The 255,476-nt window shown below is 40.7% G+C and overlaps 1 protein-coding gene and 1 long non-coding RNA gene across 23 annotated transcripts; one reads left to right on the top strand and one right to left on the bottom strand.

Moving 5' to 3' along the window:
* Positions 1–35,131: 35,131 nt before the first annotated feature.
* Positions 35,132–37,574, bottom strand: LOC118724396. Its single transcript, XR_004989570.2, has 2 exons — positions 36,632–37,574; positions 35,132–36,537 (listed from the first exon to the last, which is right to left on the bottom strand). It is a non-coding gene; the product is annotated as an uncharacterized LOC118724396 (long non-coding RNA).
* Positions 37,575–40,559: 2,985 nt separating this feature from the next.
* KIF13A (kinesin family member 13A) lies at positions 40,560–243,233 on the top strand. 22 transcript variants are annotated; one of them, XM_045584291.1, is made up of 42 exons: positions 40,579–40,763; positions 41,037–41,127; positions 126,646–126,658; positions 149,253–149,313; positions 165,779–165,871; positions 166,874–167,054; positions 169,599–169,686; positions 171,507–171,641; positions 172,440–172,552; positions 184,276–184,387; positions 185,280–185,492; positions 187,945–188,055; positions 189,669–189,803; positions 192,152–192,282; positions 196,263–196,349; positions 196,449–196,615; positions 199,120–199,239; positions 203,074–203,284; positions 204,406–204,568; positions 205,893–206,033; positions 206,765–206,914; positions 209,230–209,391; positions 209,918–210,091; positions 212,342–212,493; positions 213,482–213,614; positions 213,805–213,951; positions 217,133–217,171; positions 218,736–218,835; positions 220,036–220,162; positions 224,934–224,989; positions 226,219–226,343; positions 226,848–227,024; positions 227,724–227,816; positions 227,975–228,127; positions 228,577–228,654; positions 230,492–230,539; positions 231,619–231,724; positions 233,628–233,779; positions 234,290–234,394; positions 234,739–234,780; positions 239,294–240,085; positions 241,657–243,233. In XM_045584291.1, exons 1-42 carry the CDS (start codon positions 40,709–40,711, stop codon positions 241,681–241,683), a joined length of 5,559 nt encoding a protein of 1,852 aa, XP_045440247.1. In that variant the 5' UTR covers positions 40,579–40,708; the 3' UTR covers positions 241,684–243,233. The 22 variants fall into 22 exon arrangements, 20 of the variants coding, with proteins under 20 accessions (XP_036303982.1, XP_036303987.1, XP_036303990.1 ...); XM_045584292.1 differs by having other exon boundaries at positions 231,619–231,730; positions 234,308–234,394; XM_045584290.1 differs by having other exon boundaries at positions 231,619–231,730.
* The last annotated feature ends 12,243 nt before the right edge of the window (positions 243,234–255,476 follow it).

Here is a 255,476-nt window from a genome sequence, read left to right as displayed (position 1 = left end):
TGAAGGTCAATTACTCTTGGCTGGTTGAAAATAACCCAGGTCTCTATTTCTGAACCTCAGCTGGTAGAGAATTCAGACTGTGAGAATCTAGAGTTTTAGCTAAAAGAACAGAAGTTTAAAAAGTTTGTGAAACTTTGCTTTAAAGTAATTTAAGTTTGAGGTCACAATTTTGGGCTTCAGCAGCACGGTGCCAGACAGACGGCACTGGACACAGGTCTTTTAGCCTCTCCCATATCCTTATGTGGCAAATGCTTACTTGGGTTGCTTCTCTGTGAAGCTCTTTTCCCATTTTCTTCATGTCTTCTCAGTTCTCTGCATCCTTGACCCCATTTTCCCTTGAGAATGTCCGTTCTCTTTGGCTAATACGTGGGGAGCAGAGTTATGGCCTCTGAGATCTCTTTCTTCTTGGTCAGCCTAAGAATAAAATGTTTGTCCAAAATTGCATGTGAAAGTTAATAATAGAAGCTAATCGTGCCAAGTCAAGGAAAGCACTAAAAAACAGCATTGAGAGAGAACAATACTTTCAACTGTCAAAGAACCAAAAGCCATAAACCTAACCTACTGAACTGTGGAGTTGTTCTCTAAATTCAAACACTCAGTGATTAGAAATGTCATAAATCAACAAATGGTAATTCACTTCTTTTCTTTTCTCACATGAATGCTAAGACAACTTATTGTCTTACATGTGAAAAGTTCAACTTAGTAAACTATCAGGCAACAAATGTATGCAAATTCATCTTTTTTTTCCTTAAAAGCCAACGTTGCACATTAATTCACTTTTTTAAAATGTTGGTTTTATATTCTGCAAATGCTATATTCTTTCTTTTTAATGTATCATTTGGAAAGAGAGAGGGGAACATTGATTTGTGTTCCACTTATGTAAGCATTTATTAGTTGATTTTTGTTAGTGCCCTGACTGGGATTGAGCCTGCAACCTTGGAGTATTGGACTGATGCTCTAACCAACTGAGCTATCCAGCCAGGGTCAAATGTTATCTCCTTAAATGCAAATTCCTGTTGTCACAGATATTTGCAGGTACAGTACTATTACTAGTTAAGAGAACACGTGAAGCAGATTGCCCAGTGGAAGTGTATGGGCTTTTGCTGGAACAGAGGAACAACTCTGATGCTATCTCTTACTAGTTGTTTGTTTTGGGAAAATTAATTCAATAAATTTTGATCCTCAATTTCAAATGTTTAGAGTATGATTAATTCATAGGGCTTTGGTGAGACATAAATGAATCTTTTCCAGGGGTTAATAACATTATCCATTCAGTTGCCAAAGCTAGAAACTTATGAATCATTTCTATTATCTCCTCCTCTCTCACTCTCCATATTTAATCCAAAAACAAATCTAGTAGGCTCAACCTTCAAAATATATCTCAAAATTCTCCACCTGTCTCTGTTGGTTCAGCTATTCCACAAAAGCAAATTGTGGAAGTTTGTGAGGAGGAGGATCCAAGATGGCTGCTCGGGTAGACACCTAACCGCAGCAGCACACAACAATTTCAATGGAATACAACTAAAATGTAGAGTGGACATCGCCCAGAGCTACAGGTAGTCGACTGACTGAAAATTCTACAACAAGAAGGAAAGAGAAAACCAGAAGGAAAATCAGAGGAGCTGAAAAAAAGCCTAAGGTACGGAGACATGCTGTGCTCTCGCACGCAAGCGCGCGCGGAGAGGTCGCAGCCGGAGAGGAGGAGAGGATTGGGTGCTGCCTGGCATTCCCTAGCAGGAAGGAAATAAAACCCCCAGCCTGGGCTGAAACCCCGAACCAGCAGCGCTGAGCCCCAGATATGAGCCAGACCCTGGGGACCCAGGCTCCGGCAGGGGGAGACGGGGCTGTGAGGCGGAATCCCAAGCGAGCAGCGAAAAGCAGGGCCCCCGGAGTCGCACGCACTTTGCGCGCAGAGGACTGAATGTTGACTCTGATGCTGGATTACCCTAGCGCAGGCATCCTCAAACTTTTTAAAGTGGGGGCCAGATCACGGTCCCTCAGAGAGCTGGAGGGCCAGACTATATGAACTACTAATTCCTACTGTAACACCTCAGCTGTGCTCACTGCCCAAAAAACCTGGCGGGCCGGATCAGACTCCTCTGCGGGCCGCATGTGGCCCGCGGGCCGTAGTTTGAAGACCCCTGCTAGCGGGAAGAAACAAAGCCTCCAGTGACGCTGAGCCTCAGTCTGGTCTGCTCTGAACCCCAGTCCTGGACCAGACCCTGGTGACCCAGGCTCTGGCAGGGGGAGATGGGGCTGTGAGGCGGAGTCCCAGAGGAGTGGCGAAGGGCGGAGCCCCCAGGGTCACGCGCACTGCACACAGAGGACAGTCTGTTGACTCTGATCCTAGACTCCCCTAGCGGGAAGGAGAAAAAAAAAAGCTCCAGACTAGAGGAATGCGACAGGGAGCAGGAGCCCCTGCCGGACACGAGCCGGGCGACGGGGCCCCAGGGGGGTGCCCCTGAGCCTTCGACCTCTGAGTGCGGGCGGCGGAGCCGGGGCCGGGGGCTGCTTCCTGGGCAGTGCCGACTCCGGCGGCAGACTGGAGCAGCGGGAGCCCGCGGAGAACAAAGGGGAGCCACAGGCCAACCTGCTGAGCTCCCAGGACAAGGAGGAAGAAACCAAAGTTCTCAATGTGAAGAAATCAAGTGAGAGCAAAAGATAGTAAAATTACTTAAGAAAGAATACAAAGAAGATCTTGAAAAATCAAAGACTAAGTCAGAATTCAACTCACCAGCCAACATTGCAACATAAATGCATTTAAAAAAAAAAAAAAAAAAGGACAGAATGTTGGAACAGCGGTGGCCAGGCCTAGAGTGGCAGGCACAAGGCAGTGGCACCTGGGCCCGCAGCAGCAACGGCCAGGCCCCAGAGCAGCAGCAGCCAGAACCAGAGCAACAACAGCCAGCCCTGGAGCAGCCAGACCTGGGGCAGTGGCAGCCAGGCCTGAGGCAGAGGCAGCCAAGCCCAGGGTGGCCAGTCCAGGAACACCCAGACCCGGAGTGGCCGGGCCCGGAGAAGCCGGGCCCAGAGCAGCCGGGTTGGGAGCAGCCAGGCCCAGAAGAGCAGTAGCCAAGCCCTGAGCATCCAGGCTGGGAGCAGCCAGACTTGGAGCAGCCGGGTCTGGTGTGGCCAGGTCCGGAGCAGCAGCTGCCGGGCTAGGAGCAGCCAGGCCCGGAGCAGCCGGGTCTGGTACGGCCAGGCCCAAAGCAGCGGTTGCCAAGCTGGGAGTGGCCAGGCCCGGAGCAGCGGCTACCAGGCTGGGAGCGGCCAGGCCCGGAGCAGCCGGGCCCAGAGCAGCTGGGTCGGGTGCGGCCAGGCCCGGAGCAGCAGCAGCCAGGTCCAGAGCAACTAGGTCGGGAGCGGTGGTGACCAGACCTGGAGCAGCTGGTTGGGGAACAAACCAGAGCAACAGAGGCCAGGCCCGAAGCAGCCAGGCCCGGAACAGCTCGCTCCTCGCCTGCCCCTGCCCCACGGCTGCCTCTCAGACATGGCTGGAAACTTTTGTGGGAACTTGAGGGTCTGCTGAATCAAGTGATGAAGGCTTCGATCTGGATGTGTTGAGTTAATATAGGGCTGGGGTGTTGATCTGTGTTGATCTGTGAGTGCCTTGGGTGGGGCCTGGATGAGGCTGGTTGACCTATTTGGAAATGTCTTTTGTGTGAAATGTATCATTGAGCATGTGGTGGTATTATTGATATGAGAAAATGCTAAGTCACTGATTTACTATCTGAAAAGGGATTTACTATCGGGGAAAGGGAGGGAGGAAGAGACTGAACATAAACTGCACCTATGGATGAGGACAATGGGGGATGGGGAGGGGGCGGAGGGTGGGGTTGGAACCTGGTGGAGGGGGGAAGAAATGAGGAACCTTTGTAACAATATGAACAATAAAGATTGATTAAAAAAAATAAATAAATAAATAAAAATAAATAAAAGCAAATTGTGCCTCTTTCCTCCTGCTTCAGCCTTTCTCATGGCTTCTCAGCATGTTTTTTATATAACATATTTTTATTGTTCAAATTTTTATTTTGATACACGTATGAGAAATCAGCTTTGAAAACAACTGAATTTTATGAAGAAAAAAAAAATGAACAGCAAATAAGTTAGACCCATGTAAAAAATAAACAGTCAGCTAAATGTCCAAACTTAAGGATATAAGAGCCACGGATAAACTTCGATTCTTTAAGAAGTCCAAGTCTTTCAAACAACCTTGCTATGAACTGGTCCAGAGTGCTTAACAAGGGTGGTGATGAGGGACATGTTTCCTTGGTGCTGCTTTGATGATGCTGTCCTCAGGCAGAACCACCTCTGCTGCTTCAGCTGTACTCCAAAGAACCTGTCACTTCTCTGGGAAACTTTCTGCTTTTCCTAGTGCTGCCATATCGCCAATAGCACCTCCCTTCATATCCAGTCTGGCAGTTGTATTGCCTTCACCATGGCAGCTGGGAGCTGTGCCACCAGATCAAGTTATGTCACAGCATCATTCATCAGCATCTCAAACAGCCTCCTCCATAAACTGTTCTAGAGTCCTCTCTCTCTCTCTCTCTCTCTCTCTCTCTCTCCCCTCCCCCATTCCACTTTCTCTAAAATCAATAAACATATCCCTTGGGTGAGGATAAAGAACAAACCAACAGCCCTGACCAGTTTGGCTCAATAGATAGAGCGTCGGCTTGAGGACTCTAGGGTCCCAGGTTCGATCTCGGTCAAGGGCATGTACCTTAGTTACGGGCATATCCCCAGTAGGGCGTGTGCAGGAGGCAGCTGATAGAGGTTTCTCTCTCATCGATGTTTCTCACTCTCTATACCTCTCCCTTCCTCTCTGTAAAAATCAATAAAATATATTTTTTTAAAAAACAAAACACCAACAGTTGGTTTGTTTCTACTTGTGGCTATTATGAATAGTGCTGCTATGAGTATTCAGGTACATTTTTGTGTGGACATATCATTTCAGTTCTTTTGCCTATATACCTAGGAATAAAATTACTAGGCTATCTGATAACTCTATGTTTAACCTTTTGAAGAACTGCAAAATTATTTTCCAAAGTGACTCCACTATTTCTCAATTCCACCAGTGATGAATGAGGGTTCTAATTTATCCACATCCTCAGCAACACTTGTTATTATCTACTTTTTAAATATTAGGCATGAATGAAATAACTGATTGTGGTTTTGATTTGCATTTCCCTAAAAATTAATGTTGAACATCTTTTCATGGGCTTATTAGCCATTTGTATATTTCTTTGAAAAAATTCTACTCAAATGCTTCACCCATTTTTAAAATTGGGTTATTTGTCTTTCTTTTTATTATTGTTGAGTTGGAAGAGTTTTTATATACTCTGAATACATGTCCCTTTTCAGATATTCTCTTCCATTCTATGGGTTATCTTTTCACTTCTTTAGTGGTGTCCTTTGAAGCACAACTTTTTAATTTGATGAAGTCCAGTTTATCATTTTTTGTTTTATCATATTTAAGAAACCATCACCTTATGCAATCTAAAGTCATGAAAATTTACTCATGTTTTATTCTATGAGAACTGAGCATCTTCTTCAATTATGAGAGCCAGAAATCAATTTTGTTGATTGTTATTTATACTCTGTGCTAAATTTCTGTTATTAAAATAAAAACTCCCAAACATGCAAATAAGCTCACATTATTTCAAGTATATATTTCAAGTATAGTACTACTTACAGATCTTTATTAAGCAGTAGTTTTTCTAATTTCACTTTCCACTTGAAGAATGTGATGATGTAATTCATAATAATGCTTTTAGAGTTGGGAATAAACTTGGAGACCATCATGCCCAAGGCAAGCATGTAGATTCAACATTCTCTCTTTGGTGGTACTTGCCTGGAGCCTTGTCCTGGCTCAACAGGGGAAGGGACTGGTTTTATTAGTGATATCTGCCTGCCTTTAATATAAGAGGGGAAGGTGACTATCTGAGACCCCTTTAAGGTTAGAAATTAAAGACCTGATAGATTGAGACTTCCTGAAATTCATGTAATTAGTCAGTGGCATAGCTAGGATTGTAAATTCAGTAGGAAGCTGTTCTTAGACAAAGTTTCTCCCCTTCATCCCTAAACCCAGTTGTTCTAAATACCTCTCAAAATATTTTCTCTACCCCAATTCCATGCATCCTGCCTGTTTATCAAGAGTCCCCTTATTTGTATACTCCCCTTAATAGCTTCTGCATTTCCACACCCAAACCATCCTCATAGATCTGGAACTTTGTCAGCAAATTCTAAAACGCAAATAAGACAGTGTAACTTTAATGTACCACAATTTATTTAGCTATTCTCCTTCTGGTGTACATTTTGCCTATTTTCACTTTGGAGCCATCATGAATAAGATTGCAATGACCATCCACATACAAATTTTTATGTGCACATATTCACTCATTTATTGATATACACAAGAGGTGGAATTGCTGAGCTGTAAGGTAGACATATGTTTAACTTTGTTAAAAAGTGCCAAATAGCTTTCTGTAGTGGTGGCACCATTTCTATTCCCATTAGTATTGTATGAGAGTCCCAGCTCCTCCACATTCTTGTCATCACATATTATAGTCAGTCTTTCTAATTTTATTCATTTAGGTCTTCATTGTATTTCATTGTGATTTTAATTTGAATTTCCCTTGATGAATAATGATTTTGAGGGCTCTTTCATATGTTGTATAGACTTTCATTATCTTCTTTTGTGAATTGTAAGTCTGTTGCTGTTTTTCAATGGAATTGTTTATCATTTTAGTATTGGTGTGTAGGAATATACATATATATATATATATTCTTTCTAGATATAAGACCTTTGTAAAATATGTATACTATAATTTCTCCAAGTCTACATCTTTTTACATTCTTTTAAAAAATGTATTTTATTGATTTTTTACAGAGAGGAAGGGAGAGGAATAGAGAGTTAGAAACATCGATGAAAGAGAAACATTAATCAGCTGCCTCCTGCACACACACTCCCCCTCCCACACTGGGGATGTACCCGCAACCAAGGTACATGCCCTTGACCGGAATCGAACCTGGGACCCTTCAGTCTGCAGGCTGACGCTCTGTCCATTGAGCCAAACTGGTTTTGGCTCTTTTTACATTCTTAATGATGTCTTTTGATGAGCAGAGGTTTTCAATTTTGATAAAGTCTAATATTCAATTTTGTCTTCTGGACCTTTTGTGTCTTGTCAAATAAATCTTTGCCTACCCAAAAGTCATAAAAATATTTATCTGTGGTTTCTCCTAGAAGCTTTAGAATATTAGTCTTCATATTTAGATCTGTAATTTTTTAATCAGGGAGAGAATAAAGTGACAAAATGTAAATGGCAGGCTGCTAGTGAGTTTTTCCATTATTTAGGGGGGGGGGGGGTTGAAATTTTGGCAGTAACACAGTATACCTTCACCTGGGTTATGTAACTCTGTAGAACATTCTGATCCTAACTCTGGCTCCACAGACAAGCTATACTTTGGGTTTCCTCAAGTTAAAGATTTGGGAGAAGATTTAAGGAATTGGTGGTGGGGAGAGGGGAAATAGAGAACTTCTAGGCTTCAAATGACCCTCCCTCTTCAGGATTTAGATTCACAGCAGCTTCTGGGCTTCTCCTGCAGTCAACACAGACTCTGATGAAAGCTTAGCTGGAACCTCAGCACCTTCCAACACGGATACCTCCAGAGCAGGAGGAATGAAGGAGAGGCAGGGTGGAGTAAGCAAAGGAGAATCATATCATTAGTTATGATGAGTTGGCATTAAATAGGTATTATTCATGTCTCTAATGTGGAAAGATATTAAGAAAGATGACCAGAGTTCAGGGCCTGAATTTCTAAATCCTCTCCAGTTGTTAATGAAGCAGCTGCCATCCCATGTGAGTTTTCCAAGGGAGGCTTATGCACAACAGACAAGACCAAGCACAGGAATACTATGACAACAACAGCATTGGGTTCTAAAACTTAGTATTATCCTCTAATGAGCTTAAGTGGTCCTTGTTTGTTGCATGGTTTTATCTTGCTCTTCTAGCCTATGGCTCACACTTTAAGTAGCAGGAAAACTTTTTTGCCTTCTTCTCTATTCCAGAATGACAAATATCTCTCACGTGCCTGTCCACTCCCATTTTGGTGGCCACAGAGGATACGGTGGTAGGTTACCCAGACTCCTCTTTCAAGACCTATGCATATTTTCCCTCAGCTGTCACAAGTGTTGGCCACTGGTGGCTCATAATTGCATCTTTTCTGAGAATGGCTTTGGCCAAAGGGAGCTACCTTGCCCAAAGTTTCAGCCCTCCAGGGTCAATGTTGGTATAAGTAGGGGGAAGAGATTAGTGCTAAGGCCTGGCACTTTGTCTGATTTGGGACAACCTAGCTCTAGAAATCTACCATATGATTGTCTGACTTTGTAGCAACTGCAATGTTTCATATTGCTTCCCATATTTCTTTACAAATGTTGTTCTTGAATAAGCTCCTTAATAAACCTCCTGCAAGCAAGTCTCTGAGTCCCAGGTTTTGTTTCTATGGAACCCACCTAAAATACTCATCATGTCCAAATACATTACTAATGATCATATTGCTTTTTTTTTTTTTTTAATGAGTCTGGATAAATCTTTATGGTCCTTCTCAAAACAGCGAATAAATAACTATAAATATTAAATGGAATGTTAAACAAGTTAAAACCTGCTTAACTTCCCTGCTCAAGCTCTTATTTAATATCAGTTCTCTAGATCTTGCTGTTCTGGTGACAAGAAAAGACAAGGAGACACATGTCTAAGGAAATTCATCAAGAAAAGAAGAGAGCTACTTGAATCTAAAGCTTTGAATGAAGCTGATATATAGTGTTTTTCCCCAATTATCCAAAGTGTCGCTCAGTGGAGGTAGCTCCTTCCCAGTCAGTCATTTAGGGGAAACTAATGCAAACCAGTCACTCTCACCCACTTTACTCTTTGTCATGCCAAATTTCCATTCCCTTACACAGAAGTTATAAAACATCTTTAGCCAGGCCCTGGACAGGCAGCTCAATTGGTTAGAGTATCATCCCAATACTCCAAGGTTATGGGTTTGATCCTCAGTCTGGACACATACAAGAAACAGCCAATGAATGCATAAATAAGTGGAACAACAAATCAATGTTTCTCTCTCTTCCTCTCTCGCAAATGAATGAATGAATAAATAAATAAATAAATAACATTCTTGGCCTCGACCATTCACACCAGGATCCTCCAACTCTTCTTTAAGACCCCAAAGAAATGAAATGGTGCTGTGGTCTAGTCACACTTCCATGAAAAACTGCCTATCTTAGTATAATATACTGGGTGCTAGCTCATTCATTTATAAAATGAAGATGAAGAAGACACAGTGAACCAGAAGAGAGATAATTTGAAATTAGCCAATTAGATGAACAAAATGAACAATGAATAAAAAGAGGAAAGAAAGCCTACATGAATTATAGGATACCATCAATCAAATGAACATTCACATCATGCAAGTCCTGGAAACAGAAGAGAGAGAAAAAGGCAGAGTGTTATTTAAAGAAATGATTGCTGAAAACTTCCAAATCTTGGGGGAGATATAGACATTTGGGCACAGGAAACTCCAAGGACCTCAAGCAAGATCCACCCAAAGAATTTCTCTTGAGACATGTAATGATCAAAATATTAAAAGTCAAAGACTAATTTTGAAAACAGCAAGAGAAAAGGAACTTATCACATACAATGGAACCCCAATAAGGCTATCAGGCTTCCCAGGAAAAGAAAGACTTCTGGAAACTGGCATTTCCAATGCTGTGTTCCAGAATTTCTCCATGTTCCAATGAAAATGCCCACCATTTGAAAAGCACCACACACACACACACACACACACACACTGCCATTCAGCTTTTAACTGCTTCAACTACCATAGAATGAAAATGGTACAGATAAGACTGCTCTGGAGAAGGTCATAAAGCAGAGAGATCCACACCAGCCACTCTTACTATGTTGTTCCCTTTCCTTACTTCATATCTATGGCCTCACCAGACCTCCTAATAAGTAGTGGATTGAGGAAGATAACTTAATAAATGGTTTATAGATTGCTTTGCACCACATGCTGGCACCAGATGGATGACAGCAGCATTACAGCCCCACTCAGGAGTGGCCACGGAGGAGAGTGAGGAAGGGAAAGCCTCCTGGTGCTCAGGTGTTAAGCAGGATCTCTAGTTCATCAATTTGTCTGGATGGAGAATTTTCATGGGGAGGGATCTACATCCATCCATAGGTGATGGCTAATGATTTGGCTGCAAAGGAGTCTAAAACAGACAAATAAACAGACAAACAAATAACCCAGAAGAAACGAAAACAATGCAAATAATAGAAGAAAAGTTTGAAAACTAGGATTAATATCTTTAAGAGCAGTAAGAAAAAACAAGAACAGGATGCTGAAACATAAGAGAAGTGGGATAAGAAAAGGATTATAAGAAAACAAAATTTAAGAAAGAGCTTTTGGAAATAAAAGATAATCACACTAACCAAATTAAAAATTCTATACAAATGCTGAATAGTTATGTTGGTAGAAATGTCCCAAGATGTAGAACAAGATGGACAATGGGAGAAAAAAAAAAAAAAAAAAAAAAAAAAGGAAATTAAAGAAACATTCCAGGAGGCCTAGCATCCAGCTAACAAGTTTTAGAAAAAGAGAGAATAGAGAAAATAGAGAGAATAAAATTATCAATGACATAATAAAGAAATGTTTCAGAACTGCAAGATATCAATTTCCAGATTTAAAGAGACTACAATAGCCTAACATAATAATGATGAGAGGAGGATGATAATGATGATAGGGTTTACACTAAAAAGCACCTTATTATGAATTTTCTGAGAATAAAGGGAGAATTTAGTTGAGGGATAACCATCTTTAAATATGTTCCTTGTTGAGAGAATCCAAGATGGCTGCTCGGGTAGGCAACTAGCCGCAGCCGCACACAACAATTTCAACAAAATACAACTAAAATATAAAATGGACATTACCCAGAACTACAGGAAAGTCGACTGACTGGAATTTCTACAACAAGAAGCAAGGAGAAAACCAGAAGGAAGCGCGGAGGAGCTGTAAAAGACCAAGGTACGGAGACACGCTGCGCGCAGAGAGGACAGAGCCCGAGAGGAGGGAGGCCGAGTGCCTGGCTAGCGGTCCCAAGCGGGAAGGAGAGAAAAGCTCCGACTGTGCTGGGCCCAGCTCCAAGTGCTCTGAACCCCAATTCTAGGCCAGACCCCGGGGACCCAGGCTCATCCATAGGGAGCCGGGCTGTAAGGCGGGACTCTGGGGAAGCGGCGAAAGGAGGTCCTGGAGGCACGCACACTGCACGCAGAGAAGGGCCGGCCGGCTGTGCTGCGGGATTGTCCTGACGGGAAGGAGACAGGGGCTCCAGACTGCTCTGAACACCACCTCCAAACCCACTACCAACTGAACTGAACCCCAATACCGGACTCATTGGGGGAGAGCATAGACAGTTTGGCAGCAGGCGAAAATCAAGGGCACCTTTCTCTCAGAGGCGCTCGCAACAAGTACTGAAGGACCCTGAGTCTCAGGAGTCGCATAGGGCGGGGCTGACGGAAGCCAAGGCTGTAGGCTCCACCCTGAAACCCTGCCCCATCAGGAAAGCTGCCTGTGAAAATGCCTAAACCAAATAGATCACAAACGAAAGAAATGGAGGATAAAAAGCGACTGGATATAGAGTTCAAAACCACACTTATAAGGTTGTTCAAGAATCTCCTAGAAAAGGCCGATAAAATAAATAAGACCTATGAGGATATGAAAAGGGATCAACTAGAAATAATAAGGGATCAACAAGAAATAAAGAATACATTGTCTGAAATAAAAAATATTTTATGAAGTCCTAAAAACAGAATGGAAGATTGCAAGAATCAAGTCAAAGATTTGGAACATAAAGAGCCAGAAGACACTCCTCCGCAGACGCAAGAAGGCCAGAGAATCCAGAAAGTTGAAGATAATGTAAGAAACCTCTGGGACAACTTCAAGCGAACCAACATCAGAATTATGCGGGTCCCAGAAGATGAGAGAGAGCAAGATATCGAAAACATACTGAAAGAAATAGTGACAGAAAACTTTCCCCACCTGGTGAAAGAATTAGACTTACAAGTCCAGGAAGGGCACAGAACTCCAAACAAAAGGAATCCAAAGAGGACCACACCAAGACAAATCATAATTAAGATTCCAAGAGCAAAAGACAAAGAGATTATTAAAAGAAGCAAGAGCAAAAAAGGTAGTTACCTATAAAGGAGCACCTATACGACTGTCAGCTGATTTCTCAACAGAAACCATGCAGGCCAGATGGGAATGGCAAGAAATATTCAAGGTGATGAATAGCAAGAACCTACAGCCAATGATAATCTATCCAGCAAAGCTATCACTCAGATTCGAAGGTCAGATAAAGAGCTTCACTAATAAAAAAAAGCTAAAAGAGTTCATCACCACCAAACCAGAATTATATGAATTGCTGAAGGGGGTTCTTTCAGAAGAGAAAGTAAATAAAGATAAAAATTATGAACAACAAATACGTAACTATCAACAAGTGAATCTAAAAACCAAGGAAACTAAAAAAAAAAATCTGAGGAACAATATTAACTGTTGAATATAATAGAATCAGAGGTATGGAAGGGGAGTGAACTGTTTATTCTTGGGGAAAAGGGGAGAGGGGGATGTGGGAAGAGACTGAACATAAACTGTGCACCTATGGATGAGGACAATGGGGGGTGGGGAAAGGGCAGAGGGTGGGATGAGAAGGGGGGGGGGAAAGGAACATTTGTAATAATATGAATAAAAATTTATTTAAAAAAATAATAAATAAATAAATAAATATGTTCCTTGTTGAGAATTCAGATGACCATATGTAAAAGGAGCTGTAAAAGACCAAGGTACGGAGGTAAGTTTTCTGCAAATGGGCTCTTTTCTTATCTAAAGCCATTTTTATTTCTCTTCCATTTGCCCTTTGAATGTTGCTCATCATAAACCAAATCCCCCCTTTTTTTTTACAACAAAAAATTGCCCGGAATTCATTCACAGAGCAGATTCTCAGAGAGAAGTTTTGAAGTCCCGCTGCATCTTAGGATTGACTAACACAAGTAATGAACCTCAGCCCAGTGATGCTGTTCAATCCATAACACGGTTGGAATACAAAGGTGTCTTTCTTTTGAAAGGCTATTTTTCAAACCCCCTAATGTAAAAGCAAGGGAATATTGCTATCAATTCTTCCTTTACTTTCTTAGCAAATAGCATTCCTGTGCCTGGAACAGATGGGCCTCTGTGTGATAAATAGCCCAGTGTTTCGGTCCAGCAGCTGATGGCACTGACAACTTGTCCCCAATGCCTACAAGCTGGGCTGTCCCTCCACTTTCATTTCCTTTGACTAGACTGGAGCAGTGTTTAAGGGTCAGACAACAAATCAGTGGTTACTTGCAGGCATCCTCAGCCATCCTTCATGATGATGATAAGAAAGGTGAGCACCTTCCAGGATGGGTCTGAGAAAAGGTGGGAGGAGGTGTGGGGGAGGAAGGAAGGGCAGACCCTCTCATGCCTGCTGGGGCCTTGGAGCTGGTTATATGAAGAGCTCAGTCACTTGCTGCTGCAGGTAATTGCTATTCTCAGAGAATTCCATTGGTTTTCTAATTACAGATGCAATTACAAAAAAGAGTATATACACACACACACACACACACACGCGCGCGCGCACACACACACTTCATATACACATATTACACACATCCAAATACACAGGCCGTTATCCCTCACCTGTGGATATGTTTATTAATTTTAGAGAGAGAAAGAGGAAAGTGGGGGGGCGGGCGGGGGAGGAGAAGACATCGATATGGGGGAGAAACATTGATCTTTTGACTTCTACAGGTGCTCTGACCAGGGATCAAACCCACAACCTAGGTATCTGCCCGATAGGGAATCCACCCTGCAATCTTTTGCTGAATGGGATGATGCTCCAGCCACACTGGCCAGGGCCCAGCTGCCTTCTGGTTGGCTTCCCAGAAAGCCCTCATGCTTTTCATCATTACTATAAAGAATGTCAGTCATCACTGAGTGAGAAAATCACCCGTTTCTTAAGAAACATCACACAGAGTATTTGCTGTTCTAATGACTTCACCTGCACTGTGTGAAGCTCAGAATATGATTAACGTTGCATCAAAGTTCCCTTTGTCCCATTCTCTTGGATGAGGGCAGACGGCCGCAGCTGCCTTCCGAACCAGCAAGGATATTCATATGACAGTGAGCGATGGAAAGGACAAATTCATTTTGGAGCACAAGGACAAGTTTATATTCCTAAACCTGCAATTTGTTCCCATGGTGTGGCATATGTTTCATAGGCATTCTGGGCCCGTTCAAAATCAATGACTTGTGCCTAGTTCTGCATGTAATCACCTTTGGGTGCACTTTCTGTTCTGCCTGTCTGACTGCTTATTCACAAAACTCAATGTAATGAGGACTAGTTGCCAAGTGTTTAATATACATGATCTCTAAACAGTCAATCTGCCACAAATTTTACTGAGTTCCTACTAACTGTCTGGAAGGCTGCAAATGCTGGTGCAGGGATCCTTGCCCTCACAGAGTGTCCAGTCTGGCCACTTGAGTGTGGGATCCATGTTGCATGGGTCGCAAGTGTATACAATTGGAGGGCTCTTTTAAAAACAGAATATAAACGTACTATGCCACATATTTATTTAGAATAAATAAGGAAATGACACACAAAAAAAAAAAAACTGTAAAAGAGGCCCATTTCATTGAAAGACCAGAGGCTTAAGCTCCAAATGGTTCGTAGTAAATCCTGTGATGGGGAAGTAGGGGTAGCCTGGCAAGCATGGCTCAGGAGTTGAGCATTGATCTATGAACCAGGAGGTCAAGGTTTGATTCCGGTCAGGGCACATGCCCAGGGTTTCCAGCTCCATTTCCAGTAGGGGGCAGCTGATCAATGATTCTCTCTCATCCTTGATGTTTCTAACTCCCTCTCCCTCTCCCTCCCTCTCTGAAATCAATAAAAACATATTTTAAAAAGAAGAGTGGTGTTCTGTCAGGAAAGGTCTGATTTGTGGTCAGCAAGGCTGAGCATTCTGCTGTTCCATCCGGGGACATATGAACAACCAACCACCAGAGATAGTATCCAGGTGGAAACAGCTTTCCTCCACCGGCACAGCTCAGATTACGCTGGCAGGAGAAGAAAAGAGGCTTCCCAGGCATCCCTGCTTCCATCCAAGCCAGGGGACAGTTTGCCCCTCAAAACATTTATTATAAGCTAGGCTGTTTTCTTGTTCCTTGCAATTTAGATACTTCTGATTTTCACTGCAACTGGGTCTGGTTTAAAATTTCTACCTGGTGTTCTGTGACTCACCTGTAGATGAAAGATTGAACCAGGTTATCATTTCCTGACTTTTCTGGCGAGCATTATATATCCATAGGATGTGCACAAGCATCATGAAAAAAGAAGTGTGTGGGCACGTTAGCTAGGAAATGCTGGATGGAAAGTTAAAAGTGATTTCTTTACGATCAGTTTCTCAGGGACTTTATTTTGCTAATGTGCTGAGATGCCCTCCAAGAGAGAAATTCAGGGTGTCCCCCCAAAAATGTATACACACTTTTAAAGCTGAAAGCTCAATTTTGAAAATGAAATGTATTTTAATAGACAATGCCTTTATAATTATTCCAAGTGAGTGCATACATTTTTGGGACAATCTATAGTATGCAGCTTTTCCTAAACTGATTCTATTTATTTAACAGTTAGAATTCATGCACAGCTGGGGGCCCTTGGCCTGGCCGGCAATTGGGGCTGATCAGGCCATCTCACCCAGTCCTGAACAGGGCCAATTGGGGCCAGCCGGCTGGGGGAAGGGACTGTGGGAGGTTGGCTGGCCATGGGAGGTTGACTGTGGGAGCACACTGACCACCAGGGGACAGCTCCTGTATTAAGCGTTTGGCCCCTGGTAGTCAGTATGCGTCATAGCATACTGACTATCAGGTTGCTTAGGCTTTTATATACTAGTATATATATATTGTTTATTACCTGCCAGGCATTGTTCTAGATGCTGGAGACACAGCAGTGAATGAATGACCTGACTACAACTCCCTCACCCCTACCCCCACCCCATACCATACAATGCCAGTGTTTCCCGATTCCATCATGGGAAAGAACTGGCTGCATATTTTTCTAAGCCCTGCCCCTCCCATTTCATAATGTTCTGTGAACAATAACAACCTTGGACACAGTGTCTTCACTTACAGTTTCAGCCTTGCCCATTTTTGAGCCTCAATTTAGTAAGTACCTATTTCTATAAAATTAAGCACCTTACCACTTTAGTTTTGGGCCTTCACCCCTATTTCTGGTCTCATCTCCTACTGCTCCCTGTCACACTAAAGTATTTCATGTTTTCAAACAACCTCTGGCCTTGGCACAGGGTGTGAGCTCTGTAGAATGTCTTCCTTCCTGTTGTCCACTGGGAGAATCTATTTTCATTTGTATTGGATAGAATTCACATAACATAAAGTTAACCACTTAAAAGTGTGTGGTTAGATGACATTTAATATTCACAATGTTGTACAACCATTACCTCGATGTAGTTCCAAAACATTTCCATCATCTCTAAAAGAAACCCCACATATACATATATAAGCAGTTCCTCAGCCTTTTCCTTTCCCTTGAGCCTCTGGCAACCACTAACTACTTTCTGTCTCTGGTCTGGATATTTCGCATAAATGGAATCATACAATATGTGACACTTTGAGACTGGTTTCTCTCACTCAGCATAATTTTAAGAGTCATCCTTGTTGTACTTCATTCCTTTTTATGGCTGAATAATAGTTCATTGTTTGTATATACCACACTTCCTCAGGCATTCATTAATTTATAGGCATTTGGGTTGTTTCCACCTTTTGATTATTATAAATATCACTGCTATGTTCACCTGTATACAGGATTTGTGTGGACATATGTTTTCAGCTCTCTAGGAGTAGAATTCTGTTTAATCTTTTAAAGAGCTGCCAAACTATTCCCACTAACAGGGTATGAGGGTGCCAATTTCTCTATATTCATTTTTAAAGGACTCAGTTCAAGCTTCATTTCCATTGTAAAGCTCATTGTAACATCTCTTGGTTCCTTGCACTGATCATTCTGTATTTTAATCTCCGTCTCCCACACCAGAGATCACATTACATGTAAAACAATGACTTCCTCACCTTCATGTTCTCAGGACTAAGCATGGAATTTGGACTTCAATTAAAAGTTGTTGAAGGAATGAATAAATGAACTAGCCCCTCTAGCAGATGATGCTCCTCTAGCAGCTGTTTGAAATTAGTTTCGTGTTTGACCAGTGTCTTATATAAGGAGATACCTGGATGTCTTCTTGCTTGGGACCTGCAACCTCTCCCATATCCTTGCTTTTGTTACCCAGTATGGAAACACAGGTACTTTTCCCTATCTCCTAATTAATCCTCTAGTTTCCTCTTGAGACTGAAGTCTGCTTGAATTCCAATTCCTTTGTTTGATTCCTGAAATCTTTCCAAATTTATTCAGCTACTACCATCTGGACAGTGAGCTCTACCCTCATCCTTCCAGTCACTGTATTGGATCCTGCCCTAAACCATCAGGGCCACCAGGCAAGCAGACCTGTCACTTACCAAAAATTCCAGTCACAGCGGTCACACTGGCCCAAACTTATTCTCTCCACACCACGTATAGATATTGCACTGAACTGAACTCAAATGCCATCACTTTTTAGATTACTCTCTGCAGTGCCATTAGTGCAGGATTATCACAAGGAACAAACCTTAGAGCCCAATTAGTTGCCTTATCTTCCATATGATCTGTATTATCGTTTTTCCTTCTCCCTTCTTTTCTGTCTCCCCTTCTAATAATACATCCTCTTCCTCCTTCTTTTCCTTCCCTTCCACTTCTTCCACCTTCTCCTTCTCCACCCCCTTGTCCCCATCTCTTTTTTTCTCTTCTCCCTCTTCACCTTCTCATCTTCCATGGCCCTTTTTATACTTTATGATCTTTCTTTTTCTTTTTTACCAAAGTTGTGACAATTTTAAGATTGTGCCATTATCTACAATCTAACAAGGTGAGATTGTTCTTGACAATGGTGATAGTTATCATGTTTCCTCTTCACCTGTACCCCTTCTATTCCTCACAGCAGCCCTCCCTCCCTGAGGCTGAGGAAGGGAATGGAATTTGCCCAAGGCCACAAGGTTAAAACATGGATCTGGGATTTTAACTTTGTATGCTCCTCTGCCTTGAATGTTCTTGGCTACTAATACCATAACCCCTTTTAAATCCCACTTTAAACTCAATCTTTCTCAAAAAAGAAAAAATATCTGTCAGCAAGACTGGTTATACCTCACACATGACATTCTCACCTTCAGAGCCTCCTTACTTAAGACAGAACAGCCCTCTCTAAGCCTTTTGCCTGTCCTGTGTGTTGCCTCTTCTTAAGTCTTGCTAAGTTGAACTGCTTGTGAGCACTTTATTATATTCTTTTTTATTTTTATAGCAACACATAATGAATTAATTTTTAAAATATGTTTTATTTATACTACTAGCCTGTATTGTATTTTTTGGAGTACTATTTGATTACCTATAAAAAGTCATTATTTATATTTTTTTATTTACTAATACTATTCCTTGGAGCTAATCACAAAAGAAATGCATTTTTTAAAAAGTTACATAATGTTTATAATGGAATTAACAAGCTATTTAAAAATCAAACACCCCCAAATACCTAGGTGTCTAATAGTTAGGAGTGATGAAGTAAATTACATATGAATGATGGAATATTATGTAGCCATTAAAAAACAAATATGTTGGTTATGATATAACATTAAAACAAGTGAAAAAAGTAGGACATGTTTGCCTGGTCGGTGTGGCTCAGTGGTTGAGTATCAACCTATGAACCAGGAGGTCACGGTTCTATTCCTGGTCAGGGCACATGCCCAGGTTACGTGCTCAATCCCCAGTGTGAGGCATGGAAGAGGCAGCCGATCAATGATTCTCTCTCATCATTGATGTTCCTATCTCTCGGTCCTTCTCCCTTCCTCTCTGAAATCAATAAAAATATATTTTAAAAAAATAATGAGATCACCTGGTAAAAATTTAGACTCTCCCTAAAAATTTAGAGATTATGTAATTTCCTCCTTCATAAATTCTTTCTCAGATTAACTCCACCCATGTGTTACTCATATGCATTGTCCTCTGCATAGTGAAAGAGGCAGGGATTTTTAATAAGGAGAAGATAAATGCCTATAACTGACATATTATTGATAGAATGCAAATGCTGTTAATCAAAGCTGTTAAGTAAACCATTTAAACATTTCTCTTTTGAACAAACACCCCATCAGCAATGAAATGGATGTGACCCATCTTGCCCAAAGACACTCAGAGGGAAGACTCACCTACAGAAGTCATCTCTGAGACATTCCATCCTGCACGCCACAACCTGAAAAGATCTGGTCAGGCGGCAAGCCAACAGCTCTCTCGTGAAACGTTTTGTGCTTGAAAATGATTTTAGTTATCCTGGGATTCTGAGAGAGGATTAATAATTGAGACTTTTAACCTTCCAATAACACTTGGTTTCTCCAGAATACAGTAATCCCTGAAGATGGTAAGAGGAAGAACGTTTGCAATTAAATCTAAGTATTGGAAACACTGAATTTTAGAAAAGGCAATAAGGGTGATATTTAACTAAAATAAAGGTGTGTCCTTTCCTCATTGCGTGGATCATGGTGGTGTACAAGTACTGCTTCACCTGCAGAGGAAATATGATCTCAATGCCTTGGAAGCAGCTCTATGCTTTGGGTATACCCCTTGTGAAGCCCAGGTTGAAATGATCTCTTCATATTATTAGCCAGGCACTAATTTTCCTGAAGATAATTATTCCATTCCTTTTTTCTATGTGAGTGCTAAAGTCTGAAAGTCCTTAGTGACACACAGATTTAGTGATCTCTGACTGATTATCTGTTTTTAAGAGGCAGGTTGCTGTGCTCAGCAGAGAAAAAGAGTAATTCCTAACGCACAGAGCAGGTGGCCAAGAGCCAGGATCCAACATCCTGTATAGAAAAAGCACCAATAAATGCATTTAATGGCTATAAGAACAGGCTGCTTTTGTTAATGCAGGTCTTCTAAGTGTCAGATGTCAAACAGATTAAATGTGCCAGGATTTTAGCTGGATAAAATATCTATGTAAGAGAAGATGAGGAGAAAACTGGGGAAGGCTCAGGGAACCATTAGATAACCCTGCATCTGATCTCACGAAAAGAAGAGAGGAAAAGACGGTGGTTAGGAGTATTCTTGACTGCCATGCCATCAAAAAAAAAAGGCTCAGCAAGGCCATTGGGTAGTCTAGGAGCCAAAGTCATCTGGGAGAGTTGTTCCCTGTTCCAGAGCAGCCTGCCTTAGCATCCCTTAGTTACCACTGGGAGCAGTGCTTGGGGCACTACTTCAGCACACACACATCAATGGATTTCAGAGCAAAGCAGCTGAGGTTCTTGGTGAGTTACACATCCCCTGGTTGGAGTTCTGTAAAGCATCATCTCACAGCTATCTACAAATCAAAATGCCACTAATATTAATATTGAGAAAAGGGTGGTTTGTGGTAAGATTATAAAGTAAGTGTACACAGGCAGCCGATGAAACAAAACAAAACAATAATCAGAACCATGTTTTAGGAGAAAGTAAAGTGGTGAGCAGAGATATTGTAGGATCAATTTCTTATCCCAACTATGAGCAAAGTCCACTAACTTGACCCCCCCACACACACACCAAAACAAACAAACAAACAAACAAAAACTGATACTAGCCAGCTATTTTCCTATAGAAAAGTCAAGATTTATTAACTAATATTGACTATTCTTATAGTTGGACTTCAGCCTGAACAGGTAAAGAAGATTGGATTTTGGCAGATGTAGAGTTTCAGAATATTTACCCAAAGAAAATTCACCTGTTGAATATATTGCTCTGGCTAAAGTTTGAATAAATTTATGTCAGAATCTTGGATATATGCTTGCTTATTTTTTATAACACTAGATTAATAAAATATAGGCCAAATTATCACTCCAAGAAAGATCAGTAGAATCAAATGAAACATAGAGAAAGAGTCCCAACCACAAATGGAAAATTACTTCATGATAAAGGTAGCATTTCCAATTTGTAGGAAAAAGGTTATTTGAGAAATAGGATTGGAACAACTGGTAGCCATCTGGTAAAAAAAAATAAAGTTTGGATCCTTACCTCATATGTTATACTAGAATCAATTCAGGAAGGATCAAAGATTTAAATGTTAAAAAGAAAAGTACTGATGGAAGAATTTTTTTAATCTTCTCTAAGTAGTAAAGAACTTTCAAAATGTGAAACAAAACCCAGATGTCAGGAAAGAACAGAAAAAGAAATTTGACAAAAAATAAACAGTTTTCTTTAGGGGAAAAGACAAAAACAGAAGACATAAACTATAAAAATATTTGTGCAATTCATATTAAAATGGTCTGATTTCCCTCAAATATAGAGACCCTATAAGTTAGTAAAAAAGACCATTAACCCAATAGAAAAATGGGCAAAGGAGAAGAGATATCTCATGAAAAAACAACAACAACAACAACAACAACAAAAACAAGTGTAAATGGTTCTTAAATATATAAACATGTCCAACTTCACTCTTTTTTTTTAATATCCTTCAGGTTTGGACATTATTTTTTTTAATATATATTTTATTGATATTTTACAGAGAGGAGGAAGGGAAAGAGATGGAGAGCTAGAAATGTCGATGAGAGAGGAACATCAACCAGCTGCCTCTTGCACATCCGCTACCGGTACGTGCCCGCAACCAAGGTATTGTACATGCCCTTGACCGGAATCGAACCTGGGACCTTTCAGTCCGCAGACCGACGCTCTACCACTGAGCCAAACCGGTTTTGGCCAACTTCACTCTTAATAAGAAATCTTCAGGTTCTCCTGAGTAGCAGGCATCTAGATGGGATGAAATATGTAACAGATGATTTGGGGGAAATTCCTGTGAAGGAACCAGGGGAGGGAAGATGGAGGAAATGAACACCTTAGGACCATGATGCTGACCTAACCCCTGAGAAAGAGCAAAGGAAGGAAGGAGGGTTGGATGAGGGAGGCTCAGGCTACAGCACCGTTCTAAGAGTTTGGCCAGACTGATGGAGAGCTGAGCTGAAGTCACCTGAAGACAATCCCACATCTTGCAGGTTTGTGCCTTCCATAGTGTCCTGGCTGCAATTGGCCACTGGCTGGGAGCAGCCTGTGAGAAGCCTGGCCTCAGTGCGTTCACAGTGGCAGATACAGAGCACAATGGTGCATTTTCAAGGCCGTCACACGTGTTTTGTTAACAAAAGTAGAGGAAACAGACATCCTCCTACATTGCTGATGGGAGCGGAGCTTGTTGTAACCTCTATGGAAGGCAGTTGGTAGGCACCTCCCAAAATTTTAAATGTAGAAGCCATTTGAACCAGCAATTCCATTTCTACATATGTTTCCTACAGACATATGATGTTATTTGTAACAGCGAAAGATTGGTAACAACCTAAATGTCCATTCAATAAGGAACCAGTTGAATCATAAAATATTATGAAGCTATGAACAAAGAAGGAGGAAGCTCTTCGTGTACTATTAAAAACAATCTTTAAGACACGTTATTAAATGATAAAGGCAAGGTGGCGAACAGTACAAATGATATGCTAAATTGTAGGTTCAAACTTTAAAAGCTATACAAATTTGTTTATATATGCAGAGATTGTCCCTGACAGAGAACATAGAAACATTGCTGTCCTGAGGAGAGGAACTAAGCCATTGCAGACAGGAATGGGAGGGACACTTTTCATTGATTATCATTTTTTCCTTTTGAGTTTTGAATCATGCAAATTCAAAGAATATAATAAAATTAAAGGAATTCTTTCTGACTTGGTGCATGCTATTGTTACCCTAAATAAGTGAAAAGTGTGTCCCTAGGGAGCATTTATTAAGTGCCCATTACCTTGGGTCACCTTCCCAGCCACTGACACCCTCCTTTCACAAAGCATAAATATTTCAAAAACTTAAATAAAACATGTTTTATCCATCAACCTTGACAAAGATGCCTTCATAATGGACTGTAATATTCAAATTTACGTTTCTTTGAGATTTCACTCAGGAATGTACCGTATTTTTCGGACCGTAAGACGCTCCGGACCATAAGACGCACCAGTTTTTAGAGAAGGGAAAGGAAGAAAAAAAGATTCTGAAACAAATAGTGTCCTAAAATATTTTATGTGCATTAAAACCCAACATCACAGTCATAAACACATGTAATCAACCCTGTAAAGTAAACAGCAGCATTTAGAACCATTTTAGAGCCGGGCAAGCACACAGAGACCACACAGAGCCGGGCAAGTAAAAAAACTTTTTTTTTAAAGTATATGTGTAGGCTATATTTGGACCATAAGATGCAGGGACTTTTCCCCCCCACTTCTGGGGGGAAAAAAGTGCGTCTTATGGTCCGAAAAATACGGTAATAGTGGGAGAGGGTTGGCCATGGCCTTCCCTTTTCTTCTGTCACCTCTCGTTCTGTCCTGCATTGTGAGTGGCCTCCCCCACACACTCTTGGCGGGCCTGCATGTCCCAACCCCATTTACACCTCTGAAGACAGCCATCCTTTGGTCACGCCTCAGGGTGGCAGGAGTGGCCCAAAGAAAGATGGAACCAGGAAGGAGACCCGAGCAGATCATGGAAGTAGCGCTGAGGCCCTTTGGGAATTTCAGGGTAGGAAGTGCCTGGAGGGTGGGCGAGAACAGCGGTGGCGGAGTTTTAATGTATCAGGTTGGCTGGGCTGAATCCTATTCCCCAGAATTCCCTTTCCCATGATTTTTGGGGGAAGATTGTTTTTTGGTGGAGAAAGGGAGGAAGCAGCAGCCATTCGGTAAGTCACAGGTGTGGTGGCTAATCTGCTGGCTCACCTGTGGCCCATGAGGCAGCAGCACCTGCTCCGCCTCCCCCTGGATCCTCCTTTAGCATCTCTGACTCTGGGGCAGGTGTGTGCGTGCATGTTTAGCTCTGTGACAAGGAACACCCACACCCCTAAGCTTGGAGTTAACGAGAACTGACTCAGGTTTCTGTCCATCCCCATGGGACCTCAGCCCACACTGTGGTTTCAGCCTACTTGCCATCTCCCCACTTCATGTCCCTCTTCCCTTCCCCGTTGTCTGCCCTGTGCATCTGTGCATTTTAAGCTTTAACATCAGACATCATGACAGTGACTTAATCACTCTTAGAACTATATGAGGTCTAATCCCTGGGACAAATACTGCCTCCCCAAATATGTGTGTAATATATATATATATATATATATATATATATATATATATATATATACACACACACACACACACACATATTATATATATACACACATCATATATATATATATATATGATGTGTGCATGCGTGGGTGCGTGTGTGTGTATATATATGATGTGTGCATGTGTGGGTGCGTGTGTGTGTGTGTGAGTGTGTGTGTGTGTGTGTGTGTGTGATGATTCTGCTTCTCAGATTGAATCCTAATTCAAAGCTGTGAGCTCTTAGTGGACACACATCCCCTTGGCCTTGTGACGTTTTGCCCTATGGGAAGGCCATGGCTAGAGGAGGGCTAAAGCACAGCACCCAAGGCCAGGAGGGGCTCAGGGACCCAGGAGTAGAGGAGCACTGAACCCAGGGTGAGAGGACAGAAGGTGCCTGGAGAAAGGTCACCATATTAGATGGGGTGATAGAGAAGGCCTTTCCAAGGTGGCCTTAGAGCTGTGACAGGAATAATTCAAAGAATCTTCCAGACCAAGGCTGAGTCAAGAAAGTATGGTGTGTCCTGAAACAGCAGGAAAGTCAGTGTGGTGGGCTGAGGGTGCCCAGAAAGTGTGCCCAGAGGCGAGACCAGAGAGCAAGCAGCATCCAGGCAGAGATGGCCCCATGGGCTCAGGTGAGGAGTTTAGATTTATTCCAGATGTGACAGAATGCTAGGGTGGGGTTGAACACAGGAATGACACTAAAAGAATGTTAAAAACACTACTCTGGTGCTCTGTGGATATTAGACAGAGGAGAAAGTGTGGGTAGATCTCCCCGTGTGCCCCGCACCCACTCTGCCTGCTTCCCCTCCTGCTCTCTCAGGCGGCTCTCTCCTTCTGATATCAGCTGGTCAACCCTGGGGAGCTGGAGGTCCCGGAGGGAAGGAGTATTTATTGCTGTCCCCTTCCCTGTGGTGTCACCTTGGGTTGTTTGCATCCCTCACTAAAAGTCACCGCTCCTCCGTTGGCCTGCAGACGGAAGGGTCCCAGGTTCCCCATCAGGGCACTTACCCAGGTTGTCGGCTCAATCCCAGGTGGGGGACGTGCGTGAGACAGCCAATCAATGATTCTCTCAATCATAACTGATGTTTCTATCTCTTTCTCCCTCTCCCTTCCTCTGTGAAATCAATAAAAATATATATATTTTTTTAAGAAGTCACTGCTTCTGTCATAGTGGCCTTCTCTTCACAATTGCCTCCATGCAAAGACAGTAACCCTTCCTTCCCCTCATGCTTCCCTATGTCTAGATCTCTGCTGGGTTTAACCTAATTTACTGAACTATAAAAGGTCCCCAAACTCTCCTCAAGTTATCCTAATCATGCAGGGATGGGGAACCTTTTTTCTGCCAAGGGCCATTTGGATATTTATGATTCACTTAGTATAAATTTATGTTGCTATGAAAAAAGCTCCCAGATTTATTGAATTTTGAGTCCTGCCTGGGTTGCCTTGGCAGGAGCACGCCACATGATTTCACAGGCCCCCCTCCTAATGTAAGAGGACCCTCTGTTTCGTCTTGGGGATATCCTGCTATGCAGAACTAGAGTACAACCCACTCTATTCTGTTCAGAATCCTCACCATCTCTCAAGGACGAAGGCTTTATGTCTAGTTTCTTCTCTCCTTAGAATAAGTTCTGCCCTATGAGGTGCTCCAGCTCCACCTTCAAATCAGAGTGCCCCACTACAGCCCTGGCAGGCTTTCAGAAACTAGTCTAAATGTGCCCGCACCCAGCAGTGGCCAGAAAAAAGGCCGTGACTTAAGGTGAAATCCCACTGCTGGTAAAGTCCTGCCGACAATGTGAAGTCGTCATGAGGAAGCATCGTCCACTAGCGGCATCCTCAGAGACAACTAAACCATGTGGGAACCCACGTGATTATACCCAGTTCCGTGAGATCCTCTTTTACCCAGTTAGGCACAAATAAACAACCTTGCTCCTGATTGGTGGGGTTTATGCAATTTGGGTTTGTTTTTCTATGTAATGTAAAGAGCCTGTATATCTTTTAACTCATATTTTAATAAAATCAACCAACACCAAACATATTAACATTACAGTCATTTATATGGATAACAATTTTTATTATAAATTATCAAAGATATACTAAAAAAAAGTCTGATATTTTTCAATTACAGTTTACTTTCAATATTATTTTGTACTAGTCTCATGTGTGCAACATAGTTGTTAGACAATCATCCTGTCTAATAATATGCAAATTAATCATCACTCTGTGACAAAAACAGCACCCCCATAGCCACAAGGTGGCGGCACCCTGTCCTCTCAGCCCTGTTGCTGCAGTGTCTGGGCCTGTCAGCCCCGCTGGGGTTCGGGGGAAGGGGCACGCAAGCAGTGAGGCTGGATCTGCCCCCAGACACCGCAGGCAGAGCCCAGTCAGCAGGGCTTGGAGGCTTCCTTAGCGTAGCAGTGGCTGGGAAGTCCCCAGACATGGCAGACAGAGCCCAGACAGCAGGCTTGGGGGCTTCCTTAGCAAGGTGGTGGCGGGAACACCCCCAGGACCCTCAGACAGAGCCAGGACAACAGGGCATGGGGACTTCCTTAGTGTGTTGGTGTCAACGAAGCCCCCCAGGCCTGGCAGACAGAGCACACTGCAGGGCATCTGGGTTTCCTTCGCATGGCACATGGCTGAGGCAGGCAGAGAGCAGAGAGAAAGGAAGTGACCTGTTTGTAGTATCTGAGTCTTTCTTTTAAAATTTGTATTTATTTTTATTGTTAGCATACTTTGTTAGAAAATATTTTAAACATTATAAATCGCCCGGGCCAGGAGATTCAGTTGGTTGGAATATCATTCCTTACACAAAAAGGGTAGTGGGTTCATGTATGGGAGGCAACAGATCAATGTTTCTTTCTATCTCTGGCTCTTCCTCTCTCTCTAAAAAATCAATAAAAACATATCTTCGGGTGAGGCTTTTTAAAAAACACAGCATAACTCAATCAAAAGAATATTATAACAAACCCCAATGTAATAATTACCTATATTAATAGTTGACTGTTAGCCCTTGTAGCATCATGTTATATATATTTGATAAACTCTTTAAAATAAATTCCAGACATCATATTTACCTTTAACTACTTCAGTATGAATCTTTTTAAAAATGACATTTAATTACATAAACAAAGTACTATTACATCACAAAAGTAACAGTAATTTCTTAAGTATCATCTAACACTCAATCCATATTTAAATTTTTCTGATTGGCCCCAAGTATCTGCTTATAGTCAGTTTGTTTAAATCAGGATCCAATGCTGCATTTGGTTCAGTTTTGTATTAAAAGCTCTTACAGGAAATTTATTGTCACCCCTCTCTCCAAATATAGGAAGATATCTGACCTTTTACAATAATGATTTCATAGACTATGGAGGCAATAAGTATGTATGTAGCTCGAGCCTATTTAAGGTCAATGGGTGCTTGAGCTTAGTCCCGCGATCCTGGAGAAAGCATTCACAGAGCCAGCGAGGTTCTCAACAGCCTCACAAGTGTTGCCTTACAATCTATTTTTGGAAACACATCTGTCTGCTGCCACTACAGTGCATTACTCCCTCCACAAAAATGTGGGATTTTCTTGTTCAAAAGGGAACAGTCCTTTTTAGAGCCATATTTCTTCCACTTGTCTGGCAAAGTCTTTAGCAAATGCTTCCTGGACATACAGCTTTACCTGCAGGGCTCCCTGAAACCATTCCTCAGCAAGCCCCTCCTGTGGGAACCTGAGCTCCGGGCTCCCAGGAACTCACTCTCCCCGGAGAAAGATTTTGCAGGTCATTGTTTTCCTTCCATCTTACTCAACTCTGGGAGACAAGGACGACCCGATCCTCCATCCTCAGGTGGAGATCTGCAGCAGTATTTAAGGAGACCCTAGGGCCTAGGGCCTAGGAGGTGAGGAAACAATTCCAAGGCGCTATCCTGAATCCTCTAGTGAAGCAAAGGACCTTTTCACTTCCACAAGAGGGAAATGTTAATTTATAACAGCTACCTTTACCTGACTCCCAGCCTATTAGCCTGGAATTTTTACATGGAATTTTTACTACTCTAGATGTCTGTCTTGATATTAACCTGACTACAAGAAAACTCTCTTGTTTTGTGACAAATATATCAGGGCTTATTCAGACAAGAACATTCCAATGATGCTGGGGTGAGGGGTGTGGCCAGGGACAGGGTAGGCCTGTGTGTTTGGTGCAGTGAGGCTGACTCAGGAACAACCGCCTGGCCTCCTTCCCAGGTTCTGCAAGAGGATTGAACCCTAATGACTCAAGGAACCCGTTTTGTGTACTGAACTAGCCTCTCTTGCGCATCTAGAGCAGGCCAGTTATGTACCAATCTTGGGAGAAATGAGAAAAGAATCATTGAAATCATTTTCTGAAGCATCACATTAGAAGGGGCGGGCAGAGCGCCAGGCAGAGGCCCAGAAGCAACGTGAGTGGAGGGCAGGTGAGATGCTCAGGCTCTCCAGGCCTGCAGCCTCACTCGTTGAGATTTTATAATGAAAACCCTGTGACCTGGTCAGGAGTGAACACCCTGACAGCTGTTAGGGAGGGCGTGGAGCTGGTTTGGACACTGCCCTTCAAAGCCAGCTCATGCCAGTAATGACATCCCAGCACACTGGGGACTCCCATGAAATAGGCAGATCTAGTTTATTTTCACTCCTACCTCACTTTTGAACAAACCGGTATTTTTTAGCTGATTCACCCATTTTGCCTCCGGACTTAACTATAAAACCCATGTCCCTGGCTTTGTTACCGACCAGCCGTGTGGCCTCATTCACTCCACCTAATATCTCAGGCTCCAATTGCTCTGTGAAAGGCCAAGTGATTGGATTAATTGATCTCTAACTTAACTTCAAGCCTGAAAACCCCAGGACTAAGTGATGAATGAAGACCTGCCATTTCTGGGAATGCTCATAAGAATGTTACATGCTCTGATAGGAAAACATTTAGAAATATCACAAAAATCAATGCATTTACTTCCATGCTGACTGTTTTGAAAATAACAGAGACCCAACTATTCAATTCATTCTTTTAATGACAATCCTGCTGAGAAGACGGTGTTAGGACCTGTGCCATGAGCAGGCGAGACTCAATGAGCAAGGCAAGTTTCCTAACCTCTTCAACAATAGTAATAATAATCATCAATACCAACTACATTTTACTGAGTTCCTTCAATGTGCCCATCACTGTACAGACTTAGTCTTCAGGGAGCTCACTGTTCAGGAAAGGGACAATCAAACCAGCAGGCTGTGATGCCCTGTGATTATGACAGCTATCATCTACTGAATGTTTACTATGTGAAGGCATAATGCCAGTCATTTTACACGAAGCCCTTCATTTAATTTTGATAATCATCTTATGAAGTAGTACTATTACTAGTGACATTTCGTAGGTGAGAAATCTGAGGCATAGAGAAGGTATATCATTTGCCCGAGGTCACATAGCTAATAGGTATGTAAGGTTAAGAATTGTGGCCCAGGAGGAGTAGGGTAGGAGGGAGAAAAGGATGGACAAGGGCTGGTGATTCTATAAGTCCTCCTACACTCTCTGATATTGGAATTGTAGCCGGATGTCATAGCACATGCAGGCCACATGGATAAGAATCCCCACAGAAGGAAGGGGGTCGGGGCAGTGGGGTACCCCAAGTGGCCTGGGTAAAGATGAGCACTGCACCAAAGGCAGACTTTCCAGCCCCAGATGTTTCCTTGAGCCCATCATCCTCTCTTATCTCACTGAGTTAATGCACTGGGACATTTTGTTTATGACCCATAGGTGACAAGGTAGTTTAAGAGGATCTCCATCTACCATTCCGGTGTTTTCCAGACCATTTCTTTATGTGTCATGGACTATGCTTCCTCCACACTCCCATAGAGCCCCTCCCCTACCCCCTTTCTTCAGCAAACAACATACTAGTAGAAGGCATAGAACAGCCCCTGCACACCTGTCCTAGAAGCCCCTCCTTCCTACTTAGGCTGCTTCCTATGGATGGTTAGATATGGTTCACATTTAGAAGGGCAATGGCAGGCAGGATCATAGAGACAGGGAATCAGACCCAATAATTTTGTGCTTAAAGGTGATGTGGAGATATATTTTTCTAACAAATGAAAGAAAGTACTCTTTCTGGTGGAATTGCAGCAGCAGAATAGGTGGGAATGGGGAGGTTAAATACCAACCCCACCACACACAGGACCCCCAAACCCCAAGTTCCACCTACAACCTCCTTCCCTCCTCGGTACCCTTGACTCCCTAACTCCTCACTTCATGATTCCAGTCCTCCTCTTCCTCCTCCACTCTTCTGGCTGCACACTCATCCCTTCTGCCTTTTATTTAGCCTGTTAACAGTTTTGGCTCCCCACAACCACCTTCAAAACACACACACAGCCGAATCCGGTTTGGCTCAGTGGATAGAGCGTCAGCCTGAGGACTGAAAGGTCCTGGGTTCAATTCCAGTCAAAGGCATGTACCTGGGTTGTGGGCACATCCCCAGTAGGAGGTGTGTAAGAGGCAGCTGATCGATGATTCCCTCTCATCGATGTTTCTAATTCTCTATCCCTCTCCTTTCCTCTATGTAAAAAATCAATAAAATATATTAAAACACACACACACACACACACACACACACACACACACACACACATTCTGACTTTAACTGGATCTGAAGACAAGATATTTCTCACTATTCTGTGTGGTTAGCTGTTGTTGGGAAGTGGAACAAGAAGGCCATATGCAAAGGTGTTGAATGTGGCCATTTTTCTTATCATGTACCAAGTTCATTGAGAGAGAGAGAGAGAGAGAGAGAGAGAGAGAGAGAGAGAGAGAGAGAGAGAGAGAAGAAGAAGAAGAAGAAGAAGAAGAAGAAGAAGAAGAAGAAGAAGAAGAAGAAGAAGAAGGAGGAGGAGGAGGAGGAGGAGGAGGAGGAGGAGGAGGAGGAGAAGAAGAGAAGGAGGAGGAGGAGGAAGAAATTGAACACCCAGAGAGAAGAAATGAAAGACCACAGGGCTAAAAGGAACAAGGCAGTAATTCTGCCCCTCATGAGACTTATGGTATTGGCCTCCCCAAAGAGATGTGCTCTTTCTGCATACTTCACTTTGTTTTAGCCACTTTGAGTCTGTCTCTGCTTCTTGCAACTCAATCATTCCAGATTAAGATATTTTCTTTCCCTGGTTGGCAAGCTACCCTGAAGTCATTAGGATTCTGATCAAAAATCCTCTCTAGCGTGAAGCCTCCATTGTGGCTTCCCCCCAGATTGGCTCACACACATGAGAATGTGGCCCAGTTCATGTAGCTGCTCCCTCCTTGCCTAGGAACCCCTTGAGGGAAGAGACACCTCTCTCTAAATCCCCAGCAGTTTCCACAGTGCCTCATGTGCCAGCTGCTCAACAAACATTTAATAAATGAATGGATTCATTGATAGATGGACAGGGGGCCGCTTTTCCACTTTCTATCATTGAACTTTGTACAATTAAAACGAAAGTGCTCTGGTTTCCCTTACACTTACCCACACAACTCCCAGCCTGCAGTCTTCACAGACAGGTATGATCCTCAGGAAAGGCCTGCTCTCTTTTGGGTTTCTTCTCACCACTTTTTTGGGGGGTGGTTTTGACTAATTCCAAATCATTCCATGAGCTTTTATTCAAGGACTAAGACTGTACAACAACCAAGTTATTCCTAAATGCCAGTCCAGGCATGGGCTATTCCAGAATCAGCTCAGCTCAGACCTGCTGAATCTGTCTGAGAGAAGACAGAGGAATCCCTGCTTCAGCAGGCTGAAAAGAATGGTCAGCCAGGTTTGGGGCCACCTGGCTGGGTCTCAGTGCTTCTGAAGGTAGGTTGCAGGTCTGTGCATTGAGGGAGATGTTGGGCCCTATTCTGATCAGCGACTGGTCCTGCTCAAAAGAGAGCAGAGCAAGAGGGCTCTACTGACCTGCAGTGTGGACAAAGACTTCCATCCAAGATTGCCTCCTCACCCTTCTCTTCCTCATTATTGTCCTTGCTCATCCTCCACTTCAAGTGCTCCTCAAATCTAGCGTGGACAATCCATTCCCAGATCATTTTCGGTGTCTGATCTCTCCTGTGACCAACCCTTCCAATGCACATTGTGGAAGCTTCCTGAGCACAGTATTTCATCATTTTTCTGCCTCCGTGCTCCTGTTCCCATTGATCCCCTCACATAGATTGCTCTTCCACACACACTCATATCAAAATTCTATCCCTTTTCAATAACAACAATAACAACCACCAATTGTTGACCGTTTCCAAGCCATGCATTCTACATCCATTGTCTAATGCAATCCTCACAACAACCCTGTGGAATAGATATTATTGTACCCACTCTGCATACAAGGAACCTGAGGCTTAAATGTCCAAGATAAACCCAGCAACTAAATAACAGAGGCAGAACACAAACCATGGCCAGGCTGACACCAAAGTCTGCTTTTCCCATTATGCCACTTTGAGCCTAATATTCTCAGCAAACATCCCCCTGCATCCTAGAATCTAGGACCTAGATCACTGCCATGAAAAAAATTATTTCCTCTTCTATCTCCCACAGTATTTTGTGACTCTTTTGTGGATGTTACCTATTGCATTAAACTATATAGAGCATAATATAAACAGAATTGTTATTTATATTGCTTATCTTTTGTGCTAGAAAAATATGTCAGGGCAAATCCATGATCCCCCTAAGAAAAACAATCACATGCATGTTCCAAGTTGTATGTGCATTCACATCCCAAGGTCACCTCAGCCCAGGTATGTGACCTTGAATAAGTAACCAGAATTTTCTCTTCACTTTTTACTGATTAGTATAATGAAGGATAATAATAAAGTATGTATCATAGAGTTATTTTGAGGGTTAAACACTAGAACCGGGCTTGGTAAATAGTCAATGTTTAATAAATGTTTGCTACAGTTAACTGTTGAGACATATAAATATTATTGTGGTAAAAGGAATAGTCTGAAGCCCTTCTGTAAAGGAAAAAAATCTCACTCTGTTTCTGTCTAATCAGGACTCCAAATGTGGGTAGGGGTTTACCCCTCACTAAGTAGTTCTCCAATTTTGGGGGGACACTAAGTGGGTATCTTACAATTTAACTCAATTCTGACACTTTCCACCTGGATGTTCTACAATTGTCGTCAGCTTCAGATCCCACAGGTGAAGGATTCAGTCCCCTGCCCCACTTCAGACATCCAGGTTGTCACCTCATGTTCCCATGACCCCCTCCTCTGTTTGATTATTTGCTGGAGCAGCTCACAGAACTCAGGAAAACAGTACACTTGCTGGATTTCTAGTTGACTTACAAAAGAATATGCAGAGGGCAAGGCATGTGGCAGGGGTGTGGTGCTCCCATGCCCTCTCCAGGCACACGCCTTTCCCAGCACCTCCACATGTTCACTAACCTGGGAGCTCCGTAAGTCCAATTCTTTAAGAAAAAAAATAATGGAGGTTTTACTGTGTAGGTATGATTGATGAAATCATTAGCTATTAGTAATTGAATCAACCTCCAGCCCCTTTCCCCTCCCTTGAGGTAACTGTGGAGGGTGGTGGGCTGAAAGTCCCAATCCTCTAATCACATGGTTGGTTTCCTTGGCAACTAGCTCTCATTCTCTGGTTATCTAGGAGCTTTCTTACAATTCACCTCATTTCACCATTAATACTCTTGAGTTATTTCAGGAATGAAGTAAAAAAAAAAAAATAATGTTACAAAAGATGCTCTTAAGCTCTAATCACTTAATTACCAGGTATACGAGTAAGAGTTGTAGGAGTTATGGGCCAGGAACCATGGGTAGACATGAAAAAATATATGTATGTATATATATTTGACAACATTGCATGCTCCTTGGGGGAGAATTACTCTTTCCTGCCCCATTGAGCTAGGTTTGACCATGTGACTTCCTTTGTCCAATGAAAATGGAAAAGCAGTATGTGCCATTTCTGAGCCAAAGCTTGAAGAGCCATTGTGTGGTCTGTCACCTTCTTCTTTCTTTCCATCACAAATCTGTTTAATCAGCCTGGAAGACTCGGAGTGAAAATGATAGGAGCAGGACTGTGATGGACAACCAGGTGTGATAGACAAGTCATGTAACCGAGGCATAAAGCCTTGTTTTTATAAGCCTCTGAAATTCAGTGGTTTGTCACCACACTAACTTAGCCTAGGCTGACAGATACAGTTGTTAAAGTAGATTTATAGAAAGCTTCTAATTTAAGTATTTGCCTGCTATGTCATTATTCATTGATTCTTGGTACACTCAAGCCATTAAGCAGTTTTGACAACAGCCTGGCAGCCCCCTTCCCACTGAAATAGCTTTGGAACTTCATCTCACAGAAACTGGCTGATTCCAGAGGCCCTGGGATGTTTGTTATCAGGTGTCTGCCAGTTTTTCAGAACCCATGGCATTCTAAAGTAGAGAAACAGAACCCAGTTTCCAAAGTAGAGCCCTATTAATCAGCTCATCCTAATAAAAAGCATATTTGTAAAGTGCATAGACTGGGGTATGCATAATGACTAGTGTAGCTGGTTAAGCTGGTCTTTGGAGACTGTAGAGATGGTTGAAAACGTCTGGGCCAGGCTGTGTTGTCAGGGAGCCCCGTTCCGTAGCTCAGTTTAGGGTTCTTCTCAGGCGAGGCCAGCTCTCAGGTGAGCTTGGCTTCTACACGGCAGGCCCATGACCTCAACAAGCTGCCTTGCTGTACCCTGAGCTTCTCTCTCCTCTGACTCTGGAGAGGAACACTGTCTGTCCAGCTCCCAGAACCTTCCTAGCTGTGTCTCAAGAAAAGCATTTGTATCCTTTCATTAGCCTTTTTTCAATGCTTACTTCACTAAATGAGGAAAAAATACAGGTATGAGTAAATTTAGAAAGTTCCAGATTCCATCCACTTAAAATCCATGGTGTACAGTCCATGACTCCTTCTTGGATAAACTTGGATTTCCCCTTGCTAGATGTCAGAGGTTGGTGCTCCCACAACCTACAGATATATACATAATTGATTAATGCCCCAACCACTGAGCCACGTCAGCCAGGCTCCTTACAGCCCTTTGAACCCAGGATCAGGAATGCAGCTCAGCCTTGCCAGACCTAGAACAGAACCTGGGAGGTTTTCAGAAACCCAAACAGTTCCTCTTTCCTAAGTGCCAAGCACAACTGCTTCATGATTTCTCTGCTTCAGAGCAGTGTTCTGGCCCTCCCTATGACTATGAAAAATACAGCCACTCCACAGCCCTCAGGTTGAGTTCTTGGAGATGCCAGCCCCCACCCACAATGCCATGATGAGAATTTCACAGGTATTAAATGTTTTTATTCTCAGGACAACCCTATAAAGTAGGTACCTTTACTTTAACCAGTCACCATTATCCTATTTTGCAAATATGGAAATTGAGGCCAAGAAGAGTTAATATAGATTTTCTAGCTCATAAAGGGAAGGCTCAGGATTCAAACCAGATAGTCTGACTCCAAGGGCCATACTCTTGGGTCACAACCCTCTGAATCCAGATTTCCAGAGGGGAGAACCTGGAAGACTCAGTAGGTGGCAGGAATAGCCTTGGTGTCCTATGAATTATACCAGGCAGCTGAGGTTATTAGTACAAATATGGCAGCTGAAGATGAGGAGCCATAGTCTGAGGTGTGTGTGTGTGTGGGGGGGGAAGCACGTGCGGAAGAGGAGGGAGGACACAGGTTTCAGAAAAAGTGGAACATTGCATAAAAGGCATTACTCATAAAGGCGTACTACATCCTGTGCAGTAAGAGTTCACATTCCACATTTACTTGTGGACTGATTGAAGATTTGGCAAGTTCAACTACTTGTTCCAGGCTATGAATAAGTGAGACAAGATTCAACACTGCCTATTGAATTCTTAAGCCTTACTGTACACAATACACTTTCAGAGGAGGATGAATAGGACAGTTGAGAGAATGCATTATGTGACAGACTGCATGTTCCAAAAAGGACTAACACAAGTATTTCCCACCCCACATAATCTTCCTAAAATATTAACTTAGACATTTCTCCCAGTGAGATAAGGAGAACATAGTCATCCCCTTGGGCTTGGGAAGGTTTGGGTGGCTATGGCAGAAGTGACGCTCCAGGCCTATAAAAGATGATGTGGCTTGCTCTGTACTCTTGAAATGCTCCCTCTTGGAACCTAGCCACCATGCGGTGAGGAAGCCCAAGTCAGAAAGACCACATAGAGAAACCTCGAACCTAGAGCAGTGGTTGGCAAACTCATTAGTCAACAGAGCAGCAAACTGCCGCGAGCCACATGTGGTTCGAGAGCCGCAGTTTGCTGACCACTGACCTAGAGGAAGAGAAATGCCTGCCCCAGCTACCATCTAGCTGCAACCTCATGATGGAACCAGAGCTGGAACTGCCCCTGTGAGCCCTTCTCAAATGGTTTTAAGCCACTGAGTTTTGGGCGGATGTGCTATACAAAAACAGTAACCAGACAAGCATATCTGAGGAACAGCGCTCTTCAGGAGTACATGAGAGCACCTTCAGGTGTCTGAGGCTATGATGTCTAAGTGGAGTGCGACGTGACGTTCGAAGCTCTAGAAGACAGCACCGAGATCTGCAGTTGGGGATACGCCAGGGAGGCAAACGTGATTCTTCACGGAGTTCTTCTCTAACTGTAGAGCTTTAAAACAGTCATGCAACAGTGAGCCCTGTGCCACCTGACATATTCAAGTAGAGGATGGCCATCTTAGATAAGGTTCCAGAGGGCCCAGAAGACCCCAAAGGCACTTTCCAGCTCTAGAAGATATAATTCTAAATGAGTTAAGGCAAAAACTGTTTTTGAAGCATTTAGTAAACCCTTCTTAGAACAGGTAAGGCCTAATCTGGGCTTTTCAAGTTGGAGAGGGTTGGGAAATGTGAAAAGCAGAAGGAGGGACCACTCAGCAAAGAGCCAACAGAAACTGTTTATTTAGCCAGCAACACCAAATCAACCATGCCCCTCTCCCCTGAAGACCTACTCTTTCCTCACCCATTCATAGTGTATTATGGGAAATCATAGTGTATCATGAGAAACCCTTTCTCAGTCTGCAACCCTTTTGGCTCACTCAGTGTTCAATCTCATTGGTTGTTAAGTCATTCCTCTCTTATCTCCAGTTAAGTCCTACATCTCTTCATTGTGTCCCATTTGCACTGTCAATGGCTTTGTTCATGCCATCATCATCTCTCAACTAGATAACTGCAACATTCCTGGGCATAGGCTTTTATGAAATCACTAGAGGTCCAGTGCATGAAATTTGTGCGGGGGCGGGGCAGGGGGTCTCCCTCAGCCCAGCCTGCATCCTCTCCAATATGGGAATACTGGCTCCTAACCGCTCACCCATTTGCTGTCCTGATCCCCCTAACTGCTCTCCCCTGCTGGCCTGATTGCTCCTAACTGCCTCTGCCTTGACACCATGGCTTTGTCTGGAAGAACGTCCGGAAGGTTGTCCGAAAGATATCTGGTTGAATTATCATATTACCCTTTTATCAGTATAGATATACCTGTGGGATGGGCCTAAACTGGCAGTCAGACATCCCTCTCGCAATCCAGGACCACTGGCTCCTAACCACTCACCTACCTGCCTGCCTGGTTGCCCCTAATTGCCCTCCCCTGCTGGCCTGGTTGCCCCCAACTGCTCTCCCCTGCCAGCCTGGTTGCCACTAACTACCTCTGCCTTGGCCCCTGCCAATGTGGCTTTGTCCAGTAGGATGTCTGGAAAATGTTCAGTCTAATTAGCATGTTACCCTTTTTATCAGTATAGATTCCTCAGAATGCGCCAAACCTTGTCTCTAAAACCAAAGCCTTCATTTAGTTTCCAGTGCCTTCAGAACAGAGTTGAAATTTCTTAGGCACACAAGGCTTTCATGATATGGCAGAGAATGATCGAGGAGGTGAACAAAGATGGGTCAGGGACAGGCAAAGACATCAATTTCTGCCTTAGTTTTTTTTTCTTTTTTTTTTCTTTAATATATTTTTATTGATTTTAGAGAGGAAGGGAGAAATAGAAACATTAATGATGAGAAAGAATCAGATCAGTTGCCTTCTGCAGGCCCCCTACTGGGGACTGAGCCTGCAACCCAGACCTGTGCCCTTGACCAGAATCGAACCAGGAACCCTTCAGTCCACAGGCTTTTGGTGAACTTGAGCTCTGTCCACTGGGCCAAATTGGCTAGGGTCCTACCTTAGTTGCTTAAGGCTGCTATAACAAATTACCACAAACTGTTTGGCTTAATATAACAGACATTTATTTTTTCACAGTTTTGGAGGCTAGAAGTCCAAGATCAAGGTGCTAGAAGGGCTCTGCTCCCCCTGAAGGCTGTAGGGAAGAATTCTCCACTGCCTCTTCCTGGAAAATACTGGCAGCTGTATCACTCTAATTTCTGTCTCCATCTTCACGTGGTCTTCCCTGGGTGCGTGGGTTCCAATCTCTCTCTCCTTTCTCTTATAAAGATACCAGTCATTGGATTTAAGGCCCATCTCACTTTAACTGGGTTATACCTGCAAAGACCCTATTTCCAAATAAGGTCCCATTCACAGGTGCTGGTGTTTAAGACTTGAAGGTATCTCTTGGAGACACAATTCAACCCTCTACATTTTACACTGGTGGAAACTACAGACCAATGGCTTACTACAGGGAAGGAATCCTGCTCGTGAAAAAGTTTGGGATGAAATGCAGTATTTCAGGAGACGAAGAGCTAATATGAATAGGATACCTCAGATGACCAGGAAGGCTTCCTGAACAATGGAGTAGCATGTATAATTAAACGATAAATTTTTACTCGTGAAAAATCAATCTGGAAGCGAGATATAGACAAGAGTAGAAGAGATAAAATTAGAAATTCAGCTAGTATGTCACATTAGCCCACATGTGAGGACACAGGCACAGGATTAGGGTGTTAGCCCCAGGAAGCTGTTAATTCTGCCTCTTTTGTTCAGCAATATATCCCAAGAACCTAGAACAGTGTTGGTCACATCAGAGGTGCTGGGTACACATTTGTTGACTAGCTGACTGGGTGGAGGAAGTAGATGCCACAGACCCGTTCAGAGGTGGACTGAATTAGCTGGTCCTGGCACATGACAGGGGTCCAGAAGTAGCATCCGTTGAGCTTCATTTCAAGTCAAGCCCGTAATGGGCACCTGCTCCAGACAGAACCGAACCTCTCTCATACCACCTGCAGCCTGGCATCCTATCTGACTTTGGGCTATTCCCTACCGCAGCACAGAAGGCATCACTTCCTTCGTGACTGAGCGTGTCCTCCGCAGCACGTCGTACACAGTGAGCCCCCAATATAACTTTTGGCGAACTTGTGCATAATTCAGTTTCTACATATCCACAAAACCGAAAGGTTTTCCCCCGAACGGAACTCTGGATTTTACACTTCTGTACGCCTCAAAGCGCCTGCCTGGCGCATGGCGCCTACGAGCCCTTGTTTAACCAAACAGAATAAATCAGATTCACCCAGTTCCGCCCTGGCAGCGACGTCTGCACTTGGCAGGACAACAGAATCCACGGCCATTAAATTCTTATGTAAGAGTTAATGACCCTCCCGGCCCACTGACATGCCTCCCACCGCCGAGAAAGGGAAGGGAAGGGAAGAGAAGGGAAGGAAAGGGAAAGGAAGCGAAAGCACGACTACACGCACGCACACACGCTCCAGGTGGTCGATGCACAGATTAATTTCTAGTCTCGGTTCCCCACAACCATCTGAAAACACCGCTGCAGGCGCTGCAGGCGCGGGCGGGCGGGGAGCGGCGGGGCGGGCGCGCGGCGTTGGGTTCGGGCGCAATCGGGTTCCCAGGGAGGCCTGCCCGCCCGGCGCGCCCCGGCCCCGGGTCTGCGGTGACAGCGGCCCCGGAAGGGGCCTCGGGTGCACCGCGGTCCCCGGGTGCACGCCGGTGCAGCCTCGGTCCGGGAGCCCCGCCCGGGTGGGGCAGCAGGCGTCCCTCCCCGGACTCCCGCGGCCCCGGCCCCGTGATCACCCGGCCCGCCGGCTGCGGAGGACGCCGAGCCGGGCTTCCTGAGCCCGGGGCCCGGCGGGCGCGCGGGCGGGGCGGCGAAGATGGCGGTGCGGCCGGGCCCCCGGCGGCCGCGAGGGGCCGCGGTGTTGCGCGCTCGGCTGGGCCCGCGCGGCTAGAGAGGCGCCTGGGCCGGCGCGGCCTCCTCCCCGCCCGCCCGCCCGCGCGCCCCGCCCCGCGCCGCCCGCCCCTCCCCGGCCGCGGCCGTGCCCCGCGCCGCGCTCCCCCGGGATGGCCCGCGCGCCTCGGCGCTGCCTGGCGGAGCTCACGGCGGAGCAGCGGCCGCGCTCGGGGGGCGCGCGGCGGCGGCGGCGGCGGCGGCGCGGCGCGTGAGGGGCCGCCTCGGGCCGCGCGGGCGCCGCCAACATGTCGGATACGAAGGTAAAAGTTGCCGTCCGGGTCCGGCCCATGAACCGGCGAGGTGAGGAGCTTTTCCGCGCGTTTCTGTCGGGGGGCTGGCCGGGGAGGGCGGGGGCAACTTTGGGAGATTGCGGAGCGGCGGGGCCGGGAGGGGAGCGCGCGGCCGAGGAGGAGGCCGGGGAGCCGGGGACCGGGCGGAGGCGGAGGCGGCGCCCGCACCGGCACCGGCTGTGCAGCCCCGGGCGCCGGGGTCCGGCTCGGCCGCCTCCCGGGGTAGCCCGCGCCGCCGGCGGGATGCTCGACTTTGCAACGCCGGTGTTGCCTTTGCTTTCAGAACTGGAACTGAGCACCAAGTGCGTGGTGGAGATGGAAGGGAACCAGACGGTCCTGCACCCTCCTCCTTCCAACACCAAACAGGGAGAAAGGTAACGCGGGCGCACAGAGGGCGGGACGAGGACCTGACCTCGCAGTCAGTCCCCAAGTTGGAGCCAGGAAAATGGGAGTCTCTTTCCTATTGTTAGGGGAATTGGCTTCAAGTTTGTCGCACGCTCTTGTCTGAAGCTGTTGCAAGTCCAAGTTCCTCTCCTCCCTGCCGCCCCCCCCCCCCCCCCCCCCCCCCTTCTGGAGCGGCTTCGGGCCGGCACCCCGGCTAGAGCTCGCACCAGTCAGCTGTGCCCCGGCAGGCCCAAGCCTAGAGGCACCCAGACTGAGAGGGGCCAGCATGGGTGGGATCCTAAAGATGATTAGTCTAACAGCCACATTTTGCAGATAAGAAAACTGAGGCCAGAGTGGGCAGGTGACCACCACCCTAAGACCTTGTTTTTCGCGGGACCCAGTGCCCCACTTTCTTTGCACCGCTGCACTGTCTCCTTCATGTGACAGTACTTTGTGTATAACAGGAGAGAAGACCCCCACAATAAAACAAAAACAGTCCTGTATGATCCAGGCTGAGGCCTGGACCATGTAAAATCTTTTTGGTGCTGATGTTGGGTTGAGATAATGCCTGAATGGAATATGCGAAGTTTTTGATTTTCAAGGAAACAAAAGTCTTGTCCTAGTTGTGTAGACACTGGGGGGAATGTCTAAAAGGGGGCTGCGTTTACCAGAGGGCAACATATTTGCATTTGAAAAGTTGTAACTGTTGGATCCTTATTAATTCTGCTCTATTCCACCCAGCAGTATGGGAAAATGCCCTAAAATAATTTAAATATTTGGCATTTTTTCTGGTAAGCCCCCTGAGAAGAAAAAGGTTGGAATTCATTCAATATAGCAGTGTATAAGCTTACAAAATATAGGAATGAAAAAAAACCCGGGAGATTTGGCAAAATTAATTCCTCTAGGTCTAGGGACATCAGTATGAGTTTGTGTTCCTAATCACCTGTTGACTGATGCGCTACAACTTAGTGATTTTTGCTCTTCAGAGGTTTTCAATGAAGACTCTGAAAGTAGGACTTGTTACTTTATTGCTAAAAGAAGCAACTGCCTCCATTCTATAATCATGTGGTGTTCAGGCACAGTTTTGCTAAATTTGGGGGAAGAAATTATCAGGATGTAAGATTTGGTGTTTTGTTTGTTTTGTTTTGCTCTTTTTGTACCAAAGCAAGCAAGTTTGCAAACATTTTGCTACCTAGAGCAGATTGCTGTGGTCATAGTAAATAGCTCAGTTGTATTTAAAATGTTGTGTTAAATACTTTTAAGTGGTGGATGTATCCTAGGGTAATATTTTTAGATACATTTTAAATATAGTAATTTAGATACATGTTTAGCAGTGTAGTTGTATATTTCATGGGAAGTAAGTAAACTCATTGAGTACATGAAAATATCACCACCACCCCACTCCCAAACTGGATATTTTTCTATGGTTTCAGAAAAAATTCTGTTGGGTGTGAGGTTCTGTAAAGCAGTCTGGGAAACAGGTAGCATATTCTAACTGCTGTCATGTAGCTGCCGTCTTTCTCCTTGCTGGTTCCTTGCACCTGTTCCTTGTCACTTAACCACAAGGAATGCTACTGTTAGGTACTGCTTAATGAGATGAAGTTTTATCATTTGTGGTAAGAAATATTTATTTGTGGGATTTGGGTGGAAATTACAACTGTAGACAGTTGATTAGAAATGCTAAATAATCAGTTGGTCATTTTGAGGGCTTTCATGGCCACTGCCGTTATTAATCAGAATCTTTTAAGTAAAAATTTGTGGGATGCTTTTGGGATTTATCCATCTGCTTGCTTATTGGAATAGCCCCTTCTCTGAAGCTATAAGAATAGCATTGAAATATGGGTGTTCTCTTGTTCTATTCTTCTGACAGATCTTCTGCTTTGAATGGTCGATGGGCCCTTTCTGTGGAGTTCCGCCTGGGTACCAGTCATTTAATTGATAAACCAACTGAGAGGGGCCAATACAACAGTGTTGCTTGTAGGTTAGGATTACTGTGTTGCAAGGATGGAGACACCAAATGCATTTTGATTTTCATTATGCAGCTTGGTTTCATGTTTCTCCACCAGGTTTTCCCTTAAAGCAACAGTGCATTTAAAATAGAAACAATTCCTCCCTTGGGCTCTGGGTTGATTAATTGCGATAGTGCTTCATGTTATGTTTACAAGTTATTTCTATCATTTGTTTTGGGATAGAGCTCAGGGAAAGGCAAAAATATTATCTTCCTTACTGAGAAGACCAATATTTGAAGTATTAAGAAGTATTTAAAGTAATATTGGCAAACCTGTATCAAATTGAGAAGTGCCATTTTCTTGAAAATCGTAAGAAATTATGAATGTATTAGTCATAAGTAAAAGTTTTAAGTTACTGGGTGAAAGTTTTGAATCTCACCAGTAAAACAAGTGACTTCCAGGAACAGAAACCAACAGGCTTAGCTTTCACAATTTTCGCACTTTATGGAATCAAAGCCAAGACCACATGGTGAGGACTAAAAGATCGCAGGGCTTCTGAGGTTATGTTTGTTTTGGTCCCGATATTCTAAGGTTATAATACACTGCAGAGGTTCAGATTAATAGTTGGTGTGTATACCATTGCTGTTCTGAAACATTAAGACATGTGAATTTATTTCTTAAAATACAGTTGTATTACTATGCAGGAGACATTTATGAAGTTCAGGTCATATGGCACCATACTTGGCACAGGAGATCCAAAGGTAACTATAGGCCCAGTAACTGTGGGCCTGGCAGAGAGTCTCACCTTTGAGAGATGTGGGAAAAGGGAGGAAAAACCATTAAAAAACAATGTGGTAGATTATGTAGACTGTACTTTTGCTCATTGCATGCACTGTATTTTTGCAAATTACTTATTTCCTCTTCAGTCTCCTCATTGAGCCTGTGAGCTCCCTGAGGGCAACTACCTTGTCCTATTTACCTTTGTGACGGTGCCTCTAAGCAGCATCTGGCTCAAAGCAGGAGCTCAGCAAACACCTGTGCCGCTTAGGTTCCCAGTGTGGTGGAGCACTGAGGAGGGGCTGTGGAAGCGACCCAGGGTCTCGCACCCTGCAAAGACAGGTGGCACTTATGCTGGCCATGTGCAGTTCAGGAAGGGGGAATAGAATGAGAACTCCTAATTTGCCAAAATGGGTTATAGTTAAAAAATCAAAGTCTACAGAGACACATGGTGAAAAGTCTTCCTTTCTCCCCTGCTATCACTCCTACTCTTCCCATCCCCTCACCTCTCAAAAATAAAGATAACTGCAGTCATTTGTTTTTCATGCATATTTTCAGATACATACTTATATATTGTTTATATGTATTTTAATATATATATATATATATATATATATATATATATATATATATATGCAGGTTTGGGCAAAGGTAGGTTTACAGTTTGATTGTGAAACAGTTTATTCTTGTATTATTTTCCATATAACCAACTATAAATCTACTTTTTACCCACTATATATATATATATATATATATATATATATGGGGGGGATGTGTGTGTGTATTTATTTTTTTATTAAAAACTTTTTAATCATCATCTAAGGATATGTTCTTTTAAAAATTGAGAGAGAAGAGGAAATAAGTAATTTGCAAAAATACAGTGCAAAAGTACAGGGCTTTACTTTGTGTATTTAAATCAGTATACATAGTTGAAAGTATAAAGTAGGTCTATAATTTATAAATGCTATGATAAAAAAAAATAATTCTTTTCATTTCTTTCCCCAGGGGCAGCCATATGTAACAATTTTAGCTCATTCTTTTGGAATTTCCCTCTATATTTCTGAGTAACATGCTGGTAGTGCTAGTGTTTGATTTCTCTCTTTATTCTTTTTCTATGTTCTATCCCCAGCCCACCCCAATTTTTTTCTATTTTTTATTTTCCCAATATAGTAATTTTGGTTGCATCGGTATTTAGTGTTTACATTATTTATATGACCAAATAGAACACTGTTTATAGTTGAACCATGTACTCTTATATAATCTCTTTTCCTATCTTTTCTATACAGAACTTTTTGTTTTCCCTGGAGTTAACAACTATTTCTATTTCCTTTAACTTGCCACTTTTTCTATGTACTTATTCTTAATCCAGCATTTACTTTATCTGCCCCTTGCCTCATTTCAGTTCATTCAAACCTATCAAGTACTCTCTTGATTTCATCTTCTTAGAAACACTTCTCCTTGACCCTTCTTACATGCTCCTTTATGAACTGATGGCCTTCTCCGCCTGGTTTAGCCACCTTCCTGAGGCTTCCGTCACATCATTCTGAGGATTCCCCTTATCTGTTTCTCTGAGAACGTCTTGTTTTTCTGTTTCCCTTTTCTTTCTTGGTTTACTGCCTCAGTTTTATAGAGTACCTCCTTTACTATTTTCCTGAGAAAGGGTGCTGAGGAGGTAAAGTGTTTTTAAAACCATGAAAATATCTTTGTTCTACCCACCCACCTCATTGATAGTTTGGATGGGTATCAAATTAAAGATGTTGTTTGCTCTAATGTCTTTTATCTTCTGGTGTTTCTGTTGAAAAGTCCAAAGCTATTTGAATTTCTAAATCTTAGTGTGTAACCTAGGTTTTCCCTCTCTGAATTCCTCCTCCTCCCAACCCCCACTCATCTTTTTGTATGTAAAATTGCCATAGTTGGGCCTTTTTATCCTGGTAACTCATGTCCTTCTGTTCTAAAATAATAATAATAATAGTCATCATCATCATCATCATCATCATCATCTTAAATTCTCCTGTTTATTCATTCTGGTCACCCCACTTCATCCCCTCACTGCTTCCCTACAACACGTATTTTGATATGGAGTTGGTTTCCTGAACTGGTCATCTAATTACTTTTCATTTTTCTTTTCTACTTTTCATCTCTTGTTTTTTGTTCTACCTTCTGGGAAATTTCCTCCATTATCTTTCAACCCTAATTTTTCTTTTCTGTGATCATGTTTTTAATTTTCAAGAGCTCTCTTTTTTTCCCCTAATTTAAAAAAGTAGCATCCTATTCTTGTTCCTTGGTTGTGGTATTTTTGCCCTCTTTCTGAGGACATTAATGATAGACTCCCCTATGTAGTTCACCCCTCTCTCTGCCCATAATGCATTGTTTTGTTTGTGTGGGTCTCTATCTTTAATGTTAAGGGTCTATTTCAGGTGTTGCTATATTCAGTTGATCCTGGGTGTCTCCGGGGAAAGACTATTTATGATTTATTATTGTGTTCTCAGCGCCTAGATTCAAGAATGCCCAGCATACAGAAAATATTTTGTATATGATCTTTGCTATTAAAATTTTATTTCTATTAGAAGAGTCTATCAAATTCCCTTTTATTTAACTTTCAGCAATAGAAATAAAAATAATGATTCTCTTCAGAGCAAATGAAAATGCTAGAATTGAAGGTGGTAACTGCCCCAGGCAGCTCTCAATTCATGAAGATAATTATTTCTAGTCAGTACAGAAAGTTGGAAGAGTTTGAAAAAATCCTATTTTTGTGTCACTATTGCAGATGTTTTAGTTCAGAAATTCTTAATTGAAACTGTGTATACGGTATATCTTGGGCTGGGAAAATTTTTCAAAATGCTATCAAACTGACCAGTTTATTGTCTTACCATTTAATTTGCCTTCATCTATCAAAATCTATTTAGAGATAAGTGTATAACTTGGATTGTTTTCAATTTTCAAAAGAATTGCACATGCCATGCACTCAGAGTTTTAAGATTTACAGGTATAAGTTTCTCCCAAATTGTAGGCTTTTTGAAGACCTCAATGTTTCTCAGAGTTATCCAACCACAGTTATCTTTTCTTAAATCTTACCAGGAGCTAGAGCTGAGAAGGTGTTAATGCATTTAATATTCTAATGAGTTTGGAGAACATTACCTAGGACGGAAACAGAGTAGCAGAGACACCAAGACATACAGAAGTACTCAGGAAGATGATTTTGTATCTTGACAATGTAAGAAATTAAGTTTACTAGCAACAGAACTGTCAATAGAGGAAGTAATGCTAAAATTTATGTGAAAACATATTAAAACAGTCAAGAGTTTATTTAGGTGGGATCTTCTTTCCCAATAAGATCACTCAACAAAATATTTCTGGGAATTTAGACTTGCAAATGTAAGAAGAAAATGTGAGAAACACATAATTGTTGGATTTATTTGACATTTTTACCACTCAACCTAGAAAGAAACTAAATAAACACAGGGAGTCAAGTTTTTACATCTCTAAACTTCTTTTTAAATGCATAATTATTATATTTGATTGTAGGATTTAAGTTTAAAGAAGAAGATAGGGGAAATCCTGGTAGACTTTCAGTATTAGAAGGACACCTAGTCCAAGCTTCATCATTTACTTGAATCTAGGCTTTATTTCGTGTTGCTATGAGGTGAACAGTTCAGTGAATCACTGATAAAGTAGTAGGACTATTTTACCCAATGTTCTTGGCATGAACTTTTCACATTGAAACATAATTATTGTGTGTGTGTGTGTGTGTCTGGTGTTTTTTTTTTTTAAACTTTTTTTCCTTAGATACTTTGTTTTTGCACAGGTAACTATAAGAAGCATGGCAGAAATTAATGTAGGGGCAGAGCTGTCATTGACCTGCCAAACTTAACAAATCAGTTATTCCTATTTTTCCTCTACCTTCATATTGTCTTTATTCATATCATGCAAATATTTGCAGTTATAATTTAGTTTTGCCTTTCTCCTATTTATTTTTGTCATGCAACATAGTTTCTATAATTTTATAGGAGTGGGCAAATGTAGGTTTACAGTTGTTCACATGGAAAATAATACAATAATAAATAATTTAAGAATAAACTCCTTTTTGTGTACTTATATCTGTAAACCTACTTTGTCCACCTCTGCGATTTTAATAATTGAATATAGTCTGTTGAATTTTATAATTTTTAACCATTTCTATATTTTTGAATCTTAAGGTTATTTATCATAAAGATTATAAATAACTGAGAGCATCCTTATGAAACTTTTTCATACTTTTTTGCTAATTGAAAGGCATTTCTTCTCAAACAAGCTTGCTAATATAAAAACATCTTTGAAATTTTATGGCAAGATAAACTATTCTCTTTCATTATAATGGAGTTAAAAGTTGATAATTTTCAGATATAAGTATGAGATAGGTCATGGGAAAAATATTTTTTTAAATATATTTTATTGATTTTTTACAGAGAGGAAGGGAGAGAGATAGAGAGCTAGAAACATCGATGAGAGAGAAACATCGACCAGCTGCCTCTTGCACACCCCCTACCGGGGATGTGCCCGCAACCAATGTACATGCCCTTGACTGGAATCGAACTTGGGACCTTTCAGTCCGCAGACGACACTCTACCACTGAGCCAAACCGGTTTCGGCGGGAAAAAATATTTTATATGGGCAGTAACAAGAGCAGTTGTTTTCTCAGTTGAGAGTGCATAGAATCATCTGGAGAGTCCCACCCAAAAAGGTTCTACCCAGCAGGACTGGTGTGTGGCTTGAGAATTTGCACTTCTAACAAATTCCTAGGTGATGCTGTTAGCTCAGGACTAAGCTTTGAGTTCTACTGGTCTAGACTAGAACTGTCCAATAGCATTGTCTGTGTGATAGAAATGTTCTGTATATCTGCTGTTCAATATGGTAGCCACTAACCATATGCGAGTATTAAGCACTTAAAATGTGGCTAATGTAATCAAAGAACTGTATTTTAAATTTAATTTTTCTTAATTTAAATACATAGCTACATATGACAGATGGCTACTGCATTGGACAGCATAGGCCTAGAGATGTTTCTCAACCATGGTTGCATATTAGAATTACCTGGGGTGCTTTAAAAATAGTTGCCTGGGTCCCCCTTGCCTCTAGAGATTCTAGCTTAATTGGGCTACAGAGCAAGTTGGACGTTGGGATTTTTAAGTACTTCCCCTGTCTTTCAGTTACTATTGTTGCTACACAGATCACCCCAAAACGTAGTGGTTTAAGACAACCACTTTCTTATGTCATGGATTCTGTGGGTCAGGAATTTGGACAGAGCAAAGTATAATAGATATGACATATCTCTTCTCTGTAATGTCTGGGGCCTCATCTGTGAAGACTAGGAATCTGTGTGTGTAGTCATCTCAAAGCTTGACCAGGTTGACTGGCCAAGGTGGCTATCTCGTGTGGTTGGCACTTGATTCTCATGTGCAGCCAAGGTTGAAAACCACTGGTCTAGTGTAATAGGCCAGTTTTTAATGCCCACTTTCACAAGTTGTCCTTTGGTTTATTTTACCATTTGATTGTGATCATGTATGCAAATCTTCAGAACCATGAACTTTCTCAAAATTAATGTTTGAGAGCCTCATAAAATCAGCCTAAATATCAATATTTACCTTATTGAACTTTACCCTGTGGAACTTTAACAGGGTCTTCCTGTGTTAAGGGTGTGTATTGTGAAAGTAACGCCTCTGAAAGCTAAATAAATTCTCTCCCATTTTTAGAAAAAGCCTCTTACTGCTAGCCAGGTGCATTTAATCATAAAGCCTCTCCTTATTTGTTTGTGCGTGAGTGTCCGCAGAGGGGAAAGGAATTACCTAAATTGTCCAGATGCAGGGGACATGCCTATCCCTTCACCTGATGCTGACGTCCTGAGGACCACAGTTCCCGGCGTTAGCCCTTAAACTGTGTGGTGACACCAACCTCAGCTCCTGTACCCCCTCTGCGTAGACATGATGGCATGATGAAGTGGGTAGGAAGAATGTGTGCCTCCTGTTTCTGCCTCTATCTTGGTCTAGAGATCCTTGAGCTAGCCATAATCCTTTTCCATCGGAGTTTCTTCATCTGTAAAACGGAGAGCTACAGTAGATCACCTGTTTTTTTAGGCTCTAAAGTTCAGATTTACCCCAACTGTACTTAACTGTAGAGTCAAATAGAGTAAGTAGGTAACATTTATAGTGGCTGAAATGGGTTGCTTGTAATTTACTTCTTGTCAGCGTGTTGGGAAAGCTGGGGAGGACAGGGTCACTGTTCTCGGCAGGCTCAGTTTGCCTGCAGTGGCTGATGAGAGAATTGAAGGTGTCAAGTGAAATAAGACAGCCACCAGCTCCAGATACCCGAGGTCATTATCAGCTAGCTGGGAGCCTGGGTCCTTAGACATTCTACCTGCCTCCTTCCTTCACTAGGGCAGCAGTTTTCACATGTGGCTGCGGGGCACTGTGAACTTTTCAATTAGTTTTCATCATGTATTCTTTCAGGACCCAGTGATTTTTAAGCTGTTCTTGCAGGCATACAGCTGTTTTATACAATAAGTATGTAGGCATGGGGGTGGAGAAATGACATTTCCAGAGCTGTTGGCTTAAAGCTTCCTCAGTCAGCTTATTTTGTTTCTGAGCATTCTGTTACAACTACCAAACTATGGTCAATCCCCAGTATTTCTGATCTTCGGTGGTGAGACAACTCTGCTGTGAGTGTGAGTGTGTGTGTGTCCTTGTGTCCATGTGTGTCCCTCTGGTTTGTGCCTTTTACCCTTTCTTTTGAAAGTTGTGGATTATGTGATGTCCTTCAGAGTTGTTCGGTAGATGTGATGAGCTTTGGTGCTGCCAGAATTGGCGTGAGGACAGCCTCTCGTTGCAGTTCCTTTAAGGGAAGAAGTTTGGAGCCTTGTTTTTTTTAAGACAGGGAACAGGAAGGAAGCCTTTGAGTCAAAGGAAGCTCTTCCCTTTACTGTTGGCTCTTTGTGTTGTCTTGAGGAGACACTCCCCAGATTGTTACACCCACCATGAATGACCACAAATATCCGTATATCTCCAGCTGGGAGCCTCAGAAGAAAACCAGAAAGGGCAAACGGTGAACTGCACAGGCGTTCTGTCCGGAGCATGGGGTAGACTTACCCCCAATTTTGGGAAGGCCATATACATGTAGTATGAAGGCCAAACTCATATGTAGTTTGTTGATCAGATTAACAAGCCTTTAAATATACTTCCATTCTGGGATTTAGTGAAACAAGCCCTCAGAATTGATGCTTAGTGTGTGAACATATCTGTTATCCCAGCTAAGCAGAGGCTGGTCAAGGCTTTCAACTGAACAGGCAGTTGTAACTGCCCTTTTTAAAGTTGGGTAACAAACTGTTAGGGTGTTTTGTTTACGGTTGGTGTTGTTTTGTGTTTTCTATCCTTAACTACTTCTATTTATATAGTTAATTAAAGCTTAGCCTTCGCCATGCAAATTGTAACGGGAATGGTTACATTATTACATTGAGAAAGATCCTTAAAATTACTTTTGTTTCTCTTGGGTAATGTTTTAAAAGTAGGGAGGAGTATGGTAGGGAAAGTTTATCAAGATAATGGTGTTAAATTTGAGCAGCCTTATCCAGTTTTAAACATCTGCTTTTTTGATCTAGAGTTACAGTACAAATAGGTAACATTAGCATAGTAATGCCACTGTAAGTTTTTTGAGAACCGCTAGCCGAAGTGTTGCTGGCTTTGATAGAACTATATTGCTCTCTTGAGGATGACAGCTTACTCTGCATTTTTATGATGAATTATTCAGTGGAAATATTTTCCAAAATTGTTGATCTACTGTTTTTTTAAGGGACTTAAAAAAAATAGTTCTTTAGGCAGGTTATTAACTAGTTTTTTTCCAAGGGTGACTTACTTGTCTTGCCCATTGATTGGTTCCTAGAGTTCCAAAACTTTAAAAGCCAGTAGAACAAAAAAATTGGATAAACAGAGTTTCTAACTTCTTTTAAATATGCTGAGAAGCATACTGCAACAAAAACACTATTATATTTTGGTATTGCATTTAATAAAGGACTCTCAACAACAGAAGGAAAGACTTATTTAGAATTTAAACATTGAATACATTTAGTTTTGTAAAAAATTCACCACATTGTTAATTTTATCCTTTGCTGGAAACTAATTTGCTGAAATATATTACAGGTGACTTCTGGATTCTGACATACCGTTGGATGTCCCTGGGGACTATGATGCCTAATTGGACATCAACTATTAGTGTTTTTGAGCTTCTTAGACTCTTTTGGTCATTAAGGCCCCAGTGGTTAAAGTATTTTTTTCTTTTAAAAATCAAATAGTGTTCTTCTTATTTGGTGTATAATTTACTTTGTTAAATGACAGTTACATCTTTGCTTTTGTAGTGTGATATATTGAGTTAACCTCACCACAATCTACTTAATAGCCTAAATAAGCTTAACATTTTCATAATGATTGTGAATTACCTTGTAGCTTAGCCAGAGCTTTTACTCTCAAAGTAAGGAAATCTTTTATTTGCCTTTTCAGTGTTTCTGTGGCCATCAGTCAGGTGAGAATAGCTAGCTTTGTAAAACACTACAGGTATTGTGACAGAGTAGTGTAGTAGCCAAGAGCCACTGAGTGGACTTTGGAGGCAAACTGCTCTTGTTTAAAACAAACTGTGCAGCTTATTAGCTGTGAAACATTGGACAAGTCCCTTAACCCTTATGTTTTGGCTTCCTTATCTGTAAAGTGGGAATAATAAAAGTTTAGACCTCATGGGTTAGGGCGTACATAGCATACACTAATCATGGATAATTTCGTTCTTTTTATTACCGTAGAACTCTTAAGCTCATTTCCCTTAATGCCTAAAAAGAGCACTTAAAGCCAAAACCAGTTTGGCTCAGTGGATAGAGCGTTGACCTGTGGACTGAAGAGTCCGGGTTCGATTCTGATCAAGGGCATGTGCCTTGGTTGCAAGCACATCCCCAGTGGGGAGTGTGCGGGAACAACTGATTGATGTTTCTCTCTCACTGATGTTTCTGACTTCCTATCCCTCTCTTTTCCTCTCTGTAAAAAAATCAATAAAATATATTTTAAAAAAGAACAATTAAGGAAGGAAGTACCAAAATTCTAACTTTTAAGTGTTAAGAATTTTCTGATTTACTTTTGATTTAAAGACTACCTTTTCGATGTCAAATCAGCTGACAGAACATAGGAGCACAGTTTTGCTGAGCTGGACATAATGATCATTTTGGTCGTGTAGGAAATTCTATAACAAATGTTCACCAGTTTCTGGTCATTTGGCAGTCATTCCTTTAGGTGAAGAATTTTTGTCAAGAAATTGTATATGGAATGGCTGGGAGAAGTAATTAATTCTTGACAAAGTGTATGTGCAAAGCAGGGGCCTGGTAATAGGAGGGTGCAGCAGAGGTGTGCGCAGGGGCAGGGGGGTGACCCTCAGCCCAGCCTGCACCTTTTCCAATCTGGGACCCTCTCAAGGGATGTCCGATTGCCCTCTCACAATCCAGGACTCTGGCTCCCAACTACTCGCCTGCCTGCCTTTTTGATTGCCCTAACCACTTCTGCCTGCCAGCCTGATAACTCCCTAACCACTCCCATGTATGTATGTATGTATATATAGTTTTCCTTTTTATTGATCATAGAGGAAGGCAGAGAGAGAGATAGAAATGTTAATGATGAGAATCATTGATTGGCTTCCTCCTGCACATCCCCTACTGGGGATCAGGCCACAACCCTGGCATATGCCCTTGACCAGAATTGAACCAAGACTTTTAAGTCTGCTGGCTGACACTATACACAACCAGCTAGGGCTACTATTTATTTTCTTAAAGTTTTTTTTCAAGAGATATAGCAAGCAAATTTGCATGTATATTTATGGTATTTTTATAAAAGAAATTGATGCATGCCCTCTCAGAAATTTTGACCAATTTATCCATTTTTGTGTGTGTTTTTATGCAAAAATACCCTAAATTAAAGAGGAAGACAAAACATTTTGATATGCTAAATACTTTGTAGGTGTACATGAATGAACATGAAGTGTGTGCTGTGCTTTTCTTTGTTTCTCTGCACATAAAACATCTCTGCCAACATTCACAGCCTGCGGCCTTGAAGTGGGGAAAGTGTAGGCCTGTGTTTCCCCTGTTGCCTCTCCCCACTCTCAGCTGTGTTCTCAGAGTTTGCTGCTTTGCCCCTTGTTCCAGCCCTGGAAGCACAGAACAGGATCAATGGCGGAGAAGTGGGGAGGATTATGGGAAGGGAACAGGCCTGGCCCATGAGCACCAGCATCCTGATACCCCCGCCCAATCCTATGTTGCCCTACCACTGACTCAAGGCTGCTTGGGGGAAAGGGGACGGGGAGGGGGGAATCAAGTGAATATTTTTAAATGTCTGAGGTATGTACTAGTTTTAAATTAGAAAGATAAAGCTTTTTACTTGATTAGCCAGCCAGCCTTCGTGATTAGACAGCTATTACTCTGCATGTACCAGATTCTGTCAGAAAGTGTTATTCCAGGTCTGGCACTGAGAGCAGAGGAACATTTTTATTTCAGGATTCTGAGAGGATCGAATGGCGACTTGAAAGTAACTAGATTTCAGACAAGTTATGTGCTCACAGCAATTTGCCAGCTTCAATGACCAGGTTTTTGATTAAAAAAAAAAAAAATTTAATGCATTCTTTGACTTAAACGTCTGGATCCTGGCTAGCCCCGAGGGCAAGTGTTAATAACAGGGAACTTCTCACTGAGCCTTTTTTTTAGTGAACTAGTGGCCTAGTACATGAAATTCGTGCACATTAAAGGGAGATTAATTAGAGGAAATAATTTAATATTGCTATTTTCCCTTTTTCTATAATAGAAGTGTTAGAGATGAAAGAAAATTAGTAAAATGTATATGAAAACGTTTCTCCTGTCAGAGTCTGGGGCATGGGACCCAGAGTCAAGTCCCCGCCCATCCACATGCATCTCAAAATCATGTGAGACCCAGACCTGGCCACCCACCCACCCCCATTGGGCTAGATCCAGATCCAGCCAGTCCCACCTTTGTCAAACCCTGCCAGGTGGGGGTGGTGCAGCCTTGGGTCCCCCGTTAAGGTCCACTGGGCAGGGGGCACAGCCTGAGGTCCCCTGGCCTGGTGCTGGGGTGGGGATAGCGGCCTGAAGTCCCCTGTCAAGCCCCACCTGGTGTGTGTGGGGGGGACGCGGGCCTGAGGTCCCCCAGCCTGGTGCTGGGGCAGGGGGAGTAGCCTGAGGTTCCCTAGCCCAGCACCAGGGCAGCAAGCGAACCCTAAGGTCAGCCATCAAGCCCCGCCGGGTGGAGGACATGGCCTCATGTCCCCTGGCTTGGCACTGGGGTTGGGGTCATGGCCTGAGGTCCCCCGGCCTGGCTCCAGGGCAGGGGGTGAGAGGCCTGAGGTCCCCATCTACCACCCCCCCCACCCCCCACCCCCGCCCGTCAAGCCCTATGGGGGTCGGGGAGTGCATAGCCTCAGGTCCCTGCTGATTGCTTGTTAAGGCTCCTTATGGCTTAACAAAGATGGCTTTAGCTGTGGGTGCGGCCATCTTTGTGATGGAGTGATGGTCAATTAGCATATTCCCTCTTTATTAGATAAGATTATTTCTAGGGATTCAGTGGTAGGCTCTGGTTAGAGTGCTGAGCAGAAATAGGTTTCAGCCATCAACAAGCCGTGAATCCCTTCTCCTTATTCTGGTGCCCTCCCTCCATTGCTGTGGCCAAAGCCTGCTGCCCTGAATAGAGACAACAGAAGTGCTCAGAAGGCTGGCTCGTTCATGGTGTGTGCCTGAGACGGGCTGCTGTGAGAATGTAAGCACCTTGGTGTTTTTCCTCCCTGCTAGTTCTATGTTTTACCTACTTTGTACTATAAAAGAGCTAACAGAACTTTTACTAGACATAGAATTGTAATGGTAGGTGGCTAATCAAAATTAATAACATTGTTTTTATTTTTTTTATTGAATTTATAGGGGTGACCTTGGTTAATACAATTTTACAGGAATCAGGTGTACCATTCTACAACACATCATCTGTGTATTGTTTGTTCACCAGCCTGCAGAGTGGCTCTCCGTCTGCTTTAGAGTTGGACAAGTAGGAGAGATGTGGTATTTGGGGGAGGACTGGAAACTCCTGTTTGAATTTGCACATGTGGAAACTTAAACCAAAGCTACCTTTTTCAAAAGCATCTCCTCCTCTATTTCACCAAGCCCTTGAGTAGAATAAGGCAGTTTTAGAGAAATTTTGTTTCTTGCAGTGTTTGCAGTGCACGGTGCCTGCAGGCCAGAGCCGCACAGGCCTGTGCCGGAGGCCCTTGCCTTTCTGCTGTCCCAGAGGTGCTCTGTGTCGCTAGGACCTCCCAGGCTGCCCCTTTGGCCAGAGAGGTGGGGCTGAGAGAAGCTGTAGTTTAGGAGCTGATGTGCTTTTTGGGGCCTATAAATTGGGGGGGACACACATAATAATGATGCTTCCTACTTCCAGTTTTCTGAAAAGCTGTTTCTCATGAGAGCTCTTGATTTGCTTGTGGATTCTCGCTTGCATAATGTGGACCTTGAATAAAGACTTCTCATAGCTCAGCAGGGTATGACATCAGTGCACACAGCCACGTGGTGCGAGAGTCATCACTGTCCGTGTCCCTGTATGACTATTGTTAGTGGGGCCAAAGCCCTGGCCAGTGTCTGGTGCCACCTGCTCTGGGCACTGTTTCCTGGAGGGCCGACCTCAAGTGAGAACTGCCTGACCTCTCTCACACGCTCTGACAGGGAGGCAGAGAGATGCTAGCAGGGCTCTGTGCTGCTTTGCACCAGCTCAATGAGCGATCTTTAGAGTATGTCAGCTTTAGAACTTAAAGCCACTTGGTTCTCATTTTGGCCAGGCTGCAGCCTCACTATTGGACTATGCTTTTGGGAAGGAGTTTTGATATTTTATTTAATAAACTGTCCATCCTTGTTTGCTTCAACTGGCACTTGAAGAGCTCTGTGGATAGTGAAGAGGAGATAGAGCACCTACAGAACCCTTTGTCTGAATACACCTTCCAGCTGACCCCCCATGGTAGGGCAGACACAGCTGGGCAGCTGTGCTCTGAGCCATGGGTCTGTGAAGGCATGTTCCAGGCTTCTGGTCTCCTTCCCTAGTTTCTAGAGTGTTTTACAGGTTAGAGGCACAGCTGACTGTGAATGTTTTGTTAGTGTGTGCGTGTATGAACACTTTCATGTAGCTTATCTACAAACAGAATGATACTCATAAAGTGCCTCGGCATTTAGTCACTGGCAGTTCATTATAGCTCTTTGAGTTTAGTCATAGAGTAATGAGTAAACATTTCCAAGTATCTGAATGGAAGATAATAACCGACTCCATATCCCTGAAGGATTTGTACAAATGGCTCAGCACCTTTTTTAGACTATAAACTCGAGAGCAGAGCACCGGGTCTTATTTATCTTGTTTCCTCCCTACTTCTTTCCCCCAGCAGCTGGCACATGCCTGTACATAGCAGACGTCCTCACATGTTTGTGATTGGATACAGTGAAAGGTGTGGATATGCATTTTATGCCCTGGTTCGGGGACTCTGAGCTGGGAGTGTTACTATCTGATCCTGAGGCTGCATCCTTCACACCACTTGTGGTTCTACCGCTTCTGGACTGGGCCTTACGAGACCTTTAATTTCTGCTTTAGATTATTACATAATGACAGGCTGTGCACTGTGCTGTGGGTTTTTTGGGTAAGACAGTAGAAATATAGGTCTGGCCTCCTACAACTTTGACAACTGCTGCCTGGGGCTGCGTGCAGAGGTCATCTCTGATGGCACCACTTAGGGTAAGTAGAGGTCCATTCAGCTGAGGGCTTGCCAGGCTTTGACAGAGTTTACATTTTTGGTGTTTGCTGCATAACGTGCATAGCAGCCTCAGCAGCAAGTCTGAGTGGAAGAGAATCCTGTTGTAGGCAACGCCATGACCCGAGGCATGTTTCACTTCCTATAGAGCCAGAGCTGTTGTCTGCCCCAGAAGTGGGGTGTTCCCAGCCTTGGGTGTACCTGCATCAGCCTAATGTGGTTGGTTTCGATGTGAGTGAGATTATGGGAAGTTTTTCCTCCGTTTGTCTTGGACAGAGGGAAGTGGAGGTACAGAGTTGGGGGAGAGGGAAGATATTAGTGTGGTGCCTGTTAACCTGGGACAGCTCCCTGAGTGGCAGGGGCTCCTGGCCTGCTTACTCTTCTTTCTGCTGGTGGGTAAGGGCCCTTCTCATCCTCTGGTTCCTAAATGGCAGTTAGGTTGACCCTCCATCTTCTGCTTGCCCTTGCAGCCGGTGTTACTTTTTTTTTTTTTTTTTTTTTAACTGAAACATGGAGGTCAAACGATGCTCTTGAGTATGTCAATCCCCCATGGGTTCTAAGGGTGGTAGGAAATTCATAGCATGCTGTCCAAGAATGCACATTGGAATGGAGTCACATGACAATGGCATTCTATGGGGATAGCTTTGAGTCTTGTTTTAATTTATATTTTTAAGTAAGTCATTGCAGACTTTAGTCTTTATTAAGATTATACAGACTTTATTAGATAAGCAATTACAAATTTTATTTAATAAGCACCTTATTAACAAGCTATTTTTGATAACAGTTACCACACTTTGAGGAGTTATAGTACCATGGCTGAGCCTTGATGGTTCAGAAGTCAGAGCAGGAAGGCAGAAGACTCAGTGGCCAAGAGCAGGAGAAAACTCCCACTGCAGGTCTTACCCGCAGCGGGTGAGAGCTTATAGGAAGTGGTTGCTAACGGCAGTCTGTCTGGTGGGTTTTTCATGACCCTGGAGATAACCCAGCATCTTGACTCCTGGAACCGACAGCCCTTCCCGAGAGGCTTTGGATAATGTTCTCTGCCGTGGACAAGTTTAGTTTTCCAATCCCTGAGCAGTTGAGTATAAGAGGGCTCCTACTGTCTTTCTTTTTTCACAACATTTAAAAAATGATAAAATAACAAATAAAACTGTTCTATTATTTAAATCCAATGGTCTGTATGACTGACTTTGTAGGAACTTGCAGCTAACTTTTGCTGCCTCAAATTCTCTTTATGCAAGTGAACTGAGAGGCATATATCCTTTCTTCTCTTTTTGAAATCTCCAGTAACTTTTTATCATACAGTTTTTCCTAATTATAAAACCAGTGCCCATTCACCGTTAAACAACTTAGAAAATGTAGGACATTAGAAATCAAATAAAATTTGCTCATAATCTCATAACATGTTGATGCCTTTCCCTTTTTTCTCTGCATGATATTTTATACTGTTGAAGTGAAGAACTTATTTCTTAAGGTTATGAAAACACAGCAGTTGCATAAAGCCCCTAGAATGTAACATTATCTAAAAATTTAGAATACTAAGTTCAGTAAAGCATTGGTCCAACTCAGAATTCTGTCTCATTGATTTTGTTTGTTTGGTTGATTTTTATCTTTAATCTCTCACTTCATCAAAGTTTTCCTCTTCTTAGTCTGCCTTTCCCCTGAGAAAGTGCTCGGTACAAAAAGGGAATAGAATGTTCACTAGCCAAGATAGATCCCGCTAGCATGTTTCGAATTTTTCTTCCTCATTGCTGAAGCAGCGTGAGGAGGCTCCTTGGGTATGAATGTTGGCACCTGCTCTTACTAATTGGGTGGTCTCAAGCAAGCTGCTTAATTTCACTGTACCTAATTTCTTGCACATGGTAAATAAGTGTTAGTAATTTTTATTAGTATATTATTAATGCTACTAGAGGCCTAGTGCGTGGATTCACCCTTAGCCTGGCCTGTGTCCTCTCGAAATCCGGGATTTTTCGGGGGCCAGGGATCAGGCTGAACCGGTAGTCCCACATCCCCCGAGAGATGTAATAGTGTACGAAGCAGCAGGCGGGCCTAGGAGGAGCCCAAGCCAGGGCTGGGCGCTGCACAGCTCCCCACTGCACCTGCCGCAGCTACAGTTGCTCAGTAGTGCTGCCTTGGAGGCAGGAGAGGCTGTTGCCACTGCAGCTGCAGTCGCCAGCCAGCTGTGAGCCCTGAGTTGGTGCCTGTCAGTCAGCTGAGTGGCATTCCCGCTGTGGGAGCACACTGACCAGCTGGGAGCAGTTCCTACCTTGAGCGTCTGCCCCCTGGTGGTCAGTGTGCATCATAGTGACTGGTCGTTCAATCGTTTGGTTGCTTAGGCTTTTATATGTATAAATTAATGCAGTAGTAAGAGCCATAGACAGAGGGATGGTGCTGACGTAGTATGATGCACAATGATGACTAGAACAATACTGATAATGTCTCAGATTATCTGATGGGAGGGTACAGTCAAGGGAATCTATGCCCGATTTATGCTGAAACAATCAAGCATTGTGTCCTCTTTGGATTAGACCTCATAGACACTTGTTATTTACACCCTCCTTTTTTGTAAATGCTCAAATTTGTCACATCTTGACCAGTGAGCATCTTAATTTTGTTCTTTGAAAAGTGTATTTACTTCTGGCAGAAGTGCTCCAGAATAATGAATACTTACTTTTCAGTACATAACTTTGGAGTTTTTTTTGTGGGTTTTTTTTTTTTTTATGTGTGTGGGAAATATTAGAGACAGATTCTAATGAGTATGCCAGGCCATTTCTTATGAGGACTAAAGTTTCTATGTTAGGCCTCTTCAGAGATGGAATTATAAAGATATATGCATAATTTTCATGAGTTGATATTGATAACTTTCATTTTAACCATACCGTTTCTTATTTGAAAGTTTTTAATCTCAAAAATTATACTTCTTTTTAATTTGATGGGGTTATTCCTTAATCTAAAATTATGACCAAAATGTATGCATTATCTATGACCACAAAGATAAAGTAAAACAATGAGGTCAATATCAACTCTGATAATAAAGCTACTGGATAAGTTATAAGATTTAACATCACCTATGTCTTCAGTGACTGTGTTTGGAAAACATCTCACTAATGAAGCACAGTTACATTACTTTGTTTTGAGTCACTTGTAATACATTTTTTCCTTTCCTGCTTCTAAAAAGAGAATGGAACTTTTGACTCAGTAAAAGTTATGTGAAAGTTTGTAAGGATCAGAGAACCAGTTTCTATGTTTAAACTCTGAGTTTCTCCCAATTGTTGAAGTATTGGCCAATAAAAACGGTCTTTAGGAGATTTGAATAAAATATAACAAAATCCTTATTCTTGCATGGCTGGTGTGACTCAGTGGTTGAGATCGACCTATGAACCAGGAAGTCATGGTTTGATTTCTGGGTGGCAGTCTCAAGCCCCAATAAGAGGGAGTCGCAGGAGGCAGCTAGTCATTGATTCTCTCTCATCATTGATGTTTCTATATCTCTCTCCCTCTTCCTTCCTATGAGTTTTATATTTGAATACTATACTCAGATGGTCAAATTTTGGATGGTTTGTATGGCTTTTATGGCTTTATCTGGGATAAAATCAAGCCAACTTTGAAGTTCTACAAGTGATAATAAAATATATGACAGGCTAATATTTTGTCCAATTTTACGTGTTATGAACAAAAATCCCTTAAACTTCTGGGTTTCTCTTCAAGAAAGCAGCACCCTTATATAATTTGACAGGTTCTACTTATATTTTTCTTCTTAGTATAATACTGAATTTTTTTGCTGTTTTTATGAATTTGATATATTTGTGCTTTATCCATTGCTTGGGTTCAGTACTTTGCTTTGCTTTGCTCTTTTTTACATTTGAGGGCAATAGGGTATAAGGTTCAGTTTCTTGAATGTCAATTTTTGAGAACCAATGATAAGATTTATTAAAACATCCTTTTAAGCCAATGAATGATCCTAACTTCAAAAAGTAGAGAAAAAATGACTTATTTGAATATCATTTATATTGTATCTGCCATTCTTCAAGTGTGTTTGTGAGAATTAGTGAGGTGGCTACAATATGAACAGCTAGCCGAAACCGGTTTGGCTCTGTGGATAGAGCATCGGTCTGCGGACTGAAAGGTCCTGGGTTCGATTCCGGTCAAGGGCATGTACCTTGGTTGCAGGCACAGGGGATGTGCAAGAGGTAGCTGATTGATGATTCTCTCTCATCGATGTTTCTAACTCTATTCCTCTCTCTTCCTCTCTGTAAAAAATCAATAAAATATATTTTAAAAAAATATGAACAGCTAAAAGAAAAACAAGGTAGTCAGTGGAATAATTGGTTCCTGGATAATATTCTTTAAAATCAATTTAATGGAGGTATAATTTACCTACAATGAAATGCATCCATTTTAGGTATATATCTTCTTGAGTTTTTATGATGGTATGCACCTGTGGAACCACCACCATTACAATATATAACATTTCCATCACCCAAATTGCTCTCTTGGGGCCTTTTGTAGTCGTTGGTAATACACATTTTTCATGCTGTAAAACCTTCCCTAATGTTACTCACTTGACACTCTTGTTCCCTCTCTACCTCATTTCTGTTGGTAACAATGTTGAAAGGGAAGCAAAACCCTTTGATGTTTAGATGCAGTGATTATGTAATTGTACTCTATGGTATTAAGGATTGTCCTTGTGAATTTTAACGTAACTGTGTAGTAGGAGAAGATAGACCTTCAGTCTATCCAACTAACTCATGCATATACCGTATGTTAGACACTTTGGGGCTGGCTGGTAATGTGAGCTTGATTCTACTCACTGCATTGCCATTAATAAGCCAGAACTAATTGGAGAAATAAAATATGAGTCAAGCATGAGGACAATTCCAATTGAATGGAAAAGTATTGATTGGCCGTAGCCGGTTGCTCAGTGGTTAGAGTGTCAGCCCGTGGACTGAAGGGTTGCACCTTTGATTCTGGTCAAGGGCACATAAATTAATTGCAGGCTCGATCCAGGGCAGGGCGTGTGCGGGAAGCAACCAATTGATGTTTCTCTCTCTGTATCTTTCCCTCTCTCTTCCACGCTCTAAACAACAACAACAACAACAACCAACAATGAAAAAAAATCCTTGGGTGAAGATTAACAAAAAAGAAAAAGAAAAGTGTTGATTGGCCGTGTTATACCTTCACGTGTTATACCTTCAACATCTGGAGGCCCTAAGGAGTGAGAGAGAGGACCACTGGGAATTTGTCAGGACAGACTAGACAACACAGTCGTGCCTGGCTCTGAGGCCCAGCTGCTTTAGTGTGCCTGTCACTGACCTCCAGACTCAGGCAAACACTTGCGGTGCCCACACCAGCATCAGCTATTCCACTAGGTGGGCCTGTGCTTGCCTCCTCGACTCCAGCCTAGCTTTCTGTCTCCTGCAGCTTCTCTTCCCTGTGGCCTGTGGCCTCTGTTTTTTGTTTTTTGTGTTGTTTTTTTTTGCCTTTGTTGCCAGGTGCTTTCACATATCTTTCCTGGGCTCTTTTTTTTAATGGCCTCCTGTGTGGTTTATTGCTTACTTCTCTCCTGTGTCTCAGGCTTTGCAAGAAAAGCTTGACCTGTTATGGCTGTTTCAAGTGTGTTCTTTCATTTGTTACCATATTTTCACTGAATTTAAAATAGTATTGATTATAAGATATATCATGACGTATTTAGGTGCCACAAAAGAAAGAAACTGTTGCTAATTGAGCCATTAAACCTTGATTGTAAGATGTATCCTAATTCCAAAATATTAAAATGTGGATGAAAGACAGTATCACGAACCAAACACTGAGTGCTCCAGAGAATAGACTGGAGCAAAGGCCTTAGGGGAGGATTTCCAGGGTGAAGGGGGAATAAGAGGTTGTTTGAAGCCAGGGTAAGACCCAGTGTGCACAGTGAGGTCCATGTACTGCTGGAGGTGGACCTTATTTGAGGCTGGAGGATCCTAGAAGCCCATGCAAAGAGGAAAACACTATCAGTTATATGATCATATTATACAAAGCAAATAACACTACCAGTTATTTGTACTCAAAAAGAACATAGCTATTCTTGTTACTAAGCCCTGGATAAAACATCTCTGCTTTACAGTATCATTTAGTGAATAAGATCCTCAACAATATCTTTTCGGTAAATACAGTCACACACACACACACACACACACACCCCGTGTTGTTGAGGTGTAATATAACATATGTAAGTTTAAGGTTTATGTGTTGATTTGATACACTTTATTATTACGAAATGATCATCATCATAGTGTTAGCTAACACTCCATCAGGTCACATGATTATTATTTCCTTTTTGTGGTGAGAACATTTAAGACCTTAGCAACTTTCAGGTATCCTATATAATAAAACCCTAATATGCAAATCTACCAAAAAGCAGAACGACTGACCACCAAGGGGCAGACACTCAACACAGGAGCTGTCCCCTGGTGGTGAGTGCACTCCCACAGGGGGGAGCACCACTCAGCCAGAAGCTGGCTCACAGCTGGAGAGCACAGCAGTGGTGGCGGGAGCCTCTCCTGCCTCCAGGCAGCACTAAGGATCCCTCGGGGGATGACCGCCAAGAGGTCCTGGACTATGAGAGGGCACAGACCAGGCTGAGAGGACCCCCTCCCCAGTGCACGAATAATATAATATATATTTTTTTTATTCTTTATAGATTAAAGTATTGTGTCCTTATTCCTCCTTTGTCCCCTCTACATGCACCAGTCCTGCCCTCACACTCACTCCCTGTTATCTGCGACCATCGCTTATGCTTATATGCATCATACAAGTCCTTTGGTTGATCTCTCCCCTTTACCCCCACCCTCCCCTAAATTCCCTCTAAGGTTTGAGTATCTAATCGATGCTTCTCTGTCTCTAGTCTGTTTTTGTTCATCAGTTTATGTTGTTCATTATAATCCACAAGTGAGTGAGGTCATGTGATATTTATCTTTCTCTCACTGACTTATTTCACTTAGTATAATGCTCTCTAGGTCCATCCATGCTGTTGCAAATGGTAGGAGTTCCTTCCTTTTTATAGCAGCATAGTATTCCATTGTGCAGATGTGCCACAGTTTTTAATCCACTCATTTGCTGATGAGCACTTAGGCTGTTTCCAAATCTTAGCTATTGTAAATTGTGCTGCTCTGAACATAGGGGCGCATATATCCTTTCTGATTGGTGTTTTAGTTTCTTGGGATATATTCCTAGAAGTGAGGTCACTGGATAATATTTTTAGTTGTCATCATCATATTGGGCATTAGATCCCAGAACTTTAAATATATTATAGTTGATTGGTCTGTTTTGTCTGTGTAATTTATGATCATCAGTTGGTAAAATATTGTAAGTGCAGCTTGCCTTTCATGTTCTGGCCTAATTAAGGGATAATATAAAAAGCTTAAAATATGCTTGGTGCTTGCTGGGCTCATTAGGTGATGGTTTCGGGTCTCTGGCTTGCTTGCTGGGGCTTGGTTGAGCTTTTTTTATAATTTTTAAAAAGCAATTGTATGGTAAGCTTCTTGAAAGAGTTGAGTTTATTCTATTTTGGAGTTTCATAGGTGTCTAGTGAGCAGGTTGGAAATGACAAGTGCAGTGAAGGAAGTGATGGTATGTAGTACTCTTAATTTGCTCCTTTGTGGTGAAGGGAGTAGAGGTTTCTTTCCAGCTCCATTCAATTCTGGCTTTGCTGTTTCTCAGGCACTATCATATAATGGATACTACAGTTCCATCAGAGTTCTGTACTTACCCTTATTCTCCTGAGAATAACGTTCCTCTCCTAAGGAATGTCATGAAAAGTATCTTTCAAACATTTAAAACTGTGTCTCCTTTGGCTCAACTTAGAGATCTCACGTCCCTGCAGGAGATGATATTCTCATATATAATAGCTCCTGTGGAGAGGAAGAGGGGTGAACTGTAATTGATATGACTATCTACTCACATAATAGTGTTGAAGATTATGACTCTAAAGTAGTCACTGTTTTGTTGGCCAGCATGATCACATCCATAAATGCATATTTAGGATATAGAAGGAAAAAAGTTATTTGGGGGAGAGCTTTGCTTGACAAAGATGACTTGGTTTTGAAGCTTAGCTCTGTTATTTTCAGTTGTTATTCATTTGTTAGATTCAGTCAACAAACATTGGTGCCCAGAGGCTGATCTATTAGTGTTCGCAGTCAAACCAAATCCAAAATAATTTTTCATGGCTCCCCAAAATGAGGATTTTTGTTATTTTTAATTTCCCATTCACCTGTGTCCTTATGATTCTACCTTTTTAGGGGTTAAAAGTTGGCAACTTTTAACCCCTAAAAAGTTTCTCTTTTGGTTGGAGAATCACAAATGCCGTTCAGAATGCATTGTGCACCTTTCCCTAGACTTGAATTGCATCCTATTGGGAAGAGCCTGCTGATTGATGGGAACTGTGAGCTTTCAATTGCATAAGGAAACCTACCATTAGATGTCCCTGATTTTCATGTTGATTTGGAGGTTAATGTGGAGGGTTAATAAATATAACTGAAAAATGCTCACTCTTTCCTGAAGAGGAATCCTCCCTACTTCAGGCAGGATAAATCTTATTGGGGACAAAGCTACAGATAGAACAGATATTGAAATCCTCTTGTTTTAGGGTTGTTTACAGTGACTGTTGTTTCTAGCCAGTTTATTTTCCTAAGAATAAAACATTCTTTCCTCTCCTGTTGTCCAGCTCTTAATTCGGACGTGTTCATACAGAGAAACATCTGGTATGCCAAGAATTTTATTTTTAGAGGCAACTGAATATTTTATAAACTTCTTTATACATTGTAACTCCCAGGCATGATGTAGCTCAATTAGTAAGTGCAAATATACATACAGTACATGGCTTTTTATAGGTATGGATGTTTTTCATGCAGACTCTATAAACATAAATGAGAATGTCTCTGGGAGTTCCCACAAAGTTTCAGACATTATGGTAGTGTGCTTGTCATGGTATACCTGGCACGAACCCTCACAATAAACATTGAATGAATGTCCACTATCTCCTTAGTGACTTGTATATAGCTTACCAATATAGTAGCGTTTTTTTATTTAGAAATAAATGTTAGCATCGCTCAAATAATTGTATACCTGGGTTTTTATACATTCAAGAAAATAGTGGATGAAAATTAATTTAGTATCTGTATGAATAAAACCATGACAGTGGATTAGATGGAGTAAATGGAATTAAAATGTAATAAAAAGTCATATAACAGGAATAAATTGAAAAGATCACAGTATATATTCAAGGTAAAGATGAAGGAATTGAACAAGAGTTTTTCAGTTTGAAATATAAGGATAGTGATGGGGAAAAGTAAATTGCTGTTGGAATATCCAATTGTTGTAGACTTTGTCTCTCAAAATTCAAATAACAGCTGCACTACACTTATAGAGAATAGTCTTTTACCATTTATAGCTTGAGAGCCAATGTTATAAGCAACAAACTATGTATTGGGATATTTATAGACATTTTTACTTAATTTCAGATATTAAGAAGTTCGTTGTATCTAGTTTTCACCAAATACAGAATTAAATGTGTGTGATACAGAACATTCTATGCAAATACAATTGTTCTCAAAGAGAAATTGCAAAAACCCCCAAACATTTCTGTTAAGAAGAATGAAGGGTTAGAGATAACATTTTTCAGAGAATAGTTTTTGCAATCTGCTTCAGTATCTTTTGAGGAATTTAGGTTGACCATCTGGAGATAGTAGAAGAAATTAATGTCACTGAAGACAAATTCAATTGATTAGAATGGTTGATGATTAATCTTTGGTTAAATTCCTCATTGTGCACAAGGTATAATTATAACTAGATGAAAGCCCAATGGTTTGTAGAGGCGATGCCTGTTATAAGAAGAATTTTCTGTTTCTGTGTCAGATTATCAGACCAAAGACTACTTCAGTAGTAGGGTTTGGTGACAGCTTTCAGAGACATTTCTGTATTGAAAATGTTTCTCTGAATGTTTCCTAGAGGAAGGCTGGCCCAAGACCTCAAGAGTGTTTTTTTAAAGCTTTTTGGAAAAGTGTGTGAAGCCACTGTGATGGTAAGCATATGACAGTTTAGCTGTTAGACCATATACAAAAGGTCTTCATTCTCATGCAAATAAGGGCTCCATATTCTCCAATTGATTGGTTCAAACGGCTCTGTCCTGGTTGGTCAGAATGAAGCCACTCTGGTCAGTAAAGAAATTGGGGGGGCAGGAGGGGGGGGGGCATATAGCTGCAGAGCTCTGATTGGCTGGGGAATGTTTCTGTCCTATTGGTTGAATAAGGATTTAAGGAACTCCTTTATAAGGGCTGGCTCAGAGGGCAGAAACAAGCAGGTAGTTTGATGCAGAGGCAGATAGTTTAGTGCAAGCTTCTTCCTGAAGTGCAGTGTGCATGAGAGGTCCCTGTAGAAATGGCTGCTAGGCTTTGTTTTTTAAACTTGAGTCCAATTAGCCACTGAGAGCCCTTAGTAAGTATCTTCTTTTCTCAAGGCCTTCATCATCACAGCCAACGGTATGGTAGTCTTTTAAGACTTTTTAAATGAAATTTAAAATTAAGAAAAAAATTTCCCTGGCCAGTATGGTTCAGTTGGTTGGAGTGTCGTCCTGGACACTGAAAGTTGCAGGTTTGATTCTTGGTCAAGGCACATACCCAGGTTGCAGGCAGATTCAATCCCTTGTTGGGAGTGTATGAGAGTCAACCATTTGACTTTCCCGTCTCTCTCTTCTTCTCCCTTCCCCCCTCTCTCTAACATCAGAAAAACATATCCTTGAGTGAGGATTAGAAAAATAAAAATAAAGTTAAGAAAAAACTTAAAGTTCCTCGGGCTTTTTTAGGTGGGTGTTTAAAAGGGATATTTTAATCTTCGAGTATTTTTTTTTTTAATGTTTCATTAGGATTTGTTTAGTATGATTAAAAGTGTTTTTGAGGATTACTAGGCAAATAAAGATAATTCCTAAGATTGAGCGATCATTATTGCTTTTGTAATTGTGTAAGATGCTCAGCTGTTGAATAAATAATGCTTTTGTTAAAATTCCATTGGGCATTCATCCAGAAAATAGTGTATAAGACATGTGTTTGTGTACATATGGTCTATTATCTGTTGGTCCTAAAGAGTTTAAGAAGGTAAATTTGACAAATGAAATCCATAATTACAGTGCTTTATTTTATAATCCATCAATAAGCCATTTTATAACATCAGATGTATTTGAGTAGTTATATTTTTAATCTTCTGTTTTTCTAATGAAAAATAAAGTTTGCACTCATATTTGTTTAAATCCTTTCTGGTTTGTTAGAATTGAATCAGATTGCTTTCAGCTCTTCTCTTTATTCATTAGGAAGTAGAGATTTCTAATTTTGTATTTACAAAAATCAACAGAAAATATTAGATATCCCATACTCTGAGACTCTGCTAGGTGTAGTTTACATTTGAACAGGATTTACAAAAGAACAAGGATTAACTTAAACAATCAGAGCAATATGATCAGAGACTATATCCTAAGAAAACCATTCAGGTCCTTAGTTTTTGTCCTCAGCAGATTCTTGCATTGTGAGTGCCCAGTAAATTGGTTGTAATTAATAATTGTCTTAGTACAAGTCTTTTGTTTAAAAGAAGGGAGCTAACTAGCTAAAATAAGTTTGTGACTGTGTGTTGTGTATCATGTTAGTTAATTAGTGAATTTTATTAATATAAAAAACATTATAATTATTCTTTTAAAGTTCACAAGTAATATCTTTGTCATCTCTAAACTGTGTTTAGTTTTGGCTTTACCTCTTAATTTGTCATTCTTTGGGTATAATAGCTTGAGTTGTACTTTTTACTTTTTTAAACCTTGTGTTACGCAATGTTATGATTACCTATACAGTACAAGGTATTTTAAACTGGGGTCAGTGAACCCCTGAAATTAAATGTAAATGATGGATTTGCGGGTACATGTGGAGGGTGAGAGTTCATATCTTTATTCAGAATTTCAAAGGGTTTCACAACTCTAGAAAATTAAGAACACTGTTTCAGGTATATTTTACGGTTGTGTTAAGAAGCATGTTTTTCTTTTTCTAATCTAGCTACTTTTCCCCTCCTTAGGAATCCTGCGCTAACAACAAAATACATTTAGAGGCCCCTTATATAGCCAAGATCTCCAGACTGTCACAGTTGTTTATACTAAAGCGGTGAAATATATCAGCAGCTGCCTGTTAATTCTCTAATCGCTCAGTAGCCAGAATTAAAATGACGGGTGGCTTTAATTCACAGCAGGAAGGCCTTTGTGGTTACTATAATAAATGGTAAGCAAGGCCTTCCCCAAAGCCAGTGGTCACATGCTTTGCCTCACTAGTAATTAACTTATCAATGAGCTATGGTACACTCTGGTGACTTTTCCATAAAAGATTTATACTTATGGCAAACCAGGGCACAATAAATATTTTTATGCAAAGAGTTTTTTTTGACCCAGAGAAAGCTAATGTAAATTTCTAATGAGATGTATAGTGGTGGCTGAGTTTTCAGCATCTCCTTTGACTGGCATACACTTCATCTCGTCTGGTCTTATTTTTCCTGAGGTCATGTTGTATATTGTACATTTGACATGTGTGTTCATATTGAATATAATGTAAAGAAAAAAGATGCTTATTTTTATCTGGAAAATATACATCTATTAGAGTGTGGATTTTGCTTTATTTTGTCCACTATTGCACAGCCCTGTTTTATTGTAAAAGATGACTTGTGACAGAATATGTCAAGTTTTGGAACAAAAACATCTCCTTGAATGTTCATGCAGCATAACGTATTTTTCTTTTAAAAATCTATAGTGTTGAGACAGTGTGTTGATTTTGTCTTTTTTTTTTTTTTTTTTTTTTGGAAGTTGAGAGACATTTGGCTCTTTATATTTTTTTCCCCAAAGAAATTTTTAAACAGAAATTTGTCAATCTGCAGTGGCCACTCCCAAAGTGTCACCACTTTTGGTGTCATACAAAATACTTCATTACTCAATGCAAATCATGACACTTTAGTGATGAAGTCCAGCCTGCTCAGTACTTCAGTGAGGTCATTCTAGCACACATGCTCAGTTACATGATTCATTACGATAAACAAATGGTTGCAATAGGATAGAGGCATTAAAGTGTGTTCTCAATATAAAATGTTTCTTGTGCTGAGTATTTAGTCTATCCTTGGACAACAGTTTAAAATTTTTTTTTTAACTTTGAAAAAATGTCAAGTTGCAAGAATAGGAAACTTTCACATTTTAAACCTTTGCTGCCAAAATACTTTTAGGAGCTTCTGTTTAAGATGGTGGTGTAGTTAAATGCTGCCTCCCACAACCACATAAAAATTTATAACTAAAGTACAGAACAACCATTATTCAAAATCTAGCTGAAAGGAGTCCTACAACTAGGGAATTAAAGAAGAAGCACGTCAAGACTAGACGGAGGTGCAGAGATTAATGGCAGAATTGTAGAACCAGCTGATACCATACCAAGTGTGGCAGTTTATTTTTTAATTTTTTTAATTATTATTTTTTTAATATATTTTATTGATTTTTTTTTTATTTTATTTTTTTACAGAGAGGAAGGGAGAAAGATAGAGAGCCAGAAACGTCGATGAGAGAGAAACATCGACCAGCCGCCGATGTGCCCGCAGCCAACGTACATGCCCTTGACCGGAATCGAACCCGGGAGCTTTCAGTCCGCAGACCGACACTCTATCCACTGAGCCAAACCGGTTTCGGCAAGTGTGGCAGTTTAAAATGGAGAGGGATATCTTTGCTGTGGAGGTTTCCCTGAGGAGCAAGGGGTCCCTGCTCCACACCAGGCCCAGTGCTGAGAAGTCCCTATAACTTCTGGCTGTAAAAACCAGTGGAGATTGTGGCTAAGTTCCTCTTAAAGGTCCACACAAAGACTTACTCAGTCTCACTCCCTCTGAGCTCCAGTGCCAGGACAGCAGCTTGAAAGGAACCTGGGACATTTGGGGAGGAAGTAACTTTTCAGGAATAAGACCAAGAACTGGAGGGACAGTTTTTCCCAGACAGAAGTGCTGGCAGAGGCCAGTGTTTCTTTGTTGGACCCTTTCTGCCACAGAGCTGACAGGCTGTGCCATATCTAAATTTCCATCAACCTGGCTCACACTTTTGGCCCCGACCCTGGTGATTCCCTGAGACTCCAACCTCCCTACTTGCAGGCTCATCCAAGTCATTTCCAGTGGTTTTTCCATGCAACTTGCCTCTCTTGCCTCATGCTTTTGATTTTCCTAAAATCTCTCAAACAATCAGCATGCCTCATCCCTTTCAATAAATGGCTCCAGGTCGGGCATCAGCGGCAGCCCACCCTGGCTCACAGTTTGGCCTCTCCTGAGCACCTCCAAGCCCAACACAAGTAGAAGTCATCTGCAGATTACTTTGTAATTCATGCTATACAAGATAACTTTTTGAAGTCTGGGAGACAGCAGATCTACCTAATTAAGGATGTGCAAGTGACTTAATCAGAACTTCAAGGACGTTAGTGAGAATTCCAAGGAACTTAGTAAGAACATCAACAACATAAAAAAGTGCCAGTCAAGCCAAAACCGGTTTGCCTCAGTGGATAGAGCATCAGTCTGCAGACTGAAAGGTCCCAGGTTCGATTCCGGTCAAGGGCATGTACATTGGTTGCAGGCACATCCCCAGTAGGGGGTGTGCAGGAAGCAGCTGGTCAATGGTTCTCTCTCATCGATGTTTCTAGCTTTCTATCCCTCTCCCTTCCTCTCTGTGGAAAATCAAAAAAAAAAAATAAAATATATATATATATATATATATATATATATATATATATATATAGTATCAGTCAGAAATGAAACGTACACTAACTGAAATAAAGATTAATTTACAGGGGATCAACAGTAGAGTAGAGGACACTGAGAATGTAATTAAGAATTTGGAATATAAGGAAGCAAAAAACATCCAATCAGAAGAGCAAAAAAGGAAAGAGAACCCAAAAATCTGAAGGAGCCTCTGATCAAGTGTACTGATACTCATCATTGGGGTATTGGAAAGAGAAGAAAGAGCAAAAAATAAAAAACGTATTTGAAAAGAAAATGATAGAAAACTTCCCTTACCTGGTGAAAGAAATTGACATACGAATCCAAGAAGCACAGAGTCCCAAACAAGATGAACCCAAAGAAGCCCACACCAAAACTCATCTTAACGAAAATGCCAAAGGTTAAAGACAAGGAGAACCTTAAAAGCAGCAAGAGAAAAGCAGTTAGTTACCTACAAGGGAGTGCCCATAAAGCTGTCAGCTGATTTTTCATCAGAAACTTTGCAGACCAAAAGGGTGTGCCAAGAAATATTCAAAGTGATGAAAAGCCAAGACCTACAACCAAAATTACTCTATCCAGCAAAGCTATAATTTAGAATAAAAGGTCAGATAAAGAGCTTCACAAACAAGAAAAAGCTAAAGGAGTTCATCATCACCAAACCAGTATTACATGAAATGTTAAGGGTATTCTTGAAGAAGGAGAAGGGGAAGGGGAGAAGGGAGAAGAAGATTTATAGGTGTTATTCACATACTTTGCATATTACTCTTTAGTCATATACAAATACCTTCTCTCAACTTGTAGTTAGTTTTAATTTCTTTATTAGTTCTAATTTAAAAAAATGCTTAAATCTACCTTTTACCTTTACTAAGGTAATGTCTTATGTGCGTACTTTAAAAAGTTATTTACTACCATAAGGTCACAAAAATACTCTTGTATTTTCTTCTACAAATTCTAAAGTTTTGCACTTCACATTTAAATCCTTGAAATTGATTTTTAAAAATATGGTATGAGGTAGGGATTCATTTCTCCTTCCATATGGATAACCTATTGCCCCAGCACTGTTTATTGAATAGTCCAGCCTTTCACTACTTATCTGTGATACTAGTTTTGTCATATAAAGTTTCCAGATAACTAAGGATCATCTTCTCAGCTCTGGATTCTATTTCAGTGTTCTGTTTGTCTGTCCCTGAGGCATAACTACATCCTCTGCTTTACTGGTAACTTCAGGGGCAGTTTGTTCTGCTTCAGGGGTAGCTTGGCCCTTTTTATAGATTTTCATTCAGAAATTATTTTGTGATTGTACCAGATGTATACCTCAATGTGGAAAGAACTGATAATCTTTACAGTATTGAATTTTCTAAGCTGAGAATATGGTATATCTCCTTAAAAATGTGTCTTTTGTCAGATTTGTACCTAAGCCTAGTACTTAACATTTTTATTTTGCTGTTTCACGTGATATGTTTTTTTTAAATGTTTTTATTGACAAACATGCATTTTTTCTGTATGTATAAATGTATACCTTGCTGAATTTTAAAACTAAACACCAGCACCCAGAACATTAGCAGTTCCCCCTCCTGTTTTTTCCCTATTACTGCCATGCCCCCAAGGGCTGCCACTGTCTGGACTTTCAAAAGCATGGGTCAGTTTGTTTTTGTTCTTTATGTATGTGAACCATGGTATTTGCTCTTCTCTATCTGGCTTCTTTTGGTTGGTGTTATTTTTATGATCACTTAGTTGTAGTTTGTCATTCTCATTGCTGTATAGCTCAAGTGATTATAGCACAAGTGGTCATTTTAGATTGCATTTCTGAGCTTTTTTTTTGTAGCTCAGAATATAATAGTATTATTGACTATGGAATATGCTGATTTTTATAGGCAGTAATGTTGCTAAAGTCTCATTAATTCTAATACCTCTTTGCAGATTATTTTGGACTCTATTAAATGATCATATTATTTGCTAATATAGTGCCCTTTTTTTCCTGATCCTTATGTCTTTCATTTCTTTTAATTGAGAAGAAGACAAGCATAAAACAAGTCAGATGCAAAAATTATGGGATATATAATTTCTGAATAAGTTTAGGTTTTCTTGAGATTTTGGAAGTGAAATTGAACTGGAATTTCTATTGTAATTTTTACAGCCTTGGGGTTCTGCTGTTTTCAAGTGCCTGTGTGGTTTGGGAGGAGACCACAGGTGGCCATGGCTTCTTTGTCCTTGACCTCCGGTTTATGTGTGTGCAACTGGGGTTGACAAGCTGTCACAATTGATTACTCTCTCCTTGATTTATCAGTGTAACTGGATATCCAAAAGACATGGGGGAGGGTGTAATTTGTGTTCTAGCATGTATGTGTGTTGTTGAATTGAAAGAAAATAGATTTGGGGCATACTGATGCCAGAAAGGCACAAATAAGTTCCACTGTCCTGGGTCTGCATTTGAAGGACTTCAGAATACTAGTATATGGATCAATTGAAATTCTTCCTGGAAAACAGCATGAGGTTTAAAAAGAAAGTTAAAGTCACAAAAGTCTTGAATCATGAATTGCCATCTGATTTCTCAGAAGATGACAGTGATAAAGGAGTAAGGCTTCCCTGTCAGCTCTCAACAAGGTATTTTCATGCTTAAAATTAAAGCTGGATTGATCATCTTAAACTACTATGTAAGTATACTAATATTACTATAGCCTGCGATGCAGAATAGTGAGAAAAGTATAAAATGTGTGATTAGAAAAGTACATATTTCTAGCTCATTATTCTTTTCTCTTATGTGTTGAGAGTGAATGCAGGAAAGTGATGAGCATCAGCCTAATACCCTAGAAGTTTTCTCAACTCATCTCCATTTACCCAGTTTACTGCTTTAACTGGTGCTTTCTAATCTTTCTGCAACAAGTCAACTAATCTCCATGGTGGGTCAAATGTCCATTGACAACTGGGAGTCCTTGGGGTCAATTCAACACCAACAGGAATCTCCGATTTGGGGTGTAGTGAAGAAGGAAACTATCAAACAGCTCAATTGTGATACAACACCACATGGCTGTTAGGAGGCTCTGGGTGAGGTAACCCTGAGGCCTGGCTTCTCTCTAGCCAGACAGCTCTGCCCTTGAGCTGGTCTTAGTCTTCTCCACTCTGGTGAATCATCTTCAGCCTGGGAAACAGTTTTTGATTTTTGGTGGAAAGGGAAAGTGTGCTCCCATAGACAGAAGTCTCCTCCCCTGATCCCTGATTGGCCCATCCTTACAGTTTGGTCCAAAAGGCACTTTCCTGATTGGTCCGAATGGAACTACTTTGATTGGTTGGTGAAAAAGCTGATGGGGATATGACTAGCTCTGATTAGATGGGGGAAGCTTCAGTCCTATTGGTTGAAATCAGATTCTAAGAATTCCTTTATAAGTGCTGGCTCAGAAGGCAGTTTAGTGTAGAGTTAGCTAGTTTAATGCGGGCTTCTCCCTGAAATGCAGCTTGCGTGAGAAGTCCCTGTGTAGAAATGGCTGGTAGGCTCTGTTTCTTATATTTGAGATCAGTTAGACACTGGGAGACCTTCTTAGTATCTTCTTTCTCAGTGTCTACACAATGGACATCCCAGTTGGATCCTCAAGTACTTCCACTCCTCCCAGTGGAGTTGTACCCACATGTGTCAAACACAAGGCCCGCGGGCCAAATCCGTCCCGCCAGGCCTTGCAATGTGGCCCGCACCGCGCTGTCATCACTGCACTCCGCTGCATTTCCATCACAATGACAGTTTATGACTGTTCAGTAAACCATTCGGCCCTCGATTTAGGCTGGATTTTAGATTTTGGCCCCTTTTCTGATTGAGTTCGACACCCCTAGTCTACACAATGGACATCCCAGTTGGATCCTCAAGTACTTCCACTCCTCCCAGTGGAGTTGTACCCTACCAGGCATCAATAGTATTTGTCCTTAAGTGATGGGATTTAATTAAATATTATGTAAATTTAATACGAATGCAAAAAGATGCACTTTATCTGAAAGATAGGATCAGTGAGGGTGAGTTCTTAAAGTGTGCTTCCTACATCATCAGCAGCAGCAGCTTCTGGGAACCTATTGAAATTCAGATTCTTAGGCCCTTCCCCAGGGCTGCTGGATCAGCAACTCCATGAATAAGGCCCAGAAATGTGTTTTACCAAACCCTCCAGGTGATTCAGAAGCATGCTAACATTTGAGAAGCACTAAAAAATATTGCAGTGAATTTAGTACAGGAAGATGGATATTACAAAAATATAGGTGGCTCATATTATTTTTTAAAAATCTTTTAGTTTTTGGTCCTCTTTAAAATGACAGAGACTGAAAAATGATAATGCGTCGTGATATAGTTTACTTAGAAAAGACAACCAGAACCCCATTCAGCACACCATTCTCAAAGAACTAGCCTTTGCCTCACATCTAAATATTTGGTGAATGAATGAACCTTTGTATCATATACGTAAATTTAACATAAAAATGTTTAAAAGTACAAGTATCATGTTTTATAATTGCCTGCTTTATTCTATTTTTCAACTTACATCCAGCTGCCAGAGCCAGAAGATAAGAGAGGAGAGCTATGACTTGTTTTTAAAATATATTTTTACTGATTTCAGAGAGAGGAAGGGAAAGGGAGAGATAGAAACATCAATGATGAGAGTGAATCATTGATTGGCTGCTTCCTGCATGTCTCCTACTGGAGATTGGTCCTGCTATCCAGGCATGTGTCCTGACTGGGAGTTGAGCTGTGATCTCCTGGTTCATGGGTTGATGCTCAACCACTGAGCCACACTGGCTGGACTTCACTGTTTTAATAAATCCAATAACCATGGCTCATAGGCATCCAATATGTACTGGAAGAGCTGCTTAGCCAATGTCTTCTCCAAAATATATTATCCCATTTAATCCTTACCACAACTTTATGAGATAGGTACCCTTTTTAAAGACAGGGTGGGGCTTCAACTTGGAGATTGAACAGCCAATTAAATGGCAGCACCAAAATTTAAACCTAGTGGGCTGCAGTTTGTTTTGCTGGTGGCTTAATTTAAATGTCAGTGAACAGAAATATGTATGTTGATATAGAATACCTTGCATTGTTGAGTATAAACAGACAAATGATGTGGTATCTATGGCAAGGCTGCCTAATTCTCACCATGAGCTTCCTCAGTGTTTGAAATTAATAGTATGTACGACCCATCTTTTTCTGAATCATATGTATAGTGAGCTTCTGCTGTATTTCATTTTGAATTGAGAAAGCAAAAAGCAACTGTATTTGTTTGCTAGGGCTGCTGTGATAAAGTACTATACACCAGGTGGCTTACATAAAAGAACTTCATTTTCTTACAGTCATGGAGGTTGTAATTCTGAAAATAAGATGTGGGTAGAATTAGTTTCTTCTGAGGACTCTCTCCTTGGCTTGTAGATGACCATCTTCTTTCTGTGACTTCATGTGGTCATTCCTCTATGTGTGTCTATGCCCTAATCTTTCTTATAAGGACACAGTCATATTGGATTAGGTTCCACCCTGATTATTTTAACTTAATCACTCCTTTAACGACACCCCAACCCCCCATCTCCAAATCTAGTCATATTATGAAGTACTGGGGGTCAGGACTTCCACATAGGAATGGGGATGGGGGTGTGACACAATTAAGTCCCTAACAACTAAGCTGCCTGTAATTAGATTTTCCCCAGAAAGTCAAGAAGATAGAATGTCCTTGATTTATCTTTCTTTAATATAATTAGAGCAGAGTTCATAGAACCAAGCTACTTGAAATCCAGGTGAGAGCAAAGCTTCTTAATAGGTTTTAGGAGAGTAATGTAGTACTTGGGTAGCAAATACTTCCATTCTTCAAAGACCAATTAAAACTTCTTTGAGGATTTAGAGTCATATATGTTAATCCTAACCAATTAAAAAGTTTGTCATAAAAAACTGCTAACTACAGGAATTCTTGTTATGGGGAAAAGAAACTTGTAGGACTTGGAGTGTAAATCATTCTGTTTTACATAACATAATTATGCAGGCATTACTGTAAGTCCTGGCTGCCTATTATAGATGCATCTCCTGTGAGATCTGCTACTGAAATCCATTCACCGTGTCTGGTAAGGAGAAATGGGAGTTCTCCGTGAACTCTGTTGGTGCATTTTAAAAGAAGAGGAACAGTGATGGGAAGGAAAAAGTTTCCCCTTCCAGTGGTATATCCAGTTGGGCTAAGCAGAATACCAGAGGACTCGTGGCTCATTGCTAACTTCCCTTCCATTAAGTTTCCTCATGTATAGATGAGGATAGGACCTTAGTGCTGAAAGATTAAAGGAGTTAATGTCTGTAGAGTTCTGTGAACATTGCTGGGCACATTAAGTTCAGTCATGTTCTTGTTGTTATTGTCCTTGCTAATTATTACCACCACAACCAAACCAGACAGCAGTTAGTCAGTCTAGGAAAATGCCTACTACAGATGTTGTAATTACTTTTAAAGAGCAATTCTCATCATGAATACAGCTGTCATACCAACCTACCAGATAATTCACCCAAACTTTTAAAACCCTTTTTGAAACAAACACAAACTGTAGCAAAGTATTTGAAAACTTAGTGGGGAAAATGTGTCCACGAACCATCATTTTTTTTCTTGCTTATCTACCATGGAGAAACTCAAGGTCTGTTTCGGTCACTTCTTTGTTGAATAGAAATCATCGTATTCTCACCAGGAAAGCTCCAATTGCAAGAGTCATTGGGTATGTATGTGTGTGTTTGTTACAAGTGGCCACCCCAAAACCTGGCCCTGGTCCTGTCTGCCTTTGACTAGTCACACTGACTTGGGCAAGTTTCATACATGTGACATGAGATCAGACTGACACTTGCTAGTATTCTCTGATCCTGTGAGAGTGTGCAGCTTTCTAGTACAGCCTTTGTGAGACCTCATTTCCATTTCAAATGGTTAGACTCTCAGATTCTGAAGAAGATTGTGCTCAGTGACAGCAAGACAGTTGAATAATGAGCTTGAGCTAGAATGGCCTTGAGGAGCTATTATATAGAAAAACAAATCAAGTACAACATATTTCTTTGTTATGTTACAGTGAAGTATATCATCACTGCTTGAATATTGGATTTCAGATGTACTAAAACATCTGTTCCTAAGATACCCACCAGCATGCCTGTGTCTTCCTTGCAGGAAATGTTTATAGATGTCTTCTGTTGTTTTAGTGTTGGTAATACGTAGCAGATGCGTGGGCAGGGGCACAGGGGAGAGGAAGGAAAAGCATTCTAGAGCACCTTAGAGTTTTTCCAAGATTTGATTTTGTTTCTCTTTGAATTTTTATTATTTTGGAACAAATAAGGGAGGTCTTAAAGAAGAAGGAACTGTGCCAACTTGCTTGCATAGCAATTGCATGTGTATTAGAGTTAAACAGCTCTTGTCCTTATCATCATGGTTTTTTGTTTTGTTTTTTTGACATGCAAGACTATAAAATTTCATGAGATTGGTTGTCTAAAATGAACTGGTCTTATAGAATGCATAAATATTGTAAAAAAAATAACTATTTCCCACATATAAAAACACTACTTTTTTTTTTTTTTTCTGGATAAAGATGTTGTCTCCAAAAGTGTTAAATTCTAAAGATTTTCCATTCTAAGATAATGAATGATTCAAGAACAATCTACATGTGGCAGAAAGATAGAAGAAAGATTTTTTTAAAGTACCATATTGAATCCATTACAGCTCAGAAAACTGCGATATTAGTTTCTGACATTTCAGTGGGATTTAGTTGCTAAATTTCCAGAGGGAAAGGATATTTAAAAATTAGGGTGTGGTTTTTTTTGTACAATATTTGTTTTAGATCAAGTCATAAGCATATGTTTCAAGACTACTGAAATAATATGTCCTATGCTTCTTTAGGTGAAAAGGGTAGGTTGACAAATTGCCTAATCTTTCAGGACCATATATATAGTCTGTCTTCATGAAGACTTTCATGACTTCTGCTGGGAGCAGTGTCTTCACTTTCCAAACTTCAAGAATACTTCAGACCTTTATTATTACATTGACCACATTTTGTTATTTAGTTTTGTATGCTTGTTTCATTACCTTTCTTTCTTCACTCATCCACCAGGTATTTTTTTGTTGAGCACCTAATGTATGTTAGGCACTATGCTTCCTAATTGGATTATAACCTGTTTAAAAGCAGTATAGATTCTTTTTTATTTTAAATATATTTTTATTGATTTTTTACAGAGAGGAAGGGAGAGGGATAGAGAGCTACAAACATCAATGAGAGAGAAACATCAACCAGCTGCCTCTTGCATACCCTCTACCAGGGATGTGTCCGCAACCAATGTATATGCCCTTGACCCCTTGACCAGAATCGAACCTGAGACCTTCCAGTCCGCAGACCTCTCTATTCACTGAGCCAAACCGGTTTCGGCAGTATAGGTTCTTGTACACTATTATATTGCACAACTAATAGTCAAGTGAAAGCAGTGCTTGAGGTGCTGCTATTCATTTCTAGAATTTTATAATTTCACTTACTCCAAAAGCCTGAATAAATCACCCCAATTCTCTAATTAAAAGGCATCTTTGCTTCCCATACCTATATGAAGAGGCCTGTTGTCGCTTTTTTCAGATAACACAATAAGATATAACTATGTCGCCCTAACCAGTTTGGCTCAGTGGATAGAGCGTCAGCCTGCAGACTGAAGGGTCCCATGTTTGATTCTGGTCAAGGGCATGTACCTTAGTTGGGGCACATCCCCAGTAGGGAGTGTGCAGGAGGCAGCTGATCAATGTTTCTCTCTCATGGATGTTTTTAATTCTCTATCCCTCTCTCTTCCTCTCTGTAAAAAATCAATGGAATATATATTTTTTAAAAAGATATAACTGTGTCTTCAGGACTATAGAATAAGCTCCTGCAAGCTACCCTGAGCAATTCTAAGAAGAAACAGGAGATGAAGGAATAAAACAGTTAGAGGTCACTAAGTCATTGCTGCCTCGGATTGTAATCCATATCAAAAATGTGTTTTCCCTTGGATTTAGGACCAGCCAGCAATAACAACTCTTTAAATTACCAGACACTTGCAGTTGCTGTTCTACAGTTTGGATTGTTGGTGGCCAATCCAGACTTCCTTTTCCTTTTTCCCTAACAAACATTCCAGTTGTCATTAGGCATCTTTTTCCTGAGGGAATGCAAACACGCTTAAATGTGACACATACATTGGCTTCATAGAAATCCCATAATGCTTGTGGGATTTGATGTGTTAGTATTACTCATTGATTTTGCTTATGAGTGTAGACAATTGCGATTGTTGCATTGTTGACTCAGGATGTTTGTTAATTTCCCTAAGCCTCGTCTGTGAACTAGGGTAATAGTAGCCACATTAGAGGAATCCTATGATTAGAGAATTGCCTATAGGATGAGGCAAAAGTAGATTTACACTTGTGAGTACTCTAAACAGAATTTAATTTTGTAGTATTTATTATTGTATTATTTTCCTTATGAACAACTGTAAACGTACTTTTGCCCAACCTTGTATGTATAAAATACCTGACCCTAAGCCTGGCACATAGTACCTGCAACTCCCTCTACCTCCTTTTTCTTCTTGCTACATTGCCTGGAACTGTGAAGCATAGAATGGTGCATACATTTAAGCCTCTCAAAGATATGAGGCTCCTGGGGAGGTGAGGGTGGGCCTTGGGGAGAAAGAGAAAGAGAGAGACACCGAAAGGTTAGGGAAATGTGAAATAATAAGAAACATACACACACACACACACACACACACACACTGATCTTGTCGCTGGACCCAGTTCCTGCTGTAGAGCTCCGAAATACCTTGGCACTCACTGAGTGAGAGGGGCATCTTTTGTTCTAATGAGGAGACTTAGTGGCTCCGGGAACAGGGCTGGTCACCAGAAAGACCAGGTTGTGATTAGAAACTTATAACCTTCAGCCCCACTCCCCATTCTCCTGAAAGGAAAGAGGGATTGGATATGGAGTTAACAATCCACTCTGCCTGTGATAAAGTCTCTGTTAAAAACCCAAAAGCAGAGGGCTCCAAGAACTTCTGGGTCTGTGAACAAACTCATCCATGTACCGGAAGGGTGGCGCACCCCAACTTCATGGGGACAGAAGATCCTGCACAGATACCCTTCTGGACCTCACCCTTTGTGCCTCTTTCTCTGGCTGTTCATCTATCTCCTTTATCATATTCTTTATTACATAATACGCTGGTAAATGTAAATACTTTTCCAGTTATATTAGTTGTCCCAGCAAATGATTGGACCCCAGGAGGAGATTTGGGAACTTTTGTCTTACAGCTGATTGTTCACAAGCCCAGGTGATTACCTCGACTTGCAGCTGTTGGGGGCAGCCTTGTGAGACTGAGCCCCCCTGTGGGTGTGATGGCAGCTCCAGGCCGTTAGAGGCAGAATTGCCAGGTGGAGAAAGCCCACAGGTCCAGTGTCAGGTGTGTGTGAATGTGAGAATAAAGGGGAGACAGCGAATATTTTCTAGACAGGCAATTAAGAGGTGGCTCAGCCCTCTGCCTCTGAGGGCTGTCTAGCTATTCTAATGGTGTCAATTTAACATTGATTTAAGCGATATGAAGTCACTGTTAGTCATTTGTACATGTTTGAGTTGGTCATTTGGGATCTTCTGTGTTACTCTCACTGGAGAAATTTCTGCTTTAATTAAAAAACCTCTATGCAGTCACTATAAGATAAAAGAAGGTGAGGTTTAAAGAGGAGGAGATATTGTGGTTTTACAAACTCTAAAACCAAACAAGCAACCAGATTTTTTCTTAACTCAAGAATTAGGTTGGAAATGAGTAATTCATCTCTTTAAAAAGCCTCATTTATACTAATCAGTGTAGTACAAATCAGCTTTTCAATTTTGAAATTAATCAGGGTTTTGTTATACACCTGTATAAATCTAAGAAGATAATAAGTTTTTGTTTATAAGATAGTCTTATAAAAAACAAACAAACTACCCAGAATAGTCTTCTGCCTCTCTTCCCTCTCCCACCACCCCCCATACATATTTGAGGGAGAGCCTTGAATTTTGAGAGAATTGAAATTCCTTCCATTTGGGAGATAAGTGCTTAGAGGTTGGTTCATGGGCCTGCTAGGGTAGTAATTCTCAATGCCAGCTACCCTGCGTGTCCAAGTCACCTGGGTGCTGTGTTGTTGTTGTTGACCGTCTCTTATTTCCTCCCTTTTGCCTCCCTCCACCCATCTCCCTCCAGCCCCTCTCCCATGGTCTTTCCCATGCTATGGTCTGTGTCCATACATATATGTTCTTTGGTTAATCTCTTCCTGTCACCCTCCCCCTCTTACCCCCCCCCCCCCACCCCTCTGAGGTAATTTATTCTGTTCCATATCTCTGGCCTGTGTTTTTGGTTTTTGTTGTGTGTTTGTTTTTTTTTTTTCATCTTTATTGTTGAAAGTATTACATAGGTCCTCCTTTTCCCCCATTAATGTCTTCCAGCCTGTTCCTTCCATCCCTAAGCCCTCACTACATCATTGTCTGTGTCCACGGGTTATGCGTATAATTTCATTGGCTGATCTCTTCCCACCCACCCTCTCCTGCCTTCCCTCTGAGTTTCAACAGCCTGTTCATGCTTCTATGACTCTGGGTCTATTTTTGATCATCAGTTTATTTGGTTCATTAGATTCCACATAGGAGTGATATCATGTGATACTTATCTCTCTCTGACTGGCTCATTTCGCTCAGCATGATACTCTCCAGGTCCATTGATGCTGTTGCAAATGGTAAGGGTTTTTTCTTTTTTATTGCCATGTAGTATTCCACTGTGTAAATGTACTGTACTTTTTTTTATCCACTCATCTGCTGATGGGCACTTAGGCTGTTTCCAAGTCTTAGCTATTGTAAATTGAACTGCTTTGAATATAGGGGTGCATATATTCTTTCTGTTGAGTGTTTCAGGTTTCTTAGGATATATTCCTAGAAATGGGATGACTGGGTCAAATGGGAGTTTCATTTTTAATTTTTTGAGGAAACTCCATACTGTTTTCCACAGTGGCTGCACCAGTCTGCATTCCCACCAGCAGTGTATTAGGGATCCCTTTTCTCCACATCCTTGCCCACACTTGTGGTTGGTTGATTTGTTGATGATAGCAGTTTTGACAGGTCTGAGATGATATCTCATTGCCATTTTGTTTTGCATCTCTCAGATGATTACTGACTTTGAGCATTTTTTCATATGTCTCTTGGCCTTCCTTATGTCTTCTTTCAAAAAGTGTCTTTTTAGGTCCTTTGCCCGATTTTTAGATAGCATTGTTTATCTTCCTTTTGTTAAGTGGTATGCTTTCCCTATATATTTTGGAGATTAACCCCTTATCGGATGTATCATTGACAAATATGTTCTCCCATGCAGTGTGCTCTCTTGTTATTTTGTTGATGATTTCTTTTGCAGTGCAGAAGTTTCTTATTTTGATGTACTAGTAGTTCCGTTTGTTTTTCTCCTTAGTTGCCATTGTCGTAGAAGATGTATCTGTAAATATGTTGCTACGAGAGATGTCTGAGATTTGTGTGCCTATGGTTTCTTTTAGGACTTTTATGGTTTCACCTCTGGCCTGTTTTGTTGGTTAGTTTATCTTATTCATTAGATTCCACTTATAAGTGAGATCATATGATATTTGTCTTCTCTAACTGGCTTACTTTGCTTAGCATAATAGTCTCTGGGTCCATCCATACTGTCTCAAAGGGTAAAAAAATACTCTGCACATGCTCCATTCCAGAGCTTGATCACTTGGTGAGGCCAGAAGAATGCAGATGCATTGCTTTTCTGGGGGTTGCAGTGAGGACCCAGCTGCCTGAAGGATTGTGTGCCCAGGTCTCCCTACACTCCTTCCCCTAGCAGAGCTGGAGCTGAGCCAGGGGTCAGTGGCACTGAATTTCCCTCACTGAGCCCCTGGGGACTCTGGGTTTGTCAGCTTGTTACTGCCTTGGGCCTCAAACTGACATCCTTAGCAGGAGGACAGGAGGAGGTTAAGCAGGAACCTTTTTTTTTTTTTTTTGAAGAAAATAGATGTTTCTTTAGAATCTGATAGTGACATTAATTCAGGAGAGTGACTAATTTAATAGAAAAGATTACTAAGGCATTAAAATGTTCATTGTAGAAAAATTGAGAGCTAGCAAAAAGCACAGACAAGAACTTAAAAAATGATTGCGTTCCCCCCTCCAAGACAGAGAACAGCCTTTAACATTTTAGCTTTTTAATGCCCCACCACCTACCTTAGGTAAACAATAGGAATAACAAAAGTAGCCAAAATTAAACCTTCATTTATTGAATATTTATTTGGAGCCAACAAGTCAAGTTGCTGTTGCCTTTAGAGTGATAAGAAACCTGAAGTTCAAGGTGGAAAGGAACTTGCTTCAGGTGTTGCAACTAGTAAGCCAATACAGGATCTACCTGATTGTAAGGTGAGGGATTCTAATTCCCATGAGACAGATACATTTATATGTCTGTAGATTCGATTACATTTTGGAAATGAAATGTATTTTAATAAACACTGCCTTAGTAATTATTCAAAGTGTGAATAAGTTTTTGGGATACTCTGTATTTGTGTGTTGCTTTTTGGGGAAAAAAAAATTAGGTCACATCCTACATTGGACAGTGGCCACATTTATGATACTCAGCACGAGAGTATTATTTTTAGATGTTGCCTTTTATGATGACATTATTGGGGAGTCTGTGTTTATGATATTAAAATCCTACTTGCCAGGATATTTTATTTGACTTTCTAGCTGCAGAAGCCTGCAGTGCAGAGAGAGTTCAAAGTTCCTAAATTAGGAATGGGCCTGTGTTCAGCCTCCCTTATCTCTGGTAAGTAGCTGGCTTTGATTTTTCCCATGACCACTTGCAAGTGAGTGAGGGCTGCAAGCCTAGGCCTCTACTCTGACCACACCAGGGTCACTTAGGGATTGGAAGAAGGCCAGCACCCTGTGGCCATTAGCAGCAGTGACCGAGTAGGATTGCGTTATATCAATAATTACAAAGAAAATCTGCCCTGGATTTTAAGAAATGATTTAAAAAAAATTTTTCCCCACTTAAATGCTTGTTTCTTCCAACCTTTAAAAAATAAAATTGACCCTAAATAACACAATCTCCATGGAATTGAATTATAAGAAGCAGCAGGAAAAAATATAACTCTGGGCCCTGTGTTTCCATCGTTACATTGCATTGTCATAAGATAAAAGTCAGACTAAAGGGAGATATGAAAGGCACTCCAGGAGTTGACTGATATAAATGTGGTTTTAAAGCCACTGTGCCAGGCACTTAGTCCAGAGCTAGGAAGGCAGGTTAAGTGGGCTGAAGTTTCCCAATGGAAAAAAGGTATTTTTCATGCTTTGTGTTTAAGGTGAAAATGGATCAAGGAAACTCAGACTGTTGCTTCTGTGTTGGGGAGTTTCTATTTCATCAATAGCTAGACTCACAGTTTGCCAAAATGGTTCCCTTTGGACATGTACACAGTATTTTTCCCTTATGTAGGAAATCAGTAAACCTCAGCATCTAAATTGCTGGTTTGATTATTCTGAATTTTCCTTCTTAGCTTCCATTTATTTCATTGTTTTCTTTATTCCAAGAATCCTGGAGACTTAGGCCGAGTGTGTATTTTACTTGGTCCAAACATTTTATTTTGCTTATTTAAACTGTATTGATTTTTAAAAAATGAACATTGGTTACTTAATATGCTTTTGTGATTGGATTACTTGATGAGAACTTGAGTGGGGGTGGGAGAGGAAATGGTACACTGAAAATAAATTCTAACAAAAGTGTTATCTATTTGAAGAGCTTGTTCTTGTTGCTTTTAATAGTATAACAAGAAAGTGTGAAGCTGTCCAAGTTGGTTTCTTTTGTTTGTTTATTTTATAAATGTATTATGAACTGGAAAGGGTAGAATCAAGAGTTGCTACTGATAGGACATCAACCTTGTGTTTATTACCTTTATTTTTTTATTGTTATTTTTTGTATATTACCTTTAAGTCACTCTTCCTTGGACCAGTGTAAATATACCACTCTTAGAGTTGGTAATGGATGCTTGTTTGCCTGCCTCTCGAAAATGTTTATAGATTAGTTTATGCTGCTTTCTGGAGATTGACCAAATTGGAAACTTTCATATAATTTGGTTATATCACAGTTCAGTCAGCCCCTTCTTCCCTCCCTCCCTCCCTTCGTTTCTCCCTCCATTCGTCCCTTCCTTCCATCTTCACCCCAGAATATGTTTATTGATTTTATAGAAAGAGGAACGGAGAGGAGAAGTGCAGGTAGGGGAGGGGAAACATCAGTGAGAGAGAAACATCCATTGGTTGTCTCCCATACATGCCCTGACCAGGGATCGAACCCAAAACCTAGGTATATATCCTGACTGGGAATCAAATCTGCAACCTTTTGACCAGCTGTATTCTCATATATGACACATGAGAATATAAACAACATTAAAGATGTTCTTGGAATTTGAAGCAGAACTTTAGGCAGACCATTGGTGAGGTTTTACCTTCTTGAAGTTATTGAGCTCATTGATCATTGTTTTCTTTAAATCTGTTTTGTAGGAGAATAGTTAAGTAATTCACAAAAAAACTGAAGGTATTTTCTGTTTTAGTTTGTTTTTTTTTTAAACACTCATTTCCCACCATCTAGAGTAGGGGTGTCAAACTCAATCAGAGAAGGGGCCAAAATCTAAAATCCAGCCTAAATCGCAGGCCGAATGGTTTACTGAACAGTCATAAACTGTCATTGTGATGGAAACGCAGCGAAGTGCAGTGATGACAGCGCGGTGCGGGCCACATTGCAAGGCCTGGCGGGACGGATTTGGCCCGCGGGCCTTGTGTTTGACACATGTGATCTAGAGGAAGGATACCATTTATTAGCCATGTCATCAACTTAAAAGAACATATTAATAAAATGTCTAAGTGAAAAAATAAGATTGGAAAAGCTGAATTACTCTCTTAGGAAGAAAAGCATAAAATTTATATTCCTTTTTTTTCTGTGACTAATTCTAGGGAGTATCTGCTCTAAGTCAAAACAGAACTCATCATCTTTTTCACATAAAATGTACTATAAACATGTTTTGTTTTTCAGAGCAAGGCTCTAAATATTAGAGTTCCAGTTTTTCTTTCAATTTTCTATTATTCTTTAAAGCTGGTCTCCCTGTGGTCAGTTCTCATTAGTTTTTCCTGAGTTGTCTATGAATTCAGTCTACTGCAGGAAAATCAGCCATAAAATTTTTTGTAGAATCAAATAAAATGGCTTTCCAAGAGTGAAACTCTTTGTGTGTTTTTTTTGTTTTGTTTTTAATCCTTACCTGAGGATATTTTTCCATTGATTTTTAGAGAGAGTTGAAGAGAGAGGGAAAGACAGAAATATCGATGAGAGAGAAACACATACATTGGTTGCATCCTGCACATTCCAGGACCGGGCCTGGGCCAGGGAGAAGCCTGCAGCCTAAGTACGTGCCCTTGACTGGAATCAAACCCAGGAGCCTTTGGTCTACTGGGTGATGCTCTATCCACTGAGCCAAACCAGCTAGAGCTAAGAATGAAACTCTTAATTATCCATGTCACATCACCTCATGGTAAGAAGAGCAACCAAATTATGGATGGGGAAAACATTCATGAGCAAAGGTATATTCTGTGTTAATTTCCTAGTTGTTATGAGAAGTGATGGCTTAATTAATTTTGGTCCCAGCATGTAGTTTCTTTCTTTCTTTCTTTTTTTTTTTTAATATATTTTTATTGATTTTGTAGAGAGGAAGGGAGAGAGATAGAGAGCTAGAAACATCGATGAGAGTCATCGATCAGCTGCCTCTTCACACCCCCTACTGGGGATATGCCCGCAACCAAGGTACATGCCCTTGACCGGAATCGAACCCGGGACCTCTCAGTCTCCAAGCCGACAGAGCCAAACCGGTTTCGGCCCAGCATGTACAATAGTTTCTGATATTAGTAAATTGCTATTATTTGTAGTACAGGTAAAATAGTTACTTTCTAAAGAAACAAAGCCTGCAATTTAACCAAAACAAAACAAAAACAACTTTAAGATAGAATAAACAAAAGTATTTTTGTAGCTCGAAGACAAAATATATTTCAGTGCACAGTTTTGTTTTCAAGAAAAAGGTTGGATGATCTGGCTATTAGTTCTCCTTAAAATTCATTGTAGATTAAATGGAGTTTTTATTTGAGATATTACCTCCTTTTAAGACTTAACCATTATTACTCACATTTATTGATCACTTGCTCCAGGGCTGTTCTGTGCCAAGTTTATAACAACCTTGTAGGGTAAGTGAAAGTATATCATTTATGAGATGAGGGCCATAAGTCTCAGCTTCAGTAATTTGTTGGAAGCGACGTACCTCAGAGTAGAGATGCTAGGATTTGAACCCAGATCCTATTATAACCCATAGAGTGGAAGCTTTCCCTTGAGCTACTTTGCCTTTGATCCCTAATTGTGGGTTGAATGTCCCTTGGAAGATACTGTTATAATAAGATCGTGGTAGATAGTCTCTGCTAGGATTCAGACTAGCATAACTGACTCAATCCATTGTCTGCCCTTTTGGTGGCCCTAGACCATCAAGATACATATTTGATGTTACATTAATGATGTTTCTAGACTATACTTCTTGAGTACATCATCTAATATCACTAATAATATCCTATATAATAAAAGCCTAATATGCTAAGTGTCCAATTCTCCAGTCATCTATTCAACCAATCAAAGCATAATATGCTAATGATATAATAAAGCTGCTCAACTGCTCACGATGACATGCACTGACCACAGGGGGCAGATAGTTAACCAGTATACCAGTCGCTATGACATATAATGACAATCAGGGAGCAGACACTCAGACATATAGGTTAACTTGCTCCTGGGGTCAGGCCGATTGGGACTAAGAGAGACTGCTGGACATGCCCTAGAGCCTCCCATAGTCTCTCCCCGGCTGGCCAACCTCCCATATCTTTCCCCAGCCCCAGTCATGCACTGGTGGGGTCCTTTGGCCTGGCCTGCGGAGAGCTGGTTTCAGCCTGATCCCGCAGGGACCCCACTCATGCACAAATTCATGCACCAGGCCTCTAGTTGATAATAGTTAAAACATGTAGATATGAATTTATGTACTTTACATAGTAATCATTTTAATCTTCACAAAACCCTATTAATCTTATTTTCTAAGTGAGGAAACTGAGGTTCAGTGGAACTAAGCTATTTGCCCAAGTAATCCATCTGGTAAATAGTGAGATTGGCATTTGAGCCAGGGCATTCTGGCTCCAGCCTGCATGTTAACTGCTTCTCCACGATTCCTTTCATCCTATGCCCGCTATACCATATCTAGTTCCATTTGTGAAGTTTCCAAAGGAAGAATGCAATTGGAATGTGCTCTTCTTTGTTGTTGAGAGGAGAGCTTGCTGTCCAATAAATCCTTTACAGATGCTGTGAAATCTTATCAGACTTGCACTTTCTTGGGCTTTCTTTGTTGCCATCACTTGACAACTCTTAAGTTATATTCTCCAAGCATGTCACTCCTATAGAAGAAGAGACTGAGGCCCAGAAAAGTTCAACAAGGTGCCCAAGGTCACAGTTATCTGTGCAATGAAGTAACAACAATGATATACTTGAGATATTCTTATCTTACCATGAACTGATCCCCCCCCCCCCCCCCCCCCCCCCCCCCAGTTAAGAGTTTTTGGTAACCTGGAGCAAATGAAAAGTTTGACTTTTTCCTTTGGGGTTTTCCAGGAGCTGACAAAAAAAAAAAAAAATTTTAAAGCTATGTATTGAGACCTCAAAAAATAATTCAGCAAGTTAAGCAAAGTGTCCAAGGGATGTAGACACTTACTCCAGTTTTCTTCTTTTTCCATTCCACAAACTTATCTGAGTCAAAGACCTGGCTTGTATGCAAACTCCCAGAGCTTGCATTGCTTTTCTGGCATTTGTGCAGCAGTGGTCTGCTGTGGTGGGGTGGAGGTGATGCAAGCTGGAGTTGTCTGGGTGACTCTTCCAGTGTGTGCAGATTGGTGGATCAGGGAACCATTTGCTGATGCTGGAATGTTGGAAAGCAAAAGCAAGTTTCTAAGTAACCCCAAAATAGATTCACAGGCAAGATAGAGAAGCTAATACAGATGTTTCCTATTTTTTTTTTAAAAAAAGATTAAAGCACCTTACATAACTACTCAGATTTAAATGGATTTCCTTAGGTCCTCACATTGCTAAATGACTTGTTTATTCAGCCATCAGTTTAGTCTGGCTGACTCTAATGTTTAATTGCATTTGTTACATGAACCATTTTGTGATATTTTCATCCATGCGGAGTACATTCATGCATGTAATAAAGAATTTTGCAGTATTTGGTAATTTCCAAAATATAAGCTTAGTGCCAAGTATAGATTTAAATTTTTAAACAATATGTATAGTATGACTCCATTTTTTTCTAGGGGGAGGTATGTATGTGTATGCATTTTTAGCATATGTCAGTGATTCTCAGACTTTGGCACACATCATCTGGAATCATCTGGAAGACTTGTTAAAATGCATATTGCTGGGTTTCACTCAAAGAGTTTCTTATTCAGTAAGCCTGGGTTGCTTTTCTAACAAGTTTCAAGATACTGGTAGCATTAATCCGGGGACCACCTTTTGAGAATCATTGTGGTTCTCAAAGAGAAGCATAGGAAAAGTCTACAAGGATAATTTGCCATGATGTTAACAGTAATTATTTCATTTCTGGGTAGTAGAGCTACAGGGGTTCTAGTTTTTTCTTTACACTTTCCTGCATTACTTTTCAATAACCATTACTGTTATTATCAGAAGAAATAGCATTTAACATTTTTTGAGGTTCTAGTACTCCTGTTCTCAGGAGCACATATAATGGCTGCTGTCCTCCATTGTCCAGTCTTACACTGCTGCCTTTTTAAAAACAAAGTTTCAAGAATTCTGTGTTTTGTGTCCCTGTTTTTATTTTGTCTTCTCAAGATGTGAGAAGAGCGAGTTTATCATGTGGAGTTCTTATTTTCAGTCCTTGGCAAGTGTTCAGTAGGTTGTCAATTGCTCAAGAAGAATAATCAAATTTTTTTTTTATGCCACATTACCTCTTAAAGCTCCAACGGATCATATTTCATGAATACAACTTATACTTGATATCCCTTCGGAAGAGGAAGTTCTCCTCACAATCTGAAAAAAGAGTGAAGAACTTGTCTAAGGCAACAGAATAAATCAAGACCAAAATGATCACCTAGCTCTCTAGACCTGGGAATAAAGGAATCAACTAACCACCAATCAAAAACAAAACAGAAACTTGGCACTGAACTACCACTTTGTCATGTAAAAGCTCTCCATAGTTGCCCCAGACAGTTTAAAGAATAATATGTGCATGACACCAAACATGGATAACAAAGCCCCAAGAATGCCGTGTTTTTCCCGTGAGAGTAGCCGGGGTATCGTGAGTTTCATTGGTGCTTTAGGAAGGCCCTCTCTTAATTGAAAGTAAATTTATGTGTTGGTTAGTTGAAAACACACAGGACTTTGAATCCAGTTAACTAGTTTTTAGGTCTAATTCTATCAAATAATAAGCAAGTTATGTAGCCCCTTGGGTTAAACCCTAGAGTGTAAATGGGATTGTCATAGTGATCTCAAGCCAACAGTTGAGAAAGCTGGTTAGAGTGTTGTGTGAAAAGTGAAATCACCCCTGCCTCTGTTTTCCCCTGCCGGGACCGGTTTGGCTCAGTGGATAGAGCGTCGGCCTGCGGACTGAAAGGTCCCAGGTTCGATTCCGGGCAAGGGCATGTACCTTGGTTGCGGGCACATCCCCGGTGGAGGGTGTGCAAGAGGCAGCTGATCGTTGATTCTCTCTCATCGATGTTTCTAACTCTCTATCCCCCTCTCTTCCTCTCTGTGAAAAGTCAATAAAATATATTTAAAAAAAAAAAAAAAAAAAAAAAAAGCTGGTTAGAGTGTTGTGTGAAAAGTGAAATCACCCCTGCCTCTGTTTTCCCCTGCCCTGTGTTCTGTTGTGGAAATTTACATAATTTCTGGTCTCCAGGCTTTTAGAGAAGGTAAGGGCAGAGTTTGGTAGATCCAAGTTCTTGTCTACCTTCCATCTCACCCAGCCAGTTTGGCAGTGACACTAGCCTTTGTATGAACTCTGAAGTCAGACAACTTTAGGAAAAGCAAGATAGTTTCTGAACAGTGTTTTTCCTGATAAGGCCGAAAGTGCCTTTCCAATTAGTGTCTCCAGGAAGTTAAAGTAGTTACAGTCTCTATGGAAATCCATGAGTCTGTTATATAAAATAATGATCTCACCTGAGGAATTTGTCACTTTATTGTTCACCGCCTCTGTTAGGAAGCTAAGGAGTTAGGCCTTTGTGAGCTCTCCCTCATAGTTCCTCTTAGGCTGCTTCACAGTTCCAGCTAAACTGACAATTGCTCTACTTCAAAGTAAACACTTTGTAATGGCTTGATATATATTGATTAAGGTGACCAGACGTCCCGCTTTATAACAATTTGTCCCGTATCCCGTGGCGTTTTTAAAAAGTCCCAATGTTTGCAACGGGACAAATTGTTAAAAAGCAGGACTGTCCCGCCAAAAACAGGACATCTGGTCACCTTAATATTGATGAAAATTTCAAAATCAGCTATAATTTTTTTCCCAGGAAATGAGGTAAATTTGCTCTGCTTTTTAGCTCCCATAGCACCTGGTCAAATGTTGGGCACCAATGAATTCATTTTGTCCTGCAAAGAGCAGAAGGATAATACAGTTCACTAATAGTATCATCTTTTTAAGTATTGCCCATTTTTCATTCCAAATTGTAGTCCCATTTTTCATTCCTTTTCTTTGACTGAAGGGTTAGTGAGCTTCATGTAACAATCTGCTTGTGTGCTGTTGACTGTGGCCTGTGTTTTGAGGCTGTGCTGTCATGAAGGTTGGCTAAGGTTCACACATGTAGTGTTTCATTCTTGCTGGAGAAGGAGGTCAAAAGGTAAGACCAGTTGGCTAGAATACAGTTTTTAACCTAAAAGGTACTTTAATCCTTACAAGGCAGTTAATTTAAAAATTAATTATAAGGGTCTTATACCTTTTATTGAAGGGCTGGTTTGTTTGTTGTAGAAATTCTTTTCTTTTGAGTTATCGTTTGTGACATGAGCTTGTACTGGAATGCTTACATAGTCAAATTGTTTGTGATCTCGTGTTTAGCTTTCATGTTATTTATGGTGTCTGTGATCTTACATTAAAATCTACTTCAATGCGGAAACCGATTTGGCTCAGTGGATAGAGTATCGGCCTGCAGACTGAAAGGTCCCAGGTTCGATTCCAGTCAAGGGCATGTACCTTGGTTGAGGGCACATCCCCTATAGTGGGTGTACAGGAGGCAGCTGGTCGATGTTTCTCTCTCATTGATGTTTCTAGCTCTCTATCCCTCTCCCTTCCTCTCTGTGAAAAATCAATGAAGTGTATTAAAAATTTTTTTTTAAATCTTCTTCAGTGTTTTCATTATATACTTGTCTAAGTTCACCAGTTCTAATTATCCTGAAGTTTAAGACTTGCTGTGACCTTGATTAAGTGTTTTTACTAATGTTTTTTTTAAACATTAAAGCTTTTTGGATGGTTATGACATCTAACACTATAGGGGAAGAAAATGATTTTCCCTCTATTCTTTGGAGTTCTTGCCTGGGACCCCTGTTTAACAAGGATAAAACAAATAAATTATTAACATGTATATATTATGGATACATAGGGAATGCCCAGTGAAAACTGAGTAACTCTCTGTGGTGGCCTAAGCCACCACCTTAATAGCATCTTCAGCTAAAGATAAAAGGAAGGTGTGGTGGGGGGGGGGGGGGAGCGGGGGGGGGGGCGGGGGGGGGAGTGATATGAGGGGGCAATGGGGGACAATTATAGGAGGTTACTGGGAACAGCAAGGTATAAACAAGAGTAAGGTTTCTTAGGCAGATTTGAGTCCATGCCCTCTGCAGTAAGAGTTTCTTGTGATTGAGTGCCATCCTTTTCTTCTTGCTATCAGTGAGGAGGATACTCTTACAAATGAGTATTTCTTTAATAAATGCAAATGTCCCTTAAAGAAGGATAACTTCTCTTTCAAGTATCTCCTACATCTGCTGTTTCTCAAAATAATCCTGGGTGGCATAATCTGTACCTTTCAACATATGTGGCCTCACTTAAACCAGAGAAATACAACTTCTCACTTTGTACTATTTTAATATTAAGATGTTTTAGAGCAGCAAAGAGGTGTTTATAGTGAGTCTTTACACTGTTTTGTAGTCTACATGTAACATAATGCATATAGCAGAATAAAATAAACTCTGAATTTCCTTTTCTCTTGCTCCCTATCTACCACTTTGGTCAGTGAAGTAGAACTAATTGTGGCTTCCATTCCCCAAAATGGTCCTTTGCTGATAGCCTTGGAGGTAGCAAGCAAGCTGGTAGTGCCAGGTTCTGGGTGGGTTATTTCCCCAGGTTTGTAGCTGCCTGAACCTGCTGTCCCCGTCCCCAGACCTCGTGCAAGTGTCTTGATTCTTTCCTGTTCCTTATTCTGACTGCTGTGGAAAGATTTCTTTGAACATCATCAGAGACTAGAGTACTTTTTAGAGTACTTCATTGCATTTTGGAGGATAAGAAACTCCAAGAATATGTTCACACAGCATACCTGAGCTATAGAGAAGCATATACATCCGTGAGTACTGTTTATTTTGGTTCATCAACCCATCCTGCTCAAAGTCTGAGGGAGATGTGAGGAGCTGGCCCTGCTTATTAGCTGACTGATTTTTGTTTATTTCCTATGTTTCTGGGAAATAAAAACCTGAACTTCTACCAGAGATCTACAGCTTTCCTTGAGTGAATTTTCTCACAGCCAGCACTCTGCATGTTATACCTGATAAGACGATTCTAAACTGCCTTTCTCTTGAAAGTCTCTTTCACACATCTCTGGCAGATGACTATGGCAATCAAACTGCTGCCCTTCCTTGCCAGCGTCTGCCTCTGGGGTGTTTGGGTTGGGACTCTGGGGCTCACACTGCTTGTTTATGCCAAGAGCTTGCCTGGGCCAACCTCCCTGTGTCCTCACCATCTTGTTCCTCTTATCTGACTCAGTACCAGTGATTATGAAAGTAGGGACTTATCTGTACTCTTATTACACTGTTTATTGTGATAAAATATACATAGCATAAAATTTACCATTTTGGCTGTTTTTAAGTGTATAATCTAGTGGCACTAATTTTATTCATAATGTTGTGCAACCATCACCATTTTCAGATTTTTTCATCATCCCAAACTGTTCTTTGCCCATTAAGCAATAACTTTATTCTTGTTAAATAGGGGCCTTTCGTAGGCCCCAGTAACCTCTACTCTGCTTTATGTTGGTATGAATTTGAGCGTTCTGAGCATTTCATGTAAGTGAAATCAAACTGTTCTTTGCCCATTAAGCAATAACTTTATTCTTGTTAAATAGGGGCCTTTCGTAGGCCCCAGTAACCTCTACTCTGCTTTATGTTGGTATGAATTTGAGCGTTCTGAGCATTTCATGTTAGTGAAATCATACAATATTTGTCTTTTTGTACCTAATTTATTTCACTTATCATTAATATCTTCATGGTTCATCCATGTTATAGCACATGTGTTGGAATTCTTTCTGTTAAGACAGAATAATATTCTATTGTGTGTAAACACCTCATTTTGTTTATTTTCTTTTTGTCAATAGACACTTAGGTTGCTTCCATGTTTTGGCTGTTCTCAGTAATACTGTTATATATACAGATGTACAGATGTGAAACCCTGGTTTCAGTTCTTTTGGGTATATACCTAAAAATAGAATTGCTGGATTCTGAGTATATTTTAAGATACCACTTTCAGATCTGACAATGAGGTGTTCTTTATCTGAGTATATCATATTGCACTTGAGCATTCTCAAATGATTATACACCAAAATTATACATAATTTTACACCAAAGACAATTTTGGTCTTCTTATTAATCCTCTGCTTAGTCAATGTATCATTGGGGATGAATTTCAGCCAAGACACAGCTAAACGTGCTCTGAGAAACATAGTGGTACCACCCCACCTCCCATTCATGGTTTGCTTTCTAAGGGTTCAGTTAACTACCGACAACCACAGTAAACAAATATTAAAAGGAAAGTTCCAGTTATAGAGATAGAGAGGCCAAATTCATATAACTTTTTATTACATTGTTGTTAAAATTGTTCTTATTAGTTGTTGTTCATCTCTTACTGTGCCTAATTTATAAATTAAACTTTGTGTATAGGAAAAAATATAGTATATATAGGGTTTGGTGCTATTTCTGGCTTCAGGCATCCACTTGGGATCTGGGAACAATCCCCCATGGATAAGTGGAGAGCTTCTATACATCAGTTGATAAATTTAGGAACTCATTGAACTTTACAAGAAGTGAATTTTTTGCCAGCCCCATAGTTTAACAAAAGATGAACCATGTATTTCTTTTCTGAATTATTGGGAACTGTATATAATGACATTTCAATTACATGTCTGAAAGGTGCAAATTGACCATACCTCCAGCCAATCAGGAGTGAGTATGCAAATTAACCTGACAAAGATGGTGGGTTAATTTGCATACAGGAGAACATTCTTGGGACCCAGGCCACTATGAGCCTGGAGGCTCACATGTCCCAGAACACCCCTGGCCAGAAGTGGCCTGCGGGAGCCACCACCAACAGCCTGGGTCCCAGGATGAGCACCTGGTGCCAAGCAGGATGGGTCCTGGGACAAGTGGCTGGGGCCCCAAGCGGGCTGGCTCCAGGGAAAAGCAGCCAGGGGCACCAAGCACAAGCGGCCATGCCAAGCAGCCCAGGCCCACTCCTCCCATACTGGCAGGCACAGCAAACACAGGTCCGCCGGGCTTGGGGGCGTGCCCCCGGTGGTTGGGGACACACCCCTAGCCCAGTCGACACAACACAGGGGATCCTCTGCACATGAGCTGCAGAGGAAACACCTTTTCTTTTCTTTTTTCTTTAAAAAAAAAATATATATATATATATTATTGATTTTTTACAGAAAAAAGGGATAGACATCGATGAGAGAGAAACATTGATCAGCTGCCTTCTGCACACTCCCCATTGGGGATGTGCCCCCAACAAAGTACATGCCCTTAACAGGAATCAAACCTGGGATCCTTCAGTCTGCAGGCCAATGCTCTTATCCATTTAGATGACAGTTTGCTCTAGAAATTACTTACTATTGAAGAGGATCCTTGGCTAGGACAGAGGCAAATCAAAAAGAAAATCTATTTAGTAGTACAAGTAGCAACATTTACTAAAGATGTCAGTTATTTCTACCCTGTCCCAAACCAGTTCGAGCGTAAATACCTTTTCTGACTGCTCATTGGCTAAGCTCCCTGTACACCACCACTTGCAGTGTTCATGGTAGCTTGGGTAATAAGAATCCAAGAAGGTGATCTAGGGTTTTTCCACCACACTCCTGGAGAAAAAAATTAAGGTCCACTACTGGAGGAGCTAAGAAATGTCATATCCTGCCCTAGCTGGTTTGGCTCAGTGGATAGAGTCTTGGTTTGCCAACCACAGGGTCCGAGTTCAATTCTGATCAAGGGCAGATACCTAGGTTGCAGGCTCCTACCTGGCCAGGACCCAGGTCAGGGCTCATGCAGGAGGCAACCAATCAAAGTGTCCCTCTCACACTGATGTTTCTGTCTCTCCCTCTCTCTCTCTTCCATACCTTCTAAAAATCAATGGAAACATATCCTCAGGTGAGGATAAAAAAAGAAAAGAAAGAAAGATATCCTATGAAAGACACATCTTTTTTTTTTTTTAAATATATTTTATTGATTTTTCACAGAGAGGAAGAAAGAGGGATAGAGAGTTAGAAACATCGATGCGCCCGCAACCAAGGTACATGCCCTTGACCAGAATCGAACCGGGGACCTTTCAGTCCCCAGGCCGATGCTCTATCCACTGAGCCAAACCAGCCCGGCTGAAAGACACATCTTGAAAATGCCTAAAGAAAGTTGTCATTTTTTCATGGTGAAGGGACTGGAGTCCATGTTGATGAAAACACCTTGGCGGTTGTGGTGACTGGCAGTGGCTGCAGCAGCTGGGTGATGCGGCTGGTGCCTTCCCCTGATCAGCCCAGTCACCTCCCACAAAGGGAAGCCAGACTGCAGCTTAGGCCTGCTCTCCATGGGATGCAGGCCTAAGCCATCAGTAGGACATTCCCTGAGGGTTCCCAGTCTGTGAGAGGGGCGGGCTGGGCTTGAAGGACCCTCTCCCAAGTGCATGAATTTTGTGCACTGGGCCCCTAGTATCCTATATAATAAAGATCTAATATGCTAATTAGACCGAACAGCAGAATGACCATCTGGATGACCTTCCGGACAAAGCCAGGCTGTGAGGGCTGCGAGGGCTGGGCCCCTTGCATGAATTTCGTGCATTGAGTCTCTCGTTCATTATAAGATGGGTAGTTAGCATAAGGATGTCATATGCCTTTTCTGGTGCTGTGGTCATAGTAACTTCTCTTAAGAGTTGAGTTGGGACAGGGTAGGAAATAACTGACATCTTTAGTAAATGTTGCTACTTGTACTACTAAATAGATTTTCTTTTTTATTTGCCTCTGTCCTAGCCAAGGATCCTCTTCATTGGTAAGTAATTTCTAGAGCAAACTGTCATCTAAGTATCTCTTTACTAAGTGTTTCTTAACCCTTCTAAGAGATAACACTGCTTGTCATTATTCCAGCGGTTTCCTTATTATCAGTGAATGTCTGCAGTTATTCAAAACTTGTGTCTTAATTGTGTTGAGTGATGAGCTTTATTTAAAAGCAGTGTACACACATACACACATTATTGATTATCTGCCCCTGCCTGGAGGGATGCGTTGTTTATGTTACCTCCTAAGTCAAGTGGGTAGGAAATCTTTTGCTGCCTCTTGTGAAACTCCCACTAGACCATCTCTTTAACGTGATGGAGAAACCATGTATATTTACTTCATGTTGGCTAGTAGACCGGTCTGTTCTACACAAAACAGAATACAATCTTATCCAGGTACATAGCTTTAAACATTATCTTGACCTCTGTGTATCTAGACTGCCTACTTGCTCTCCCATTTAAATGTCTAATTGGCATCTCAAAGTAATGTTCAAAACCAAACTTCTGATTTCCCCCACTAAATTAGCTCTTCCTTTAGACTTCCCATTTTAGTAAAAGGCAGCCCCAGTCTTCCCCTTGCTAAGGCTAAAACATTAGTTTTCTCACTAATTCCTCTCTTACCCACATACCTTACATCAAGTCATTAGCTCCCTGTCCTGAATACTAACCCTGTTTCCCCGAAAATAAGACAGTGTCTTATATTATTTTTTTCTCCTAAAGTTGCGCTAGGTCTTATTTTCAGGGGATGTCTTATCTTTCCATGCGCTAGGTCTTATTTTTGGAGGATGTCTTATTTTCGGGGAAATACAGTAGTATGTCTGCTTTTTAACATCTTCGTCCCCAAGCTTTGCTTGCCTAGGTATTTTTTGCACTTGTCAGTCCCTCCACCTTGAATATTCTTCTCCCACATATCTGATGGGTAGATTTGAAGCGTTTGTTGATTTTTTTTCCCCCCTTTTGAAAAGCATGTTTGAAGGAAGCAGTGCATTTAATTTTATTCTAACTTGAAGTTTATGTATAAAGATAACTTTTCTTAAAGAATATTTTTGCCCTAACTGGTTTGGCTCAGTGGATAGAGCATTGGTATGCAGATTGAAGGGTCCTGGGTTCAATTCCAGTCAAGGGCATGTACCTTGGTTGCAGGCACATCCCCTGTGGGAGGTGTGCAGGAGGCAGCTGATCGATGTTTCTCTCCCATCGATGTTTCTAGCTCTCTATCCCTCTCCCTTTCTCTCTGTAAAAAATCAATAAAATATATTTTTTAAAAATAATATATTCATTTCCTGTCTTGGATATTGTGCATCATAAGTATAGGGGAATTCCTTTAACCCAGGTTTTGTAAGAATTGGTTGCTGTCACTGCTGAACCAACTAAGTGTTCATTTCATACCTATCTGCAACCAGTAATAAGAGAAAAAACTGTGCATGGAATAGAATAATTATGTTAAGTATAGTTCTCCCTATGTATGGGAGACTTTGCTGCTGAACAAAGCCTTTTATTTTCCTTTTTTTCTGCCTTGCCTTTGTGATCTACTTCTTCTCAGATCATAGTCTGTCCTTCCTACCCTGTTTCCCTGAAAATAAGACAGTGTCTTATATTAATTTTTGCTCCCAAAGATGCACTAGGTCTTATTTTCAGGGGATGTCTTATTTGTCCATGAAGAAGAATATGGTACACATTTATTGTTAAATGAAAATAAAGGAAATTTATTACCTGTGTATCGTCCAGTAGTATGGTAGTTGTCAACACAAACCAGACAAACTGTGAATCGTACAGTATCAAGAATTTACTCATTTATTCAATGACAATCGTGTCATTATCTTCTGGAACATCATCATAACAATCCAATTCCTGAATTTCCTGGTGAATTTCTTGTGACTCCATTTCTTTCAGAATCAGTGGACCAAATCTCTCATGTTTAGCAATAGCATTCTGAGACAGAGCCTAGGGGGACCTTATTTTTGGGGGATGCCTTATATTTGACTCAGAAGGAAATCTGTAAGTAGGTCTTGTTTTCGGAGGATGTCTTATTTTCGGGGAAACACGGTAGAACTCTTTGTCCTTGTTCTGTTGTCTTTGTAAGGGCAAAGGAAAAATGTTTTGTCAAAGGAAAAATGTTTACTCCAATATAAATGCTGTCCTAAGGAAAAAGGTTTTTTTTATTACTTATAGACTTTTCATTTTACTTGCCAAGTCCTATTACTTGAGTGACTAAAAAATCTGCAGTTTATTTGTAAAAGTATTGTACTTTTATTGATTAATCCAAGGAGAAACTTAAACTTTTAAATCAGACAAGAGGAGAACAAAGCACAAATACAGAACTTTAAATTAACAGCTTGAGAGCATCATATGGATCATAGCATAACTATAGTTCAAGACTGAAAGTTGTGTGGAAAATCTGAAAAATGTCTGTTGTAAGCAGCTCTAACCAGTATTGTAAATAAATAGTGGCAGGAAGTCATTCCAAATCAAGTACAAGCACTGCTGGAACCTGTATATGTGACTTTTCTAAGCATATTAATAAATGGTGTCTCAAAATTATGTAATCTTACCTAATAATAGACAAACATGTCAATTGACCATATCTCCACTACACCCACAGCCAATCAGAGTAAGTATGCAAATCAATCCAACAAAGAAGGCGGTTAATTTGCATATGTAGGTGCCCAGCGGCCTTAGTCTGGCACCCAGGTCACTCCAAGATAGGCTCCATGTGGGCCCTGAGCAGCCTGGGAAGGGCCTGAGCCAGGGGACTCCTGAGCAGGACCAAGCCTGCCATCAGAGCCGAGGGGGCTCCTGCCCAGGCCTGGGCAGAGGCGGATCCAGCGATTGGAGGGAGAGGGAGCCAGTGATAGGAGGGAGCTGGTGGGCCCCTGCCCAAGCCTAAAGCCTTGGCTATAGGCTTTAGGCCTGGACAAGGGCAGAGCCATCAGTTGGAGGTAACTAGAGAGCCTCTGGGCCTTTGCCCAGGCCCTGAGGCTGTAGGCTGGGAAGGGGCAGAGCAGGTGATCGGTGTGAACTAGAGGAAACACCTTTTCTGACTGTTCTTTTGGCTAAGCTCCCTGTATGCCACTGGTAATATTCTTAGTAACTTGGCTAATAAGAATCCAAAAAAGTGATATAGAGTTTTTCCACCACACTCCTGGAGAAAAAAATGAAGGTCTGCTGCTGGAGGGCTAAGAAATGTCATATCCTGCCCTAGCTGGTTTGGCTCAGTGGATAATGCCTCAGCCTGCTGACTGCAGAGTCCGGATTCAATTCTGATCAAGGGCATGTACCTTGGTTGCAGGATCCTACTTGGCCAGGGCCCAGGTCAGGCTTCATGCAGGAGGCAACCAATTAAAGTTTTCTTTCACATAGATTTCTCTGTCTCTCTCTCTCTCTTTCACATTCCCTAAAAATCAATGGAAATATATCCTTGGGTGAGCATAAAAAGAAAAAAAGAAATGTCATATACTATAAAAGACACATCCTTAAAATGTCTAAAGAAAGTTGTCATTTTTTCATGGTGAAGGGACTGGAGTTCATGTTGATGAAAATACCTTGGTGGTTGCAGTGACTGGCAGTGGCTGCAGCAGCGGGGTGTTGGGGCTGGTGCCTTCCCCTGGTTAGCCTGGTCGCCTCCTACAAAGGGAGGACATCAGTAGGACATCCCCTGAGGACTCCCAGTATGTGAGAAGGGGCAGGCTAGGCTGAGGGACTCCCCACCCCCACCCAGTGCACAAATTTTGTGCACTGGGCCCCTAGTTAGAAATATAATCTCAGCTCACAAAGTTATATTTCAGTTTTAACAAACATTTATTCAGTGATCCTGAGTTTTTTCAAAAGTTTTAAATAGAAATAATTTTAAAATTCTGGAATAATATTTTAAATTTAAGGATTTTTAACACCTTCATATATTAGATATTGATGCATGTGCAGAAGACACTGTGGGACTGAGAGATGGCTCAATTGAGAGCTTACTGTGAAAATATTGGTTATTATTCTCCTGGGGCTCCTAAGCTGGATATATTTTAGGGAAAGGTTTTTGAGGGGTTAGCCCTCACTGCCATCTGAGAACAGCAGTGAGGATTGCTAGCATGTTCCTAGCTGAGACAGTTAGGGAAAGGTCACTGGAGAAGTGGAGGAAGTTGGGAAAGGGTTAAAGAGCATTTATGTGAGCCTTTGGGTGCAGCTTGTGGAGGATTTTCTCTGCTGCCTTTTTGCTGTCCCTTATCATTTGCCTAAGTGATCCATTTGGAAATTTGTGTTCTTAATGCAATAATTGTGAAGAGGGTTGCCCCTGATCACCATCAATTGTTTTCCTGCAAACGTGAAAAAATCTAGACTGTCAACCACTAAAAAAATCCCCCAGGGACTTGTCCGCAGCCTCCAGGCCCCTGGAACAGGGAAGATGTAATGGGATTTCCTGTTTTAATTGCAAAAACTTACTGAATTCAGGGGCATTCTCAACCTCACTGTGGTTGATGAAGTCTCCTGACTCATCCACTCTGTTTTTCACATTTGTTTAATTGAAGCCTTGAGGAGAATCACTGGTTATTTTTAAAAATTGTGATGTAGGCAAAAATGTACAGAACATACATGTGTGTTTAAAGATGAATAATAAAAATGAAAGCCTGCATAACCTCCAACCAGCTGGGGAAACAGATTACCTGTACCATAGAAGAGGGTGAAAGGAGCTCGGCTCTGCAGTATTTTCACTTTTCTGATTTTTTATGTTCATTATTTCTCAGCTTTAAAAAAAATAATTTGTATTTTTAGCTATATATCTCCAGACAATATATTGTTTAATCTTGCCCTTTGGGGAGAACTTTATATAAATGGAGCCATACTGAATCCATCATTCGGAGACTTGCTTTTTTTGACATTGTTTTGAGAGTCATCCATGTTGACGTGTATAATAGTAGTTCATGTACTTGCACTGCAGTAAAGTATTGCATTGTATGGATTGCCATGGTTTGCTTTTCCATTTTTCAAGTTTGCTTCTCCGGTGGTATTTGGAAGACAATATGGACCCCAAATTCAGCAAGTTAACTTGCTATTAAAAGCTTCAAGAATTGATTTGCTTCTGGCCAAATACCCTGAGTTTGGGCTGGGACTTTCCAGGTGGTTTGCTTTCATTAGTGGGAATGCTGGATGTCCTCCTTTCTGGAGACAAAGAATGAACTTGCTCTGACTTCTCCAGGATTGTTATTCTCCATTCTCTTAGTCTGGAACCAAAGCCCTGTTTCCTGCAGGATCCTATGAATGAGTTTTCCCTGTGATCACCAGCTAGCAACCCAAATGCTTTAACTAGAACCAGACTAGTCTCTAGATCACAGGAAGATGCAAGGAGTTTTTCTTCCTGGCTGTGCTTTCCAAGGGCATTCTCCCTTCATCTCCCTTCCCCACCCAGTTTCTCATCAGTTATCATACTGTTGCATTGTCAAGGGCGTTGGTTAAGGTGAACACCCCTGTTTAGTTTTAAAATACCCCTGAGAAATGAGCAAAGCTTTAATAAAACATCAGCTGGTTACATTTATTTTCAAACTAGAGGCTTGGTGCACGGATTTGAGGACTGGTGGGGTCCCTCGGCCTGGCCTGTGGGGATCAGTGGACCTCCGTGCCACCACAGCCCAGCCTTACCCACCAGCTCGTTGGGGTCCAGTGGATTCCATCCAGCACGAAGTAGTGCACAAAGTGGCAAGTGGCCAGGGAGGACCCCGAGCCTGGGCTGGGTGCTGTGCTGCTCCCGCTCATCCTGGCCCAGCTGTGCAGCTAGGGCATGCGGGTGGAGTGTCTGCGGGAGAGGCTCTGCACTCGCCAGCCGTCAGCCTGGTGTCTGGCTCCTGTCTGTAAGCTGAGCAGGTGCTCCCAATGTGGGAGTGCACTGACCACCCGGGGGCAGTTCCTGCGTTGAACATCTGCCTCTTGGTGGTCAGTGCACATCATAGCTACCTGCTGGTCATCAGGTCATCCGGTCACTTAGGTTTTTACAGATAGATAGATAGATAGATAGATAGATAGATAGATAGATAGATAAATTAGGGAAGTTTTCTGGTAAGATTGTTCTAAGGGATTACTGGTGTCATTATTGTCCTGTGACACTTTTGGAAGGAAATCTCTTAATATGTTTTTCCTCTTTCATAACATGGAGAATGTGAGTCTGTTTTTCTGTATTAACTGTTTATTGATATTTGAGGTTTGTTTATCTTTCCTTAACCTGATGTTTATGATTGCCATATAGAGAAAAATGATTCTGCAGTAAAAGGTAGATCCTTTTTCTTTCTTTCTCTGCAGAGATTTTCAGAGCCTTTGCTATGCTGTCATGCTTTGTGAACATTTAAATTTCAAAAGCATGTTTGATTGTGGTATATCTGGCAGAGGGAATCTTCCTCTGAGTACTCTGGGAAAGGCATCATTAACATATTTTCCATTGTTTACCTTGGTTCATTCAAACCTAGATCTCAGGATTGCAGTGGAATTTTTTAGTACCTTAAGATATGTCTCTTTATCTTTAGAGAGGATGTGAACCTTTAAATTAGAATATTTAAGCCAAAGTGTGTGTGTGTGTGTGTGTGTGTGTGTGTGTTTGTGTGTGTGAATATGTATGTGTGTGTGTGTAAGGTGAAGAAGTAGTTTTGTAAATTGATGAGAAGAATAAGATGTCTGCTTTTAAAAGATATTCATTGCCCCTAGAATTATATTACACAAAGGTAGGAGAGTAACAAAAAAGCTCAGACCAAAATTATCTCTTTGTGAATGTCTCCAGGCAGAGAAAGATTTTGTGCTTAAAAATACTAATGAAGCCGAAACCGGTTTGACTCCGTGGATAGAATGTCAGCCTGTGGACTGAAAGATCCCTGGTTCGATTCTGGTCAAGGACATGTACATTGGTTGCAGGCATATCCCCAGTAGAGGGTGTGCAAGAGGCAGCTGATGTATGATTCTCTCTCATCGATGTTTCTAACTCTCTATCCCTCTCCCTTCCTCTCTGTAAAAAATCAATAAAATATATTAAAACACACACACACACACTCACACACATTAATGTAGCTGAAACCGGTTTGGCTCAGTGGATAGAGCATCGGCCTGCGGACTGAAAGGTCCCAGGTTCGATTCCAGTCAAGGGCATGTACCTTGTTGTGGGCACATTCCCAGTAGGGGGTGTACAGAAGGCAGCTGATCGATGTTTCTCTCTCATCGATGTTTATAACTCTTTATCTCTCTTCCTTCCTTTCTGTAAAAAAATAAATATATTTATATATATTTAAAAACACTAATGAAAAGCATTGTTCTTTCAATGTCTATTCCTCTCTCCCTCCCTCCTGCCCTTCCTCCTTCCCTTTCTTTTTAATAAGTGGGGAGAAGTGGAGATGAAGATGCCAGGGACTGATAGATCTTATTTATTTATTTTTCTTTTACTACTAATATTTAATTTATTGATTGATTTGAGAGGGAAGGAGGGATGGAGAAAGGAAAAGGGGGGAGGAAGGAGAGAGAGAGAGAAATTAGTTTGTTGTTCCCCTTATTTATGCATTCATTGGTTGATTCTTATATGTGTCCTGACTGGGATCGAACCAATAACCTTGGTGTTTTGGGGATGATGCTCTAACCAACTGGGCTACTCGGCCAGAGCCTTTTTTTTTTAAGCCTGCTGATTTGGAAATGTAGATCCTGTTTTGTGCTTTGTTGAGAGTATGTTTTCTTCTGTTGGTTCTGTTCTCTTGGCCTTAACATGTGAAAGAAACCAAGACTGAAATGAAAACTACATTTAATTACACCTTTACAACCAAAATACTAAACCAAAAACCAGAGAAGCTCAATACCAAACAATTGAAAATTGTCTAGAATCTTTATCTAAAATAATTCCTAGTCTAACAAAACTTTTCAGCTGTACCTGCTGCTTTATTTTCCAGATAAATGGAACTATTCCTTCAGACACCAGTCCTTAACCACATTGCCCTCATTTCCCCTGTGTCTTAAGCTCTGAGAGGCTAGAAGCTGCTGGACATGATCATGATTCATTATTCTCTGTGTGGTGAAAGGAGCTTGGGTTGTTCTCAGCTTCCTGTCTCTAGCCACAGTGTTGGACTGTCCAGAGACTCCACCCTGCTCTTGCCTCCCTTCCAAGCCTTGCATGTGGCCGTCCTGTCTACTGTGTGCTGCAACACCACACAGCAGAGCAGGTCGGATTGGAGTGAATACAATAGCCACCGAGGGAGGGCATCGGGAGTGGAGACATGGCTGTCCCCCCTGGGGCTGCTGAACATCTATTTCTGGTGTCCACAGATTTCCTTCTGGATGCAGGAGGACTGAGATACCATGTAAAAGCTATGTGAGCCCTTTGGAAGTTTAAATCTGCTAGTTTGCTTTCTAAAATTGAGTGTGGATCCACCTTGGTTTGAACATAAGTTTCACTTTTGAAATTCTCTTATAGCCCTATCTCAGGAGCATTAAGTGTACTTGACGTGCACAAGATTGGCCATGTATTGGTAATTGTTGGAAAAGACACAACACCGCATATATATTTGATCAGTCTTCAGACAAACCCAGAAAAATAGGGTTAGTGTGGGGAACAGAACCATTGTCTCAGACATTACTAGTAACCTGGTGATGTGAGCCAAGGACCTCTTATATTCATTTAACAGATATTTATGAATTTGTTTTATTCCTGAGTTTCTAGGCACCAGGAACACAACTGAGAACAAGATAGACCAAGTCCCTATTCCCATGGCTTTTACAGCTTTTAGATCCAAGGGAGATCTGCAGATAAGAAAGTAAATAGTCCAAAGACATGGTTGTATGGAGCAATTGACAGATCTCAGAAGGATAGTGAGGGGGGTAAGGGGGTGGGGGGAGGCAGTAACCAAAGAACTAGTATGCATATATGCATAACCCATGAACACAGATAATAGTGTGGGGAAAGTCTGGGGTGGGGCAAGGCTGGGTGGAGGGGGGCAAAGGGAGAAGAAAAACAAAGATAAGTACATAAGTAAAGTGGTTTAAAATGGTGGGAAGTACAGAGAGGAAAACAGAGCAGAGTACTATGAGATGAGTGGATAATCAGAGAGATGGGATTGGGGGGGTGGGGGGGGTGGAGGCTTCCTATGCAGACACCCTGGGTATGAATGCTTTCTTCTCTGAGTGATGCTGTCACCTTTAGGTAGGCTGGCCCCAGAGAGCACACAGTCCAGCTAGATCACCTGACACACATGCCCACTGAGGCCCAGAACTGGGAATTAGCTTCCCTACTCCATACCCAGGATGTTAAGAGCTTTTGAGCAATCCCATGAACAAGCCAGTGAACACATTTTTATTAAAAGGATTTTCTTTTTTCTTTTTTTAATATATTTTATTGATTTTTTTACAGAGAGGAAGAGAGAGGGACAGATAGTCAGAAACATCGATGAGAGAGAAACATGGATCAGCTGCCTCCTGCACACCCCCTACTGGGGATGTGCCCGCAACCAAGGTACATGTCCTTGACCGGAATCGAACCTGGACCTTTCAGTCCACAAGCCGACACTCTATCCACTGAGCCAAACCGGTTTTGGCTATTAAAAGGATTTTCAAATTAGTGGTTAACTGAACCAAGACAATAACTTTTCTGCAGTAATAAAGTAAATGAATCCAGACATTTACATAAGAAAAGACTACCCTTCCTGTTTGATGTCATAATGGCTGTCTGAGACATCACATTCTTTCAGTGGTAGTTCTGGGATTGTTTTTGTGCATGTGTTTGTTTCTTCAGTAAACATTCATCTTCTCCTGCATATCAAGCACTGTGCAGCGGGAAAGAACCTGGTTGAGTGTGACCCAGCTCTGCCTGGGAGGCACTCAGAATGGGGAAGAGATGGGCATCTGTGACCAGGCCAAATGTTTACACATGCCAGGAATGGGGTAAATGGTAGCGAGCAGAGCAGACCTGGCATAGCCCTGATGTAGCTTACCTCACAGTGGACACAACAGACAGTAAGCCACAACACTGACAAGAGTGTGAGAGGTGTCACAGGAAAATTGTTAGTAAAAACAGGAATTCAGGATAGAGCGGTCAGGGAAGGCCTCCTAGGAGAGGAGACATTCATGGCAGGTGTGAGAAAGAACTGCAGGTGAGAGGGGACATTCCTGGCATAGAACAAACAGCATGTGTGGTTGCTCTGAATGAGTTTTATGTGCAGGAATGAGTTTTATGAACTCGCGATGGGTAGAAAGGAAGAGATGGAGTGTGGGACAGGTAATCATAGGCCATGTCTAGTAGATGACCGTAAGTAGTAATTTAGAATTTATTACAAGGGTAATAGGAATTCCCGGCAGGATGCTAAACCAGGAGAATGATAGGAAATTTATTTTTAGTAGGTCATTCTGGTTGCAAGGTTAAGTTGGGGTGGGGGAAGGGGCACGTTTAAAAGAATATACTAGAAAGGCCATGAACTCTGTCTTAATCCTAGCTTTGCCTTTTACTTAGTCTTATGGACTGTTTGTTCATCTGAGAAATGGGGCTAATATAAATTCCACCTCACGTGGTGACAACTGAGTGAAAAATATAAGGTGTTAATAACCATGTGTAATACACAGAATATGCTCAATAGCATTGGTTCCCTCCTTCCCATAGAGTAAAGTACGTGAGTATAGTGTTCTGGAATTGTCCCTAGAGACTTCAGAGAACACATCACCAAGCCCAGTAGTAGCTCCATGAGGTGATGGGTAAAGTGTCTGGTGTGGAACATTTTGTTTTCTAACTGAGATTCATCTGACCCATTCCATTATCAGATTATTAATGGTGGCTTTATAATAACTTATTCCAACTGAGATTCTGACCTTAGTTTAGTGAACTGATTTTTCCTTTTTTCTTGAAGCCTTTTGAAGGCGAAAACTAAGTGCTACTATTGCTCTTTTATTGATAATTCTCAGTTACACGGATTCTCCTCAATTTATGATGGGGGTATGTTTCGATAAACCCATCATATGTTAAAAATATCATTATGTCAAAAGTACATTTAGTACAACTAACCTACCAAACATTATAGTTTAGCCTCACCTGCCTTAAACATGATTAGAACACTGGCATTGACAAACACTGGCAAATACAAGAGTCATTGCCTTTGTTGTCTTGTCACCAGAACCAAGAGGCACAGATGGGCATGTTGTAGATGTGAAAACATAAAACATAATATCCACAAAGCACAGTACAGTGTAGAGTGTTCGTTGTTGACCCTCGTGACCATGTAGCTGACCAGAAGCTGTGCTCACTGCTCTGTCGGCATCACCACAGAGTGTTGTACCACATGTCACTAGCCCAGGAAAATCACAATTGAGAACTCAAGGAATGATTGCCACTGAATGTGTATCACTTTGTCATCATCACAAAGTTTTTAAAAAAATCTTAAGTCGAACCATCATAAGTTGGAGACTGTGTATCAGGACAAACACCTGCTAAACTTGTCCCTTGCTCATACCTTAGACTCTCCTTTAAAGTCAAGACATTTTTTACCTGTCAGTTTACCTGGACTTTCCTGTTGTTTTGAATCTGTATCTTCCACAATAATGAGTGTCCTATGCAACTTTGAGAAGAATACCTAAGTCTCAAGAATTCCATGACAGTGGTGTTCATTGGGCCCATGTTATGAGCTTGCATAGTGGGGAAGATTTGTTTATTTTTTTTAACCAGGTAAATAGTACATGCAAAGAAAATGTTGCGAAGTGGTTTGGGGGTAATAAAAATGGTCCAGATGTGGCAGCTGTCCTCAAGGCGTTTACAGCATGAATGCAGCCTTGTTTTAGCCATCCTAACCTTCAGGGATCTCTCTCAGACCTGCCTCTATTGTCAGTTCTGCTCTGGGATGGTGACAGACCTTATAGGGAAATTACACATGGGGTATGGTGAGAAAGGGGTTTTATTTGTTTTTGCTTAGGTAAAAACAAAATAATAATCAAAATGGTTTTTTAAGAGCCATTTTAGGTTCACAGCAAAATTGAGTGGAAGGAAGAGATTTCCCATATACCCTTGCCTTCATGCATGGTTTTCACCATTATTAACATCCTGCACTAGAGGGGTGCTTTTGTTACAGTTGAACCTGCAGTGACACAGTTTCATCCCTTAAAGTCCATAGTATATTTAGGTAGGGGTCACTCTTGTTGTTGGACATTTATGGGTTTGGACATGTATAATGACATCTATCCATTGTTATATCATACAGAATATTTTCATTGCCCTAAAAATCCTCTGTGCTCTGTCTATTCAGTCTGTTCAGACCCTGCCCTCCATCCCCAATAGCCCCCAGAAATCACTGATTTTTTTTTAACATTCCCATAATTTGCCTTTTCCAGAGTATCAAACAGTTAAAATCATACAGTATGTAGCCTTTTTGGATCAGCTCTTTTAGTTAGTAACATGCTTTGAAGTTTCCTCTGTGGCTTGAAAGCTCATTCCTTTTCAGTGCTGTGAATTTAAAATTGACCATGGATTCTGCCAACACTTTTAGATATATTTGGGTTCTAGAATAGACTGTTCTGGTTTGCTGTCCAGGTCATGCTTCCTAATACAGAGGATAGTAAAGCCATGAATGCTTACAGCTGGAGTGGCTCTCGTCAGACATGTTCTCGACAAGGACTCCTATGCAGCTCCCATGACTATCTGAGGGATGGGGATGAGAAATATTATCTTGTGTTGTTAGCAAACTTCCTAAAATCTCTTTCACATCAGAAGTGGGATTGAATGGACCTGCCTTTGTGGTTCCTGCCAGTATGACTTTGAAATTAAATGGTTCTACACCATGATATTACAGCACACGGGCGGCTGAGTCAGGTGTCTTGATCCTGCAGTGCTCAAGGTGGCGGGCCTGGCGGGCTCTTAAAATTTGTGAGCATCCAGGGTCAGTAATGGCACTTGTTTCTATGGCAAATGGAAAGGAAGAGATTCTGAATAAAAAAAAATGTCTGGAGCCGAAACCGGTTTGGCTTAGTGGATAGAGCGTCGGCTTGGGGACTGAAGGTTCCCTTGTTCGATTCCGGTCAAGGGCATGTACCTTGGCTGTGGGCATATCCCCAGTAGGGGTGTGTGCAAGAGGCAGCTGATCGATGACTCTCTCTCATCGATGTTTCTAGCTCTCTCTCTCTCTCCCTTCTTCTCTGTACAAAATCAATAAAATATATATATTTTTTAAAAATGTTTGGAAGTGGAAGATTTTTCAATCATCTGTGTTACCCTGATACCTTTAAAGGCTTTACGTGTATTAATTTGTTTAACCTTCACAACAGCTCTGTTTGATAGGTAAAGAATCCAAGATACTGAGAGCTTAAACACCACATCCAAGGTCATATTACTGAAAAGTGGTGGAGGCAAGAGTTGGACTCCAGCAGAATGGCTTTTTGCATTTCTGCTTCTAACCATCATGCTGAACTAGCTCTCAAAAAAGGCCCTTGTCCATTTCTACTGGGATTATTCAGCCAATACCCCTGCTTTTTTTACGCTGTTGCCTTTAGCATGATGTCTGCTCCTGATTCCCTAATGTGGAACATTTAAATGTTGTTTATGCAATCCTAAAGATGCTGTCATAAAAATATGGTATCAAGATTCAAACTCACTTAAATGGAAACTTAATCTTGGAAATAAGAATAAAACAAGATAATTAAAAGCACGGTTCTTCCAAACCACATATTAATTGGTCTAGTAGTAGCAGCCAGACTGAGAATTAGCCTGAGAGTGGTTCCCAGAGGTACTTAATTCTTTTTATTTTAAATCAAGAACTGGCGCTTTGTGCTATATTTTTTTCGAAAGCTTCACTTTTGGAGACACAGGAAGAAAATTGCACAAGAGCCCTGCTTTCTCTGCTCAGTTTGTTTCGGTTAACCTAGGGCAGTTTTTGCCAGGCTCACCGGACTAGGAATTGCAGCCATGTGATTTGGAGCAGGAGCTCATGGAGTGGCCTGAGAACCCTCCAGAGGGAAGATCCTGTCCGCCGGCTTCCTGGAGGCTGAGGCCCATGGCTGCAGGTGCTGTGTTTTGTTAGGAGGAACTTTTAGGAGGTACTTTCCTTGACAATATTTTAGAAAAGGGCAGAAGAGCTGTTATTGATGGATGAGTGCATAAAATAATGCCATAGAACTTGTAAGGCTTTCCATTTGCTTTGTGTACCCATTTTACTTTTGGAGATAGATTAGATAGATAGATAATATAAATGTCATTATGTTGCATTTACAGTTACTAAGGATATACTCATGTATTCACCTCAAATTTTGCATTTTATTAACCAGTTGATTAAATAGAAATATTGGCTTCTGAGAAGCAATATTAAAACTTTTAGAAGGACATTCTTTTCTTTTTCTTTTTTTTTAAAATATATTTTATTGATTTTGTACAGCGAGGAAGGGAGAGAGATAGCAAGTTAGAAACATCGATGAGAGAGAGTCATCGATCAGCTGCCTCTTGCACACCCCCTACTAGGGATGTGCCCACAACCCAGGTACATGCCCTTGACCAGAATCGAACCTGGGACCCCTCAGTCCCCAAGCCGAAGCTCTATCCACTGAGCCAAACTGGTTTTGGCAAGAAGGACATTTCTTTTTCCTTTTTAATTTCAATCCATTAGTGATGGACATTTTTATAAATGTTGGAGGAGAATGGTCTGGTGACATTTTACCTCTGAAGGAAGGCTAAGGCTGAGAGAATCTTATCATGGAACAGTGGAGACTCTCAGAGGGAAAGAGGGGAAGGGTGGGTGGGTGGGAAGAGATTAACAACAGCCCTTATTGCATATATGCATAACCCATGGACACAGACAATAAATAGGGTGGTGAAGGCCTAGGGCAGGGGTGGGCTGGAAGGGGTCAATAGGGGAAGAAGGGAGATACATGTAATACTTTGAACAATAAAGAATTATTTTTTTATAAAAGGAAGAAAAAAAAAAAGGAAGAAGTTAGATAAACAACAACAAAAAAGTGAGTCTTATCTCCTCCAAGGCCGGTGAGGACAGACAGTGTATGGACTGCCAGCAACCCTCAGGCTGCACTGGCCTGATGGTACTTCCAGATTTTGTCCAGGTAGTAACCACCATAAAGGGAAAAGGTCTGTGTTTCTCTACTCTCAGCACTCTGGCCATCAGATCGGGGATTTTCCCACAGACCAGTTCTCCAATCCTCTGCAGTACCCATGGGACGTCCTACAGTTCAGTTCCATTCTGACACTTTACCTGGAGTCAGCATCAGATCCCACAGGCTAAGGGTTTAGTCCCACAGGACTGTCCCCACCCTCACTTCAGATGCCAGTCACAACTCCAGGTTGTCACCTGGGCTTCTGACCTACTGGGAATAAGTGGAAAGTTACCGTGAGCCCCTCCTCAGGTTCAGTAATTCGCTACCATGGCTCTCAGAATTTAGGAAAACAACTTGCCCAGGAGATTATCAGCTTATTATTTTAAACAAACAAACAAACAAACAACAACATGCAGCTCAGGAGCAGCCAGATGGAAGAGATCCATATGGCAAGGCAGGGAAAGGGGCTCCGATCTCCCGTGTCTTCTTGGTGCCCTGTCCTCCCAGCACCTCCACCTGTTCAGCAACCTGGAAGCTCTGAACCCCTCTGTTAGGACTTTTATGAAAGCTTCACTGTGTGGACATGATTGATTAAACCACTGACTAGCAGTGATTGTTCAACCTCAAGCTCCTCTCCCCTCCTCCAAGTTTGGGGTATTTAGATTTTAGGCTTAACCTTGATGACATCAATTATTTTTATCTAAGATATTTTAGGCAATAAAATTTTTATTAGAAGTGTATTTACAATTACTAGTATCATAGTGGAGATGGACCTGATATTAAGAGAGTTTGGTAACACAGATTGGTTGATTAGGTCCTTTAACAAGAGTTCATTTAGTTATTTGCAAGCCACTTGATGTGTAGCATGAGGGCCGTGGTCAGTTCCATGTGGAGGGTCACCACTGTGTGCTTCCTGCCTCATCTGTGGAGATGGTATGACCCATATTACCAGACTTGCTTTGCTGGGTAGCACACAGATTGTACACACTGTGCAGAAAGAAAATGATGAGTTTTAAAAAATGAAGTTGTGTTGCATTATATTTAGGAAACCTCCAGTAGGGATTGTAAGACTTTGGTGTTTTTATTCGCTTTATTTCGGAAGTTTATTGCTTCTGTTATAAAGTTGGTATGTTTTTATTGCAAAAAATGTTTTGGAAAAGACTAACAGAATGGCTTTTTTTTTTTTTTTAAATCACCTTGTCTCACAATTCATTCTAGTAACTCAATAGTGAAACTGTCAAACTATACATGTTCATCCTGGTCTGTTGGGCACATCTTACAAGGACACAGTGATTCTGCTCTTTGGTACTCAGTTGATAATTCCAGGTGTCCCTTCAGGAAAAGCAACCAAAACTGTTTACTCCCTTGGGTTGTGTTCTGATGGTGACCCCTGACCTTTTATTGCTGGCATTTCAGGTCCTTAAACAGTGCTTCTAGAGAGGGGTATGGTGAGTAACCACTACTTTATAGACAGAATAAATGACACAGTTTTAAATATTAGGCCATTTTTAATGTAGTTTATTTTTATAATTTAAATCATTCCTATGGCCACTTTTTCAGGTGTCATAGAAGTTCTATTGAATACATGTAGCAGTACATGGGACCAGATGTCACATGTGACCAGTCCTCTGAAGTATGCTGAAGTTTATAGTTATGCACCTGCTCTCAGCCTTTGCTAGAAACATTAATATCATAGTTTGGTTATTAAAAGGTGCCCAACTTTGTTGAAACCAGTTCACTCAGTGGAGAGAGCATCAGTCTGTGGACTGAAGGGTCCCAGGTTTTATTCCAGTCAAGGGCATGTACATTGGTTGCAGGCACATCCCCGGTGGGGGGGGGGGGGGTGTAGGAGGCAACTGGTTGATGTTTCTCTCTCATCGATGTTTCTAGCTTTCTATCCTTCTCCCTTCCTCTCTGTAAAAAAAAAATAAATAAAAATAAATAAAATATGTTTTAAAAATTATTTAAAAAATAAAAGGTGCCCAACTTTATAAATGTTTACCTAAATATTTCCAAGGTTTTTATTTTCTTTATTCTTTCCCTCCCTTTATTGTACGTGTGTGTGTGTTTTAATCCTTGCCTGAAGACATGCTTTTATTGATTTTTAGAGAGAGGGAGAGGGGAAAAGGAAGGAGTGAGGGAGAAACAGAGAGACAGAGAGAGAGAGAGAGAGAGAGAGAGAGAGAGAGAGAGAGAGAGAGGGAGAGAAGTTGAGGGAAACATTGATCAGCTGCCTCCTGCATGTGCCCCCAGCCAGGGTCAGTACCTGTTTTCTTAAAAAACTTTTTCTCACATGAAATACTCTCATAGCCCAAAAACACTATGTCATTGACAACACAGTGAGCATTTTCCCCTCAAGATTTTAATATTATGCATCCCTTTAAGGTAGGCCATCACTGAGGTAAGAAGAATGGCACCTTTCAGGCCTGGGGTCTCCTCTCCTGGCTGAGCACTGCCAGGGAGGCCTCTCTGCTGTTGACCCTCCCTGTCATTCCTCTCTTTCCAGCAAGGACACTCGAGACTCAGAACATTGTGCATTCACTTTTATTCTTTCTTCCTGTAAAGCCAGTTTCTGAACATTGAAAACGTTTCACACATAGCAACTTTCTTTTAAGATTATAATGACCATCCATGTATTCGATAGTGTGCTCCCACAGTTGTCAACATCCTCTGTCCGTGTTAAAGAGCATATTTTAAACAACATGTTTCCTTTCTTTTTTGTGAAAATAAATTTTCTCTTATTGCCAAAAAAGGCCTCTCATTCTTCAACTCCAAGTAACTTTTTCCTGGATGAAATTTGGTGGGGCTGTGTTGACATTTGCATGTATTATCCTGGAGGGCTCTTTGTTGTAACAACGATAGCATCTGACATTTATTGGGCAATAACTGAGTGCTAATGGTGTGTAGTGTTAGCCTTGCCATCACATGTAACCCTTCAGCAGTCCTGAAGGAGTGCTCTCCCAGCCTGAATTTATAGCCAGAGAAACTGAAGCTCAGTTCAGTAAAATTGCCCAAGATCAACATAGAGGGTGGCAGAGCTAGTCTCCAAATTCTGAACTCTTCACCACTCTCCTATATTACTTACTATAGAATTCCAGCCAAATTTCGTGATGCCAGGAGGATGTCGTCCAAATACACCAGAAAACCAAACCACAAGTCTTTCCACAAGTACAAAATAGGTTCAGTTTTCCTTTTGACTTTTATTGAAAATAAGAGCAGGTTAAGTGGAATGATAATGTTTAAAATGATGCAGTTTGGTTTTCTTTAAATGTGTTTTGGAACCATTAGTTGTTTATTGTAAATGTATTTGGAATTAAAATTTTAAACTCAACAACATATTACAATAAATATTGAGGTATGTGAAGTCTTTTCCCCACTTCATTCATCTCATTTCAAGGTCTGTGATGGAAGTACCATATAAAGTCATTCCACCCTTTACAGCTGTGTTTCCATCCTCTCAGATGGAGTGGGGAGGCTCAGGGGGTGGCTCATCAGTCAGCAAGTCTTACAGATTCTGCCTTCAGATTGTTTCTTTGTTCTCTCCTTTTTATCCTGTTTTTCTCTTGTCTTTGCAGTGGTGCCAGCTCACACACCATGGAGGCTGTGGTGGGCGCTAGGTAGAGGGTCATTAGGACATCCCTCACTGCTCATTCTGCAGGTGGCGTGGCCTCCGCCACAGCTCCCTAGAACAGATCTCACCATGTTATTCTCATTGCACAAGCCATCCGTGGCAATCACTTCTAGAAAAAGTCAAAGTGGGCGTGGCACTCCGTGCTATCTGCACTGTGGTTGCTGTATATTATTTCTGCCTTATAGTTCTCAATTACCTCTATTTGCCTACTGCTCCGTGAACATACCTTCTACTCTACAACTTTATTTTAGCTTTTCCTTGCCTAAGTTTTGTTCCTAATACATCTGTATGCACATTTTTGCGGCTTTATTCATAGCCCTCTCCAGTGGTGATCCGTTTTCTTCCTCTCTCCGGAATGTGGGAATTTGCAGCCTTCCTCAGGCTCCACACTGCCACAACATCCCTTTATTTCCTGAATTCCTCCTTTGAGATTCTCTAATACACTCATGAAGACCTTGACACAGACAGGGCTGGTTGATGACATTAACTGCATGGATGACCCATGCAGACATGGATGATACACATCATTGAGCATCCTCATGGATTGCTACCCAGTATCCTAGCCTAGGCTAAAAGAGTTTTCACTAGATTCTTTTAGACTCAAGAGAGGCAATGCACTGTAGCTATTAAGAGTGGGGCAAGGAAGGGGTTGGGTGCTGTAGTCAGAGAATGCCTGGGCTTACATCATGGCTGCTGCTGCCAGTTAACTGTGACTTTAAGCAAAGCATACAATCTCTGTACCTTGTATTTCAGTTGTGTTGTTTTTCTTATTTGAAAAACGATAATAGAGTCTTATAGGGTTATCAAATATGTTAAATGCATTACTCCAGGTAGAGCTAATAAGAACATACCTGAAACATAGTTAGAACTGCATAAGCGTTAGTATTAATGATCATTCATTCCATTTTACAGAGATTCTGCGTGACCAGGTTAGAGTTTACCACCCTGAAATGTTCTACATCTGAAATATTACATCTCATCAACTCTAATTAGCATCTTTGCTTTCTAATTTTATCCTGACCATATATTTCTTGCCTTGCTGTTTTCTCCCAGTCTGTCCTCCTCCTCCTGATTTTGCTTCTTTCTCTTCCCAACCCAGGCCCTGTTGGTTCTTCCCATTGATCCAGAGCAGACCCTAGCCAGCTACAGGGACTGTGTTCTTGAAAAGCACCTAGTTTGCAAAATTCATAGATGTAAGATGAAAGTCTTATAAGAAATAGGAGATTAGAATAAAACCTTTTAAAATGACATTAAGGATGTAACTTAAACCAAAGGAGTCTAGAAGGCATATTCTTCCAAAGCAAACCAGACATATTAATGTTAGAAGTCTGTTCTGATTGAATGATTTGGTCTCTTCACATGTTCAGAAAATTTTGCTGTAGCTTCCTATAAGCATTTGATGTTTTGGGCATCAACATTCTTCTTGTGATAAGTTTCAGAGGCTCTTCAAAATGCATATATAACCCCTTTTACTTATAATTCATAGAAGTGCTTGTTTTATGTCTTAAATGTATGGCTATGTTGGTATACAAGTATAGAAACTCATCTTCATACTACAGTTAATTAATGCTGGTTGACGCTGGACTTTTATGCCCACCAATCTTATACAACCCTAACCCTGTATCATCCCATGCCCCACTGACTGTGTTTCTGTGAACTCCTCAGCAGAGCAGTCTTCTGGTCCTCAGTGGTCTGGGTTGACAATGCTTTTGCACAGACAGTTTCTCCTCCTGAGATGCCATTTCTTTGCCTTTTCAGCCTCCTGACTATTTAGACCTCTAGATTCTGCTCAGGGGTTTTCTCCTCAGAGAGAAAATACTTTGCCTTGTTTCCACTTGACTTGCCCTCTTTGGAGGCTACTGCTGTGTACATAATATTCTATTGTAATACGTGTATACAAGTTCAGTATATTGTTGTCTGATTGGCAACATGTTTGATTTGTATTTGTAGTTCGACAAAGTATTACACCGGGTGTTAAATATTTGTTGACAGAATACAACTCTTTGTTGCTAATCTGCTGTGACACTTACCACTGTCTGTTTAATAGCTAATCATCTGTGCACCTATGTCTCTCACAAGGTCCTGAGCTTCTTGAGGTCAGAGACTATGCTCCATTCATATCCCTCAAAGCACCTATAATGTGCAGGGTGGGAATCAGTACTCAGAAAATACTTGCTGGTTGGCAGAGTTCTTGGACAATTTAGGTGACCCAGGATATAGTTCTCCAAGCTGGAAACGATCATCAAGGGCTAAAGGTCATGCCCATAGTCTAATCTTCAGGAGTCAAATGTCAGTTAGCTATACATATCTTTCAGATACAGGTTATGGCATTTTCCAACCATCATTCATTACCCTTGAAACACTGACTGGTTATTAGGGCTTGTGTACATCAGGGCCTTTGGCCATCTAAATTCCAATTGCCTAACTGTAGTCAAGAGGCTGTAAACATGGGCAAAAGACTCCTTAACCCAGAAATCTTCCAGTGTGAGAAATGGGGAAGAACTCCAGCTATATAGGGTTGTTCTGACACACTGTTACACTGCTTCCTTTATTTCACTCGCCTGTTAAACTTTCCAGGTCCATACTACCTACTAATTAAGTACCAACTCCCATTTCAAGACTTGACCCAATATAGACCCGATTTATCTTTACAGTCTTATTTACTAGAGTGCGTGTGTGTGTGTGTGGATGGGGAGGTTATTTTCTCTAGTCGCATGATACTCAGCATACATCTCTGAACTTAGTGGAACTCAGAAACTTTTGAGGGTTTGACCCTTGTTAACATCCCATTGAACTTCTCTTTATGCAGTGCTGGTCTTGAGAAATAATTATTTTTAAGTAAGTCATTGAAAATAGTCTACAGTTTCTAACAATCTCCAAGGTTTCACTACTATTAAATGCAAGCAATCTTGCCCTAATATTATGGGGTTCATGGGACTGAGTTGGTGATTGAAGTAAATTCTCACATCTGGATTATTTTAACTCTGTAATGTAAAAATTATTTTAGTATTTTCATTCCTACATGAGTATGTGGAATTGGGAATAGAGATCATGAAATTAGCATGTGGGATGGCCTCAGAGGCCTGTAGTGTTAATTTCAAGCTTTCAAGGGATTTAAATCCTAAGGATACACGAGATTCAAATACTGTACAGAGAAAATTATTGATGTACAGATAACAATTACTGACTTTACATGTGCCAGTAAGTGCTAAGCTGTTTTATTGACCTCAGGAATACTGAAATATCAGAGGGGCGAAGGCCGAGGTGGCCTCGAACAGTTGGATGAGGAACTGAGAAAACCAGGCCTTGAGCTGGGTTTTGGAGAGTAGGAACATTGGATCAGGCGGAGCAGGGAGACAAAAATGAGATAAAAGCATTGTAATTGCATGCTTTAGTAGTGAACGCACATGGTGTGGATGACTTGAAGAGATCCATTGACTTCCCAGTCCTGGGTATAGAACTGTACCTCCTATTTTTTCCTTCAAATCCTAAAAGCTAGGGACATTATTAACTTGCTGGCACCTAAAATGTCAAGTGTAATGTAATGTTCAGTTTATTTCTTACACACACACACACACACACACACACACACACACACACACATCTCCTGAGAGGTATACATAATTTAAACGGGACTTTTTTTTGAGAATGAATGAGAAGGTGGGCAGTGGAGAGCGGTCAGGAGTGCACAGGCCTTTAGCCAAGAGTCAATGGAATGCTTTGTTCTAATGAGTCAGCAGCCACACCCAGGTCTGCAGGTCTGTTCAGTCTGTTTGAAGGGATGTTCTTTGTAGTTCACAGGATGTTTGCTTCACCAGGGGATAGTACCTCTTTCGGTAATATAGGTATCTCAGCAATAGGCTGGGTCTGTCTGAGAGTTCGATGGAACTCTTTGTTGATAAGATTTTATTGATGTAATCAACAAGGTCATAATAAAAAATATACTCACTTAATATTGATTGTTTCTGATAGATGTTTATATTATTCATCCTTCTTCATATACATATAATTTTTATATATTTATATTGTAATATCACATTAGTTTGTTTCAAAGGGTAGCATGCTATATTTGACTAGGGGCCCAGTGCATGATGAATTCATACACCTTGAAAGGAACTGTGGACTACCAGGCTGCGATGGGCACAGGGGCAGGACTCGGCCCATCCTCCATGCCCCCACCCAGCCCCTCCCACTGTGACCCCTAGCCCCCTGTTTCTAGCAGCCCCGCTCCCACCACTGCTGCTCCCAACAGAGCCCTCCTCACTCGCACCTGCTGATGGCGTAGAGCAATTGGGACTGGCGCCATCAGCAGGTGCAATTGGGGCTGGCACCGTCAGTGGGTGTGAGCAGCGGCTGCTGCCCTGATTGCCCCTAAGGATCAGGGGTAGGTGGATAAGCCCTTAGGAGCAATCAGGGCTGGCAGCCGCCACTTGCACCTGCTGATGGCACCGAGCAATCGGGACTGGCTCCAGGTGCTGGCAGTGGGTGCAAGCACTGGGCACGACCATGGCGGGCAGGACCGTGGCACTCCAGAGCAAAGAATTTTTAGTAGCCACCATAGGCTTGTCCCAATGACAGCGTCTAGCACCCCCCACTCACCTGCTCAACCATCCCACTGTGTCAGACACCCACCTTGTTCCACGCTCGTCTGCCATGTTCTGTGGGCCCTGCCACCCCCCCCCCCCCACAGTGGTCAGTGCATGTCATAGCGACCTCTTGTTTGGCTGTTCCGCCATTTGGTCTATTTGCATATTAGCCTTTTATTATATAGGATTATAGTATCAGGTTTACTCATAATGGGAACATTTTTCTTCACAACTACCAAATAATTGATATATAACCTCTTGGGAGCACTAAACTGTAGTTTGAATTAGGATGACTTAGTTGCTTATGATCTAACTCAGCCATCAAGAAGGGTTTAGCAATTAATGAAGTACTGCTGTGAGGTCCTGACTTCCTTTGCCTTCTATAGTAAGGATCCTTGTACTAAACTAAATGACTAGTAATTGAGTAGCATTAGATGAAATTAGTGGCTTCCCCTTCTTCCCTGCTGCCCAGTGTCATTTATTCTTAACAAACAGAAACACACAAAGAAGATGGTAGCAGAATTATATTGGCATTCCCATATAATGTGCTGTCTCTCTAAATGAAAGGGACACATTTTCCAAGTACTTAAAATGCTGAAGTAGGATTTGTTTCCTAAAAAGAATAAAGGAAGTCACATTGGAACATCAGTGAAGAAAGTATAGCTTTATTGTTGGACAGCTACTAGCTACAAACCAGCACTTGTGCTTTGATGCTGGTGTTGATTATCATCCAATCATGGCTTAAAGGAAGCATGGGAGAACTCCCGAGAAAGTCTTGAGGTTCCTGTTGGCATGCTCCGCCCTGTTAGGTTACTTGGTTCATCGTAGCCAAAATGTGAAGGTATATTTTACAAACTTGGTCCATACCTTATTATAATTCAAGTGACCTTTCTTCCCTTTGTTAAATAAAGCAGTGATTTAAATGGCTTTTAAGAAATAAGAAGCAAAATCAGAGAAGGCTTAGTTAAATATTGTACTACCTGCTCAGAGCAGATGCCTTCCAGAGCAGTGTTCCACTTAAGGAAATTTTCCTGGCAGGAACCTCAAGCTTGATCCACAAAGCAAAGATCCACGGCTTTCTTAGAATTAAAAACACTTGTGCATTTTTTTATTATAACAACTGTAAATGTTTATCTTGTTTTAAAGGGTAGACACAGAATGTTGAGATTTGCTTGGAAGCAGCCAGAGAAACCCATTTCTCTAGATAGTTTCCCTCTAAAACCTGAATATAAAAACCACATTCTCATTGTGTCTAACTGCCCAAGGTGATGACCTAGGTCTCATTTTCTTTCAGCTAATTCCTAGAATTCAAGGAGATGAATTTTCAGTTTTATCACCATATGAATGCCATCATTTTCCTTCGCTAGATTTAAAAGTTGTGAGTTGTCTACCTGACTCTGGAATGCATGGACAGCCTTTCCTTGCTGCTCTGGGTTTTATTTGGGCCCTCAGAGCTCCATTGGACTCAGTGATGGAGGAAGGCACCTTGCTATTTGCCTGTACCTCATGATTCTGTTCCCTGTCAAAGATGCAAGTCATGGAAAACACTCCTCCAAAACTATTAAACATTAATTTTACATTTAATTAATTTATGATATTGGAGGTTTCTTAATAATAACCATGTCAGAAAAGCCAAGAATTGTCATAGTATCACAAACTATAAAATTACTTGAGGCCTGGTGCATGACTTCATGCACCAGTGGGGTCCCTTGGCCTGGCCTGTGGGATGGGACCGAAACTGGCTCTCTGATATCCCCCCAAGGGGTCTTGGATTGTGAGAGGGCACAGGCCAGTCTGAGGGACCCCAAGGGTGCACAATCAGAAATGGGGAGGGACACGGGAGGTTGGCCAGTCTGGGAGGTACTGCGAGAGGGCCCCAGCATGTGTCCAGCCTGCCTCGCTTAGTCCTGATCAGGACCCCAAGAGCAAGCTAACCTACTGGTTGGAGCATCTGCCCCCTGGTGGTCAGTGCATGTCATAGCAGCTGGTCATCAGGTTGACTGTCTCCCCCTCTGATGGCCTGCACATCATAGCGAGCAGTTGAGCAGTCTTAGTTTATCATTAGCATATTACTCTTTGATTGGTTGAAGGCCAACCAGACGATTGGACACTTAGCATATTAGGCCTTTATTATATAGGACTAGTAGCCTGGTGCATGAAATTTGTGCATGGACGGCTTCCCTAAGACCAGGACCGCTGGCTCCTAACTGCTCACCGGCCTGCCTTCCTGATTGCCCCTAACCACTCTCCCTGCTGGCCTGATCACCCCCAACTGCCCCTCCCCCCGCCCCACTTCAGGCCTGATCACACTAACTGCCCCCCATGTTGACCTGCTTGCCCACAACTGCCACCCCTTCAAGCCTGATCACCCCTAATTGACCACCCCCGCTGACCTGTTTGCCCCCAATTGCCCACTCTGCCCTCCAGCTAGCCCCAACTGACCCCCCCTGCCAGCCTGCTCGCCCCCAACTACTCCCCCCCCCCCCCCCCCGGCTGGCCTGCTCACCCCAACTCCCCACCCTGCTGACCTTCTCACCCCTAACTGGCTTTAAAACCACCCCCCTGCGAACCTGTTCACCCCCAAATGCCCTTCCCTGCCTGCCTGATCACCCCTAACCACCTCCCAGTCTAATTAGCATATTATCCTTTGATTAGTGTAGATTAGTACAACACCTTAATTTTGTACTCAAGGAAAATATTTACAAAGCAAAGCAGACTAATAGTTTGTTACTTTCAGAATGACTTCCTTTTTTAGAGTTTTCCCCAGATGCAATTTCAGTCATGTTTGAGTTATTAACATGCAAAACTGAATATTTAAGAAGTGCATGTGTGATGGAGAAGCAAATTTCTGTTCAGAGTTTAAATATGTGAAAATTGTTATCTAGAACCATGGTTTTACAATTTATCAAAGGAAATATACATACATTTTAATAACAATTAAAGATAAATTTAATATGAGATTAATTTAAAAATATTTGACCCCCTGCAGTATGATTGTAGTATCTTTATCTTGATGCTCTTCTATTAGCATCTTCTAGAATCGTTAAAAATATCTCTGAACCACTGGATCTGTTCTATTAAATCAGGAAAGAAATTCATTATGCCTGTACTATATTTTTGAGCAAACGTAAGAATTTATCACTTTAAGCAGTGAAATGAATTTGGCCTCTGATCTTTTTGAAGTTGCAATATCATTCAGATCATGTTATCAGGATGCTGAGTTTCTCTTACGTTTTTTTCTCTTTCATTGCTACCTTCTGATGTGGCTGCTGTGTTGACAACCCTCTCTACTTCTGCTGTTGAAATGTTTTGTTTCGTCATTAAGGAAACCTCCCAAGGTAAGCACTGATATGGAACATGGCATGCATACTAAGTCTGTAAAAAACCCAGGATTTTATCCATTACAATAACCCATGTGGGACACCTGTCCCCTTGAGAAGAAAAATCATCTTTCTAATGTAAAACTTAAGTTGTGAACAAGCAATTAATGTTGGTAATGATATAAAACTAGACTGTTCCTCTACATTACAAAGCAGTTTCATACATTTTATTCTTGGTATTAATGCTGTGGTCCTGTCAGGTTACTGTTTCTATTTTTATAATGATGACAACCAAGAAAGTATCCCTGCTACTCAGAGAGAGGACGTAGTATGGCCTAATCCCAGACTTAGTAAATGGAGGAGTTTGGGCTATCTAGTATCACCACCTAGAAAATGTGAAGTCGAAATAGTAACATCATAGGATTGTAGTGTTAACTGTCATTATTGACTGGACCAGTTGTCTTTTCTGTGTCCTCCTCAGAATAGCTGCTATCATCAGAAAAGTTCTCCAACCTTTTACATAGAGTTTCACCCATCTACCAGCTCTGTGTGTTCCACTGGAATTTCTAACTATTCACAAAGTCCACTGGTAGGAGTCACCCCCCTTGCTCTGGCCAGCCATTGACGTCATATTTACCAGTGAGAAGCCCAAAAGTTAGAGAATAAGTGGGAAAAAAGAATATGAGAAGCAGGGTATCTGAATGACCAACTCCTGAATAATTGAAGGCTGATTTTGTTACCAGTGAGCATTTTATTGGGTATCAGAGGGATACTTAGTGCCAAAAGGAAGGAGAAACTCGACCAGCCCCTGACCAATGATGCTGGTTCTAGCTTTCGTTTCTGAGATGCGATCAAGATAGGCTACATCCACACACCTTATATGTCAGAATCTAAGATGGGTTGGGTGAGGGTCAGGAATCCAGAATAGATTAGGCATACTTGACTATAAGGTTATAAGGGACAATATAATTTAGCTTTGGAGTAAGGAAACCCACTAAAATGATAAATTTATCCTTTATGTTTACTTACGGCAATGTAGGAATTGTCCTTGGCACTAAATGTTTCAACTCCAGCAAGGAAGGCACACATTGAACAAATAGCATCAGGCCTGTTAAGAAAGAGGAAATGCATGCTCTCATGGAAGTGTAAGCACCGTCATCCTGGCCAAATTTGGGGGGTGGGGCGGGGAGCAATTATTGATGTGGCTATAATCCCTAAAATTCACAACCAAGAAATATCTCTGCTGCTCAGTTCCCTTAAGTAGCTTTTCCTTCCCTTGCTGTTGGTTCCTAGAGGTTTCTGAACAGACTGACAACCTTGTCATATATTTAATTCTTTCCCCACAGAAAAGGGTAATGAAATTGTAAGCAATTCCATATGAGGCTACTTAGTGAAGGAGAAACACTGAAATGAAAAGAGGCACAAGAGCACATTTTTAAAAAATCAGTCATTCTTTATACACAGAAATGTTCTAGTGCCTTTCTATCCAGTGTATATAGCTTAGTGGTTTCATTAGGAATCTATCCTACTGATAGTTTCTGAGAAGTATCATGAAATTTTCAAAATAAAATGAATGTTAAATCATGTTTATACGTGTGTGTGTGTGTGTGTGTGTGTGTGTGTTATGCCATAAAACATCTGTAAAGTATAAAGACCATCTTGAAATCAAATACATGACACAGAGTTAAATTGTTTAAAAAGACATTAAAATAGATAAGACCTTTTCTTACAGAAGCTGTAAATATTGAAAGCAAATGGGAGAAGGAAAGATACTTTTAATGATGATTATATAAGAAAATTTTTTTATTGATTTAAAACAATGAGTTTTTTGTGAAAAAAGAAAAGAATTCTTACTATTCACAACAGCATGGCTAGACCTGGAGAGCATTATGCTAAGCAAAATAAGCCAGTTGGAGAAGATAAATATCACATGATCTCACTCATTTGTGGAATTATAATGAACAACATAAACTGATGAATAAAAATAGATCCAGAGACATAGAAGCATTGAACTTCAGAGGGAAGAGGGGGAGGGGAATAAGAGATCAACCAAAGGACTTGTATGCTTGCATATAAGCAAAACCAATGGACACAGACAGTAGGGGGATGAGGGCATGTGCTGGGGGGTGGGAGTGGCCAGGGAGAGGTCAATGGGAAGAAAAGGAGACATATGTAATACTTTAAACAATAAAGATTTTAAATTAAAAATAATAAAACAATGAGATTTTGAAATGAATAATTAGCACAAGTAACAGAAAAGACTGTTGGTTCAATTGAACAAATAATTATTCTGGGTTTGAATCAGCCCTGATTGTAGCATTCTAATAGAGGTGAGGTAGAGAACATATGTATATACACAGTGTAATGAACTACAGGAGGTAAAAATAATAATAATAATAATAATAATAATAATAATAATTATACAGGAGGTTCATAGGGTACAACATCCAGTTTTGACTCCTGTATAATTGAGGACAACTGAAACTTGACAAAATATTAAAAACCTTTGCTTGAAGGCACTGGAGAAATACCAAATTAGTAATTTGAGAGAAGATAGAAACTTAGAGAGGTTTACCTGGTGTTTGACTACATGCCTTTCAAATAAAAGCAACTAATCAGCAGAGCAGTGTTTTTGAGCCTTGCAGGCCCTGGAGGACTTACGGGGACAAAAGTGTCAGGGTCTGCCAGAGTTGTTGTCCTTGGAAACCTACTTATACTTTGGGCTGACAAGGAAGGGTATAAAGGTGAAACAGAAGTAAACCAGTCCTCACATTCATTGCTGTGTGGTTGCAAGATCTTTGTGTAATCTAGGAAATCTCAAACATTGACATTGGATCAAAGTGATCCTAGAATGCAGATCCCCTTAGGCACTTGGCAGAAGCAAATGTAATCCTAAATCTCTCTTCGAGAACTACTCAAAGTGGATCATAGACCTAAATACAAAGATGTAAATTATAAGCTTCGAGAAGATAAGATAGAAGAAATCTAGGAGATCTGAGGGTTGGTGATGACTTTTAGATACAACAACAAAAGCATGAACCATAAAATTAAAACTGATTAGTGGAATTTTGTTAAAACTAAAAACTTTTGCTCTACAAAGGCATTGTGAAGAGAATGAAAAGAAAACCACAGACCAGGAGAAAATATTTGAAAAACACATCTGATAAAGGAGTGCTATCCCAAAACATACAAGAACTCTTAAAACTCAACAGTAAGATAATTGAACTGTCCAATTAAAAAATGGGCAAAACACCTGAATAGCAAACTCACCAAAGATTTGCAAATGACAAATTAACACATGAAAATCTTCAACTTTATGTGTCATTAGGGAAGTGCACATTACACCAACAAGGAGATATCACTACACACTATTAGAATGTATAAAACCCAAAAACCTGACAGTACCAGAGCTGGCGAGGATATGAAGTACAGGAATTCTCATTTGTTGCTGGTGATAATGAAAGGTGGCATGGCCTCTTTGGAACATAACTTCGAAGTTTCTTACAATGCTAAACCTGTTCTTACCATATGAATGAGCAATCATGCTTCTCAGTACTTACCAAATGAGTCGAAAACTCTGTCCACGCAAAAACCTGCACTTGAGAGTTGATAAGCAACTTCATAATTGCCCCTAACTGGAAGCAATCAAGATGTCCTTTAGTACCACAAACTGTGGTACACTCTACAGTGGAATATTGTATAAGTTATCAAGCCATGAAAGACATGAAGGAAACTTAAATGCAGATTGCTAAGTGAAAAGAAGCGAGTCTGAAGAAGCTATATGATTCCAACTTATATGACACTCCGGAAATGGCAAAACTAAAAAGTTAGTGGTTTATCTGGGGCAATGCCTATAACCCATGGCAGCTACACAATGACTATTGAATGAATGAAGAAAGGAAATAAAGAAATAAAGATCTACTAGAGCAGAAGGGCATTTGCCAGTTTAGCAGAAAGAAGGTTCAAGTCCAGCTATATTATTGGTCATCTCCACTGATGGACAGAGCCACTTTGCTGGAGACTGAGCCACAGGACACTCTCTGTCCTGATTCCATCATTATGATCTTTTTCCTCCTCCTCTTCTTCTTTTAAAAAAAAAAAATGCCCAAAGAGATTAACCAAAGAATTTGTATGCATATATGCATAACCCACGGACACAAGCAATAGAGTGGTGAAGACCTGGGGTGGTAGGTGGGAATGGCTAGAAGGGGTCAATGGGAGAAAAAAGAGACATATGTACAATAATACTTTCAACAATAAAGATGTTTAAAAATATTTTAAAAAATAAAGAAGACCCAAATGCCCGGCTGGTCCATGATGCTGATGCTCTTCTCTGGCCTAACTCCAAAGGGGAAATGCCCACTGGGCCTTCAAATATCACCACCAACTTTCTTGTCATTAATTTGTGTTTTCCTGAGGAGTATCTTTTTCATGTAGCCTGTATTTGAGCAACTGTTGGAGGATTATGTGATGATGGTAAATAATAATCACCTACCTGCAATATTGTGTATAAGGCTTTTATGCATTTTACTAAGAAATGTTTGAGATGGTAGTGCTGATTAAGAGGAAGGAGGGGATTTCTTTTTTTTAATATTTGGTTGAGTTGTCACTATCCGTACCCTCCTGTTATGTAGAGAGGTCTAACAGGTTTTTTTTTTAGTTATGAAAAAAAAAATGTCATCATATTAACAGAATAAAGAAAGAAAACCATGTGCTCATCTCAGTATATATGCAGATAAAAAAGCATTAAAAAAAATTCCACACTTATGATACAAACTTGCAGCAAATTAGTAGTAGAAACTTCCTCAACGTGATAAATGGCATCCGTTAAAAATCTACAGCTGTCATCATACTTAATTTTAAAAGACTGAACACTTTTCACCTCAAATGGGGAATACGGCAAGGTTAATGCTCTAGCCACTTTTATTCATTATTGACTGAAGTTCCTAACCAGTGCCATAAAGAAAAAGGAAAGAAAAAAAAATTCATATTGGAAAGGAGGACCAAAAAAATAAAAATAAAAATAAATAAATATATATATATATCTATATATCTATATCTATATCTATATCTATATCTATATATATATATATATATATATATATATATATACACACACACACACACACACACACACACACACACACACTAAGGTCATATACTGGAAAACCTTAAGAATCTCCAAACAAGCTTCTAGAACTTAGAGATGGCAAGATGGCAGAAAGGTCAAAAATACAAATTGTATTTTTGTTGTTGTTGTTATTAATCCTCACATGAAGATATTTTCCCACTGATTTTTAGTGAGAGAGTGGGGGGCGGGGAGAGTCAGAGAGAGAGACACAGTGATTGATTGCCTCCTGCGCACGCCTCGACCTGGGCCAGGGATTGAGCCTGGTACCGAGGTATGTTCTTGACTGGAATCAGACCTGAGACACTTCAGTCTGCAGGCCGATGCTCTACCCATGAGCTGAACTAGTGAGGGCCACCTTATACTTCTATATATTAGCAGTGAACAATTAGAAAAGAAAATTTAACAAAAACCCATTTATAGTACTTTCAATAACATTAAATAATTAGGGGTATAATTATATAAGTATAAAGCCTCACACATATTTGGTCATTTGATTGTAGACAGATGTGCCAAGAGATGGAAAAAAGAGTGTTGACTGTGTTCAGAGAATGACAAGGCGGAGAGTTGAACTAATGGTGCATGAAGGAGAGTCCTGGGTGACACATCTAGAGAGGGGCTGAAACCAAATCTAGCTGTGGAAGTCCTTGGAGCTTGATACCTATCATCAATCTCTCAAATGCCTTTTTTTTTTTAAGTACATTTTTATTTCAGAAAGGAAAGAAGAGAGAAAGAGAAATAGAAACATCAGTGATGAGAAAGAATCATTGATCAGCTGCCTCCTGCCCCACTGAGGATCAAGCCCACAACCTGGGCATGTGCCCAGACACCAACCGGGAATCAAACCATGACATCCTGGTGCATAGGTCAATGCTCAACCACTGAACTACTCTGGTTGGGCCTCAAATGCATATTTTCCACAAAGCAATGGTGCCGTTGAGGCTCCCTTTCAGAAAGTTAATCTGAAAGCAGAGCACAGAATGAATTTGATTTGGTCAGTGGGGAGGCTGGAAGTGGGATTCAATAAAATGTGCCAGAAAGGCGGTAATAAGGGTCTGCACTGGAATGGTGCCATGGGAAGTATTATCAAAACGTTGCAGAAATAAAGTATCTAGGACTTGGATGCTGACAGCATATGGGAGAAGATAATAAGGCACAAAGAGTCAGAGACAACTCTGAAGTTTGAAACTGAGTGATTGAAAATTCAGCAGGAATTAAAGAATAAAGAGCTGGTTCGGTGCAGGGAGAAGCTGGTGAGTTCAGTTTTGGAGTGGGATGAACTGGAAATGATGGCAGAGCATTTTATATAGATGCCTAACAAGGTTTTCAGTCTCTGCCATAGAAAGGTTATGTAAATCTTTGTTTATACATTCTCTTATGTATTTGGATTTTTCTTTTTGGTGTTTCTTTTTGTAAATATGCACTCCTCGGTGGAGAAAAATTTATTTCAACATAAGCCAAGTGCATGCCTTCTACTTCTTCCACAGTGGCATAGTATGCAGGGTTATAGAGTGTGTCCTGTTTCTCTTAAAAAGAAAAGTAAGCTTCTAGAGAAACATGGAGACACCTGCTTAATGCCGCCTCTTTTGTTTTGTTTTGTTTTTTCTAAGTCTTTGTATCATAATTTTCAGAGTTTTTTTTTTTTTTTTAATTAGTGTGACTGTAATTTTGAGTCCAAGGTTTTTGTCTTAGAGATAGAAGTGAAAGGGGAAATTGCTTGTTAGTTGAGCTAACTTCTCATAAACTTTGGATTTTGACAGGAGGTAGTACAGAGGAAAAGGACATGTGTGGAGAATCACTGTCTAATTATGCCCCTATGTGTGATCTGTGGGAAAAAACAGGGAAATGTCCTCGGTCATAGTAGCTTTGCCTTCGGAAACCCAGTTCCTGGTCTCCCTGATGGGTGCTAGAATGTCCAGAGCATCCTAGGACCCTCCTTCAATTTTCATGCTTTTGTCTTATCTGGCACACTGTCTTACCTTCCTGAGGAGCCACATTCAACATATATAAGGAAAAACAAATGAATTCTTCCTCTTCTTTCTGCTTTCTTCTTACCTCCCTTAGTATTTATTGAGCCCCTTCGGTGTGCCAAGTGAATACTATAGAGCTGGAAATTTCTCATTCAGACCATTTAAGCCCTGATGTTTAAGACCAAGGAGCTTGATGTTTACGGAATTAATTGGCCAAGACCATCTAGAGGAGAGCTCCAATCCTAGGTTTCTTGAGTGCCGTCTGGTACAGTCTAAACACTTTCTGTTATACCACATGGTCGTGAAGTTGTTTTTCTACTTGGTGGCTTTTGTTGGGCAAAGATGGGGGGGAAGAGTAAGAAGGAAGAGTTTGAGAAAATGTAAATGTCTGCAAAATCCTTCTGTTTAGGATTATATCCTTTTTTTGCTAAATTGCTCACTTTTTTTCTCATGGTCATTATGTTAATATCTTATGTTAGTGTATGATTTACTTGAACATTTTAATTTTGTTATAAATTCATTTTAAATGTGTGTGTGTGTGTGTGTGTGTGTGTGTGTGTGTGTGTGTGTTTTAAGTTTTATTTGCAAGTGAGGTCAGGCACTACCGGATATCAAGGTGTTTAATCCCTCAAAGTCATGAACAGAAGAAAATGACATTACAGCAAAATAAAGTGGTTGCTTTTCAAAGGTAGTGCCTTTTTTTAAATTTTATTAACTTTATTGGAGTGACTTTGGTTAATAAAATTATATAGGTTTCAAGTTAATAAGTCTATAATACATCATCTGTATATTGCATTGTGTGTTCACCACCCAAAGTCAAGTCTCCCTCCATCACCATAGATTTAAAAATATATATTTTATTGATTTTTTTACAGAGAGGAAGAGAGAGAAATAGTTAGAAACATCGATGAGAGAGAATCATCGATCAGCTGCCTCTTGCACACCCCCTACTGGGGATGTACCCGCAACTAAGGTACATGCTCTTGACCAGAATCGAACCCGGGACCTTTCAATCCATAGGCTCTACCCACTGAGCCAAACCGGTCTCGGCCATCATCATAGATTTTGACTCTCTTTTTCCTTTTCTACCTCCTCTACCCATTTCCCATTTGGTAACCACCACACTGATGTCTGTGTCTATGAGTTTTCGTTTGTCTCATTTGTTCATTTGTTCCTTTTAGATTTATATTCCACATATGAGTGAAATATGGTTCTTGACTTTTTTCATCTGATTAATTTCCCTTGGCGTCATATTCTCAAGATTCCATCCCTGTCACAGATGTCATAATCTTTTCTTATGGCTGAATAGTATCCCATTGCATACCATGTCTTCTTTATCCAACTATCTATCAAAGGAGTTGTTTCCATGTATTGACCACCACAAATAATGCTGCAGTGAACATAAGGGTGCATGTGTCTTTATGAATAATTGTTTTCAAACTTTTCAGGTAGATACCTAGAAGAAGGATTGCTGGGTCATATGGTAACTTTATTCTTGCTTTTTTTGAGGAACCTTCATATTATTTTCCACAGTGGCTGTACTAATTTACATTCCCACCAGCAGTGTATGAGGGTTCCTTTTTCTCCACAACCTCTTCAACATTTGTTATTACTTCTCTTGTTAATAACCATTGTGATAGATGTGAGGTGTTATCTCATTGTCATTTTGACTCCCATTTTCCTAATAGCTACTGAAGTTGATCTTCTTTTTATGTCTATTGGTTATTTGTATGTCTTCCTGAGAGAAGTGTCAGTTCAAGTCTTATGCTCATTTTAAAATTAGATTGTTTGGGGGGGGGGGGTTGTTGTTGTTGAATTGTTTGAGGTTTTTTTTTAATATATATATTTTGGATATTGAGCTCTTATTGGAGTTGTTTGCAAATATTGTCTCCTATTCGGCTGGTTGCCTTTTTGTTTTGTCAATGGTTTCTTTTGCTGGGCAGAAGCTTTTAGTTTTATGTAGTTCCATTAATTTACTTCTTTGTTTTCAAGGACAAATTTATAAAGTTTTCTCTAAGACCAAAATCCATAAGTTTGGTACCTATGTTTTCTTCTATGTATTTTATTGTTTCAGGTCTTATAACTAGGTCTTTGATCTATTTTGAGTTCATTTTTGTGTATGGTGACAAATAGCTGTCTAGTTTCATTCTTTTGCATGTGGCTTTCCAGTTTTCTCAGCACCATTATTGAAGAGGCTTTCTTTTCTCCGTTGTATGTTTTTGGCTCCTTTGTTGAAAATTATTTGCCCATAGATTTACTTCTGAGTTCTCAATTTTGTTCCCTTGGTCTGCATGTCTGTTTTTTAAGGCAGTGTCCTTTAAAGAGGCATATTGATATATCAAAAACTTGGCTTTTAAAAATGACTTAGAAAAATGGAAGGGAAAAATCTTATTATAGCTTATGCCTTCTTCAGTGCAGTTTCATTCAGATTTCTTTTACAACCTGTGACTGCCATTTTTTTCTGTGGCTTCTGTCTCCTTGTTTTGTGAATTTCTGAAAACAAAGTGTTTGCCTCAAAAGTGATGAGTTGTAGACCTGCACTGTTCAGGTCAGCAGCCATCAGCCCATTTGGCTTTTGAGCATGATACATGGTTGGTCTGAAGTGAGATGTGTTTTAAGTATAAAGTACACTCCAGACCACATTGATAAGTATTTTAGCTATATTGGGTTAAATAAAATACATTTTAAAAATTATTTTTAATCTCTTTACTTTTAAATGTCTTTATAAATAGTATTTTAAGTCACATACTTAGTATTATATTTCTATTGGACAGCAATGTTTCCAACTAAACACATAGCTGAGTTTGAAACATTTTTCAGCATCCACCCTAAGGCTTTTGCTTGTTTCCTTACCCAGTTAAATGCAGTTGCTCTACTGTCATCTGTGGCATTTCTGCCTTCCTAGCTGGGTCCATGAGTGTTGCAACTGTATGAGCAAGATGGCACCATAGCTTTCCTGCTATACATTTCTTCTAGGGATGCAAGTATCATTAATTAGACAAATATTGAGAACATTTGTGAAACGTATCATTTGAGGAATTTGGGCGCTCAAGCAGTTACTGCTCTCTAAAACTCATGATGAGGTCAATAAGATTAAGCATATATAACATTGTAAGTGAGGGAAAATAAATTACGGCAAACATCATCGCTCCTTGTTTCAGTACTTTCTGACTTCAGAGGAAGAAAGGCTTTATAGCCAAACGTGGGGCTTGAGGAGGGCCTGCAGTTATGTGTAGGTTTTAAATGGAAGAAATGGGGCATGGAGATCAGTGTATTTTGTGAGGAACAGAAACAAACTAATTGATGTTAAAAGAAAACTCTTTCTTTACTCACAACACTTTTGAGGCCAAATGGGTGGTTTTTTCACACCAAGCAATTCTCCAATTCTCTTTGGACACCAGCTGGATGTCCTACAAGGCAGTTCAGTTCTAGCACTAACTACCCAGAGTTAGTGCAGACCCACAAGTTAAAGACTCAGTCCCTCCAGATTGTCCTCACTTTAGACACTAATTATAAGTAGCAGTCCCCCAGTTACCCACAGTGCCATGACTTTGCTCCAAATCAGGGTTTCCGAAGATCCTCTCCTCGTCAGGTTCAGTAATTTTCTACAGTGGCTTACAAAACTCAGCGGGACAGTCACTTAGGTTTGCTGGTTTATTATAAAGAGCACAGATGAATAGGAAAGTACATAAGGTAAGGTCTGGAAGGGTCCTTAGCACAGGAGTTTCTGTCTCCCTGGAGTTGGGGTGTGTCACTCTCCAAATATATGGACTTGTTCACCAACTCGGTAGATGAACCTGTCATTTAGGAGTTTTTATGGAGGTTCCTCATGTAGGCACTATTGGTTATTAACACAGTCTCTAACCCCTCTCCATTTCCTGGAGAGTGAGGAGTGGGGCTGAAAGTTCTAGCTAATCAAGATGTGTTCTTTCTGGCATCCAGCCCCTATTAAAACAAGAGAGGTTTCTGTCACCCAGGAAATTCCAAGGGATTTAGGAGCTCTGTGTCAGGAACCAAGAATAAAGAACAAAAGAATATATTTCTTAAAATCTTACAGATGTCTTTAGAATTGCAAACTCTGGTTACAGTGTAGAGTACCTGAAAGGAATTTGTGTTTTTAAAAACTAGGAAAGGAGGTAGCTTACAGAGGGTTGGGAATCTGACATTAATCTGGTAGGCTATGAAGGATCATTTTGGATTTTTGTATAGAACAGTTACATGGTCAGAACTGTACATGAAAGAAATTAATCTGGCTGCAAGATGTAGGGTAAATTGTGAGTGGAGAACATAGGGTAGATAGCAATCTGCCTTTACTTTGTAATAACCACTTTGTGTGTCAGCCACCTTGTGCTAGGTGATGCAGCAGCAATAACCTCAAAAGTTCAGTGGCTTGAGACAACTCAGGTTTATTTCTCTGTTGTTCTATGTCAGCAGAGATCATCTGTGGCTCTTATTGTGTCACTTCAATCTGGGCTCCCATCTGAAGGAATTGCCCCTATCTGGGACTTGCTGTTATTGGGGGATGGGAGAGAAGGAAAATCATGCACTGGCCTTTTAAAGCTGGCATACATCTCTGTCCTCGTTGAATTGACCAAAGCAAGTCACATGGTCAGAGCTGATGTCAGTGAGGTCAGGAATATATTCCTCCCTCCAGAGGTACTACAGTCACACAGATGTGTAATCTGCTTATAGGGAGGGCAATAACTAAATTGGAACAATAATACAATCCAGTATACTTTATCATTGTAAACCACATTTGTAAAAAATGCCCACGAAACAAAAAAAAAGCCTTTGAAACGTAGTGCTGCTGTTATACTTGAAATTTCTACAGGGTCTGCCCCTCCCCTCTCTCCTTCTTGCTGGCTTTGTTCAGAGCCAGGTGTTCCACTGCAGCTGTGTGCCTGTAGGTGCCTAAAGATGTCACTGACAGGAGACCAGATAAAAAGGAGATCCATCTCCCCTGCCTCTTGGCATTGATCCATCTCCAAATCCAGAGCAGTGAAAGCCTGTTAGAACAGGCAGTGTCGTGAATCCCGCTTAATATCTCTCCCATCCCACCTCAGGCTTGGGTCATCCCCAGCAGAGTGAACTCTGTCAACCGCAATCTTAGCATATCAGGATGACTAACCAGCTGAGCCTCCCAGCTCAGGCTCTTTTGAGCTCTTTTTGTTGAGAGTAAACCTGTGTTTGTAAACACCTACCTTACCTTTTGAATGTGCTGTTGGAGAAGTTATCTAGGTGGCTAGTTTTTTTGTTTGTTTGTTTTTTGAGAAGAAGCAATCAGAGCCTAAAAGAACCAGAAATGCCACTGATTGTGGATTTGTGACATCCCAACCCTCTCCCCTCAGTAACTGTGGAACAGATTGTAAAACTGAATGATCAAGTATTATGAGTTGGAGTTGAGTTAGTGCTAAGTAGAAGCTCTTTACTCTGTCATAATATTAGTCTGGGGTTTGGTAGAACTTGTAACTATTTTAAAAAAATTTAAACTGAATGGTTTTACCCAGATTCTAGCATCAGTTGTTGAAGAAAGACTGGTTTGACTTACTTCTTGGTCCCTATGCCACAAATTCTATCAGATGCTTGGGACCAGTTAACTGGTCAAGAGATTATGGAACTGTGAGTGGTCCAACTTGAGTCCCCATGTGCATCTTCCCTGCCTTCTTCCCTGAACATAGGCTTTTATATGATCTGCCATATTAAAACATGGCAGCAAGCCATGGGAACCAAATGGCTGGAGTGGAGGTTAGTACAGTTCTCCAAAGAAAAGGTGCTTTTTCTAGAATAAATAGGGTCTGGGATGCTAGACAAAAAAAAAAAGAGTGACTGTTCACTACATCTCTTCTCTAGCCCCACTGAAGTTGGGTATTGGAAATTTTTACCTTCATCATGATTATTTGCTAATGGTTTTTTTTTTCCCCCTCTTGTCTTATACCTGTTCAGTCCATCTTCCACATTGTTGCCACAATGGTCATTCCAAAGTAAGAATATGATCTTGTCATTTGCCAACAAACCATCCCAGGCTTTTTAAGGCACATAAAGTCTCACGTGGTCTAGCCTCTGCCTACTCCCTGTGTTTTCCTTCTTTCTTCTCCGCTCATTGTTCTTTGCACACTGCTCAGCTCCTCCTCATCTCAGTTGCTTGCTGGCTTCTCCTTTACCTGGAATGCCTTTCCCACTTGTTTTCTCAACCGTTATCTTTCAGAATTCAGCCCATGCTTTTCCTCTTCTAGAAACCTTTCCTGGGCCCCTTTCACCCCACCCTCACCTTGCCCTGCAGTGTAATTATTCCTTCTTGCCCTATACTGACTTCTATATATTGTACTCTCCTTTTTTATTACTTCCCTCTAATAGAGGGTGAGATCCTTATAACTGGGGAACTCTTAACTGGCTCATAATAGCTACTCAGTAAATGCCTTTTAAATGAATGCAAAGATGAATCAGTTTTCTGAAGAGACATTCTCCATGAGCCTTTAGAAATTTAGATTTCAGTTGAGAGTACTACTACTCTCCAAACAGTCGTTTCCTAAACAGACTGAGTTCCCTGAGATCAGGAATGATGCCTATTGCTGGCTGGTAGATGTGCAGCAGAGGCTGCTGGCTTGCTTTAAGTCTTTAAAAATGCTTTGACATTGCTGGAACCAGTTTGGCTCAGTGGATAGAGTGTCAGCCTACGGACTGAAGGGTCCTGGGTTCAATTCCGGTCAAGGGCATGTACCCTGGTTGCGGGCACTTCCCCGGTGAGGGGTATGCAGGAGGCAGCTGATCGATGTCTCTCTCATCGATGTTTCTAACTCTCTATCCCTCTCTCTTCCTCTCTGTAAAAAAAATCAATAAAAATATATTTAAAATGCTTTGACATCTTCCCAGTCAGGCAGTGTCAACTACAATTCAAGATATTGCTTGTGGCCGAAACTGGTTTGGCTCATTGGTGGAGCGTCGGTCTGCAGACTGAAGGGTCCCGGGTACGATTCCTGTCAAGGGCATGTGCCTGTGTTGCGGGCACATCCCCAGTAGGGGGTGTGCAAGAGGCAGCTGGTCAATGTTTCTCCCTCATCGACGTTTCTGGCTCTGTCTCTCTCCCTCCCTCTCTGTGAAAAATCAATAAAATATATATATATATTTTTAAAAAGATATTGCTTATGTACACAAATAGGCATATGTAGAGGAAATGATTAATTGCATTGTAAAAAGACAGCAGTCTTGACAGCTTTTGAGTTGGGAAGGTGGTGTTCGTTCATGGAACTCACCGGTAGCAAGGGTGATCATTCTGGCAGCCCTTCCTTGGAGCCAGCAGCAGAGATGCACAGGCACAGGCACAGTTTGTGCTGCTGGCAGAGCTGCTTTTGCAAATAGCAGTGGTGAAGGCCGTTCCCGTCAGAAGGCCTTCAGTGTTGGGCTTTCCCTTCCGTTTCAGTCGAGCTTCTCCAAGGTGAATGAAGTTTAACTCTTTTATTTATTTATTTTTATGACTCTTCACATCTCTGATAATAGCAGAAAAATAGAAAATATTTGAAGCTTGGCATTAAAGGAAAATTTTAACCTGACTTGAAATATAGTACTTTAATTTTTTTCTGTCTGACTCATTCTCATAACCCAGTATGGTGACATGTGAACAAATTTGGCATGTGTCTTTTAAATAAATTATATTCTCAAGTTGACAAAGTTGAAAAGTAACCACAAAACAGGACTTTGGCAAACCAATATTTATAAAATTGGAGAAATGGGGATTTGTGGAGAGATCTTGGGCTCAGTTTTCAAAGTAGATAGTAGCCAGAACAAACTTAATAGCAGCGGGGTGTGCAGATGTGAACAGTGGATTCATTGTGAAAAGGGAAAAGGATGACAGTATAGAATGAAAGGAGAGATACACAATCCTTCATGCAGACAAAGCGAGTTCTTATAGAGTGTGCTTTTTCCCCTCAAACCCTTTGATTCTGGATTTGGGAGCTAGGAGGTAGTGTGTTTTGCATTGATGCTTTTGACACAGAACACAACAAACTGTAGCAACTCTACTCAGGGCAATGTGGACCTTCTTTGGCTTTTCTCTTTTCGCTATTTGATTCAGCAAATGCTGAGCACCTATGGACTATGTCTATACCTGTAGTGATAAAGAAATGAATTAGCACAGTCCCTGGCTCAGAAAACCTCCCAGCTTGATGAGACTATAAAGTACTTAGGATGTGCCTAGTACGTAGTAAATACCCCATAGGTGGTAACTGTACTGTTAACTGGGGAGAGGAGCCCATGAGTAGATTCTGTTAATACTGATAACAGTAGCTGTTTTACACTGAGTTACTATTATGCACCAAGCATTTATTAATATACATTTTGTTTAAATTCCTACAGTCCTATTTTAATGTAAAATGTACAGTTATTTAGGTAGAGTTATTAGAGAGATGGAGCTATCAACAAAAACTGCACAGAATAGGGGCATAAATGTGGAGAGGAGGAAACACTGGAGAAGGTGACATTTAGGCAGTTCTTAAAGAAGGATTTGTAGCTCACTGGGCAGAAAGTGAGGAAAGGGAGGAGATTTCAAAAAGGAGGGATTCCCTAATACAATCTACATTTTCTTTTCTTCTTTTCCCTCTTGGACTTCCCACTGTGCTTAATACACCCAGAGGATTTCTTGGTGATTGGTGGAAGTTTTCAGAGCTGAAGAGATGGCTGACTCTTGACATATATATAGATAAATATGGGAGCTTTCTTCTCTCTTCTTAGAAACCAAGATTGAGAATTCAATAAACATCTGACGGGCGGCACCAGATGATGTGAAAAGGGAGAGGTTGACAAAGTACTGCTGTATTACCCACTCTACTAGAGGCCTGGTGCATAAAATTTATGAATGGGATTTGGGGGGGGGGTGGGTCCCCCTCAGCCCAGCTGTGCCCTCTCGCAATCTGGGGCCCCTTTGGTAGGGTCCCTAGGCCTGGCCAATGATCAGGGCCTATCGGGGCTTTCCTTCCCCTGGCTCCCAGCAGTTGGCCTCCTTCCAGCTGCTTGCCATCCTTGCGGCACTGCCCCCTTTTCCCCACCACCAGTCACTTCCCTCTGCAAGCAGCAGGCATGGGGTATGATCGCTGGCCAGCCCCACACGTCCGCCACAGTGTCACTGGCCAGTGGCCTGGGCCTCCCTCTGGGGCAGTCAATCATGGGGCTCCACGATCAATCGCCTCGCAGAGGGAGAAGCCCAGCCCACCCAGCCAGGGCTCCACAATCGATTGCTGTGCAGAGGGTGGGCTGGGCCTCCCTCTGTGGAACGATCATGGGGCGATGGGGGAGCCTCCTGACCAATCGCATCACACTTGCCTTGGCTGGCCTGGCGCCAGTGCATGTCATAGCGTGGTCATCTGGGTGGTCATTCTGCTGTTCCATCGTTCGGTCAATTTGCATATTACACTTTCATTATTAAAGATTATAATAATTATAAATTATATAATAATACAATAATTATTATTTAAAAAAAGATAGATTGCAGCGTTGCAGAGAATTCATACTCACCATGTACATTCTAAGCAGCCATCCTATGTGAAAACACAGTTTTACAAGATTAGTTAATTAAAAGGTAGTTCACCAAGAAGTTGCTTTAAAAAAATATCTTCTCAGAGTATTTTAGTTTGGAATTATGGACAGTAAAAACATTAGGAAAACCATGGTCTTGTCCTCTAAGAATTAGTATAGCAAAACAAAGAGAACCTGTCGAAACCGGTTTGGCTCAGTGGAAGAGCGTTGGTCTGCGGACTGAAAGGTCCCAGGTTCAATTCCAGTCAAGGGCATGTATATTGGTTGTGGGCGCATCCCCAGTAGGGGGTGTGCAAGAGGCAACTGGTCGATGTTTCTATCTCATTGACGTTTCTAGCTCTCTATCTCTCTCCCTTCCTCTCTGTAAAAAATCAATAAAATATATATATTTTTTTTAAAAGAGAACCTTTCTCCCTTTCTTTCTCTCTCTCTCTCTCTCCTCCCTCCCCCCCTCTCTCTCTCACACACACTCACACACACACACAATCTAGTAGACAACTATGAAATTCAGAGTAATAAGCAGTGTCCTTAAGAAAGGTTCATAAGGAGTAACATTTGAGATGACATTGAAAGATTTTAATAAGGACAAATTGGAAGGGAGTAGGCTTTGACTCACTTTGCAAAAAATCTAATGTTTTTGTTTAGAAATATTTCTTTGCATAAAATTAAAATATCTAGAAAATAGATAAAATTATCACTTTCTGCCTGGAGAAGGATTATGAGCAATATTAAATTTATTTTGAAAAGAGTGTACTTTTTTGCTTTTAAAAATAATTGTTTATGTTTTGTCTTTTCAACTAGATTGTAAACTAGAGGACAAAAAAAAAAAATGCCTAATACATATTTGAGTTTCCTAAGATACCTAAAACAGAAAAGTGACAAATAGGCATTTGTTAATTGCTTTCTGGATTACACGTTTTAAAATTGGAGAATGTAGTAGAGAAAGCATACAAGAAGAAAGAATGAAAGGAAACATACAGAGGTAATGCCAAGGAAAGTACCTTTACATTTGGTTTTATGGATCAGGAAAATGACTAGCAAATAATTTTTTTTTTAAATCCTCACCGAGGATTCTTTTTCCACTGATTTCTAGAGAGAATAAAAAGGAAGGGGGAGGAGAGACACATCAATTGCCTCCTGCAACTGAAGTACATGCCCCTGACCAGGAATTTTAAGCCGATAGTCCACAGGCCAACGTTCTAATCACTGAGCCAAACATTTCTGAGAACATGTTGATAACTCTGGTTCTTCAAGGAATGTAGAAGATTCTTTCTTCCTTTTTTTCAAAGTTGCAAATGGAATTTAGCTGAAATGCCAACAGAGATTGAATTTTTGGTTAAGGGTGGGGTTTGGCTATGCTGGATCCTGCTCCCAAGTCCTGGAACTCCTTTGCCTCAGAATACACATCACTCAACAGACTTATTAAAAACAACTGGTAGTAACTTCGCTAGCTGTTCAGTGGTTCACAAAGATACAGAGCTAACATTTTTAAGGGAGTGATGAAGGTGGAGCAGATGTGGACTGTAAGCTGCAGGGAATTAGATGCTGTTATGAATTTTACAAGTTGCAAATGAAGAGGGAAGGAGTGGGATTCTGAGGAGGTGGAGTCACATTTTATTGAAAACAATGAAGACAATGGCTTTCAGATTTTAAAAACAACTAGAGAACATCTGTACTTTTGGCTCTTTTTCTAGTTGAAGGCACTTGGAAGGTATGAGTGTCTTTACAAATAAATTTCTCACAGTGTTGATTGGCATTGATGAAGCATGAGATTTACACTCAGTCTCCAAAATCCATTTATTTTTTTACTCAGTCCTATGCATTAAGAAGTCCCCCATCTCCCATACTTGTTAAGATACCAGTGACTCCATAATGAATAGATGAAATAAGCATTTAGGAATTCCTATGAAATGAGTTAGAAATCTTATTTAGCATATTTCTCTAATATGCTGACTTTGAAAAAAGTAATTTTTTTAAGGTGGTCGGTTTCCAAGGAATCTAAAGAAAATAGTTTTGTTATCTCATTTGAAATATCAATGGATTTTGTATTGGAAAACCAAAACTTCTGTAAAACCTAAGAAAATCATGTTTCCTTTTGTTATAGACCTTTTGTGATTAAATTCTAAGTAAATTTTGCCCATGAGAAAAAAGATAATATTTTGTGGATAGTTTGTAATGCTAACAAGATTGCAAGGAAAATGACTGGACCAAATGATAAGTAGATTATTTGAAATATCTTTGAAACTCTTTTAGTAACAGTCATAACTAACAACAGTCAAACAAATAATTATTTTAATTTCTGTGCCAACTATATACATGATGTAGTCATACTTGTTCATCTACATGAAACATGGAATGATGGTATGGGAGAGGACCACAGTGCTCATCTTGTGACCAAATCTGTGTTTAACCATTGATGGAACCAAGTTTCCCCAGAACATGCATCTGAAAGTAATGAAACACCTAAAAATATATCTTGCAGTTTGAACCTGTTTTTATTCAGAACAGTTCTCACATCCATTCTGTATTCTCGTCTGCATTCCAACTCCTTTTCCTGGTATTACCGTATTTTTCGGACCATAAGACGCACCAGTTTTTAGAGAAGGGAAATGAAGAAAAAAAGATTCTGAAACAAATAGTGTCCTAAAATATTTTATGTGCATTAAAACCCAACATCACAGTCATAAACACATGTAATCAACCCTGTAAAGTAAACAGCAGCATTTAGAACCATTTTAGAGCCGGGCAAGCACACAGAGACTACACAGAGCCGGGCAAGTAAAAAAACTTTTTTTTTAAAGTATATGTGTAGGCTATATTTGGACCATAAGACGCAGGGACTTTTTCCCCCCACTTCTGGGGGGGAAAAAGTGCATCTTATGGTCCGAAAAATACGGTATGTGTTTTGTTTTGTTTTAAGAGATACTACATACAGCAGTTTCTCTGTATAAGGTACTATGAAGTGACCCAGGCACTATGAAGTGCATGAGCTGAAGTCCCCTGATGGCTTCACCTTTAGAGTGGAGGTGAGACCACACTGAACAACACATGGCCTAGTGCCGCGGGAGCTGCAGCATGCTGTCTGAGTCCATAGAGGGGATGATCACTTACGGCATGCATTAAAACAGTTATAACAATTTTTCTATTCACTTGCTTTAGGGAAAGCCCTCCAATTTCTGGGCTTCAGCTTTCTTACTGCTAAGTGTTTAGTAAAATGATAACCATGACTGGTTTGAGGGATGAGCATTCTAAAACGCCTGTGATCAAAGACTTTGAAATCTTAGACATAGTTCAGTTCAGGGATAGGCTGGTATTCGACAAGCAAAGAACAGTTGAATCTATCATTTCTGTCAGTCCCTTTTAACATTTGTCTGAATATTAGGGGACAAACACTTAAAATAAAATTTTTTATCTTTGAGCAAAAACAGCCTTGAACTATTAATTGTTTGTTCGGAATGGAGGTTGGAACAGAATTTTGGAATGATTATTAATTGAGAGGTAGACCCTGAAGATTTGGAGTGGATTTCATTTTATTTCAAGGGGCGTCACTGTGAATGTAAATCTCTAGCAGAATAGCAAACTAAAATAATAAGTTCTAGGTAGGTGTGAAAATGAATAGGAGATAAATTATTACTTCATTTATATAGCAACTACTGAGAGGAATTCATTGAGACACTAGAAGAAAACAATAAAATACACAAAAATTGGAAAATAGCCTCTATTGGTCATTTAAAGTAAGGAGAATTGACTTGGGTGAAAAGGAAAGGAAAATGCCCTGGGAATGAACAATAAGTGGTATAAGATGCCATTCAAAGGAGGTTGTGGAATCGCCTTTTCTGGAAATGTTTAAAAATAAGACAGATCTTCATCTCTCAGGAAAAGTGTTGAAGCTCCAGTCCTGCCAGAGGCAGGATGATTAACTGGATTACGCTTGTGTGGTCTCCGGAGTCATTGCAGCAGCCTCTGAATGCAATAAATATTCCACACTCTGTTGGCTGAGTATTGTTTCATAGCTGTTCATTCTAGCCTTGTTTATTGTAAGGCAGAGTGAATGTTTGTATAAGTAACAAAACTGAATTTGGACTTGAGATTGATGATCTCAAGTAAGTTGTGTGCCTACTAGAATCCGTTTTAAAAGCACTGAAATAAATAGTTTCAGCAATATATACATATATATATGTATATGTATGTATATATTGCTGAAACTATTCAGAGCATAACTTAATCTTTTGACGGATGGAGAAAGTACCTGATTTCATGTCAGGTCTCACTGTCAGTAATCATTCAATAAATAATTATAAATAATTACTTTGAATACTGAAGTATACAAATAGGAATCAGGTCTGGTTCCTGCTTTCAAGGGACTTAGTCTACCAGTGGCTTTGAAACATATGCAGAGATAATATACACGATAAGTGAAAAATAGGATAATTGGGGTAGGTGTCACAAAAAGGATTAAACAGTGTTGTGAGAGTTCAGAGAAGAGACAGCTAATTCCTTTCAACTAACCAAGGAATGCTTCCTGGAAGAAAAATATATTGAATTGGGCTGTAAGGAGTATGAAGCATTTTGAAGGGTGGAAATGAAGAGAATACCAACCGGGATAGGATTGTAGCTCCAAGGTTTATAGCAATAAATACACAAAACTTGGAAAATAGCCTATATTGGTCATTTAAAATAAGGAGAATGAAATCTTAGACATAATTAATTTCAGCCTTAGGCTGGTATTCGACAAGCAAAGAACATTTGTCTGAATATTAGGGGATTCAGACATGAAGCATGAAGAAGTTGGGGGATTTGGGCTGGGAAGGCCTCATTGTGACCAGTCTTATATGCCAGGTCAAAGACCCTGAGTTCTGTTTGCTCAGAGCTTGAGATCCCTTGGAAATGATAAGCACTAAAGGGTCCCTCTCCGTGGAAGTTTTGTAATTTGCTATTTGGACTACATGGTGAAAAGGCTATAAAAGGGAGCCAGGAGAAAGTGGCTGCTGAGGTATCTAGGCCAGAGTTAGCTAAGGTAGGTATATCGAGAAATACTAGTTTCAAGGCAGGTTAACAGGTGTTACACAAGAAAGGGTCTCCTCACCAAAATTAATTGGAGAAATAAAAAGTTAAACAATTAAATGGATGTATTTGCTGTAGGGCTTTTCAGAGCCTTTAATATTGAGAATCTCGAATTAGGGCAAAATGTACACAATTTCTAACATGATTTAATCTTTTTTATGAACTTTCTCAAGAAACTTTTGTTCTTTGAGCCACATTTTAGGGAATGTTGCCCTAAGCATTTAATAATGATGGCCGGAAAATGGGTGATGGTTATATGCATAGAAAACAGTGATTAGGTGAGGGACTTAGGGAAGCAGCATCAGTCGTCCTGATAACACTGTAGGCACTCTGTAACTATAAGAAAATGAACACATGCAAGAGTGAATTACTGATTTCTTAGCACTGGGTCCAAGATTGCATGCTGAAACAAAAGGGAATGGTGTCCAAGATGGCAGTGTGGAGGGTTTTGAGCCTTGGCTATGCTGGAAATAGTAGCGTCATGGAAAGTTAGAGGAATTGCTTTAAGTGAAAGTTGATCATTTTAGTGTTTCTTGAGACGCTCTGGGAGATCCAGCCGGAGGGTTACAGCAGGTGCTGGAACTGTGGGACTGTTGACTTGGAGAGAAGTCATTGTTTTTTTCTCACTGAAAGTATCATTTTTTTAAATGTTGGTTAAGATGTATGCTTGTTTGAATTATGGATAAGTAGCAATTTTCATTTATAACTTAGTCTAATACAAGAAGATAACCATCAGTTTAGTCTAATAAAAGAATCTTCAGGGTTAACAAAGCATCAAACCTGTGGTGACAGTAGCAGGCATTCTCATCTTCATCAGTGAGTTGTTGCTTTTGTTTTTTTTGTTTTTTTTTTTTGTTTTTTGAAGTCTGATTTATTCATAGAAGTTAATTAATTTTTAAGTTTAACATTTTGTTCTTTTACTCAGGTATTTGCCTTTGATTATTGCTTTTGGTCCATGGATGAATCTAACACCGCAAAGTATGCTGGTAAGTTGGCTGTCTTTCTGCAGCTAAAGGTTGGGCCTCTTTTTTCCATTACACCTGTTTTCTTTAATTATTCTGGAGTTCTGTTTTCCCCATAAAATTTGCAGTCATTCTTTCCAATCTAGTGCATGCGCTTGGAAGTCAGTCAATAGATTTGATTTCAAGATTTGACTCAACCACTACTCGCTGAAGTCATGGACAGGTGTTGTTGTTTTCAGCCTGTAAAGGGAATATTAGTATTTTCAGGGGTGCTCCAAGGGTTAGAGATAATGGGGGAACCATCTCAAGTCATAAATGGTAGCTGTTGTGATTGTCCCATAAGAAGAGGTTTAATGTGCCATGCCTTTCCCCGTTGTTAACTTCCAGCCAATGCACAGCTCCTGTTAAGCAAAGCACAGGTGCCATTGGTTTCCAGGACTTTCTGAATGTTCCGAAGCAGCTGGTGGTGGTATAATATTAGCAAAACACACCTTCCTCAGGGAAACATTGCCTCCTAGCTCCACATTTTGCCTAGTGGTTTATCATGAGGCATTTTATCCCTTTTCTGTCAGACATAAATGACTGCTAATTTTATTATTTGTGATCATAGGTGAATTTTAGCCTTTCCTAGAAGTTCATCACAATTGCTTCAGCTTAGAGTGAAATATTTGATTTAGTGAAGAGTCTAATTCCTTCCCTTCCAATTGGGTCCGCCTTTCCTAGACATCTATATAATAAAAGCCTAAGCGGAACAACCAGAACAACCGGTCACTATGATGCTCACTGACCACCAGGGGGCAGACGCTCAATGCAGGAGCTGCCCCTGGTGGTCAGTGCGATCCCACAGGGGGAGCCCCACTCAGTCAGAAGCCAAGCTCACAGCTGGTGAGCGCAGATGCAGTGGTGGGAGCCTTTCCTGCCTCCACAGCAGCACTAAGGAGCAGTGAGCCAAGCAGTATGGAATAGCGAGCAGGTGGGTGGTAAGGAGCGAGGGTTCCTGGACTATGAGAGGGTGCAGGCTGGGATGAGAGACACTCACCCCATACCCAAGTGCAAGAATTTCATGCACCAGGCCTCTAGTAGGGTCATAATGAGTATTTTTTCCATTTCTATTTATAAGATTACTACCGTGTTTCCCCGAAAATAAGACATCCTCCGAAAATAAGACCTACTTACAGGTTTCCTTCTGAGTAAAATATAAGGCATCCTCCCAAAAAATAAGCCCCCCCCCCCCCCGCCTCCGCCTCAGGCTAAACATAAGAGATTTGGTCCACTGATTCTGAAAGAAATGGAGTCACAAGAAATTCACCAGGAAATTCAGGAATTGGATTGTTATGATGATGTTCCAGAAGATGATGACATGATTGTCATTGAATAAATGAGTAAATTCTTGATACTGTAGGATTCACAGTTTGTCTGGTTTGTGTTGACAACTACCGTACTACCGGACCATATACAGGTAATAAATTTCCTTTATTTTCATTTAACAATAAATGTGTACCATATACTTCTTCATGGAAAAATAAGACATCCCCTGAAAATAAGACCTAGCGCATCTTTGGGAGCAAACATTAGTATAAGACACTGTCTTATTTTCGGGTAGTAGCCCAGTGCACGAATCCATGCACGATTAGCTCCCTGCCACTTGCCTCAGGGGCCCCTGGGCCCATTGCCACTCACATCTCTCCGCCCTCCTGTAGCTCTCCACCCACTGCCCCACCCTCCTGTAGCTCTCCTCTCGTAGCCCTCCTGCTGTTTGGTTGTTAAGCTTCACGGTATAAACAGCCATTTGCATATTACCTCTTTATTATATAGGATCAGCTGACTGACTTTTCCATTTACTTATAAAAAAAGAAAAAGTGAGGAAAGGATTGAGAGTATGTAGGCTTAGTTTAGAGAGTAAAAGGAAGTTGCTTGCTTGAAGGAATTTTATTGACAGCCATCTAAAGCAAACCTGTTGAGAAATTATTTGATATGTGTATATTTTTCAAAAGTTAACAATCTTGAACTAGGGAAATTCCTTCTGCTATTTACATTGGGTAAATTGGTCTTTCTTTTCAAGCACCAGTTTTGCAACGTTAGCTGTGTATTTTATTAATGTGAATGAATAGTCCTTAATGTTGGTTATAATTAATGTGTCTTTTTATTGGTCCTTTGGGACTTTAGATAATAATTCCATGTAGTCTGTGTCCCTAAAACCTATATAATGTTATTAACCAATGTCACCCCAGTAAATTAAATTTAAAAATAAATAAATAAATAAATAAATAAATACATTCTACAGAGTCTGGAGCAGTCTGCCTTGACTGTTAGCACTGTGTGTATTTTTGTGCTGGGTGTGTGCTTTTGGATATAAATAACCAACAAAAGCAAAACACTTCCTACTGTAACCGAAACAAATGAGGACAAATGCTATGGCTATACAAAGCCCAGTCTCATCCTGTTGCATTGATGTGATTCAGGATACAGCTAGATACATCCTTCCAAATTAGAATTCTTCTCATTCAGTTCTCAAATACTTTCAAGGACTGCTCATCACTTGTAGATTTAAACTGTATTTCTTAGATGGCATTTAAGGTCCTTTATTAGATAGCTCCAGTCTACCCTCCCTCTGCTCCCTGATTCCCTCCCACTCTTTCTGTACTCCAGCCAAGTGTTATTGTTTGTTCCTCTAATATAACCCAGTAAGCCAGAATAGTTCCTCAAGTATTCATGAATCCCCTACTGTGTGTGCAGCCTAGGAAGCCTTTGAGAAATTAAAAACTAAGTTGGGAAGCAAAAGAATGCATAACAAACAACAGTAAACATTATAATATTTAAACTCTAAATTTTACAAGTTTTAAGTGTAAAATTAAAAGGAGGAGCAAAATCTGGTAAGAGTACAATTGCTGGGGAAGGCTTCCTAGAGGAGGTGGGACTGGAACGGGACACAGACGCTTAGCATACTAGGGTTAGCCACAGGGTAGAATAGAGGGCTTCCAGGTGGGCGGAAGCAGCATGATACCAAGGACAGCACATGGACTCAGAGCCACACCTGGGTTTAAGACTCAGGATGCCTGCTTTGGTTCTCTTAGACAATTTAAACTCTCTGAGATACAGTTTCTTTTTTGTAAAATGGGAAACATGGAAATGGTAGTTCCTATCTCATATGCTATTACAAGGGTTAAATAGGTAACTTAACATGCTGATTCAAGGAGGGTGTCCATAAATAGTACATCATTTGCCTTATCCATAAGTGAAGGTGCAGAAGTGGGAGAGAGCATGGTGTATAGACTCATCTGAGTAGAAGGTGCATCTTGGGGGAAGCAGTGGGAGATCCATTTGTACATATTGAGTGAAGCCAAATAATAGGAAATTTTAAAAGCTAGACTAAGAAATTTAGACTGATATGGTAAAAAAAAAAAAGGGGGGGGGCGGACTTTTGGAGAGATGTGATTAAAATAATGCCTAAGGAAGGTGGTTCTTTTCCATATCTCCTAGAATCACATCCTCCATTATTGCCCAGAGAGGCCATTCTAGCCTTCAATCATGTCTTTGAATATAGGACAAACTATTTTTTAATATATTTTTATTGATTTCAGAGAGGAAGGGAGAGGGAAAGAAAGAAATATCAACGATGAGAGAGAATCATTGATCAGCTGCCTCCTGCACGCTGAGCCCACAACCCCGGCATGCGCCTTTGACTGGAGTCGAATATGGAATCGAATCTGGAACCTTTCAGTCTGCAGGCTGATGATGCTCTACCCACTGAGACAAACTGGCTAGGGCAGGACAAACTATTTTTTAAGTTAAAAATAACTTTATTAAGTACAGATCATATGAAACTTAAGATTTCTGTACCTCTTCATTATAAATAATATGTTCAGAAATATTTTTTAAAGTAAAACTGGTTTTTAAATATACTGATAGCCTAAAATTTACTAAATTTTAGTTTGTATAATCACGTCAAATACTATGTTCCATTTAGCCCTGAAATAGGATTCTCTAGGCTGATAGAGCAATGTCTACTGACAAAACTGTGGGTGAAAATTTCTTATTCTTCAGATACTGTGACTGCCTTAGCAGAAAGTAAATTCTTGCTTGCTATCCTCTCAGGTTTGTTTGCATTCTTTGTATTCTGCTTAGTAAATATGTTACTAGTATTTTAGTTGATGGGTAATTTGCCTTTATCTTCATTTAAAAAATAGCGATTCCTTCTTAATTATGAATGGAAACATTAAGAGATACGTATTTACTCTCTGATGGGAAATAGAGGAAATGGAGAAGGGGAAGCTTGTGTGTTTTAAAACCAACCTACTTGCCAGGCTCCATGAATAATGGCATCATTGATACTGAATCAGAGCTTGTAAGGCAGCTCTTGAAACTTGGGGGTAGAGAGGGGCGGGCAGAAAGAGCAGAGGGCGAGAGAGAAATGTAAGTGCATGGATTAAAGGAACAAAAAGAAACAGGGACTCCAAATTTCATGTGGTGTGTAAAATGTTCAGTTCTTCATTAGGTTTATGTTATGCTGTTCATTAAGCGATATAGCAGGAACTTCTTTCAGGCTTTCTGATTTAGAAACTCTTAGTGCTACAATATGTGTAATGGCATTGCAGTGGGATGGAGTGATTGAAGGACTGCATGGGTTCAAATTATGACTTCACCACCTTCTATCAGTGTAAGGTCAGGTGAGTTACTAATCTCAGTTTGCTTCTGTTTCTTCCTATGTTAAATAAAGATAATAATAGTTCTGACTTTAGGACTAAAGCACCTGTTCATGTGAAGTTTTTAAGCCAGTACTTGGCACATAGGGAAAACTCACATAATATTTGTCATCTTTATTATTGTCACAATGTAGCTGGAGTAAGGGTAGTAGCATCTTCGGAAAGAAAATACATTGTACTAGTGTTTACAAGACCTGGTTTTGCCGCGAGCTACAAACTTTGGGGATCTGTTTCCTCGTCTGTAAAAGGAGGAGACATAGGCCTAGACCAGTGATTTTCAACCTTTTTCATCTCATGGCACATAAACTACTAAAAATATTTTTTTTTGTCAATCTGACACAAAAAAAAAACGGTATAATTTTGATTCATTTACACTAGACGACTATTGTATTGACTGTTGTCATCTTTTTATTTGACAATCTAAGGGAATAGAGGTGCCACTGATGAAATATTCAGGTATTACATGTTTTACAAATTCTTGCAGCACACTGGTTGAAAAATCCCTGCCTAGACTGATTTCAGATTTCCTGCAGCTCTCTGATAAAGCATGAACTAGACATTTTATGTTGGCCAAACAGCTGTTGAAGTGGACTTTTCAGAGGCAAATCAAAGGCTTGTTTGTTAAACCATTTGAATTACACTGAATCATGCTTTGAGACATTTTACATTTTAACTGTATTATTTCTTCTTGTTTTACCTTTTGGTTATCTAGTGATAATAATGCTTGCCTAGCACATAATTCTGAGTCTTTAAAAGCAAAAACCCTTGTGCCGGGGCTAAGAAAGAAAAGAAGTAACCTGCAGAATTAGGCACCCAAAGCATGGTGTTTCTCATAAACCCACAGCTTCCCCTTGCAACCCTACATGCACATAGATGCACATTCAGGATTACAAAAGCATTATATTGTAGCCCTGGCTGGTGTGGCTCAGTTGGTTGAGCATTGTTCCATTCACCAAAAGGTCACTAGCTCAATTCCCAGACAGGGCGCATGCCCAGATTGCAGGCTCAATCTCTGGAAGGGGGCAGGCAGGAAGCAGCCAATCAATGTTTCCCTCTTACATCAATGTTTCTCTCTGTCTCTCTCTTTCTCTGTCTCTCTCTCTCTTTCTCTCTCTCTCCCCCCCTTCTTCTCTCTGTGAAATCAATAAAAACAAGTTTTTAAAAAATTATATCAGAATAAATATTGTTGAACTTGAGGGCATCATAACAGATAATAGGTCTTTGTAAATGTTTGAATCACTACTGATGGGAATTAAGGCTTCTCACCAATAAAAGAACGTGTCTTCACAGTGCCTAAAATTTGTCATGTTGTTCAATAGCAATGATTTCCATTAACCTTTTGTCAGTTTCTTTCATATAGGGGAATATTTTTCATAAACATATACATGTATAAACCTTCATGCCAAAAATAAAACTCAGTCTGGTGTGGTATATCTGAGGATCAATGCGAGCGTGAATATTTCCTGGCCTGAGAGAGTCTAAACTATTGACTTAGAAATTAAATAACAATTACTTCCATATGGCATGTTGCTCAAACTCACTGAAGCCATGTGTTTTCGGGCATGGTGAATGCCCTGCAGAAAGGTGGTACTCCTGCAGCGATGCTTTGTCCTGTGAGGGGACAGCTGAGCGCCTCCCAGCCTGGGCCATTGCTGTGGGGAGAGCACCCGTGTTTGATTCTGTTCCCATTGTGGCAGATTTTATGTGCTCAGAGGTAGAAATTGTTTCTGTGTCACATTGTTTAACTGTGCATCAAAATTTACATTCTAAAAATGTTTAACCATGTATCATAATCTGCATTCTAAAAGCTCACAGCAGCTAAAATAGAACTAATGTTTTTAGCTGAGCTCCAAAATAGTTGTTTTAGCATACTGTATTAACGTTTTTACTGTTAAAGTATATATAAAGGGCTCAGCAAGTGTTATGTATAGAGTAAATACTCAGAAATCATTGGTTGTTAGGTTTAGCAAAATCGTAGTTATGAGAAGCTATGGTGGTTGACCATTTAAAAAGTTTGTTAAAGTAGATTCATTTTAAATGGTGCATGCCACTTTAAAATACATTTATGAAACAGTCTAATTGCAAAATTCTTCTTGATTTTTCTCTTATGCCATCTTCTACAAGTTGTCACACCTAATTCGGCAGTTCTTTTCATCTTTCCCAAGTTGTTCCGAAGCATTCAACTTAATTTTCTTAGAATTAGCAACTTTTTGTATTTGTTAATTAAATTATGTAATTACAGAGAAGTACTGCTGACATAAACCAGTTAAGGAGCTAACACAACTGGCTGTCTGTAAGAAGGTAGCTCAGCTGGTGGAGTCCAGAGGGCAGTCTCGCAGCTGGGCAATTTCACGTGCAGTGGGCATGCTCCAGTGTTTTCTGCAGGTGGAGGAAAGAATGCTGGTTAATTCAGAGAAATGAATAAGTGAAGGCCAGTCAAGTAAAGTTCTCTGAAATACATGAGCTAAGTTAATATTGTAGTTTTTTTTTTTTAAGCATGTGTATATGTGTCTCTATTTTTAAGCCCACTTGTCCACCTAAGAAACATCCAGATATTTAGAGAATTTTTGTGAGTTTATTTGAGCCAAACTGACTACAATTGTCAAGAAGCAAAATCTATAACAGTTTGAAAATGTTTCTGGCAATGGCAGTTTTGCAGCTTATTTTATACATTGGAATCAAAGGAGGAGACATAAGGGAGGTTACATGAAATCCATTGGTAATAGGGTAGGGAGGTGGGAGAAAGCAAAGTGGGAGATCTCTGGGATTGGTGGAAAGTAAGCCTGAGACACAGACTTCTTTTGCATTGGTGGGTACAGGGTAGTTAGTGATGGTCATCTACAGCACACAGATGGTGTGTGGGGAACAAGTAGCCATGAGGGGCTCTGTGGTCTCCAGCTCTGATGCCAGGTTATACTCTGAGGGGTCCAGAAAAAGGGGATTACTCTGACATTTCAAAGGTATATTATCTTGGACGCAAAAGGACTGTAGAGCCCTAACCAGGTTGGCTCAGTGGATAGAGTGTCAGCCTGTGGACTGAAGGGTCCCAGGTTCGATTCTGGTTAAGGGCACATTCATGGGTTGAGGCTTGATCCCCATTGTGGGCTGTGCAGGAGGTAACTGATCAATGATTCTCTCTCATTGATGTTCCTCTCTCTCTTTCTTTTTCTCCCTCTCCCTTCTTCTCTAAAATCAATGAAAATATTTTTTTTTAAAAGAAGAAATTATTACTTTGTTTAAAAACAAAAAAAGACCATGGACAGGCTACTTAAGTAAAGACTGACCTTTTTGTTAACCTGTTAACCGGGGAGTTCCCTTTTTAATTACGCAACATACAACGGGTGCATACTCTTTCACTACGACGTGTCAGTACGTCCAGTGGACGTAATTTTATATTATTTTTTTTATTTATAATTAATTAAAATAAATGAAATATATATTTTTTCATTTATTTATATATAAAGCACAAAGGAAAATACAAAATTACAAATAGAAAATACCTACAAAAAAATGGAAACATCGAATTAAAAAATGATAATTTTATAAACAATTATAAAGATTACAAAAAATATTTTTTTATTTCTATACACAATAAAAAATATAAAAAAAGTTAACAATTACAGAACAATAAACAAAAGCACACAAATAAAATAGAAATATTGAGTTTAAAAATTGAAATATAGATGTAAAAATTCAAAACTCAACTTCCGTGTGATATATTTTAAAACAATTGTTGATACATAGTGCTACCTTACAATCCGGACACCAGAATGTAGATTCTTTCCTAACACCTTTTTTGTAGCAAACTCGGCATTTCCTGGATTTAGTTTTTTCTATATCACTTTTCATTTGTTCTGGAAAATGCCTTTCAACTAAGCGTGATGATTTAGATGTAGAGCTGCTTGTTGATATCTTTGGGTGGGTTTTCACTATGTTGTTATCTCCCAGTTTCTCTACACACTCTATCAAAAAGTGTAATCGATCCAAATGACCTTTATCTTTTTTGTATATAATATTATATATGCATTGAAGCAGCACATATCAATTAATCGTAGAAAAAAATTTTTATAAAATTTTTTTACCCTATTACAGGCAGCCATGTAGGCCACCATAACTCCATCTCCCAAATCTACGCCGCCCATATTCTTGTTATAATCCAGGACAACATTCGGTTTTCCTTGCCTTCTTCCTCTCTTTTCAATCATTGTTTTTTCATCATTATGAATAGAACTGAGCATCAATACGTCTTTTTTATCCTTCCATTTTAAAACCATAAGTTTGTCTTTGATTCTTATATATGTTCATTTTTCTGTAATTTTTTTTGTTTTTATTTCACTGGGGATTCCGACTCTGTTTATCCTCATTGTTCCAACAATGTCTGTATTGTTTTGACACAAGAGTTCAGCCAAATGAATTGACGTATAGAAATTATCTAAGTAAATCCTATACCCTTTATTCAGTAAGTCATGTGTTAACTCCAAAACAATTCTTGTTGATTGTTTTTCTTGTGGGTAGTTCGAACCATAATTTGTGTCCTTGCCTGTGTATAAAATTATATTTTGTACATATCCAGATTGGCTTTCACTCAAAATAAACAACTTCATTCCAAATCTAGCTCTTTTTATAGATATATATTGTTTCCAAGATAAATTCCCTTTCCATAATAAAAGAGATTCATCTACACATATTTCTCGTTCACATACATAAAAACTTTAAAACTTTTCTGACAAATTTATTGATGATTGGATCAATTTTATATGCTTTTTTATTATATAAAGGTTGGAGATATAAAAAAATATAAGTAAATAATATATAATACGAAAATAGGTAGGTAAGTGTAAGTACGTAACCGTCACTGCTCACCCAGAACACGTCCACCACTCTCAATAGCGAAATTATACTGATTTCCTCCGTGTCTTAAATTCATGTGGAGAAATGTATGGATGACTAATACCTTTGTTGTTCAGAAATATACGTCCCGCCCGTTTCAGGGCACAACATATATTTCAAGGACGTATTCATACGTCCTACCTATACCTGATATTGTTTACGTTTGACGTATTTATACTTCCCGCTCTGTTAACAGGTTAAGGAAGCCACAGGCCAAAGTTGTGACTAACCACCATGACTCACTTTTAGTGAGAAGTTTTTATGTTCAGACTATCCTATGTGGTTACTTTTTTAAGGGCCCCTCATATAGGCTTCCCCTGAGCTTGTCAGATTTAGTATGTAACACCTTTTCATCCACACACCCATCTTCTTCCACACTTCCTTTCTTTGTCTGTATATATTCCTTAGAGTATGTTTATTGGCCCCAGAGACATCATGTAATTTAGGTATAACATCGTTCTGAGCAGCAGGTTCCCAACACAGTGCACATCTCTATACCTGCAGCAGGTCAATTTGCAACACCCCACTGAGTGTAAACTTTATTGTCCTCATTTTATAGATGAGGAAACAGGTTCAGAGCCCCTGCTACCTGTGAGCGAGCTGAACGCAGTGACAAGATTTTGTAGATTTTGGTTAATGACAGGGATGCGTGAAGACTATGGATTCTACCGCAATCCCAGGATCCCCTCTCTTCTCCCTGATCTCAGGAGAGGCTGTGAGAGGCTGTGTTTAGCAAATCAGATAGGAGTGCTCTGACTTGGAACCTAGCCAGGAACAATACTGAAGGCATTCTCCCTCCTGTCAGAGGTGCTCTAAGCTTCTTAAAGGCCTGTGTTTGGTCTGGGCTTTGTCTGAGCCTCCCCTCAAGTGCAGCAGATACTGGGCGCCCCACAGTGCAGAGGAGATGTCCAGTCAAGCTGCTTCTATATCAGAGACAGACAGTGTGAAACACTGTTGACCAGGTAGAAATGAAGAACATTGGCTGTTTCTATAGTTGTTTTATGTGAAAATATCCTCCTGGATAACTCCACAACTTTTCTATTACACAATCCTCACAGATAAGGTAGTTTATTTCTTTCTTTCATCCCGGGTACCAAGCCTCCTCCACCCCCACCCCCTATGAGTCAGCCACTTCATCGGGCAACAGAAAAGGCGCCAAGCTTCAGTGCCAACTCCTGACCATCCCAGCGCTGTCACTGGAGTGGAAACACCCATCTGGGTGAGTGACCCACCCTGTGCCTCAAGTCAGACTCCCAGGGACTGCAATGCTGATCGCTCTTGGATGCCACCATGGAACTTTTACCCTCTTAGGCCCAGTTTCTCAAGATCCTTTTACCAGCAGGTGCCTTAATGGCAAACTACTGTAGTTGATTAAAACTTAAACTCCATGTCACCAAGTTAAGCCTTGGTTCCTTTATCTGAACTCCATAGTCGTGAGTCATTTAACTTAACCCAGGTTTAAAGCCACTGCATGTGACAGATTCCGAGAGTTGCACTGTTTGGGAGAGGGGTTTACTGAAACCTGGTTCAGGTTAGGTGCATTCCTATCCCTCCAGGTATGTGAGAAGGACCTGTCTGCTCTTGCACCGTCCAGGTGCTCTGTCTTGGAGCTGAGCCACCTGCCAAGTTCAGACTCATCAAAATTGCTATGGCTGTCACCCCTGTTTAGAAGTGAAATACACCCTCACAAATGAGAAGGCCTAAGAATTCCAAATCACAAATATCGAGCTTAACCTTTTTTTTTTTCTACACTAACTCCGATGAGAGACAGACAATGTGTTAAACTGATAAAATGATTGATCCTGTTAAAATCTTGAGTGCTCTTTGTGCAGCTGCTCTAGGAAAAGGAGAACTATTTTGTGTATGTGTTATGTCCAGCCTTATATTGCCACACCTAGTGTTTTATTCAGCCATATCTTCATGAGGCTGCCTTGCTTAACACAAATTGCAAGTAAAACAGGGTATGACCTCCCATTTTTTTCCTGCCATATCTTAGAACATAGCCCACTGTGATGTTTCACCTTGTGCCTTGTGCCAGAGGTGAGAGACATATGAATGATAGGTGCATTTTCCCTCCCATCCCTATTTCTTCTGTGCTTTACTGTCAGGGCCCTGCTATGGAGAGGGAATTGCCTTGGTTACTGAGCTCCTGAAGCGTATGCCAGTAACTTTGAGTCCATTGCTACTATTCCCAGTAGGGCAGGTTATGCATCATGTGGAGACTCGGGGCTACCTTTTCAAAGATCCTGTATCACATGTGACTCAGGGCTGGGTGGGTCAGTTTGTAACTTTGCTTGCAGCAATTCAACACAGGAGCCTCTCTGCTGTTCTGACATTGTGTTATGGGTTGCTGTGGGCATGCCTGTGTTTTAACACTTGTCCACACAGTTATAGGAGGTCTAATCATAAGCCCCACAGTGAAAATTGGCATCTTGGTCATGGTTACTAACAAGCGAGGTCAGGTTTGTTCTGTGACTCCCTGCACTGGCCTCTGGAGCTGACTTCTGCAGAGTGGCCACCTCCGCTCTGGCATCCATCCAGCTGAAAAGCCCCAAGGCTTTACTTGGCTTCTCCAGGATAGAAGCATATTCCTCTATCCTCCTTCCCACAGGGCTTCTGAACTTTCCCTTATGGGCTGGTCTGAGTTCCCTAGACAAACAGCACTTCATTCTGTTTAAGTGTAGTCGGGAAACATTTAGGGTATGGACAGTGCATCTTTTGTGGATTTCTTGATTCCCACCATCCAGTATAAATACTCCTTTCTTATCTGAACTTGGCTTCTTAAAGCTGTCGGCAAGTGTTTTTTTCCTATGATGAAAAAGGGGACTGCTGTGTTTAAAAAATAGAAATGAACAAAGCAAAAAACCTTCAGTCTTTTGAACAACCCAGACCCTATAACGGTCTACTTTGAGATTTAATATTTTCTCTCTATCACCGAGTGAAGTGTAGCCACCGTTTGTATTTCGTGGCGAGCTGGCCTGTTACGGACCATCAGAGGCTGTATAAAGACTCTACGGTGCCTGTTCAGGCTTGGTTGGCAGCCTGGTCTTTCCTAGTTGTCTCTTATTGTACCGGCAGTGCCCTGAAAGTCCCCAAACCAAAACACTTGATGAAGTATAACCCCAGCCAGGAATTCATACTGCTGAAAGGTCACCGGAAGAGAAAATGAAGGGAAACTTCATAAGGATATGTTTCTATTCATAGTTTTATTGATATGGTCTTAGGTTGTTTTCCCCCCCTATACCTTTCTGAGATATGCTAATATTATAAAAGAATAACAAATATTTTTCCTGCACTGAACAATATGGGTTGGCAAGTAATGGTACTGTTCCTTATTCCTCTCCTCATCCTGACCCAAAACACACATATATCCTTAACACACACATAACCCTCACATAATACACCCGACGCATACACGTGCGCGTACACACACACTATACACACTTGTTCACGTACACACACCTTTTTTTCTCAGTGGAATTTTAAAATTGGAACCTCTAAGGCATCTAGAGAAATAACAATAAGTGATAATAAATGATTTTTAAAATTTTTTCCCAAAAATAGGCATCTTTTATCTTTGAAATTAGATTACCTCAAAAAATTGTTGCAAAGATGTGGCAACTTTTTAATGAAAATGAGATAATCACCTCCTTTCTATCTCGGAATTAATTATAGTAGATGAAAGATTTAAGAGGTGATATTAATAATAGATATTAACTAAAATATAATCTGACTTACAATGGCCAGGCACTGTGGTAAGGGTTTTACCTTATTGCCAGGGAGTGGTCAATGGGTGGAAAAAAGACATACATAATACTTCAAACAATAAACATTTTAAATTTTTTAAAAAATAACTTACTGTCTTAGAAATAAATAAATACATAAAAATAAGAATTGAAGTCATGAGCATTGTCAGGATGTTTGGCTATCCAAATCTAAAGCATCTTGTCTCTACCCTCACCCCACTCTTCCTGGGAACTGGTTAATCACTGTGGATGATCAAAAGGGAGTGCTCCAGTCATCTTGGTGTGCCAAGAGAGTAGTTCTTTTAGAATGCCTTCAGGTGGCACCTGTGAGGACCACGTTCAGTTCTCACAAGCCTGTGTTTAATCCCGTCTTCTACACCATAGCGCTCAGCTCTAGATGTAAGGACAGCCTCTTGGCATGACCTTGGGAATGCCTATGGAATAAGGAAGGTCCTTTGAGAAAATGTATGGGGAAAAATATTGATGTGTATAAAAAGTCAGAAACAGGGTGGGTCAAATATTTTCTTCATAAACACAGGCTTTAACATAAAAGCAGTTTGAAAGAGTGTTCAATAGATATTATAGTAATTTTGACAATACCTTATTCTTTAGGTAGTCTTCTCAATGAATGGTGTGTTTAGCAAAGCCTCTTATAATTGTACATAAAAAGAAAAAAAGTCCACATATTCCACCAGCGTATTTTGAATACCTCTTAGGTACCAGCCTCTGTACTAGGTTGTTAGAAGTCAGAAATAGTGAAGTAAGATTATATAAATTTAGTATACAAATTTGGTAAATTTTTTTCCAATTCATTTTTTTTACTTTAGTATCCGTAGATTTCTCTCTCTCTCACACACACACACTATTTGATATAAGCTTTTACTACAGTCTTAACATGACTTATTTTATTCAACGATGGTTTTTAATTCTAGCATTGTTTATCTGCTTGTTTTTACATGACTTGTAATATTACATCATATAAAATAGTCACACTTTATCCACTCCCTTACAAAAGGGCATTTCACTTGATTCCAACTTATAGTAGAATAAATAATGCTGCCATGAGCATCCTTTTCAAGAGTCCCTTGTGTCTCTAGGCTAGATGTCTCACAGTGAGTCAGACAATGAGGGAAGATTCCTTTCATAGGTGCTGTTAGGTTTTCCTTCACAATGGCTGCATTTGTTGATTCTTACAACAGCTTGTGAAAATACCTATTTCCTCAACCCAGCTATAGCTCATTTTGTCAAAATTTTAGTTTTTGTCAGTCTAAGGGTTGAAAATATTATATTTTGTTTCACGTTTACACATTTTAAGAGTTTGCTTCTGCAATCAACATATGTCATAGTATAACAGGGACTGCTAAAATCAGATCCAACTTTGCATAAAAGAAGAACATATACCCAAAAGCCATCCATTTATTGATTGATTGATGATTGATTGATTATTTTTGTTTTGTTTGTTAATCCTCATCCGAGGATATTTTTCCATTGATTTTTAGGGAGAGTGGAAGAGAGAGGGGAAGATCAATGTGAGAGTGACACATCGATTGGTTGCCTCCTGCATGTGCCCCTACCAAGGCCTGGCCAGGGAGGAGCCTGCGACCAAGCTATGTGCCCTTGGCCGGAATTAAACCCAAGACCCTTTGGTCCGCAGTCCAAAACTCTATTCGCTGAGCCAAACCTACTAGGGCCCAAAAGCATTTATTTTGTTGCATTATTTTCAAATGTAAAAGGAATTATGTAGGATAAAAAGGTTAAATAGGCTCGTTCTTTCAATAAATATTAATTATACATTTTGTACTAGGCACCAGGATTACAAAGACAAACAGATTATAGTCTCTGACATCAACCAGGGGTACCATGCCATTGGAGGCAAGAGGTACTTAAACCAGTAGTTTCTGCAAAGGCTGTAATAGTGGATGTTCTGAGGACTGTAAGAGCGCGGCAGAAGGAGAGCATCATTTTCATCCTCTTAATCATGGTGGAATGAATGTCACCAATTCCAAAGAGTAGCAAAAGAAACCTTAAGTGTTTAAAAATATTTTCAGACTGTTACTCTTCAGCTGGATGCTACAGATGCTATTGTAATATTTATACTAAATGACAGAACTCCCCCAAGAGCTACAGTAAGCTGTACACAGCCTCACCAAAGAGAGCTTGTCCCTGAACCCCCATGAGAACAGAGGTGAGAGGTGTTTCTGCTCAGCTCATCACCTCCACCAGCAATAAACAGCTTCGAAGCACCTGGCAGGTACTTAACCCCATGCTAGATGCAGAGGTACATGCATAAACCAAAGCATGTATGGCATGGTTCCTCATCTTGAGAATCTAGTTCAGAATCCAGATGTGGACATAAGAGAATTCATGACATTTTAATGCTAACTCATGAGAAGAAATGAAACCAAGTTTAAATGATGCTTCCATATGGCCTACTAATAATGGGAAGGAAATTTTAATGCCTAGAGCAGTGGTTGGCAAACTCACTAGTCAACAGAGCCAAATATCAACAGTATAACGATTGAAATTTCTTTTGAGAGCCAAATTTTTTAAACTTAAACTTTTTCTAACACCACGTCTTCAAAATAGACTCACCCAGGCCATGGTATTTTGTGGAAGAGCCACATTCAGGGGGCCAAAGAGCTGCATGCGGCTCATGAGCTGCAATTTGCCAACCACGGACCTAGAGAAATGCCTTAAGGAAGCAGTAGGTAGAATTATAAATCCATCCAGGTACTGAGCTATAGTTAAGAAAAATAAATAGCCGGGACCGGTTTGGCTCAGTGGATAGAGCGTCGACCTGCGGACTGAAAGGTCCCGGGTTCGATTCCGAGCAAGGGCATGTACCTTGGTTGCGGGCACATCCCCAGTAGGGGGTGTGCAAGAGGCAGCTGATCGATGATTCTCTCTCATCAATGTTTCTAACTCTCTATCCCTCTCTCTTCCTCTCTGTGAAAATTCAATAAAAATATATTTTAAAAAATAAATAAAATCTCATGCATTGAGCTAGTAATACTTGGTCCTACACATAGAAGGCACACAGTAATTCACTTTAAACATCTTTTTGAAGTTAGAGAATGCTGGTAACTGTGACTAAATTATTAATACAAATATGTCAAGAAACATCTTTTTTTTCTTTTTTTTCTTTTGTAGGTCAAGAGGTGGTTTTCAAGTGCCTTGGGGAAGGAATTCTTGAAAAAGCCTTTCAGGGGTATAACGCTTGTATTTTTGCATATGGACAGACAGGTAAGTCCTTGCTTTTACTTTCAGTCAGTGATATTACATGTGTATTTCTTAAAACATAGAAATAAAAACACCTTGGGAAGCAACAGAAAAAAATGCTTCTGCCTTTGTGGTTTAACTGAATTAGGAATTAGGTAATCAAAAGGAACCCTCTTTTTTGACGATTCAACAGTTTCAGTAATTGAGTAATTTTAGTGTTAATGAGCAAACCTAGTTTCAAACTATTAAATGTTATTTTCCTAAATTATAGCTTTAACCTGTGTTTGAACTAGAAAAATAATTACCCTTTTCTCGGTACAAATGTTATAATAAAAACTATTTTTAAAAACTCTTGGTATCATCCTATACCAAGGACTGTCACTGGGATACAGAAATGATGATGGATTACTATACCCACGCTCATGGCACAGTTGGTTGAAACAAGTAAAGCAAAAACATACTAGTGTCTCAGCCATGAATTCTCTGAGCCACTGTGATTTCAACTATAAAGTTAGAATCAATCAATCAGTCATAACAATACTGCTTCTGGTTACATTGCAGGATAACTAGGAGACTCAGATTAGAGACTGTATATCAGAGCACTTTCACAAATAAAATAGTTTGGGGTAAATACTGTTAATGTTATTTGATACTATGTAGTTGATATTTACAGTGGCTATATTTGTGTTTTCCACCTGTAAATGAGGTGCCCTCTGGATCTCACAATGAGAGTGAAACTAGAGGCCATGAGTGTAATAGAAAGAAGAGTGGTCTGGGGAGCAGGGTGCAGGAGTCAATGGGGGGAAGAGAAGGGGGACATCTGTAATACTTTCAACAATAAAGAACATTTATAGAAAAAGAAAGAATAGTAGCCTTATTGTTTGAGAGTCGGGCTTGGGGGTCAAGCCCGACTTGCCTCTTCCACTGTGTGACCTTGGCTGATACATGTAGAAGACTTACATGGTGGAATCATTACATTTTGCTTCCTTGTTTATCCTCCTTTTCTTTCTGCTTGCTCTTCTCCAGGCTCAGGAAAATCCTTCTCTATGATGGGCAATGCTGAACAGCTGGGCCTCATCCCAAGGCTCTGCTGTGCTTTATTTAAAAGGATCTCTCTGGAGCAAAATGAGTCACAGACCTTTAAAGTGGAAGTATCCTATATGGAAATTTATAATGAGAAAGTTCGAGATCTTTTAGACCCCAAAGGGTAAGTTAGTGGGTGAAATTAAGCTTGTTCTCGCGCGTGCGCGCGCTCGCGCGTGCTCTCTCTCTCTCTCTCTCTCTCTCTCTCTCTCTCTCTCTCTCTCTCTCTCTCTCTCTCCTCACTTTCCTCCCTTCTCTCTCTAAGTCAATGAAAATGTCCTCAGGTGGGGATTTAAAAAAAAAAGACGCATTGGTCCTCCCATTTACGTTGGAAAGCAGCACCTCTAAATTGGAGATAAAGTAGTTGAAGGATTGAAATCACCCAGCCCAGGCAAGTCATTTTCTTCCAAGGCTATACATTGGGATCATGGGGTGGGCTTTTAAGGACACACCAGCCCAAGGCCCACCCACATAGGCTAGGATTCAGTAGACATAGGGGAAAACCAATGCATCTGTATTTTTTAAAAACTAAGTGATAAAAACAAGATGAGTTTGATTCATAGAGGAGAGGGCCATTGACTTTAATTAAAAATTTTTTAACTGATTTAAGGAATATATATTTATATATAAAATTTAGAAAATAGGCAAAATGTAAGAAGAAATAGAAATGACCTATAATTCCACCACTCAAAAATAACCACTGTTAATACTTTGGTGCATTTTGATTCAGTATTTCAAATTTATTGTGTGTGTGTGTGTGTGTGTGTTGAAGTCATTCTCTAAATATAGTTCAATATTCTGAATTTTCTATGTAACATAATGAACACTTTCTCTTGTTATTAAAAAATATTTTAGATGCTTTTAGCAGCTGTATTAATAAGGGTATAATCAAAGGTATAAGATCAAAATTATGGGTAATAAGGAATAACTCAGTCATAGGAAATGTTTATGAACTATTTAATGCAAATGGAAGAACGTTTATAACACATGTAAGATATAAAAAATAATAAAACCAAAGTCTGTCCTACTCACCATGGTCTTTAATAAATAGAACATGACCAATATTTTTGAATCCTCCTATATGTTCTCTTGGATCCCATTCTATTCTCTACCCCTTCTTATCTTCCTCTTCTTTAAAGTTAATGTATACTTTTGCATAGTTTTTAACTTTGTGTAAGTGACTTCATAGTTATACGTGTCCTTTGGTGACTTACTCAATGATCCATTCATTCTGATTATTAAGTAATGAGGCATTACTTTTTTACTACTCTTTAGTATCCCGTTGTATGATTATACCATAATTTATTTATCCCACCTCCTGTCATTTGTGTAGTTGTCACTTTTAACCATTGCAGTGCTGCTCTGAGCATTCTTGTTCAGTTCTCCTGGTGTACTAATGCATGAGTTTTTAAGGAATACATCTAGAGGTGGAATTGTAGGTCAAAGATTCTGAATCTTTAACTTTTTTTTTTTTTTTTGTACTATTGGACTGTTTTCCAAAGTGATTGTCCCAGTTCCCATTCCCATTCCCAACAACAGTGTTCAAGAATTCCAGATATCAGGTGCCATCATAGGCACTTGATATTGTGCTAACTTGACTTTTTCTTGCTCATGAGTAGCATTAAAGATTCTCTGGTTGTGCAAGCAGAGTGAGCTGAGTTCTGGGTCTGTGTGCATCAGAGTCACCCTTGTAAATGTGTGCAATTGGTCTGTCCTTGTTTAGAGTATAGAAGAATTGCTCATTGTCACATTGAATTTGCCATCATTTAAGTCAGTAACACCTGTTTTGTAGGGTTGTAAGATTAAAGTGGGAAAACTGAAATGTTCTTAGTAGATCTTGGGAAGCATCAGTGGTTCTTAGGTCCTTTTTCCCCACACTGGAGTGATGCCAAGCGCTGACTCTTGATTTGAAAGATAATTAATACCTGATGCCATGAAAAAGGTGACATATACAGTCTAGTCATAATCTGTATCGCTTTGCTTTCATCTCAATTACCTGTTGATATACTGTTCAAGTGGGTCCCAAACCAGGTTTGCCATTTAAAATTTAAAAGAGCCCTAAAATCTTCACCAACAGAGGCAATTCTAAAGACAGGATCAATATCAGTAACTGCAAACAACTTCTGTACTGTAATATCACTTTCTGTATGAAATTGTCAGCATCAAAGCATTATAAATCAATACAGACTTAGAAGAATAAGTTAAAAATAAAACAAAACACTTCAATATTGTTTACTGTGTGGTACAAATATTAAGATATTTACTGAGAATGTGCTTATTTCTAAAATAGCCTTGAGTTGTTAAATTCAATTCTGGAATGTTCTTCGCTTTGTCTTATTTTTCCTCCTGTGAAGTTCATCTACTAAAGCAAGTTGGCCTAACCTAGTATTCTGTGTGCTAGCTGTTTAGTTTGGAAGAGGAGATAGAAATTTTAAAATAGTAAGTTACTTTAAATAGAAGTCAGAGTATAAAAGACATTTCTGAAAAAGAATGCTATCTTGCTGGTCTAAATAAAGTAGCTTGTAGGACATTTTTTTATTATTAAAAAATTATTTTGAAACTGCCATCTTGGTTTATGAATACTTAAAAAGAAAGAAAAGCCTCCAAGTTTTGTCCATTCATTCCTTTTTTTTTTTTTTTTTTTTTTTTTTTCTTCTTTCTCCTGAAGGAGTAGACAGTCTCTTAAAGTTCGAGAGCATAAAGTTTTGGGTCCATATGTAGATGGTTTATCCCAACTGGCTGTCACTAGTTTTGAGGTAAGTGTTTTTGTTTTAAAATGTCATTAAATAACTGATAGTAAATTGAAGTATGTACATGATGTTGATTTTTATGTGAATGTCTTAGAGCATATTGATATCATTCATGGTCTCCAAAACCCAGTATTAACACACCCCAAACAGAAAAAAGGGCCTTTCATCTTACTTCTCAGCCTGCTTTGTGGTGAAGGCATCACAGTACGGCTCAGAGGCCCAGCGTTTTGAGCTTCTTAATATTTTTGCTAATACCACTGTATTGACACTGTTCTACTTAATTTTGCCAGTGATGTCCATCAGGACAAATATTAAGAGTATTTAGTATTTAACTCTTTGACAGGGTCCCCTGCCTTAGTTCCCATTACTTTTCATTCTTCTGTTTCTTCTGTTTTTCGGAATCAGTCCTCTCTCCATTTTCCTACTTCTTGATTTTTATGCCTTCTTACATCCTGACTTGATGTTGTACCTTTGTTTTATTGTCATTGCTTTGGAAATCTCATTACCAGACTGCTTCCTGTTGCTGAAGAAACCCAATGAGTGAATGAGCGTATACATCCCTACACTTAGTTTTGCTTTCTCTGTGTTGTGCCTATCCTGTCATTGCTCGGCGTGACTAAAATTTATCCGTGAGGTAACTCTCTAGCTATTTAAATGAAAGCATTTTTCAGCTGAAACCGGTTTGGCTCAGCGGTAGAGCGTTGGTCTGCGGACTGAAAGGTCCCAGGTTTAATTCCGGTCAAGGGCATGTACATTGGTTGCAGGCACATCCCCAGTAGGGGGTGCACAAGAGGCAGCTAGTCAATGTTTCTCTCTCATTGACGTTTCTAGCTCTCTATCTCTCTCCCTTTCTCTCTGTAAAAAATCAATAAAATATACCGTATTTTTCGGACCATAAGACGCACTTTTTTCCCCCCAGAAGTGGGGGGGAAAAGTCCCTGCGTCTTATGGTCCAAATATAGCCTACACATATACTTTAAAAAAAAAGTTTTTGTACTTGCCCGGCTCTGTGTGGTCTCTGTGTGCTTGCCCGGCTCTAAAATGGTTCTAAATGCTGCTGTTTACTTTACAGGGTTGATTACATGTGTTTATGACTGTGATGTTGGGTTTTAATGCACATAAAATATTTTAGGACACTATTTGTTTCAGAATCTTTTTTTCTTCATTTCCCTTCTCTAAAAACTGGTGCGTCTTATGGTCCGGTGCGTCTTATGGTCTGAAAAATACGGTATATTAAAAAAATAAAAATAAATGAAAGCATTTTTCAGATGGTTACTAGACTTGTTGGAGTGATCACTCTGTGAACTTCAGTGTCCTTGTGAATACCTTCTTTATAAGGTTCATTCATCAAACCTTGCATAAACATCCATAGTTTCCAAGTGTTGTAAGACAGGTCTACAAAGGTGAATGAGGAAAATTCCTTGGAGAGCCACAGTGATGGAGGACAGAGGCAAATAAGTGAGCGTACATAGCTAGAGTTGTTAAGCCCAGAGAGTTCGAATAAAGTCAGATAATCACCATTATTGCACATCTGGAGTGCTCAATAAATATTAGCTCTTTTGTTCCCTAGTAACTTGCAAAGGAAAAAATTGGTAATTAACAGAGAAAGAAGACAATTGTGGGTCAAAAAGAAGGGGGAACATTTCATATAATAGAAAGATCCAAGGGAGGAGGAAGCTGGACTGTGCTCAGTGAAGGAGCGGGAGGTTTTTATGGAAGGGTGGCGGCGAACACGTCAGAGGACCATAATTAATGCAGACACCTGGTGGGCAGGACCGTGGTCGTATGTTTTTGCTAATAATGTTTTCCTCGTGCTTTCCCTTTAGGATATTGAGTCACTGATGTCTGAGGGAAATAAGTCTCGGACGGTAGCTGCTACCAACATGAATGAAGAAAGTAGCCGCTCGCACGCTGTGTTCAACATCATAGTCACACAGACGCTTTATGACTTGCAGTCTGGGGTGAGGAACTGGGCAGGCCCTTTGCTGGCAGTAAAAGGTCTTAAAATACCTGCTTGGGTGATGGGTCTTGTAGTTAGGTTTAGCAGCTGAAAATTTTGTGCTGACTCTTCTGCCAACCTTGCTTAAATAATTTAATTTCTTAGGTCTTTCTTAATACAGGGTGTCCCCAAAAAATATATACACACTTTATCAACTGATAGCTCAATTTTGAAAATAAAATGCATTTTAATAAACAAGCTTTATATGTATTCAAATGTGTGTATACATTTTGAGGACAGCCTATATATAATTTTTTTTTATTGAATTTCTTGTGTGAACTCCCTGAAGAGCATCATGATGTCACCAGACAGCTTTTAATATGTATTCTTCCATACTGAAATTCACCTAAAAGCAACTGAGTCTACTTCCCTGTCATTAAGGGATATTACAGAGGAAACCACACATTTAGCCTAAAGAGCACTTTCTTAAAAGAAACACTTTCCCAAAAGGAGAGGGAGTGGAGTTTGCCTGAATGCACAAGAATCCTCGTGCCCTAGTATTTCCTCATAGGCACATAAAATCTCCAGCTTCCTGGATGCATTCTGGATTGCTTCCCAGCTGCCATACAGAATGCTTCAATTAAATTTTGCCTATAAGTTGCTAGTCCAGATAACCCTGACTGTTTTAAATCTTGAGACGTTTGCCTCGCTGTAGTGGATGGCTGCTTGGTTGCCCTCAGTTACAGTGCTGGCATATACGTAGAAATCATTAAGTTTCTGTGTTCATATGCATTGTTTCTCTCTTGTTCCCTACACCTAGAACTCTGGAGAGAAAGTCAGTAAGGTCAGCTTGGTGGACCTGGCTGGAAGCGAAAGAGTGTCCAAAACGGGAGCCGCCGGAGAGCGACTGAAAGAAGGCAGCAACATTAACAAGTAAGGCGGCTGCGCTGCCCTGGAGCATCCCCTCCAGTGGCCTGTGTGGCTGGGGGTCAGACGGCTCTGGTCACAGGTGGTTTGGGGTCTATCCCGCTTTAGTAAACTACGTCAAGGAAAAACAACAGCTTCCTCGATTGAGATGCATGAAGTTATTCAGGCTACAAGGTGCAGCCCTGCTCAAACAGTCTACAGGTATTTAGTGTATCGTTGTTCATAATGTAGTCTTAGATAAGTGCAAATCACAATCCCATAAATAAAACCATGTAGTAAATTAACTCAGGGAGCTTACGCTGAAAAGAAAATCTGCTTTGAATTTCTTCATAAGGCTAATACTGTGTAAACATCAGTACTTCAAAATACAACAACACTTACCAGTTATTGAATAACTGCCAAAAAGAAATCTCACCATGTGCCTCGAGGACCTACAGTGTGCCCAGTGAGGCAGTGAGGGCTGGAAGCACGTGTAAGAGTTTGCCAGAGAGACAAAGGAGGTAAAGGCATCCTCATGGAGCACGCAGCACTGGCACAGACGGTGAGGGGGAGCAGTGTCCCAGGTGGCTCCTGCTGTGCAGAGGAAGTCTCCTTGCTTTCCAGCAGGAGAGGCAGTGGAGTTTGCCTTGAAGTGTTGTTTTTTGTACTCAGGCCAGACTGCCTGCGGTTAACCTGCCTCCACCACTTATTACATCTATCAGTACCATAGGCAAGTGATTTCACCTCTCTGTGCTTCATTTCTCTCATCTGTAATATGGGAATAATAACCGTACCTGCTTCATGGCATTGTTTGGGATTAAACGCCCACAATGTGCTTAGAACAATGCCTGGCACATAGTATGCACGGAGTAAAATTAATTGTTGTGGCTATTGTTTTTATAATTCATATAAACAGTATAATCATTATCTTTATGCCAAGTTCAGCAGAAAGCAGCTTAGTTTTTTACTTATAATATTTTTGTCTTGCAATATGTAACTTGGGGTTTGTTTGGGACAGAAGGTGACAAGAGTTAACCTATTGATGAACATGTCTGTGCAGCTGGCATTTTAAAATGTTGTTAGCAGATTAGAATTTTAGTATGCACCAGTTTAAAATTAGAAGTAGAATACCATCCCCTCTTTCCAATGGACATAGGCGTACTCACTGCAAAGACTGCTGCTTTAGGAGTTAATCTCCCGTTCTAATAACAAAGGATTTTGCTATGTTTTGTGACGCATGTTAGGAGCCAGGCTGGCACTACAGCTCTGCATTCCAAAATGAGCTCAGGAACCAGAATGGGAACGCGGAAATGGGAGTGTGAGGGAACAGGTACCAAGGAAGAGACTGTCAGCCGTCCTAGAGACCTGTCTGCTAGTGCTGAGCCATGCCAGCCCTTTGCCTGCCAGCTCGAATTGTGGGGAAACACTGAAGATTCTGTGCTGTGAATTGTGGGAATTTAGAGTATGGCCTTGACATGTAACGATCACTAACTCTTATTGACCTCTTGCAACATGGCAGGCATTATCCTGAATGTTCTGTGTCGCAAGTCATCTGATCCTCACATCAGCATTGCGAAAGTGGTCTGTTACTCCATTTGCAGATGAGGGAACAAAGGCAGAGAGCAGATACATAATGTGGCCAGAGTCACAAAGCTCTAAGTGTGGACCTTGGACTTGGGTACAGGCAATCTGGCCACAGAGCCCATGCTCACCACCACTGTGCTGTACTTGGGGTGACCATGTGTTCTGTTTGCCTGAAAAAAGTTCTAATTGGTATTTTGTCCCAGAGTAAATATTACTATTGCCTCCTTCGATTTGGACACTGAGTTATGTAATATGTCAAACTAGACTACCTCAAGGCCACACGATGATAACATGGTTGTGGTCCTCTAGCAACTGGCTCTTTTCCATAATGACTTCTTGAGTTGAATGGAATTCTCTTAGCATCCTGCTGTCTTTCCCTATTATATACAAGAGGCCCAATGCACAAAATTCGTGCATGGGTAAGGTCCTTAGGCCTGGCCAGTGATCAGGTTCCCATCCTCCCCACCTCCTCCTTCCCTCGCTCCCTCAGTACCCTGCTGCCGCTGCCTCTGCCGCTGGTCGCCTGCCATGTTCCACGCCACCCCCTGGTGGTCAGTGCACATCAAAACAAGTGATCAAACTCCCAACCTCATGGTCAAACTCTCAAGGAGACATTTGGCATATTAGCCTTTTATATACTATATATTAGAGGACCAATGCACGAAATCTGTGCCCTTGGGGAGGGGGGGACGTCCCTCAGCCCGGCCTGCATCCTCTAGAAGTCCAGTAGGGTGGGGAGTGGGCCCATGCCATCAGTCAGACACCGTTAGTGCTGCTGTGGAGGCATGAGAGGCTCCAGCCACCACCACTGCACTCACCAATCGTGAGCCTGGCTTCCACTGATCACCAGCAGGAAGCTCCTGCATTGAGCATCTACCCCCTTGTAGTGGGTGTGTGATTGCTCCGCTGTTCGGTCTATTTGCATATTAGCCTTTTATTATATAGAATAGACTAGCAATTTCACAAATGGATGTGTGTATCCCCTGCTGCTAGTCTATGGGATATAATCATCACATTTAGGTTTCTTTATCGCTTTCAGGCCACTCTCACTTGCATTGTTTTGTGTAAGGTTCATACTAGGTATTTTTTAAATCTCTGTTTAAAAATGAGGGAACTGATGGTTGGAGACATTTAAGTAATATAAATGAGACATTTTAAGCCTCTGCTATGTGTCTGGCACTACAGTAGATGCTGAGGATGCAAAAGGAATTTAGATATTGTTGTAAATAGAATATTGCCTCACTGCCCCCCCCCCCCAAATATGTCAGGTCCTAATTCCAAAAATTTGCACAAGTTACCTTACAAGGCAAAGGGATTTTGCAGATGTGGTTACATTATTAATATTTTGAGGTGGGAAGATTAGCCAGGTGGGTCTGATGTAATCACAAGCTCCTTGCAAGTGAAAGAGGCAGATAGGAGAACCAGAGTCAGAATCAGACTGATGCAGCATGAGAAAGACTTCAGTGGCCATTGCTTTCTTGGAGGTGGGGGAAGGGGCCATGAACCAAGGAGTGTGGGCAGCCTATGGAAACTGGAAAAGGCAAAAAAACAGATTCTCCCCTAGAGCCTCCAGAAGGAGTGCAGCCCTGCTGACACCTTGATTTTAGCCTAATGAGTCACATTCTGGACTTCTGGCCACCAGAAGTATAAGATAAATGTGTTGTTTTAAGCGTCTACATTTATGTTTATTTGTTACAGCATGGTTACTGCCCTTGAGGAGCACATAGTTTGGGACAACAGTTAAGACACTTCATTTAAAAAAGTGAAAGGAAAGAGGGTTTTTTGGCTGGATAACATTGAGAAATGCCAAATAACCAAGCATATAAGCATGGAACTATTTTTCATGACACCTTTCCTAGCCTGTGGATGTCTGCCAAGTTGATTATGTGCTCTCCCCAAAATAACTGGCTGGAAGGGAGTGGAACTCCCTCTGATCCCTTTCTCCTGAGACTTAGTCCAGGGCTACGTTCTTTAGTCTGCACATCTCTCTCATCTCCCTGAGTTGGCACTCATGTGCCAAGAGCCCATCATGGATGCAGGTCTCCACCACAGGTCCTCCAAGTTCTCAGCATGGTCATCAGTACGTAGTAACTGAATGAATGGAGCATTTTTTTTTTTTTTCCACAGTAAGACAGTGCTGTAATCTGCACAACTGTGTTAGAGGCCTTCATGGAAATTGCAACTCACAATCCCTTACCTGGGATTCCAAAACTCCAAAACTCCCAAAGTGCTTCTTTTCTTCATAGCACACTTGTTGGTAAACTCTCACCTAAACTCTCATGCAGCTATCTCTAGTCTTTATCAATATTTATTAGTATAATCTTTATTTAGTTAATTTTACTATCCATAAGCTTAACTGTAGAATTGTTCACATATTTTACTAGGGATTGCTATCCCAGATCCCGCCAGTGGTCACATCATATGTGAACTTTCTAAAATCCAAAATATTCTGAATTTTAAGACACATGGAGCCCCAAGGGTTATAGATAAGAGATATGGAGCTGCACTTTTTTTTTTTTATCCATTTTGAAAATATGCTTTGAACACTGAGCATAAGGATACAGGGATGAATGAATAAGATGGGACCCTGGCCTCAGGGACTTCAAGGTCCAGTGGGAGCCCTTGGAAGGGCAGCATTAGGACATTAAGTGCCATAAACAGTTGTACAGGGTGCAGTGGGAACACGGGTGACAGTACAGCTAGAAGGTCAGGGGGCTTCTTAGAGGAGCTACGGTAGTTTCTTGGTTATAGAAACTAGCCCTATGACCTTTATGTGCCTCAGTGTCCTCATCGGTAAAATGTGGATGAGGACACAACCCTAAGAGTGGAGCTATTAAAAGGATTAAATTAGTGTCTCATTGCAAAGTACTTATGACAGTGCCCAGCACATAGCAAGCTCTATATAACTGGGTACTAATAAAGTAAAATAATCTAATAAATTGAAACTGCTGCCTGATCGTTCCACAAATGGCTTTTTAAGCCTTAAAATCAGTACCCTGTTGTGTGCTAAAATTAAAGTAATCTCTGATGTTTTCTGAGCTTTCTCTCAGCCTCCTATTTGGGCTTCTATTGATGGGACATTAATAATCCTCTTAAGCAGGCCTGTCAGGGGCTTCACACAGATGTTAGTGGTATGCTTCATGGGCTGTGGATTTAGGAGTTTCATCTCTTCTTAAGCTCTTAAGAGGTTTAAAGAGCATGATTTTCATTTTTAGAGCTGAGGCTTGTGTGACTTCACCGCCACAGCCTGTTGAGGGTTTGATAGGTATAGGTCATCTGCAGACCATCTTCACAGGGGACTGCATCTGAAAAATCAGTCTGCAACTCCGCTTGTCTATGAGGAAACCTTTCCTTTCTACTGGCATCTGGCTGGTTCAGCTCCCTTGAGAACTCATTTAAATCATGGACACTCTCTAATGCCCCACGGAATGTCATTGAAATTGGTTCCATTCTAATCTCAGCAATCGCTAGTCCTTAACTGCAAATAATGTTCATCTAATGAGGATTGTTCCCAGTCTCACTTCCATTTCAATTACTGTGGTTAATAATAAAGTGTATACTGAACATCTCTAAAAATGGGTTCTAGTGAAGTTGTGCTAGAAATATTAGTATGTGACATTCCTAGGGTTCTGTTACATAATTTGTAATAATATAGTAACTTATAAGCTTAATGTTTCATGTGACTTAGTCCTCCTTTTCTCCTGCTTGTGGACTTTCCAGAAGGATTCTTGTTCATTTCCCTTTGGGAACTCCACTTAAATGGGTATTGCCTGAACTTGTACCTAAGGAGAATAAAAATGTCTTGCTTCTGTTCATTGTTCCAGAGCAGTCAGAGATCCTTGTATATTTACATTTGTATATTGCAGGGAAAGTCTGAATAAACATCTTTATGTATAACATGAGAGACCCATAAAGGACAGAGCAAAAATCTGCCCCTTGGGGTACAGTAACTACATATTTGGGAGCATGTGCCATTTTTACCTCTGTTTCTCAAAGCATTTTTGTGAAATACTAGTTCCTCCAATGGCTTTAGCAAGAAAAGGAGGTCTGGACAAATAATCTTGAGAAAGACTCCTAGTAAACCTTTCCTTTGGATAGTCACAGTGGTAAAGCTCTGAGAAGGCCTGAGTAATGAATACTATATAACTCTAACTTATTTCCTGAACTTATCTGATGACAGAATTCTAGGTTTAACATATACTAAAATTTTCAGAACATATTTTCAAAATAACCTGGTTTTGGTAATGTTAGTATATACCTTATCATTACAACCCAGCAATTGTGATGGAAATGAGATTGGGAGTGATACTCATTAGGTGAGCATTATTTGAGTTTAATGATTTGCATTTAGCACCAGAAAAGGGGTGGTGAATAGAAATGAGGTCTAGGGTATAGGTATAAGGGTTTTCTTTCTTGACAGGTGATGATACTGTCTTTCTTTCCCTGTATTTTGCCATTTCTGCTTTACTTTTAAGAATGGGGACTTACACACTCTTTTAGAATGGGGAGAAGTACTAAACTCAGATTCACCAACTTTATCATCTTTCAAGGAATTTTTTAAAAGCCAAGAGCTGCATTCTGCTGTAAACAACAAAAATGAGCTATAGTGAGAACCAAAGAGTGTATTTCTTTTTCTCACTTAACAGAAATTCAGAAGCTGGAGCAGAACCTTAGAAATGTTGTCAGGCATACAGCTCTGCTAATCTTAATGTGTGTTCATGTTGTCCTCATAACCTCAAGATGGCTCTACCATTCACTGTTTCAAACAAAAAGGGGAAAGGAGGAGGAATAAAGGACCACCAGCTCTGACAGCTGAATCTTGTATCTTTTCTATCCAGAATACATAGCTTCCTTCAAAGCCCCTCCCAGTAAGGTCTCCCTACATCTCATTGGCCAGAACTGTTGAATGGCTTCTTCCAGTTTCACAGCACTCTGGAAAGTGGAGTTTTTAGCCTGATACATACTTCCCAATAAAATGAGGGTTCTGTTAATAAGAAGAAGGGCAGGGGGAGATATTGGGCCAGCAACCACAGAGCATACCAATGATGATTGTATTAGTTCTTTTTAGAAAGAGATCCCTGTTCTGTTCTTCAATGTATTACAGACTCTGTTTTACTCCACAAATACTGAGTGCTTTCTGTAAGTCAGGCACAGTAATTGATGAAGGATTTCTATGGCAATAGAATAACCATGGCCTCAAGATGATCAGAATCTAAGTAGAAAGAGATGGAGAAATGGGTGTACTTTGTTTTATTACACTTCGCTTTATTACATTTCATAGATGTTGGGTTTTTTACAAAGTCAAGGCTAGACCCTCCAGCAGCAAAAATATTACGGTTCACTTTATTTCAAATAAACTGAACTGAACGTGCAGTATCTCCAAGATATGCCTGTATACAGCTAACTAATGAAGTTTAATAAACACTGTAGTTATGATCTTAGAAAAAGATCTTTGGAAAAATAAGTAAAATAATATATTTGAAATACATCCTAAAGAGTACAGATAATTTGCATCACATAATATATACTCCTAAGGGCAGGAATCTGGTAGTTAGAAAGCTATGTAGTTGGAGGAATGTGTAGAAGAGGGGGGGGAAATTGAATTGTGACTTTTTTTTCTTACTGATTGTATTTACTACAGCAGCTTTTGTATTGTTTTTTATCCATCCAAGTTTTACTGTCTTTTTTATCCCAAATTGTCCATTGATATAAATAGGTAGATTTTTGAGAATTTCAATCTTAAAGCATGGCTATCTAGTTATAAACTAGTGGCCCAGTGCATGAATTTGTGCACATTCAAAGGAAATTAATTGGAAGAAATATTTTTATATTGCTATTATATATAATTAGACATATTATATTATATTTATATATATATGTTATCACCTTGCCTAACTCTTCCTTCACCTCCAGTCAGTCCCTCCCCATGCTATTCTCATCCCAACCCAAGAATTGTGCTAAGAGATTTAAAGATTAGGAGCTTCTGAAAGGAAAGGAACAGTGTTTTGGTAGAATTAGAATTCTGGAATAATTTTTTCAGCCCTGAAAATTGGAAACAACCCCACCCTGTCTGGACCCCCGTGAGGCACAAAAGCTGCCCATTGGCCTCCAGCATGAACAGACAGTAGTAGCAGAATCCATAAATAGTGATTCTGTTATATTTTGAAGCTCCCTGGAATAAAGTTCTCATTAAATATGTAAGCCTGTTGCCGAAACCGGTTTGGCTCAATGGATAGAGCGTCGGCTTGGGGACTGAAGGGTCCCAGGTTCGATTCCGGTCAAGGGCATATACCTTGGTTGCAGGCACATCCCCGGTAGGGTGTGTGCAAGAGGCAGCTGGTCGATGACTCTCTCATCAATGTTTCTAACTCTCTATCTCTCTCCCTTCCTCTCTGTACAAAATCAATAAAATACCGTATTTTTCGGACCATAAGACGCTCCGGACCATAAGACGCACCAGTTTTTAGAGAGGGGAAATGAAGAAAAAAAGATTCTGAAACAAATAGTGTCCTAAAATATTTTATGTGCATTAAAACCCAACATCACAGTCATAAACACATGTAATCAACCCTGTAAAGTAAACAGCAGCATTTAGAACCATTTTAGAGCCGGGCAAGCACACACAGACCACACAGAGCCGGGCAAGTAAAAAAACTTTTTTTTTTAAGTATATGTGTAGGCTATATTTGGACCATAAGATGCAGGGACTTTTCCCCCCCCACTTCTGGGGGGGGGGAAAGTGCGTCTTATGGTCCGAAAAATACGGTATATTTTAAAAAAAACAACAACAAATATGTAAGCCTATTGCTCACCTTTCACACATTAAGCTTTTATTTTTTCTAGATTTTTTTTAATTGTTTAAAGTATTACAAATAGTAGTACATATGTCTTCTTTTCACATATTAAGCTTTTAACAGTTTTTAGGATTCCAGGAGCCCCTGGATCATTGCTTGTGGGAGGGGCCTTGTAGTAGCAGTGGTGTGGACCCCTTGACACAATCTGCTCTCTCTCACTCATCCTGAAGTCCCACCTATCCTATAATTCTTTTCAGTTTGTTCCAAGGACACCCTAATGGGTTTAGGTTACGTTCTTGTTTTGAATGTGTGCACACTATTAGGTAGAAAGGTGTGGCTTCAACTAAAGAGAAACTTTTTCAACTAGATAAGTTATAGAGCAAAGTTCAGGCAGTAATTGGAGTTGTGTAATTCCCATCCAGCTCCACCCCTGCTCCTGAGTGCACATGCTGCACTGGGCTCCCAGAGAGCACATGGTACAGTGGAGTTTTTCTCAGATCACTCATTTGATTTTATGTTTTATGTTTAGGAGTAACAGAAACTTTTCTTTTTTCCTCTCTACACTGTCAGATTAGGAACTATAAGTATTTGCCACAAGACAACATAAAATTTAGTTCAATGATGAAAAATCCATGACAACCTCAAAACATGTTTTCATATAAAGGGCCATTGTGAACCGTAAAGTTGCTAATGATGACCTTTCAGTCACTGAGCTCTTTATATTTTGTAAGAATTAAAACAACCTCTGCTTCATTTGGTGTATTAAAAATCTGGGATAGCTCAGAGAATTGTTTTCAACTAAAAATTTTATTTCAATAGTTATAAAATGTGGAAAATGCCCTATATTTTATATTAAAGCAGAAATTATTTTTGCCTTATATTGAATTCTTACTTTCCTCTATTTCTTACATATCACATGCAATTTTCTTTCTTAAAGTTGTTAGCTTTAGGAAGATTATTGAACTTATTGGATCTTTCATTAATTAAAAAAAATGTAAGCTACATTGAAAAATAATGCACATAAAACAATTTGCCTATTTAGAATGTATAGTTTAATAGTTTATTATGTTCAGAGTTGTACAGTGATTACCACAATCTAATTTTAAAAGATTTTAATCACTCCAAAAGAAGCCTCATGCCCAAATCATTCCCCATTAGCCCCATCCCTAGTCCTAAGTCTATATAGATTTGCCTGTTCTGGATATTTCATGTAAGTGGAATTGAGTAATATGTGGCTGTATTATTTTCCTAGGTTTTTACATATATAACACATTACCACAAATTAGGTTGCAAACTTTACTTTCTTATGTTCTGGAGGCCAGATATCCAAAATCAAGGATCGACAGAGTTTGTTCCTCCTGAGGGCTCAGAAGGAAAATGTGTTTTATGCCTCTCTCCCAGCTTCTAGTGGTCACTGGCATTCCTTGGCTTGTAGGTGCTTCACTGCAATCTGTCTCCGTCTTCCCATGCTGTTCTTCATGTCTCTCTTTACATGGCCTTCTCATAAGGACACCATCCTTGGTTTAGAACCCTCCCTTAGCCAGTATGATCTTACCTTAACTACTTTCATCTGCAAGGACCCTATTTCCAAATAAGGTCACATTCTGAGGTTCTAGTGGGCATGAATTTGAGGGAGGAGTACTATTCAACCCAGGATAGTGGCCTTTTGTGTTTGGCTTTTTTCACTTAACATAATTTCCTAAAGTTCATTCATGTAGCTTGTATCATTCCTCTTTTATAGCCAGTAATATTCTGTTGTATGGACATACCACATTTTACTCATCCCTTCATCCTTGGGTGGACATTTGGGTTGTTTCCACATGTTAGTTATTATGAATATGCTGTTATGAAAATTCATGTATAAGTTTTTGTGTGGACATGTTTCATTTCTCTTGGGTCAGACTTGTTTAACTTCTACATCTGTCAATTATAATGTATATATTTATGTCACTTGTGGTAATGGCTATTAGTTATTAAAATTCTTGTTCATTTTCTGCCTCTTGCATTTGCTTTGCATTTCAATGACTTTTCAGTAAGTCCCCTTTGGGGAATTATTTATGTTTTGTGGGGAATAGGCTTTTTTCCCCCTTTCAAATCAATTTCAAACCTGTTGGCATTCAAAAGAAAGCGATCTAATCTTTCACTTGCTAACCTCTGATCAATGGCTGATTTGTACCCTGCCTTGTGTTTATAATAAGTAGTAACATCTGCTTGTTTAAACTATTTTGAAAGTGCTTTCTCTTTGCTATATCATGTAATCTTCCTTGCAATCCTGGGATACCTGAGGCTGCTCTTTTCTGGCTGCTAAATTTGGGATCCAGTTGAATTCCTTTTACAAGAGCAGTTGGAAGGTAACTGTGGCTCCAGAGGATGTGTCATCCCTCAGTACCACAGGCCTTTTGTTTCTAGGTGCTCTTTTCTCCAGGTGCAGAGATCCTGTATTAACCACAAGGGAGAGCTCAGTAACCTAAACCAGTGGTCCTCAAACTCTAGCCTCCATCAGAGTCATCGGGAGGGCTTGCTGGCGTGCAGAGTGCTGGGTCCCCACTATAAGTTTCTGATTCGGTTGGTCTGGGGAGGGACCTGAAAATGCACTTCTAACCAGGTCCCCACGAATGCTAATGCTGCTGTTCCCAGGATCACATTTTGAGATAGGCCAAGACAATTAAACGTATTTATCATTTTGGGTAGCCTTCAACGAGGCCTTCTTAAAATTTAATGTGCATATGTGTCACCTGGAGTCACCTTTAACTGTTCCTGATTCAGTAGGCCTGGGAGTCTTCAGAGTTGTTTCTAGCCAGCACTCAGGTGATGCCAATGCTGCTTTGAGTAGCAGAGTTGGAAGATAGCCATATGCTGTCCTGTGATGGGTAGATCTTTGTTTTTGTAATCTATTAACTACGTGAAGTAAACTTACTAGCTGTAAGCAGATGAACAGTTATATACCCTATAACAGGTAGTGGAAGGGAACTTTGCAACTCACATGGTTATTCTGGGAAACAAACTCAGAGGCCAGTATGGCCCAAATTAGACCCAAAGAGTAGATGGTTTAGACTTATGTCATAATAGTTGGAGTAAATTAAAAGTTTTCCACTGTGATCTTTTAAATGTACATTTCTAGGTTCTGAAATGAATGTTTTAGAGGTCCTGTGATTCACCAGAAGAGATTCTTATAGGAATTCTAAATTCATTATTTTAAATTAACTGAGTTATTTTTTTGTTTTTCTTTGTCTCAGCTTCTTGACAAATTAACGTAGATGTGATTGTATCAACTTTAGGGCTTCTGCATATTTTATACTTATTACCTATAAGGATTGGTGAAAACAAAATAAACATTCTATAAAACTAATTTTTAAATTATTATCTTGGCAGATCACTGACAACCTTGGGGTTAGTTATCTCATCACTGGCTGACCAGGCAGCTGGCAAGGGTAAAAACAAATTTGTGCCTTATCGAGATTCAGTCCTCACTTGGCTTCTTAAGGTAATTTAGCATCCAAAGTTATTTTATCAATTAAAAATTAGCTGTGTCAGAGGTGACAGCTGAAATGTGTGTGCAAGCTAAATATACAATGAACACCTGACAGTATTGTATTGCTATCCCAATTCCTAGGAACATAGAATGAAAACTAATTTCCATTGCCTTTTATCTCATTACTAGAGGTGTGGTACACAAAATTGGTGGGGGTAGGAGGTGTCCCTCAGCTCAGCCTGCACCATCTCCAATATGGGACCCCTTGAGGGATATCCGACTGCCCTCTCACAATCCAGAACTGCTGGCTCCCAACCGCCTGCCTACCAGCCTGATCACCCCCTATCCATTCCCCTGACAGCCCAATTGCCCCTAACTGCCCTACCCTGCAGGCCTGTCTCCCCCCCCCCCAGCTGCTTTCCCCTGCAGGCCTGGTCCCCCCCAACTTTCCCCTGCAGGTCTGGTCCCCACTCAACTACCCTCTCATGCAGGCCAGGTCCTCCCAACTGCTCCCCTCTGCCAGCCCAGTCACCCCTACTGCCCTCCCCTGCAGGCCTGATCCCTCCCAACTGCCCTCCCCTGCTGGCCTGATCACCCACAGCTGCCCTCCCCTGCTGGCCATCTTGTGTCCACATGGGGGTGGCCATTTTGACCACATGGGAGTTGCCATCTTGTGTGTTGGAATGATAGTCAATTTGCATATTACTTCTTTATTATACAGGATAATGTTTGATGGACATTTTTCATTGTTGTGAATGTAGAGAGACCGTATTTCATCTTGTTATAAAATTATTTGTGAAATACAAACCCATTTCCATAGTGTCACGCATGCATGTTTACTGCTTTCATCATACATGTTTTGCATGAAGTGCTATTTCCTAAGATGCTATTTGAAATTTTGCAGGACAATTTGGGAGGCAACAGCCAGACCTCTATGATAGCCACCATTAGCCCAGCAGCAGACAACTATGAAGAGACCCTCTCTACATTGCGATATGCAGATCGAGCCAAAAGGATTGTTAACCATGCCGTTGTGAATGAGGATCCCAATGCAAAAGTCATCCGGGAACTGCGGGAGGAAGTCGAGAAACTGAGAGAGCAGCTCTCGCAGGCTGAGGTAATGTAGATTATAAGGAATATTGTCAATAATATTGTAATAACTATGGTGATAGGTGAGTACTAGGCTTATTGTAATGAACACTGTGTAAGGTATATAAATGTCTACTCACTATATTGTACACCTGAAACTAGTATAATATTGTAAGTCAACTATAATTTAAAAATAAAAAATCAGCCTGGTGCTCCTGTTTTCAGAGTTTCTGCCTTGTGATATCTGAGTGGTAAGGACATGCTTGCAGTTCTGGGTCATCTTTGTGTGGATCAGCATTTCAGTGTTGATTGGCATCTGTTGCATGCTAAGCATTATGAGGACAACATGAGTAATACAAGCCTTCTGTCCTAGGAGGAAGCAGATAATTAAGAGAGAGTTGTTGCTACTACCTAGTTGTTTGCTGCAGGAAATGAGTGGTCCTTGAGAGCACAGATCTCTTCCAGTGTGAAATCCTAAGAACCAATTGTGATGTTTTATTAATATTGTAGACAGTATTCCCAAAGGGCTCTGCAGTTTTCAGATAAGTTAGTTGTGTATCATCTCCACCTTAAGTCATGGAAGATAGCATGATCAAGGATAATTAAATATTAAGAACAATTCAGAAATACGTATTTTAAAATTTTATATTAGCTCCTGAGAGGAAACAAAATGATGCATTGTTGCCATTTTCCTCGACTTTACCCAGACTAATAATCGCATCCTCTTCCAAATAGCTGTTGCTTTAGGTATGTTACTGGGTGAGGCACTTCCCCCTTTGAAATAGGTAGTGTGCCTGAGGTGAAGCCAAGTTCCTTAGGTGAAGTCACATGTTTCCACTTGCTGGATTTGGGTGTGTATCTAATGCTTCTGAGTTCACACCATTCCATCACACCACCCTCTTCTGGTGGTTAGGAGACTATCAGGGCAGAGTATTTGTGTACTTGTGTACCAGGCACTGTTTAAATACTTTTTATCTATTGGTGTATTTAATCACAAAAGTAATCAAAAGGAGATAACACAAACAAAAAGGAATGAAGCCAGAGATCTGAGTACTCCATTAATTAATTGGCAGTTGTATTATAATTTTTTGTTTACATGTTTTTCTCATCTTTCTGATTGAGCTTCTATAATTCAAAAAAAAAAACACCTATGTTTTATTAAGTTTTTTCATTCCTATCCCCTAGTAAAACACTGATAGTGGAAGGCACTTAGCACAATGCCTTGCACATAAGTGCCCAACACATGTTGTTTTTATTATCATCATTATAATCATCAGTCAGGGCATCAAGCATAATGTTTTTCTAATGATGCCATGTAGCAAACACCTGAAAAACCAAAATGCTGATAACCTTTGAAAAAAGTCCTTCCTGATCCTGGGAGGAAAGTGTGATGCGTCTGGCATTAGTTTAAGATGGATGCTCTACTTGTTTCCTCTAGTCTCTGAATCTGCCATTTCACTGTGACCATGGCCTTGAGGCCTGGTGCGCAGCACAGTGCCTAGCCAAAGGAGAGAGGAGCCACAGCAGATTCACCTAGAATGTTCACGTGTGACTCCAGCACCAAATGTCCCTCTCAGGCTCTGTTTTTTGTGTTTTTGTTTTGTTTTGTTTTGTTTTTAAATCAATCTTTATTGTTCATATTGTTACAAAGGTTCCTCATTTCTTCCCCCCTCCACCAGGTTCCCACCCCACCCTCTGCCCCCTCAAGACTCAGGCATACTGGGCTAGCCACCAGGGAGATCATCGCCCCTTCAACTTCTGGTCCAAGCTCTACCATCTTTCTTTTTCATAGGGTTCATAGAATTACACTGTTGTTATCATTGGATGTCAGTGTATTGTTTCAAGTAAAGGCTTCCCAAGATTTACAAGCTGCATATATCTGTATTTAGATCACCTAGTTATTCTTATTGGACAACTCAGAGGGAAATGACTGCTTCTTTAACCAGATATCTGGCTTCCAAGTGCTTAATAGATACACTAAGTTTATGCCCTCAATAAGAAAAGTCGTTTAAAGGGCCCGATTCAAATTTTAAAATAAATTAGAAGAATCTTCACCTTTCCTGATAGGTCAATGTAATAGGAATGCCTTTATTGGTGATGTGCCTTGATCTCAGTCTTATTGAAAAAGAAATCTGCTTAAGTAGCCTCTTTTCTTACTTTCTGTTTTGAAGATGAACTTTAGTATCTTTTAAGACTTTAAATGTGAAATTTAAGTATAATGGGTAAAATTACTCTGTAATGATTTGTATCAATTTAATTCAGGGCACTAGTATTTCTTTTTCTCCTTTAAATAATAGCAGTCATTTGCCTCTTACATTTCACTTGATTAATCAAGGTCTAAACTCCACCTTGACAGTGTGTGACTTAATTGCTTCCAATAGACTGTTGATAACTGCTTAAGAAGGACAATAAGTGATTGTCTTGTTATAATGCTGAAAAAAAATATTAGAAAATCCGATCGCTCTGGTTTCATTTTAAAGGCTATGAAGGCCCCTGAACTGAAAGAGAAGCTTGAAGAGTCTGAAAAGCTGATAAAAGAACTAACAGTGACTTGGGAAGAGAAGCTGAGGAAAACAGAAGAAATTGCACAGGTAGCTTGATCGTGTAGGCCTGAAACATTGTGATTTGTTTCCATGTGCTGTCTTTTCTGTACTGTGAGTCACTTGCCATCCTCAGAAAGTCTTTTGAGGACCTCCTTCTACTGAACTACAGGCTGCAGAGACAAGTTAGACACTCGCTTTGTGTCTTTGTCCAAGTATAGTTTGGTCCATGCATTTGCTAGAAGTGTTGGATAGCACTGAATTTGAACAGGGATGACACAGGAAATTTTTTAAAATATATATTTTATTGATTTCAGAGAGAAAGGGAAAGGGGGAGAGAGATAGAAACATCAATGATAAAAGAGAATCATTGATCTGCTGCCTCCTGCACATCCCCTACTGGGAATCAAACCCACAACCGGGTATGTGCCTTTGACTGGAATTAAACCCGGGTCCTCTTCAGTCTACAGGCTCTATACACTGAGCTAAACCAGCTAGGGCAGAAATATCTTTAATATTTTCTGCTTTTCACATTTAAACAAAAATATGTTCTGATTTTAGATCACTTGGCATAGCACATGGCTACCTGATAGACGGAGAGTTGATAACATAGAGAGCATCATAGTTTGTTCAATGTATATGATTCTTTGGGCTTGATGCTATCTAAACTTGACCTGAGATGAAATACAAAGCAAGGACTAATTCTTCATCTGTCTTTCCCAATCAAGTAGCTTAAAAGCAGTAACCGGGACCTAGCCAGCTGTTTGCTTATATGCTTCTTACATATATTTTTTTCCTGCCTTGTGATATCTGAGTGGTAAGGACATGCTTACTTGTCTCTGTCACACTTCCTATCCTCTTACATTTCTTTATATTTTTCCATAGCAGTTAACTCCATTGGAAATTATATATATTCTCTCATCTGTTTTTTTAATGGCCCACCTCCTTTCACTAGTATATAAATTTTCATAAAAGAGGGGTCTTTGTTTTGTTTGCTGTAGTATTCTTAGCCCTAGATCAGTACCTAGTACATGAATGTTTTGAATGAGTGAGTGAGTGAATGAATGAATGAATTCAAAGCCCTCTGCAACAGGGACCCAATCTGCTCTTCCAGACCCATTCTCACTACTTTCCCATATTTACTAGGGGTTCTTGGCAACTGAAATCCTCCAGTATTCCCAGAGTCTTTACTATGCTTTTCTGTGCCCTTCTTCTGGAATATCCTGCCCTTATCTTCCTACTCCTTTATTTCTTCCCATTGAAATTCTTCTTATGCTTCAAAGAACCACCTTAAGTTTTTTTCTCTTCCTGGAGCCTTTCTGGCCTCTTCACCCATCATGACCTCCCTCCTGCAAAGCCCACAGCACCTTCTTCCTCTCTAGTGACACAGGGCTCTCTCTCCTCTTTTGATTCCAGTTATGTAGTCTTCCCCCTCTCCTAGCTGATAAGGCCTATAAGGGCAAGATGGTATCTGGCTCACCTTTGGTGCCCCTAGGACACTGGCGCAAGATGTCACACATCTTAGACTGTAAGTAAATTTGGTTGAGCTGAGTGGAATGTGTCATTTCATTGGCATTGTCCCCAGAAACAGTGACTTACACTTTCTATGGATACATCTGGGGATAACAAATAGAGTTCCCTGTTTTTGTGTGCTTTGTGCACAGGAGAGACAACGACAACTTGAAAGTATGGGGATTTCCCTGGAGACTTCTGGTATTAAGGTGGGGGATGACAAGTGCTACCTGGTCAACCTGAATGCAGACCCTGCTCTCAATGAACTTCTGGTTTACTATTTAAAGGTAAGGTATATAAGTACATAGCTGCAATCCTGATTCATTCGTGTACAATTCAAAATTTAATGTGCGGATCTGTCCCCATGATTTTGATTTTTGTATCCAGCGTAGCCCTCCTTAAAAGTAAGAGGATTTATAGTATGGTCAGGTCACTATTGTGTATTTTCCTGAGGCCATGCAGGTGGGACTGGTTTTCTGTAAGCATGAGCATCAGAGGGGCAGTAGTGGCAAGTAGAGGGGTGTCAAGGTAGGTGATCTCTGGCTGTGGCGACACGGATGCTGATAATATTCAGGTTCAATTAGAGATCCTGAGAAGTTCTGGAGAGTCACAGTTATCCTTCTGAGTAATTCTAAGGCGATCTCAAGATGAACATACTAAGCTAAAACAAACTCTTGTGGTAGATTAAACAGTTAAGATTCTTCCATGTCTATCTCTCCTAGACATACATCTTCAGAAAATAATGTTTAGTCCCATAATCACCCATTTAGTGTGGAGAAGGGATGGGGCTTTTTGAATTTGGCACTTTGGTCTCAGGGTATGCCACTGACCATGTTGGATAGCTTACTGTATCCATTCTCAAACTTTCACAACCCATTTACACTCTTTAAAAATGTATCAAGGATTCCAAAGAACTTTTGTGTGTCAGAATTATATCTATACTTACTGTATTAGCTAATAAAGAGACCATTTTTAAAATACAAACATGTATAAATATACAGTCCATTAATCTTGAAAGCCATGACATCTCAGCCTCTGGAAAATACTTGTGTACTTGTGATAAAATGAGAGCACAAAGGCAAATAGCATCTTAGTATTTTTTTTTAATAGTTTTGACCTCATGAGCCCCTTGAATGTTTCTTAGAGACCCCACATGTTCTCAAATCATATTTTTTAAAATGCTGGCATATTTTGTTAAGGGAAAAGTAAGACATGGGGCACTCAGCTGACCATGAAGCCATTTTTCATTATATACAAACAATTTCTGAGTTATGGTGGTACATAAATACGTGTGTGTGTGTGTGTGTGTGTGTGTGTGTGTGTGTGTATATATATATATATATATATATATACATTTAAATAATTAATTGTCAAAGACTTGAAGGCAGCTTGTATATACAGACCATACACAGAAATCTCTAAATAAAGAGAAATTACCCCTTGTGAAGATTAGGCACCTTGTTAAGGATTCTGATTTTGCTGGTGAATATACAGAATGCAATGTGGAATAAGCTAGATTTGAAGCAAGGAGGTCAGTCTTCTATCCTCCTTTTAATTCTGCTTTTCCAGAGACATAATACAGCACAAATAATACCTGACTTATTAATAGTCTAGTAACACTTAGGATCTGTTCATTCAAGAAATAGTTAAGGGTAAAGGAATTATTTCTGAAATCTTAATTTTAAGAGATTAGGTCTTATATTCCCTCAGTAGAATGGAAGGTATTATCATAATAGTTAAATGATTTTTAGAGCAAAAGAAAAAGCAAAGGGGATGAGCAGTGGTCCAAATAACTAGGAATCACAGTTCACGTGTATGTGAGGTTTGAGGTCCTACACACCACACTAACTTGAACATTGTATAACTTACAGGTTTCATTACTCTATTAAATATTAGTAGATACTCATCTATTTTTAACACGTTAAAAGTTATACATTTTAAAGTAAACTTTTCATGAAATTACTTTTAGTGGTTCTTGAATTTATATAATTGTCTTCAAAGCACTTTCACTGTTAACTCAGGTGATCCTTAAAAGAATCCTGTTAAATATATCAAATCGATATCATTATCTAGATTTGCAAAAAAGGAAACTGAAGCTCAGTGAAATGGCTTGCTTGTGACCACATACATACTAAGTTGTGGAGTTAAAATCAGAACACAAGTTATTCTGTCAAGTGTGAATTCCTTATATTAGTATTTTAAAGCAGTATCTAATCATTGTTGAACATTCCCCCTAATCCTGTTTTAACATTTTTTTTTAAATATAGCATGTTAAGATAAGCTTTTTACTTACAATGCTCTAGACATATGGCATCTCCTGTCTGATTCATTTAATATTATCATGTAGTTGCTGTTGGGTTATTGAAGTTGACTCTGATAAGTTTTTGTTAAGTTACTTGTCAGTGTGGGTTTTTACTTTTTTAATTCAAATTATAAGAGAAAGTTACATAGGTAGTAGAAATGAGCTAGTTGGGCTGCATAGGCTCAAGAAACAAGTTACAGAAGCAAAAGAAGGGCCCCTGGAGCTTAGGAGAGGGAAAGGCAAAGGGAATGCACCGGGGAAAGGAAGAGGGAGACCTGCACTAGGAGTGCTCCTGAAACAGAGCAGTTTTTATTTTGTAATACTCTGTCCTAGGACCACACGAGGGTGGGAGCAGACACCTCCCAGGATATCCAGCTCTTTGGCATCGGAATCCAGCCTGAGCACTGCGAGATTGACATCGCACCCGATGGCGACATCACTCTTACTCCGAAAGAAAATGCCCGGTAAGGAAAGTGAGTGGTACCGAACATAGCTTGTATGCCTTATTTTCAGAAGGAGAAGACTGCCCCTTTCTATCTTTGTACCTCACTTTTGTCAAAATTAAGGCTACAGTGGGTCCTCGGGTATCGCTTTCCTGTTATAGAGCTAGGATAGCATCAAGTCCAGCCCCAGCTTTGGGGCTGGCTGATTCTGCCTTGACTAGCTGGGTAGATTTTGGAGAACACACATTGTTTATCTAAACTTCAGTTTCCTCCTTTGGTTAGTGAAGCTAATGGTAGACACACATGTAAATCCCATGGCTCAGTGCATGACACATAATAAATATTGAATAAAATTAGTTGTTACTCAGTTTAACCATTGTGTAAAAATTAGTTAAACAGCTCCAATGTTTTGAAAAATTATTTATAATATGTAAAAATTTGAGAATTGACAAGACAATATATTTATATTTTTATTCCTATTAAAAGATAATCATTGCCGAAACTGGTTTGGCTCAGTGGTAGAGTGTCGTTCTTCGGACTGAAAGGTCCCAGGTTCGATTCTGGTCAAGGGCATGTACATTGGTTGCGGGCACATCCCCAGTAGGGGGTGTGCAAGAGGCAGCTGGTCGATGTTTCTCTCTCATCGACGTTTCTAGCTCTCTATCCCTCTCTCCTCCTCTCTGAAAAAATCAATAAAATTATATTTTTTTAAAAAGATAATCATTAACATATTGTACATATTGCAATTCAGGACATTCATATTTATGAGGAAAATGTTTTACTCATTTCAAATTATTCTCTTAATATTGGCCATATAAATGTCTAAGTGATAAAAAACTGAGACCAATAATAGCATACCTGATGCATGAACGTTTATAGATCTTATAGTGATAAGGGCTCCACCCTCACAACTCCGGCTGGCCCTCACAGCCCTGGCCTCATCCGGAAGGTCATCGGATGGTCATCTGGAAGGTCATTTGGACGGTCGTTCTGCTGTTCAGTCTAATAAACATATTAGCTCTTTATTATATAGGGTGATTATTAAAATATTTAATGGTAAGATGATACTATTCCTTAATTTTACTTATTCCAAGTTCAAATAGTCTTTAGCTTTAAATTGTATCCTTCTCTATTAGAGGCTCTGAGTGTATTTTTAATCTTCACCTGAAGATATGTTTTTATTGATTTTTAAAGAGAAAGAGAGAAAAACATTAATGCAAGAGAGAAATATCAATTGGTTGTCTCCTGTATGTGCCTGATGACTGGGGATCGAACCTGTAACTTAGATGTGCTCACTGATCAGGAACTGAACCTGCAGCCTTTTGGACAACACCCCAAACAACTGACCCACCCTGCCGGGGCTGGATTTTTTTTTTTTTTTAATACCCTCTTTTTTGGCTTTATTGAAATACTAGGGGCCCAGTGGACAAATTCATGCACCTTGAAAGGAACTGTGGGCCACAGGCTGCGGTGGGCACAGGGGCAGGTCTCAGCCCATCCTCGACACCCCTGCTCTCCCGGTTCCCTGTCTGCTGGTAGCCCCGCCACCACTGTTCCCATGTGCTGATGGCTCCAGCCCTGCTCGCACCCACTGACGGCACAAAGCAATTGGGGCTGGTGACATCAGAGGGTGCAAGCTGTGGCTGCTGCCCCAAACGCCTCCCAGGAGCAGGGAGCGGTGGAGAAGCCCTCAGGGGCAATCAAGGCCGACAGCCACCGCTCACATCTGCTAATGGTGCTGAACGACTGGGACTGTCACCAAGCACCAGTAGCAGGTGCAAGCAGCAGCTCCAGCGCTGGCTGTGAGTGCAAGCGGGGCTAGTGCTGGCAGTGGGTACAAGTGGGGCCAGCACCAGCAGCAAGTGTGAGCATTTGGCAGGACTGTTGCACACGGGAGCAAAGAATTTTCACTAAACCACTAGAGGCTCACTCCGATGACAGCAACTGGTGCCCCACCTTGGTCTGGCGCCCCTGCTCACCTATTCCACCAACCCGATGCAGCCAATGCCCACCATGTTCTGCCCTCTGCCACCTGCTGCCAATGGCCACTATGTTCCATGTGCGCCCCTAGTGGTCAGTGCATGTCATAGTGACTGGTTGTTCTATTGTTTGGTCTATTTGCATATTAGGGTTTAATGTATAGAAAACCTATAATAATAAAAGCATAATATGCTAATTAACCAGATGTCCTTCCTGACAAAGCTGGGGCTGTGAAGGAAGCCTGGGTCCCGGGTGCCTGAGGAAAACCCAGGTCCTGGGTGCTGGCGGGAAGCCGGTGCCAGCACCCAGGGAAAAGAAGACCTACTCTTGCACAAACTTCATGCATCAGGCCCCTAGTTAACAAGTAAAATTATATATATATGTATAGTGTGCAACATGATGGCTTAGTCATATTCTCTTCAACCACTGTATCTAAAAAATGATTTCAATCAGCAAATTATTTTACCCAGTTTTATTTCCAATTTCATGTTTTTTTATTCTACTCTTCTTTTTCCTCCCATCCTGCCCAGGGTAATAGTTCCCTTCTCTTCCTTGAACCTCAGGGTAACAGTTCACTCATTCAGCATTCTCCAGGCTCTGTCCTGGGAATGCCCCACTATAGGAATTCAAAGCCTGGTGGAAGAGAATGTATAGAAGCAATATTTCATAGGAAGCAATTATAATACAGGAAGATAAGTGCTTTTTCCAAAGTGATCTTTATAACCTGCAAATCTGATCACTGCAGCAGTGTGGGGTGTTTGTAGGACTGGAAGTGTGGGGTGGTCAGTTAAGATATTTATTATAAATGTTGCTATGGGTACACAGAAAGTGGCAGTAGAGGTGAAGAACAAAATGTATTGAGTATTATTTGAAAGGAAAGTTTCCTTGATCTGTTTGGGGACAGAGTAGGGACTCAGTCAGTGAAGGAAAAGGAAAGTCACCCACGATCACAGGATTTTATCTTGGGGACCAGATAAACATAAACAGTGGAGCGGCTAAACCAAAATAAAAAGTACAAGAGGAGAAATGCATTTGGAGGATGGTAGTCTGAATGGTAATGAGTTCAGTTTGGGATATTTTGAAGTGTTCTTGAGATGACGACCAGGAGATATCCAGTAGGACATTGGATTTGTTTGTTTTGCTTCACAAGATGTTTTGTTACTATTTGGGATTTAAACATGGTAATTTTTTTTTCCTTATGGAAAATTTTAAAGATATGAAAGTGAAAAGATCGTATAATGCATCCCATATATCCGTAATCCAGCTTCAAAATGAGCACATTGTAGACAATTTTGCTTTATTTATATGTCTTCCAGTCTCTTCCCTCCTCCCCTCTGGGTTATGTTAAAGCAAATCAAGATGTTACATCTTTGCATTCATAAATTTCTCAGCTTGTGTCTCTAAAATATGAATATTCTTGCCTTAGCTGGTTTGGCTCAGTGGATAAAGCATTGCCTGTGGACTGAAAGGTCTCAGGTTCAGTCCCAATTAAGGGCACATGCCTGGATTTCGGGCTCAATCCCCAGTAGGGAGTGTGCAGGAGGCAGCTGATCAATGATTCTCTCTCATCATTGATGTTTCTATCTCTCTCCCTCTCCCTTTCTCTCTGAAATCAATAAAAATGTATTTTTTAATAAAATATGAATATTCTTAAACATCACTTTAATACCATTATACCTAAAGTAAATAACAGTAATTTCTTACTAACATTATATATTCAGTCAGTATTCAGATTTCCCCATAAATGTTCTTTCTCTGTTGTTTTTTGAAATCAGGATCCAAATAAGAGTCAACCATTTGTCATTGTTTATTGTGTTTCTTAGACCTCTTTTAGCCCATGAATGCTTCCCCTCACACTACCCCCTCCCCTTTTTTCTTGTATTTAATTTGTTGAAGATGCCTACTTGTTGGTCTTAGACTTTCCTGTTATCAGCAAGTCTCCCCAGTAATCTCTTTAGCTACAGGGGCTGGGTTTTGTGTTCTTTACCATTCAGCTGACATTTTCCCTGGTGTTCCTTCAGGTCCTGTGTAAATGGTACCCTCGTGTGCAATACCACCCAGCTGTGGCACGGTGATAGAATCCTGTGGGGAAATAACCACTTTTTTAGGTAACATCTTTGTGTTCACTAATATTTTCATATACATTTTTTTTCTGTTACCTGAGAGCAAAGCAAGTTAATTTTCTCTAATGGTGAAAAACCCCACAGAATTAATTTGCCTAAGAGGAAACGGCGAGATTGGTTGAAAGACTTCGAAAAAGAAACAGGGCCTCCGGAGCATGACCTGGATGCAGCCAGTGAAGCTTCTTCGGAACCAGACTATAACTATGAATTTGCACAGATGGAGGTTATCATGAAAACACTGAATAGTAACGGTAAGGCCTCAGATTTCTTTGTCTTGGGCAGTTCCTTGTCTCACAGCATTCAATGAGGGATAAGTACTATATGTGTAAAGTTATTGTGCCATCCTGAACACTGAGGCACAGCAAATAGCTAATTCCTTAAAAAGGTCGTATGTGAGGGGCGAATGGGAGTATTGCAGGGCCTGGTTGGCTCCCTCAAGTGTAACCAGGAAGAGGGTGGGATCTTTTTGAGGCCTTTTTTTTTTTTTTTTTTTTGTTAATATATATTTTATTGATTTTACACAGAGAGGAATTGAGAGGGATAGAGAGTTAGAAATGTCGATGAGAGAGAAACATCGACCAGCTGCCTTTTGCACACCCCCTACTGGGAATGTGCCCGCAACAAAGGTACGTGCCCTTGACCGGAATTGAACCCGGGACCTTTCAGTCTGCAGGCCGACGCTCTATCCACTGAGCCAAACCGGTTTCGGCATTTGAGGCCTCTTGTTTCCAAGCCAGTTGTGGTAAGATTTCCATGGTCCTCGAGTACTGAGTGACTGTGATAAATTCCTTATCAAATTTCCCCTTGGTGGGCCTATCATTTCTGAGTCCTTCAGAGCATGAAAATCACCAAGAGAGTACTAATCCTGGAATGCCAAATAGAGTCCGATGGAGAGAGAAAAGCCACACTTTACTGTAAACTCAGTTGGAATGATACCTCCAAAGAGAGTTATTTTTAAATGATGGCTAAAACAAAAGCCTTTATGGACTCTTTGCTTGACCTATGCTCAGCCTGTCTCAGATCTTGGAGGGAGACAATCTCTTTAAAGCATTATTTCTGGTTCTCTCCTTCCAGAAGTTTTTCAACAATTATATTGAAGTTCTTCCTATCTGTTCTTTACCTCCTTTTTCCTGTACTCATACACACTTTTATGAGTTCAGTAAAATACACACTAAATTTTTTCTTGTTTGCTGTTTTATAAATCTTCTCTTCTTTTCCCATTTCCTAGTCTTCCAATCACCACACTTAGTACCTGGGAACTAGATGCAGAACAGGAAAGTTCTCTTGCTACAGACTGCGTTTCTAAAACCAGCACTATTTTGCAGGGATATAGTTGAGGCTACATTCAGGAGCATCTGAGCAAGTTGGCTTCTGGACTTTGTCCAACCTAATTTTCCTGTTCACCTGTTCTTTGGATACTTGAGGATCCCCAACTTGAACAAAGAAGGGACCCCAGTAACCCTCAGAGCTCTATGATGGGTAACCTTTATCTGACAGGTTGCTTAAAGAGTATTGTGGTTTTCATAGTCAATATTTATTTCCTCACTCTACTCTTTGAATAAACCTATCTAGGGAGAATTTGAATATGGCTAGTGAATAGTTGCTCTGGCATATCATACTGTTGCAAGAATAAACATTTTTATTCTTGCAACAGTATGATTCTGTTGCAAGAATAAACATTTTTATCTTTGGCTTTAGCTGGGTAGCTAGCTCAGTTGGATAGAGCTTCATCCCAATATGCCAGGGTTGTGGGTTCGATCCCCAGTCAGGGCACATACAAAAAGCAGCCAGTGAATACATAAATAAGTGGAACAACAAGTCAATGTTTCTCTCCTCTCTAAAATCTATAAATAAAATTTTTCAAAAATATTTTTATCTGTTATCTCTCTGAATTTTCAGCCTCAAGGACCCCTCTTTTTTAATTATAAAAATGAGGTAAAATGAAGTAAAGGCCAGATTGAGAAATGTCGCAGTCTAACAGCAGCAAAAAAGGAAGGGGAGAGTTAACTTCATTACTGAAGTTTGGTAATTTCTCCTTTTAAACATTTACATTAGAGATTACATTAGCTCCTGGAGCTTTGGACACTGCAGCACAGGGTGGACCTCAGCTACAAATCACTCTTCAGTCCACTCTGCCACTTGTTCACCAGGTGGGAGAATTCCAGACATTCAGGCATGGGGATCATATTAACAGGTCGTTTAACAACCTGTCTGAGCAACAAGCCTCCCGGGAATGATGTTTAGAGGCCTGGAGGGACACCGGGTGTGACAGGAGGCTATAGGACAAAACTCCAGGTGCAGGAACTCCCATTCTGTAATCCAAGGAGGTGGCAGATTCTAGATGTGGCGATCCTCTAACTCGGCAGAATATCAATTGAATCCTGTATCATCCCGTATCACAGGTTTCTAATTTAATCTGATTGCTGTGTACTTGTCATATGCATAGTGAACCCCTGAATAACCAGTGAGAGTTTAGTCAGCATTCATTCATTCCTTCAATCCTCGGCCAAACCATTTAGTCATCAGTGGCCTGGCTCACGGCATTAACATGAGTTACTCATTTGTATTCCGGATCTGGCTTTGCTTTCTAGTGTTGATTGTCTGTTTGAAAGTAATGTTTTCCCCTCCCCTCCCCATGGGTTACCCGGTTCCATTGGTAAATGGACTTCCCTGTGAGGCACACAGCTGTGCTCTGGTGCGAGTACGGCAACGCGGGCGGCTGGACAGTGTTGATGCGATGCCCCTCTGCTGCCAGGTGGCTTCCCGATGATAAGCCTGTCTGCCTGGTGGTCGTCCCCTTGGTGGTCCTATCTGAAGATTCTCTTCCCTCTCCTGTGGTTTCAGACGAAGCTGCTCCACAAACAGTGGGATAAAGGTCTTAACTGATTGGCATTAGCATGAGGGAGCGTGACGGGGTTTTGGCGGTGCTGCTGAGTGATGCTTGTGCTCTGTGCTTTGGCAAAAGCTAACGTGACTGGGAAGCTGACCTTTCCTGCCTGCCAGCAGTACTCTGTATTCTTGATTAAGGGATATTCCCTTTTTAATTAAGACTCCTGCCTCCCCATGTCCCAGCTCCACTACTTTCCCCATAGTTACAATCTGGTAGCTATTCTTTTCCCTCGGCATCCAACAGCACACGTGTGACTGGTATTATGTATTGCTCGTGTGGCTGATGGCTTCATTACTGTTGACAGCTCAGCAATCAAAATGTCTTATTCCTACACATTCATTTACCTGCATTATCCCAGTAACAGACTAGAATAATGTATTTTCGAGTCACCAGGGGAAATAATGATCAAAACTCCGTTCATTTGAATTAAGAGTAAAAGCAAATCTAGTGTCTGTAGACAATAATGCTTTCTTCCTAAGGGTTCGCAATTAGGAATCAGACACCCATCTCATTTCACAGAGTGGACGGTAGCTCTAAAGCGCAATTAAGGGGTAGTGAAGGGTCAAATAGCCCACTTATTCCATCTGGGATTAAAAGGTTTTTTTCTCCCAAAGGGATTTGCTTCCCTTCAATTTAGTGCGATGGGCCTCCCGGTGTGAATGAATCTTAATTCTCTTTATCACTTAAAAGCCCTCCAACTACTACCACCTTCACCACCACCCTCTTTTCTATTCTTGGGACAGACAAGTAAGTTTGAGCTCATTTCATTTTATAGTTACATACCAGGGAAACAATGAACTAATAAAGAAGAGAAGTGCTCTGCCCAAAGTCACTGCGGTCCCTTTTCCTTTCCTAAAATACCAGCCTCTTGGTATCTTGGCCTTAGGCACCAGGCTCACTGAGTTTTAAAACAGCTCATTCAAAAGGAGAAAAGTGATAGGGGGGAATTAAAACTGTGGACACTCTCTTGGTAGTTGATTGGTCATTTGAGAATAAACCAAATACTCTTTCGTTTTTCTGTCCTAGGTTATATTATAGAGTCAGATGGACTTGCTGATTAGGGTGATCTATTTTTATTTATTTTTTAATATGGGTACTGATAAAAGCTTGAAACTGGTTAATTAATTTGAAAAGGAAATATTGTCAAATATATGTAAGAGAACAGTGTTTCCAGACATGTGTTAGGATCAGAAGTTTAAAAAGAACACTCTCAGCCCCTTGTACCTCTACCAGGGCTGCGTGGCATGGCCAGACCCAGAGTCCCCGTCAGGGCTCACCTGACCAGCTGTGGTGGGGCAGGCGCGGGGGAGGGATGCTTTGGTGGCTCCATCCTCCGTCTCTGCACATTGATTTGTTGCCACTGACAGAGCCTAGTGAGTGTTGGGGGTGTTGGTCATGGCAGTGCTAAAGCAGTGTAAGCAGCATCCATCACATGCCTCTGTGTGGTGTGGAACCTTGGGGCGAAATCCCTCTGCTTCAGTCATTTAGGATCATGTGCATTTCTACACACCACGGGCCAACAAGCAGAAATAAAGATTAAGTATCTTATTCAGTGTTTTAGCAAAAACCCTAGCATATAATTTTATAGAATGGTGTGTTTTCCAGTTTTGTCTCTCTAGAAAAGATTCGTAAACACTAAGTTGAATTCTTGAAAGTAAGGCTGTGCATAAATATAAATAAATAATGAGGACCTAATTTTGTACTTTTTAAACCTAAAATCTAAATAGAGCACTAAAAATATACTATTTGAAAAATATATTTTTTAATTCTAAGAGAACTTTCCTTCTCTAGCCCTTACAGAATCCCTTTTAAAAATTCATCATATTATTCACATTTTTTTCAGAAGTTTTAGGTTATGTCAGAAGTTCTATGCTTTGGGATACATATATTTTTATTCTATCGGAAATGTCTTGTCCACTCATAGTCTGCCTTTCTTTAGGATCTTTTTTTTCCCCCCCTGGGGATGAGGTGAGAGGGGTGGTTGATTTTCCATCAGTTTTTCAAGAAACTATTTTAGGAACCCTATGTCAGGACTCTATAAAGAAAACCATTCTGCTTTGAAAAATGCTGAATTTGAGAATTTTATATTAGCAAAGACATAAATTTTTTTTAAATACAGAATGGGGCAAAAGAAGGTTTATAATTATGAGTACGTGAAACACAGAATTTATTATTGTATTAATAGTTATTAATTGTTGTATTATTTTTGTATGAATAATTATAAGCCTACTTTTGCCCCATCCTGTATTCTTTAAGAGAGTACTAATTCTGAGCAAAACATTGGAGGTGAGAATACTACACTAATTGATTATTAAGTTTATGTCTACCCCAGCCCGTTAGCGCTGGTCTGAGGTCAGATGCGATCTTAGGTCAGCTTCTTAACCTTACTGAGCCCCAGTGTCCTCAACTTTAAAATGAAATGATATCCACTCTTAGTTTTTATGCAACGCTTTCATGAGATGATGCACGCATAGGGTGTGTTCCTCTACTTGAGATATAGCCAGCAGCTAATAAATTATTACTGTATTGCAGTTGTTACTTGTATTAAAACAGCTTAATACACTGTGCATATTGTGATATTTTAATTGCTTTCTACTTTTTGTTTTGTATGATTTAATTTTTTTTTCATCTAATATGCTCTTTTTTTTTTCTCTCTTACTGCTCATGTAGAATATTAGTACAACTTACACATTTATTTCCCAAATTGTTAAGGACCATCTGGAAAAGTCTATCAGTAGCTATTATCAGATGTTATACAAAATCTTAATTTCCCACTCTTATTTTGGAAGTTAAACTGAGAGTCAATAAATAGAAATACAACACAAATAGCACTTAGTAGCAGGCAAGTGTGTTCATGTACAAGGAGGAAGTTAAGCCCCAGCTAGTCTGAGAATATGGCACATTTAATCTAGGTCCCCTATACTTCAGTGAAATATTTATGGTGATTTTCCAGGGGGTTTAACATACCGTTTCCCTACAACCTACTTACTTAGAGAGGCCGGTAACATTCTTTTTTGTATATGTGGTCAGTGCCTTAGTCTTTCTCCTTGGCTTTGAGTTCGTTACCAAGTGATGTCCTCTCTCAGCCAGTGAACACGTCAGGACCAAATCTTACCTACATCGCAGCCACCTCTAGTCATAGAATGGCCCTTCTGAGCGTGGCCTGTCAGCATCTCTATGCTGTTCACCCACGTTCACGTTGCTGAACTCTAGATCTGCAGCAGGAAAAAAATTACAAAAAATAACCTTTTATTTTTATAAGTGAATTGCCCTCTTAGTTATTAGCACCTGAGAAATTGCCCGACCCTGTACTCAATCAATATGATCTATAAGTTTTGTGTTCCTCTCACATTAGAGAAATTCAGGCGTAGCGTGATTTCTGGTTAAAATCAGAAATACAAACCCTTTGTCATGTACCAAAACTGAATGCTAAGTGAGCATAAAAATTCACGACCATAACAGTCAGATCTGTGTGGCTATCTATGCTCTTGTCCTCGATTTTGTGACGTTTTTCCCCAGTGTATAGGACACCATCCCCTTCTCTTCTCTCTGCTTATAAGGTTAATGACTTAACATTAGGATAAGCTCATCAAATTGAAGCAAGTAACATGTTTACGTGTAGGAAATTTATCTAACACGTTAGTGAAAAGGAAACTCAGAGTGTTCTGTCTGACAGGGCCACTCAGGCCTCCCTTAAGGGAGCACATGGGAAGGTTGGATTCTGGGGGAGGAAGAGGAAGGTTCTTGCTGAAGCCGCACAGGCGGGCACCTGTCTTAGCCACCACTGAAGACACCTTGCCTTGTCCCTTGACTCACCAGACCCAGTTCAAAATGTGGTGCAGGTCCTGGAGAAGCAATACCTGGAGGAGAAGCGGAGTGCGCTGGAGGAGCAGCGGCTCATGTATGAGCGGGAGCTGGAGCAGCTCCGCCAGCAGCTCTCCCCGGAGAGGCAGCCCCAGAGCAGCGGCCCTGGCCGCCTGGCCTACGGCCAGACTGCTCAGCAGAAGGTGACCCAGTGGGCAGAGGAGAGGTAAGACTGGAACCCGGTCCTCCAGAGTCAAGGCTCAGGGCTGTGGAGCTTTGGGGGAGGATTGTGAGACATGTAAAGGGGGACAGACCTAGCACAGAGGGAAATCTTAGTCTCACATCTGGATTGTTAGCAATTGGCTTTCCTTTTCAAGGATATTGTCCATCCTAGGTATGTTTGTAGTTAGTTGTTAAAGACATACCACCACCCTCTTACCTTCAGTAAAAATGATCCCAAGTTTGAAGGCTTAGAAAGTTAGGTATTAAAATGGAGGTAGAAATTTTCACTCCATTTGAATAATTCTTAGCAAAAAAAAGCCTTTCTCCTTATTTTTTATTTCCCTGACTTTAGATTCTATTCAAATATAATTTAGTGTTAAGAAATCTCTTAAGTGTAAAATTTTTATTATGACTTTAAAACATTTATCTTAGCCAAAAAGCTGAGAAGCAATGACTTTAAAGCATTTATATCAGAACTGAGGTAGCCCTAGTCAGTTTGACTCAGTGGATAGGCCTGTGGACTCAAGGGTCCCAGGTTTAATTCCAGTCAAGGGCACATGCCCTAGTTGCGAGCTCGATCTCCAGTAGGGGGCGTGCAGGAGGCAGCCAATCAATGATTCAGTCTATCTCAATCACCCATCTAGTAAGTGAAAAGCCCAAATTTTGAAAAAGCCAACTTAGTCTATAGACCCATTAATAAACTCCTGTGTTATAATAATAATTAATAGGAATAAAGCAGCATCGGGCATTTACTGATCATTTATCATGTGCCAGTCACTAAATGATTTACCTATTGTTTATCTAATCTGCATGTCTGCTGCTGTATTTTACCATTTTCACCCCCCATCTCACACAAGGGGAAACTGAGGCGGGAGGTTAAATGACTTGCCAGTCGGTTAGCTAGTAAGTTGGGCCAATGAAATAAAAGCCAGAGCAGTCTACTTCAGATGTCCTACTCTGACTCTTGCAGTCACGCTGCATCTCTCTCTACCAAAGAGATGATTAACTCGAGCCACATCCAGGGAAGATGATGACCCCTGAGAAGAGAAAGGGGACTCACTTAGAAACAAATTGCTGTTTCCTTTGCTTTTCCATTTTCTCATTTCCTTTTTTGCTACAACACAGGGATGAACTCTTCCGGCAGAGCCTGGCCAAACTGCGCGAGCAGCTGGTTAAGGCTAACACCTTGGTGAGGGAGGCAAACTTCTTAGCCGAGGAAATGGGCAAACTCACTGACTACCAGGTGACTCTGCAGATTCCTGCTACAAACCTCAGTGCTAATAGAAAGGTGAGAATGAGAGCAAGGTGTGCATTAGTGAATCCTGTATGATGGACTGTAAACCTGACCTCCAAGATAACCTCCCCAAGGAGATCCTCAAGTGAGCCAGAGTTTTCATGCTTCTTGAAACTTCTGCTACGGACCTTCCCTTGTATAAATGCCCTTAGATATATTATGATCAGAATATGAGAATTTGGGTGGCCTCAAGGGTTTGCTAATTTAAATGCTTTCTTTAAAACTAGAAATATGTAGCCGAAACCGGTTTGGCTCAATGGATAGAGCGTCGGCTTGGGGACTGAAAGGTCCCGGGTTCGATTCTGGTCAAGGGCATGTACCTTGGTTGCGGGCATATCCCCAGTAGGGGGTGTCCAAGAGGCAGCTGATCGATGACTCTCTCTCATCGATGTTTCTAACTATCTCCCTTCCTCTCTTACAAAATCAATAAAATATTTTTAAAATTTTATTAAAAAAATAAAAATAAGTAAAAGTAATCCCACCTGCTTGTCTCTCTTGTACAAATGCCCCCTTCTGAAATGAGGGTTAGGTGTCTGTTTTGTTGCATAGAACACAGTGTATTCTTACTTGGCTGCATTTTGACTACATTTTAAGTTTCAGAATAAGAAAGGAAGACTGGTATGCCGTCTTTACATTCACAGAGCACTCTGCAACCATTTGGATGTTTCCCATCAGTTCAACTTGAAAATTTTTCTTTTTAAGGAGAAACTTTGAAAAAGAATAGTTCTTCATCCACTCATTGTCAAGACAAAAATGGGGGAGGGAGTGTCTCACCAGTCTTGCTGGGTTGTGGTCATTTGACCAAGTTCTTCTCTTTTGAGAAATGTGTTCTCAGTCCGTAGTCATAGAATTAAACTTAAAATGTAATTATGCTTTTTGTATAAGGATGCTTATCACAGTGTCCTTTACAGCAAAAATAGCAAACATTTGAGACAGCCATAATATTGCACATAAAAATAGTCAAATAAGTAGTCCATCCAGATAATGGGTAGCTGTGCTACCTATAAATTCATGTTTATGAAGAATAGTGAACACAGGAAGATGACCATAATATGAAAACTGTAGAGAGATAACTGGAATAGAAAGTTCATATTTTGTTTGGTTCTGCTTTTGATAAAAATGAAGTATTATATGTGCCTTGATATACAATACATAAAAGATGGAAAATAAACCAAAATATTCTGTAGGTGGTAGAATTTCATTATTTTTTATATATTATATTTCTTAAACTTGCTACTTTACAATAATGTGTATTGTTTTAACAATCCAAAAAGTTATAACAGAGTTTGTTTTGCTTTTGCTTTTCTTCATTCTGCAGAGAGGAGCAATAGTGAGTGAGCCAGCTATTCAAGTGAGGAGGAAAGGAAAAGGCACACAAGTTTGGACCATTGAGAAGCTGGAGAATAGATTAATTGATATGAGAGACCTTTATCAAGAATGGAAGGAAAAAGTTCCCGAGGTAAAAAAGATAAAATGTAACGGAGACTTGGACATGTTAGAAGCAGAAAGTGTAAATGATTTAATTGTCAGGACACAGACACACACACTCATGTGCTCACACCTGACAATCATTGTACTGGTGCTCTGGACATTGAGGTTAAAAAAGAAAAGTAAAAGTGACCTTGAAAGGAATGCTAAGTTGAGTCAGTAACATAACATGTGATCCCTACACAGATAGAACCAAATGAAGAAAACACCGTGTATTCTTACGGCTGCATATTTACTACATTTTAAGTGAAATAAAGTGGAACAGAATCTGTGCTGCTGCGTCAGTGTTGTGAGAAGTCAGCTGGATGGAGTCTGTGCAGATTTTATATTCATTAACATATGTTCATGCTCCCCGAGCTGTGATCATGGCTGGGTAGATTACTCTGAATAATTTTAGAGACATAATTTCACTTTTGGGGCATTATTAGTCAAAAAGAAGATTCGGTGAAGGAAATGAGGCAAAGCACGGGGAGTGAAATGAAGCAGGCTGCAAGTGGGGTGTGCTAGGGAAGATGAGGCAATAACTGAAGAAGGATCCTCTACACAGATAGCCCTTAGATCCCCAACTAACAATGTGCTAATTTTGTTTTATTTGTGATGGGATTCTAATTTTACTTTTTAAAATTGTTTGAATAAATGCTTTTTAAACTGTTAATGCTAGTTTTAAATCATTTTGATGTCTGCTCCTCTCCTGTCATTCAGGCAAAGAGACTTTATGGGAAACGAGGTGACCCCTTCTATGAAGCCCAAGAGAATCACAACCTCATCGGTGTAGCTAATGTGTTTTTGGAGTGTCTCTATTGTGATGTGAAACTTCAGTATGCAGTCCCTATCATCAGCCAGCAGGGGGAGGTAAAGATAAGCCAGCGATGGAGAAATTGATGGTGGTTCAAGTTTTTGTTTTGTTTTCTATTTTAAGTTCTTGAGGTTGATTCAGAAACTGGGCAAAAGAGTCACAATCCTCATTCTTTTTTCTCTACTAATATCAATAGAAACTATCAACCTTAAGTCATGGTTTTAAGAAGATTATAACACATTTTATATTTTTGTTTCCTAAGTTTTATTTTAATCAAATTAGAAATCTTTGAAAACCAGATTCTGCTCTGTGTCCTGCATTCATTTCTCTTAATCCCTTGCCTCTTTGATACACTCTACTTCCCGCCTGGCCTCTAAGTGGTCTTTACAAGATTTGAAACCAAAAATATTCAAAGGAAACAAGCTTCATTATCCCATTGTTACCCCTTTTTATTATTTTGTGTTTTTTGGTTAATTCTCACCCCAAGATTATTTTTTCCATTGATTTTTAGAGAGAGTGAGAAAGGGAAGGAGAGCAGAGAGAGAGAGAGAAAGAGATCGATCGGTTCACTCCTGTACACACCCTGATCTGGGCCTTTGACCAGGAATCGAACCTGGACCCTTTGGTCCTTGGTCTGACACTCTAACCACAGAGAAAAACCAGCCAGGATTGTTACCCCCTTTTAACTCTCACATTTCAGTTATTTAGAAATATGGTCTTATGTAGGCCTAAGATATTTCAGAAAATGTTCAAGTTAAGACTTTTTTTATATTTTCCATTCCATCAACTCATGTTTTAATTTTAAATTTAACCATATCCTTATTTCCTAGTTTGTCCTTCAATAACATGCAAGGTTATTTTTTGTGATTATTTAGAGCAGGCTTAGTTAGAATAGGATACCATTCTGCCTAAAGCAAACCTAGAAAATAAACCCTAGATTCCCAGTTGTGGTGTGCAAGTACACAGCCTACCTTCTTCATGTCGTACCCTACCTGTCCCCCAATCCCCCATGAACATTCTGCTTTGGAAGACCAGTGGGCTGGAGTTGCTTTTTCTTGTGTTAAAAATGGGCACAACTCCTGTGGCAAAGGAATCCAGAGGCTAAGTCAGGGTTCTTAAACTAGGGTCCATGTAAGGCTTTAGAGTTTCATGAATCCCCTGAAATTATATTAAAAATGTATTAGATTCTCAAAAGGCATTGAAAAAAGCTTAAGAATTATCTTCCAATTTCTCTTATTTGCTCCCTTCCCCTTACTACTTTCTCCTATTTGTCTGCCTTGTCAAATGCCATCAGCCACTGTCTCCCAGGTCCCTGGCGCCAGTGCACATTGCTGTGGAAGTTGGGTCTGAGCTACATTTAAAAACAAGCTTACTGTTCAAGATGACAGTGGCTCTGCCAAAACACGTGTCACCTTCACAGCTGCAGTGATTACAACCTCACACTGTTGTATAAAAGATAACTTGGCCAATTACAACTCTGAGGATGCAAATTTCAACAATTTTTATTTCTCTGCAACAACTTTAAGAGAGATACTATTAAACTACCACCTATTTTGAGAACCACTAGGATAGTGAGGACATTTTAAGCCCTTTTTTTGGAAAAGCCATTTTAAAGGAACTGTTTCCTTCTAAATCCCTGGCTATGTGTGTGCTATTTCTCCTGGAGTAGGTCTCACTCCTCAGCTCCAGTGGGAATGACAGCCCATTCTCTACTCCCAGGAGAATAGGAACTCCCTGAGCCCAGTGACCACGTCTGTTTGCTTCACTATTGTCAACACAACCCTTAGCGCAGTTCCTGGCACCGTGTCAGTTCTTGGCAAATAGTTGATGAGGTGATAAATTTATTCCATGACAATCAGTACATCATCTCTGTTGTAGCAGCTAGTCTACACTGTTGTTACTGGGCTTTTACTTCTCTGTCTTTCCCCACTTGACTGAGTGCCCTGACAGCAGAGTCTGCGTCTTTTCTTTTTTTTTTTTTTTTGGTATGCCCAAGAGGCCAGGTATTGGATAGCATGAATAAGTGAACGAATATATACACACAGATGGAAAATAGGTGACTCCAGGGAGAATATGATAGTAGTCTTTAAGCTATGTGTGGGCTATCCTGTACAAGAAGGATAAGAAGGAAGATGACTCCAGAAGGCAAGTTCCAGGCAGGTAAGTTTGGCTCAGAGTCAGGCAGGATGATTGGAGGGGCAAGTGTGGGAAGGACTGGCTCCGGGAGTGCTGAGCTCTCCTTACTGGAGATGTAGATGTCCCAGTGATAGCTGTGCAGCTGCTCCTTAGGGATCTTATAGAACGCTTTCTGTCTCCGTCCGTGTTGTGCACGATGCCTTTTAACCCCGCGCCCGCTGGTCCCTTGACCCAGGTTGCAGGGCGTCTCCATGTGGAAGTGATGCGCGTCACAGGGGCTGTCCCGGAGCGCGTGGTGGAAGACGACTCCTCAGAGAACTCCAGCGAGAGTGGGAGTCTTGAAGTCGTAGACAGCGGTGGGGAAGTCATTCACCGAGTCAAAAAACTGACCTGCCGGGTGAGAGGACAGTGCTGGGAGGCTCGGGGAAATGACTCTTAATTCAAAACAACTTTGTAGAAAATTTTATGAGTTTTTCACAGAGCATGGTAGAAGTTAAACTTTCTGGCAGTAAATACAATGATAAACAGTCTCCTTTTTTCAGAAGTATAGCACGCTTCCTGATGATCCGTGTGTGGTATTTCAAAGGGCTGTGTATTTGACATGCAAGGAGTATATTGTTTGTTGAATCATACTTTTCTAGAAAGGTTATGTCTATATCAGAAACTCAATTACTAGGAAAATCTTAGAGCATTGTATGTATTTGTTACCAAGTTAATATGCTAGTTATAGAACTACGGTACAGATATCATTACAGATAGAACCCTAACGAAGCAGTGCCAAATATTTTCAGATGTCAAATGGATGGCTGATTATTTCATCGCTTCATCTTAAATGTGGGGAAGTCGAAATAAGAAAAGAATGCATAGTTTAATGTTTTCTTTATAGAAGTTATAGTTGCATTTTTAAAAATCTGTCTCCTCAGGTGAAGATTAAAGAAGCAACTGGGCTGCCCTCAAATCTCTCGAACTTTGTCTTCTGTCAGTACACATTCTGGGACCAGCGTGAGTCCACAGTGGCTGCCCCGGTAGTGGACCCGGAGGTACCGTCCCCTCAGTCCAAGGATGCCCAGTACAGCGTGACCTTCTCTCACTGTAAGGTATGGAATGAGTTATGTGGGAGGCAACAAATCTGAGTGTAGTTTAAAAGTCTGCTTGTACTTTAGAAATTTCTCCCATAAGAAGGTTTTATAGACATAATATGTTTATTGGGCTTTATAACCTTAAAGTGTTCTTCAATATAATTTCAAAAAATTTAAAAGTACTTGAAATAAAATCTGAAAAACCTGTACTCGATATCGTATACTCCCCAGAGGTGTGATGACCAATGACAGTTTGATACATATTTTGATAAACTATTTTCTGTATTCCACAACATTTATATGTGTGGTAAACACATGCTCAAATATATGAATAGGCATACGTACACACTCTTAATGTCACACACACAACTTCTTAAAACACTTTTTTACAAAAATGTGATTACATTATATATATTGCAAAATTATATCTTATTACTTTGATATAAGTGGATATCTTATCATGTAAGTTGCTGTAGATATTTTCATTCTTTTGAATATAGTATTGTAGTTTAGAATTCTAAGCATAGCATTCTAATGTATCACATGATGAGTTTTTTTGTTTTTGTTTTTGTTCTTCATCAGTATGTCTTTTATTTTATTTTATTTTAATACTAGAAGCCCAATGCATGAAATTCATGCAAGGGGCTCGACCCTCACAGCTGCAGCGGCTTGCCTCAGCCCTCGCAACCTCAGTTTCGTCCGGAAGGACATCTGGAAGCTTGTTCAGCTGTCCAGTCTAATTAACATAATACACTTTTATTATTATATATGTTTTCATTGATCTTCTAGTGAGGAAGGGGGAGAAAGAGAGAGTTAGAAACATCCATGAGAGAGAAACATTGATCAGCTGCTTCCTGCACCGCCCCCTGCTGGGGATCAAGCCTACAACCAAGGCACATGCCCTTGACCAAACTAGATCCTGAGTCCCTTCAGTCCACAAGGCCGACACTCTATCCACTGAGCCAAACTAGCTAGGGCTACCATATGAGTTTTGAAAGAAAATATAAAATGGGAAAAGCAGGTTTTGGGGAAATATTGCATAGACCTACTTTGGGACATTAGCTGCCCTTCTGGTTTTCACATTGGAATGCCAACAAGTCATTTTTGACAGAAAGACTATTTCCTACGTAATTTTGTTTTTCCATGGACAATCCTTAATAGGTACTCAATACCTTTTATTTCATTTTTTTAAATTGTGCCTATTCCTTCTAGTTCTACAATTAAAAAACAAATCCCATATCACCATTTATAAAATTTCACATATGTAAAGACTATCAAGTCTTTTTTTTTCCTGAAAATAACTAACATTTATTACCTGTTCTCACCAATCTATTTCTCAAATTTTTTCATTAATAATTTTTGTTTCTGTATTCCCCGTGTTTCTTTGGATCTACAAAGCTGCTATTTAGCAGGATAATAAAATCTGAATTTCAAGTGCATTCTAGTTAACAGCTGGTATAATAAATACTGGTCTCAGGGCCCCTGGAATCATTATGTGCCCTTGGGGTTTATTTCATCTTTAAAGAATGTAGATTGTACTAATGGGTCATTAAGTTTATTTTTCTTCTAAAATGCTTGATCTGTCTCTAAAGGAAATAAATAAGAAGTTAAATACTGTGAGGTTGGATAGCTCTCGCCAGAAGTTAGTTACAGAGTTGTCTTCACCCTCTGGAGTCGCGAGTGGAAAGAAAATTGACTTTGTTCCCTCCTACTTTGTTCAGTCAGTTAGGATTCGTTTCCTCACAGTCATCTGTTTGTGCTTTAAATGGGGAATTGGGGTGGGAGAGTCTAGGAGCAAGAGCTGAGAATCATGACAATGATCATGTAAAATTACATTCTATTATTAGTCTTCTACACCAAAGCAAAGAGCAATCAAATGTTCCTCTTTTGATGTGCTTACTGGTCCATGCCAGCTGAACGTCAGAGCGGCTGGGGAGCTATAAATGATGAGCCAGGACTGAGGGAGCGTAGATTCAGTCAGCTCTCTAACTCACAAGCAGTATGACATGGAACAAGTAGCATTCTTCATTATCTTCATTTATAAAAGAAAGGGGTGGGGTTAAATTACCTCATAATATCACTTTCAGATTTTATGTTCTTTTTTTTTCTTGATGGTGTTCTAGAAAACAGTAGAGACGGTTTTTAAGGTTGGGATCTAGCTAATATACTCCAAAGTGAACTATATATAGTTAAAAGGTAGAAAGAAAAATGTCACGAATTTCTTTATGTGTAATTTTTGTCACTCTGTCTTTCCTCCCCTTACCCCAGGACTATGTGGTGAACGTAACTGAGGAATTCCTGGAGTTCATTTCAGATGGAGCACTGGCCATTGAAGTGTGGGGCCACCGGTGTGCTGGGAATGGTAGCTCCATCTGGGAGGTGGATTCTCTTCATGCTAAGACAAGAACGCTGCGTGACAGGTTCGTACTTTCCTGTGAGCTTCAGACACAGGGCCAAGAGTACTAGTAGCACTTGGACAGTAGTTAGAAAATGGATTCTCTGAGCCTGTTTCCTCATTTGTGAAATGAGAATGGTCAAAGGAACTACTGGGCAAAAAAGAAATTCAATGGGGAAAGGAAAATCCTTTCAACAAACAAGACTGAAAAACTGCATACCAATATGGAAAAAAAAACAACTTCGATTTTTACTTCACACCACACACAAAACTACATCACCATAACTATAAAACTGTAAAGCTTATAGAAGAAAATAGGAGACTATCTTCTTGAAAAGTTAATCATTTGCCTGTAGTGTGACCCAGCAATGCCACTCTGTATTTACCCAAAAATATGAAAACAAGCTGATTTGTACACACAAGGTTTATGGCAACTCTATAATGTCCTAAACTGCAAATAATCCAAGTGTCCTTCTATGTGAAAATAGATAAACAAATTGTAGTAGTATTCATATAATACAATAGTACTCAGAAATTTTAAAAAGACTATTGCTATTCACGTAACTGAATCTCAAAAACATGCAGAACCAAATAAGCGAGACCTAAAAGAGTATATACTACTATATGATTTCATTTACATGAAGTTCTAGAAAAGGCAAAACTAATCTAAGAGCTTACATGGCTGCTGCATGGAGGGATAGTTGTGGGTGAATGAGAAAGGGCAAGAGCAACTTTCTGAAGTTAACAGTGGGATAGCTTACACAGGTGAATGCATTTGTCAAAACTCATCAAACCCTGGGCTTAAGATCTGGACATGTCACTAAATGTAAGTTTATACCTCAATAAAATATAAAGGACGTGCACCGAAAGTTTTTGAGAGTTAATAGAAAAATAGTCTACGCAACATCCATAGCACAGTGCCTAACACATAGCAAGTGGTCAGTGAACGGTGGCTCATTCCTAATAGTGTCCCTGGGCAGTGAGAGTGCTGTGTGTTGGAATGCATTCTGCAGGTGGAATGAAGTGACTCGCAGAATAGAAATGTGGATCTCCATATTGGAACTGAACGAGCTAGGGGAGTATGCCTCAGTGGAGCTTCACCAGGCGAAAGACGTCAACACTGGGGGCATCTTTCAGCTCAGACAGGTACTCGGTTTGTTTTTGTCTCATGGTTTCCTTGTCCGCCTCTAACACACAGTCTCTGGAATTTTTGCATTATTTGACTCTTTGTTCCCTAATTTGTTTCCCTTCTTTTTCCTCTTCCCCTTTCACTCCCCATTCCCATTCCTGGCACCCATTTCCACATCACTCCCTCATGGCACCCTCACCTCCACAGGGTCATTCCCGGAGAGTGCAAGTCACAGTCAAACCTGTACAGCATTCAGGGACACTGCCACTTATGGTTGAAGCCATCCTGTCAGTATCTATTGGCTGTGTGACTGCCCGGTCCACCAAGCTCCAAAGAGGGCTGGACAGTTACCAGGTAAGACCAACAGGTTTGAAACAGTACTTAACGAAGATTGATTAATGCAGAATTAAGGAAATCCGTGACCTGTAATGAAGACACCTATTTGGGAATACAACAGAATTCCTTGCCTTAACCATCTATTTGGCCCTGCCCTCATATTTCTACCCCTTGCCCTTTTTCTAGATTTAAAATACAACATTGGTTCAGTGTTGATTAATAATTATTTTATTTATAAATATACATTTTAATGCTACAGTATTAAAATATATATTTTAATATGTATGAATAAAATGAATAGTATATTCATTTACGTTAGGCAACTTTTGTTTTATTTTTGGTCCAAATTAAGTTGGATATTTGGCATTGCTGCCTGGCCTGATCCACTTTTATTAACATAAAATTGCCCCCATACACTGGCTTAAATAATGAGTTCTTTAAAAGCTTTATTATTTTTTAAAAATTAAAATTTGTCTTGATCATTTTTGTCCATTAATTTTCCACTTACTAAATATAGTGTATTCATTTTTTAAAATTAAAAGATAAAAACCTCTAGGAATTGATCTTCATATAACTGGAGTACTCCTTGAAAATAAACTTTAAGATTAGGAAATTGTCCCCAGTGTCCTACATGTGCTTCCTCAAGTCCCCAGTTTATTCTCAGGTATGAATTAGGGACGGGAGAAATCAGACCATAACATGGGGACTCCCTCTCTGCCACATGAGTGGGAGCACTGTCCCTGTCAGGAGAGGAAGGGGACACCTCCATTGGAGTCTGGGCGTAAGCCCAGTCCATTCCAAGAATGATTCACCTCTTACCTCTCTTTCTTTTGGTTTCATGGCATTCAGGCAAAGACTTTCCTGGAAGCTAAAAAGAACATTCTTGGACTCTCCGGCCTTCAGGGAGGAATGGCTTTGTTGGACACTGCTGTCCTTATCTCAGGCCAGAGCCCCCAAGGCCTGGGAGAGAGTAGGAGTGAAACCCTGGGGACAGTCTTTTCCACAAGACTTTCCCTTGTGGATGTAGGAGGGAGTTGGACTGTCTGTATTCTCATCCTAATTCAGTCCCTCACTTGGCTGTCAACTTTGGGGTGGCCGCGGGGCCTCGTAGAAACCATTAGAGTGAGGAGACCTGTGTGCTTAAGTCTAATTTGACCTTCCTGCGTAGTTACCTTGCCTGGGTAATTTTTAAAAAGTTCCTTTTTCTCTTCAAAATGATGAGGTAGACTTACGTTCTCTGAGCTCCCTTTCTGCAGTAGAATTTTTGTGGCTTAACATGTTTCTGACCTTAAATAAAACTTTGAATCTGTGTGCCCTAAACTGTGACCTACAGAATATGGAGTATCAACTGACTAAATGCCCCATTCTAGGAATATTATAAGGATTGCTTATTTGCACTTTGTTAAACAGCTATACCTCTTGAGTTAAAATAGATTTTTGTCAATATCTGAGCTCTCAAATATCAGCCTTTCCCCAGTGCTAAATGTTGTTCTTTAAAGAGCATAGTACCAGTCATGCAAATTTAAACTGTGGCTATTTTAAGGAGTTATTTTTACTCCCATACCCAGTCAAGGACATATCCAGTAACTTTTTGTTGTTGATGTAGTACTTTAGAAATTTTCTGATTCAGTAGCTCAGGCCAATCCAGAATATGTTGGCATCACAACAGTTATCCATCGTAGAAGCTCAGGCTAGTTTTCGTTCCAATTTTAGTATATGTGCTGCCGAAGCGAGCACTCAGGCTAGTTTTCAGTTAATAGAAGTATCTCCTATATATCTAAAAAATAATAATAAATGATTCATTAATATGGGGATTAATTCATAAAAACTTATTTCAGTATTTTTCTTGCATTTAATGAATTATTTACACAAAAGATAATGGTGGTTGCCAAATTAAAACAAAGGGTGTTTTTAAGTCTAGACAGAGAATAATCTTAACTGTATTTTTAAAGCACTTTTAAGTAGCAGTATATTTTGAAATATACTTAGGTATGAGGATAATATCATTATGTTTTAAACTTGAAAAAAAACAAAACAGTTTGTCTTTTTTATGATTAGACCACTACTTGAATACTAACCTTCCAGTAACCATAGAAAAAATGAAAGAAAGTTGTTACAAGACCCAGCCTTCATATGGATGAATATTCTCTACAAATGGGGATTTCATTATTCTTATTTTTAAGGAAAATTGTCTCAACTAAAACTTTTATTTTCAACACTGTGATTTTATTTGCCAAATGTTTTTGCCAAAATTGTTATTTTATGTTATTGTAAGCAGTTCCTGTGGGGTTAACACAGTTCTGATTTTTCTCAGCTGTTTGGTATGTATGGTGATATACACAATAGTGACTAATAATAGATCCGTATATTTAAAATAGTGACCTTTGCTCTTATTGCAGTGGTCTAGTGCAGAGCTCTGAAAGTAGATATATTTAGGTTGCCCAGTGAGCTTTCACTGGATGATTTCATCAGTGAGAGTGGTGTGGTGAGGTGGGAGGCTACAGGCCTGCCCCTACCATTATGTGTATGACTTTTGGATTAAATCACTTCATCTTCTGGGCCTTAGTTGCCTCATAGCTAAAACTCAAAGGTCAAGCAACGTAATCTCTAAAGTCCTTTCTTTGTCATTCTGTGTTTCTAAACTTACTCTAAATCTCAAGTAGCTCACCCACAAATACACAGCAACTATTTGCTTAACAATGCAGTAAAACAGGTAGTCCCATCTAAGAGAGTTCTTGTTTTTAAATTATTCCTTTCTTTGTTATTTTTTAATGTTTTTTTTTAAAATGTTTTTAGAGAGAGAGGAAGGAATAGGGATAGGGAGATAGAAAATCGATAAGAGAGAAACATCCTGCTTGCGCCCCCCCCGCCCCCCCCTCGCTGGGATGGAGCCCACATCCCCAGGCATATGCCCTTACTGGGAATCGAACCTGTGACTTCTTGGTTCATGGGTCAATATTCAACCACTGAGCCACACCAGTGAGGCTCCTTTTTTTATTTTTTTAAACTTAAATTTCTTAATTAATTATAGACAAGTTAATTAAATCTACTAAACCTTTTTGTGTTTCAATTAAATGTTTTATGATGCTGATGTGTGTGCTGTCCATTGTAATGTGTGTGTTAAGCTTAAATAATTATTTAAGTGTGCTGTTTGAGAAACAAAACGCATGTCCTTTGTGTTTATTTTTTTTCCTGCCAGAGAGATGATGAGGATGGTGATGATATGGATAGTTATCAGGTATTGCTGCCGTCAATCCTATGGCATGGGGCACAGCTGCTGCTAATTGCCAGCACCGCAAAGCAGAGAGCAGGGCGGAGGAAGGAGGAGCTTAGAGCAAGAAAATGCAGTTTTTCACTTGCTTTTGATTTGCTTTGAATGTAATCAGGGATACAATACTGCCTCTACATAGATTTCTCTGCCAGCTTAAAATTTATAACCAAATTCTGCTATTTTGCTATGCCATCTCAAATGACTAGCTTATAAAGCCTTTTTAAGCAAGACCATGATTGCTGTATTAAATTGGTGATGTTAAAATTTGTGCAGTTATCTATCCATGTTCTGTAAGTAGATTCTTGTCTTTCCTACGAGAAACTACACTTAGCTCCTTACATCCAAGAGAGTAGTATTGTTCGAATATGCCATTTTACTTAAGAGATTTTTGTTGGGTAAGAAAATTGAAGACATTTTATGCACACAGTTTTGTTTTGTTTAGCCAGTTTTCTTCTTTCATTAAGGCCAAGGTTAGTTACCTATAACCTGGAGAATTTAAATCTCAATTTTTTAATATGTGCAAATGTGAGGTTTTACCCAGTCAACCGCTGACGGATCTGCTATCACAGAATGAGCAATAATAGCAGTGGTCAAGGCAGCAAACTAGGATGGACTAGTTGGGGTTTGGTTCAGTCTCTCTACTAATTCCCCACATAAACTTCAAAAGCATGTTTTCCTGGTGCCTTCCTGTGCTTAACATGGGTGTACATTGTAAGTAGAGCCTCAGAAGTCTGCAGGTGTCTGCTCTGAATGTAATGTCTTAAGAGTTAGATTAGAATCAAGCAAATTAGCACATTTTGAATAGAATTATGGGTTCTTTACCTCATCATAATTTTACTGAGAAAAGAAACAAGCAAGCAAAAACCAACTATAAAAGAAACATCCCCTTGGATCTCAGCAACACCATTAAGTCACTCCTGCAGCTGTGCGCTTCCTGCCACATATCCACGTGAAGTCCGTTGGCTTGCTTCTGGGAGTTCGGAGAGCATGGCTGGCTGCATGTTGGGTTTTTGCATGGGAGATTTTTGCTACCTCATGGTAGGGGCAAATTTGGAAGGTTTTCTGCTGATCTATCCTTTGCGTTTCAGAAAGCACAGGTCATCAGGCCATTAAACTGTGAACAATGAAAATAGCTGTCATTTTCCATTCCATTTGCTGTTACATGGTTTAGGCTCTGTTCATGGTGTCCTTCAGCTGAGAATTGCAAATCTTTCAGATGAATAGCTACAGCTTAAGCACACACACCATGTAGGAATCATCCAACAGCTGGTGTAGTTTGAGTCTCTCTTGCTTTTAGGTACAATTATCCTTTTGGAAATATATGGGCTCTGATTTCTGAGTGACGGGATTCTCGATCAGCATGCAATGTTCATGAGATCTCTTTGCTTTCTTGCATATTAATCACACTGAACTTGCAATGTTCAATGGCCTTTCCTAATGAAAAGTTTCTAATCAATGAAACATCTTTAAAAAAAGAAATACCAGTTGTTTATGCACTTTACAGAAAAATGCTTTCCTTCCCTCATGCCAGGAAGAAGACTTAAACTGTGTAAGAGAGAGGTGGTCTGATGCACTCATTAAGCGGCGAGAATACTTAGATGAACAGATTAAAAAAATCAGCAATAAAAAAGGTATGTGAGGTTAAACTTTCCTGGGAGTAGCTTTTTCACTTCTAGATACTTGCAGTGGGTTGCTTTCTTCTCTTCGTTAGATAATGGTATCTTAGTTTTTAACTTTATAACAATTATAGATATTTGTATATCATTTTGTACAAGCTTAGCTTAAGAAGGCTCTGGGTTTGAAATTAATACATTTTTATAAAACTCTGAGTTAACTGTGATGTTAAATGTTAAGCTGAAATTATGTTTTGATGAATGCAAATATGATCAATACCATATCTGAGTAATGAGCTGTGTCGGGCTCAGAACTTGGAACTGAGAGCAGCTAACGGGTCGCTTCTAAAAGCACAGCCATTGGCAGGTCAGCCCCAGCTGCTGCTGGGAGGTAGCCATACACTCAGCCAAAGCTGGCTGCAGCTCCAGCCACTGCCCGAGCTCCAAGAATGCAATCCCCTTATGCTGGCCACCGCCTCCTGGATTCCAGAGTAGAAATATGCTCTTGAAACCCATAGTCTCACATCCTCACTTTATGATTTACTCATTCCGGATGACTCTGCACCAGAGGACACATCACAGGTGTTAATCCACTTCATGAAGAAGTTAGCCAAAATTCTCCCCAACACAACATCTCAGCTCAACTTTCTTAGCGTCCTTTGGGCATGTGCTCCAGCTGTGAAACTCACTTTGTCCAGGTAGCTCCAGAGTTGTATCATAGGTAAGAGGATTTCAAAATATGTCAAATAAAATCTCTTCATAATGAGCATGAAGGAAAATAAAGTTAGTTTTGTGGGGTGCGGATATGGTATTCTTTAATTCTCTATATAAAATGGTGTATAGTTTTTATAAAGCAATGTCACATCCATCATTTCATTTGATCATTCCAACAAGTGCATGAAGTAGATACGACTTCATTATACCTTTATGACAGAGTAGGAAACTAAATTCATCTATTGGATCACTTCCCCACATTTTACAGAACCAGTAAAATAACCCAAGTCTTTTAATCCCTGTTTCAATGTTCCTTCTACTTTTCTGGTTTGTGGTTCATTAGCTAGTGTCCTAGCCTCTCCAAGCCCAACTGGATGCTCAGGCTTGAACTTCCAAGCCTCAAATCCTTTGTAGTGTAGCAGATGTTCAAGTACTCATCTATTTTAAATGTAGAAATTGTACTTTTCCCGTTCTTGGTGCTCATTCCCTCATTCTGCCCCACAGAGAAAACCGAGGACGAAGTGGAGCGGGAAGCCCGGCTTGTGGAGCAGTGGGTGGGGCTGACTGAGGAAAGGAATGCCGTGCTGGTGCCAGCCCCAGGCAGTGGGATCCCCGGGGCACCTGCCGACTGGTAAGTCCACCCTTCCTTCCGTGTGGGTCTGACTGGATGGTTCAGAGGGCCTGTCGCAAGAGTCACACAAGTGACTTTCCTGGATTATCACAGGAAATGGTAAATAGCATGAGCTGCCCAGGGAAGAGGCACCTGTCCCCAGTGCCGCCTTCCCATTTTCCTCCCGTCCGCAGACAAGCGGAAGACTGAGAGCATTTATTACCTGGCGGGGAATCTAATATTAATACCACACTCCTCAGTTCCTCTGCATGAGAAACTTGGATGTGGTTTCCTGATCTCCAGAAATTCTCTTATTTTGGCTCAAAAGAAGGATGTTTCCAGGTGTAGTCAAAGAGGGCAGAAGATATATCTAAACTACAATCAATCGATTGATATGTCAGTCCTCATGCTCATAAGAAACAGGGTGATATCCTGTTAACTATGATATTAAATGTTAAGCTGAAATTATGCAGTCTATCAGATCTGGATGCTATAGCTCTTAAGTGTTGTCACTTACCTTCTCTGAGGCTTCATTCTTAATCATTAATGGGGCTACCTTTATGATACTGTTGTGAAGATTAGAGATAACATACAAAACACCTTGTTTATAGGGCCCATTCATTAAAGGGTAACTGCTACTACTGCTGCTCCTTAGTCTCGTTCTTATTCTTTTTTTTTTTTTAATCAATCTTTATTGTTCATATTATTACAAAGGTTCCTCATTTCTTCCCCCCTCCACCAGGTTCCCACCCCACCCTTTGCCCTCCCCCTCCCCGCCCCCCATTGTCCTCATCCATAGGTGCACAGTTTATGTTCAGTTTCTTCCCGCATCCACCACTCCCCCTTTCCCCGAGAACTGTCAGTCCACTCCCCTCCCGTATCACCGGGTCGGCAACTAAGTACTACAATCAACAGCTAATATTGTTCATCAGGTTTTTCAATCTCTTTTTGTTGTTGTTGTTGTTGTTGTTGTTTTTTAATTAATAAACTTTTACACTTCTAATAATAAATTTTAAAATCTAATAATTTTAAACCTTGTTTTTTATGCCCTGGGAATTGAGAAGCAAACTTGTTTACATGTAAACTTGCTCTTAGGCTATCAAAAGGTGTAGCCATTCAAATGTAAATGAACACATTGTTTAAACATAGCTGCTGGTTGGAATTGGATTACCTGTTCTGGGTGGGAAGGGCTTGTCCTCCCCTTTCTCCATTAAAATTAAGGTGTTAGCTTTAAAACCTCTTTTTGGCAAGAGACCTTAAACTTTCAGAACTTTAAATTTTTCAGGTAGTAAATCAGTTACTTAGCATTTTCTCAAATCAATAATACCTCCACATGCCCACTTCACACAAAAGACATTTCCGAATAGATCAACCAACCTCATCCAGACCCCACACAAGGCACTCACAGATCAACACCCCAGCGCTATAACTCCTCAACACATCCAGATCTAAGCCTTCATCACTTGATTCAGGAGACCCTCAAGTTCCCCCAAAAGTTTCCAGCCATGTCTGAGAGGCAGCCCTGGGGCATGGGCAGGCAAGGAGCAAGCTGTTCCGGGCCTGGCCTCTGTTGCTCTGGTCCTCTCCACAACCAGCTGCTTCGGGTCTGGCCACTGCTGCTCCCAGCCTGGCTGCTGCTGCTCCGGGCCTGGCTGCTCCCAACCCGGCTGCTCCAGGCCCAGCCGCTATGGGCCTGGCCGCTCCCGGCCTGGATGCTGCTGCTCCGGGCCTGGCTGCTCGCAACCCAGCTGCTCTGGGCCCTGCTGCTCCGGACCCAGCCACTCAGGGCCTGGCTGCTCTGGGCTTGGTTGCTGCTGCTCTGGGCCTGGCTGCTCCCGACCCGGCTGCTCTGGGCCTGGCCGCTCCGGGCCTGGCCGCTCCCGGCCTGGCTGCTCCGGGCTTGGTTGCTGCTGCTCTGGGACTGGCTGCTCCCAACCCGGCTGCTCTGGGCCTGGCCGCTCCGGGCCTGGCCGCTCCTGGCCTGGCTGCTCCGGGCTTGGTTGCTGCTGCTCTGGGCCTGGCTGCTCCCGACCCGGCTGCTCCGGGCCTGGCCGCTCCTGGCCCAGCCACTCCCGGCCTGGCTGCTGCTGCTCTGGGTATGGCTGCTCTGGGCCCGGCTGCTCTGGGTCCAGCTGCTCCAGGCCCGGTCGCTCCCGGCCTGGATGCTCCGGGCTTGGCTGCTGCTGTTCTGGGCCTGGCTACTCCCAACCCTGCTGCTCTGGGCCCGGCTGCTCCAGGCCCGACCACTGTGAGCCTGGCTGCTCCGGGCCTGGCCACCCTGGGCTTGGCTGCCTCCGCCCCAGGCCTGGCTGCCACTGCCCCAGGTCTGGCTGCTCCGGGCCTGGCTGCTGCTGCTCTGGTTCTGGCTGCTGCTGCTCTGGGGCCCAGCTGCCACTGCCTTGGGCCTGGCCACTCTTGGCCTGGCTGCCACCGCTCCAACATTCTGTCCTTTTTTTTTCTTTTTTTAAACACATTTATTTTGCAATGTTGGCTGCTGAGTTGAGTTCTGTCTTAGTCTTTGATTTTTCAAGATCTTCTTTATATTCTTTCTTAAGTAATTTTACTTTCTTTTGCTATAACTTGATTTCTCCACATTGAAAACTTCTTCGGTTTCTTCCTCCTCGTCCTGGAAGCTCAGCAGGCTGGCCTGTGGCACCCCTTTGTTCTCCGCGGGCTCCTGCACGGCTTCAGCCTGTTGCCGGGGTCGGCACCGCCCAGGAAGCAGCCCCCGGCCTCGGCTCCGTGGCCCGCGATCAGCGCTCGAGAGCCCAGCGGCTCATCCCCCCGCCCCGGGGGCCCTGTCGCCCAGCTCCTTGCCGGCGCCCAGCTGGCTGGTGTCCGGCAGCGGCTCCTGCTCCTCATCGCGTTCTTCCCAGTCTGGAGCTTTTTTCTCCTTCCCACTAGGGCAGTCTAGCATCAGAGTCAACAGACTGTCCTCTGCTCACAATGTGCGCGACTCCGGGGGCTCTACCTTTCGCCGCTCCCCTGGGATTCCGCTTCACAGCCCCGTCTCCTTCTGTTTGAGCCTGGGTCCCAGGGTCTGGCCTAGAACTGGGGTTCAGAGCAGTCGGAACTGGGGCTCAGCACAGCCGGAGGTTTTGTTTCCTTCTCGCCAGGGCAATCCAGCATCAGAGTCAACAGTCCGTCCTCTGAGCGCAATGTGCGCGACTCCGGGGGCTCTTGCTTTTCACCGCTCCCCTGGGATTCCGCCACACAGCCCCGTCTCCCCCTGCCTGAGCCTGGGTCCCCAGGGTCTGGCCCAGAACTGGGGCTCAGTGCTGCCGGTTCAGGGGTTCAGCCCAGGCCGGGGCTTTTATTTCCTTCCTGCTAGGGAATGCCAGGCAGCACCCAGCCTTCCCCTCCTCTCCAGCTCCGTCCTCTTCGCGCATGCGCGCGCTCGTATGCAGCATGTCTCCGTGCCTTAGGCTTTTTCATCTCCTCTGATTTTCCTTCTGGTTTTCTCTTTCCTTCTTGTTGTAGAATTTTCAGTCAGTCGACTACCTGTAGCTCTGGGCAATGTCCATTTTATATTTTAGTTGTATTCCATTGAAATTGTTGTGTGCGGCTGCGGTTAGGTGTTTACCTGTGCAGCCATCTTGGATCCTCCCTGGGTTATTTTTTTTTTCCACTCATTCTTATTCTTAAGAATATATCCTAGGCGTTTAGAAGAAATCAAATTTCTTTTGAACACATGCCCAGATCATCTCTTTTGGATAGGCACAGAAACATGAGTGATGTTACTTGTGTCTGTAACGATGAATGGAAGTGTAATTGCTTACATGGGGTTATACAACTATAAAATCTGAGTTTGCAGGCCCAGAATTTTTTTTAAAAATATATTTTTATTGATTTCTTTTACAGAGAGGAAGAGAGAGGGGTAAAGAGTTAGAAACATCGATGATAGAGAATCATCGATCAACTGCCTCTTGCACACCCCCTACTGGGGATGTGCCCACAACCAATGTACATGCCCTTGACCGGAATCGAACCCGGGACCTTTCAGTCCACAGGTTACACTCTATCCACTGAGCCAAACCGGTTTTGGCAGCACAGAATTTTTAACGTGATGTTTCTCCATGCAGATTTTCCTCTGTGCTGGAATCCTATAGGTCACATGCAGCGTGTGGCAGCCACTTGTGATAAATAGCCAGCCCAGTCCCATTGTGTGCTGCTCTTTGAGGCCCTCTTTGGACTTTTACTTTATTTGTAAAATGTAGAGTCCTGGTTCCCTTCCTAATTATTCTGATTTGGAAGAAAAAGGATGCGCCCAGGACTTTCATTTTAAGAGCACACACTCCACTCCTCCCGCCCCCAACGCTGACTCCGATGCAGATGAACAAGTTTTTGATGAAACACGGCTTTGGTCTTTCCTGCACACAACTCTGCCTCCTTTCCTCCATCTTCCATTCTCTTTGAGCTTCTTTGAGCTTTTGAATATTGTCTCTTTTGTATACTTCCTCAGGTCTTTGATCCTCTCCCCTACTCCCACTGTAACAACAGCCCCGTCTCTTTTCCCCCATCACTAAATTATTTTTAGAAAGGCTTCAAATAATCTTTGTCTCGGTTAATTCCATGTAATTCATATACACAACTGGTAATTCTTTATGTAAGTCACATAATTCCCATGGTTTGTATTAATAGGAATGTCAAGAATGTGAACGTATGTCATTAATGGAGCCTGTATCTCCAAGAGCATGGTTCTCCTCTGCATCCGTGCCTCTGTGATGTCTTATTACCTATCACGATGTAAGACACATATTTGGTTGTGATTAAATTTTGTTATTAAATTTAGGATCCCTCCACCTGGAATGGAAACCCACATACCAGTTCTCTTCCTTGATTTGAACGGTAAGTAAACCTCTAACTGTCTAGGGGTTATCACATTTAATTAAGGTTTGTAATCTCTTCAGACCTACATGATTTTGATCCTTATTGAATCACTTTTCTAATTACTCATATGCCATAGCTAGGTGATATTGTTAGTCCAACTAAATGTATATGGCCATGACAAGTAAGAGCACTAGAAGAGAGGTGTAGATATTTAATCTTTAAAGAGAAATTGGGAACTTCATATAGGAACACTACTGCAGTTATTGCTTTGAAATGCTAACAGACATGGAAATTACCCTCAGGGACTCTGAATCTCAAGGCTTTGCAAGGGAGTAGGCATCTGCATTTCTGACTGGTGTTCTTTGCTTCCACCACAATGGTGTTGGTTCCCGAACATGACAGTCCCCCTACATTAGGATTGTCCTTCACTGTGGCAATGAGATCAAACCTGGGTGACTCTAGAACAGTGGTTTTTAATATGTTTTAGTAGTAAAACCCATTTTCACAATGAAGTCTTAAATGGAACCCCAGACAAAAGCAGAGTTGCTGCGTTTGGGGAGGGACAGGCTTTGGCAGGCCCTTCTGCAAGGCCGTTGGGATCCTCAGCACACAACCTCAAAACCTCTCTCCTGGAGGGAAGTCCAGTGATGGATAGAAGGCAGATATGAGGAGATTGGCTTTGGCTCTTCATATGAAGAATTTTTTAAAAACCTAGAAGTAGACTGTACTTCATGAAATGGTGAGTTCCCCATTATTGGAGATGTACAAGCAGAAACTGGATGGCTACTTACAGAGATTTGTGAAGGTTGAATTCTGCTTTGATACAACATTGGAAGGCTATCAGATTTCTCCTAAGTGCTCAGGACTTTGATTCTAAATTTATAATTGAACTTCTCAAAATCTAATTTAGTGTAAGTTATATGAGTAGAACAACAAACCTAACACTAGGTTACAGGAGGAATTGGTATCAGAAACCATCAAAATTTTAAGTTGTGTATATGTAATAAAAATATTTGCTCCTTGGTCTACATATAGAATATACTCAGTTCATTTGGTAGGAGTCTCACAAAGGCCCACAGTTAATCCTGTAAAGAATAGTGATTGTGGGGGAGTATTGGAGTCTATATCAACTGAAGGATAAGGAATGAAAGAAAAATTGAATATGTTACATGTAAACTTTATCTATTTGGTCTTAATTAAAAACTGACTTTCCCCCACTTTTGTTTCTGGACCCTGGTCTCGGTTAGCGGATGACCTCAGTGCCAATGAACAGCTTGTGGGCCCCCATGCCTCGGGTGTGAACTCCATCCTGCCCAAGGAGCATGGCAGCCAGTTTTTCTACCTGCCCATCATAAAGCACAGTGATGAAGAGGTAATTGATCCCTCAAGTTCTCATTAAGGGCTTCATGTGCCTGTGGGCCTGTCTTTCCATTAAACTACTATGGTCTGCTTTGGTGGGGAGGACTGGGAGCTTTAAAAAAAAAAAATGGAACTGGCTGAAACCAGTTTCCCTCAGTGGATAGAGCGGCAGCCTGCGGACTGAAAGGTCCCAGGTTCGATTCCGGTTAAGGGCATGTACCTTGGTTGCGGGCACATCCCCAGTAGGGGGTGTGCAAGAGGCAGCTGATCGATGATTCTCTCTCATCAGTGTTTCTAACTCTCTATCCCTCTCTCTTCCTCTCTGTAAAAAATCAATTGTATATATATATATATATATATATATATATATATATATATATATATAATTTTTTTTTAAATTGAAACTTGTGGTTAAGGACAATATTATTCAGTTGAATTGCATTTGTTTTCTTTCTCTAGTGGTTAAACACCTGACTTATGTCCTGTTTCCATCTCTCCATCCTTCTCCCTTTTCTAGGTTTCAGCCATAGCCTCGTGGGACTCCTCGGTGCATGATTCTGTTCACTTGAATAGGGTCACTCCCCAGAATGAAAGGATTTACCTGATAGTGAAGACCACAGTCCAGCTCAGCCACCCGGCTGCTATGGAGATAGTGTTACGAAAACGGATTGCAGCCAATATTTACAACAAACAGGTAGTACAGGCCCTGGTTCGAAGTTTTCCCTTCTATCACAGAGTAGTATTTGTGATGTTAACACAGTGGATGTGCAGATTGTTACCATACTGGCCAAGTTACAGTCTGATTCTCATTTATCCAAAATAGTGGGCTCTGAGGATAGCAAAATTAATGTCATCCACAAGGACTTTCCATCTTTGTCGATTTGAGACCCTTAATCCTAGCATGCAATGGAGCTATGAGATTTTATTGTTTAAAGAGTTAAGTGCCAGGTCCAAGAGGATTAGTGACAAAAGCAGGACAAAATGCAGGCTCAAAAAAAATCCCTGTCCAAATGCCTACCCAGGTCTCATCTCAGAGGCACTGTCCACAAAGCTGATCCTGCCCAGTTTTCTTCTGATGATGCCAGGATAGACTAATTCAACCCTCGCATGATCAGAAGAAATGCAGCAAATGGGAGAGAGAGAAGCAACCACAATAAAAATCCTGCAAATTCCATACTCTGCCCAAATAATAGCGGGACATCATTGTGCCTCATGGGTGGACACAGAGATTAATTTTCTGGGTTTTTTTTCCTGTTCCTTTTCTGTTGTTGTTGTTCTATTTTGAGTATTGTGGGTGTATCAAAAACAGTGTTTGGTAATGCCTTTACAATTATTACAAAACTAAGTAACTTATATTTTCAGATCACTTAATTCAGTTTTCCTTTTCTACCAGAGTTTCACCCAGAGTTTGAAGAGGAGAATGTCATTGAAAAATATATTTTATTCCTGCGGTGTAACCTATGAAATAGTATCCAATATACCAAAGGTAAAAGTATATATCACTTTTTTTAAAGATCGCAATGTAAGTAATGGAAAATGTTCATTCTCAAAACTTTTAAATCATTTTCTCACCAGTCTTAATAAAAAAATATATATATATAATGCTCATCCAGAAGTATTATAATTGTCTTCTTGTCACTTTAGGCAACAGAGGAGATTGAGGACCGGGAGACACTGGCCCTCATGGCAGCAAGGAGTGAAAACGAAGGCACGTCAGATGGAGAAACGTACATTGAGAAGTACACTCGTGGCGTGCTGCAGGTGGAGAACATTTTGAGCCTTGAGCGGCTCCGGCAGGCAAGTAACTGGGCCAGAGGTTGAGTCACCAGTCTTCACTGCAAATGGACAGAGATGAATTTATTTACCAAACATCTTCTCTCTATACCTATCCAAGGAGGAGCACTTGAGTAGTGGTCTCATTAGAAAAAAAAAAAACAGTTACTTTGACAAAATATATAGTTAGAGGTATTTCTTCTACATTTCCTCTGCTCATCTTTAAGAAATTTTACAACATATAAATTTCTTTAATTGACCAATTTTCCTGGTTTTATTTATGAAAAAATGTTTTTGATAGATTAAGCAAAAAAAAAAATAGTGAGTACAAAAAGTTTCCATTTTTGTAAATATGGGGGAGTGTATGTGGGATTGACATGATCTTTAGTTCTGTATTTCTAAGTCATCCACAATAAACATATGTCATTGTTGTCATCAAACGAGATAAATTAATATCGTTTCCAAATTTACAGGCAGTCACAGTCAAAGAAGCACTTTCCACCAAAGCGCGGCACCTGCGGAGGAGCCTCAGCACCCCGAATGTGCACAATGTGAGCACACCCTGCAGGGCCCGGGGAGGCGTGTCCCCAGGAGGGGGCCGGGGGTCAGTGTGTAGGTGCAAGTCGAACATTCGGCACTGATGTGGGCGTCCCAACTGCCACGCCTGCTCCTCTGTCCTAGGGAAGCATACCTGGGAGCACAGCTGGGTGACACGAGGGGCCTTCAGTGGAATCTTACAGACTAGACAATAGAGAACATGAAAAGATGAGATCTACTATTAGCACATTTGTAGCTCTTACATTAAAAAGAAGAGTAAAAAGTAATGAGGGGAACATCTATCTTACAAGGAAAGAAAAACCACCTATGGAGTATTCTACCTTCCCCACCCTCCCCCCTACACACACACACACACACAACCTAAAGCTGATCAAAGCTCTAGATCTAATTATTAATATTTACAAAGGCTAGAGGAAAATGTTAAATGACACCATGGGAATTTGATTAGCAAAATCCCAACTATGGGGAACTTAACAGGAAGAATGACTTAGAAGGGAAAACTCATAAATTAAAGAGATAAGACATATCCAATTGCAATGTATGTGAACTATTTTGATCCAGATTTAGGGTTAACTGTGAAATGTTTATGAGACATTTGAACATTAACTGGATATCTGATACTATTCAGGAATCACTTAACTTTTTAAAATATAATAACGCTATTATACTTATGGTTTTTATTTTTTACTTATAGTTTTTAAAGGAGGAGGAGTAATTACTTATTTTTAAGAGACACAGAGAAACATTTATGATAAAAAATTTAAAATATTTTTAAAAGAAGGTAGTATTGGAGCAGAATTATAAATTCAATAAAGAAGGAAATAAATATCAAACAGAGGTATATATATATATATATATATATATATATATATATATATATATGAAAAATGGTAGTTTTTTAAAAAGACTGGTCAAATGGATTTACTTGTATTTGTATTGATTGGAGCAGAAAAGAAACTATGAGAGAAAATAGTAATATTAGAAATAAAAAGAGGTTTATCACTACAGAGAGAACAGAGATTTAGACATCATAAGAGCAAACCCTGAATAATAATATGTTAGCAAATGTAAAAGTTTAAACAAATTAGAAATTTCCTATAGAAAAAACACAACAGAATCAAGAAGATATAGGAAATCTGAATCCAGTTAACACCATAAAGAAGGCCTCAACTCATGGGGAGGCTATGTTCATTGATATGAATACACAATATCAAAATATTGGCACCACTTCTTAAACTGATCTATAATTTCCAACATAATTTATTTTAGGATTTGATAAGCTGGTCCTAAAATCCCTATGGAAGAGCAGAGCTAACAGTGCCTGTACGTTATCAACAAGCAGATATTCCATGCCTCAATATATGCTCAGAGATTCTCAGATATGTAGGGTGCGTTTAGGACTAAAGGATGCTGAAATAATACACGTTAGTTCAGGTAGTGTGTAGAAAGAGTGTGCTTAGAGGCAGCAGCAATAAGTTTTATTTCATCATAGTTTGTAATAAAAACAATTAGAAGCAGCCTGGATATCCATCTAGAATACATCACAATAAAGTATTGGACTATTGAGGAAGACCATATATAGTAAGATACTATTTAATGAATTACAAAAATGTGCAAAATAATGCTGTATATTATTTATAGGCATATGTATAATATTACATAAAACCTATATGGGAATAATAAACCCCAACTTTAGGGTAGTCATTGCTCCTAGGGAGGGAAGGAAGAAAGAAGAGAGAAGGTGGTCATACAGGATTCACTTGTACATATACGTATATATAAAATTTCTATAAAATATATAAGCCACATTGGTAAAACCGTCTTTTACAGGTCTCTTCCAGTCGACCAGACCTTTCTGGCTTTGATGAAGATGATAAGGTGAGTACCTGTGGGCATGGCTAGGTTATTAGCAATCTCTAGATTGGGAAAGGTAGGATATCTTAGTGTTTTTAAAATTTCTGGACTTCCCATCTTAATCTTATGCAGATCATTGTCTCCATATGTCCATTTTCAAGTTCAAATACTTGATATAAAACTGCTGCTATGCACTCGATGAGTATTACATTGCTATTTAGTATATAACACTGCTTTCCATACTGGGATAATACCACACATAATTGAATATCTGTGTGTATGAGACTAACTCTAACCAATTTAAGCTGTTACATCCACCATAACAAATTCGCAATTATTTCAAGTGAGTAAAATTAGAGATTTAAAATCAAGGACATTTGCAACATCATCTTATTCAGCAAACATTTCTTAATTATATATTGTATGTAAATTACTAAGCTAGGAACTATGGATGATTCAGAGTGTAAACACAAATTATGTCCTCAAGAAGTTTAAAATTTGGTTCTTAGAGGCAACCAACTCCTGAGAAAGATGAAATAAATTAAATAAGCTTGTATGATATTCAAGAAGAATTTTCTCCCTTAGGATACCAGTATCTCATGCCAGTTTGGTACTCTTAAATCTCAGCTATACATAGAGTAACCACATCACCTAGTTTGCCTGGGGCTCTTCCAGCTAGTGCTTGCTACCCAGGAAAAATTATTAATAGAACCATTTCTCTCTAAAAAGTGTTTCAGTTTGATCTTTAAATGATTCAGCCTCCTTAGATACATACCAAACTCATAAAAGTGACTGCTATGGGGGAGGGAGGAAGATGAATGGCACCTGTAAGTCACTCTATTTGTAATGATTTTATTAAATTTTGAACAAATGCAATCAAATATTAACATTTATTCACTCTAAGTATACCTTGTACTTGTATGACAGTACAGGTCATATTTAGGACTTTAATATGTGTTGAAAATATTTTATAGTAAAAATAGAAAAAAGTACATTCTAGTATCCCATTAAAAAATAGGGGGGGAAAACAAACACTCAATTCAGGCTTCATTTTTCACTTCAGAGGAACTTCATTACAGCTTAACCTACATTTTACTTTGTAGGGTTGGCCAGAGAACCAGTTAGACATGTCTGACTACAGCTCCAGTTACCAAGATGTAGCGTGTTATGGGACTTTACCCAGGGATTCACCTCGAAGGAGTAAAGAAGGTAGTGGTGAGATTGTTTTTCTATGTTATCTGTATATATGAGGCTACTATGCTAAGTGTCCATCCAATGACATCACGTAGCAGCAACCTGCTTCTTCTCCCTAGCGACTAGCCTTCTTGGAGTTTCTTCAGCCCAGAAACACAACTTGCTTCAGAGTCAGGTTGAGACATATTACACTATAACCAAATGTCTGTGAAGTGTTTTCATGTGCCTCATCTCATTTGATCCTCACAGAAATCCTAGAGTAGGCAGATAGGAGACAGTGGAATCCTATTTTCTTTTCATTAGCTGGAAAATGGAGAGTTAGAAAGCTTAGAAACTTGACCCGACTGAAAAGAAGTAAGAGATGGTGGTCCTTGAAAATGACTTCAGGTTTTGTAACTGCACAGAATATTGTCAAACACTGATGCAGTTAAATATTTTACCCTTTGTGATCTACAATAACAATCTGCTTCATGTTGATATTTACTTCTGTGTTGTTGACAATTACCTGAAAGAGAAGTTGGGGTGCTTCACTTTACTGGAAAAAGATTAGCTAAATCAGAAAGCAGGTCTAATTAAGCGAGTTTATTCTCTCTATATAAAAGGCTAAGATGACTTGCACATGAGCAATACATACATAGCTCTCGCTGGCACCAATCACATTCGTGTGTTTTGATCTATCATGAATTTGATTGACACTTCTATTATAGAGAAAGGGCGAATAGCGATATTAAAAATTTTTCCTAATTTCCTTTCAATGTGCACACATTCATGCACAGGCTACTAGTTTCTTTATAATTCCTTAGGAAAAGTGGGGAGTAAGATTATTTTATAGATGGCAAATAATAAGATAGGAAGCTGAAATTCTAGCTTGCTAAATAATCCGAAACTATTTTCTTGAATGGAACTTACGTTCACTTATTTTAATTTTTTTTTGCTTTGTATGCAGTGTATCATCAAATAATAATAGGTCTTTTGTGTAACACTTCAGGATTTTTAAATCATTTTTCATACCTCATTTCCTGGATTGGAAGTCAGTTTTGAGACATAAACAAATCTTATTACATTATAATTAGACTTCATTCTTCCCCACAAGAATATCCACTTCTGTCATTTTTTGAACTCAAATTAAAGGATTGTTTAGGAGAACATGTCTCAAATTCCTAAACCAATTTTTTTAAATAATACCAGAAAGTAATTTAACCAGTGACAACATTATTACCGAAGTATTATCATCTTTCAATGCCCTGATGGGAACAGCATTCTGTGGATGTGCAAATCAGTTCTGTTATCTTACACCTTGTATTTTATTTAAGTGCCATTGTACAAGTGAGCTGGGGAGAAAATGTAGAAGGAAAAGAGACCCAACAATGAAAGAAATGAGTAAAAGCTAGAAAGAAAATTGTCCTTTCTTAGTCATATGGACAAGGCTTGAGGCAAAGGGGGCTTGCAAGAAAATTTATACAGTATTCACTCATTATTTATTGAGCCTCTATTTGCTGTATGCAATGAAAGATATAAGAAGGTATCATTTATAGATCTTAAAATCTGACTTTGGAAATGAGATACATAGAAAATTAGATACTAAATGATAAAGTGCTAAATTGCATGTGCAGATAATAAGAACTCTGAGTATTCAGAGAAACAAAATAAGCATGGGTCTAAATTGGTCTGGGAAGTGGCGCTTAAGCTGGATCTTGAAAAGAGTGTAGAAAACTTGGTTTCTCATTTCTTTGGTGACTCTTTTTGATTTTGTAGTTATATCTCCATTCTTTTCTACCTCTGTTTTAATGTTTAGACATCTGTTAGCATATGAATTTCTTTGTTATACCAGATACTCTTGTGACTAGGTTATGCCCTGCTTCCTGTGTTTTGGTTAAAGTGCTCTGCGCCTATAAACCCATGACTTTGTCTTCCCCAGGTTGTACATCAGAGAATCCTCATGCCTTAACCGTCAGCCCTTTTAAAGCATTCTCTCCTCAGCCACCAAAGTTTTTCAAGCCCCTAATGCCTGTGAAAGAGGAGCATAAGAAAAGGATAGCTCTTGAAGCAAGACCTCTTCTAAGTCAGGAGGTAAATGCTTACCTTGTCTGTACCATGTAAGATAGAAAAGAATCAATCACGTTGCCCATGGGGAAGTAGCAGTTTGCATTAACAAGTTGGATGCTGCATGTAGACATACCTGTATGATCACTTCGTGGATCCTGTTCTGGAATATCTCTTTCTCAAGCACACAGGGTCATTTTTTAATTTGTTGTAATTGCTGTTGTTTTCTTTGCGTCTATGGATTTTCAAAGTCTTTTTTTATCTTTCAATGAGAAAGAGATGTTCCCGGAGTGTTTTTGAAAATATTAAAGACCTTATTTTGATTTGATAAAACCAATTATGCTATTTGCCGTAGAATCTGTGTAGTCTTGTCAGATTTCATGAGTAGTTTAACTCGAGCCTCTGAAATTGTTTGCTGCACTACTCATATGTAATAACGGTGTTTGCATCGCTTTTCTAACTTGCACGTACTTAATATGTATTTTGGCTGTCATCATCTTCTGTGTGTGATGCATCTGTGTGTCTTAACCTTTGCAGAGCATGTCTCCATCTCAGGCACATAACCCTGGCTGCACTGTCCCCTCAGGAAGCAATGGCAGCAGCATGCCAGTAGAACACAATAGCAAACGTGAGAAGAAGATTGTAAGTTCTGGAACCGTTTTTGTCATATTGCCTGGTGGTGGGTTTAAGGCCCTTTCACAATCATCCAAATATTTGAAAAAAAATTAAGACATGTATTGGGTATTTGTTTTGTTGCTGTTGTTTTTTAAATGTGACCATCAGTGATGGAATTTTGCATGAACATGCCTGTGTCCTGTGCTTTTTTTCCCCTGTTTATTCTACTTAATTGAATTTGTTTTTTGACTTAATGTAAATTTGCTTAGAAAAAGGCACTTTTCATGATTCTAGACTTTATAAAAAGTGTAACAAAGAGGTCACTTTAACTAATATTGAATCTTTCTGATGTGCCTGTACATATTGGCCAGATTCTGAAGTTAATTTACCTAGAAGAATTGCACTTACTTGGAGTAAGTAATCATGCATCTAGCTGTGGGTGTGTTTGCAAGCTTTCTTCATGTTGCTCGATGCTATTGCCAAGATTGTTGCGTAGTTTGTAGCCACACTCCAGTCCATTATCCCCACTCATCATCGTCAACTCTACATCCCGGGTAGCCTTTTAAATTTGCTCTATAAACATATTCCACATCCCCTGGTGTCAGTCTCGCTTCCCAGTGGCTTATCTATATTTTACCACAGGTAAGTTGGAACTCTACCTGTAAAACCTCATTCCCCAGCACTTGGTTTTCAACTTACAAATTTGAGAAATTGTTTTTAAAACACTGCATGCCAGGTACTTTGGATTATAAATGAAACTTCTATTAAAAAACAACTGGATTGACAGACCTGGAAAGAATTCTTTGTGTGTCTAGGCTTTCACTCTCTAGCAGCTTTTCCTAGACTTTGAAAAAAGTAAAGCAACTTGAGCAAGAGGGGCTGCTTGAGGGACGTTTGTGTGCTGGCTGCTCTGTGGGCAGAGTGTGGGCAGTTTCCCTTCCCAGCTGCACCACGGGAGAGCCATTCCAGAGGCTCATTATGTGGGGCCCGTGAACAGTTCTGGAATATGCTGCTAATGTTCACCGTGTGAAACTAACTAGTTGGGCTATGCAGTTGGCCGCTCTGCTGCATGCTTGGAGTGCTAGGGGATCTTAGGAAATGACCTTCTCATTCCTCCTGTGCACTGAGGGAAAGAGAAGAGGCACCATTTCCCCCTCTCCTCTCCTCCTCTGCTGCCTTTGCTGCTGTGTTCTCCCTGTCCCTCTAGCCCCAAATCCCCATCAACAACAGGTAGGATTGGTAGAACACATTAAAAGTAAGGTGACCAGATGTCCCACTTTTGTCGGGACAGTCCCAATTTTTAACAATTTGTCCCGCGTCCCACAGTGTTTTTAAAAAGTCCTGATTTGAATCTTTTCAAAAATCGGGATTTTTTTAAAAATACCACGGGATGCGGGAACTGTCCCGCCAAAAGCGGGACTTCTGGTCACCTTAATTAAAAGGCAACTGAATGACCCTTCTGGCTGCCCAGCAGATAGTTCCCCTGTATTCAGAGTCTGCCTAATAGTTATTTTCTGTACTTTAATGTTTTAAAATAAAACTTACCTCAGGACTTCTGGCTAGCAGCAATAGACTGGAACCAGATTCTCTTGACCTGGGAAGTCTCCAGCAGCAGCAAGCCTCTGCTCCACTGAGCAGGACTCGATGGTACCATCTTACTTGAGAGATGGACCTTTGCTCTCCTCTGAAGCTATTGAACTATTTATTTTATTTCAGATAACAGCTTTTCCAGGGTGTTTTGGTGGACTTTACAGATATTACTTGCTTGATCTGAGATTCTAGTTTCTTCTTAGGAAGAGTTTATTCTCCCCTTATAAGTGGATATATACTGCTTTCTTCCTTTGCTCCTAATCCACTTTCTTTTTCCACTCTTGAGAAATGAGAGACTGAATCAATGGTTCAGTCTCATCAAGGGAGTTTGAAATCATTTTTGAGAAGCAATAATGAGACATTATTCCTTTTATTTTGTAGCCCATCTATTTACCAAAGTAACCTATAATTTCACACACAAAATATAGTGAATATAGCTATACTTGGTCCTTCAAAGCAATATTTTGTTATCATATAAGACAAGTACTTTGTGTCATGTGAATAAGATAAAGGCAACCATATGCATTTGGTGTCTAAGTCATGAAACAGAGAGAAGAGCAACAAGGAAGTCATTTCTCCCTCTCTTAGGTCTTGTATACACTGCATGTGGCTTATTTCTCCCATTTTTCATAAAGACTTGTTGAGTGACTTGCCCAAGACCTCATAGTTAATGAGATGTTGGAACAAAGGCTCTGTCCCTCAGCAGAATTGGGCTGGCCCCCAAGACCCCAGAGATAGTGCAATTTCAGTCACTCCTCTGCTGCACTTTCTAAAAGGTCTGCCCATCCCTTAGCACCACGGACAGAAATACTGGGAGTCCTTGGTTGGTACAATCTTTCTGAAGATCGAGACCAATTCCCTGATGAACAATACAGAGCCAAGTATAGTGGGAATGAAAATGAATTTAACAAGTGAAACTCCTTGTAGAGTCACTGCTTTATGTGGATTTTGAGTCCTTCTTAGAATCAAGATATTTTTTCTATATATACATTTCAGTTGCATAAAATAAATTGCAAAAATCAAATCATGAAGACTGTAGCTATAGAGAAGCTTGAGAACTTGATTCCATGATCCACTTTTAAGACTAGTTTTCATTCTTTTTGCCTTTAAGACATAGTAGGAAGATGGTGCTTAATTTGGTCTTTAAGCTGCAATGATACTAGTAAAGAATATTTCTGGAATAAAAAGTCTACGTAACCAAATTCTCTTAACATACAATTTAAGACAATTAAGTCCTCTCTTTTCTTTTTGAAGACAATAACTTGATAAACTTTCAGTCTCCTTTTATGTGTTAAGAAATATTTTCTCCATACTCTGTTTTCTTTTTTCTGGAATTAGTTGTCTCTGCTGCTTTAGCCCTTCTCCCCACCCTAGCCCTACCCCCAGTGCAAAACTATGTACTTATCTCTATTTGAACTTAACATCTTGGGGTTTTTGTACACTCTGCAGTTTTACTAAAGGTCATTCTAATCCTTTACAACTAATTTTTTATCTTTGTGAGTTTGGCAAATGTACACCTGTTTCTACATGTTTGATTTGTTATTGAATATTTCATTTGTTTTACATGTTATAGGATGACAGGCCTTTCCTCAGACTCCAGAAGAAATAACTTCAGGCATAAAAAGAGCCCCAAATTTGATTTATCTCAAAACAACAACTATCTCTTTAGTAAGAATACCTGTGCTTGGAGGAGTTATGTTTCTTTGCTTAAGTTAAAAGAAAATTTGGGAGATGCAAACACTTGCAATTCAGTTTTGAATCTAACCAAGTCAAGTGAAGAATCTAGAAAATACTGCCAAAGGCTACTGACCCAGACATTTATTCCCAATCTTTGTTCCTTTACAAACAATCCCCCAACCCTGGAGAAAGAACACTCTACTCCACACATTGGTTAGCAGTGCCACTTAATTTAGAATTCAGCTAAAAATAAGATGGCAAGAGATCAGTGTTGCCAAAAAATATATTGCAGATTTCTGGAACTTTATCACTGATATTTGATGTCCATCTTTAATTAATAGCCAAGGAATTAAGACCACTGATGCTTTTAAATAATTTATATCCAAGTTATTTTTAAAACTAAAAAGTGCTGAAGAATATTAAGCTAGTTTGAGGAATTTAGCATCTAATGAGATGGAAAAGAAAATATTACAATAAAATTCAATGGATGAAATTTATGTTGATTTGTGAACTACCATCTGCTCTATCAGTGGGGTGTGGTCCTCCTCCCCCTCCTCCCCACCCTCTCTTTCTGCCCCTTTCCACTCCTCTCATCCCCTCCAAGTGTCGCTCTGAACAGTACGGTTGATTTTTGGTTCCAGGAGTTTTCCATTCATCTGGCAGTGTCCAAAATTGTTGCTCAACATTGGCATTCCCAGTTCTTGGGACAATGGCTGGCACATAGAGGGTGCTAGATGAATGTTGAATGAAAGTCATATTTTAAAAGAGGAAAGGAATATTTGCAGTGTCACCAAATGTTTGTAAGGTTAATTAGAAAGGATTTGATAGTAATGTCATTTGTTTTTATTTGAATGTAATATACTCATATTGTTTTCCACAAAATATAAAAGAATCATTCATTGGGGAGAGAGACTGGGGAGTTGATAACACCCACTTTTGCATATTTACCAATCTTTGTAAACAGAATTCTAAAGCTATTTGACAAAGGGGATTTCTGTTTAAATCTTATCTTCCTCACCTTCTAGCCAAATCCTCTCTCCATGCTTCCCCAAGCCCCTGGGAAGGTAATGCTAGTGCTTCACAACCTTCCAGGATTCAGTATAGTGCTGAGCATGCGTGTTGAGATTGTGTTCTTAGCCCTTTTCCTGCTGGCGCCTTATTTAACTGCCCTCTCTGCCATAAAATAGCTCAGAAATCTTTCACAAACCACCTTGCGGTTTGTCTGCACTGTCTTCCCAAGGTGAGGATTGTAAGAATGAGTAGAGCAGCAGCTCCTCCCTTGCTATTCCTCTTCCTCTCTCCTCTTATTAGAGAAGGGACAACATCCAGCTGAAGACCAATCACAAGTAACTAATTCAAGTCCGCTGCACTTTGGTCCAACCTTTATCTTAAACCAGGGAAACAAAGTTTTTAATTAGCATGGCATGAGCATAAAAGAAATAAATCTTCACATTAGGAGATAATGGGTTTATGTTCACAAATTTCTGAGAACAAGGTGCCTGTGTCCATAACTGGTGGCAAGATTTAGCCAAACTCAAAAGAAAAGAAAAACAAACAACACTAAGCATGAATGCCTGTAGTAGTAAAGTATTAAAAACCTATCTGAACAGTACGGCTGCTCTAAGGAGCTAATGGCTGACTTCTGCTTCACTTCTGTAGGACTCTGAGGAGGAGGACAGTGACCTGGAAGCTCTTAACAGGAAGCTGGCAGGCTCACAGCCTTATGTACCAGTGGAGTTTGCTGACTTCAGTGTTTACAATGCCAGCTTGGAAAACAGAGAGTGTTTTTCTTCTAAAGTGGATTTGACGAACTCCAGGGTCTTGGAGAAAGAAGTATCCCGTAGCCCTACCACCAGCAGTATTACCAGTGGCTACTTTTCCCATAGTGCCTCCAATGCCACCCTGTCCGACCTGGTGGTCCCCTCTAGTGACAGCTCAGATCAGCTAGCCCTTCCGACGAAAGACGCAGACTCCAGTGAGCATTCTGGACCATCGCTTGGGCATGATCTCAGACCGCCCTCAAACAAAGAGTTGACAGAGCTAGAAAAAGGCTTGGTAAAGGATAAGATCATTATGGTGCCACTCAAGGAAAACAGTGCCTTAGCCAAAGGGAGCCCATCGTCCCAAAGTATCCCTGAGAAAAACTCCAAAATGCCCTGTAGGACTGGCTCATGTTCAGAACAAGATGCCTGCTTCAGCAAGAATGGCCACGCCACCCGGGAGTTCTGTCCCGGGGAGGTGACCGTGGAGCGCACCACAAACGTCCTCGAGGACCACTCTTTCACAGAGTTCATGGGAGCGTCGGATGGGAATGATTTCGATGCTCTGACAGATTCTGCTGCTGGAGAGATTGCAAGTAGGAAGAACCTTCCAAATGAAATGGACGATGAGAGTGTCTCAGATGAGCCCCGGGACCCTGGCCAGCCGCATTCCTTGGCAGAGGATGACCAGGTAATAAGTTCTGGAGGCATTCCTTTGGGTTTTATGCTGTAAGTGACACACCTGATTGTGCACCAACCCCCAGAGGCTGTTCACCTGGGTGACTTGGTCAGAGAGATTCTCTTTGACATTTCTGACAAGGAAGAAGGGCCCCCCTGGAGAGCAAGCTCACATGTTGCTCAGCTTCTGTGTGTGGGGAAAAGTTTACTTGCATAATTTCAGAGTAGAACTAGGAAATATATAGGAGCAGTGGCTTTTTCAGCTGGCATGTGGGGTTTTTTGAAGGAAGCATTCAAGTGGATAAGGGTCAGTCAGCCTCATTCATTTTCTGAGATGTTTAATTCTGGTAATGTCTGCCATATTTCACCAAATTAGTGATTTCTTGGCTTATTAGATACACCATTATTTTATAAAGCATTAAGAAGAAATGCTTCCAATTAAACTGCATCATATCAGAAGTTGTAAAACACAATCCAACACACATTTAATTAAAATTGTACTGGACTTTGTACAATTTTAATTAAATGTTGGGGAAAATAACATGCATCGTAGAATTGCTGAAATGCAATCACTTAGGTGCTGCCCATAGGGTAAAAGGTGCTTTGGGGAAGTACAGGTGAATTGCTTGAGCAACTGAAGTTTGGAACCTCTCTCCCCAACTTAAGAATAATAATAAAGTTACTCATAACTGCAGTTACAAACCAAACACTTGTTGCATCAAAAGTCTTCAACATCCTCCACATTGACCTTCAAGCAGAATCTGCATTGCTGGCCTACCTCAGCGTCCCAGTCCCTCTTCCAAGAAGGGCTTGGACAAGAAGCCCAGGGTAGTTCTTCCCAGGAGCAGTGCTTCTGAACCTACACCCCCGCGGGGGGTACTGGGGGGGGCACCTCTTAAACACTCAGATTCCCAGGAGCCACTGCCCCCCACACCTAAGATATTCCTTTCGTTGGGATGGGTCCTGGAGGGTAACTTTTCACAAACCCCTCCACTGAAGAACTAGCAGCAGGGTTCTGAGGGCCGCGCTGGGAGACACCGCCCATAGGAGAGGGAAGAGGGGCACTGCCCAGCAAACAGGAAGCATGCCTCGTGTTTTGCTTTTGAAAGTCTCCTGAACTGTGTCCCTGCCAGATACTTGGTTTAAAGGAGGAATTCAGGAAAATATTTGTTGTATGAGGGTGATGTAGGATTATGGTGATTTTTTTTTTTTTTCCTTCATTGCTCTACTATTTTTGTAAGTTGCTTTGACATTGTAACAGTTGGAGAACTTCTTAAGTACTAAAGTTTGACTTTTGTTCTTACCTGAATATGACTTAGTGTGTGGGCCCAAAAACAACAATTTTTTACTTTTAACTTTGGGTCTTGCTTTCCATTACCTTTCCTGGAAGCTTCACCTTGGGGCCAGGTTTCTCTCTGGTATACTGTAAATTTTAGAACTGGATTTCATCATAAACCAAATCCTGAGGACCCCTTTAGGAAGAGCCCCTTGTGTGGGGTGGGTGCGTCTGGCTGAGGGTGGTCCCAGTGGGTGGGGCGGGCAGGTGGGAACTGGAGCTTGAACTCACTAGCCTCTGAATTCCAGGGGAGCACGACCTCCACTACGCGGTGAAAGACAGCAAGCACTTCCTCCGCAGGCCCCAGCATCTTCGTCCGGGGTCTCCCTCAAAGCACCAGCCTCATCTTTAACATATGCTGCACCCAGCGACCTCACACCAGCAGGGGAAGCCATGCACCACCTGGGCCACCACCTCTCCCCTCCCGAGCGAGAAGCAGCAGCAGTGCTTTGCCACCTGGGTGAACCGACAGCTTCTGCTTCTTCCAAAAGGCCAGAACACCGAAAATCCCGGATTAATTAAGTGGCAGTATTTTTGTTTGCACTTACTACACACCGCACTGTGTAGAAACCTCCACGGAGTCAAACAGACTTATTCTTGTACAATTTTAATCAGTTCTTACTGTAGAATCTGGAGTCAATACTCTTAATGTGGGGTTGTTTTGGTTTTTTTTTTATAAATAATATATATTATGTATATGAAATGTATCTATTGTATGTCTGTTCTGGGACAGACAGAACTGCACACTAGAATGCAGATAAAATGGTTTGTAGAAATCATAAGGTACTGGACTTTGTTACAAAGCACCTTGGGCGACCTCGTATACACGAGCAGGTGAGAGACCTTTCATTGCCTGAGAATGAGGTTGCAGATCCCTCTGCAGAAAAGGTTACAGAATGCCGTTCTTTATAACCAAAGAACTTCTATACGACCGATCGATTTTGCTGTCCACTCTTATTTTCTGTGTACATATATGTTCGACTGCAAGTTTGGTGCCATATTCCCCTTGGCTACCAGGCCACGTGCCGCTGTCCTGTCCTGTTTCATAAGCACACTGAAGACTCCCACAGCCGTGTTCTTCGGTCTTCCACCTGGCCTGCCACCTGCTGATTTGACATTGTATTATAGCCGTTGGCAGTGACTGGGGCTCTGCCTCCAGCGTTTCTCATACCTTGGCCCAGCCCAGCAAGACAGGCAGAGTGCAGAAAGCAGTATTACTGTAGAAACACAAGGGCATACCAAGAGTTGGATTAGGGTGGGGGCAGGGTGTGGATTTTTGTCTCTCCGTGGTTTTGTTTGATTGGTAGGGTTCATTGTGGTATGGTTTTTACTGTTGCTATTGTACTTAATTCTGGAAAATGCTGAAGAGTTGGAATGAGCTGTAAATTGCACAGGTACTCACTTCACCGTGTTTGCAGGAGATGACTGAATACCGATGGCCCTTCTGTCCCTGTCTCCATGTGGAAAATCCTCCTGTTCATGGAGACATGGAGAGGCTCGTGTGTGCCTGTTCTGAAGATGCCTGTGCAGCTGGCCTGGAGGACAGAGTCTGTGTGTGTGAGAGCGAGGGATGGTGCACAGCCCTCTGCACCTTCATTCTTTAAGTTCTTAGCATCAGTAAGATATTGGAGACTTTAATGAAAAGCTGCTGTTCATGATTTTTGTGTATAGTGAGCTGACTGTAGTATTTTACTATTGTCTGTTTTGGAAAAGAAAAGCTGTAATTTATATCCCCTTTCAACTTGATCGTATTTAATTGGTACAGATTGTTTGTGTGTGTGTGTGTGTGTTTTAGAATACAGACGGTCTAATTCAGGTTTTAAAATAGCAGTTGTTTGTCTTTAATACTCTGCCATTAGTTTCAAATCTGATGGTTCACATTTGTGTGTCTCCTGTCCCTGCATCTCAAACAATAATAGTCACAGCCAATATCTATTGAGGGTTTACTGTGTCCCGGGCACTGTTCCCAACATACGATATTTATTATCTCCTTTAATCCTCACAGCAGTAGATGCCATAAGTACTGTTGTACTTTGTGTTTGACAAATGGAAAACTGAGTGCAGAGGTTAGTGACTGGGAGAGGGATTCTTCTCACGCTTCCGTCAGTTCCGATCTGTGTTCTGTCTGGTGATGTATCATGGAGGGCCAGGTAGGACTGTGGTGAGTGTCAAAGTCCCAGACTGACCAACATTGGTGGGGCATCTGCAGCGGAAAGGACAGGATGTGTTATTCACGGTCATGGTGCTTAACAAATTTTTAGAGCACGTGGCAGTGCCTGCCATCCATGAAATAGTAGTTAAAGTAGCTTAATATGAAAGACTTACCTAAAAAATGCTATTATAGGATCTTTTCAGAAAAAATCTCAGTTGTTTACAAATAGCCTTTCTGAAATATCAAGAATTAAATCTAACTTTTGGACAGAAGTGTCTTATATAGACTGCCAAGAAAAAGTAGAGGGGAAAAGCCTAAAACTTCTTTGGATTTTACAAAATAGAGGTGAGGTAAACAGCAGCTATATAATGTTTAAGTAAACTATGACAAATACAAATACAGTTCTGGACACATTACCATTCCCTTTATTAGTGTGAGGTCAATGGCATTGTCATTTGTCATTATGATATGGGAGAGCGAACTGGTTTTAAGATATAGTTTATTGGATAATTAAGTATAAGCATGTGTTTAACAGTTAACTTCCAAAGTACATTATTTCCATTGTCATCCCATTTATTTATAGTTATTTCGACACATCTTATTGTAATAAAAATAAAGCCTTGTGTTTCTAGGGAACCCCCTAAAATGAAAACTAGCTTCATAAAAATACCTTTAGGGTTAGGTAAGGGCAAGAGGCTATCTTCTATTAAATTATCCTGCGCTAGCCAATACTTTTTTATTATTACAATTTTCAAGCGTTAGAACTATATTGGAAAAAACAACTAATTACATGATGAAGCTTTATTTTTTTAAATATATTTTATTGATTTTTTTACAGAGAGAAAGGGAGAAGGATAGAGAGCCAGAAACATTGATCAGTTGCCTCCTGCACACCCCCTACTGGGGATGTGCCTGCAACCAATGTACATGCCCTTGACCAGAATCGAAGCTAGGACCCCTCAGTCCACAGACTGACGCTCTATCCACTGAGCCAAATCGGCTTTGGCGAAGCTTTATTTTTAAAAGGAAAGCTTTCTGTTCATATAATTAAAAAGTCTCAAAAGAAGATGTACTTGAATCAGTTCTTGCTATCTCCTTTTTTAGACCAAGAGCTAAAAACAGAAAAGGATGTTCCCAAATGCAATCACGTAGAGAGCTTTTTGTATTCAGCTTCAAACTTGTTATAGTCACAAGTCTCTGTAGTGTGAAGCCTACCTCCTAAATTTAAAAATGACAACAAGAAGTCAGTCATATATAGTGTTCAGACTTTTTCCTAACTTAGGTGAAAGGCAGTGTCCAGCAGTGTCCCACCAGACATGTGGGGGTTGCTACAACACCCAGGTGGTGGGAGACCAGGACCAAAGAGAACTCCATGGAAATCCTAGGACATGGGCTCTTCTTTTTCTTTTTCTTTTTTCTTTTTTCTTTTTTACAGAAAGGAAAGGAGAGGGATAGAGAGTTAGAAACATTGATCAGCTGCCTCCTGCACACCCCCTACTGGGGATGTGCCTGCAACCAAGGTTCATGCCCTTGACCGGAATTGAACCTGGGGCCCTTTAGTGCACAGGCGGACGCTCTATCCACTGAGCCAAACCGGTTTTGGCAGGCTCTGCTCTTTAACTTGTCATGAACTGATGCTGACAGTAATGAAGACAAAATCCTAGAGTCTAAATTAACCTGCTTGTCATTTGTTTCTAACCCCTTAAGACACATGTGTCAAACACAAGGCCCGCAGGCCAAATCCGTCCCGCCAGGCCTTGCAATGTGGCCCGCACCGCGCTGTCATCACTGCACTCCGCTGCGTTTCCATCACAATGACAGTTTATGACTGTTCAGTAAACCATTTGGCCCGTGATTTAGGCTGGATTTTAGATTTTGGCCCCTTCTCTGATTGAGTTCGACACCCCTACGAGAGATAATTGCAGATTTGAGTGCCACGAGTTAAGTTGAAATAAAAGGTAGTCGTTATTTTTCAGGTGTCCCAGGACACACACACACCTCTGTGCATTCTTAGGATAACAAGTTATTTTCCCTTCTCTAGGCTCACTGGGCGCCTCTGTTACTGCACGGAGTTCTTAGAAGATTGCAGCTCCACCGGTGCTCCGGGTGCCTCGGCCGCTGTAACCTGAGCCCAGTGGGCAGCATCCACCGCCTTGGAGCTTACTGCAGGCTTTCCCAGCACCAGAGTGTCCTGAGAAAGGAACTCTGAAATCCTTATGGGACCCTATTCATGGAGACAGTGACACGCTCATTCATAGAACAATGAGCGTCTTGTAAGAAAAAGATACGTTATGAAATTGGAGACTCCAGAAAAAAGAAAAGATTAACTTGAAGGGAGAAAAAATGCCCAGTTTGGTTTTTTAGCACAAACCAACTTGACCCTTTCTCAATACATATCTAAAGCACATGTAACTTTGGACTTTAAAACTGGAAAACATTGGTGTTTGTAACAACTTTCAACAGTTATTTTGGACCTTCATCTAAATACCTGCCTGAACCCAACCACTTAAAGATGTTCTTAAGTTTCTTTGTTATTGTTTCATAGTGTAGCATGAGTTTGGGGGAACAGCAAGCAGAGTAGATGTATTTTTCTTTGACTACAATTTTTGGAAAAGTACATATGAGCCAAAACCTACATGTGACTCACCCATCTTGAATCAGTATAATCTTTACCTAGTGTGTGGTCAACCACATGTAAGCCAAGCTACTTGCAAACCCCAGTGATAAGATACTTAGCCGCAGCAAGTGCCTAGAACAATGATTCCCAGAAAGAAGGATGTAAGATCTTACCTCAGTACCACGTGCACCCAAGGATGTCTTAATGATATGAAATGCCAGTTTACCAAAATTATTTTCTCGTCTTTTTATCTGTAGTGGGAAAGTTAGTTATTAATCTATTGCTGCAAAATAAATTACCCTTAAACTCAGTAGCTTGAAACAGCCAAAGACACCATCTTGCAATTTCTGTGGGTCCAGAATTCAGGAGTAGCACTTCTAATTGCTCATAAGGTCTCAGTCAAGAAGTCAGCTGGAACCCTGGCCGGTGTGGCTCAGTTGGTTGAACAATGTTCAGTGCACTCAGAGGTCCTGGGTTTGATTCCAGGCCAGGGCACATGCCCAGGCTCTGGGCTTGATCCACAGTAGGGGGCATGCAGGAGGTGGCCAATGATGTTTCTTCCTCTCCCTCTCTAAAATCAATTAAAAAAAAAAAAACATTAAAAAAGAGGTCAGCTGGAGCTGCAGTGCCTAGAACTGGGGAAACCCACCTGTGGGTGCTTCCGCCTCCTGACAACGTTGCTTCCTGGCCGTGCACTCCTCCCCACACCACTGAGTGTGCTCACGGCATGCTGCTGCTTTCCCTGAGTGGGGGGTCCAGAAAGGCAGGCAGAAGCCACAATACAATGACTTTTATGACCTGGTCTCAAATCACATTTGGTTACTTCCACCACATTCAGTTCTTTAGAAATGAGTTACTAGTCCAGCTCCCTCCTTCCCACAAGGAAAGGGAATTAGCTCTTCCTTTTGAGAAGAGGAAAGGCTAAGAGTATGTAGACATTTAAAACCATCATAACTAGTTAACAGTTATACATAGACCATAGGCAAAAGCAAGCCAACTGGAACCTTTGAGTGAATACAGGAATCCAACTCTTCCTTATACACTAGGGTGAAAAGGAAAAGCCACACTTCCATGGAAGCAGGAGGATATACTAATTAAAAGGTGAACTAGGATGATCAAATGTGTGAGTTTGGGCTGATAATGAAATAGCACTAAGATTCCTGAGGCAAATGATCAAAAACCTAATTTTGCTTCTTGTTACAGTTGCGTTACCGGGTTCCAGGGTCGGAGGAATAGAGAAACTGAGACAGGGAAGTTAAAACAAGGCCAAACAGTGTGGGGACTTTGCAGCCAGCTTATAACTAACCAGCCATTCTCTTCCCCAGCAAAGGACACAGAGCTCATAGTTCAAACAAATAAATATAAAAACAAACAAACAACACTCCCTAATGAGAGAATGCAGAAAGGGAAGGGAAAGGAAAAAACGGGCAGTTTTATTCCCTAAACAGAGAAGCCAGCAGTCTCAGGGTCTGCCAAGACACAATTACCAGGTGCTTATCATGATTTCTGGGAAGACCACAACAAAGGAAAAAATTAGGGGAACCTTTAGAATTAATATGTACCAAAATGTTCAGCAGAGGAATTTTGAAATCTTTAGATTGGGGGCGGGTGTGTGTGTGTCTGTGTGTGTGTGTACGTACATATAACACCTCAGAACCGCACCCAACTTGCTCTTCAGATTAGCTGAGAGCCCATCTGTGCTTCATAAGCCAGATATATAGGTTTGCTTGCTTTGCTTTTTCAATAAAGGTTCATGCTGTAATTGCTTTCCTAAATTGGCTTTTCACAGCACAGTCATTTATATGAGAAGACAAGGATGGAGGTTGGGGACAGCCCTCTCCCACTAGCTCAGGGGACTGTCCTGTCTGTGACACTCCTCTGGTGTTGGTGAGAGGTGCCTATAACAGTTATATTTTCACATTTGATTCTTTTCAGATTTGCTTCATTAAAGGCAAAAGCACATAAATATATTGGTTGGCTTTGCTCAAAAAAAGGAACTGAATCTTAGAAATTCAAACACACTTTGCAAGCAATAGTAGTTATTGGCTTTAGGCATAAACTGCCAATAAGAATTTGTGAATGAAGTGGGGTTTTTTTGTTTTTGTTTTGTTTTGGTTTTTTGCTAAAGAGATTGACAAAGGTAAGATTGTTTTATTAAAATGTTACTATATAGATCCAATTGTTTGGAAATAAGCAAAAGAGGCCCAAGACTCTTAAAGTTTGTAAAATGAAACTTTAAATCCAAAACAGAATAACTGGAAAAAGAGAACTAAAATAAAAGGATTTTTAAAAGAATAGTTTAAAAAGGAAAACAGGCTACCAACAAATTAAAAATAGGCTAACAAGGCCAGGACAGGTTTGGCTCAGTGGATAGAGCGTCGGTCTGCGGACTGAAAGGTCCCAGGTTCGATTCCAGTCAAGGGCATGTATGGGTGTGCAAGAAGCAGCTGATCGATGATTCTCTCATTGATGTTTCTAACTCTCTATCCCTCTCTCTTCCTCTCTGAAAAATCAATAAAATATATTTTTAAATAAAATAAAATAAAATTCAACTCTTTCAGGTAAATAGCCATCCAAACTCAGCATCTTTCACACACACACACACACACACACACACACACACACACACTCTCTCTCTCTCTCTCTCCATCTCGTCCCCACCTTGGTGTGTCCTTTGTCCCTCTGGCATCCCAGGATAGGTCTGAAAAACACCATTAGTTGTCCTTTAGCCAAGGTCCATGCCTATAATCTTGTGTCCTCTGCTGCCTCCTGCTGATCCTTGGTTGAGGAGCAGCTTTTCTTGTTTAATTTTTGAACACAAACTTTTGACTTAGCTTCACCCACCACTGCTGTCAGTAATGGTCTGTCCACTGGGGAAGCTTTCGGCAGGACAGTGGCTTCCAGGAAGCTTAGCAAACTCCCACTGCTGACCAAGTTCCCCCTGGCAGCCTCCCACTGGTAATTGTGAAGCCCAGCTCTGCCTGCCTCTGGCTCAGCTCTGGGCAGTGGTGCCATGGCACTCCTATAACATGCTCATACATGGCAAACCTGGGCAGTACTCTTCATGCTTAGCTCTCTTCTGCACCATACATGAGGTTTTCCAGGAACTCTTCCATGCCCCAAGAAGGACCAGCTGAATGCTTTCTGGAGCCCATCTCTCTCCCTCCATTCTACCAAAGCAAGGCTGATAGGGTACCAACTGGGAGAAGCAGAGCACCAGCCTAGGCACCCTCAAATTCTCTCTCAAGCTGTCTTCGCTTTTAAATGAATGTCTTACTTGTCACCCTAGACCAGGACATGGAGAATGGTCTTTTCTATGGACTGGAAGTATCCTCATGACAGCCTGAACCTCTGAATCTGTGTTTCTTCTCTCATCCCCTTCCCTAATTCCTCCCTTCTTCTTTCCTTCCTGTCTCAGGAGCCATCTTTATATTATAGAGCCATTCTCTCCACATTTTGGCTTATTACAAAATTTCAAGCTTTGCTATGAACAGATAGAAATAAGGGAACTGTTCTCATTCAGCAAAACATGGCTGAGTTTACTTATCGCTTTGATGAGGTCTGAAGCTAAGCTGTGCTCAAGGCAGTACCTAAGAAGGCATGCCAGTGATGCAAAGAGGAGAACCAGAGGTTGCATGATTTGTAAGCAGGAAAGATACTCAGTGAGTTACAGCAAATATCTCCATTGCTTTGTTATTTATTAAGTGTAAAGGCTTTATTTTCTTTGTTTCCTGAAATAATTTCAACAACCTAGTTGGGTAGGTGCTGACATTACACCCATTGTGTAGTTGGGCAAACTGAATCCTAAGAGAGGTTAAGGATTTGTTAGGATTTCAAAAAACAGAAAATGATAGAGCTGATTAAGGCAGTCTTCAAATCCAGTAAGACTCTCTTAATCAGATTCTGTCAGTCTCAAACTCTTGTTCAAAGAACTGCACAATGGTTGCCACTAGTTATAATTGACTCTTAGTTTTTTTGGATTTCCAGGAGAGAATGCATTCTTCCTTTCTCTTAGTTCAGCTACTTTGCTCTCTATATGTCCATTATTTGGTGATCTCTAGCCTTCAAGGAGATGAAAGGCAGTTCTTACCGTATTTTCCGGCGTATAAGATGACCCCCTAATTTTACAGTTAAAACATAGGTTTAGGCCTATATTCGCTTTATAAGACTACCCCCCACTTCCGAGGCAACACCAGTACTTTTTTTAATAGACCGCCTCTCTAACTCAGCCAATCCAAGCAGGGTTTTTATGCATGCAAATTATACATGTTCTGAACCCGAAGCTACACTGTGTTCTAGTAAAAAGGCTGCTCAGATTGGCCAGAGTCAGAGAGGCGGTCTATTAAATATCGCTGCTGATCAAGTTCATCCTATCATGTTGATGGCATATCCCAATGAAGATGGCTTATTCCAACAAGACAATGCACCAATGCCATGGTGCTCATATTGTGCAGGAGTGGTTTCAAGAACATGAGGGAGACTTTACCTTGCTTAGGTGGCCCCTATAATCACCAGATCTCAATCCAATTAGCATTTATGGGACGAAGTTAAAAGAGCCATTAGGCAGCTGGTTCCAAACCATCAAATCTCACAGAACTGGACAGTGCTATTCATCAGGCATGGTGTCAGATTCCTCGCATCACCTTTCAACATCTCATGGGGTCAATGCCAGGAAAAATCACCACAGTATTGAAGGCAAAAGGTAGCCTAATGAAGTACTGATGGGGTGGTCATAATAATCTGTTCCATTTTATATATATTTTAACAACTAACTTATGAAAGCCTACTAAGTACTGGACAGAGCACTAAGCAATGGGATTAGTGTTGAAAAAATATAACATTGGCCCTGCTGTCACATAGTAGACAGTTTGGTAAGAGAAGGAACACACATCCTATCTAATAAAGAAGGAATATGCTAATTGATTGCCACACCCTCAAAGATGGCAGCACCCAGTCACCTCAGCCCTGCTGGGGTGGCAGGCACATGGCATGGCCAGGCCTGCCCCTACCTCTGGAGTCCACTAGTCCCCTCAGCCTCCTAGCCACCCAGGGCCGGCCCAAAGCACAGGCAAGCCTCAGATGGCGGCTGCCCAGCTGCCCAGGGCCATCCAAGCTCAGGTAACCAGGGCCAGCCAAGGGTTGCGCTGCCAGAAGTGGCAGCAGCAAAGGTGTGATGGGGGCGTTGCCTTCCCTGATCACCTCCTGCCTTTGAGGGCTCTCAGACTGTGAGAGAGGGCAGGCCAGGCTGAGGGACCCCTCAGCTCCAGTGCATGAATGTTAATGCACCAGGCCTCTAGTCAATCTATAAAAAAAGCTAATATGCTAAGTGTCTCTCCGCCTGCCAACTGGTGGCTATGACACACATTGATACCAGGGGGCAGATGCTTAACACAGGAGCTTTTGTGACACACACTGGCCATTTACAGAGAAACAGCAATGCTGACCAGGTGCTGACAAAGCAACACTCGCCTTCCCCCAAGTGGGACACAGGCCCTGCCACCACACCAGAGTGACAATCCACCAAATTGCAGCTGATACTGCCATGGTGCAAAATGCAGCCCACAGCCCAGCCCAGTCCAGAAACAGTGGCTGTGGACACTGGGTAATGATGTCTGTAACAATGTCCAGCTTCTCCCTAGCAACAGGGCATCCTATCTAATAAAAAAGTAATTGCAAATTGACCATCACTCCAACACACAAGATGGCCACCCCCATGTGGTCAAAGATGGCTATCCCATGTGGACACAAGATGGCCAACAGGGGAGGGCAGTTGGGGGTGACCAGGCTGGCATGGGAGGGTAGTTGGGGGTGACCAGGCTGGCAGGGTAGGGCAGTTAGGGGCAATCGGGCCAGCAGGGAAGCAGTTAGGCATCAATTAGGCTGGCGGGGGAGTGGTTAGGGGGTGATCAGGCTTGCAGGCAGAAGTGGTTAGGGGCAATCAGGCAGGCAGGCAGGTGAACAGTTGGGAAGCAGCAGTTCTGGCTTGTGAAAGAGATCCCAGATTAGAGAGGGTACAGGCTGGGCTGAGGGACACACACACATACACACACCTGTGCACAAATTTCACATATATAAAAGGCTAATATGCTAAGTGATCGTCCAGGTAATGACATCCCATAGCAATGCCCGCTTCTTCTTCCTAACAACTAGCCTCCTTATAGTTTCTTCAGCCCCAGAATACCACTTCATAACCAGGTGGAAATACTTTACACTGTAACCAAATGTCTGTGAAGCATTTTCCCCTGCCTCATCTCATTTGAACCTCACAGAAGTCCTAGAGTAAGTAGATAGGAGACAGTGGAATCCTATTTGCTTTTTGTTATCTGGAAAACAGAGATTTAGAAAGCTTAGAAACTTGACCTGACTGAAAAGTAAGAAATGGTGGACCTTAAAAATGACTTCAGGTTTTCTTACTGTGCAAAATATAGTCAGTGATGCAGTTAAATATTTTACCATTTGTTCTCCCTGCTTGATTTACAATAATAATCTGCTTCATGTTGATATTACTGCTGTGTTGCTCATAACTATCTGAAAGAGAAGTTGGGGTGCTTCACTGGGATGGAAAAAGTTTAGCTAAATCATAAAGCAGGTCTAATTAAGCAAGCTTATTCTATATCTATAAAAGGCTAAGCTGACTCACACATACATGATACACATAAAGCTTTTGTTGGTAACAATCACACACGTGTGTTTCCATCTGTCATTGTCGATCGTGAATTTGGTTGACACTTCTATTATAGAGAAAGGGTACATAATGATATTAAAGTATTTATTCTAATTAATTTCCTTTCAATGTGCATGAATTCATGCACTGGGCCACTAGTGCATGTGCATATATATATATATATATATATATATATATATATATATATATATAAAATACATGGGTGGGCAAAAGTAGGTTTACCCATCCATGAGTGCAGTCATGAGTACATATATAGGTTGTGATTATTACAATAGTTTTAATAACTTGTTTTTGCATACTTATGACTATAAACCTACTTTGTGTGTGTATGGTGTCCCAAAAAATGTATACACACATTTTGAATAATTATAAAGGCAGTGTTTATTAAAATACATTTCATTTTCAAATTTGAGCTATTGGTTGTTAAAGTGTGTATACAGCCGAAACCAGTTTGGCTCAGTGGATAGAGCGTCGGCCTGCGGACTGAAAGGTCCCGGGTTCGATTCCGGTCAAGGGCATGTACCTTGGTTGTGGGCACATCCCCAGTAGGGGGTGTGCAAGAGGCAGCTGATCGATGATTCTCTCTCATCGATGTTTCTGACTCTCTATCCTTCTCTCTTCCTCTCTGTGAAAAATCAATAAAATATATATTTTTTAAAGTGTGTATACATTTTTTAGGGCACCCTGTATATACACATACATACACACATTTATACCACTTACAAGTGATACAAAGGAGAGGCATATTGTATTATGATCATGAACAAGAGGAGGAACTCAATCTAGTCTAGGAGATTATCAAGGCTTTCTGTAAGGCATTTATGTTCAAGCTAAAACCTGAAGTATAATTAGGTCTTGGCCTGGTGAGGAGTGGGGGATTGGACTCCAAAAGGCAAGGCCAGTTTTAAGCCTCTTAGAATAACTAAGACGATAGGATAAGAACCGGTTCAGTTGAAGGAAGAGTGGAAGGAGACATGTTTTTAAATGACTGTTAGATGCAGAGGATGAATACTAGTGTAAGAGGATGGATTTAATGATTAATCCCTTCCTGCTGATAGTGAGGAATACAGAAGAAAAAACATCTTTGAGTGAGAGGATGATGGATTGTTTTAGGTGCTCAATAAAGGTGGGCTTCTTTTTCTCAAAGAGATACTTTCTGCCCCTACGTTGTTTCAATTGCACTGTTCTCTTCTTCCTGGATTAATTAAGGTGGCGGTTTGAGAAGTAGAGAGAGTTCCCTGGCTGTCCAGGGTGGGAGAGGAGCCATGGAGATCAATTACTAGTATGTGTGCACCTAGACTGAACCTGCCTCCTAATTTCAGCCATGGCCACTCTCCAGCTTTCCACGGTGCTGGGAACTCCTAAGACAGCGTTTTTCAACCGCTGTTCCGCGGCACACTAGTGTGCCGTGAGATGTTGCCTGGTGTGCCGTAGGTGCAGACAAGACAAGAATTTTATAATTTTTCACTATTTTGTTTACTTAATATTTCATAATAAAGTAATTATAAAATACTTTCTTTGTGTTTATTTGATTCCTATTCAAGAGAATTACTTTATATATAGTCAATATAGGCACAGAGTTAAATTTTTTAACATTTTCTAATGGTGGTGTGCCTCATGATTTTTTTCATGAAACAAGTGTGCCTTTGCCCAAAAAAGGTTGAAAAACACTGTCCTAAGAGGTTCTCTTTCTATTTTGTCAGGAATACCCTCTCCTGGCCTTTGGGCTATAATTTCCTCTGCCTTAGGAAAGGAGTTAATTTTCCCTTTATTTTTAGCTTTCCCTCTCGCCAAACTGTGATAAACCCTTTTGTCTACTGTTGTCTTCTTTTCCTTTCCTTTTACTTGTGGTTTAATACTTCTATTAATTTGTTACTGTCACACTTGTTGGATTTGGGGAAGAAGATACAAAGGTGTCTGATTAATCTGCTGTGTTTAACTGGAAGCCCTTGACTCAGCTTTCTATACCATACTTTCATGTCAAACTCGAGAAAAACTCGAAAGCCAAGTGCAAATCACCTGAAGCATTGTTATAGAAGAGGAATTTGAATTATCTGTGACTCGATGAATGGAAGATCTCAGGAAAAAATTAAATTTTCACCACATAACTTTTGAAACAATCCCAGGAGGGCTATCCCAGGAGGTCACTGAACTCTAGTATCTCTTCCCCTCTCACTCATTCCAAAACATTGTAACACCTTTGTTCAAATAACTGCCTTCAGTTATCTTTGGAGCTAGGTAATGACATATGTAGATATGCTGAGTTACTTGAATGAGTAACTTTTTTACATGGGATTATCAGTGTCTTCTGGTCATTTAAACTCAGGACAAAGGGCCGAAACAAAGGCTCTTAAAGTTCATTAAATATTTGGGCAGAGCTAATTGGAGTTAAGTGGCCATTTATTTACTTATTTACTATTATTATTTTATTAGAGAAAGTGGAAGAGGGTGGGAGACAGAGAAACATTGATGTGAGAAAAACACTTTAGTTGGTTGCCTCCTGCTTATGCCCTGACCAGGGCCATGGGTCAAGACCTTGACCGGAATTGAACCCATGACCCTTAAGTCCACAGGCTAATGCTCTACCCACTGAGCCAAACCAGCTAGGACTTAA

This window comes from Pipistrellus kuhlii, unplaced genomic scaffold (genome assembly GCF_014108245.1).
Source record: "Pipistrellus kuhlii isolate mPipKuh1 unplaced genomic scaffold, mPipKuh1.p scaffold_m20_p_2, whole genome shotgun sequence".
Taxonomy (NCBI): domain Eukaryota; kingdom Metazoa; phylum Chordata; class Mammalia; order Chiroptera; family Vespertilionidae; genus Pipistrellus; species Pipistrellus kuhlii.
Note: the sequence above shows the minus strand (reverse complement) of the source record. Positions and strands in the feature narration are given on the sequence as shown.

Bases quoted from the DNA above. Each gene is read 5' to 3' on its own strand.
- KIF13A (XM_045584290.1), top strand. From the start codon at position 40,709: ATGTCGGATACGAAGGTAAAAGTTGCCGTCCGGGTCCGGCCCATGAAC. The intron at 210,092-212,341 runs GTATGGAATGAG...CCCTTACCCCAG, and splicing joins TGACCTTCTCTCACTGTAAG to GACTATGTGGTGAACGTAAC. The intron at 234,395-234,738 runs GTAAGTTCTGGA...CATATTGGCCAG, and splicing joins GCAAACGTGAGAAGAAGATT to ATTCTGAAGTTAATTTACCT.